This window comes from Anomaloglossus baeobatrachus, chromosome 5 (assembly GCF_048569485.1).
Source record: "Anomaloglossus baeobatrachus isolate aAnoBae1 chromosome 5, aAnoBae1.hap1, whole genome shotgun sequence".
Lineage (NCBI taxonomy): Eukaryota > Metazoa > Chordata > Amphibia > Anura > Aromobatidae > Anomaloglossus > Anomaloglossus baeobatrachus.
Window position 1 is genome coordinate 527,901,292 of NC_134357.1, and position 238,074 is coordinate 528,139,365.

Here is a 238,074-nt window from a genome sequence, read left to right on the forward strand (position 1 = left end):
TTACATTTTCACAAGGGAGAAAAGAGAAAGTGCACCATACAATTTATTGTGCAATTTCTCCTGAGTACGCTGATACTTTATATGTGGTAAAAATCAATTGTTTGGGCGCACGGCAGAGCTTGGAAAGTAAGGAGCGCCATTCGAATTTCTGAACGCAAAATTAGCTGGACTCATTAGAGGACGCCATGTCGAGTTTGGAGACCTCTTGAGGTGCCTAAAAGTGACCCCATTTTAGAAACTAGACCCCTCATGGAATTTATCTAGATGTTTGTTAAGCACTTTGAACCACTGGGTCTTCACAGATATTTATAATGTTGAGCTACAAAAAGAAAAAAAAAACATTTATTTACCACAAAACTGTTGCTTCAATCAGTTAGCTTTTTTTTCACAAGGGTATCAGGAAAAAATGCACCATAAAATGTATTGTGCATTTTCTCCTGCATATGCAAATACCCCATATCTGATGGAAAGTAATTGTTTGGGCGCACCGCAGGGCTTGGAAGAGAAGGAGTGCCATTTGTCTTTTCAAACGCAGACGCCGTGCAGTGATGTGCATCACTGATCGGCCACTGCAGGGCGCACGGACGGATGAGATACAAAAAGCGACAGGGATATGAAAAGAAAAATGTCACGCCGAAAATTGAGCACGGATGTAGACCCGTTATGCGCATCCCTGATCAGCATTCGGCCGCTGCATGATGCACACACGGATGAGGTGCACTCGGCAGGACGCACGGACGGATGAGGTGTAAAAACGGACAGGGAATACATACACACACAAAAAAAAATGATACTCGCATTATCTAGAGGATTAGCAGGAGGATCACTGACCAGAGGAACTGCAGGAGGAATAGAAGGCAGCAAGTGGAGAGCTTATTACAGGAGCAGCAGACAGGAAGTTGGACAGCTTATGTCTGAAGACCCAGGAAGGACCCAGCGATGGAGGCAGATGTGATCGGGCCAGTGAAGACTACGGACGACCCGGTGAAGGCAGGTAGGGGACTTCAGAGAGGGAGAGCAGATGGACGGGGGGGGGGGGACCGGAGAAGCAGAATAGAGATCGTGGGGGGCTGATCGCTGGGAGGGCACATCGGCACGGGCAGGGGCCATCACGGGAGCGCGCAGGGGCCATCAGGGGAGAGTGCAATATTCACAGGGGGAGCAGGATTGACAACCAGAAAGCAGCAGCAGCGGTGGTGGCGGCCAGTTCATGCCGCAGACATGCTGGGGGAGGGCTCCACAGGCAAACACAAGCCTGGGAAGGGTGGTCACCTCCAGATCAGACCGTCCCACTGCACGCTGATTGGAGCGATTGCGCGTCATAGCATAATCACTCCAATCAGTGCTGGGGGGGCGCCATGTTTGATATCCTGCTATGATCTGCTGCAGCACCTCGTAACAGGATCTCACAGTATCGCGCTGATTGAGGCATTGTTTTAGCCGAAACCAGTGTGATTGATGTGGTTGGCGGTTCAGATTTGAACAGCCAATCACAACGATCGTCGATGGAGGGGTGGCGATGCCACCCCCCTGAGGTCAAGCAAAGGTCCCCTGCTGTAAGAAACTCATTTGAAAGCCATTGCTATGGCCACGGTAATCAAATGAACTTTAGGCAGTAAAGTTACGTCCCTGGTGGTTAAGTCACATAAAAATAGGACGTAACTTTACTGCCCGCGGTCGTGAAGGGGTTAATCGCAATTTTTCATTTTCACAAGGGCAACAGGAGAAATTGGATCATATAATTTGTTGCACGATTTTTCCTGAGCAAGGATACCCTAAATGTGGTTGAAAATTACTGTTTGGGCACATGGCAGGGCCAGAAGGGAAGAAGCGCTATTTTGGTTGGAATAAATTGCGGATGCTATTTCCCATTTGAAGATCCCCTGACATGACAAAACAGCAGAAACCCTCACAAGTGAACCCATTCTGGAAACTACACCTCTCGAGGAATTCATGTAGGGGTGTAGTGAGCAACTTTAACCCTCAAGTAATTCAAGAAATTGTATAACATCAGGCTATAAATACAATTTTTTCCACTAAAATGTTTTGGCCCCAAAGTTTTAATTTTCAAAAAGGGTACCAGGAGAAAATGGACAATACAATTTGCTACACAACTTCTTTTGAGTTCGCCAATAACCCATATATGGTTAAATACTAATTTTGAGGAACAGTGCAAAGCTCAGAAGGGAAGGAGCATCATATGGCTTTTCAGATTTTGTTGGAATGGTTTGGGGTGCCATGTTACACTGATAAAGTTGCTGACATGCCAGGAAAGCAGAGCCTCTAATAAGTGACCCTTTATTACAAAGTGCACCCATCAATGACTTCATCTTGGGGTGCAGTGAACATATTGACACCACAGGTGTGTAGCAAAATATAATACTATTGGGGCAGTGAAAAAAAAAGTAATTACATTTTTACCACTAAAATGATGTTTTAGCTCCAGACTTCCAATTTGCACAAGTGGAATAGGTAAAAAAGGCCCCATAATGTGTTACACAATTTTTTAGTGTGCTCTTTCTCCCAGCCTTCTAAATGCTGAAGTTATGTTTGATCATGATGTTCAGGGGGTTAAACAGTTAGTGGCAGAGCGGAGACCAACCCTGGCTGTAACAGCTGGAGGGCAGCTATAACTTACGTCAAGCTCTCGACATTGATCGCGTGTGCACAGCCCATGCACACTGATTGCCATGAGGTACCCATGCCCCATTTATTCTTGGTATCCCCAGTTACTAGGACATGATCTTCGTCAACAAGACTAAGCTCTTCTATTAAGGTGTTGAAATCAGCTTTCTTAAAGTTCCAGGTTTTTGCATTTTAACTTTGAAATGTTTTATTGAATATCACATTGAAACTTACCATATTACGGTAGCTGTTAAATTCCCCGACCACTAGATTTGATATTGTATTTGGTATATGTGACAGGACCAGATCCCACAAATGATCTCCGCTGGTTGGTTCATCTACTGAGAGAGGTAATTGTCTTGAACTTGCAGCTTTTAGCATAGCCAGAAGTTTCAATATTCCATTAAACGTCTGGATAGTTAAAAGCCCCCATTTAAGGATCTTACTTTTATCTGCTGCCTTTTTAATTTTATTGCAGAATTTCATCCTCTACCTGTTCAGCAACAATGTTAGGAGGCCTATAGAAAACTGCCATTAGCTGTTTTTTTTTTATTATTTCCCTCCCTATGTTCAATTACTCATACTGACTCTACTTTGTCGCGGCTCCCCTTAAAGGGAACCTGTCACCAGAATTTTACTATTAAACTAAAAGAATCCCCTTCTGCAGCTCAAGGGCTGCATTCTATAAAGGTTCATCTTGCTACTGGCCCCCCTTTCAGACTTAAATAACTTTATAAAATATTACCTTTTGCTATGGTAATGAGATTTTCTGGCCCCGGGGGCGGGCTGTATTTCATCTGTTATCCCCCCTCCTGCCGCTGTTCGCCATCCCCCAGTGTTCATTTACATAGATGAGGCCGCCGTCCTCATGTTCTGCAGTGCACCTGAAGTCTCGCGCATGCGCAGTGTCACTATCGCGGGACTGAGAATTGTTTTCAAATCCCGAGCGCCGGGGATGATATTGCGCAGGCGCGAGATTATGGGTGGCGCGGTGAATGTCATCACCAGCGTCATCCAAGTACCCTCCCATAATCTCGTGCCCGCGTTCTTACCTCTGCCTCTACTGTTATGCGCTTAACGGTAGAGGCAGAGGTAAAATCGCGGGCACGAGATTATGGGCAGGTACTTGGATGACGCTGGTGATGACATTCACAGCGCCGCCCATAATCTCACGCCTGCGCAATAGCATCACTGGCGTTCGCGATTTGAAAACATTGCTGAGTCCCACGATAGTGCCACTGCGCATGCGCGAGACTTCAGGTGCACTGCGGAACATGAGGGCGGGGACCTCATCTATGTAAATGAACACTGGGGGATGGCGAACAGCGGCAAGAGGGGGGATAACAGACGAATTACAGCCCGCCCCCGGGGCCAGCAAACCTCATTACCACAGCAAAAGGTAATATTTTATAAACTTGTTATTTAGGTCTGAAAGGGGGGCCAGTAGCAAGATGAACCTTTATAGAATGCAGCACATGAGCTGCAGAAGGGGATTCTTTTAGTTTAATAGCGAAAATTCTGGTGACAGGTTCCCTTTAATGTTGACATTGAGCACAGGTCTTTAAGTTCAATTTAATGAAAATGCACACCCCTCCACTTTTTTTGTCTTGCTTGTCCTTTGTGAATGTGGTGTAACCCTGTACGTTTGTCACCCAGTCATGGCTCTCATCCAGCCAGGTCTCCATATTAACCATCACATCGTAATCAGTGACTGACATAAGAGGTACTTTGCACGTTGCGACATCGCTACTGCAATATCGTCTGGGTCAAATCAAAAGTGACGCACATCCGGCGCTAGTAACGACGTCGCAACGTGTAAAGCCTAGATGCACCGATAAACAATCGCAAAAGCGTCGAAGATATGTGTAGCGTCAGTCATTTCCGTAATTTCGCTGCAGCGACAGGTACGATGTTGTTCCTCGTTCCTGCGGCAGCACACATCGCTGTGTATGAAGCCGCAGGAGCGAGGAACATCTCCTTACCTGCGTCCAGCAGCTATGCGGAAGGAAGGACGTGGGCGGGATGTTTACGTCCCACTTATCTCCGCCCCTCTGCCCGCTTCTATTGGCCCCCTGCCGTGTGACGTCGCTGTGACGCCGCACGACACGCCCCCTTAGGAAGGAGGCGTGTCGCCGGCCAGAGCGACGTCGCAGGGCAGGTAAGTGCGTGTGAAGCTGCCGTAACGATAGTGTTCGCTACGGCAGCTATCACAAGTTATCGCATGTGCGACGGGGTCGGGTACTATCGCGCTTGGCATCGCTATTATCGCCTAGCGATGTCGCAGCGTGCAAAGTACCCCTAAGAGTCTCTAACTCATTCATTTTTTTGCAACACTTTTTGCATTTTCCAGCAGACATTTAATACTATTAGCACATTTATTACTCCTACTCACCTCCCTACTTTCCTTGCTTGTTCCGCCCCCCTCTAAATCCTCCTTGACCCATACTGTCTCACTCTCTCTGTCTACTCTATTCTCTTTTTTGCACAACTACCCTCCCTCACCCCAGATCGTAGATGCAAAGCTCCTCCATCCATCTGTCCATTTTCTCCCCAAGCAAAGCAGCACCCTCCCCATTGAGGTGCAGCCTGTCTTTACCATATAGCATCTAGCTGACGTCGGCCCAGTTCTCTATGAATTCAAACCCTCCTTCCTGCACCAATTTCTAAGCCACGTATTTATCTCTATAAGCTGCTGTTGTCTTTCTAGTGACGCTCGCGGCGCTGGTAGTATTTTTGAAAACACCCCCTTCAAGGTTCTCACCTAATTCCTGTAAAAAATTTTAAAGACCTTTCCCCTCCCTCTTACTTTGTCATTGATATCAACGTGCACCATGACCACTGGGTTTTCCCCGGCCCCACCCAGCAATCTTTCTGTCCGATCTGCAATATGCCAAACCCAATCACCTGGCAGACAACACAATGTTCGGCATTCACGGTCTCGGTGACAGATGACCCTGTCTGTCCGCCTAACTATAGAGTCCTCTACCACCAACATCTGTCTGGCCTTTCCTGCTCTCCTATCTCCCTCCTTCCTACAGCAGTCATTTCATGGTTGCTAGGAGCAATGTCCTGCTGTAGTGATCCTAGTCCTGGGCCTACATGAACTCTAGGATTGCAATGCTCCTGAATGTTGCAAGCTGCAAATTTAGATCCATTACCTTGGCTTCCAAATACAGTATGTAATATGCTGACATTGAGCACAGACATACAGTAGTGTTCAAAATAGTAGCAGTGTGGAGTTGGTGTGGTCAATCATTCTGTAAAGAAACAGGTGTGAATCAGGTGGCCCTTATGTAAGGGTGAAGCCGGCACATGTTGTACATGCATTTCTCCTTGACAGCCTGAGAAATATGGGTTGTTTGAGACATTGTTCAGAAGAACAGTGTACTTTGATTAAAAAGTTGATAGGAAATGGAAAAACATATAAAGAAGTACAGACAATGATAGGCTGTTCAGCAAAAATGATCTCCAATGCTTTAAAATGGAAAGCAAAAACAAAGAGGTGTGGAAGAAAACGGAAGACTATCATTCAAATGGAAGGAAAAATAGCCAGAATTGGAACGCTCAGTCAATGATCAGCTCCAGGATGATCAAAGACGTCTCCAGTAACTTGTGAGTACTGTGATAGAAGACACCTGTGTGAAGCTAATCTATTACAGAGAAATTCCGGCAAAGTCCCACTGTTACAAATAAAAGAAGATTCAATTTGCCAAAAAACCCATCAACTGGCCTAAAGAGAAATGGAGAAACATTTTGTGGACTGATGAAAGTAAAATTGTTCTCTTGGGGTCCCCCAAACTGAATTCAAGCCACAGTACACTCTGCAGACAGTGAAGCATGGTGGTGCTGTAAAGCGCCGGAGTGGGACAGTCGTGGGCGAGGGTCATGGCGGACTTCAAACCACCCCGACACAATACAGACATGGGGGGGGGGGAGAGTGGAGTAGGTGGTATGCGGTGGTATGGAGGTGGTACCTGCTGACTGCTGCCGTTTGCCTTCTGGGTCCTGTTCACTCCTTCGGGTCTTGAGCCCCACTTGGTCAGGAAGGGGACATACACCTGGTAACATTTGTTTCACTTTACTAAACAGCTTGCAGGCAGTTTCAAATGGTTCACAAAAGACTTGTCATCACCATTATCTTCCAAGTACATTAACTTCCATATCCAGCTCAGCTTTGCAGGGACGTCTGTAATGTGGTGACTTATCCTCCCGCTTCGGAGCTACCTCCCCAGCATGGTGGTGGATCACACAGCTTGGCTAATAGACGGTTGGACTCACTTGATGCCCACCACCGCAACTGCTTTCCCTCAGGTACCAGCAGATAACGCCTAAGGTAGGAGCGTCCCACTTTCTTCTTACGTCTCCATGACACTCTGAACTTATGTCCTGCTGCAATAGAGCCCCTTCCAGCAGCTTGGCTTCTCTCCTTCTTCTTTCTGTCCTGTCTCTGTAGCAGGGACCAGGGGATGGGGAAGGTTTGGGCTTCCTTCACCCTTGAATCCTGTCCATCCCTTCTCTCTAAGGGACGCAGGACCCATGACCTCTGATGGCAGCGGGCCGTATTACATTAGGAAAAATACACATTAATACAAGGCAGTTAATACAAATACAATAGAGTGTCATTCCAACAATCACCACTGGGAAGTTGGGGCAGTAGGGCACAGTTCACCCTATTACAGCGCAAGCATCATGATATGGGCATGTTTCTCTTACTATGCCTATTTACCACACACCAGGGATCATGGACCAGTTTGCATGTATCCAAATACTTGAAGTGGTCATGTTACCTTACGCTGAAGAGTAAATGCCCTTGAAATGGGTGTTTCAACAAGACAATGACCCTAAAGAAACCAGTAAACGAGCAAAATCTTGGTTCCAGTCCACAAAATTGAGGTTATGGAGTGACCAGGCCAATCCACAGATTTTAATCCCATAGAACACTTGTTGGGTGACATAAAAAATGCAGTTTTTGAGGAAAAACCAAGAAATGCAAATACATGGTGGGATGTAGTTAAAGCATCCTGGGCTGGAATAACAGGCGACAGGAGCCAGAAGTCGGCTGACTCTATGCAACATAGAGATGTGAAGCAGTTCTAAAAAACAGTGGTTATACAACTAAATATTAGGTTAGTGATTCACAGTAATGATAAATCCTAAATAAAGAGGACATATTTGTAAAGACAAATGCAGACACTGCTAGTTTTTTGGAACAGCCCAATGTTAATTGTTTGATATTTTCTGCAAAGTAGTTACAAATTATATACATTTCGCTGCATGTTTTGATTTAGAAAACAGTATGCAATGTTCCCAATGCATGGAAATAACAACTATTATAAAGATTTTGGACTTAACCCATGATTTTGAACACTGCTATTATTTTAAACACAACTGTATTCACCCTCAAACAGCTGTTCAAGGCATGCATACTGTACATCTCACAAGACACACACTAGGTAGCATTGTCCATGGAGCACATACTAAATGGGAATAAGCATAGCATATAAAAGCAGAAAACCAATTCAAAAATAGAAAAGGAAAACACCAAACTCTGCTCTTGTGTTAAAATATTAGTGTTTAACTATTCACATATGGCCTAAGACACACGGCATGAAAATCAGAGCGAGTGGGATGCGATAAAACATCGCATTCCACTCAGACCAATTTTAACCTATGTGTCAGCACCCATGAGCGATTATTTTCTCAGCCCTAATCGGACCGAGAAAACAATCGCAGCATACTGCGACTGTAATGCAATCCAGGTTTCTCTCGCACCCATTCAAGTCTATGGGACGAGAGAAAAATCGCACTGCACTAGCGGTACACTGGTGTACCACGAGTGCAGGGCGATAATGGCAATAGCCGGCTATGGAGGAGAGAGGGAGAGAAATTCCTCCCTTCCCTCCGCAGCGCCAGCCCGCACCTCCTCAGCACTGGTCCGCCCCTCCTCAGTGCTGGCCCGTCCACCACAGCTGAGGTCCGATCGCATGATCGGACCTCAGTCGCAGTGACAATCGCATGACGCTCGGCTCCTGCTGTGCTGCCAGTGTGAGCCAAGTGTCATGCGAGGATCGCAGTAGATCCCCGTGTGGCCCCAGCCTATCTGTAAAACTCGCATTTTAAAGAACAAACTCGTTGACTCCCTTCTCCTAACTACCTCTAAATTTGCTGACTCACAGTGCTATAACCACCACCAACACAACTGATGTTTGAGTCTTTTCGCAACATCCTCCATACACAGCTCTTCCCCAACTCTTCCAAGTCCTAATGCTGGCTCTTCTCATTCAGTGAATTAGATGAAAGAAGTTATAAAATCTGTGTTCAGCGAAGACTATCCCATTACTGATATAGGAGATGGCAGCTGTTACTGATGAGACTCTGTCTATGTGGATAGAAGAGGGGGTGGAGCTATGTTTCTAGCTCTCCTTCCCATCGTCATAAAAACTCATCAATAACATTTGCCATCTCCTATCCCAGTAATGGGAAAGTCTTCACTGAATACAGATTTCACCTCAGAATTGAGAATTTTGATAATCACTGATCAAGTCTGACAAAAAAAGAACCAAATGTATCTGTTATATTACAAAGTTGCTTATTTTCATGTGTACTATTGATTTATGAAATAAAAATTAAAAGTAACAGTTATGCTTTAAGGGTCAGAAAAGATAAAGATATTACTGAAGGAATCCAAAGTCTTCAGTAAAAAATTAACTATTGTGGAGGAATGTGCAGAATACTGACTCTGCTGTAATCACTGTCAGAGGTAACAGTGTTGTGGCACATACAGTCCCTGACAGATGTTCTGTCGCTTATCCATGTTATGTAAATAAAAGCTTATAACCTGACTTTAAATTCATCCATTGGTTTCATAAATTACTATTTTGAAAGCTGAAACCCTCCCAAATTTGGTTTAGGTTATAAAAATAAAACAAAGCTAAAATATTGATCATTTATTGAACACAGGTCAGATTTTGGCAAGACAAACGTTTTGTCGCCCCACAGAAAGTAATGTGAAATTCAAACAAATAATTAACTTCTAATACAAAGATATGTTGCATAACATTGGTGAATGAAGTTGTGGTGCTATTAGAGCCATACTTAATATTTTGTGTGACTTCCATGAGCTTGAAGAACTGTATCCAAGCGGTTGAACAATGATTTATACAATTTATTGATGAAGTCATCAGGAATAGCAAAGAATGCAGTCTTAAGGCCCCGTTACACGCAACGACGTATCTCACGATATCTCGCCCTGGTAACGGATTTCGTGACGCACATCCGGCATCGTTAGCGACGTCGTTGCGTGTGACACCAACGAGCGGCCGTTAATGATGGAAAATGCTCACCAAATCGTCCATCATTGACGCACCGTTCATTTTCAAAAAATCGTTGGTTGTTGAGGACGTAGGTTGTTCGTCGTTCCCGTGGCAGCACACATCGCTATGTGTGACACCTCGGGAACGACGAACTACAGCGTACCTGTGTCCTCAACGAGCACCGAGGTGGGCGTGACGGAGATGCGTCTGCTCTCCGCTTCTATTGACGGCCCGCTCTGTGACGTCGCTGTGACGCAGAACGAACCTCCCCCTTTCAGGGGAGGTTGTTCACCGCCCACAGCGACGTTGTTAGGGAGGGCTGTACGTGTGACACGGACAAGCGATATTGTGCACCAAGGGCAGCGATTTGCCCGTGACGCACAAAGGACGGGGGCGGGTGCCATGTCGCTCCTTGTAAAGCCCCCTTTACATGCCTCCCAGAGTTCATCTAGATTCTTGGTTTTGTCTTCCAAGCTTCCTCTTTCATCCTACCCCAAACATCCTCAATGATGGTCATGTCTGGTGACTGGACTGGCCAGTCCTTGAGCACCTTGATCTTCTTTGCCAGGAGGAACTTTGTTGTAGAGATGGATTTATGAGATGGAGCACCATCCTGCTACAGAATTTGACCCCTTTTATGATTGGAAATGTAAGAGGTAGCTAATATTTCTTGATATTTTAGGTTATTGATATTGCCTTCCACCTTGCAAATATTTCGCACACCCCCATACTTAATGTAACCCCAGACCATGATCTTTCCACCACCAAACTTAACTGTTTTCTGCATCCATACGGGCTCCAGTAGGTCTCCTGCAGTATTTGTGGCGGCTGTGATGTAATTCAACTGAAGATTCATCAGAGAAATGCATCTTCTGCCACTTTTCCAGCGTCCATCTGTTTAGCAGGCTGTGGGATTTGGCAAATGCCACACAGTTATTTAATTGCCTTTTGTTTAGTGCTGGCTTTTGGGCACTGATTTGACCATGGAGGCCATTTCGAGACATAATCCTACAAACTGTTTTAGTTGACACAGGGACTTGAGGTGACCAGGCCTTTTGGAGCTCTGCTGCAGTCAAGAGGGGCTGGCTTTGGATTTTCTAACCAACAAACGTTCCTCCTCAGGAGTTGTCTTGCGGGGTCTGCCAGACCTGGGCTTGTCAAAAACATCTCCAGTCTCTTTAAATCTTTTTTTAATTCTTTGTACTTGACGCTGAGACACATTAAAGGTGCCAGCCACCTCTGCAGTGGATCTGGTCTTCAGCCTCTTGATTATCAAGGCTTTGGTCACAGGGTGGATTTTTGGCATGTTGTCAGAGGTCAAGTTGCAGTTCAAGTGAAGGTCTGGGGTGCTGGGGTTTTTTTTTTATACACACCCACTAATTAACCGATCATTTAGTGAGCACAGGTGAGGATGTAAACTAGGATTTGGTGCATTATATGACAAGGCGACAAAACGTTTGTCTTGCCATAATCTGACCTTTCTGTGTTCATTAAATGATCAATATTTCAGCTTTGCAGCAACTTTATTTTCATAACCTAAACCAAATTTAGGAGGGTTTCAGCTTTCAAAAGATGTGCAATACAGGGTAATATTGTGGTACCGTGTTAGCCAGAAAAATCAATTGAAATACTATGTCCCAAGAATGACAAAAGTATTTTAGGAGTGATACCTTTATGGGCTAACCAGAAAAATTATATTAGCAAGCTTTCAGAGCACAAAGGCTCCTTCTTCAGGCAAATTAAAAATTAATTACTGAGACCAAATCAAACTGACACCTGAGTTGAGTTTTGGTGTTGAGTGGAGGAGGTCAGGCCAGTGACAGACAGGTGCCGGGGTTGGAGCCCGGGCACCTTGGCTAGGAGGCAAACGGTGGCCTTAGCCTGCAGGAGCCGGGAAGACGGCTCGGTGGAACCGTGGTGGACCGGGACAGGGTAGTGGCCCACCGATACCGACCCGTGGAACCGACTCGGAAACCAGAGCACACAGGGGGGTACTCAGACCCTGAAACGAGGTCCAGAATCCACTGGACTGAGTTAATTAACTGATTGCGGTCTGGACTATAGGTCCTTTCCCACCCAAGTCCCGACTGAAGACAATAGCCCACCGAGGGGGATAGAAAGCCACCGCACAGGCAGAGAGATCCCACGGGCCAGCGTCTGCGGGCAAAAGGGCTCTTCTGACATTCACAAAGCCGGGGAGCGGACTCCCGTCGCTGAGGCGCAGGCAGTCTACAGATACACAACACGGTGCAGGAAAAAGGCCAAGACCACCGAACCCGGGTGGGGGACCAGACGCAGCCGGCTGCGGGCACCGACCACCATCAACTTGGTTTACCAGAGACTTGTGTGTGGCAATAACCGTGAGTACAACAGTGCCATCCGGCCGCGCACCACCCTGCACCGTCCAGCTATCCCCGACGGGTCACAGGGCCATCACCCCTACCCATGGAGGGGTTAACATCTTGCTGCACCACCATCTCCCCCGGACGCCCCGTAATCGCAGCGGTGGTGTCTACACCTTCACCACGACCCGTGGGTGGCGTCACGAACTCAAGCACGGCTCCGGCCGTACACCTACCTAACCCCCACCAAAAGCGCCAGCATCCCCTTTCAGAGCGAAGTGACCCTGGGTCCGGAGGCGCTCGAGCCACCTACCAACGAGCCCGGATCCGAGCGGCTCGGCGGTATCCGAGCGGCTCGGCGGTATCCGAGCGGCTCGGCGGTAGCCGAGCGCGGGGCGGTACAAGTACATGTCATACACACACGGCGCAGATCTGTACACTTCGTAAATACACGGCTCTACTCCATACACATCATAGGTTCCTCACCGTACACCTCGTACACACATGGCTCCGCTCCGTACACCTCGTACACACATGGCTCCGCTCCGTACACCTCGTACACACATGGCTCCGCTCCGTACACCTCGTACACACATGGCTCCGCTCCATACACCTCGTACACACATGGCTCCGCTCCGTACACCTCGTACACACATGGCTCTGCTCCGTACACCTCGTACACACGCGGCTCTGCTCCGTACACCTCGTACACACGCGGCTCTGCTCTATACACACACGGCTCTGCTCCGTACACCTCGTAGACACACGGCTCCGCTCCGTAGACCTCGTACACACACGGCTCCGCTCCGTAGACCTCGTACACACACGGCTCCGCTCCGTACACCTCGTACATACATGGCTTCGCTCCGTACACCTCATACACACACGGCTCTGCTCTTTACTCCTCGTACACACACGGCTCTGCTACACCCACACTGTAAACCCCTCCTGACCCCACACATAACATCCCCTCATCCAGCACCATGACACCCAGCACAGCAGAGTCCTGCATACACTGAGGAGCTGATCATGTGACCCCTGACTCCTCCCTCCATGTGACATCATCACAGGTCCTGGAAGCACAGAGCAGCCATATATCTAGTGTGCGGCTCTGCAGGTGGAGGTATGTGCAGATTCCCCATTACTGGGCTCACAATACATTAACCCCTTCATTCCTAAGCTTTCTTTGGAGTTTTGTGTCACCGCATTTCTCGAGTCCCAACTTTTCCTTTTCCTCCATGTCCCTGTATTAGGTTTTCTATTGTGCGGGACCCCTGGTCTTTTGTTGACATTTGGGGGCACATATAACGCTCTGATCGTCTATTATTGACATATTTTTGAGGAATGGGAAAAATTGAGACCAATTACATCATTGTTTCTGCTTTTTAAATGTACAATTATTGTGATAAAACTATTATTCCCCAGGGAATATTTGCTATGTCTTTTCTTTCCATAACCCTGAGGTTTTATTGTTTTTTCCTTTTTGCCATTGTAACCATTGACACCCAGTGGTCACATAATGAGTTGTCAATGGTCTGATTAACCATCTGGACGTGAGCATTACTACCCATCACATATACAAGTTACAATAGACAGACTGGTACAGAGGGGAGAGGGGCCTGCCCTTGCGGGCTTACATTCTACAGGATAATGGGAGGAGACAGTAATTCGGGGGGGTTTGGCAGCTCTGGTGGTCGTGAGAAGGCATCGGGGTCATTGCAGACTGTAGCTTTCTTGAAGAGATGGGTTTTCAACTTCTGTTTGAAGCTTACGAGTGTAGCAGATAATCTAACGTGTTGAGACAGAATTTCAGAGGATGAGGATACTCCGGAGAGGTCTTGGAGTTGGTTAGATGAGGAATGGATTAATGTAGAGGAGAGAAGGAGGTCTTAGCAGGACCAGAGATTATGTGTTGACAGATACCAGGAGATTAATTCAGAAATATATGCGGGAGAGGAATTATGGATAGTTTTGTAGGTCAGTATTTATAGTTTGAACTGGATACGCTGGGGAATTGGGAGCTAATAAAGGGCTTTGCAGAAAGGTGAAGTGGAGCAGCAACTGTGACAGACAGTCATGTGGTTTCTGGCCGTAGTCACAGCATTTGGCTGTATAAAATGCTCCCTGACTTTCCATTGTTCCTGCTGTCAGTATTCATTGGTATAGGTTGCTTTCGTGTTGGATTCATCTCTCCCCCTTTTGGACCCAGCAGGAGCTCAACTTCCACCCAGCTGCTGATCATCAGCATTTTCATGCTGCTTATATAGTTCTTTCAAGCCTTGGTTGCAAGCATGTGGTTTGTACTCCTCTGTGGTATCGTTGCTGAAAATGCTGAACTCCTACCTGAGTCATCTGTGGATAAGTAGTGCATGATTTCCTCCCTGTGTGTCCTCCTTGTGTCTTCTATAGTTGTGTAGAGGAGTTAACGAAGAGCTCATCCCATCCATTCCCTATTTAGGGCCCAGCACTAGGGATACCTAGAGTCAGGTATCCGGCTCGGCGCATAGGGTGGTGAGGGACCCCAGGGATCAGCAGTAGGTTTGGTCAGGAGTCACCATCTTCCCTTTCCCTAGACACAGGGTTTCACTCCCCTTCCCTTTTGCCATGCACTTGGTATTTCTCCGTATCTAGTGTGACAGTAGCAAGGACAGGTGGATTAGTTGGATAGCTGAGTTAAGGACTAACTTGAGAGGTGTGAGAGTACTAGCAGGGAGGCCACAGAGGAGAATTTTGCAGTAGTCAAGGTGAGAGATGATGAGGGCATGCATTTTTGTAGAATGGGAGTTGAGGAAAGGACAGATTCTAGAAATATTTTTGCTTTGAAGGTGGTGAGAGCTTGGATGTGCCGTTTAAAGGACAGCGGACTTCGGGTAATGGAGAGAGCGTGGTGTCATTTATTGTAAGATTAGGTAGGGAAGATAAGTGAGATGGGGAAGGATGATAAGTTCAGTTTTGTCCACATTGAGCTTTGGGAAGCGAGAGGAGAAGAAGGTGGATATAACCGATAGACACTTAGGGGTTCTGCACAGCAGGGAGATGATATCTGGTCAGAGAGGTAGATTTAAGTGCCATCAATGTATAGATGTTACTGTAACCAATGGGACATTATGAGTTGTCACAGGCCAAGAGTGTAGATGGAGATGAGCAAGGGTCTCAAGATAGAGGCTTGCGGAAGACCATCAGAAAGAGGGCGGAATGAGGAGTTATTGTGAGAGACACTAAAAGTGCCGTTAGAAAGGGATGAGGAGATATAAAGTAGGAGAGGGCAAGATCTCTGACTCTGACACCAAGTTACGAGAGGATCTGTACTAGGTAGGAGTTTTTGACAGTGTCGAAGGCAGAGGACAGGTTTAGAAGGAAGAGTTTAGAGAATTGTTTGTTAGCTTTGGCAGTAAGTAAATAATTCATAATTTTGGTCAGGGTAGTTTCGGTGCATCTGTGGGGACGGAAGCCAGATTGCACATTGTCAAAGTGTGAGTTAGATGAAAGGCTGGATGAAACTTCAGCATGGTTCTGCTGTTAAAGGAGTTTAGAAGCGAACTAGAGCAGTGATATGGGGCCATAGCTGGTGGTAGAGGTCGGATTGAGGGATGATTTCTTTAGGGCCGCTTACACGCTACGACATCGCTAAAGCGATGTCGTTTGGGTCATGGAATTTGTGACCCACATCCGGCCGCGTTAGCGATGTCGTTGCGTGTGACACCTATGAGCGATTTTGAATCGTTGCAAAAACGTTCAAAATCGCTAATCGGTGACATGGCGGTCCATTCCCAATTATCGTTGCAGCTGCAGGTACGATGTTATTCGTCGTTCCTGCGGCAGCACACATCGCTATGTGTGACATCGCAGAAACGAGGAACCTCACCTTACCTGCGTCCGCCGGCAATGAGGAAGGAAGGAGGTGGGCGGGATGTTACATCCCGCTCATCTCCGCCCATTCGCTTCTTTTGGCTGGCCACTTAGTGACGTCGCGGTGACGCCGAACGCACCTCCCCCTTGAGGGAGGGATTGTTCGGCGGTCACAGCAACATCGCTGAACAGGTATGTGCGTGTGACGCTGCCGTAGCGATAATGTTCGCTACGGCAGCAATCACCACATATCGGCCGTACGACAGGGGCGGGTGCTATCGCGCTCGACATCGCCAGCAAATGCTAGCGATGTCGCAGCGTGTAAAGCGGCCCTTAGGATAGGGATGATTGTCAGATGTTGGAAGGTAACAGAGGTTAATATTTGGTTGAAAAGATGGTTTAGGCTGGGATAAGTGTAGTGATGAGGTTGCGGAGGAGGTGGGATGGGGTCAAGTGCACAAGTGGTGAGTTGCAATTTGGGGAGAAGTTGAGTAAACTCTACTTCAGTGATGGTAGGGAGGAAGTCTATGGGGGAAGAGTAATAGTCTGTTATTTGGAGGGGCTTCCCTGACTGAGTAGAAAAGACTTGCCTTGATTGGTCAATCTTATCTTTCAAATGTACAGCAAAATCTTTTATCATTGAGGGAGGTCGTAGGGGGCAGTGGTGGGTGTAAGAGTGAGTTACATAATGTGTTGAATAGCTTTAAAGTTAGTTAAAGATGTCACAAGGGTTTTGAAGTAATCCTGTTTAGCAGAAGTGATTGCAGAGTGGAATGGGAAAATTACTTTTTTAAGTCATGTGGGGAAGTCATCAGGCAGCAACCCTAGTCACTTGCAGCAGCTTTTTGTGAGGTTATTGTGCCATGGTTGTCTCTAGATTTGTTGCACTCTGCCAAGAGGAGCAACTGAGTCAATAGCTGATGAGTGCGGCATTGTACAAACGGTGGAGCTGTCTGTGCTGTTGAGTGACAATATGGAGGATAGCAGTATAATAGAGTCGGAGAGTGTATGAGTGTCTATATATGCGAGGTTTCTGCAGGAGTGCGCTAGTTGATGAACAGGTGGCGCAGGAGAAGGGGGACAGTGATGAGAAGGTCAGTAGATGGTGGTCAGATAGGAGCAGAGGGGATGTTAGAAGGTTAGATAGGAAGCATATATAGGTGAAAGATAAGGTCTAAGGTAAGTCCTTCTGTCACATGTTTGGCTCTTAACTCGCCGAGTGTCATGGCGGCATCCGATGCTGTTCACACTGCAGAGTCTTGACACTCCTCACTGTGCCTCCTTTGGTGCTACTGAGTTACACAGGTAGGCTCGTACGTCAACCAGCTGTGTTCTCATTAGTGATTGGGCTTGCAGGAGTTAATTTTTGCTAGCCTGCTGGTTACCTCTTGGATCACATGTTGTGGGAGACCTATCACAGTCACTCCCTGCTTTTTTAAGATGGAGATGCCTGTATTCCCATGCCGACTATAGCCTTAGCTACATCGGTCTGTGTGCTGTTGTATACCAGTCCTGCTAGTGTGATCCAGTTTTGATTTTCCCTGTTTGTCTTTATCCAAACTCCAGATTATTAAAGATTAATATTCCAGATTATTAAATACTAGCTCATCTTACAAAATTATGCAAGTGCAAAACGGTTTACATAGATAAAACAATGCTTACTGATCTGGACGTACGCTTCTTGATGAAGATAAGACCGAAACGTGCATGATGGGGTGACACAAAGCACAGTCTAGATCAGTAAGCATTGTTTTATCTATTTAAACCGTTTTGCACTTGCATAATTTTATAAGCTGAGCTAGTATTTAATAATTTGGTGTTGGACAGGAGGAAGTTTTTAGAAACACTAGGCACTTTTTACCTATCTTGCTTATACTACTGCTGAATCATTGGTGTTGGATTAGGTAAAGTTTTGAGGAAACACTAGGCACTTTGCACTTATTTTATGTGTTGATAGATATTTATTGAGCATTTATATTTAGTATTCTTATTTATTACTGTATTTAATTGTTACAATTATATGATTGTAATAGTTGTTTTATTATATTTACACCCCTACACTTTTGATATGGTATTTATTGATCTTGTAATTAATAATTATCATTTGGTTTGCTATTATATGTGGCACATTGGCACCTTATATTATACTAGAAGGTGGCCCGATTCTACGCATCGGGTATTCTAGAATTTACGTATTGTGTAGTTCATGTATGATTTTTGTTATAGATATAGATATATATATATATATATATATATATATAATATATATATATATATAAATGTTGTTGTGTGTAGTTACCAAGTGTTTGTGTAGGGTGCTGTACATGTTCTGGGTGTTGTCTGGGTGTGGCGGGGGGTGAGAGCGGTGTTGTATGTGTGTTGCGTTGTTTGTGGAGCGCTGTGTGTCTGTCGCGTTGTGTGTGTGTGTGTTGCGCGGTTTGTGTGGGTGTGGTGTGTTTTGGGGGAGGTATGTTTTGCGCAATGTGTGTGTTGTGCGGTATGTGCGTATATTTATGTATGCCGCGGTGTTTGTGTGTTGGGTGTTGTGTGTGTGCAGCGTTGTCTGTGTGTGTGGGTGTCTGTGTATGGCGGTGTTTGTGGTTCCCTGTGTGTGTGTGTGTGTTGGGGGGAGGTGTGCACCTCCCATCGTGCTCCATCCATCATGCCCCATCCCCTATGCTGCGCACCCCCCATCGTGCTCCATCCCCCATGCTGTGCACTCCCCATCGTGCTCCATCCTCCATGCTGCGCACTCCCCATCGTGCTCCATCCTCCATGCTGCGCACCCCCCATCGTGCTACATCCCCCATGCTGCGCACCCCCCATCGTGCTACATCCCCCATGCTGCGCACTCCCCATCGTGCTACATCCCCCATGCTGCGCACTCCCCATCGTGCTACATCCCCCATGCTGCGCACCTCCCATCGTGCTACATCCCCATCGTGCTACATCCCCCATGCTGCGCACTCCCCATCGTGCTACATCCCCCATGCTGCGCACCCGCCATCGTGCTCCATCCGCCATTCTGCGCACTCCCCATCGTGCTACATCCGCCATGCTGCGCACTCCCCATCGTGCTACATCCCCCATGCTGCGCACTCCCCATCGTGCTACATCCCCCATGCTGCGCACTCCCCATCGTGCTACATCCCCCATGCTGCGCACTCCCCATCGTGCTACATCCCCCATGCTGCGCACTCCCCATCGTGCTACATCCCCCATGCTGCGCACTCCCCATCGTGCTACATCCCCCATGCTGCGCTCCCGCCATCGTGCTCCATCCGCCATGCTGCGCACTCCCCATCGTGCTACATCCCCCATGCTGCGCACTCCCCATCGTGCTACATCCCCCATGCTGCGCACCTCCCCATCGTGCTACATCCCCCATGCTGCGCACTCCCCATCGTGCTACATCCCCCATGCTGCGCACTCCCCATCGTGCTACATCCCCCATGCTGCGCACTCCCCATCGTGCTACATCCCCCATGCTGCGCACTCCCCATCGTGCTACATCCCTTATGCTGCGCACCCCCCATCGTGCTACATCCCCCATGCTGCGGACTCCCCATCGTGCTACATCCCCCATGCTGCGCACCCCATCGTGCTACATCCCCCATGCTGCGCACCCCCCATCGTGCTACATCCCCCATGTTATAATAGTTTTCCTATTATACTCAGAGAGGAGTATAATAGGAGGACTGTAATAGGAGGAGTAGTCCTGGGGGGAGAGGAGTATAATGCCGGCTCCCTGCACATGTGTACCGGGAGCCGGTGTACACTGGTAACTATGTTACACATCGGGTAACCAAGGGACCTTAGTTACCCGATGTGTATAATGGTTACCAGCGTTCACGGGCTCCGTCAAGATCCCAGCATCGCAAGGGTATGTCTGGCGCTGCTGGGATCGTGACGGAGCCGGTGTACACTGGTAACTATGATACACATCGGGTAACCAAGGGACCTTAGTTACCCGATGTGTATAATGGTTACCAGCGTTCACGGGCTCCGTCAAGATCCCAGCATCGCAAGGTTATGTCTGGCGCTGCTGGGATCGTGACGGAGCCGGTGTAGAAGCAAGCGATATCCCAGGATGTTGTGAGTGTGTGGATGTGATGTGTGAGGTGTGTGTGAGAGTGAGTGTGATCTGATGTGTGTGTGTGTACTCACCTGGGAGTCGGAGCTCCGTGTCAGTTGGGCCAGAGCGAGCGTGCATTGCGTGAGGGGGGCGGGGCCTGCAGAGAGCCGGGGCGAGAGGCCAATCCGTGGGGGGGGGGGCGGGGCCATGGCGAGCCCAGCGGCCAATCAGCTTTGTGTCACCGTAAGGACACAATTTTGGAGCATGACAGACAGACAGACAGAATAAGGCAATTATATATATATAGATAGACAAATATATAAAAAAAAAAGAACAAAACCGCTCACCACTGCAGAGACAAGCCTGAATATATCCTCCTGTTAATCACCTTTGGTCCGGCACGGATTACGGCAGCAAGCCGAGAAGGTAATAGAACAAAACAGTGGACAGGATCCAGCTGGACTCCAAAGGGATAAATAAAAATGCTTCTTTATTTGTATCAATTTGATTAAAAATATATATCCATTTCTCAAGTAAAGACACCGGTTTGTTCACACTGATGAATGGCAGATGTATACCACTACGTGTTTCGGCAGGACGCCTTCCTCAGGTCATTAATTGACCTGAGGAAGGCGTCCCACCGAAACGCGTAGTGGTATAAATCTGCCATTCATCAGTGTGAACAAGCCGGTGTCTTTACTTGAGAAATGGATACAGTGGTACCTCGCTTAACGAGTAACCCTCTTAACGAGAATTTCGCTTAACAAGCAAAGCTTTCTGTAAATTTGTAACCCGCTTTACGAGAAAGCTTTGCTGTACGAGCGAAATTGTCACCGCACACACTTCCGGTTTCGTCCATCCACCACACTCTGACCCGCACTTGCAGTCCACACAAACACACACATGCACGCACAAACACACACAAACACACACATGTACTCACAAACACACACACACGCACGCACATACAGTATTATGCTCACCTTACCTTCCGTTCCACCGCCGGGCTCATGGTTCTTGTAGTTCCTGGGTACATCGCGACGTCCTCGCGGCGAACTACAAGACCCAGGTGGCCTGCGATGGAACGGAGGGTAAGGTGAGCATATAATATAACATAATATGTTTACCTTTCGTTTCATTGCCGGCCTCCTGGGTGCTGTAGTGCGCCGCTGCGCTCCAGTCCACTCTGTGTATCTGCATCCATAGCGACGAGGGAGGAACTTCCTGTCACCGCTAATGAAAGGCAGAGCGCTGGCCAATCAGAGGCAAGTGGCTCTGCCTTTGACGTCAGCGCTCTGGCCGGGAAGTTCCTGCCTCGTCGTTATGGTAACGCGTTACACAGCCTGGCCCGTACCAGAGAACAGCAAGTCCCAGCAGACCGGCGATGGAACGGAAGGTAAGGTGAGCATATAATATGTGTGTGTGTTTGTGTGTGTTTGTGTGTGTGTGTGTTTGTGTGGAATGATAGAATAGGGGACCAGGATGGGACATTTTAGAAGTTGTGGAACGAATCGTCAGCATTGCAATGATTTCCTATGGGAAATCTTGCTCTGCTGAACGAGTATCTTGATTAACAAGCACACTCACAGAATGGATTGTTCTCGTTAAGCAAGGTACCACTGTATATATTTTTAATCGAATTGATACAAATAAAGAAGCATTTTTATTTATCCCTTTGGAGTCCAGCTGGATCCTGTCCACTGTTTTGTTATATTATATAGAATACAGTGGAACCTCGCTTAACGAGTAACCCACTTAACGAGAATTTTGCTTAAGAAGCAAAGCTTTCTGTAAATTTGTAACTCGGTTAACGAGAAAGCTTTGCTGTACGAGCAAAATACTCACTGCACACACTTCCGGTTCCGTCCATCCACCGCGCTCTGACCCGCTCTTGCAGTCCACACAAACACGCACAAACACGCACAAACACACACAAACACACACAAACACACACAAACAAACACGCACGCACACACATACAGTATTATGCTCACCTTACCTTCCGTTCCATCGCCGGCCTCATGGGTCTTGTAGTTCGCCAGCTCATCGCGACAAGGGAGGAATCCTCGCGGTGAACTACAAAACCCAGGAGGCCTGCGATGGAACGGAAGGTAAGGTGATCATAATATGTGTACCTTCAGTTCCATCGCCGGTCTCCTGGGTCCTGTAGTTCGCCGCTCCAGGATGTGTATCGGCAAGCATAGCGACGAGGCAGGAACATCGGCTGTCAGACGCTACTCAAAGGCAGCGCGCTGACCAATCAGAGGCAAACGGCTCCTGCCTTTGACGTCAGCGCTCTGAGTGTGGAAGTTCCTCCCTCGTCGCGATGGTAACCCGATACACAGCCCGTACTAGCGAACAGCAAGTCCTTGGAGACCGGCGAGGGAACAGAAGGTAAGGTGAGCATAATGTGTTTGTGTGTGTTTGTGCGTGTTTGTGCATGTTTGTGTGTGTTTGTGCATGTGTGGAATGGCACAATAGGGGACCAGGATGGGACAAGTTGTGGAACGAATTGTCTGCATTGCAATGATTTCCTATGGGAAATCTTGCTTTGCTGAACGAGTAACTTGGTTAACAAGCACACTCCCAGAACGGATTGTTCTTGTTAACCAAGGTTCCACTGTATATATTTTTTTTACACTATATATATTAGTTTTATTTTTTATTTTTATGTTTTTAGAATAATGGATATATATTGATCATTTCTATTAATAATTATAGCACTGTGACAGTTTAAATTAATATAATATAAACACTTTCACTAACAATTTAATTTTGTTTGCTCAATATTTATGATTTTTTTCACCCTTATTTATTTAATTATTAGATGAGCTTTATCCCACTATAGTATGTACTTCCTGAGCCTCCCACATAAATTATATATATGGTTTTTTGTCTATATTATTATAATTATGCGTTGCAATTGCTGTTAGTTGATATGTGTATGATATTTATCTGATGTCTTGACTGTGGACGTTATGCTATCCCCTTAATATTGTATTTTAGCACCTGCTATATATATTTTTATGATATTTATTTTGGCTGTATGTTTTTTATAATACTGAAATATAAATAAAGAATTATTTATTGAGCATAATACTTGATGTTGGTTGTGTTTGAGCAACCTTAGGGCGGCTTTGCACACTACGACATCGCAGGTGCGATGTCGGTGGGGTCAAATTGAAAGTGACGCACATCCGGCATCGCATGCAATATCGTAGTGTGTAAAGCCTTGATGATACGATTAACGAGCGCAAAATCGTCATAATCGTATCATCGTTGCAGCGTCGGCGTAATTCATAATTACGCTGACGCGACGGTCCGATGTTGTTCCTCGCTCCTGCGGCAGCACACATCGCTGTGTGTGAAGCTGCAGGAGCGAGGAACATCTCCTACTGGCGTCACCGCGGCTTCCGTAGGATATGCGGAAGGAAGGAGCTGGGCAGGATGTTTACATCCTGCTCATCTCCGCCCCTCCGCTCCTATTGGCCGCCTGCCGTGTGACGTCGCTGTGACGCCGCACGACCCGCCCCCTTAGGGAGGAGGCGGGTTGCCGGCCACAGCGACGGTCGCAGGGCAGGTAAGTGCGTGTGAAGCTGGCGTAGCGATAATTTTCGCTACGCCAGCTATCACACGATATCGTACCTGCGACGGGGGCAGGCACTATCGCGTGCGACATCGCAGCATCGGCCTGCGATGTCGCAACGTGCAAAGCCCGCCTTAGTGTTGTGATTTTAGTTGTTTTGAGTTTCTTTGTCCAAAAGTCCAAAAAGTTACTTTTATTATTATCTATAGAGAATGTTTGTATATAACCTGGTGTCCCAGTTCTTGTACGGACTAGAGGTCCAAGTTGCGCAGTCCCTAAAGACCCATGCGCAGACTAAAACAACCCTAACTGGATAAATCAGATGACCACATGGACCAATTGCTCCCTAAATGGCTCTCGTGAGTTCCATGTACCTCCTTAGGAACTGGAGGAAGGTGCCGAGTAAAATAAAATAAACAAAAAGTAATAATAAATCAGGATAAACAAAACCAACCGGCTGTAGTTCCAAGCAGGGTTCACTTTAGAAAGATCAATAGCGGGGAATGGAAGACTGGGGCAGGTCTAAATAGTTACACCAGCCGGGTGATAGGGCAGACCAAATTACATAGTTGTACATAGAAAACACTTGTTGGCAGAAAGGTAATGAATACAACACGTGTAAACACAAAGACAAATCTTTCAGAACCTGAATAGCGATTGAACCTGACTGTGGTCCAGTGGAGAGGGAAACTGACCACAGCACAGGAGGCAGCCGGATCAAATCCAAGACTTGACACTTGCAGTTTATTGCAGATAGAACGGGTGTTCGAAAGAGAGGGAGTGGGTGTCAAAGTAAGGGATTTTATATCGAAGAGATTGCGGCAGTTTCTAATAGGTGGGGAATAATAGGTAGGAAAGGTAATGGGTGGTATAGGCTGTAGGGGTCCTGGATTGGTAGACATATTGCCAACAGTGGAGAGTAGCAGAGCGAGGGAGAATAGGAGAGTGGCCAGCTTGTTTTGTGTTTTAGGCCTAAAACACACGGCATGAAAATCGGTGCGAGTGGAATGCGATAAAACATCACATTCCACTCAGACCAATATTATCCTATGTGTCAGCACTCATGAGCGATTATTTTTTCAGCCCTAATCGGACTGAGAAAACAATCACAGCATGCTGCAACTATAATGCATTCCTTTTTTCTCTCGCACCCATTCAAGTCTATGGGGCAAGAGAACAATCGCACTTCACTCGCAGTACACCGGTGTACCGCGAGTGCAGAGCGAGAATGGCAATAGCCGGCTACGGAGGAGAGAGGGAGATAAATCCCTCCCCTCCACAGCGCCGGCCCGCCCCTTCTCAGAGCCGCACCGCCCCTTCTCAGTGCTGGCCCACCCCTTGCAGCTGAGGTCCGATCACATGATAGGACCTCAGTCGCAGTGACACTCGCATGACACACGGCTCCCGCTGTGCTGCCAGCGTGAGCCGAGTGTCATGCGAAGATCGCACTAGTGCCCCGTGTGGCCCCGGCTTTAGTTGGAGAGTTCTGATGTTTAAGAGTATGTCAGCAGATAAGGTCAGGTGGGGAGATAAGACAATTATTTGTTTGGAGAGTCCTGGGATTGGGGATATTGTAGAAAAATGAGGATTAGTGAAGTAAAGACTGTTAAGGCAAATATGAACATGGCGAAAGAGGAAGTTTAGAAAAATGTAAAGAGAAGTTCAGTTAATAACGAGGGCTGAGCGGATCCGGATTGTAAAAGTCTGGATCCGCGATGTTTCAAAGATGCCCAGGTGCAAGGCCCGGGCCCGGGATTCCGGCTGAATGATACGGCACTGGGGAAATTAAAGGGAAAAATAAAGAAAACGGGAATTATGCGAGAGTTTCTTACTTACGGTGACTGGGTGTCATGTCGGCAAACTGCCTCCGAGTCGTGCATTCACTTCCTGTACTGCAAAATAGGCTCATTGCATACACACAGCTTTCCGTGCTTTCCCCATCCACCGGCTGTCCTGTTGTCTGTGATTGGTTGCAGTCAGATGCGCCCCCAGCCTGTGACAGAGTCTGCCTGCAGTCATCGCTTATCGTGGCCTAAGGCCGCTTTACACGCTACGACATCGCTAGCAATTGCTAGCGATGTCGTGCGCGAAAGCACCCACCCCCATCATACATGCGATATCGTGTGATCGCTGCCGTAGAGAACATTATCGCTACGGCAGCGGCACAAGCACATACCTGCTCTGCGACGTCGCTGTATCCGGCGATCCGCCTCCTTTCTAAGGGGGGCGGTTCGTTCAGCGTCATAGCAACGTCACAGCAGCGTCACAGAACCGCCGCCCAATAGAAGCGGAGGGGCGGAGATGAGCGGGACGTAACATCCCGCCCACCTCCTTCCTTCCTCATTGCGGCCGGCCGCAGGTAAGGTGAGGTTCCTCGTTCCAAATTCCGTGTCGCCAACAAGATCGCTTGAGCGATGTTGCAGCGTGTAAAGCGGCCTTTAGTCATTGTCTAGACTTATAGCCAGCGGTCGTTCTCTATGGCTGCTTGTTGTGACATGTAGCAGAGCTGAAAGAGGTGTGGGACCTCGTGTGGATAATGCTTGACCTGGAGGGTGTGTTGGGGGTTAATAAAGTAGTGAAAGAGGTTGTGTTTTTGTATTTTATTCCAAATAAAGAATTTTTTCTCTGTTTGTGTTTATTTACTTTCATTTACAGGTTGTGATGCAGGTATCTCATAGACGCCTCTGCCATTACTAACCTAGGGTTTAGTAGCAGCTGTGCACTGTTATTAACCCCTGCTATTACTCCGATTGCCACTGCACTAGGGCAATTCAGGAAGAGCCAGTAAAGCTCCGGGATTGTCAAATCTAATGGATGCGGCAATACTGGGTGGCTGCGGGCTGAGAATACCAGCTCCCAGCTAGCTTTATTTTGGCTGGGAATGAAAATTGGGAGGACCGCATGTCGTTTGTTTTTTTTTATTATTTATTTAATGCGGTTTCTCTTAGGCCGGGGTCACACTTGCGAGGGACTCGCGCGAGTCTCGCGTCGCATCATCTGACACAGCCGCACACTCTCCTAACAGGAACGGGCCACGTATTTCTATGTACATGCACGCTCATTTTCAGAGAGCGGCAGGCCTGCAGGGTGATGTCATGTCAGACTCGCACAAGTCTGACATCACATCACCTGGCACAGCCGCACACTCTTCTGACAGGAGCAGGCCGCATGTATTTCTATATACATGCACGCTCACCATACTGACCCGTAGACACTTGCACTGCTTTACCCGCCCATCGGCCATCCTGGTGCCTGTGATTGGTTGCAGTCAGCTGACACGCTGCAACTCAGAGTGGCGGCGCGTCTAACTGCAACCAATTACACGCACCGGTGGGTGGGCAAAGCAGTGAATATTCAATTTTCGGCTCCGGAAGGGAAGCATTCCCCAGAAGCAGCTTGCCACTATGACACAGCCTCAGTGAGTAGACCGCGCGCTCTTACCCCCCTATCCCTACCACCAACGTTTTTAATCTCTGGATTCTGGTCTCTATAGATGTATATGGGTTCCTGATTCCGGAGGGGATCGTTTTGGTTTTTTTTTAATTGAGCAGCGACCCACCGGTCCCGGTTTTTTGCAAGTCCGAGCAGCTCTATTAATAACCATTTCTGGTATATTTCTGCTGTACACTTAAAAAGCCGTACTTGATGGGGACAGTCAGATCTGTGTATCCACTTTTATTTCATGTTGAGTAGTGACCGCAGAGCTCAAGGGATAAAATGAATTTTACAACTATTGGTAGCTGGTAAATTATCACTCCATCAGTTCTTCAGACTTGAACAACCAGTCACACAATGAGAGAATAGAACATTTATAGAATATTTTATATCATCTCATATCTTCCCTTATTATCTCCAGTAATTGTATTATTAGATGGTGTGAGGTAAATCCGGAGATATGACGATAAATCATGACATTCAAGTCATGTCAGGAAGCCCTCTCCTGGTGTCACTACCCCCTTCCCTTCACACAACTGGTTTAGCAACAAATCCATGGCCATGTCCTGTGATATGGAAATTAGGTGGCTTTAGGACAATGGATACAGGATGACTCCCTGCCGTCACCCTGTAGTGGGGGCTGCTAGCTAGTTAGCAAGGCTATGGAAATAGCCAGACAGAACGACTCCAGTAAAAAATGGTTCATATCTCGCAAGCCATATCTCCGATAAATATGGCAACCATAACAATGGTGTCTCCGCATGTGGACGATGCTGGCACACCCTTTTTATGGAAGTAGGACATTGGGAAACACACCAAACGTGATATCAGCCATATGGGAACTCGTAGACAGGTCATGAGTCCCCTCGTTCTGCAGCTAAATTCATAACTGTCACAATGAGAGCATTGGCGTCCGTCTACGACGCTCCCAGGCACAGTTATGGCCAAAATCCCCTTTTCTGGATAATTCTGATCCATGCAGGGGGAGTGGCAGTGCTTCCCCGTGAGGTCACTAAGGTAGGAGGAGACCTGGATTTGCCCAGGTTGATAACCCTGCTTCGGCCATTTTCCAAGGTTCTTCTCGCTGGGGGCACGTGCAGGAAACATCTGTGGGAGTTCCTAGAAACCTGGTCTACAGCGCCCCCCTGTGGCCAGACGCACAAGGTAACTGATTGAATTTGCATACCTGTTTGTAAACCATGCTTTATCTGTAACTGTACTCTGACATATGTATATTCTGTAGATTCCCTATTGTATATATTGTAGTTTCTAGTGTGCTTTAGGCTGATTAAATTATATAATTAATCTTGGGCTGTTCTGTTATCTCGATCTTGAATCCCACGTCTGTGTGTTCGGCTAATAGTTACCGTGAAGCGGTTGGTGGCAGCGAGTTGTGCCAAGGATTATTGTGGGGAGGCCAGTGAGATTCGGGAAGATATTATATATTCCGCCCGCGGAGGTCGGGGAATATATACCTTACTCTCACCGGGGACCCTTCAATAATCGGCATAAGTAGTATAGCGGCCTCCTTGCTTATTGTCGGGCAATCCCATAATTGGCCTGACTATAAGAGGGGCGCTAGAGAGCGCGTCACGTGCTCTGTCTGTCGGTCGGGAGGTATAAAGTAGGGGTGACCCCCACTTGTTACCCCCCGATTGTGACGTACTGGTAGCCAGCGCGGGGGATTTCTGAGTGACCCCCCCCCCGGTGGTTTGTGACATATTGGTGGCAAGCGGTGGGATCGAGATAATAGTGTGTGTGAGTGTGAGACCCATACTCCCAGACACTAAAGACTGCCTGCAGCAGCTGTGGCTGCTGGGGTCTTCAGACTAGCTCAACACTAGAGTGTCAGAGTGCAGATACTGTAAGGTGTGTGGAGGCATCAGGTGTCAGTTCTGTGTCAGTGACCAAAGTCTGCAACAATGGCTGATAGCACCAGGAGCAAAGCCAAAGGAATGGCCGATGCTCAGGCCAGAGACGATGAGGAGGTTGTCCACGAGCCCTCCAGGAGCCCGACGCCAGAGAACAGCTCTGCAGAGGACATCGCACAACCTGGGACTGCTGGACAAGATGAGGAGGAGCTCGCCCAAGGTTCCTCAACGAGCCAGATGCCAGCCCTCCGCTCTGCAATGGACAGTGAAGCACCAGGCTCCGCAGCGGGCCGCAGATCACCACGTGCCATTCCACCGAGCCTGGGAGGCTCGGATAGCCTTCTTCAAATGGCTATGGCCCTTCTCCAGGCTGGAGACCGGGATACCTACGAGATACTCATGGCAGAGCGCAGGGCAGAGCGGCAGGCAGCGCGTGAAGAGCGCCAGGCAGAGCGTGACTACCAGCTGCAGCTAGCTCAGCTCCGGCCCTCATCAGCCACACGTGACCTTCAAGACACCAAACTTCCAAAGGTCCGTGTTGAGGACTTCCCAGTGCTGGAGAAGGATGGAGACTTGGACTCTTTCTTGACTGCTTTTGAGCGGACTTGCTTGCAGCACCATCTGAACAAGGACCAGTGGGCCAAATACCTGACCCCCCGTTTAAGGGGTAAGGCCCTGGATATCCTTGGGGACTTGCCTGCTGAGGCAGATCAGGGCTACGACACCATCAAGCGGGCCCTGATCCAACAGTACAACCTCACCCCGGAGTCCTACCGCAAGAAGTTCCGGACGCTGCAGAAGGGACCAAAGGACTCCTGGGCTGACCACCGGCGGGCCCTTGCCCGAGCTGCCGACCACTGGACCCAAGGCCTGCAGCTTTCCACCGGACCGGAGATCCTGGACTTGTTCATCACGGAGCAACTCTTGTGGAACTGCCCTGAGGATCTCCGCCAGTTCATCCGAGACCAGAAGCCAAAGGGGTCCACGGCTACAGCTGCCCTTGCCGATGACTACACCAACAACCGGGCCCCTGAGGCCAGGAGAGCGGCCACCAGCAGCACCTGGAGAGGGGGTAAGATGAACTCTGCGACTGCCCCACCTGCCCCTAGACTGCAGGGGGTGTCCCCCTCAACTCCCCTCTCCAGGCCCGTGGCAGAACCAAGACGGTGCCACCAGTGCAACCTACCTGGACACTTCAAGGCCATGTGCCCTCAGCGTCCCAAGGCCCCGGCTCCGTCCCCGTCCCAAGGGCCGCCCAAGGTGTATTGTGTGGGTGGGGGTGGTGGTAGGTCCCTGGACAGCTTCCAACCTGTCACCGTCGGCCAGTCTGTGACCATAGGACTGCGAGACAGCGCCTCGGAGGTGACTCTGGTGCGGCCTGAGATGGTGTCCCCCCAAGACTTGATCCCTGGAAAAACCCTCGCTGTCTCCGGGATTGGAGGCATTGACCCGGCGCTGCCTGTTGCTGACATTTATGTGGACTGGGGCGCGGGGCGAGGGGTGAGGGAGGTGGGGGTAACTGATCGGATCCCTGCAAACGTACTACTTGGGACAGATTTGGGGCAAATAACCTCCCAGTTTGGCCCCGCCCCAAAGGCTGAACCTTCAGCCAGTGCTGACGTGCCTCCGGACAATGTTAATGTGTTATCTATGAATGATGTAAGGGAGGAGGGAGTGAACTCTGATATTTCTGCTTGCATAGACACCATAGACACACACTCAGCTGCAGCTGTGACAGGGGAGGGGGTCAGAGGAAGGTGTGACCATGCCTCTACAAGTAACCAGCCTGTGAGCTGGGATCTGTTGCCCTCTGCAGGGATAAGCAGAGAGCAGGGTGCTGCAGGGGGAGGACCAGTGTGTGGGGTGGGGGCTACCACAGCAAATGTGGGGTCCCCAGAGATTTCACACCGGGGTTCTGTTGCTGCAGGAGGGGAACAGGCAGGTGAGATTGGGGCCGGTCCAGGAGCGGAAGTGCTCCCAGGTAAGATCTCGGTGCAGGGTTCCCCCACAACCGGGGTGTCAGGAAGCCAGGTAGGTCTGCCTGAACCGGCGACTTGGTCAGGAACGGAGGAGGAGCAGGCACGACCCACGGTCGCAGCGGCTGTGGCCGCTGTCACCCGCAGTGGGAGTGCTGGAAGCCAAGGGGCCTCCCGGAGGTCCGATAGCTCTTCCCCTTCTGACCAAGTGGCAGCCGAGTCAGGTGGAGGCCAGGACACAGGTCCCGGGGTACTGACTGAAGATGTGACAGTCTCGTCGATTCTGGCCACATCTAGTCAGGAGTTTCAGGCAGCGTTAGAAGCTGACGACAGCCTGAAAGCTCTAAAGGAGCAGGCGGCACAGCCTCCCTCGGACTCGGACCCGGAGCGAGTGGTCTGGGACCAAGGACGGCTGTACCGGGCCACGGTCCAGCAGGGTTCACCGGAGGCGTGGCCCAGGGACCGACAGTTGGTGGTACCCTATCCGTTCCGGACGGAGTTGTTGCGGATCGCACATGAGATTCCGATGGCCGGACACCTAGGGATCGCTAAGACCAAGGCCAGGTTAAACCAGCATTTCTACTGGCCAAAAATGGGGGCCGATGTGGCTGCCTACTGCCGTTCGTGTGAAACCTGTCAGAGAGTGGGGAAGGCGGGGCCACGCCCCAAAGCCCCACTGGCATCTCTGCCAATCATCGATGAGCCTTTCAGGAGGGTGGCTGTGGATCTGGTCGGCCCGCTGGCCATCCCCAGCAGCTCCGGGAAACGCTTCATACTGACGGTAGTGGACTATGCCACCCGGTACCCAGAAGCAGTGGCCTTGTCGTCCATTCGGGCTGACAAGGTGGCCACCGCATTGCTGGAGATTTTCTCCCGAGTGGGTTTTCCCCAGGAAATGCTCACTGACCGGGGGACCCAATTCATGTCCCAGCTGATGGAGGCCCTCTGTAAGCAAGTCCAGGTGCGACATCTGGTGGCCAGCCCGTACCATCCACAGACTAATGGCCTGTGCGAGCGGTTCAATGGCACCTTAAAGCAGATGCTTAAGATGTTGGTCGACTCCCATGGGCGTGACTGGGAGCGGTATCTCCCACACCTGTTATTTGCTTACCGGGAGGTTCCACAGGCCTCAACAGGATTCTCACCGTTTGAGCTCCTGTACGGGCGACGTGTGCGGGGCCCCCTGGCTCTGGTGAAAGAGGCTTGGGAAGGGGATTTGGCCACCCCTGGAGTGTCGGTTATCGAGTATGTCATGCGCTTCCGGGACAAAATGCAGGCCTTGACGCAACTGGTACACGACAATATGGCTCAAGCCCAGGCCGATCAGAAGCGTTGGTACGACCAGAACGCTTGTGAGAGGACCTACCAAGTGGGTCAAGAGGTGTGGGTACTGGTCCCCGTACCACAGGACAAGCTTCAGGCAGCCTGGGAAGGCCCATACCTCGTGTACCAGCAGCTCAACCCTGTGACGTACCTGGTCACCCTGGACCCTGCCCGTGGAAGGCGGAAGCCCTTCCATGTGAACATGATGAAGGCACATCATGAGCGGGAGGCATGTGCACTCCCTGTGTGCAACCTGCCCGAGGAGGGAGAAGCGGAAACCCTCTTGGATATGCTAGCCCAGGTTAGGGCAGGCGGATCCATTGAGGATGTGGAGGTTGGCCACCAGCTCTTGGAGGACCAACGGTCCCAGCTGTGGGCCACCCTACACCCCTTCCGGGGGTTGTTTACCAACCAGCCCGGAAGGACTGACTTGGCTGTCCATCACGTGGACACTGGGGATCATCCCCCGATCCGGCGTTCAGCATATCGGGTCTCCCTGGAGGTGCAGCAACACATGCGCCAGGAGATTGACGAGATGCTGGAGCTGGGGGTGATCCAGGCATCCAACAGCGCTTGGGCCTCGCCTGTAGTCCTCGTCCCTAAGAAGGACCGAACCACTCGGTTCTGCGTGGACTACAGGGGGCTCAATGCTGTCACGGTCGCCGATGCGTACCCAAAGCCACGCATCGATGACCTGCTCGATCAGTTGGCCGGGGCTCAGTACCTGACCATCATGGACCTGAGCCGGGGATATTGGCAGATCCCCCTGACTCGCAAGGCCAGGGAACGCTCTGCCTTTATTACCCCATTTGGACTATACGAGTCCACGGTGATGCCATTCGGGATGAGGAATGCCCCTGCCACTTTCCAGCGGATGGTCAACACCCTGCTCAAGGGACTTGAAGGGTACGCGGCCGCGTACCTAGATGACATTGCCGTCTTCAGTCCCACCTGGGAGGACCACCTAGAGCATCTAGCACAGGTGCTCAGGCGGATCCACCGGGCAGGTTTGACCATCAAGCCGGGAAAGTGTCAGCTGGCCATGAGCGAGGTCCAGTACCTCGGTCACCGGGTAGGTGGGGGAACGCTGAAGCCCGAGCCTGAGAAAGTGGAGGCCATCGCATCCTGACCCACCCCCAGGACCAAGAAGCAGGTGATGTCCTTCTTGGGGACCGCTGGGTACTATAGGAGGTTTGTTCCATGCTATAGTAGCCTGGCAAAGCCCTTGACGGACCTCACCAAGAAGAAGCTGCCCTCTGCAGTCGATTGGACAGTGGACTGCGAGACAGCCTTCCGGGCCCTAAAGGACGCCCTGTCCAGCCCGCCCGTGCTACAGGCAGCCGACTTCACGCGGCCGTTTGTAGTACAGACCGACGCCAGTGACTTCGGCCTCGGTGCGGTGCTCAGCCAGGTGGACTCTGCGAGCCAAGAGCACCCAGTCTTGTACCTGAGCAGGAAGCTGTTACCAAGGGAAGTTGCCTATTCCACGATGGAGAAGGAGTGCCTGGCCATAGTGTGGGCCCTGCAGCGTCTGCAACCCTATCTATACGGGCGCCACTTCATCGTGGAGACGGACCACAATCCCCTCAGCTGGTTGCACACCGTCTCTGGGACGAATGGGCGATTGTTGCGATGGAGCCTTGCGCTCCAGCAATACAACTTCACCATTCGCCACAAAAGGGGCCGTGACCACGGTAACGCAGACGGGCTGTCCCGACAAGGAGAGGTCGCGGACGGGCGCACGGGGGAACACCGGAGTGTGCTGCCCCCTAGCGCCCTCAAAAGGGGGGAGGTGTGAGGTAAATCCGGAGATATGACGATAAATCATGACATTCAAGTCATGTCAGGAAGCCCTCTCCTGGTGTCACTACCCCCTTCCCTTCACACAACTGGTTTAGCAACAAATCCATGGCCATGTCCTGTGATATGGAAATTAGGTGGCTTTAGGACAATGGATACAGGATGACTCCCTGCCGTCACCCTGTAGTGGGGGCTGCTAGCTAGTTAGCAAGGCTATGGAAATAGCCAGACAGAACGACTCCAGTAAAAAATGGTTCATATCTCGCAAGCCATATCTCCGATAAATATGGCAACCATAACAATGGTGTCTCCGCATGTGGACGATGCTGGCACACCCTTTTTATGGAAGTAGGACATTGGGAAACACACCAAACGTGATATCAGCCATATGGGAACTCGTAGACAGGTCATGAGTCCCCTCGTTCTGCAGCTAAATTCATAACTGTCACAATGAGAGCATTGGCGTCCGTCTACGACGCTCCCAGGCACAGTTATGGCCAAAATCCCCTTTTCTGGATAATTCTGATCCATGCAGGGGGAGTGGCAGTGCTTCCCCGTGAGGTCACTAAGGTAGGAGGAGACCTGGATTTGCCCAGGTTGATAACCCTGCTTCGGCCATTTTCCAAGGTTCTTCTCGCTGGGGGCACGTGCAGGAAACATCTGTGGGAGTTCCTAGAAACCTGGTCTACAGCGCCCCCCTGTGGCCAGACGCACAAGGTAACTGATTGAATTTGCATACCTGTTTGTAAACCATGCTTTATCTGTAACTGTACTCTGACATATGTATATTCTGTAGATTCCCTATTGTATATATTGTAGTTTCTAGTGTGCTTTAGGCTGATTAAATTATATAATTAATCTTGGGCTGTTCTGTTATCTCGATCTTGAATCCCACGTCTGTGTGTTCGGCTAATAGTTACCGTGAAGCGGTTGGTGGCAGCGAGTTGTGCCAAGGATTATTGTGGGGAGGCCAGTGAGATTCGGGAAGATATTATATATTCCGCCCGCGGAGGTCGGGGAATATATACCTTACTCTCACCGGGGACCCTTCAATAATCGGCATAAGTAGTATAGCGGCCTCCTTGCTTATTGTCGGGCAATCCCATAATTGGCCTGACTATAAGAGGGGCGCTAGAGAGCGCGTCACGTGCTCTGTCTGTCGGTCGGGAGGTATAAAGTAGGGGTGACCCCCACTTGTTACCCCCCGATTGTGACGTACTGGTAGCCAGCGCGGGGGATTTCTGAGTGACCCCCCCCGGTGGTTTGTGACAGATGGGATCTTTATGATGTTACATTGTCTCATCTTCTTCCCATTCAGGTCCCTACAATATCAGAGAATTTTCCTGATTGGCCAGTCAAGGATGGATAAGGACAGGGACAAGATGGTGGATAAGATAATACAGCTCACCCTAGAGATCGTCTTCCGGCTTACTGGAGAGGTGAGAGATTCTTATGACATCACATTACATCCATTCTTATCTATGGGAATAACAGATGGACAGAACTGGAGAGGTGAGGACTCTGGAAATGTCTGTAGTGAGATTTATTAATGTGTCTCTCCATAACCAGGATTACACAGTAGTGAAGAAGACCTCTAGTGATTGCTGTCAGGACCCTGTGTCTGAGGGATGGGGAAGACTCCTGAGCCCAATCACGGGGCCTCCACCTCACCCCCTGATACATGAGGACATCAATGACCAGAAGATCCTAGAACTTACCTACAAGATGATTGAGCTGCTGACTGGAGAGGTGACACTGCTGGGAATGCTGGGACATTATACAGTAACGCTCTGAAGGGATCGGGGGTGACGGTATCATTGTATGTGTCAGGTTGCTATGAGGTGTCAGGATGTCGCCATCTATTTTTCCATGGAGGAGTGGGAATATTTAGAAGAACACAAAGATCTTTACAAGGACGTCATCTTGGAACATCCCCGGCCTATCACACCACCAGGTAATAGACAGGACTAAATACACACGGCCTATAATTATCTGTATGTAAAGAATTAATTCAGTCCCTGTATGTGTTTCCTCCAGTTCTATCCAGTGAGAGGACAACACCAGAGAGATGTCCCCGTCCTCTTCTTCTACAGGACAATGAACAAGAATATCCCAATGTTCCTCAGGATCCTCAGGTAGATGGAGAGAAGGTGACATGAAATCTCCCTATGATGTGTAGACGGCTGTGAAGTTCTTGTGCTCAGTCTTGTTTTATCCTCCAGTATTATATGTTTTATACTTGTGTAATGAGAATGGTGGAGATGGCAGGATTAGAGCTGATCATAGATGGGACTTCTCCATCTGTCTGTAACTATTACACTATTTGTTTCAGGATGAAGATCTGAGCAATGTGAATACTACTGAGACATATGTGAGTGGTGACGAATGGTGTAAAGTGGAGATTCCTACTTATGGCTACCCAGGTGAGTAGTAAACCACTAAATGCAGAGATTATATAGGTGTAATAAATTTGGACTGATTTTTCACTGTTTATTATAATTTTTTGTACAGTTTACCCTTCTGTCAAAATACTAATTAAATATGGATGAAATTGTGATACTTTAGAGGCGATAACATGTGCTGTCCATTTATAATATGTAATATGGACATTATATATGCCTATCTAAACCAGGATTACCGTATTTTTTGGACTATAAGACGCACCGGACCATAACACGCAACGCACCCTGGTTTTAGAGAAGGAAAATAGGAAAATAAAATTTTAAGCAAAAAATGTGGTCATGACACACTGTTACGGGGCGAGGATCTGCTGCTGACACTGTTATGGGGGTAATGTCCCCAAATTCTCTATTAAGGTACCCCATCCTGGTAATGATCCTCCTGCCTTGTGTGTGTGTGTGTATATGTATGTATATGTGTCTATATATATATATATATATATATATATATATGTGTATATATATATATATGTATGTATATGTATATATGTGTGTGTGTGTATATATATGTATGTATGTGTATATATATATATATATATATATATATATCCCTGATCCTGGTATAGCCCCCATCCTGCTATGTACTGCCATCCTGCTATATGCCCCATCCTGGCATATGGCCACATCCTGCTATATACAGTTAGGTCCAGAAATATTTGGACAGTGACACAAGCTTTGTTATTTTAGCTGTTTACAAAAACATGTTCAGAAATACAATTATATATATAATATGGGCTGAAAGTGCACACTCCCAGCTGCAATATGAGAGTTTTCACATCCAAATCGGAGAAAGGGTTTAGGAATCATAGCTCTGTAATGCATAGCCTCCTCTTTTTCAAGGGACCAAAAGTAATTGGACAAGGGACTCTAAGGGCTGCAATTAACTCTGAAGACGTCTCCCTCGTTAACCTGTAATCAATGAAGTAGTTAAAAGGTCTGGGGTTGATTACAGGTGTGTGGTTTTGCATTTGGAAGCTGTTGCTGTGACCAGACAACATCAACTGAAGTCCAGAACACTCTCAGTGAAGTAGGTGTATCTGTCTCTAAGTCAACAGTAAAGAGAAGACTCCATGAAAGTAAATACAAAGGGTTCACATCTAGATGCAAACCATTCATCAATTCCAAAAATAGACAGGCCAGAGTTAAATTTGCTGAAAAACACCTCATGAAGCCAGCTCAGTTCTGGAAAAGTATTCTATGGACAGATGAGACAAAGATCAACATGTACCAGAATGATGGGAAGAAAAAAGTTTGGAGAAGAAAGGGAACGGCACATGATCCAAGGCACACCACATCCTCTGTAAAACATGATGGAGGCAACGTGATGGCATGGACATGCATGGCTTTCAATGGCACTGGGTCACTTGTGTTTATTGATGACATAACAGCAGACAAGAGTAGCCGGATGAATTCTGAAGTGTACCGGGATATACTTTCAGCCCAGATTCAGCCAAATGCCGCAAAGTTGATCGGACGGCGCTTCATAGTACAGATGGACAATGACCCCAAGCATACAGCCAAAGCTACCCAGGAGTTCATGAGTGCAAAAAAGTGGAACATTCTGCAATGGCCAAGTCAATCACCAGATCTTAACCCAATTGAGCATGCATTTCACTTGCTCAAATCCAGACTTAAGACGGAAAGACCCACAAACAAGCAAGACCTGAAGGCTGCGGCTGTAAAGGCCTGGCAAAGCATTAAGAAGGAGGAAACCCAGCGTTTGGTGATGTCCATGGGTTCCAGACTTAAGGCAGTGATTGCCTCCAAAGGATTCGCAACAAAATATTGAAAATAAAAATATTTTGTTTGGGTTTGGTTTATTTGTCCAATTACTTTTGACCTCCTAAAATGTGGAGTGTTTGTAAAGAAATGTGTACAATTCCTACAATTTCTATCAGATATTTTTGTTCAAACCTTCAAATTAAATGTTACAATCTGCACTTGAATTCTGTTGTAGAGGTTTCATTTCAAATCCAATGTGGTGGCATGCAGAGCCCAACTCGTGAAAATTGTGTCACTGTCCAAATATTTCTGGACCTAACTGTACTTCATCTTGGTGTATGACCGCATCCTGCTATATACCCCATCTTGGTGTATGGCCGCATCCTACTATATACCCCATCCTGGTATGTGCTCCCATCCTGCTATATACCCCCATCCTGCTATATACTCCATCCTGGTATGTCTTCCCATCCTGCTGTATACCTTTATCCTGCTATATGCCCTCATCCTGCTATATACCCCCATCCTGCTATATACCCCCATCCTGCTATATACCCCCATCCTGCTATATGGCCGCATCCTTTGGCACACAAAAAAAAATAAACGTTTATACTCACCTTTCCTCACTCCCTGCAGCATCGCTCCTCCTCCCGTCTGTGCCGGCAGTAGCGCCGCTGACCTGTGTGGAGCCGGCCACGATCCCTGCAGCATCGCAATGTCCGCCTGTCTGTGCCGGCTGCGGCTGTGTGTGGACATGTGCGCACAGCGATGACGTCATCGCTGTGAGCACCGCTAGTCTCCACACAGCCGCAGCCGGCAGACAGGAGGACACCGCGGTGCTGCAGGGATCGTGGCCGGTGAGTGTACTGATTCACTGCACCCCGTGCTGATGATGATGCGCAGGAAGCAGTGAATCCAGCCGCACATGATCACTCCAGGCTGTAGTTGTCAGGGGTGATCATGCGGGCCGGCTATTTAGTATGCACGCACCCCCCCACTCATCAACCCGCCCACCTGTCAGCGCAGGCTTCAGCGCTGAGAGATGGGCGGGAGGATGGGTGTGCATATGAAATGAGCAGTCTCACGTGGTCGCAGCAGACGCTGCTGCAGCCTGCTCGTGCCCCCGATGACCCGCTCCACCGCACCACCCTCATTCCCCGCAGCCATGCCCTACATTCAGACTATAAGACGCACCCCCCACTTTCCCCCAACATTTGGGGGGAAAAAAGTGCGTCTTATAGTCCGAAAAATACGGTACTTTCCTTGACCCTTTATAGCCCCAGGAATAAATAGAGTCCATACACCTAGGACAGGAAACCAGTAAAAAAAAAGTTGATCCTTCCCTACTTTTTCTGTGGTTTCCTGTCCTGGGTAAGAGACTTCCGGTCATGCGATGACCCTGACGCTTCCATACTGTACTTCCTCTAAGAGCCGTGTGAAAGAAAAAAATGAAAATTTTACTTTTTGCCTCAAAAATGTTATTTTAGAGCCAATGTTTTCATTTTTACAAAGGTAACGAGAGAAAATGCCCAATATAATTTGTTCTGCAAGTTGTCCGGAGTATACAGATACCCCATATATGGTGGAAATCTATTGTTTAGGCCAGACCTGGGCAAGGGGCGGCCCGCGGGCCACATCCGGCCCGCCTGCTCTCTGTGACCGGCCCGCCCGTCTTCAGCCGGTGCAGTGGAGCCGGGCTGCAGCGTGCCGAGCAAGGAGAGATCCTGTGCAGGTCCGCACAGTCAGTGCAGGCAGCGGAACGCAGGAGTCTTTCCTCTGTTCCCTGCCGGCACTAATTGTCAGTGACACACGCGCGCGCTCTGACGTTGTCAGTACTGCGCTGCGTGTGTCATTTCAAAAGTTCCCGCCCGGGAGAGGAAGAAGCAGCACAGCAGACGGAATAATTCATCCTGCACTGTAGGACCTGCGATGATGTCACGCCCATGTGACTGTGTGGGAGGAGACAGGATGCCGGGCAGAAAGCATTCAAAGCAAGATACTGAATCCTGAAGGAGATGTGGACACATGATGACTGGTAATGAGAAAAGAGGGGACATGAGGGGGAGGGGGGCTGCAGGGTGAGTGGCATATGTAGGAACATGGAGCTGCAGGGTGAGTGGCATATGTGGGAACATGGAGCTGCAGGGTGAGTGGCATATGTGGGAATATGGAGCTGCAGGGTGAGTGGCATATGTGGGAACATGGAGCTGCAGGGTGAGTGGCATATGTGGGAACATGGAGCTGCAGGGTGAGTGGCATATGTGGGAAGATGGAGCTGCAGGGTGAGTGGCATATGTGGGAACATGGAGCTGCAGGGTGAGTGCATATGTGGGAACATGGAGCTGCAGGGTGAGTGGCATATGTGGGAACATGGAGCTGCAGGGTGAGTGGCATATGTGGGAACATGGAGCTGCAGGGTGAGTGGCATATGTGGGAAGATGGAGCTGCAGGGTGAGTGGCATATGTGGGAACATGGAGCTGCAGGGTGAGTGCATATGTGGGAACATGGAGCTGCAGGGTGAGTGGCATATGTGGGAACATGGAGCTGCAGGGTGAGTGCATATGTGGGAACATGGAGCTGCAGGGTGAGTGGCATATGTGGGAACATGGAGCTGCAGGGTGAGTGGCATATGTGGGAACATGGAGCTGCAGGGTGAGTGCATATGTGGGAACATGGAGCTGCAGGGTGAGTGGCATATGTGGGAACATGGAGCTGCAGGGTGAGTGGCATATGTGGGAACATGGAGCTGCAGGGTGAGTGCATATGTGGGAACATGGAGCTGCAGGGTGAGTGGCATATGTGGGAACATGGAGCTGCAGGGTGAGTGGCATATGTGGGAACATGGAGCTGCAGGGTGAGTGCATATGTGGGAACATGGAGTTGCAGGGTGAGTGGCATATGTGGGAACATGGAGCTGCAGGGTGAGTGGCATATGTGGGAACATGGAGCTGCAGGGTGAGTGGCATATGTGGGAACATGGAGCTGCAGGGTGAGTGCATATGTGGGAACATGGAGCTGCAGGGTGAGTGGCATATGTGGGAACATGGAGCTGCAGGGTGAGTGGCATATGTGGGAACATGGAGCTGCAGGGTGAGTGGCATATGTGGGAACATGGAGCTGCAGGGTGAGTGGCATATGTGGGAACATGGAGCTGCAGGGTGAGTGGCATATGTGGGAACATGGAGCTGCAGGGTGAGTGCATATGTGGGAACATGGAGCTGCAGGGTGAGTGGCATATGTGGGAACATGGAGCTGCAGGGTGAGTGGCATATGTGGGAACATTGAGCTGCAGGGTGAGTGCATATGTGGGAACATGGAGCTGCAGGGTGAGTGCATATGTGGGAACATGGAGCTGCAGGGTGAGTGGCATATGTGGGAACATGGAGCTGCAGGGTGAGTGGCATATGTGGGAACATGGAGCTGCAGGGTGAGTGCATATGTGGGAACATGGAGCTGCAGGGTGAGTGGCATATGTGGGAACATGGAGCTGCAGGGTGAGTGGCATATGTGGGAACATGGAGCTGCAGGGTGAGTGGCATATGTGGGAACATGGAGCTGCAGGGTGAGTGCATATGTGGGAACATGGAGCTGCAGGGTGAGTGGCATATGTGGGAACATGGAGCTGCAGGGTGAGTGGCATATGTGGGAACATGGAGCTGCAGGGTGAGTGCATATGTGGGAACATGGAGCTGCAGGGTGAGTGGCATATGTGGGAACATGGAGCTGCAGGGTGAGTGGCATATGTGGGAACATGGAGCTGCAGGGTGAGTGCATATGTGGGAACATGGAGCTGCAGGGTGAGTGGCATATGTGGGAACATGGAGCTGCAGGGTGAGTGGCATATGTGGGAACATGGAGCTGCAGGGTGAGTGGCATATGTGGGAACATGGAGCTGCAGGGTGAGTGGCATATGTGGGAACATGGAGCTGCAGGGTGAGTGCATATGTGGGAACATGGAGCTGCAGGGTGAGTGGCATATGTGGGAACATGGAGCTGCAGGGTGAGTGGCATATGTGGGAACATGGAGCTGCAGGGTGAGTGGCATATGTGGGAACATGGAGCTGCAGGGTGAGTGGCATATGTGGGAACATGGAGCTGCAGGGTGAGTGGCATATGTGGGAACATGGAGCTGCAGGGTGAGTGGCATATGTGGGAACATGGAGCTGCAGGGTGAGTGCATATGTGGGAACATGGAGCTGCAGGGTGAGTGGCATATGTGGGAACATGGAGCTGCAGGGTGAGTGGCATATGTGGGAACATGGAGCTGCAGGGTGAGTGGCATATGTGGGAACATGGAGCTGCAGGGTGAGTGCATATGTGGGAAGATGGAGCTGCAGGGTGAGTGGCATATGTGGGAACATGGAGCTGCAGGGTGAGTGGCATATGTGGGAACATGGAGCTGCAGGGTGAGTGCATATGTGGGAACATGGAGCTGCAGGGTGAGTGCATATGTGGGAAGATGGAGCTGCAGGGTGAGTGGCATATGTGGGAACATGGAGCTGCAGGGTGAGTGGCATATGTGGGAACATGGAACTGCAGGGTGAGTGCATATGTGGGAAGATGGAGCTGCAGGGTGAGTGGCATATGTGGGAACATGGAGCTGCAGGGTGAGTGCATATGTGGGAAGATGGAGTTGCAGGGTGAGTGGCATATGTGGGAACATGGAGCTGCAGGGTGAGTGCATATGTGGGAAGATGGAGCTGCAGGGTGAGTGGCATATGTGGGAACATGGAGCTGCAGGGTGAGTGGCATATGTGGGAACATGGAGCTGCAGGGGAAGTGCATATGTGGGAACATGGAGCTGCAGGGTGAGTGCATATGTGGGAAGATGGAGCTGCAGGGTGAGTGGCATATGTGGGAACATGGAACTGCAGGGTGAGTGCATATGTGGGAAGATGGAACTGCAGGGTGAGTGGCATATGTGGGAACATGGAACTGCAGGGTGAGTGCATATGTGGGAAGATGGAGCTGCAGGGTGAGTGGCATATGTGGGAACATGGAGCTGCAGGGTGAGTGCATATGTGGGAAGATGGAGTTGCAGGGTGAGTGGCATATGTGGGAAGATGGAGCTGCAGGGTGAGTGGCATATGTGGGAACATGGAGTTGCAGGGTGAGTGGCATATGTGGGAACATGGAGCTGCAGGGTGAGTGCATATGTGGGAAGATGGAGCTGCAGGGTGAGTGGCATATGTGGGAACATGGAGCTGCAGGGTGAGTGGCATATGTGGGAACATGGAGCTGCAGGGTGAGTGGCATATGTGGGAACATGGAGCTGCAGGGTGAGTGCATATGTGGGAAGATGGAGCTGCAGGGTGAGTGGCATATGTGGGAACATGGAACTGCAGGGTGAGTGCATATGTGGGAAGATGGAGCTGCAGGGTGAGTGGCATATGTGGGAACATGGAGCTGCAGGGTGAGTGCATATGTGGGAAGATGGAGTTGCAGGGTGAGTGGCATATGTGGGAAGATGGAGCTGCAGGGTGAGTGCATATGTGGGAAGATGGAGCTGCAGGGTGAGTGTATATGTGGGAAGATGGAGCTGCAGGGTGAGTGGCATATGTGGGAACATGGAGCTGCAGGGTGAGTGCATATGTGGGAACATGGAGCTGCAGGGTGAGTGGCATATGTGGGAACATGGAGCTGCAGGGTGAGTGCATATGTGGGAACATGGAGCTGCAGGGTGAGTGCATATGTGGGAAGATGGAGTTGCAGGGTGAGTGGCATATGTGGGAAGATGGAGCTGCAGGGTGAGTGCATATGTGGGAAGATGGAGCTGCAGGGTGAGTGTATATGTGGGAAGATGGAGCTGCAGGGTGAGTGGCATATGTGGGAACATGGAGCTGCAGGGTGAGTGCATATGTGGGAACATGGAGCTGCAGGGTGAGTGGCATATGTGGGAAGATAGAGTTGCAGGGTGAGTGCATATGAGGGAAGATTGAGTTGCAGGGTGAGTGGCATATGTGGGAAGATGGAGTTGCAAGGTGAGTGCATATGAGGGAAGATGGAGCTGCAGGGTGAGTGCATATGAGGGAAGATGGAGTTGCAGGGTGAGTGGCATATGAGGGAAGATGGAGTTGCAGGGTGAGTGGCATATGTGGGAAGATGGAGTTGCAGGGTGAGTGGCATATGAGAGCTGCAGACTGACAGAAGGATGTGAAGGGGTGCAGAGTGTTTGAGAGGGGTAAGTTGGGGTACAGGCAGGGTGAAATATGTGGGCAGGGTGTGTGACATATGGGGCTGTAGTGTGTGTGATATGGGGGTGCAGGCTGTATGGGGAGCAGGGTGTGTGACATATGGGGGTGTAGTATAATACAGGTGTGCTATATAGGGGGTGTAGTGATGTAGTATATTACAGGTGAACTATATGGAGGTGTAGTATATTACAGGTGTGCTATATGGAGGTGTAGTATATTACAGGTGTGCTATATAGGGGGTGTAGTGATGTAGTATATTACAGGTGTGCTATCTGGAGGTGTAGTATATTACAGGTGTGCTATATGGAGGTGTAGTATATTACAGGTGTAGTATATGGGGTGTAGTGATGTAGTATATTACAGGTGTATATAGGGGTGTAGTGATGTAGTATATTACAGGTGTACTATGTGAAGTTGTAGTATATTACAGGTGTGCTATATGGAGGTGTACTATATTACAGGTGTAGTATATGGGGTGTAGTGATGTAGTATATTACAGGTGTACTATGTGAAGTTGTAGTATATTACAGGTGTACTATATGGGGGTGTACTATATTACAGGTGTAGTATATGGGGTGTAGTGATGTAGTATATTACAGGTGTAGTATATAGGGGTGTAATGATGTAGTATATCGGAGGTGTATTATATAGTGGTGTAGTATAATACAGGTGTATATGGGGGTGTAGTATATTACAGGTATATGGAGGGAGTGTAGTATAATACAGGTGTATATGGGGGGTGTAGTATAATACAGGTGTAGTATATAGGGGTGTAGTGGTATAGTTTATTACAGGTGTAGTATATGGAGGGGGTGTAGTGATGTAATATATTGGGTAGAACTGAGGTAATTATATTAGTCCGGCCCTCTAAACCAATCCCAATTTCTCATGCGGCCCCATGGGAAAATTAATTGCCCACCCCTGGTTTAGGCGCATGGCAGGTCTCGAAAGGGAAGGAGCACCATTTGATTTTTAGAGCGCAACATTTTTTGGAATAGATAGCAGACGCCATGTCGCATTTGGAGAGCCCCTGGTGTGCCTAAACAGTAGAGATCCCCACAAGTGACACCAGTTTGGAAACTATACCCCTCAAGGAATTTATCTAGATGTTTGGTGAGCACCTTGAATGTCCAGGTGCTTCACAGTATTTTACAACATTGATTCTTGAAAATGAACAAAAATACATTTTTACCATAGAAATATTGCTTTAACCTCAAATCTTGCATTTTCACAAGGGTAACGGGAGAAAATGCACTGTAAAATTTGCTGGGCAATTTCACCTGAGTACACAGAAATTGTACAACAATTGGGCACACGCAGGGCTTTGAATGGAAGGAGCGCCATTTGACTTTTTGAATGCAAAATTATCTAGAATCGATAGCGGACACCATGTTGCGTTTGGAGAGCCCCTGCTGTGCCTAAACAATGGAGGATCTCCACAAGTGAGAGCATTTTGGCAACTAAACACCCCAAGGAATTTATCTCTGTTTGGTGAGCATCTTGAACTGCCAGGTGCATCACAGAAGTTTATAACGTTGAGCCATGAAAATAAAAAACACATTTTTAGCCAAAAAATGTTGATTTAACCCTCATTTCTTCATTTTCACAAGGGTAACAGGAGATAATGAACAATACAATTTGTTGTGCATTTTCTCCTGAGTTCGCCAATACCCCATATGTGGTTAAAAACTACTTTTGAGATACAGTGCAAAGTGAAGAAGGGAACAGGCGCCTTATTTGAGTTCCGATTTAGTTGCAATAGTTTGCGAGGGCCATGTCACATTGGCAGAGCCCCTGAGGTGCCAGAACAGCAGAAATTCCCACAAAGTCACCCCATTTTACAAACTGCACCCGTTAATGAACTTATCAAGAGGTGCATTAAACATATTGACACCACAGGTGTGTCACACAATGTTATAATATTGGGCGGTGAAGAAAAAATAATTACATGTTTCCACTAAAATATTGTTTTAACCACAGATTTCCAATTTTCACAAGGGGAATAGGTAAAAAAGGCCCCATAGTGTGTTACACAATTTCTTCTGAATATGCCAATACCTCACATGTGACTGTACAGTACTGTTTGACTGCACCGCAGGGCTCAGGAGGGAAGGAGCGCCATTTAATTTTTGGAGCACAGAATAGTTTGCGGACTCCATTTTCAGAGCCCCTAAGTGCCCGAGCAACAGAAATCCCCTCAAGTGAACACATTTTGGAAATTACTCCTCTCTGTTAATGCATCTATGGGTGTGTAGGGTTGATTTAGTCGTTTGAAAAACACTCATAGTGTCAAACGCAATGAATGTTGCAGAATTAAAAATTGCAAATAAGCCCTTGTTGTGCCCAGTACATTGTAGTGCCTATACATTGTGCCCAGCTCGTGCTTCTGGAGACCTGCACCCTGTACATTAAACGGGCTCTCCTCACTACAATAATGCCAAACATGTGGATGCTAACTGTGTTTCAGGCACATTGTGGGGCTCAGAAGGGAGGGGGCATTTGGATTTAGGAGTGTAGATTTTGCAGGATGTCTTTTTTGAGGTGGGAGCCATAGCACCTTTCGAGAGCCTTTGTGATACCAGTAACATGAAAGCCCCCTATATTTCCATTAACAGATGATGGACCTGAGTGGAGCCTTGTGTTTTTGTGGGTTGATTTGAATGCCATTTGCTGGCAATTTGGGTACAGAAATCTTTATTCTGAGAGCTATAACTTTTTTTATTTTTTCGCTGCTGGAGCTGTGCGGCGGCTTGTTTTTTGCGGGACAAGATAACGTTGTGTCATTATTATTTATACATGACTTTAACTGCATTTTATTCCACTTTTTTGTCAGCTGTGTGATGAAGACATACAGTGCTGGCCAAAAGTATTGGCACCCCTGCAATTCTGTTAGATAATACTCAGTTTCTTCTTGAAAATGATTGCAATCACAAATTCTTTGGTATTATTATCTTCATTTATTTTGCTTGCAATGAAAAAACACAAAAGAGAATGAAACAAAAAACAAATCATTGATCATTTCACACAAAACTCCAAAAATGGGCCAGACAAAAGTATTGGCACCCTTAGCTTAATACGTGGTTGCACAACCTTTAGCCAAAATAACGCTTCCGGTAACCTAACCATTAATGAGTTTCTTACAATGCTCTGCTGGAATTTTAGACCATTCTTCTTTGGCAAACTGCTCCAGGTCCCTGAGATTTGAAGGGTGCCTTCTCCAAACTGCCATTTTGAGATCTCTCCACAGGTGTTCTATGGGATTCAGGTCTGGACTCATTGCTGGCCACTTTAGTAGTCTCCAGTGCTTTCTATCAAACCATTTTCTAGTGCTTTTTGAAGTGTGTTTTGGGTCATTATCCTGCTGGAAGACCCATGACCTCTGAGGAAGACCCAGCTTTCTCACACTGGGCCCTACATTATGCTGAAAAATTTGTTGGTAGTTTTCAGACTTCATAATGCCATGCACACGGTCAAGCAGTCCAGTGCCAGAGGCAGCAAAGCAACCCCAAAACATCAGGGAACCTCCGCCATGTTTGACTGTAGGGACCGTGTTCTTTTCTTTGAATGCCTCTTTTTTTCTCTAGTCCCTTCCACGACAGCATAGGAGGTTGTCTCTCCACGCCCTAATTGGGACAGGAAGCACAAGAGAGGTTAAAAGGACCCTCCCACCTCCCATAGCCAGTGTCTTTCCTGTCCCCATGGGGCATGGAGAGGTTTTATTTTTTCTCCTATGCTGTGGTGGCCGGCAAACTACAGTATATGTATTTTTTTTAAAAAAAATTTCCCCTACCTTAGCCGGGCAGTATCGGTCGGCCTTCGCCGCTCCTCCCCTACTGTTCCCTCACGCTGTGTGGGACCACTGCTCCAGCCTTCCGGAGCTCCTCTGGGGTGATGCAGGCTGTGTAGCTCCCCGGCCGGCGTCCTCCCTGAGCCGCCGGCCGCTTCCTGCATGCACGCTGCTGGGCGACCCGGAAGTGCTGCCGCGGGCGGGACTTCCGGTCTCGCGACCTTCCGGTTTGGGCACTTCCGGTCGCGGAGGCAGTGTGGAGGACACACCGACGCTTCCACGGCCTGTCAGGGACCTGATGCGGGAGGCGGGGAACGTTCCCTGTCACTGGGGGGGCAGGCCCTTCTGCATAAAGGCTGCCCTGAAGACTTCAGACTCATGGTAAGGATTTCTACTGTGCTCCCTGACATGTCTTCCCCTGCATCTGTATCTGCAGAGCCCAGTGTTCCCCCGGCCACAGTAAGTACAGAGGGGGGTGGTCCCTCATGAATGGGCTCAGGCTGATGTTTATGGCTTCTTCTGGTCTGTGTTTTCCAGGAGGACAAGGCCACTAAGAAATCTGACAAATGTGACAAGACAGAGAGGTCTGAGAAGTCTGATAAGCCTGATAAGCCTGACGCAATGAACGGACTGAAAAGATTAAAAAGTGTCCAGTCTGTGTAAAAAAGCTCCCTGCAGTCTGGGATAAGAAGCTTTGCCAACAGTGTACGGACCAGATTATTAGGGCTGAACAACCGTCCCTGGTAGACGAGCTACGGTCCATGATGAAGCAGGAGATTCAGGCCTCACTAGCCTCCCTCCCTGCTCCTGGCCCTTCTCCTCCAAAGAAAAGAAAACTCCAGCCGGTCCCGTCTGATCATGAGGATGCTGATTCCGCCTCGGAGGGTCCCGACGAAGGTTCTTCCTCCGGGAGGTCTGACCAGTCCTTCCTTTTTCCCTCAGAAGATTTGGGGGATCTTATTGGGGCGGTTAGGAGCACTATGGGGTTAGAGGAGGTGCAGGTTCTTCCCCTCGGTCCATGATGAAATGTTTGCTGGCCTGAAAACTGTCAAACAATTAGGGTTTCCGGTTCATGCCAATATTCTGGATATTGTCTCTCAGGAATGGGAATTTCCTGAGAAGCGTTTCCGGGGTGACCCCAAGCGCCGGTTTCCTCTGGAGACTTCTGGGTTGCATTGGGAGGTCCCCAAAGTGGATGTACAGGTGGCCAGGGTAGCTAAACAAACGGCGCTCCCCTTTGAAGATACTTCCCAGCTTAGAGATCAGATGGATAAGAAGGTCGAGGGCCTCATGAAGCGATCCTGGGAGGCATCGTCTTCTACAATTCAGGCCAACATTGCCCCCACTTGTGTCTCCCAGTCCCTACTTAGGTGGCTAGACCAGTTGGAGGCTCATATTTCCCAGGGTACCCCTCGGGATGAGTTGCTGGAATCCCTTCCCTTACTTAGGAAGGCTACCAGTTTTTTGGCGGATACCTCGGTGGAATCAGTCCGCCTGGCTGCCAGGACCTCGGTCTTATCTAACTCTGCCAGACGTGCCCTCTGGCTTAAGGCCTGGAGTGGAGACTCCACCTCCAAAATGAGACTTTGCTCCCTTCCGTTTAAAGGGGATTTGGTGTTTGGGCCTGCCCTGGATGATATTCTGGTCAAGGCGAATGATCGTAAGGCCTTACCAGATCCTAGACCCCCCAGGAAGCGGTCCTTTCGTCCCTCGATGCCTCAGGCCTCCCAGCCCAAAGGGAAAGGGAAGTCGGGCCGGTGGAGCTATCCTAAGGGTAGAGGGAGAAACATCCTCATCCCTCCCCATCAACAACGTCCTCTGCAGGACAAACCGTGACTCGGCTCGGGTGGGGAGACGACTCTCGGCGTTTCTTCCCCAGTGGTGGTCCATCACCTCCTGCCAATGGGTCCTGAAGATCGTCTCAGAGGGTCTCTTAATAGAATTCATCTCCCCCCCCTCTTCCGGGCCTCCGAGTCACGGCTCTGGCATCGCAGGGTTCCCAGGCCCTACTGTACGCAAAGATTCAGGAGCTAATGCACTCGGGGGTCGTTTCCCCAGTCCCGAGTCAGGAAGGAGGGATAGGCCACTACTCCCATCTCTTCCTTGTCAAAAAGCCGTCTGGCGACGTCCGGATTATCATCAATCTAAGGCGTCTCAACCAGCAGGTCAGGTACCGGCGTTTCAAGATGGAGTCTGTGAAATCGGCTATCCCACTGATAGGTCTGCACCACCAGATGGCCTCAATAGACCTGAAGGACGCCTACTTCCACGTGCCCATCCATCCGTGTCACAGGCAATACCTCAAGTTTGCGGTTCTGCACGGGGAGGAAGTTCTTCATTTCCAATTCAATGTACTTCCCTTCGGGATCTCCTCGGCTCCAAGGATCTTTTCAAAGATCATGGCAGAGGTGGTCGCCTTCATACGATTGCAGGGTATCTGTCTGGTTCCATATTTGGACGACTTTCTTCTCGTGGCTCCCTCCGCTCAGACCCTCCGGAGCCATGTGGAGAAGTCTTTAGGCATTCTTCGTTCCTTGGGATTGATCCCCAATCTCAAGAAATCACAGTTGCACCCCTCCTCCACTCTGCAGTTTCTCGGAGTGCTGTTGGACTCCGACAGACAGGCATCCTTTCTCCCGGAGAGCCACAGGTTGGCCCTGCTAGCCAAAATCTCAAAGCTTCGCCATCAGGCTCGCCCGACCCTTCGAGCGGCTATGTCGGCTCTAGGTTCTATGACGTCCTGCATTCCCTCAGTCAGGTGGGCTCAGGCCCACTCTCGGTGTCTACAGGATCATATCCTGGCGCATTGGGACAGACTCCCGTCCTCCCTGAACAGACGGTTTCGCCTCTCAGGGACCGTCTCCTCATCCCTTCTCTGGTGGCTGCGTCCCAACAACCTGAAGGTGGGGCTTGCCTGGACTCAGACGCCCCTGGTTACACTAACAACCGATGCCAGCCTGCGGGGATGGGGTGCTATGGTGGCAAACTCCCCATTTCAGGGGGTCTGGAGTCCTTATGTCAGCTCCCGATCCTCCAACTACCGGGAGCTCAGGGCAGTCAGGGAAGCCCTCCTTGCGGCTCAGGATCTCGTCCGGGACACTCACGTCCTGGTCTACTCAGACAATGTCACCACAGTGGCACATCTCCGCCATCAGGGCAGTACACGATCGGGCGCCCTGAAGTCTGTGTCCTCCCGGATCTTCCACTGGGCAGAACGGTCCCTGCTATCCCTTTCTGCAGTCCATCTAAAGGGTTCCCTAAACCTTCAGGCAGATTTCCTGAGTCGTCGGGATGTTCACCCAGGGGAATGGAGTCTGGATCAAGCGGTGTTCTGCTCTCTGGTGGCAAGGTGGGGTACTCCAGAGGTGGACCTCTTTGCTTCGGCAGGAAATCGCAAGGTCGCAACATTTTTCTCCCTGAACCCTCGGGACAATGCGTTGGGGGTGGACGCCTTCTGCCACGATTGGTCCTTTTGCCTCGCCTACGCCTTCCCCCAAATTCCTCTTCTCGCACGAACCCTGAGGAAGATCAGAGACGACGGAGCCGCAACTATCCTGGTAGCTCCTCTGTGGCCTCGGCGGAGTTGGTACAGCCTGATCCTGACTCTCGGGATCGACGGACCGGTCCTCCTGGGTTCAGACCCCAGTTTACTGTCTCGGGGTCCGATTTTCCATCCGGACCCCCAGAAACTCAAATTGGCTGCCTGGCTTCTGAGGCCCGGGCACTGAAGGCCCAGGGACTTTCTGACAAGGTCGTGGCTACTCTACAGAAGAACCGTAAACCGGTGACTAATAGTATTTACAATAAAATCTGGATGAGATTTTCCTCCTGGTGTGGTTCTCGGCCTCCTGACCCGCTCCGGCCTAACGTTGCGCAGGTTTTAGACTTCCTCCAGAGTGGATTGGACCTAGGCCTTCGGCCCAGCACCCTGAAGGTACAGGTGTCGGCACTCAGTGCAGTCTTTGACACGGCTCTGGCAGATCATCGCTGGATCCGCCGTTTCTTTGTGTCCGCTAGTAGGCTCTGTCCGCGACAGAGGGTCCTGACACCTTGCTGGGATCTCAATGTGGTCCTTACCGGACTATCTCAGTCGCCCTTTGAGTCGCTGTCCTCCTGTAACATCCGTTCTCTTTCTCACAAGACTGCCTGTCTCGTGGCTATTACGTCTGCTCGTAGAGTCGGGGAACTTCAAGCATTGTTTATTCGGGAGCCTTACCTGACCGTCAGAGATGACAGCATTGTCTTTCAGCTGGACCCTTCCTTCCTTCCCAAAGTGGTTTCGGATTTTCACCGTTCTCAGTCCATCGTCCTACCTTCCTTCTGTCAGCATCCTAGGACTCCGGGGTGGCAAGTGTTCCATTCTTTGGATGTTCGTCGGACAGTGTTGCGCTACCTAGATATTACTGCACCTTGGCGTATTGATCATAACCTATTTATCCAGCCCTTTGGTCGAAATAAGGGCAGGAAGGTGGCTAAGAGTACCGTCGCCAACTGGATTGTGCGGGCCATTAGAGACGCCTACCTCGCTCAGCATCTGTCTCCGCCTACCGGATTTACAGCGCACTCCACCAGGGCTACCTCTGTCTCCTGGGCTGAACGGGCAGGGGCTTCTCCTGAGCAGATCTGCAAGGCGGCTACGTGGTCTTCCCTCCATACTTTCACAAAGCATTATCGTTTGGATCTGGATTCCAACAGGGATTTGGCTTTTGGCAGGAAGGTCCGGCAGGCTGTGGTCCCCCCTAGGTATCAATTCGTTGGTATTCCTCCTATGCTGTCGTGGAAGGGACTAGAGAAATAAGAATTCTTACCGTTAATTCGGTTTCTAGGACCTTCCACGACAGCACGTAATTCCCTCCCTTATCCTCGATATTCCTGGATGTGTTTGTACTTCTCATATGCTATGGGTTCTTTGTAAGACACTGGCTATGGGAGGTGGGAGGGTCCTTTTTAACCTCTCTTGTGCTTCCTGTCCCAATTAGGGCGTGGAGAGTCAACCTCCTATGCTGTCGTGGAAGGTCCTAGAAACTGAATTAACGGTAAGAATAATTCTTATTTTTCCTGCTAACTCTATGTTGATGGCTTTTCCCAAAAAGCTTTACTTTGGTCTCATCTGACCAGAGAACATTCTTCCAAAACGTTTCTTTCTCAGGTAAGTTTTGGCAAACTCCAGCCTGCCTTTTTTATGTCTTGGGGTAAGAAGTGGGGTCTTCCTGGGTATCCTACCATACAGTCCCTTTTCATTCAGACGCCGACGGATAGTACGGGTTGACACTGTTGTACCCTCAGACTGCAGGGCAGCTTGAACTTGTTTGGATGTTAGTCGAGGTTCTTTATCCACCATCCACACAATCTTGCGTTGAAATCTCTCGTCAATTTTTCTTTTCCTTCCACATCTAGGGAGGTTAGCCACAGTGCCATGGGCTTTAAACTTCTTGATGACACTGCGCACCGTAGACACAGGAACTTTCAGGTCTTTGGAGATGGACTTGTAGCATTGAGATTGCTCATGCTTCCTCACAATTTGGATTCTTAAGTCCTCAGACAATTCTTTGGTCTTCTTTTTTTTCTCCATGCTCAATGTGGTACACACAAGGACACAGGACAGAGGTTTAGTCAACTTTAATCCATGTCAACTGGCTGCAAGTGTGATTTAGTTATTGCCAACACCTGTTAGGTGCCACAGGTAGGTTACAGGTGCTGTTAATTACACAAATTAGAGAAGCATCACATGATTTTTCAAACAGTGCCAATACTTTTGTCCACCACCTTTTTTATGTTTGGTGTGGAATTATATCCAATTTGGCTTTAAGACAAATTTTATTTTTTTCATTGAAAACAAATTAAATGAAGATAATAATACCAAAGAATTTGTGATTGCAATCATTTCCAAGAAGAAACTGAGTATTATCTGACAGAATTGCAGGGGTGCCAATAATTTTGGCCAGCACTGTAGTTTTTGCTACATTTGTTATTTTAATCAAATTTACTGAAGTGGTTAACTAGTGTGACAGTTTTAGATTGGGTTGCTACAGACGAAGCAATACAAATGTCTCTTTTGTCTGTTTATTTACATATTTATTGAAAAAAAAATATTTTTTGTTCTTTATTTTCATATTTTTTAAAAAAAATATTTTTAGCAATTTTTTTAAATGTTTTACTTACTCCCTTAGTGGGACATTACTTTTTATCCCTCTGATCACTCATATAATCCATTACAATGCACGGTCATTGCAGTTGATTAGATGTCAGTGCTGCACTCGCAGTACTTGACAATTCGCCTCTCACACCAACCATCTGGCATGGTGTGTGAGGCTTTCCATAGGTGTGTGACCCAGGGGTCAGACAACCCCGGGTTACCATGGCAGAGATCACAGGGACCTGATTGTTTGGGAGATTAGTGCGATCCTCTCCCTGCCACCTAAATGCTGCAATTGCTATTGATCGCAACACTTAGGGGGTTAAACTGCTTGGAGTAGTTCGAGCACTGCTCCTGGCAGTGAGAGCTGGGTCTCAGTTTTAAAATAAGCTGCAGTGATGGGGGTACAGTGCCTGAGCCCCTGCGATCACCATGACGTACTGTGTATGTCCTTGATCGGAATGCACTCACCATCAGGATGTACCCATTACGTCCAATGTAGTAAAGAGGTTAAAGGAACCTCTCTCTGGCTGCAGTGCACACTCTTCACCATCTCTGTCTTTCTCCAGCCTCAACCCACTCCTGAGTTAATTGCTATTAGGCCTGTAAGACTGAGGGCAACCTTTCCCAACCAATGTCTTTTGGTCACTCCTAAATCATGGACCCAAAACACACTCTAAATAAACTACTCATTAATTTGTGTTACTTGTACAGGCGTCCCGGGATTCACATCACTGAGGCTAATCACCTTGGTGACATGTATATACTGTCTACCACTCTACCTAACTCCTTCTTACACTATTTAAAGAGGAAAAGTCCTAATTCATTCTAATACTTTCTACAAAATCATCAGTTTTTCCAGAAGGACTATACTATTACTCTGCTTTGCATTAAAAGACATGTTACTGTCAATTATTTTGTGAGACAGATATTAACACTGACTAATGGTTACATTTTTTTTCTAAAAATGTTTTCAAATAATTTTAAATTTATTTTATTTAAAAATTATACTTTGTTTAATTTTTGGCAGATGACTGTTCCGAGAGATTAGAAGGACATCTTTCACCTTCAAGTTTTAAATCGGAAGACCTCGATATCACACAAGACACAATTGAAGTGTTTCCCTTTTTCCCAGACATTCCATCATCTTTTCCCAGCGAAGATCTATCTTTTGATCATTTTAAACAGGTCCAATCTTCTGACTCATCTCTGACAAGTAGGAAAAATGAGAGTTACAAAATAGATGATGGAAATCAGAGTTCTCTTACAGGGAATATGCCATTTTCATGTTCTGAATATGGTAACTGTTTTTCCTTGGATACTTCTTTTGTTACTTATCAAAAAATTCCCACACAGGAAAAAAGATTTTCATGTTCAGAGTGTGGGAAATATTTTAACCAGAAATCGGATCTTGTTCGACATGAAAGAATCCACACAGGGGAGAAGCCATATTCATGTTCAGAATGTGGGAAATGTTTTAATCAGAAATCATATCTTCTTAAACATCAGAGAAGTCATACAGAAAAAACACTATTTTCATGTCCAGAGTGTGGGAAATATTTTACAGAGAAATCAAATCTATATAGACATCAGAGAATTCATGCAGGGGTAAGGCCTTTTTCATGTTCAGAATGTGGGAAATGTTTTACAAATAAATCAAATCTTGCTTCTCATCAGAGAAGTCACACCGGTGAGAAGCCGTTTTCATGTTCAGAATGTGGGAATTGTTTTACAAATAAATCAAATCTTGTTACACATCAGAGAAGTCACACTGGGGAGAAGCCATATTTATGTTCAGAGTGTGGGAAATGTTTTAAAGATATATCAAATCTTGCTACACATCAGAGAAGTCACAAAGGGGAGAAGCCCTTTTCATGTTCACAATGTGGAAAATGTTTTCTCCTCAAAACAACTCTCATGAAACATCAAAGAATTCACACAGGAGAGAAGCCATATTCATGTCCAGAATGTGGAAAAAGCTTTTCAAATAAATCCTATCTTGTTACACATCAGAGAATTCATACAGGAGAGAAGCCATATTCATGTTCAGATTGTGGGAAATGTTTTACAGAGAAATCAAATCTTGTTTCACATCAGAAAACTCACACTGGAGAGAAGCCATATTCGTGTTCAGAATGTGGCAAACATTGTAGAGATAAATTCACTCTTGCTAGACATCAGAGAATTCACACAGGGGAAAAGCCATTTCCATGTTCAGAATGTGGGAAATGTTTTGGCGACAAATCGCATCTTGTTAAACATCAAAGAATTCATGCAGAAAAAAATACATTATTATATCTAGAAGGTGAGAAAGGTTTTTCTTGAAAATCATATATTGATGGGCATCAAAATACGTAAATGTGGAAAAACCATATATCTTATTGACAAATTGTACAAGAAAACATGTAACAGAAGCAAAAAAAAAGTAAATGAGGAAGGGAAAGATGTTTAGAGCTTAAAATAGAATTAAAAATGTATCTAGCTACTAACAGACATTGGTTATCCTAAAAGCAAATAAAAAATAATATTCAATGTGCACTGAATATTTTAAATTGTTTTTGTATATACACTATTTGGACAAAATTATTGTGACATACCTGTTAATCATTTGAATTCAGGTTTGTGATTCAGACCTATAGCAAAATGTGTATAACTAAGCACATAGTCATCCAGTCTCACTTTACAAACATTTGTGAAAGAATGGCTTGTTTTAGAGAGATCACTGAATTTGAGCATGGTACTGTGATAGGATACCACCGTTGGATCAAATGGAAGGAGATTTTCTTTAACTCTCCTGCCATAGTTTAATAGCTGAAATGTGCTCCTCGGTAGATATGTCCTATAAAACAGGTACTACACAAGGTACACTATATGGTTAAAAATATTGGGACTGACTTGTTAGTCACTGAATTCAAATTAGTTTGTGAAACTTCATCTTGTAAATATTCCTTTATCAACTGTGAGTGGTATTATTAGCAGACCACGTAAAGTCAAAGGGAATAGCAGGCGAATGTTGAGGAGCATAGTGCATTCAATTTGCCAACGCTCTGCTGTCTCTATAAAGACTCTATAAATTGCAGGTCTACAAACCTCCTCTGGCATTAGTATTAGCACAATAACTGGTCACTTTCACTTCATGCTATGGGTTTCCATAAATGACCAGTTGTATGCCTTACATCACCGGCATAATGCCAAGCTTTGGAGGGAGTAATTTTTATCACATTGCCACCTGACTCTGGAGCCATTGGAATGTGTTCTGTTGAATGCCAAAACATGCTTCTTCTTATGCACGAGTCTGAGTTTGGCTCTTGCCAGGAGAATGTTACCTCTCTGACTGCATTGTGCCAACTGTACAGTTTGGTGGATGACAGATAATCCTACGGGCTTGTTTGGTATGGGTTGGCCTATGTCCCTTAGTTCTAGTAATTTGATTCATTATTGCTTCAGCATAGGAAGACATTTTGGACAATTCTATGCTTCCAAGATTGTGGAAATAGTTTAAGGACTGTCCTTTTCTGTTCCGAAATAATTGTGCCCCAGTGTTCAACGCAAGGCCCACAGAGGCGCGGTTGGATGGGTTTGGCCTACATAGAGCTCTGACCTCAACCCTTCCCAAATCATTTGGGATGAACTAGAATTGAGATGGTGAGAAAAGCCCTCTCTGAAGAGATGAGCGTACCGATTCAAGTTCGGGTTCGACTGGTCCAGCCGGACTTTAGATAAAGTTCAGTTTTGGACCTAGACTTGACCTGAACCCCATTGAAAGTTACTGATTGTCGGGTCGGCTCTCTGCTCACGTGCAGACAGCCAGAAACAAAACACTTCCAGGGGAGAGAGAGTTGGGGTTTTTCCTTCTTTTTTTGTTTGTGCACACTACATTCACTAACACTGATTTTCCCCCAATGTGAACCATTCAAACACTACAAGTGGCTCGCATTGGGCCGAGCACTGACAGTACACGAGCACAGCGATGCTCAGTCGAACTGCGAACTCAAACACTGATATTTTTTTTTGTAAAGTATGTGTTCGATACAAAAACCGAACTTAAAACGATTTTGCCTACCCATCTCTACATCTCTGGGTAAAAATTTAACCAGAAAAGCCCCAAAATCTTGTAGAAGGCCTTCCCAAAAGAATGTAAGCTTTAGCAGCTGCAGAGGGAATGGGATGTCAACAGCTTTGTATGTGTGATGTGTAGATGTCCCAATACTTTCATCCATATTGGTGCTGTGTGTGTATATATATATGTGTTTTTGTAAACCCAAATATACATATGATAGCTAATCATTGACAAGAATGCAACATCTGCCTTTAAGAGTGAGCACATGAAGTTTCATGAATTGTGTAAATACAATGAGCCTGTACACTGCTTTGTCGTCTACTGTTTATGCAATCTGTTTTCTAAGGGTGATATTGTAAAATTCGGTTAAGCTAAATCATTATCTGTGTACACAGAAATTTTATTCATGTTGGTCTGTAACCTTTGTTCCTGTTATATATGGGTTATGTTCCTTCTCTCTTTTTTTTTTTTTTTTTAAATCGCTGTTCCCTAGAAATAGGAGAAATCAGTTCGCAGATCTCCGATTCATCGTTTAGGTCAGTAACCTGTGTGAATCTCTTTACCTCCCGTCGTTCCCGGCTTTTCTTTTGATTACATGGACTCTTGTGACATCATCATCATGGCGTGACGTGGACACAACGTTGGATATCGAAATAGAAGGCGGGAATGCTGGGAAGTAAGGAGATTTGTAGGCCTCCCAACAAATTACAGACCTTGCACATGGGCTAGAGTTCTGCGAATTGATTTCTCCCACTATTTCTCTACTATACCCTCAATGCTGTAGTTGTGTAGATGTGTTGGAATCTTCATTTTCTGCTTTGTATTCTACTATGTATTCTACTTTTAAATCAAGTTCTTATACTATTATCCCAAATTATTTTGTTCTATATATTAAAAACTTGTATACATTTATCATTAAAAATTTACTTAATCATTAACTGTAGCATAAGTTGTATGTCATCATTGCATTGATCCCAGAACCTGCATCAACTAAAAAGCACATTTTAATAACAGTATTGTTCCAATGAGCGTCATTTGCCTAACTTGCAAATAGTAAGGTTTCTCTGTTTTAAAAAGAAAAAAACTTGAACCATACATTCAAATCAGTTAGGGCCATTGTGTGGTGTCAGATTTTTGTCTCTACAACAGAAAAATAAAGGACTCTGGACTAAAAGGAAGTTTAGTGATGAAAGATCCCTATATTGATGGACTGTTGACACTTTTGGAAAAATCCCATTTTCTACTGCTGAGACATTGTGAAATATTGATAACAGTGTAGTAAAAATCTTATTTTGTTACATGTACCACTCTACTGTTCATGCTACTTGGTACAGCCTTCTATAAGCCGCAAACTTGTAACCATCCAAGGCACCGACACCAACGCAGGGCCTTTTTCCAGACGTTAAAAGGTATGTACCAGGAATTCCCTGGTTTTCACTCTTTAATTCCATTACAGAAATTTTTAAATTCAAATTGTCTCTTTAATGATGAAGAGGACTTGAATTCTAGGGCCACCTATTGGAAGCAACAATCCGAACATTCAATATCATCCGTTCAAGAAGCCTTGCCACATGACTTGGATGAAATCCAAACCAGACACTCTTTCTCCCTCCTCAATGCATTTATTTAATCGCATGATCGTATATCTTACCATCATATAAAAATAAACACCAGACAATAGACAGTGATTGAAAAATATCAAAAGGATAAAAATCAAATTTGAATATCAAGATTTTCTATATATGCAATAGCGTTATCATTTACAATATAGAAATCATTCTTGTCACCATGGTAGGATCTCAGGGGGCACTCCTCAACAATGTGCTGTATAGTTTGACGATCTGCTCCACAGTCACAGGTCGGAGAGTCATATTTTCCCCACTTATACATTAAAATCTGCACAGACGCCAAAGTTTGTTCTGATACGATCTAGAGTAACCCATGTTTTCCTTGGTAGATTGAAGCCTGGTGGAGGGTTTTGTAAATTGGGGAACATTTGGGGATCACCGTCTACTACATTGACCCAAAGTTCTCGCCATTTCTCCTCTAAATTGAAGTCTTGTTCATGCAAGGTGATTGCATCCTCAATGCAAAGCAAGAGAAGTCTCTCATTCTGCCAAATTAAACCTCTTCCTCAATGCAAAGCAAAAGGTTTAATTTGGCAGAATGAGAGACTTCTGACAGGCATCTATAAGGGGTAAGGTCTCTCCTTGTGGAGAGTGCTAAACCAGCATAAGCAGACTTATGGGCCATGCAGTGTTATAATAAGTCATGGAAAGACTTGTTAAAGGGTTGATATTGACTTTAAGGATTGTTACTTCCAATAGGTGTGTAGCGCCAGCGTCCCGGTCTCTAAACGTGCCGGCGTCCCAGTGCATCCTAGCGGCGATGTCCCTGCACTCTCTTCTCCCTCTAGCCCAGCAAGGATTCCTCTGTTGTTACCTCCTTGGCCGCCCGCTTGTCCTCGCGGATGTCCATGTTTTGCGTGGTCCTCTGCTCACCTGCATGGCCGCTTGGGGTTTCCTGGCCTCCAGCCCAGGGGGTGCGCGTGCGTACTTTCAGTCCCTTTTAGGCGGAAGCACGCGCATCTTGCAAAGGTGTTCCCAGCCTATCACTGGAAGGCACCAGGGATTTAAGGCTCCCTCCCCTGATGGGAGGGGCACGGCAACTCATTAGGTTTCTTACCTACTTCCTGCGTGTTGGTCCAACCTGTTGCCCTGGTCCGCCGGTAACCAGCACCAATCGTGTATGTAACCAGCTCTGTGCCTGGTTTGTTTCTGAACTTGTCCTGCCAGTGATACAGTCTCAGTCCTGTCTGAGTTCCTGGACATAAGGCCTGTGTTTCTTGGTCGGTCCTGCACGTGCTCCTGGAAGTTGCCAGACTTGTATTCAGTGCAGGCCCAGCCTGAGTTTCCTGAATGTGACCAACCTGTGTTCTGAAGCCGACCTGCCTGATGTCTTAGACCTGTTCAGCCTGAATTCCTGTGTCAACTCTGTCTGTGTCCCTGGACCCATCATGTCTGTGTCCCTATGTCCTTGAACCAGCCTAAATCGTGCACCCGTTCTGATGTCCTAGGTCTGGTATCCTTCCTGATGTATTCTGCAACACCCGTCTTGTATTCCTGTACCTGCATGTAGCTGTTCCCGTCCTGATGTCACCTAGCTTCGCTCAGTTACACAGTCCCAGGCATTACTCTGTAATGAGCAAACAGATACTAATTTAATCAATTTCATGTCTACTTATAAGGAAATTAATGAAACCAGCGAATTCGAACAAAATGCAATTTGCTTTGTATGAATCACCAAAAATGGCTGCCACAATTTTATACATTGTGAAAGATGTCGTTAGCCAAAGAAGGATGACATGAAAACCTGGCAGGCTTTCCAATAATATCTTACAGCACACATCAGATCACATGGTAAAGCATGACACAATCAGGAGGGAGTAACATAGCCTGTATAAAAGCAAAAGGAGGAAGTAGAGCAGCCATTTTGTGGTGAATCTGGAAAGTGAGAGGACATCACAGGTCTTGGCCATACAGAAAGGGAGGCATAAGACATTTAAAAAATTGTACAGCTAAGGCGTTACAGCCCTGAAGTTAAGATTGGTGTGTGAGGGAAAAAAGAACAATTCAGATTAGATTCAGAGATATAGGAGAAAAGCTCAAATATGTGAGGCAGGTCGTGGAGAAACACATAGCAGGCAGCTGCTGCTATTTGCATGATCAGTGTGGCTATAGTGCTGCTGCAACTTAATAAGATATATTGCATTGATGCAAAAGCAAGTCACCAATATTGCTGAGAGAAAAATTATTATTATTTTAGCACCATTTATTCCATGGCACTTTACATGTCAAAAAGGGGCATACATAGACAAGTACAATAATTGTGAACATTTCAAGGCACAGAACAGTACAGGAGGAGAGAGGACCCTGCCCGTGAGTGCTCACTGTCTACAGAGAAGGAGTTGAGGATACAGTATATGAGGGTAGAGTGGGCCATGCAACGCTATTGTGAACTGAATGTTACTGCAGGTTGTAGGCTTGTCAGAAGAGGTGGGTCTTCAGGTTCCTTTTGAAGGTCTCCACAGTTGGCGAGAGAGTCTGATGTGTTGGGATAGAGAGTTCCAGAGTATGGGGGAGGCACGGAAGAAATCTTGTATGCGACTGTGAGAAGAGGAGATCTTGTGAGGACCTGAGGTCATATGTAGGTAAGTACCAGGAGACTAGGTCGCAGATGTATGGAGGAGACAGGTTGCAGGTGGCTTTGTATGCCATGGTTAGTGTTTTGAAACGGAGTCTATGGGCAATGAGAAACCAGTGAGGAGATTGGCAAAGAGGAGAGGCCGGGGAATAGTTGGGCAGCAGAATTTAGGATAGACTTGGGGGGAGTAAGTGTTGGAAGGGAGGCCATAGAGCAGGAGGTTACTGTAGTCCTGGCAGGTGATAATGAGGGCATGCACTAGTGTTTTTGCAGATTCTTGGTCAAGGAATGTACAGATCCGGGAAATATTTTTAAGTTGCAGTCAGCAGGCGGTGGATAGGGCTTGGATATGGGACTTGAAGGAGAGCACGGAGTCTACGATTATCACCAGGCAGCGAGCACGCAGAACTGGGGAAAGTGAGCAGCCATTGACTTTGATGGATAGGTCAGGTGGAGTGGTAGTGGATCTTTATCAAGACCAGAGGGGACAGGGGCTTCTGATGATGAAGGGTCTACATTAGGTGAGTATAAGGATTGTAATTTTGAGGGGGCTGTGGGGTACCATGATACTGTGTAGGTGGCTGCTGGAGTGGACCATCATACTATATAGGGGATTGTTTAGGGGACCACCGTACTATATAGGGGCTGTAAGGTGGTCCATCATAGTATATAAGGGCTGTGTGGTAGACCATCATACCATATAGGGGGCTGTTTGGGACTATCATACTATATAGTGGGCTGTGGTAGGGACCAACATACTATATAGGGGGTTGTTAGGGGGACCATCATACTATATAAGAGGCTGTGGTGTGGACCATCGTACTATATAGGGATGTGGGATAGACCATCATACTATATAGGGGGAGGTTGGGGGACCATCATAGAATATGGAGTGCTGTTAAGGGGACCATTATACTATATGGGGTGCTGTTAGGGGGGCAATCATATTATATAGGGCGCTAAGAAATGACCATCATACTATATGGGTTGCTGTTCGGAGATCCATCATACTATATGGGGGGCTATTTGGGGGATCCATCATACTATATGGGATGCTGTTACAGGGGCCATCATACTATAAAGGGGCTATTCGCGGACCATCATTCTATATGGGGTGCTGTTAAGGGGGCCATCATATTATATAGGGATGCTGAGGGATGACCATCATACTATTTGGGGTCCTAATGGGAGATCCATCATACTATATGGGGGCTGTTAGGGAGGCCATCATACTATATAGAGAGCTGTTAGGGGTATGTTCATAATATATAGGGTGCTGTTGGAGGACCATGATTCTGTATGGGGTGCTTTTGGGAGAGCCATCATACTATATGGGGGGCATTATTCTATATAGGAGGCTGTGGGGGGTGTATTGGGGCTGTGAGAGAGCACCAATGTGTGGGGTGGCTGTGGTGGAACATCGTACTGTGTAGGGTAGTTGTGGTGCACATTATACTGTATGGGGTGGCTATGGTGAACATTATACTGTGTGAGGTAGTTGTGGCTGACTATCATACTATGTGGGGGTCAACGGGGGCAATACTGTGTGGGGGGCTTTAGTGACCATCATACTGTATGGGGTGTTTAAAGGGGGTATCATATTGTATGTGTGCCATCATACTGTACAAGGTCCTATGGTGGACATCAAATTCTATGAGGGCCTTTGGTGCATCTCATATTGTATATTGGGGGCTGTGATGAATACCATACTGTATGAAGGGCTGTGGTGAACATCTTATTGTGTGGGATGCTGTGGGGCATCATACTTTGTGTGAGATTTGTGGGGCAATCATATTGTGTGGGGGCATAATAGTCTATGGGGTCATGAATGGGGTATCATAGTGGGTGAGACCACTTACGGGCTTCAGAAGGGGCAAAATAACTGTAAGGGGCAGTATTACTATGAGGATGTACAGGCGCAACATTATAACTGTAGGGCCACACATAGGGCACTGTTATCGTGTGGGGCACAATAGGAAGCTACTATTACTATATAGGGCAAAGAAAGGACATGATAACTATCTGAGACACTAATAGCACTATATGGTTTGTGTAGAAGTTGGTATGATGTGAGTAGTGTCTTGGAAAAGCAGGATAGTAAAGATGTCTGTGTGTTACATTTTACAGAGACAGGTTATTAATGAGAGAAAAGGTCATGACGGTTTGAGCCGAATGCAAAGAAAAAGGGAAAATGAATGACGACAATCAGAAAGTCACTGTTTAGTATCTATACAGAGTATACCTATCTGGTTTTGGTTATAGGGGTTGTCCAGGCTTAAATTTAAAGTCGGCAGTTACTCTATGTGACTGCAGACTTCTGAATCCTCACAGTGCATGCATCGCAGGAGTAGATGAACATGTTACCTTAAGTACACGCTTTCCATACATATGGTTGGTCACGTGCTAACTAGACGTGCTCGGCCTCAATACAAGTGAATTTAACAAAGCAAAATATGTTTAGTTGGAATGTGATCGGAGGTATGGAAATTATACTCGAGCTGTGAGGTTTCAGAAGTCTGAATCACATAGCCTGAACAACCTCTTTAACGATCAGTATGGTGATATTATCAGTACCGTGTATGCTGGTAATATTTGGTTATGATGTGTTGGTAATTGTCTGTTATATTGCCACCATGTGGCAGCATTATGTGCTGTTATTTTTTTTTTTTTTTTGTGCACTGCCCTTTGACCCCATGATGTCAGTGTGTGACTCTTTTCCATTCTTTTCTTGTCTATTTAAACCCCATTTTTTGTACTGCTAACATACATGCCTGGCCTGAGGAAGAAACCTGTCCGATGTGGAAACGCCTATAGTCCGTGTTCTTTTGTCAAATTGAAATGTTTCCATAATCGCCCACTTTTTCTAATTTACTGTTCACCTCATACAGGGTGGTCCTGGACTGGTCCATCACCTGGGATAAGCTGCAGCTGATTCCTTCCATCTCTGATTTCCTGCCAGTTGCATGCTTAAAGGTAATTTAATATTGTTCATCTTATAGCCTCTGTTCTGACAGGAACCACAGTAAGGCCTTAGTATCTGCTTTACAGTCTTCCTCATTTTCAGATGACATTAGGATGTCATCCACATTCAAGAATATCTGGCTCCCCAAGTTGAGCCAAGTTGGTCGACATCATCTAGGAAAATATACTAGGCAATATAGATTTACCTTGCTAGCATTTGTATAAGTCATCTCTTTAGTCCATGTCTTGGCCATATCAGTTTTTCTAAAGGAGGAGAGGCATCCTGTTTATAAAGCATCATAGATCACATACATGGTGTTGAGCCTGGTTTCTTCTGATTTATGTTTACTCAATGAAAAAGTGCTGGGTTACTGCTATCCACATCACTGCATGCTCAAGTTTTTCAACCATCTTTCTCAATTGCAGATATACTTGTCTCATTCTCTTTCTTCCAGATTCTCCGCCTTGCCCATACCAAATTTCCTCTATTATTTCATATTCATCAACAGTTACTGCAATCACTTCCACTTATCAACATAATAGTAATAATAATTTTTATGTATATAGAGCCAACATAGTCCGCAGCACTTTACAATTCAACGTGGACATATAAAGAAAGTATCAGACATTATAGAATAACACAATTCAACAGGTACCAAGATGAGTGAGGTTCCTGCTCCCAAAGAGAACAGGTATTTATGGCTCCCTCCCCTGTGTCCTGTATGCATTCCTGTGTCCTGGTTCCAGCCTGTGTTATTCTGTTCCTGTGTCCTTGTTCCAGCCTGTGTTACTCTGTCCTGTATCTGTTCCTGTGTCCTTGTTCCAGCCTGTGTTACTCTGTCCTGTATCTGTTCCTGTGTCCTGGTTCCAGCCTGTGTTACTCTGTCCTGTATCTGTTCCTGTGTCCTGGTTCCAGCCTGTGTTACTCTGTCCTGTATCTGTTTCTGTGTCCTGGTTCCAGCCTATGTTACTCTGGCCTGTATCTGTTCCTGTGTCCTGGTTCCAGCCTGTGTTACTCTGTCCTGTATCTGTTCCTGTGTCCTGGTTCCAGCCTATGTTACTCTGGCCTGTATCTGTTCCTGTGTCCTGGTTCCAGCCTGTGTTACTCTGTCCTGTATCTGTTCCTGTGTCTTGGTTCCAGCCTGTGTTACTCTGTCCTGTATCTGTTCCTGTGTCCTGGTTCCAGCCTATGTTACTCTGGCCTGTATCTGTTCCTGTGTCCTGGTTCCAGCCTGTGTTACTCTGTCCTGTATCTGTTCCTGTGTCTTGGTTCCAGCCTGTGTTACTCTGTCCTGTATTTGTTCCTGTGTCTTGGTTCCAGCCTGTGTTACTCTGTCCTGTATTTGTTCCTGTGTCTTGGTTCCAGCCTGTGTTACTCTGTTCCTGTGTCCTGGTTCCAGCTGGTTACTCTGTCCTGTATCTGTTACTTTGTCCTGGTTCCGGCCTGTATTATTCTGTCTTGTATCTGTTACTGTTGCCGTTCAGCCAGTAACAGCCAGGTTTGACAAAATTAGAGCATTGACCAGTTGGAGACCAGCAAAAATACACGTTTCTATCTGTGGACAAAGTCTGTTTCTCTCCACTAGTTCTTCAAATTTTTCTTTTATTACTGATGTCCACTAATTGTAAATGTCCAGATTGAATTTTTTTTTAATTAAGGTTACCGTACATATAAAGTACACTGGTTACAGTTGGAGATATGCAGAGGTGTGAAAAGTGTTTGCCCCTTCCTGATTTCTTATTCTTTTACATGTTTTTCACACTTGAAGAGAACCAACCACCAGGATTTTGCGATATAAACTAAAGGCAGTGCCATACTGGCACTAAGATGCTGCATGCAGACATACCAGTTTTAGAAAGATTGGTTGCTTGGTTGATGACATATCGTTAATCAAAATTGCAGAAATGCACTGCATTTTAAATGATGGGTGCAACGGGGGAGGACCTTTGTGGGTCGGGTCCTCTGCGTTTATTCCTCCTCCGGCGTCCTCCTGGCTTGCCCCCTTTTCTTTATTTGAATATCGCGCCACGCTGCCATTGCTGTTGTTGGCGGCATGTGCACATTGCCACAGTGATTCTGTCTTCATTAAAATGGCATCTCTGGCATCATTTTATTAAAGACACTGCTGTGAAGACTATGAAAGGTATCGGTACAGGCGCAGATTTTCTTACACACACATATATATATATATATATATATATATATATATATATATATATATACATGCCCATGCGCCGATTCTGGTGCCATTTTAGTGAAGAGAGAGTCACTGTGGCAATGCGCATGCGTCGCCAACAACAGCAATGGAAGCATGGCGCAATATTCAAATAAAGGAATTCATTGCCCGTGGCGCACAAAGTCGGTAACTGCCGTCAGACGTACTTACCTCCCGCACGACCTCGCTGTGGGCGGCGAACATCCTCTTCCTGAAGGGGGAGGGACGTTCGGCGTCACAGCGACGTCACACAGCGGCCGCCCAATAGAAGCGGAGGGGCGGAGATGAGCGGGACGTAACATCCCGCCCACCTCCTTCCTTCCGCATTGCCAGCGGGACGCAGGTAAGCTGTGTTCGTCATTCCCGGGGTGTCACACGGAGCGGCGTGTGCTGCCTCGGGAACGATGAGCAATCGGAGCACAGAAGGAGGACCGACATTTTGAAAATGAACGACGTGTCAACGTGCAACGATAAGGTGAGTATTTTTGTTCGTTCACAGTCGTTCGGAGGTGTCACACCGTACGACATCTCTAACGATGCCGGATGTGCGTCACGAATTCCGTGACCCCGCCGACATATCGCACGATATATCGTACCGTGTGACGCCGGCATTATCCTCTACTATCTACTCAATTTTCTATAATGTACACACAGTGTATTTTATTACAGTGGTTTTCTCATAAACCGTGTACAAGGATCGTCAATTTACAGAATACCCACTGGTCTTCAATTGAAAGTATAGATAACCTTACTACAAGGTTTCTCAACTTACAGAAAATTCACTTCTCAATTGAGTGTATGATTCTTACTACTAAATCCTTAGATTTCCCCATCGCTAAATAAATCTTATACAAAATCCTAACTAAACAAACAATTGATAAAAAGAGTCTTAACCGAGATCAGACGTGTACCCTTACCAGTTTCTCCTTGGTTGTTTTTAAAATCCGTCACCCCTTCTTAGTGAATGAGAGGACTGGCATCTTTTGACGCCACAGTAAGCAATTCTAAAAAGAATTATGGTGACCTATACAAGTGCATCTCAATAAATTAGAATATCCCCAAAAAGTTAATTTATTTCAGTAATTCAATACAAAAAGGGAAAACACATATATTATATAGAGTAATTACTCACAGAGTTGATCTATTTCAAGTATTTATTTATGTTAATGGTGATGATTATGGCTTACAGCCAATGAAACCCCAAATGTCATCTCAGAAAATTGCAATAATTACCACAAAAACACCTGCAAAGAATTCCTAAGCGTTTAATATGGTCCCTTAGTGTGGTTCGTAGGCTACACAATCTGGGGGCAAGATTGCTGACTTGACATAAGTCCAGAAGGCAGTCATTGACACAGTCTACAAGAATGGTAAGCCACAAAAGGTTATTGTTAAAGATGCTAGCTGTTGGACTTCCGGGAGGAGGAGCTACGAGGTAGCTGCTTTTATCATGAGCTCCTGCAGCAGCCTAGGCCAAAAACGTTATCCAGGCCCATCCTAATATCTCAAGGCTGCAGGGATAAGGCCAGGACAAGGGGCGCAAATCAGGCCCGGCTCTCCTGATACTCCGGAGGTGAAAGGTGTATGCTGCACCACAAAGAAAGGAGTGCTCTGACACAAAGCACCAGGCTGCAGGCTGTGGGCTGTGCTGCACAGAGGAACGCTGCCCATCCTCCCTGCTCCCCCTGCAGCTGTGCCACTGCAAACGGAAAGCACCCGGGACCTGGTAAGAAAGGGGTTAAATATCGGGCACTAACATCCAGAAGGAGACAGGGAAGGGGACTGAAGTGCTTCCAGCGGCAGCCATAGTTTTCAGTGAACTCTCACACACTCCCCTCCCTGCCACAGAAGAAATAGTGAAACACTGAGCAGCAGCAAGCTCAGCAAACAGGACTGCACGCTGTGTTTACCTGTCACACAGAGCTCCGTGGACAGGCCCACCGTCTGAGATACTGTGAGTGAGGGGGGAGCTGAGAGCCCCTGGAGACATTCGGCTGTGAGAGCAGGTCAGGAGATAAACAGGGGGCTGTGGAGGGGGCAGATACATCCCTGCAGGTCTCATCTTATATGGCTGCTGCACAAGGCCTGTAATCTGCAACAGTAAACAGAGGCAGATAAGCCTGAAGTGCATCACAGCTCAACTTGATTAACCCATACTTCACCACTTCACCAGCACTGACAGTATAGTAGAGGGTGAAAAACAAAAAGAAGTGGGATCAGTCATCTGGCCTGCCTCCTGCCCTTCTGACTGGTGTTTTCAAGTAACATCTATACACTCTCATACACAGCGTGGAAATAATTGTGAAACAGCCAAGTTTACCACACAGATGTAATTAAGCTTATGTTATTGTGACGTCACCACAGTCTCTAAAGAAGCTCCATATTTACAGTTCTTACTATGGATAAATTTGTGGGTAAGAGCAATGTCACACAACCAAGTAAAGGAATTAGACCGCAAAGACGAAACCAAAATGCACCCCCATCACCAGGGGCTTCCCCTGAGGCAACTACAGACCCACCCCAGGCCACTGCTAAGGCCATCACGGATCTCTTGATGCCGGTGATTGATGTGCGGCTGGCAGCCTTCCAGTCGTTAATGCCCAGGGTTCAAGGCTAACAGATGTGGAGCAGAGGGTCTCTGACATGGAGGACTCTGTAAAGGAAATTTCAGAGATGCTGGAGAGCAGGAATAAGGACATTGCTGTATTGCTGGACAAGGTAGATGATCTGGAGAACAGGTCCAGACGCAATAATTTAAGGTTGGTGGGCGTCCCTGAATTGGTTCGGCAAGCTGATCTACTGAAACTCACTTCAGAATGGCTACCAGGAGCTTTGAAATTGGATCTAAAGTCGGGACCAATTGCTATTGAAAGGGCCCACAGAGTGGGCCCACCTCGAAATGATGGAGAGGTCAGACCCAGACAAGTAATTTTTAAGGTCCTGGACTTCCAAGACAAGATCAGATTGCTGACAGCATTTAGAAAAAATCGCTCACTTACCTACAATAACTCTAAACTGCTTTTGTTCCAAGATTACTCAGCAGCCTTGACAACAAGACGCAAAGCCTTCAATCCAGCATGCAAACTATTGGCGGAAAAAAATATTCGCTTCAGTCTACTGTATCCTGCTGTTCTACGCTTCACTACAGGGGGAAAGAATTGGACTTTTGAAGATCCTAAGTTGGCTTTAAATTACCTTCTTCAGGAAAATGGAGCTTCGCCAGCACTCAACATAGACACTTAAATCGGAGACGTCACTGTGCTACAGTTCTGATGTTCATTCTGTTTTTCCTTTTTTTTTTCAGTGTCAGGACTGCCAGAGAGGCAGGTGACATTGCCATTAGATTAAGGTTTTTGTTTAGATGGGAAGGGGTTAGGGGGCTCTGCGTGCGCACCTTTAGTTTAGGTCTCATATGGGTTGTCGCGTTTACTCGCTGGGATGGACGAGGGAACCCAAATAGGTTGTTTATAATTTTACAATTAATTCCTTCTGGAATAGGATAAATGACTAACACAGAGAGCACAAATGTGTCCACGATTAAATCGCTGTATTGGTGCTCCTGGAATGTTAACGGGTTAAACTCTCCTATTAAGAGGAAAAAAGTTTTAAATTATCTACATCGTTTAAATTGCCATATTGTCTTCTTACAGGAAACACACTGGATGAAGGGCAATCACCCATTTCTTCACAGCAGAAAATATGCCGTATGCGCAGAAGCGTCATTTACGAGAAAACAAAGAGGGGTAGCTATATTGATCAATAAGCATATAAGTCATGAAGTTCTGGAGGTTTCAGAAGACCCTATGGGGAGATTATTATTGGTGAAAGTGAAGATAGGGGGCACTATCTACAACTTAGCAAACATATATGCACCAAATATTCCTGATCCACAGTTCAGAGCCAGATTGATCGAAAGTATCACAGGTTGGGATATGACTAATTTAATTGTAGGCGGAGATTTCAATGAGGCTCATGATGGAATTTTAGACAGGTCAAGTCCCCAGCCATCTCCTCTATTGGCGCTCCATAGTGGTTTGCAATATCTCGTCAATCAATTGGGACTAATAGACACATGGCGCATGCAGCACCCAATAGATAAAGATTATACATTTTATTCACATGTCCATGACTTACATACACGGATTGACTATTGGCTACTAAGCCCAGCACTGACGCCACATTTACTTTCCTCCAACATCCTAGACATCTGTATTTCGGATCATGCACCGGTTACTTTTAATTTGTTATTATCTACCACAATACTACGGGAAAGAAGGTGGAGGTTTCCTTCATATTTATATCAATCTGAGGATTTCAAAGCTTCTTTACAAAACTACTGGAGCTTTTATGAGAAGGATAATCACGAGCATAGTGGGGACGCTGGTTTGTATTGGGCTGCCTCCAAGGCAGTAGTAAGAGGTCAGATAATATCATATGTCAGCCATAAGAGAAAAAAGCTCCTGGAACAAACTATATCAGCACAAAAACTTCTCACGCAGGCATATAAAGATTTTAAAAATAACAACACGGATGCGACAAAACAACATTTCTTAGAGGCCAAGGAGGCGGCGGACACCTTGGCCCATGAGATGGCACTTAGTAACCTGGACTACCAGAAACATAAATACTTTAAATGGGGCAACAAACCTGGGAAATTACTAGCTTCTTTAACCAAACCCTTTAGAACCACCACTAGAATCCACAAAATTAAAAAGAAAGATGGTACCATGGTAACAAAAGATGAGGAAATAGTGGAGGAGTTCAGGGCATTCTTTGGCTCGCTGTATGAGGCGGAACCGAGGGAGGTTGACGGGGAAGCTGATTTTATCCATGGTACCGTAGCGCCCATCTTGACAGAGGAACAAAGAGTAGTACTAAACGCCCCTATAAATATTTCAGAAATAGTAAAAACTATTGGCACTCTTAAACTAGCCAAAAGCCCAGGGCCCGACGGATTTAGTAACGAATATTATAAGATCTTGGGAGCCTCTATCGGTCCTCATCTATGTGCAGTGTATAATAAGATAGTCACAGATAGAATAATTCCCGACAGGTTCAATGAGGCAAACATTATAGTATTACCTAAGCCAGGAAAAGACCCACTACAGGTGGAGGGATACAGACCCATCTCATTACTCAACTCTGATTTTAAAATCTTTACTAAAATACTAGCTGGTAGATTACAACAAGTGATTCCAGATCTTATTCTGCCCTTCCAAACGGGATTCGTGCACGGGAAATCCATCACCTATAACATCAGGACGGCTATTGGGGCTATCTCTTATAGCAGGAAGCATAGATGTACCAAACATATAGTAGTTAGCCTTGATGCGGACAAGGCCTTTGACAGGGTCTCTTGGGCCTATTTACATAATCCTTTGGCATGTCGCCAGGCGGGATCCTGGTTTTGCGAAGCATTCAAGATGATATACACAGAACCCAAATCCAGACTATCTATAAATAATACATTCTCTGAGCCATTTGAGGTACAGAGGGGAACGAGGCAGGGGTGTCCCTTGTCACCTTTATTGTTTAATTTGGTTCTGGACCCAATGTTGAGGACCCTACATAATTTAGCAATATTTCAGGGCATGAGAGTCAACAACAGGGCATGAGAGTGGGACAACAATTAAACTTTTGGCTTTTGCCGATGATATTTTATTGTTTATTGCCAATCCCTCTCAAGCGATTCCAGAGATAATGAACACATTGAATAATTTTGGAAAGGCCTCAGGCTTCAGGGTAAATTACAAAAAAACTGAGGCATTGGCAATGTACAAATCGGGTAAAATTGATAACAACTTATTTCCCTTCCAGTGGTGTACCAGGTCCATTAAATATTTGGGGATTCAGCTCCCAGCAAACCCCTTGTTACTATATCAAATTAATTATAAGCCTCTTATAAATTCATTAATACATCTACTCCAATCTTGGAAACATCTGAAAATATCCTTTTCGGGCCGATGTCACTTAATTAAAATGGTAGCATTCCCCAAAATAATGTTCTTATTTCAGACTCTCCCGTTGCTTCTACGCAAATCAGATATTAAGCTACTAAATTCATCCTTTGGAAAATTCATTTGGGGGCATAAGGGGCGTACTAGGATCAGCTTAATCAAGCTTCAATTACCAAAAGGGGCAGGGGGCATAAATCTTCCAGATCTGGGCAGATATAATCTAGCAGCAAATTTTAGATATGTGGTGGACTGGGTGCGAGGAGTATCTCACTTTGCCAATGTACAAATGGAACAACAGCTATGTTCACAAGTCTCGTTAACAGCATTGCTGCATTTAGGGAACGAGGAAATACCGAGTGAGGTTAGGGATCATCCAACACTATGGCATACTATACAAACGTGGAGGAAGGTGAGGAAACTTGGTAAAATTAACACTTCAAGTTCCCCATTTCAACCCTTTATTGGAAATCCGAGATTCCTCCAGGGTCGCCCTCCGAGGATTTATGAAACATTGTCAATGCAGGGTTGTGCTTATGCTGCAGATCTAATGGAGCCTGATTGGTCGTTGCTTTCTTACGAGAAGGCGGCACACCGATTTCCAGCTTTTGTGGGTCAGCCTTTTCTTTTTCTTCAGGCGCGTAGCTTGGCACAAAAATATCTTGTTGACAAGCCAAAGGGAGATCTTGGAGGAAGTGTGGATAACTTTCTTAGGAGGGCAAGAAGCCAGGCGTCCTCGACTAGTCAGGTTTATTCAATGTTGCGTACAGTTTGGACATGGGAGGGGAAAACAAGAGGTCCAGCAAAATGGAAGGTAGACATGCCAGAGTTCGAGGTAAAGGATTTTTTACAAGCCACGCTGTTGCAACGTAAATTTCTGTCATCCAGTAGCTACACAGATATGGCCTTGATGATTCTACATAGAGCATATATTACTCCAAAAATTCAATCAAAAATGGACACAAATGCCTTATACTGTTGTTCTAAATGTGGCATAAGAGACACTGACCTGTTTCACCACTTATGGGACTGTGTTCAGATACAGGGAGTATGGAGAAGCGTTCACTCAGTCTTACAAAACACATACAATATTCAGTTTGCTCTGACACCACAGTGGGCGATTTTTAACATGTTGGAGGAGGCTCAACAAAGTCTTCCGAGAGGTACCAGGGCAATGTTAACTATTTGGGCCTCGACCACTAGGAAAAGTATCCTACATCTCTGGGTAAATCCTGAAGCACCCTCTCTAGCGTTTATCCAAACAAAACTAATGTTCATATTCAAAATGGACTGGCTGGATGCACTGTCGAATAAGGAGAAGCTGACTAAGCGTTTCTTTGAAACATGGTCTTTATTTATACCTAACTTGGCTACAGTGCTTAAGGATAGACTTAAATCTCAGTTTGGACAGACCTCTTGGTACCTTCTTGAACTGCTCAATGGACACATACCAATTACATAAGTTACCATTTTAAGTTGCTTCTGGTCGCACGCAGAGCGGGGGGAGGGGTAGGCGGGACTGTTTTGATTATAATGTCATCAATGAAATGCTCTTTGTATAAGAGCAGATTGTAAAAGAAATTCTGTTAAAATTCAATAAAAAGATGTTTAAAAAAAAAAAAGATGCTAGCTGTTCACAGAGTGCTGTATCCAAGCATATTAATGGAAAGTTAAGTGGAAGGAAAAAGTGTGGTAGAAAAAGGTGCACAAGCAACTGGGATAACCGCAGCCTTGATAGGATTGTTAAGAAAAGGCTATTAAAAAAATTTGGGGGAGATTCACAAGGAGTAGACTGCTGCTGGAGTCAGCGCTTCAAGAGCCACCACACACAGACATATACAGGACATGGGCTACAACTGTTGCATTCTGTGTATCAAGCCACTCATGGCCAATAGACAACTTCAGAAGCGTCTTATCTGGGCCAAGGTGTGAAGTGTAAACTTTCCACAATCAGTGATAGTTGGTGGAGCCATATAATCTGCTGGTGTAGGTCCACTGTTTTTTATCAAGACCAAAGTCAGTGCAGTCGTCTACCAGGAAATTTTAGAGCACTTCATGCTTCCCTCTGCTGACAAGCTTTTTGGAGATAGAAATTTCATATTCCAGCAGGACTTGGTGGCAACAGTCCACACTGAAAAAAGTACCAATATCTGGTTTAATAACCACACTATCACTGTGCTTGATTGTCCAGCAAATTCGTCTGACCTAAACCTCATAGAGAATCTATGGGGTATTGTCAAGAGGAAAATGAGAGCCACCAGATCCAACAATGCAGACGAGGTGAAGGCTGCTATCAAAGCAACCTGGTCTTCCTTAACACCTCAGCAGTGCCACAGGCTGATCGCCTCCATGCCACGCCGTATTGATGCAGTACACTGTGTGCAGAATTATTAGGCAAGTTGTATTTTAGAGGATTTTTTTTTATTATTGATCAACAACAATGTTCTCAATTAATCCAAAAGACTCATAAATATCAAAACTTAATATTTTTGGAAGTTGGAGTGGGTTTTTTTTTTCGATTTGGCTATCTTAGGAGGATATCTGTTTGTGCAGGTAACTATTACTGTGCAGAATTAGCCAACTTAATAAAAAAACAAATATATTCCCATCTCACTCGTTTATTTTCACCAGGTAAACCAATATAACTGCACAAAATTTAGAAATAAACATTTCTGACATGCAAAAACAAAACCTCAAAAATTAGTGACCAATATAGCCACCTTTCTTTATGATGACACTCAACAGCCTACCATTCATAGATTCTATCAGTTGCTTAATCTGTTTATGATCAACATTGCATGCAGCAGCCATCTCAGCCTCCCAGACACTGTTCCGAGTGGTGTACTGTTTTCCCTCCCTGTAGATCTCACATTTTATGAGGAACCACAGGTTCTCTATGGGGTTCAGATAAGGTGAACAAGGGGGCCATGTAATTATTTTTTCATCTTTTAGACCTTTACTGGCCAGCCATGCTGTGGAGTAGTTGGATGGATGTGATGGAGCATTGTCCTGCATGTAAATCATGTTTTTCTTGAACGATACCAACTTCTTCCTGTACCACTGCTTGAACAAGTTGTCTTCCAGAAACTGGCAGTAGGTCTGGGAGTTGAGCTTCACTCCATCCTCAACCTGAAAAGGTCCCATAAGTTCATCTTTGATAATACCAGCCCATACCAGTACCCCACCTTCACCTTGCTGACGTCTGAGTCGGAGTGTAGCTCTCTGCCCTTTACTGATCAGCCTCTGGCCCATCAAACGTCACTCTCTCATCAGTCCATAAAACCTTTGAAAAAACAGTCTTAAGATATTTCTTGACCCAGTCTTGACGTTTTATCTTATGTTTCTTGTTCCTTGTCCATGTTTCTTGTACCTTGGCCATGTCCCTGAGTATGGCACATCTTGTGCTTTGGCATCTTGTCAGCTTCACGCTTGATTTTCCTCAATTCATGGGCAGTTATTTTGCACCTTTTTTGCCCAACACGCTTCTTGCGACCCTGTTGGCTATTTGCCATGAAACACTTGATTGTTTGGTGATCACGCTTCAAAAGTTTGGCAATTTCAAGACTGCCGCACCCCTTTGCAAGACATCTCACAATTTTGGACTTTTCACGGCCCGTCAAATCTCTCTTCTGACCCATTTTGCCAAAGGAAAGGAAGTTGCCTAATAATTTAGCACACCTTAGATAGGGTGTTGATGTCATAACACCACACTCCTCCTCACCACAGAGATGCACATCACCTGATTTATTTAATTGGTAGTTGGCTCTCAACCCTATACAGCTTGGAGTAGGACAACATGTATAAAAAGTATCATGTGATCAAAATACTCATTTGCCTAATAATTCTGTACACAGTGTAATTCATGCAAAAGGAGCCCCGAACAAGTATTGAGGCATTTACTGTACATATTCTTCAGTACGCGCCAGCATTTCTGGGTTTAAAATCATTTTTTCAGTTGGTCTTATATAATATTCCAATTTTCTGAGATAATGACTTTTGGGTTTTCATTGGCTGTGAGCCATAATCATCAACAGTAACAGAAATAAACACCTGAAATAGATCCCTCTGTGTGTAATGACTCTATATACAGTAATATATGTGTTTCCCTTTTTGTATTGAATAACTGAAATACATTACCTTTCTGATTATATTCAAATTTATTGAGATGCACTTGTAGACTAAATTATCCAGACATTGACTATATTTCTTCCGACAAATAAAAACATATATGTATAAGCAAAAACTGTAAATATAATCATAAATACTAAAGATTAAAATTACTATAACAAGCTCTGCTCCGCACACGTTGTACACACACAACTCCACTTTGGATGAGTATCTGCTCAGTATGTGTTGTACATTCATGGATCTGCACGTCATACGCACGGCTCTGCTCTGTCTTTGTATACGCACTGCTACATTCACAACGTACTAACATGGCTCCACTACATATACATCGTATATGCCTGGCTCTGCTATACACACATAGCAATGATCCGTACACTCCTCTCACATGTCGCTCCGCTCCGTACACATCACACAGATATTGCTTCACACAGATATTGCTCCACACAGATCGAACACACAAGGCTACACACATGGCTCTGCTCCGTACACCTTGTACACATGTGCCACCCCCGTGTCAGCAGCCGGGCTGCTCGGATACGGATCCGCGGTGGCTTGAGGGGCGTGAAGTGAAGGCGGTCACTTGCGTACTCAGTCCAAAAACCTGACACCGACAACTGGATAAACCAAAGTTCTGGATACCGCTGTCACTGAAGGGAGCTAGTTTGGGTCCCATCCCCGATGGTGTTGCCTGGTGATCTGTGACCTTCCTCCTGGCACTGAGTTCACTTCTTTGTTGGTCCCTGTAGTATAAAGCTAGTTGGGTCCCGCTCCCCAGTGTGGCTAACTGTGGGAGCTTGCTCTAAGGGTTCACGCTTGGGATTTTCTGGACCGTTTTGGTGGAAAGTCCTATCCCCCTCGTTGCGTAAGTACCCCGATTTTGGAGCGGGTGGAGAGCAGATCTTAAAGGCTCCGTTCTCGTCAGGTGAATTTTCAGGTTACATGAGGCTACTACCTGACCTAGGGTCCACGTACCCCATCGTGCCCTGGTCCCAGCCCGGTGATGGTACAAGGCCGCCGGCTGTTCTCCTCGACAGTTCCGTGCCCCTTGTCACGATCCCCTGCGACCAGGGGTCCAGCTCCTACTAGGCCCAGACCACTGTATGCTACCTAGTTGCTTCCAAGGAGCCCAGCTCCTGACCTCCTCTCTCCTTCACTTCCTACACTTCACTGACTGACTCCTGACACTCCTGACCTCCCCTTACCAACCCCCTAAGTGGGCGACCCTATTCCACTCAGGCCGTCCACTGGTGTGTCTGGTGGGTGTGGTGCAGAGTGTACCTAGGATTTTATTAGCTGTTGTAGGCAACACCATATAGTTGGGGACCCTAAACCAAGGAGGAGGTGGATATTGCACGGGAGGGCAGATTGTACAATACCCTGTGACGACCTGATAGGCCAGGGGCGTCACATATACACAGCTCTGCTCCGTACACGTTGAACACACAGCTCCTCTCCATACACGGCTCCACTCAGTGCACACCTAATACACATGCGGCTCCTCTACATACACCTCTTACACACACGGCTCCGCTCTGTACACACACGGCTCCGCTCTGTACACACACGGCTCCGCTCTGTACACACACGGCTCCGCTCTGTATACACCTAAGACACACGCGGCTCCTCTACATACACCTCGTACACATACGGCTCTGCTCTGTACACCTCGTACACACACGGCTCTGCTTCGTACACACACGGCTCTGCTCCATCCACACTGTAAACCCCTCCTGACCCCACACATAACCTTCCCCTCATCCAGCTCCATGACAACCAGCACAGTCAGCAGAGTCCTGCATACACTGAGGAGCTGATCATGTGACCCCTGACTCCTCCCCTCCATGTGACATCATCACAGGTCCTGTAAACATAGAGCAGCCTATAATCTAGGGTTGAGTCTAGAATGTACGGGCTCCTGACAGGTTATGGGCGTGACTCGCTTTGGTTGGTGGGCGTGGCGATGTTTCCTTTGGTCCGTCATAATCGTACATGTGATAGAGGTGTGTTGAAATGACGTCATACCTGGATGGAGCCCGTACAGTCTAGCATCTACCATATATCTAGTGTGCAGCTCTGCAGCAGGAGGTATGTGGAGATTCCCCATTACTGGGCGCAGTAACCCTTTAGTTTCCAGCTTATTTCTGAGGTTTTCCATCTTTTCTCCCATATGAATATAGTAGGGCTGAGTCTATATTCTAGTTTTCCCTTTGTTCCCTTAGATATTTCTCTATACATTACTAAATAGCAGTAGACACTAATTCTATATAGACTGTACATGAATGCAGCGTTGTAAGGCTTTGTGCACACTTTGTAGTTTTGTCACGTTTTTTATTCATTTTTTTTCAGGGCAGATACCTCCCAACTTTTGAATAACAGAAAGAGAGACAAACTATGCAGTGCCCCGGAGCAGATCTCGCCAACACAGCAAGCCACACCCATTTGGCAGTGAGGGACATTCAGCTAGTTATGGGCAGTCTGGTCCTTTTTGATGATCCAATTACATAGCTCCATTCACCAACAAGAGCCGGATCTTTCGGCTCCCAAATGGATTCCTATAAAATATGTGTTCGCCCTAGGTGAACACATATTTAACCTCTTCACAACACATTATGTACTGGGTACGTCATGGATTGTGTCAGGTTAATCCCCGCGGGCTGCCGCTGGCAGCCGGCAGAGATCCCTGCATGTGTCAGTTGATTTGAACAGCTGACATGTGCGGTTATCAGGCACAAGTGGATCCGCGTGTCACTCGTGCTTGTTAACGCCTTGCATTTCACTGTCAAAATGGGAAGCACGGTAAGCAATCACTTACCCGACACCATCGGAAGTCATGTGATGTGATCAAGTGGATCCAATGGTTGTCATGGTAGCACAGAGTCATGTGATGACTCATGTAGCTATCATGAGTCACTGCCTCTTACACCCGGCAGACCGCCATGTGTCAGAGTAAAGCAGTTTTTCTGCAGATCTCAGCTGTGCAGGTGTGATTACAAAAAGGAACAAGCGATCAGACTGCTGATCCTTATAGTCCCCTAGGGTGACTAGTAAAGTTAAATAAAAAAAAACATTTTAAAAAATTTAAAATAAAATAAAAAAACTAAACGTTCAAATCACCCCCCATTCACCCCATTGAAAATTAAAGGGTTAAAAAATAAAATATATACATATTTTTGGTATCGCCGCTTTCAGAAATGTCCGATCTAACAAAATATAAAAACAATTCATCTGAACGGTAAACAGTGTATCGGCAAAAAAATTCCAAACTCCAAAATTACTTTTTTGGTCGTCGCATATTTTGCGCAAGATGCGATAACTGGCGATCAAAACGTAGCATCTGCGCAAAAATTGTACCGTTAAAATCGTCAGCTTCAGACAAAAAATATGCTGTCACTGAGCCCTAGAGCCTGAAAAATGAGAACACTACAGATCGCGGAAAATGGCGCAAAAAGTGCATCATTATTTTGGACAAATTTCGGATGTTTTTTTTAACCTCTTAGATAAAAGTACATGTTTGGTGTCTACAAACTCGTACCGACCAGAGGCATCCCACCCACATATCAGTTCTACCATATAGTGAACACTGTGAATAAAATATACCAAAAACATTTGGGCAGTCGCACTTTTTTGCAATATTTTCACACTTGGAATTTTTTTGCCATTTTTCAGTACGTTATATGGTAAAACTAATGGTTTCATTCAAAAGTACAACGCGTCCGACAAAAAACAAGCCCTTAGATTAACGGAAAAATAAAAAAGTTACGGCTCTCGGAAAAAGGGGAGGAAAATAAAACAAAAAAAACTGAAAATCGTCGGGGAGTGAAGGGGTTAAGCAGGTGGGCTGGGTTTCATCTGCTGAACACCTGAATTTTACAGCCAGTGAGAGCCATTAAGAGAATTTATTGACTCACTGGGGTCCTGGCTCCCATCATTCACTGCAGGGAGCCAGCTCTTTGTGTCTGATTGTTTGTGACTAGTGATGGGTGAACTCTCAGATATCCTGTATTGGTGGGACTAACTGAACGCTGGACTCCATATAAGTCTAAGGGGACCAGAATCTGTCGCTTAAAAATGGTGGTAGTAGGGATATGGGGATTAGAGCAAGCGCGCTATACTTACCAAGTCTTCAGCGCGGCTGTAACTGCTTTAGTGCCGCTCATTCTACTTTCGGGGCTGCTCATTATCACTCATGCATATTCACTGCTTCCCCTGCCCACTGTCAGTCCTGGCATCTGTGATTGTTGGAGTCAGACAGTGCCCCCACCCTGTGTGACAGCATGTCTGACTGCTTGCAATCACAGACCCTGTCTGCAGGTCACTGTAGATAAGTATAAAAATAAATACCTAAATAAAAAATTGCCGTAGGTTCCCCCCTGTATTATGATACCCAGCACAGATAAAGCATACGGCTACAGGCTGCAGCCCTCAGCTATGTGCCTATCTTGGCTATGTATCAAAACAAGAGGAATCGCATGTGGCTTTTTAAAAAAAATTAAGTAAATAATTTTAAAAACCGGCGAGCAGTCCCCCCCCCCAATTTTGATACTTAGCCATGATAAAGTTGGGAGCTGGTATTCTCAGGCTGAGAAGACCCATAGTTATTGCCCCCCCCCAGCTTAAAAATAGTAGCCTGCAGCCGCCCAGGATTGTTGCATCCATTAGATGTGACAATCCAAGAACTTTACCTTGCTCTTCCTGATTGCCCTGGTGCGGTGGCAATTGGGGTAATAACGGGTTAATAACAGCCCACAGCTGCCACTAAGCCCTAGATTAGTAATGGAAGGCATCTATGAGCCCCCCCATTACTAATCTGTGTGTGAAAACAAACAAACACAATCACCCAAAAAATCCTTTATTTGAGATAAAATACCAAAAAACCCCTCTTTCTCCAATTTATTAACCTCCAAAACACCGAGGTCCGAAGTAATCTACACAAAGTCCCATAACAATTCCAAATCTGCTAGATCTGAAGGAATAGCACGTGGCCATAGAACATGACCATTTACTGTGAGCTTTAGGCAAAGACTGGGCTGCGCGATGAGGTCACTTGGGTTATTTGTGGTCACAGCTGGGGGTTCTCATGGTCCTCCACCTGTGATTGCAGGTAACCTCACCTCAGGTGACCTCAGTGACCTCAGGTAAGGTCACTGAGTTCACAGACCTGCATCTCTTGGCAGAAAACCGCGTTTTTGCCCTGAGATGTAGATTTGGTGCTGAAATTTCTACAGCATATTCGTACACCCAAATATTTACCTCCTGACAAAAAACCTGCATCACTACTGCATGCGGTATGATGTGGTAGTGATGCGATCTTTTACCAGGAGGTGTAGATTGGATGCAGGAATATGGTGTAAAAATTTCATCAGCAAATTTGCATCACTTGGCCCAAAAATGCAAAAAATAAAACAAACAGGTTTGATGCTGTTTCGATGCGGTTTTCTGCCAGGAGGTGCAAATTTGGTACTGAAATGTCTGCACCAGACAATAGTGTTGTATCCTAATTGCAACCACCTCACTGGTACCTCCCCCCAGAAGTGGACCGGTCTTCCAAATGTTCTCGCAGCCAGTGGGCACCAAGTCCAGTGGGCCTCAAGGCTACCTGCCATATAAGAGTTTGAATGTGAAAAAACGGTAGAAGTCCGTGGCACCTCTTGAGAGGCAAACAGATGTTCCCAGTCAGCTGCCTCTAGGTAGGCTCAGATCAACCGTTTCAGGGTTCCATTGAACCTCTTGCAGAGTCCGTTCTGTGGGTGGTAAGTGGAGATGAACAGTGGTCGGACTCCGGCTGGGCTCCCCTGTGAATTGAGTTCCGTGGAGAAATCCAACTTGCTAAATATCTCAACTAATGTGTGGGCCACCTTCTTTGCATCATTCCTTAGCTACCATAGATACCTGGTGACAAAATCCACAACTTTAGTGTGTATGTCTTACCCGAGCTACTGAGTTAGGGTTGGAGGCTTATCAAATCCACCACCACCCGTTGAAAAGGTTCATATTAAAAGCATGGGTTGTAAAGCTGTTCTACACGGAGGCTTCCCACCCGATGCCAAGTGTCACAGGAGCTTACAATTTGTTTTATTTCAAGTAACACCCCTGGCCAGAAGAATCTGCTCATAACCCTGTGTTGGCTCTTCCTCACTCACTGGTGTCCCCCTAATGTTCCTTTTTGGGGTAAGGATAGGATCTCCCTTATGTATTTCTCTGGTACCACCAACTGCTTGGTATCCTGCCCTGCTGTGTCTTGTGTCACCCGATACATCAATCCCTATTCCAAAATAATGTGGACCCCCTCCTCTTAGATCCCTTATTAGGCTGCTGCACTCCTCAACACCACCCTAGCGATGAGTCTCCCTGTACCTCCTTCCTGATGTCATTTACTTGGTCACTTTCCATCAGTAACAGTCATTGTATTTTGTGTATTACTCACCACTGGCAGAGGGAAGGGGGTAGTCGTCTTATTGAGATTGCTCTGTTCCCTCTCAGCTTACTCATTGGGAATCGGTCTTTGGCTTCGGGCTACGACATTGGCCCAGTAGCACACCAACCCTGCTCTTAGGTTGTTTCCCAGCAACATGTCATGGGTGTGTCACGGTTGACAGACAGTCCTGTGGTATCTGGCTATAGAAGGTCGCAGCGTTTGGCTACACAAAGTGCTCCCTGACATTTTATTCTATTCTGATTTGAACAGCTGACGTGTGCCTTGCGATCCACCCACGCCTGTTAATCCCTTAAATCGCACTGTTAAAATGTGACAGCACAATTTAAATGCCCGGAGTGGGTAACACACACTTACCCGCTGCCATCGGAATCCCCGTGATGTGATCACGGGTAGTCGATAGTTGCCATGGTAGTACAGGGTCATGTGATGACTTGTGCTATTATGACTCACTTCCTGTTTCAGCTGGCAGAGCACTGGCTGTTATAAGAAATGAGCATTTCTCCTGTTCTGAGCTGTGCAGCTCTGATCAGGAGAAATGAATGAGCGATCAGACTGCTGATCCTTATAGTCCCCTAGAGGGACTAGTAAAATAAAAAAAAGGCAATAAAAAGTTTAAAAAAAAAACCTAAAAGTTCAAATCACCCCCTATCCATTGAAAATTAAAGGGTTAAAAAAAAAAACAAAAAACAAATATATACACAATTAGTATCGCCGCATTCAGAAACGCCCGATGTATCAAAGTATAAAATCAATTAACCTGATCGGTAAACAGCGTAGCGGCAAAAAAAATTCCAAACACCAAAATTTTGTTTTTTGGTCGTTGCAAATATTGCGCAAAATGTAATAACAGGGAATCAAAACGTAGCATCTGTGCAAAAATGGTACCATTAAAAACGTCAGACCGAGACAAAAAAGTCAGCCACCCCAGATTCCGAAAAATGAGAATACTACGGACTGCAAAAAATGGCGCAAAAAGTGTGCCACTTTTTTTGGACAAACTTCTGAATTTTCTTTCACCCCTTAGATAAAAGTTAACCTATACATGTTTGGTGTCTACGAGCTCGTACCAACCTGAAGCATCACAGCGATACATCAATTTTACTATATAGTGAACACGGTGAATAAAATATCCCAAAACCAATCATGCAATCTCACTTTTTTTACAATTAGTCCTCACTTGGAATTTTTTTGACATTTTTCAGTGCACAATATGATAAAACTTATGATTTCATGTAAAAGTAAAGGTACCATCACACTTAGTGACGCTCCAGCGATGTGACCTGGCAGGGATCGCTGGATCGTCGCTACATGGTCGCTGGTGAGCTGTCAAATAGGCAGATCTCCACAGCGATCAGAGATCAGCCACCAGCGACCCATGTAACGACGCTGTGCTTGGTAACCATAGTACACATCGGGTTACTAAGCAAAGCGCTTTGCTTAGTAACCCGATGTGTACCTTGGCTATGTGTGCAGGGAGCAGGGAACCGACTTCTAGAAGCTGCGGACGCTGGTAACCAAGGTAAATATCAGGTAGCCAAGCAAATCCTTTGCTTGGTTACCCGATGTGTACCTTGGTTACCAGCGTCCGCAGAAGCCGGCTCCCTGCACATTCAGATCGTTGCTCTCTCACTGTCAAACACAGCGATGTGTGCTTCACAGCGGGAGAGCGACGACCAAAAAATGGTCCAGGACATTCAGCAACGACCGGCGACCTCACAGCAAGGGCCAGGTCGTTGCTGGATGTCACACACAACGACATAGCTAGCAAGATTGCTATTGCGTCACAAAAACCATGACTCCGCAGCAATGTCGCTTAGTGAGACGTGGCCTTTAGTCATCTGGAGATGACTTAGTTTACTTCCCCCTGTTTGTGCTCCCTTGTGTGTTCTTTAGAGCTTAGTGGGGTTTATTAAATGCTCATCCTATCCATTCCCTACCTAGCGCCAATTTCAGGGTCAGCCAGGGTCAGTTATCCAGCTTGGCGCATAGGTGCAGAACCTATCTAGGGTGGTGAGGGAAGCTATGGGGCAGTGGTAGGTTTGGTCAGGGGTTACCATCTCCCCCTTCCCTAGACAAAGGGTTTCCCTTCCCTTTCGCAATTCGCTTGGTACTTCCCCGTAACTAGCGTGACATTATCACCAGCCGCACAATAAAAAAACAGACAAGTAGGTTTTTGGGCTTTTTTCATGGATTCTGTCACTGTTCTGGCTGTTTTCCAGCATTTTGTGAATTATATTTTTCACTATTTGGTGGGCAGGTTTGTGGTGATTTATTTGGACGATATCTTGATCTACTCACCGGATATGGAGACACATCAGCTACGTGTTAAATAGGTATAACAGACTTTAAGAGATAACAAACTGTATGCCAAACTGGAGATGTGTGTTTTTGCTGTCCAAGAGATGCCATTTTCTGGGGTACCTGTTGTCAGCTTCGGGTTTTCGGATGGATCCAAGGAAGGTCTGTGCAGTACTTGACTGGGATCATCCAGAGAACCTGAAGGTGTTACAGTGCTTTCTAGGGTTTACCAATTTTTACCGGGAATTTATTCAGAAATATTCGGTAATTGTACAGCCTTTCACTGACACGGCACCCAGTCCTTCTATCTACCGAGTTGATGCTGTACATAATGTGTTGGCAAACTCCTGGTGTGTGTGTGTGTGTGTGTGTGTGTGTGTGTGTGTGTGTCTGTGTGTGTGTGTGTCTGTGTGTACCAGTCTTGTTAGTAATGCACTGCAAACGGTAGAGTAACATCTCTAATTCCAGGAAGACAAGTTATTAAAGGCTTCTATTACTTTTCCGGTCAGGCTAATGCTCAAAAATCTCGGTCTGTCACCAACTGACATTTCATGAAGCAGGCAGAGGTTCTCAAATAACAGGAGATGGTCAATATCCAAGGTGTTATCATTGAACTGTGGTATGTCCTGGTAACTTAAAAGCGCAGGGCCTTCTCTCCTGTTATCCACTGTCAGCTGCGGTGGAGTGGCTGTACTGCTACATGCGCACCCAGATATTTGCTTACCACTGCCACCAACTCTATATCTAAGGCCCACTCTCCTAGCTCGGCCAGCATTAGCCTCAATTCAGTTGGCCGATCTCCCACCATCTTGATGACTGCCCTGGGCTATAGTCCCTCCATTTAACTGCCCCCCTCCACGTCTGAACTGATCTCCTGTGGTTGTTCTCGGCCCCACTCAGCCAAGCGTTGTATTAGGCTATGTGCCCACGCTGCGGATTTACCGCGGATTTTGCCGCGGATTTGCCGAAAATCTGCAGCAGCAGCACTTCCAAGCCATTTCAATGGCATTTTGGAAATGCTGTGCCCATGCTGCGGATTTTTCCGCTGCGGATTTGCCGCGGATTTTGATCCGGAAAAATCTGCAGCATGTCAATTGTTTGGTGCAGATTTGGTGCGGATTTTTGGCTTTGAATGGGGAAAAAAAAAAAATCCGCATCAAAATCCACGGCAAATCCGCGGCAAATCCGCGGGTGCGGATTTGCCGCGAAAGTCGCGGATTTTCAGGCAGAAAAATCCGCAGGTACATTCTACCGTGGACACATAGCCTTAGAGTTGCCCGGTTTCCTTCAGCAACCAGTTTAGCTCTCTTCCAGAGCAAAGGGCTCTCAATTCCTCCTTCTTGAATGTGGATGTATTTTCCTGTGGCTGAGCCCCTCACCTGGGACTGTATCTAAAAATAAGAAGCGCTAATAGTGTAACACCAGATGGATAGTGCAGTATATAGAGGATATACACTCACCTAGTATGGTTGTGAAAGTCACAACTACTGATAAGCATGAGATAATGGCGTCTGCTGCAGCCCCACGTGGAAGAGCGTTCAAAGAGATGTATAGAAGGGGTTAACGCCACGCATCAGCCAATATGAAACTGTAGAGGAGTTGATGAATGATAATTTTCTTTTTATTTCATCGGTCTACGCATTTCGAGGTTAAAAACCTCTTCCTCAGGATCAGTACATCAACAAAAAGCATGCTTTTTGTTGATGTACTGGTCCTGAGGAACAGGTTTTTAACCTCAAAACGCGTAGACCAATTAAATAAAAAGAAAATTATCATTCATCAACTCCTCTACAGTTTCATATTGGCTGATGCGCGGCGTTAACCCCTTCTATACATCTCTTTGACCGACCTGGGACTGTATATGAGACCCCCTGTTGTGACACCTCCACTGGGTCTACTATCACCATCCACATAATGGGACTAGTGTGGAAGTGAAATTCAGTCCTTCTATGCTGGATCTCCAAATTAGTAATATTTGTTTTACAAGCACTTAGAGAAGTCAATTCAGCACAGCCAAGTATCATGTACTGAGAGTTTCTGTTTTATTACATCATGTGAACAGCTTATATAGTATCAAACACAAAGAAGTTACCATGCACCAATAAGAGCCACAGGAGCATGTGTAGAAAATGTGAAACTTCCCCGCCCTGATTTCTAATTCCCTGAAATATTTTTTAAGGACCGTCTACGTACTTCTGACTTTGTCAATAGTGCCGATGTGCATCATGACTTCTGGGTCCTCATCAACCCCTCCTAGTAATCTGTCAACCCAATCTGCTATGTTTTCAACTCAAGCGCCAGGAAGACAATGCACTATTCAATGATCCCTATCTGTTTCCTACTAATGTTGTCCTCCACTAACAGCACCTGTCTTGCTTGCTCTGCGCTCCTATTCCCTCTTTACTGGAGCAGACACTACCCTGGCTTTCAAAGGCCAAATCTTGTTGCAGCAGCACTACCCCTGCACTGACAGCCCCTCATCTGCCAAATTAGCAAACTTTTTGGGGTGTGCCAGATCAGGAATAGCCTTCCTGACAGTCTTCCCTCGATACCTTGTTTTCTAACTCTTACCCCGCTAGCTGCCTCACTATCTCCATGCTACTGTTCTTCCCCACATATACCCCAGCGAGTTTCTGTCATATAGTCAATGGATCTTAGTGTTGCCAGCTGCTCCTTTAGATCCAATACTTTCCAAATACACAATGTGGACACATATTGCAAGGGTCAGACACAGACAGAAAAGGGCCCCTGTGCAACAACAGTTTATGGATCCTTTTCAGATTATTAAAGTGTTTGAGATATAAGCAGATTACTGCTTTTATGTTGGAAGTGAGTTCCTTTACTTCCCAGGCACCTGAGAGACTGTACACGTTACACCAATAGTATGTCCACCCCTGCATCTCGCACACACAACAACTGATAGCTAATCACTAGGCATCAATTCATTACTACAGTAAGAATCCCAAACCCCTCATGTCTCCTTAGGCTGCTTTCACACATCCGGCTTGAGCTCTGCGGCTCAATCCGGCTGTGCAAGCTATGCAACGGATGCGGTGAAAACACCGCATCCTTTGCATAAGTTTTTCCCTTGCGGCCCGTCCGGTTTTTGCCGCTTGCGGCATGCTACTGAGCATGCGCAGTGGCAAAAACCGCATGCGGCGGCCGGATGCGGTTTTTGCCGCATCGCGCCGCATCCGGCCGGCATAGGCATGCATTGAAAAATGCGCCGCATCGGCCGAATGCGGCGCGATGCGTTTTTTTTTTGCCGCACGAAAAAACGTGCTAGGCAACGTTCCATCCGGCCGCCGCATCGGCTAAATCTGCCGCATGCGGCAAAAACCGGATGGAACGCAAGGCCATGCGGCACAATGCGGCACTAATTAAAGTCTATGCAGAAAAAACGCAACCGGCAGCAAAAAAAACGGTTGCGATTTTCCTGCAAAGTGCCGGAGTGTGCCGCATTGCAGAAACCGGAGGTGTGAAAGCAGCCTTACTCTACAACAAAAGGATACATGAGGGGCCTGGGATTCCATCAGTTTACTGGAATTGAGACACCTACTCATACAAAGAGAAAGTGCAACATCAACAAATTCCCTCTTATAGTCTCCAGTAAGTATATTATGATTTCTCATTTTCTTCCCATTCAAGTCCCTCCAATATCGGATCCTCTGTGAAGATATTCCATATAAGAGAATTGCCCTGATTGACCCATGAAGGATGGATAGAAACAGAAACAAGATGGCAGAGAGGATATTACACCTCACCCTAGAGATCCTCTTCCGGCTTACTGGAGAGGTGAGAGATTCTGATGACATCACATTACATCATTCTTATCTGTACGAATAACAAATGGACAGAATCGGAGAGGTGAGAACTCTGGAAATATCTGTAGTGATTGAATCTCTCTATAAACAGGATTACACCGTAGTGAAGAAAAAGACGACCTCTAGTGAGCACTGTCAGGCCCCTGTGTCTTATGGATTGAGAAGACCCCTGACCCCAATCACAGGGCTTTCACCTGACACCCTGATACATGAGGAGATCAATGGCCAGAAGATCCTAGAACTCACCTACAAGATGATTGAACTGCTGACTGGAGAGGTGACACTGCTGGGAATGCTGGGACATTATACAGTAACGCTATGAAGGGATCGGGAGATGACAGTATGGTTGTATGTGTCAGGTTCCTATAAGGTGTCAGGATGTCACCATCTATTTCTCCATGGAGGAGTGGGAGTATTTAGAAGGACACAAAGATCTGTACAAAGACGTCATGATGGAGGTTCCTCAGCCCATCACATCACCAGGTAATAAACAGGACTAAATAACATGGCTATAATTATCTGTATGTAAAGAATGAACTCAGTCCCTGTATGTGTTTCCTCCAGTTCTATTCAGTAAGAGGACAACACCAGAGAGATGTCCCTGTCCTCTTCTTCCACAGGACTGTAGCGAAGAAAATCCCAAAGTCCCTCAGGATCATCAGGTAGATGGAGAGAAGGTGTCATGAAATCTCCCGATGATGCGTAGACGGCTGTGAAGGTCTTGTATTCAGTGTTGTTTCATCCACCAGTATTATATAATTTATACTTGTGTAATGAACGGTGGAGATGGCAGGATTAGAGCTGATCATAGATGTGAATTCTCCATTTGTCTGACTTTTACAATATTTGTTTCAGGGTAAAGATCTGACCTGTATTAATACTAAAGAGATATATGTGAGAAGTGATGAGTGGAGTAAAGAGGAGACTCGTACAGATAACCGTCCAGGTGAGTAGTAAACACTAAATGTGGAGAAGCCACAGATCCTTTTCAGTCACTGTTTCTGGCTTTTTCTGTCCTGTAGCCCGACCATATCACAATCAAATGATCACCATTTTGCAGCTAGACCACTGCATTTTTCTTGTTATTTGGGCATTGGAAGCCCTTTTGTTAGAGTGAGAAATATTTTGGCCAGAGCTTAGAACTAGAAGAATCCTCCCTGTCCTATTGAATTAGAAGATGTTGATCCTTTCTTCCCAGATCTCTAAAGTCAGGTGACAGCATATGTAGAGTGCTGATTACTTAAAGATACCCAACCACCAGGATTTTTCTATATGAAGTAAAGGCAGTGCAATACAGGCAGTAAGATGCTGAATACAGGCATGCCTGTTGTAGAAAGATCGGATGCTTCGTTGATGAAATATCTTTAAACAAAGTTGCAGACTTGCACTGCACTTTGATTGACATGTGCATCGGGGACGGGCCTTTGTGGGTCGGGTCCTCGTGTTTATTCCTCCTCCGACTTCCTCCTGGATTGCCTCCTTTTCTTTATTTGAATATCGTGCCGTACTTCCATTGCTGTTAGCAGCAGCGTGTGCGGATTACCACAGGAATTTTGTCTTCATTAAAATGGTGCTTTTAAGAGTCTTTCAGGTATTTGTAATGTGGAACCCTCTGTTTCCATTCACAGATGACTAACCTAAGTGAGTGCTTGTTTTTTTTTATCAATTTGGACTACAAAACATTTTTGATGGCTTTTTATTCCACTATTTGGGAGGCCAACTTAAGAGAATGAAACAAACATCATGCTCTACTTTATCATGCTCTGAGGTATATTGTTGGATTGTGAAGTATTTTTGTCTTGTTGAATTTTTCTACATAACTTTCAATTTTTATCAATTTTGTAAATAAAAATGTTGCAAAAATATAATTTTAAAGTTGTTTTATTAAAATATTAATTTTGTTCTTGGCAGATGACTGTATGAGATCAGATGGATATCTGACATCTTCAAGATTTAAATCGGATAGCTTTGCTATCACACAAGATATAACTCAAGTGAAAGCCATTACTCCAGATATACCATCATCTCTTCATAGCAAAGATCTATCATCTTATCCTGTTAAACAGCTCTTATCTTTTGATTTATCACACATTATTGAAAAAAAGAAAAGTCACAAAAAGGGTGTTAAATATCAAAATGATCTTATAGCAAAGAAGCAGTTTTCAAATGCAGAATATGGAAAAAGTGTTTCTCTCAATATGTCATTTGTTACACATCCAAAAATTCACACAAAGGGGAAAAGATTTTCTTGTTCAGAGTGTGGGAAATATTTTAAACAGAAATCAGAGCTTGTAGTACATGAAAGAATGCACACAGGGGAGAAGCCATATTCATGTTCACAATGTGAGAAATGTTTTATTCAGAAATCGAATCTTGTTAGACACCAAAGAACTCACACAGGGGAGAAGCCATTTTCATGTTCAGAATGCGGGAAATGTTTTAAGCGGAAAATACATTTAATTGTACATCAAAGAACTCACACAGGGGAGAAGCCATTTTCATGTTCTGAATGTGGCAAATGCTTTAATCAAAAATCAGATCTTAATAAACATCAAAGAGTTCATACAGGGGAGAAGCCATTTTCATGTTCAGAGTGCGGGAAATGTTTTGCAGAGAATTCAGGTCTTGTTAAACATAAGAAAATTCACAAAGGGAATAAGCCATATTCATGTTCGGAATGTGAGAAACGTTTTAACCAAAAAGCAGATCTTAATAAACATCACAGAGTTCATACAGGGGAGAAACCATTTTCATGTTCAGAATGTGGAAAATGTTTTGCTGACAATTCAAGTCTTGTTAAACATCAGAGAACTCACACAGGAAATAAGCCATATTCATGTTCAGAATGTGGGAAATGTTTTACAACTAAAGCATATCTTGTTATACATCTAAGAATTCACACAGGGGAGAATCCATTTACATGTTTAGAGTGTGGGAAATGATTAATCAGAAAATATAGTTATACATCAGAGAACTCACACAGCCATATTCATGCTCAGAATGTGGGAAATGTTTTACACAGAATGTAAATCTTGTTGGACATCAGAGAAGCCACGCGGGAACAATTTATTTGAAAATATATTGTTGACCACCGAAACAACTGAAATGGGGAGAAAGTAAAGACAAATAAGTAAACGTTACTAATAAACATCTGCTATCCAAAAATCAAATAAACAGTAATATTCATCACGGAGTGAGTATTTCACTTTTGTTTTATATACACTATATGGACAAAAGTATTGTGGTGCTCATTTTTTTTTCTTTACCCATTAAGAACCGAGCGACTTTTAGTTTTTGTACTTTTATTTTTTCTTCCCCTGATTCCAGAATTCATAACTTTTTTATTTTTCCATCAATATAGCTGTGTGAGAGCTTGGTTTTTACAGGATGAGTTGCACTTTTGAACTACACCACTAATTTTATTATACAATGTAATGGTAAGTGGGCAAAAAAATCCAATTGAGGCAAAAAAGAAAAAAAAAATGAAATTCTGCTATTGTTTTTTTTTTATTTACAGAATTGATTTTTACCTTAAGGCAATGTGTCCACGTTGCTTTTTACCTGCTTTTTTGCTGCTTTTTCAATTGCAGCGTTTAATGCCAAAATGGAGGTGTTTTGCTTTTCAAGCTTTTCAAGTGCACACAAGAAACCCAAATTCCCATAGACTATGCTTGAAAAGCAGAACACATCCATTTTGGCATTAAAAAGCTGCAGTTGAAAAAGCAGCAAGAAAGCAGGTAAAAATCAACGTGGACACAGCCTAAAACTGACCTGGCAGCATGATTCGCCAGGTCATTATGATTATATAGATACCATACATGTATAGTTTTTGTTTTATTTAATCCCTTCACGACCAAGGACATACTAGTACGTCCTTGGCCATGTTTGTACCTTTACTGCGAGTTCCCGTTGCGAGCCCACAGTAATCCCTGCACATGTCTGCTGATCTGATCAGCAGACATGTGAGGCTAACAGGAGTGAGTGCATCGGAGACCCACCTGCACCTTTTAACCCCTTAAATCGCACGATCTGACAGCGCGATCTAATGCGCTCCATGGGTATTGTGCCGTTCCCCACTATTGGCAGGGGTGCCAATGTGTTGGCATGGCAGCACTGGGTCAGCTGATGAACCCTGTCGCTGCCATGACTCCTGTGAATGCCGGCAGAGTAAAACCTAAACTAGAAAAAAAGTTGTTTTTTTTTTGTTTTTTTTTTTAAAAACCCAGAAAACTAAAAGTTCAGTCCTCCCCTTTTTGCCCCATTGAAAACAAAACAATAATAATAATACATATATATGCTATCTCCGCATTCAGAATTGCCCGCTCTATCAAAATATGAAATATAAAAATCAATTCATCTAATTGGTAAGGGGTGATGGCCATGACGGCGTCCTTAGTAATAAACATTTGTGGAAATCCACACTGAGTGTCATCTGCCTGGGTTTACTGGCCGGAGAGTCGTTCAGTCTGTCCAGCATTCTTTTCGAAGCGGCAACTTGACAAGTGTGTAAAGTATGGGGCTGTGAACCGAGCTCTTCATGCAGGAAATTTTTATTTAAGATTGAAGATGATTATGTCGTACATTCGCTGGAATTGTGGACAATATGTCTTGGAGAGACAGAAGATGAAATCCATATGATTGCAGTGGAAAATGAGCAAATGGAGGAAGATCTGGTGACCATCGCCGCCCTTCAGCCTTCCTTACTACCAATGATTAACCCTAGAAGGCGCAACCATAGAAATCTACCATAGAATACAAGTAACCTAGCAGGCCTGCGAGGCCCCAGGTATGCGTTCTAGGGTTAATGTACATGGCTTTATGACTCCATTACCTGTTACATTCCTCCTGACATCAGGCTCAGGCCCAGCATACATCTCTGGAAAACATGTAACGCTTTGATTCAGCCATCTGAAAACGGAGACTGTCGCTTGCAGAAACTTCACCGCTACCATCAACCATGCTCCTGCTGGTATTTATCTGTGGCTCACATTTATACCTGGGATGATATGGCCCTCTGTCCTGGGAGCAGAACATTATATTCCATAAATTGGTATTAAAGAAGTAGTCCAGTTACCAAAACTGATTTTTTTTTTTCTGATAAATCTTGCTAATATGTGCCCCTCAACACATCTATTATGTTTTTTCAGCAAAATTACCTTTTATTGTGCACTAGCAGCACACGGTCATTGCTGGATCCAGCTCTGATTAATCTCTCCTCTGACTTCCTGTGTTCAGTTCCTACAAGTCCCAGAATTCTTTGTGGCTCTAGGGCGGTGTCTGGCTTATCTAACACACCCATTGTGTCTAATACACCCACTCTGCTCCCACCCAAACCCTCCTCCCTGCCTCTTCCCAGTGGATGCACTGAGATCAATCATACAGAGACAGCAGCAGCTCTACACAGCCAGGGGAAGAAAGTGTGTGTGCGCGTATATACAGTGTATGTGTATGTGTGCGCTTATATACAGTGTGTGTGCGTATATACAGTGTGTGTGTATATACAGTGTGTGTGTATATACAGTGTGTGTGTGTATATACAGTGTGTGTGTATATACAGTTTGTGTGTATATACAGTGTGTGTGCGCGTATATACAGTGTGTGTGTGTATATACAGTGTGTGTGAGTGTGTATGTGTGTGTGTATGTCATACTCACCTGTCTGCAGGGTCCGGGTGCCATGCCTGCTTCCAGCCCCTGTCTCGGTAGCGCCGCTTCGGCTGTGTGCAGTCTCCCCGGGGCACGTACGAAGCTTGCAGGACCTGGCGGTGGATCACCTGATGCAGTCACCTGACGCATCAGCTGATCGATTCTCGTGGTGTCGCCGGCTTTTTCGCGCCCGGCCGGCTATCAGCTGATCCTGCCGTCAGGGGACTTCATCAGCTGATTACCGGCAGCTCCTGCAGTGATGGGCCAGGATCAGACTCCGCTGCAGGAGCTACCGGTAATCAGCACAGACGTGAGTATTTATTTATTTATTTATTTATTTTGCACTGATGCTTCAGCTGATTGTATAATCGGCTTTTATACAATCAGCTGATGTGTCATGTGATTCACGTAGTTTAACCTGACACATCATCTGATCGCTTTGCCTTCCAGCAAAACCGATCAGATGATATTGGATCCTGATTGGACGGCGCGGGACCCTAACCCAGGATTACTGCGGAGGGGGGTTTATTTCAATAAAGATGGAGTCACTAATTGTGTTGTGTTTTATTTCTAATAAAAATATTTTTCTGTGTGTTGTGTTTTTTTTTTATCATTACTAGAAATTCATGGTGGCCATGTCTAATATTGGCGTGACACCATGAATTTCGGGCTTAGGGCTAGCTGATAATATACAGCTAGCCCTAACTCCATTATTACCCAGCTAGCCACTCGGCATCAAGGCACCTGGAAGAGTTGGATACAGCGCCAGAAGATGACGCTTCTATGAAAGCGCCATTTTCTGGGGTGGCTGCGGACTGCAATTCGCAGTGGGGGTGCCCAGAAAGCTTGGGCACCCTTCACTGTGGATTCCAATCCCCAGCTGCCTAGTTGTACCCGGCTGAACACTAAAATTAGGCGAAGCTTACGTCATTTTTTTTTTTAAATTATTTCATGAAATTCATGAAATAATTAAAAAAAAAAAGGGCTTCTCTATATTTTTGGTTCCCAGCCGGGTACAAATAGGCAGCTGGGGTTTGGGGGCAGCCCGTACCTGCCTGCTGTACCCGGCTAGCATACAAAAATATGGCGAAGCCCATGTCATTTTTTCTTCATCGTTCCTTATGGGAGACCCAGACCATGGGTGTATAGCTTCTGCCTCCGGAGGACACACAAAGTACTACACTAAAAGTGTAGCTCCTCCCTCCGAGCATATACACCCCCTGGATGACAAATCCAACCAGTTCAATGCTTTGTGTTCAGGAGGTCACACACACACATGCATTCTCTGAATTTTGATTTTTGATTTCAAAGATTTGGAAGAAAAGCGGGTCCAATCTGGACTTCCGGCATGTCCCTTCTCACCCCACTGTGTCGGCGGTGCTGTTAAGGTTGATTTTACAAGGCTGTAGCCTTCACATACCGCGCTCCTTCACCATCCCCTGAGGCTCTGGCTTGAAGTGGGAGCCATCACGGTTCTCACTGCTTTGCAGGAGACCGGTCTCCATCCGCAGCCCTTTCAGGATCCTGCCGGACGGAGCGCTCACCCCCCCCCCAGGGACCTGGCACCTGCGTCTCACAAGCTAAGTATTGAGACGTTATTACCACAGAAAGTGGTCTTTCCAGGGGTCCCTTGTACTTATATATTGGGGAGAGTGTGTTATATGACTGTGTTAACATTTCCGGCCGGTTCTCCAGTTTTCACTGGAGAACCGCGCCGATGGTGCCTGCACGCTGGCCGCATGTTTAAATCTAGGCCCCGGCTTCGCCTGAGGCCTAGTTTCGATTTTCACTGCCCCTGCATGTCAGTCATGCAGAGGGACAGTGCGGCTCCGCCCAGCGGCTGTTCAGCACAGGGAACGGACACTCCTCACTGAGGAAAGATTCCCTCCGCTGTATACCTCATTTGCCCTCCGGATCCCGCTCTCAGAGTAGGCCCCGCCCCCTCTCCTCGCTCCGGCGCCATTTTATCAGCGTTCTCAATGTCTGCATAACCACATTGTGACAAATGGGGGCCTGGGCTGGGGGATCTGGTGGGCACAGAGATGTCTCTATGTTAAACGGTCTGGCAAGCCACAACCTCCGGTTGTGCAGCTGCTTATATACTCTGTTTATATACTCTGCTGGGGGTCATTCTGGACAGAGCCCCCACTTCTGCAGCATGTCTCACATCAGAGCAGGGCTGCAAGGCTGTTCTTAATATGCACTGCATGTAGACTCGTACTGCCTGTACCGAGCACATAACCACATTGTGATGCTTGCTCTAACATAGTGGTCCCTCAGCCTGGAAGCTCCTCAGTGGTCCCTCCGGTGGCTGAACCCCCGGTTTGGGTAGAATCCCTCTCTCCAGGGGACAGCTGTCCCGGACACTGCTGAGCATGCATCAGCCCCCTTCTCAGGGCGCTTCTGCTGCTCGCTCAGCAAAGCTCACAGAGGATTCTTCATCTGGTCTCAGACCCCGTCCTCCTAAAATGGAGACGCAGGGTCCCCTTTCCTTCCTCGTCCCGCGGCTCTGATCACGAGCTGACTCACAGGACGAGGAGGATGCCTTTACTAGGGGCTCGGACGCTACTTCATGTACCCCATTGAGCTGTCCGAAGGTGACGCAGATGCTAATGATTTGATTGCGTCCATTATATTTGTACTGGACCTCAATCCGCCTGTATCAGGGGAGAATCCCCCGCTGGCAGAAAGGCATCAGTATACCTTAAGAGAACAAGGAGTGTGTTCCTTAACCACTCCAGTTTTTCAGCCTACGGTGACCTAGCCCAGAGCCTGTCCTGACAGACGCTTCCCAAAGCGTGGTTCTGATGACTGTTTTCCCCTTCCACCAGAGGTGGTCAAGGAGTGGGCTCATTCACCAAGGGTGGACCCTCCGGTGTCTAGTCTTTCAGCCCGGACAGTTGTATCAGTGGCTGACGGCACCTCTCTAAGGATTCCACTGTCCGCCAGGTTGACCTTCTGGCCAAATCTATATATGAGGCGGCAGGGGCCTCGTTCTCCCCATCTTTTGCAGCAGTGCGGGCTCTCAAAGCCATCTCTGCTTCGCTGGAGGAGATGCATTCCCTCACAGGGACTCTATGCCCAAAATGGTTGCCTTAACTTCCAGGCTTTAGTCTTTTCATCCTATGCCATGTCTGCCATGCTGGAGACTGTCACCGCACTGCGGTGGCCTCGGCTGCTTCCCTCGCTATCCGCAGGCTCCTGTGGCTTCGAGAGCGGAAGGCAGATGCTTCTTAAGAAGTACCTTGCTGGGCTCCCTTTTGCTGGGACCAGTCTATTCGGTGAACAACTGGATGAAATTATTAAGGAAGCTTTTGGCAGGAAGAGTACTTCCATGCCACAAACCCAGGAATCCTGTCCAGGGCAGGACCAGTCGAGGTTTCGTTCCTTTCGTTCCTCTAACTGGTCGTCCTCTAAGCCCTCAGCCTCGTCCACTAACTCAGCCAAGGTCCGTAAACCAACTGGCGCATGAAGCCGCGTCCTCAGAAGTCCGCAGGAGCTGCTGCCACCAAGGCAGCCTCCTCTTGATTATCTGGCCGCGCCAGCAACGTCCTTTGGTCGGTGGCAGGCTCTCCCACTTGGGCGACGTGTGGTTTCAACACGTCTTCGATCAGTGGGCGTGGGATACCATCTCCCACGGCTACAGAATAGAATTCTATCCAGCCCGCCAAACAGATTTTTTCTGTCAACTCCCCCCTGCTCCAAGGCCGCCGCCTTCTCACAGGCCGTGGCATTCTTGCAGACCAATGGAGTAATTGTACCAGTTCCCGACTGGGAATGGTTCTGAGATTTCTACTCAAATCTCTTCCTAGTCCCCGAAAGGGACGGTGCCTTCCGACCTGGATCTCAAGCTTCTCAACAAGCATGTTCAGGTGCGGCATTTTTGCATGGAGTCTCTGCGATCAGTCAATGACCCAAGGAGATTTCTTAGCATCCATCGACATCAGAGATGTCTATCGGTATGTGCCAATCGCAGTTTCACACCAGCGTTGGCTACGTTTTGTAATCGGAGAGGAACATTTCCTATTCGTAGCTCTCCCCTTCGGGTTAGCCACGGCCCCTCGTGTATTCACCAAGGTCATGGCAGCAGTGGTTGCGGTTCTGCACCTCCAGGGGTTGGCAGTGATTCCTTACCTGGACGACCTTCTAGTCAAGGCTTCATCCAGTACAGACTGTCAGCGGAGTGTCTCGCTTACTCTCAGCGGAGTGTCTCGCTCACTCTCGCCACGCTTGTTCAATTCGGGTGGCTTGTCAAGCTGCCCAAGTCCACTCTGACCCCGACCCAGGAACTTGCGTACCTAGGGATGCCATTCGAGACTCTGCTGGCACTTGTGAAGCTGCCCTTAGTCAAACAGCAGTCCCTTCATCTGGCGGTTCGCTCTCTGCTGAGGCTCCGCCGTCATTCCATCAGGCACCTCATCCAGGTGCTGGGTCAGATGGTGGCGTCAATGGAAGCGGTTCCCTTTGCCATCTGCGTCCCCTGCAGCTGGACATTCTCCGCTGTTGGGACAAGCGGACCTCTTCCTTGCAGTCCCAGGGACGCTCCCTTCTGGCCCCGTCCTGGGTGATTCCCACCACGGATGCCAGTCTATCCGGCTGGGGAGCAGTTTCTCCACCACCGAGCACAGGGCACTTGGACTCAGTCCAAATCAGCCCTCTCGATCAATGTGCTGGAAATCACAGCTGTGCTCCTAGCTCTCGTAGCTTTTCACCACCTGTCGGCGGGCAAGCACTTTCAACGCATCCTTCAGTGGATGGAGGACTCCAAGTCCACCATATCCGCAGTCCACATCCCAGGCGTAGAAAACTGGGAGGCAGATTATCTCAGCCGTCAAACCATGGACAGCGGCGAGTGGGCCCTGCATCCGGCAGTGTTCCGGTCAATCTGCCGCAAGTGGGGCACTCCAGAAGTGGATCTAATGGCATCCCGGCACAACAACAAGGTTCCGGTTTACGTGGCTCGCTCCCACGATCCTCAGGCCTTGGCGGCGGACGTGCTGGTTCAGGATTGGTCCCAGCTCCGTCTGGCCTACGTGTTTCCCCCTCTAGCTCTCTTGCCCAGAGTCCTGCGCAAGGTCAGAATGGAGGGCCGTCGGGTCATACTCATCGCCCCAGACTGGCCCAGGCGAGCTTGGTTCCCAGACCTGCTCCGTCTGTCCGTAGAGGTGCCGTGGCATCTCCCGGACCGCCCAGACCTTCTCTCACAAGGTCCGTTTTTCCGCCAGAATTCTGCGGCTCTCAGATTGACGGCGTGGCTCTTGAGTCCTGGATCCTTACGGCTTCAGGCATTCCTTCCGAGGTCCTCTCCACTATGACTCAGGCTCGGAAGTCTTCCTCGGCCAGGATTTACCACAGGACTTGGAGAATCTTCCTGTCCTGGTGTCGCTCTTCCGGCCATGCTCTTTGGCCGTTTTCCTTGCCGACCATCCTGTCCTTTCTACAGTCCGGTCTGCAGCTAGGACTATCCCTCAATTCCCTCAAGGGACGGGTCTCGGCTCTGTCAGTGTTGTTCCAGCGGCATATCGCCAGGCTGGCTCAGGTGCGCACCTTCATGCAGGGCGCATCTCACATCATTCCGCCTTACCGGCGACTTCTGGATCCCTGGGACCTTAATCTGGTCCTCACGGCCTTACAGAAACCCCCCTTTGAGCCTCTTAGGGAGGTTTCGTTGTTTCGTCTTTCACAGAAAGTGGTCTTTCTAGTGGCCATAACTTCTCTCAGGAGAGTCTCTGATTTGACTGTGCTCTCTTCGGAGTCACCCTTTTTGGTTTTTTCACCAAGACAAGGTGGTTCTCCGTCCGACTCCGGACTTTCTCCCTAAGGTGGTGTCTCCTTTCCACCTTAACCAAGACATTTCATTGTCTCCTTTTGTTCGGCCCCTGTGCATCGCTTTGAGAAAGCGTTGCATGCTTTAGATTTGGTGCGGACGCTCCGGATCTATGTGTCACGCACCACTGTTCTTAGGCGGTGCACCTCTCTTTTTGTGCTGACCACAGGTCAGCGCAAGGGTCTCTCGGCTTCTAAACCGACCCTAGCTCGTTGGATTAGGTCGGCTATATCCGATGCCTACCAATGTTCTCAGGTGCCTCCCCCGCCGGGGATTAAGGCGCACTCGACCAGAGCTGTCGGTGCCTCTTGGGCTTTCAGGCACCAGGCTACGGCTCAGCAGGTCTGTCAGGCTGCCGCTTGGTCTAGTCTGCACACCTTTTCGAAGCACTACCAAGTGCATGCTCATGCTTTGGCAGATGCGAGCTTGGGCAGACGCATCCTTCGGGCGGCTGTCGCCCATTGGTGAAGTTAGGTTTTGCCTACTTCTCAGTTTCTGTTTATTTCCCACCCATGGACTGCTTTGAGACGTCCCATGGTCTGGGTCTCCCATAAGGAACGATGAAGAAAAAGAGAATTTTGTTTACTTACCGTAAATTCTTTTTCTTATAGTTCCGACATGGGAGACCCAGCACCCTCCCTGTTGCCTGTTGGCAGTTCTTGTTCCGTGTGTTTTCACCGGCTGTTGTTGTAGACAGAGGTTCCGGTTATTCCGGGTTTTACTCTATCTCTACTTATGGGTGGATGTCCTCCTTCAGCTTTTGCACTAAACTGGTTGGATTTGTCATCCAGGGGGTGTATATGCTCGGAGGGAGGAGCTACACTTTTAGTGTAGTACTTTGTGTGTCCTCCGGAGGCAGAAGCTATACACCCATGGTCTGGGTCTCCCATGTCGGAACTATAAGAAAAAGAATTTACGGTAAGTAAACAAAATTCTCTTTTTTTCTTTTTGGGTAAAAAACTGCATACAGTCCTGGATGGAGGATGCTGAGCCTTGTAGTTCTGTAGCTGCTGTCTGCTCTCCTGCATACACTAGTGAATGGAGGATGCTGAGCCTTGTAGTTCCGCAGCTGCTGTCTGCTCTCCTGCATACAATGAACATTTTGAATAAGGAAATGACATCAGACCTTTTTTTTTTTTTCATCAACAATCTTTAATGGCATTGTGCACTGATTAAAAACGCAGTGAGCAAAAACGCAGCAAAAAAGGCACCAAATCGCGGCAAAAACGTGACATGCAGCACCGCAGGTGACAGAGCAGAGCAAGTTGGTGACATGTTCTGCTCTGACACATAGTGTGCTGCATGTCACTGTATCCACTCTGGGACTTGTTGTGCAGGTGACCGGATGATACATGTCACTAACTTGCTCCACTCTGTGACTTCTGCTGCATTGTTCCAACTGTATACACTCTCACCTGAACAAGTCTCAGAGTGGGGCAGTTAGTGACATGTATCATCCGGTCACCTGCACAACAAGTCCCAGAGTGGTGAAAGATAGTGACATGCAGCACACTATGTGTCAGAGCAGAGCATGTCACTGTCTCCACTCTGGGACTTGTTGTGCAGGTGACCGGATGATACATGTCACTAACTGCCCCACTCTGTGATTTCTGCTGCATAGTACCAACTGTATACACTCTCACCTGCACAACAAGTCCCATAGTGGAGACAGTTAGGCTACTTTCACACATCCGGTTTGAGCACTGCGGCTCAATCCGGCTGTGAAAACTATGCAACGGATGCGGCGAAAACACCACATCCTTTGCATAAGTTTTTACATGCGGCCCGTCTGGTTTTTTTCCAGTTGCGGCATGCTACTGAGCATGCGCAGTGGAAAAAAACGCATGCGGTGAGCGGATGCGTTTTTTTTCCGCATCGCGCCGCATCCGGCCTCCATAGCTATGCATTGAAAAATGCGCCGCAGCAGCCGGATGCGGCGCAATGCGGTGTTTTTTGCCGGAGCAAAAAATGTTGCAGGGAACGTTCGATCCGGCCGCGGCATCGGCTAAATCTGCCGCATGCGGCCAAAACCGGACCGAACGCAAGCCCCTGCGGCACAATACGGCACTAATGTAAGTCTATGCAAAAAAAAAACGCAACCGGCGTTACAAAAGCCGGTTGCGGTTTTTCTGCAGAACGCCGTATTGTGCCGCAGAGCAAAAATCCGGATGTGTGAAAGTAGCCTAAGTGACATGTAGCATCCGGTCACCTGCACAACAAGTGCCAGAGTGGAGAAAGATAGTGACATGCAGCACACTATGCAGAGCATGTCACTGTCTCCACTCCGCTGACCTCACAGCCCGTACACGCTGCGATGGATGCAGGGGGACACAGAACAAGTAATCGGCCGACACTGGAGTCATCTGATTACTTGGGATGAATTGAGCAGTAAAATGCTCTGTTGCTCGATGGGCGAAGCCCATGCCGATTTTTTTTAAAAAAAATTCATTAAAAATAAAAAAACAAAAAAAATCACATTTTTTGTGGCTCCTGCTGCATTTTCTATTGCTAAGGGTAACCAAAGCAGCTACTGGCTGCTAGCCCCCGCTGCTTGGTGTTACTTTCACTGGCAATAGAAATGCAGGGAAGCATTTTTTTTTTTATAAAGGTTTTTCCCTGAAAACGTTTTTAAGAAAATGACGTGGGCTTCGCCATATTTTTGTATGCTAGCCAGGTTGCCCCCAACCCCCAGCTGCCTAGTTGTACCCGGCTGGGAACCAAAAATATAGAGAAGCCCTTTTTTTTCATGAATTTCATGAAATAATTAAAAAAAAAAAAAATGATGTGGGCTTCACCAAATTTTTGAGTCCAGCCAGGTACAACTTGGCAGCTGGGGATTGGAATCCACAGTGCAGGGTGCCCAAACTTTCTGGGCCCCCCACTGCGAATTGCAGTCCACAGCTGCCCCAGAAAATGGCGCTTTCATAGAAGCGCCATCTTCAGGCGCTGTATCCAACTCTTCCAGTGGCCCTGGTGGCAGGTGGCACGCTGGGTAATAAGGGGTTAATACCAGCTATGTTTTACCAGCTGGTATAAAGCCCGAGATTCTTAATGTCAGGCCAAGTTTAACCTGGCCATTAAGAATCTCCAACAAAGGGTTTAAAAAAAAAAAAAAAAAAGACATCACACAGAGAAAAATACTTTATTAGAAATAAATACACACAGTAGGGACTCCATGTTTATTACTCCCTCTCACCCCTCCACGATGGAGAGATTTCTGTACTAACCATGCCAGGAGAGAGCAAGGAAAAGAGAGCGAGCGGGGGGGGAGAGAAGAGTGCGAGCGAGGGGGGGGAGAGAAGAGAGCGAGGGGGGGGAGAGAAGAGAGCGAGGGGGGGGAGAAGAGAGCGAGGGGGGGGAGAAGAGAGCGAGGGGGGGGAGAAGAGAGCGAGGGGGGGGAGAAGAGAGAGAGGGGAGGGAGAAGAGAGAGAGGGGAGGGAGAAGAGAGAGAGGGGGGGAGAAGAGAGAGAGGGGGGGGAGAAGAGAGAGAGGGGGGGGAGAAGAGAGAGAGAGGGGGGGAAAAGAGAGAGAGGGGGGGAAAAGAGAGAGGGGGGGGAAAAGAGAGAGGGGGGGGGAAAGAGAGAGAGGGGGGGAGAAGAGAGAGAGAGGGGGAGAAGAGAGAGAGGGGGGGAGAAGAGAGAGAGGGGGGGAGAAGAGAGAGAGGGGGGGAGAAGAGAGAGAGGGGGGGAGAAGAGAGAGAGGGGGGGAGAAGAGAGAGAGGGGGGAGAAGAGAGAGAGGGGGGAGAAGAGAGAGAGGGGGGAGAAGAGAGAGGGGGGGAGAAGAGAGAGAGGGGGGAGAAGAGAGAGAGGGGGGGAGAAGAGAGAGAGGGGGGGAGAAGAGAGAGAGGGGGGGAGAAGAGAGAGGGGGGGAGAAGAGAGAGAGGGGGGAGAAGAGAGAGAGGGGGGGAGAAGAGAGAGAGGGGGGAGAAGAGAGCGAGGGGGGGGAGAAGAGAGCGAGGGGGGGGGAGAAGAGAGCGAGGGGGGGGAGAAGAGAGCGAGGGGGGAGAAGAGAGCGAGGGGGGGAGAAGAGAGCGAGGGGGAGAAGAGAGCGAGGGGGGGAGAAGAGAGCGAGGGGGGGAGAAGAGAGCGAGGGGGGAGAAGAGAGCGAGGGGGGGGAGAAGAGAGCGAGGGGGGGGAGAAGAGAGCGAGGGGGGGGAGAAGAGAGCGAGGGGGGAGGAGAAGAGAGAGGGGGGAGGGAAGAGAGAGGGGGGGAGAGAAGAGAGAGAGGGGGGGAGAGAAGAGAGAGAGGGGGAGGAGAAGAGAGAGAGGGGGGGGAGAAGAGAGAGAGGGGGGGAGGAGAGAGAGGGGGGGAGACGAGATAGAGGGGGAGAAGAGAGAGAGGGGGGAGAAGAGAGAGGGGGGGGGAGAAGAGAGAGAGGGGGGAGAAGAGAGCGAGCGGGGGGGGGGAGAAGAGAGCGAGGGGGGGGAGAAGAGAGCGTGGGTGGGAGAAGAGAGCGTGGGGGGGAGAAGAGAGAGAGGGGGGGAGAAGAGAGAGAGGGGGGAGAAGAGAGAGAGGGGGGGAGAAGAGAGAGAGGGGGGGAGAAGAGAGAGAGGGGGGGAAGAGAGAGAGGGGGGAGAAGAGAGAGAGGGGGAGAGAGAGGGGGGGAGAAGAGAGAGAGGGGAGAAGAGAGAGAGGGGGGGAGAAGAGAGAGAGGGGGGGGAGAAGAGAGAGAGGGGGGGGAGAAGAGAGAGGGGGGGAGGAGAAGAGAGAGAGGGGGGGAGAAGAGAGAGAGGGGGGGGAGAAGAGAGAGAGGGGGAGGAGAAGAGAGAGAGGGGGGGAGAAGAGAGAGAGGGGGAGAAGAGAGAGAGGGGGAGAAGAGAGAGAGAGGGGGAGAAGAGAAAGAGGGGGGGAGAAGAGAGAAAGGGGGGGAGAAGAGAGAGAGGGGGGGAGAAGAGAGAGAGGGGGGAGAAGAGAGAGAGGGGGGGAGAAGAGAGAGAGGGGGGGAAAAGAGAGAGGGGGGAGAAGAGAGAGAGAGGGGGGGGAAGAGAGAGAGGGGGGAGAAGAGAGGGAGGGGGGGAGAGAGAGGGAGGGGGGGAGAGAGAGGGAGGGGGGAGAGAGAGGGAGGGGGGGGGAGAGAGGGAGGGGGGGGGAGAGAGAGGGGGGGAGAAGAGAAAGAGGGGGGGAGAAGAGAGAGAGGGGGGGAGAAGAGAGAGAGGGGGGAGAAGAGAGAGAGGGGGGGAGAAGAGAGAGAGGGGGGGAGAAGAGAGGGAGGGGGGGAGAAGAGAGGGAGGGGGGGGAGAGAGAGGGAGGGGGGAGAAGAGAGAGAGGGGGGGAGAGAGAGGGAGGGGGGGGAGAGAGAGGGAGGGGGGGAGAGAGGGAGGGGGGGAGAAGAGAGAGAGGGGGGGAGAAGAGAGAGAGGGGGGGAGAAGAGAGTGGGGAAAGAAGAGGGGGGGGGCAGAGGTGCTCTGTCACCAACTGTCTCCACTCTGTGACTTGTGGTGCAGGTGACAGAGTGCAGACAGTTGGTCCCATGCAGCAGGACAGATGGCAGAGCACAGCGGTGACATGCCTGTCAGTGTCTTGCTGCGTCCTGCTGTGCTGCTGGGAGGAGCAGATGATCACACTGCCGACACCGGCCGCTCTCCTGACATCGCAGCAGAGCGGGCGGGTGGACAGTGTGATCACATACTTACGTGCAGGGGGGGGATTCAGCTGAATAAACCCCCCTGCACTGCACACTGGCGCCCCGTGCCTCACCATCTGCAGGACGCCGGCTCCACACTGACGTCCTCCGGATCCTCCCCTCGATGCTGAGCTGTGACGTGCGGTAGTCACCGCCCACAGTCCTGTCACTCAATCTGAGTGGCGCCGGCATCCTGTGACGTACCCGTCTTGTTTGAGAGCCCGGAAATGCCGGGACGTCAGAGGATGCCGGCGGCCACAGCTCCAGGGGGTCATGTGACAGGCACTGAGCGTGCAGCATAGCGCCGCTCAGTGCCAGAAATGGAAATACAAGCCAATGGAGAAAATACCTAGAATTGTAAGTAGAACTTCGACAGAAAATAAAAAAAATGGGTGAACCACCCCTTTAATGATTTCATGTTTCAATATCTCTTGGTAAGGGGTGTAGCAAGAAATTCCAAACTCCAAAATTACGTTTTTTTGGTTGTCGCAATATTGCATTAAAATTACAATAACAGGCAATCACAACACTGAATGTACACATAAATGGCATAATTAAAAGCGTCAGCTCAGTGCGCAAAAAATAAACGGTCACAGATGCAGATCCGGAAAAATTAGAATGCTACGGGTCTCAGAAAATGGCGACAAAAGCGCAATTCTTCACTGGACAAACTTCTGGATGTATTGCATCGCTTAGATCTACGAACTCATACTGACCTGGGGAATCATAATGCCAGGACAGGTTTTTGTGAACATGGTAAATAAAAAAAATAATAATTGTGCATTTCATCACACTTGCAATTTTCCTGTTTTCTGTACAATATGGGGCAGAATTAATGGTGTCATTCAAAAGTACAACTTGTCCTGCAAAAAACAAGCCCTCATCTGGCTATATTGATGGAAGGGGAGGAAAATAAAAAATGAAAAGTAAATCGCTCAGGGGTGGAAGTGTTAAGTGGTGAAAAAAAAATCCAGAATTTTTGAAAAAAAAAAATTCTTGATTGTGTCATGACTTTCCGAGAGCTGTAACATTTTCAATTTTTGGGATCTGGGGCTGTGTGAGGGCTTATTATTTGAGTGAACATATGAAAAAAAGGTTTTTTTCAGCTCACCTGTAATTCAACGCCATATAATGTTCCAGGGTTCTCGCGGTCCGCCGGCTAGTCCACACCGGTGTAACAGAGGTAAGAAAGGGAGGAATTTGGATCCAGCACCAATATCATAAAAAATATTAGGTCCTTTATTGAAGAACTTTGTTAAAAGTCAGCCAAAAACGCACTGTACAGGAATAACTTTACAGGGTAAAATTTACGCATTTCGGACTAAGCATATAAAAACAAGAAAGTCCTTAATCATTTACCTGTGTGAGGCCAAAGACAGAGTATATATGGGTCTCTCCAGGAAAACAGAAATCTTAAGCTGGGTTCACACATAGCGACAGCGATAACGACATCGCTGTTACGTCACCATTTTCTGTGACGTAACAGCGACCTAGTAAGTCGCTGTTATGATCGCTGCTTAGCTGTCAAATACAGCAGCGATCATAACGTCACTACATGTGCAGAGAGCAGGGAGCAGCGCACACTGCTTAGCGCTGGCTCCCTGCTCTCCTAGCTACAGTACACATCGGGTTAATTTACCCGATGTGTACTGCAGCTGCATGAGCAGGGAGCCAGCACTGGCAGCGTGAGAGCGGCGGAGGCTGGTAATGAAGGTAAATATCGGGTAACCACCTTGGTTTACCCTGGTTACAGCTTACCACAGGCTGCCAGACGCCCGCTCCTGCTCTGTGCTCGCTTCATTTCGTCGCTCTCTCGCTGTCACACACAGCGATCTGTGCGTCACAGCGGGAGCGCAACAATAAAAAAACGAACCAGGGCTGTGTGTAACGAGCAGCGATCTCACAGCAGGGGCCAGATCGCTGCTCAGTGTCACACACAGCGAGATCGCTAATGAGGTCACTGCTGCGTCACAAAAACCGTGACGAAGCAGCGATCTCACTGTGTGTGAAGCACCCCTTAGGAAAAGAGGGAGGGGTTGTTTAATCACAGGTGTTAGATGATTATCACCCGAGTCCAACAGGATTGAATGGAAAAAAATCGCATGTTTCAAGGATTAAACACTAAAAAGGCTCGAAAAATCTCCCCCAGTCAACCATCATCAAATACAACCACTAGTTCACGTCTGTGAATGTCAAGATGATACAATAACCAATTCCTGCGTTAACATTCACAGCTTCCAATAAAATATGCAGTTTAGTAAATGGTTATATGGCATGCATTAAAATGGCATCCAGCAATAAAAAGAGGGGGGGGGGGGGAGAACATATGAGGAATATATGAGGAATATATATGAATATAAATTTAGCAACTACATAACAATTGCTATATGGGGACAAATATCATAGAGCTGAATATGAAACGACAAAGCTCGCTAATTATTGGGTGTTTGATCTCAAAACACGACTATTCTTATTTCACCCATTATCCTCATTATTCCCAAGATATGTTACTCTCCATGATTGTTAAAAGGGTGAAATAAGAAAAATATTAAGAAAAATATTAAGAAAAACATATTTCTATCCATATCGATATTGCTGTCCACCATATAAATACGTAATTACTGGAAAAACTCCTATAACATAATGTGGACTATTGTTCCAAATAAAATATGTATCTAAGCCCTCTTCTATTTGGAACAATGGTCCACATTATGTTATAGGAGTTTTTTCCAGTAATTACGTATTTATATGGTGGACAGCAATATCGATATGGATAGAAATATGTTTTTCTTAATATTTTTGTTATTTCACCCTTTTAACAATCATGGAGAGTTGTTGTTTCATATTCAGCGCTATGATATTTGTCCCCATATAGTTATTGTTATGTAGTTGCTAAATTTATATTTATATTCATATATATTCCTGATATATTCCTCATATGTTCTTCTCCTTCCCCCCCCCCCCCTCTTTTTATTGCTGGATGCCATTTTATTGCATGCCATATAACCATTTACTAAACTGCATATTTTATTGGAAGCTGTGAATGTTAACGCAGGAATTGGTTATTGTATCATCTTGACATTCACAGACGTGAACTAGTGGTTGTATTAATGATGGTTGACTGGGGGAGATTTTTCGAGCCTTTTTAGTGTTTAATCCATGAAACATGCGATTTTTTCCAATCACTCCTGTGGGACTCGGGTGATAATCATCTAACACCTGTGATTAAACAACCTCTCCCTCTTTTCCTAAGATTTCCGTTTTCCTGGAGAGACCCATATATACTCTGTCTTTGGCCTCATACAGGTAACTTATGATTAAGGACTTTCTTGTTTTTATAAGCTAGTCTGAAACGCATAAAGTTTACCCTGTAAAGTTATTCCTGTACAGTGCGTTTTTTGGCTGACTTTTAACAAAATTCTTAAATAAAGGACCTAATATTTTTTTATGATATTGGTGCCGGATCCAAATTCCTCCCTTTCTTACCTTTTTATTTGAGTCCTGAGCCGAATTTTTTTTATTTACGTTATATGGGGCATATACAATTTTGTGATAGCATTTTATTACATTTTCTTCTGTTGCTGTGGTGACAAAAAAAAAAATTCTGGTGTTTCGATATTCTTCTCGTTACATTGTTTACCGATCGGTTTAATTTATTTTATATTTTGACAGATCAGACATTTCTGAACAAAGTAATGCCAATATGTGTATTGTTTGTTTAACTTTTCTGGGGGTGGGGGGGTTATTGCTGTTTTTATTAGTCCCCTTAAGGGACTTGAAGTTGCAATCATCCATTCGCTTGTGCTATGCAGAGTTTTGAATCAGCACTGCTCTGTATAGAAGAACCATAAACACTGGCTCACAGCCAGCGTTCACAGGAGGATCGGCATGATAGACACAGGAGTCATCAGCTGAACCCTGGCTGTCATAAAAACCCATCAGTGCCCCGCGATGATGTCATGGGAGTGCCACTGAGAGCAGTGAATAGTGTGCCCCCCTGCCACGTGTTAAATCTCTCTGTTAGAAGCACATGTATGATCAAAATAGAAAGATGTGGGCTCAAAGTGCAATCCCGCATCAAAAACAGGGAGACGACCCATGATGGACATAGTATGTCATGGGTCATTAAGGGGTTAGATTCTTAAAACCTTAATTTAACAGTCTACTATTCCAAATCTCTCCCAAATACAGTAAACCCAACCAACCACCTGAAAAAGAATAAGAAAAAAAATATCCTACTCCCTCTTCCTTCTAACATGTCTGAACAAATGTCTATATTTTATCTATATGAGAACAATAATCTTATTCTTATTGTAAATCCTTTGTATATATACAATACTTTCCTAACCTGTCCATGTAGGAGCATCTGGTGTGATCCTTTTTTTTTATTTTTAAATCCATTTCCGAGCCAAGTATAGTAGTTTTTATTTTTTACCACCACTGTGAACTAATTCCCTTCCCCATACCTAGCGTGACAGTTGCTATTCCAACACAGGTCCAATGAAACAGTGCTGCAATATAGACACATCCAACATGTGCACAGTGTTATACTCAAGTCTGGTATTTAGACCCATTAATTAAAGAATGTAAGTCTGGAACACCATAGTGTGAACAAGGTGCAAGACTCAAAAATATACAACTAAACAATAGGATAAAGAGTTGCACACCAGTCACAATGTATAGGGGAATAATGAAAAGCAGAACTGCTATGGGAATACTAGACTGAAAAATACAATGGACTATCTGAAAAAAGTGAAAACCATGAAAATGGTATGTGCAAAAATGCTATGAATAATAGGAATGAGAGATGTTTAGCCATTGTATTGATCAATGCAAAGGAGCCCAAAACCAAACGCCAAGGTAATCTCTATTTGTGGGGTCCCTAACCTACGTGTAACCTCACCTGCAGTTAAAAAACTTGCTCTGTATGGGAAGCAAAGGACCAAGCTATATATGTGAAATAAAACACATGGCTATGGGTGGGGCAGGGTTCTCAGACAGAAAATGCATACTAATTAAAGAATGTACGTCTGGAACACCATAGTGTGAACAAGGTGCAAGACTCAAAAATATACAACTAAACAATAGGATAAAGAGTTGCACACCAGTCACAATGTATAGGGGAATAATGAAAAGCAGAACTTCTATGGGAATACTAGACTGAAAAATACAATGGACTATCTGAAAAAAGTGTTCTGCTTTTCATTATTCCCATATTATTCATTATTACTATGCATTTTCTGTCTGAGAACCCTGCCCCACCCATAGCCATGTGTCGTATTTCACATATATAGCTTGGTCCTTTGCTTCCCATACAGAGCAAGTTTTTTAACTGCAGGTGAAGTTACACGTAGGTTAGGGACCCCAAAAATAGAGATTACCTTGGCGTTTGGTTTTGGGGCTCCTTTGCATTGATCAATACAATGGCTAAACATCTCTCATTCCTATTATTCATAACATGTTTGCACATACCATTTTCATGTTTTTCACTTTTTCAGATAGTCCATTGAATTTTTCAGTCTAGTATTCCCATAGCAGTTCTGCTTTTCATTATGCCCCTATACATTGTGACTGGTGTGCAACTCTTTATCCTATTGTTTGGTATTTAGACCCAGCCAGGGTGATAAATCAGATGGATTAAAGCACACAATGAGCTGTGTAGATGATACACACAAATGTAACTCGGCGGTTACTGCACTCTCCATGTCAAAGACTCCGTGCGGCACGATGAACTGCTGCATGCTACGCATATATACTGACCGAGATGAAGAAGTACCAAGTTACCTGTTACCTGCTGCGGATCAGCTGGAAGCCGCGTTCAGAGTCTCATCCTGGCTGCTGCGCTCCACCTCCTCGCAGGGCCTTTGCTCCAAAAAGCCCATTTGCCGGAAGCTTCTAGTTAAATCACTGTTTTGCCAAATTTTTAACACTAAAGACCGCTTTACACGCTACGACATTGCTAAAGCGATCTCGTTGGGGTCATGGAATTTGTGACGCACATCCGGCCGCTTTAGCGATGTGTGTGACACCTATGAGCGATTTTGAATCGTCGCAAAAACATTCAAGATCTCTCATCGGTGACATCCCCCCCTAATCTCGATTATCATTGCTGCTGCTTGGACGATGTAGTTCCTCGTTCCTGCGGCAGCACACATCGCTATGTGTGACACCGCAGGAACGAGGAACCTCACCTTACCTGCGACCGCCCGCAATGAGGAAGGAAGAAGGTGGGCGGGATGTTACGTCCCGCTCATCTCCGCCCCTCCACTTTGATTGGGCGGCCGCTTAGTGACGTCGCTGTGACGCCGAACGGACCGCCCCCTTAGAAAGGAGGCGGTTCGCCGGTCACAGCGACGTCGCTAGGCAGGTTAGTGTGACGAGTCCATGCGATTTTGAGCGCCACGGGCAGTGATTTGCCCGTGTCGCACAAACGATGGGGGCGGGTACGCACGCTAGCGATATCGGTAACGATATCGCAGCGTGTAAAGCGGCCTTTAGGTTCAGATACGACTTTAAAGAAGGCAATTAATTCATTTTATTATAAAGGTTGATATAAAATACATTGTGTCCAGAATTATTAGGCAAATGAGTATTTTGATTACATGATCATTTTTATACATGTTGTCCTACTCCAAGCTGTATAGGCTTGAGAGCCCACTACCAATTAAGTAAATCAGGTGATGTGCATCTCTGTAATGAGGAGGGGTGTGGTGTAATGACATCAACATCCTATCTAAGGTGTGCTTAATTATTAGGCAACTTCCTTTCCTTTGGCAAAATGGGTCAGAAGAAAGATTTCACGGGCTCTGAAAAGTCCAAAATTGTGAGATGTCTGGCAGAGGGATGCAGCAGTCTTGAAATTGCCAAACCTTTGAAGCGTGATCACCAAACAATCAAGCGTTTCATGGCAAATAGCCAACAGGGTCGCAAGAAGCGTGTTGGACAAAAAAGGCGCAAAATAACTGCCCATGAATTGAGGAAAATCAAGCGTGGAGCTGCCAAGATGACATTTGCCACCAGTTTGGCTATATTTCAGAGCTGAAATGTTACTGGAGTATCAAAAAGCACAAGGTGTGCCATACTTAGGGACATGGCCAAGGTAAAGTAGGCTGAAAAACGACCACCTTTGAACAAGAAACATAAGATAAAACGTCAAGACTGGGCCAAGAAATATCTTAAGACTGATTTTTCAAAGGTTTTATGGACTGATGAAATGAGAGTGACTCTTGATGGGCCAGATGGATGGGCCAGAGGCTGGATCAGTAAAGGGCAGAGAGCTCCACTCCGACTCAGACGCCAGCAAGGTGAAGGTGGGGTACTGGTATGGGCTGGTATCATCAAAGATGAACTTGTGGGACCTTTTCGGGTTGAGGATGGAGTGAAGCTCAACTCCCAGACCTACTGCCAGTTTCTGAAAGACAAGTTCTTCAAACAGTGGTACAGGAAGAAGTCGGTATCGTTCAAGAAAAACATGATTTTCATGCAGGACAATGCTCCATCACATGCATCCAACTACTCCACAGCGTGGCTGGCCAGTAATGGTCTAAAAGATGAAAAAATAATGAGATGGCCCCCTTGTTCACCTGATCTGAACCCCATAGAGAACCTGTGGTCCCTCGTAAAATGTAAGATCTACAGGGAGGGAAAACAGTACACCTCTCAGAACAGTGTCTGGAGGCTGTGGTGGCTGCTGTACGCAATGTTGATCGTAAACAGATCAAGCAACTGACAGAATCTATGGATGGTAGGCTGTTGAGTGTCATCATAAAGAAAGGTGGCTATATTGGTCACAAAAATGTTTTTGGGTTTTGTTTTTGCATGTCAAAAATGTTTATTTCTAAATTTTGTGCAGTTACATTGGTTTACCTGGTGAAAATAAACGAGTGAGATGGGAATATATGTGGTTTTTATTAAGTTGCCTAATAATTCTGCACAGTAATAGTTACCTGCACAAACAGATATCCCCCTAAGATAGCCAAAGCTAAAAAAAAACCCACTGTAACTTTAAAAATTATTAAGCTTTGATATTTATTAGTCTTTTGGGTTGATTGAGAACATAGTTGTTGATCAATAAAAAAAAAAATCCTCTAAAATACAACTTGCCTAATAATTCTGCACACGGTGTACAAATTTAAAGGAAAAGTATGATATTGAATACATTTTTGTATATTCAACATACAAAGGTTAAGTACCGTACTTACATCACCAAGGAGTTTTGAACATCATCTGTCTGGAACATCAGTCAAAGAAGAATGACAATGACAGAGATCCCCTGAAAAAGTCACAACACTGATTCTGGCATCCCACAGGTAAAGGTACACAAAAAGTTTCTGTCATTGCCATATTTCTCTCATCTTAAGAATAGTGGCTTGCCTGGTCTTTTCCAGAGCCCCTAATGGTGGTGGTGTGATACTGCAGGTATTGGTCCTGGTGCCACTCGGGAAGACTGGTGTTGTGTCGGCTGGCTCTAAGGGTACGGGAGTAACAGTTACAGGTGGTAAGTGACAGCGGCAGCAGGTGTAGAGTCTCCGTCCGGAATGGATGGAATGATAGATGGACAGACGGAGGTGGCAGCAGCAGCTGGTCAAGATACTTTACGGCAGCAGGTGTAGAGGTTCCGTATGGGGAGAATGGATAGACTGATGACCTGGCGGGTGCGGCAGCAGCAGCTGAAGAGGGTGCTTTGCGGCAACTTCCCAAAGGGTAAAGTTGCCTTATCTACCTATAGTCTCCCAGCTGACCTGGGAGGCACGTCCGGGTGGCTAGCTCTTTAAGAAAGGAGGCATGGCCATGAGCATGCCCTACGGGCAGAGGCCTGGACCCTGTCAGGGGTACAGATGCTCCGTGAAGCTGTAGCATGGGACGAGGATGGGACCACCCCCTCAGGACGCCTGTACAGGTGAGCCAATAGACGTCCTCACTGGGGTAGGGGGGACAGCAGAGTGCGAGCATGCTGGCATGGGCGTTACACCTACGTCCTTCAGTGGCCAGCCTTCGGAACTAGCTAAATCAGAGATACAACTCACAACCTCAGACAATGGGGCAATAAACCGACACAATTCAAATTTCCCAAGAATCAACAGAACACATTGAATATATAAAGTAAAGACACAAAAACCCTCAAGCATGAACAAGGTTTTTGTAACAATGAACACATTTGTCTGAATCAGCAATGTTATAGCTTAACAATGTATGAACTCAAAATAGCCATTTTTATATTTACAACACATTCCACCCTTGGTTATTTAGAGCCATATATTATTTATACAAGGTACCATACCCCAAGGGCATGATTTTAGTGGATGATTGACATAAGAAAAATGTACACTGTATACAACATCATAAAGCAACGCATGCACAAATTATAGCAAAAACTACTCCTAATATATAACGCATATATCCAAAATCCGGTAACCAAGAAAATACCCATTGCCACCATGTACCATATTAATCTCTTTTTGTGGTATTTATAAATTTAGCCACCAGACAAGACTATCGGCCTTCTGCTCTAGCAGCATATACCGCTAAAGGGGGAGAGCCTAGAATTATTAGAGATAATCCTAGTATCTATGATTTCATTAACAATCTTACATCTTGTGTATATGATGGAGGGCACCGTATTGTTACATTTCTTTTTTTTTCCTGCCCTCATACTTTTACACTTTTTATCTGGATGAGAGCCACAAATAATAGCAATCTCCCTATCCTGTCTGATTCTGCATTTTTAGTTGTTGACATCTGCCTATTTTGCTTTTATCACAAATAATCTGATAAATCAGCTGCTGTAACACTTTGAGTCCTTATGATAATCATCTTTTCTGTTAGAGAATGTTCCCAGTGCAGTTCATATAGGCACAATACAGATTGTGTGTGAAGTTTTGGGTCTCATCTTCTTCTTCTAGGTCTTTATCTGTCACGCTTCCCGGTCCCCTGGCCCCGCTCTCCGGTCCCCGTGGCCCGCTCCCCGGCGGCGTCCCCTGCTCACCACTCCGGTCCCGGCCTCCTCTTCCCCGCCTGCGGCCTCCATGCATCCAGCTCCCCGCTCCCGGCGCTCCTCTGCGACGTGGGACTTCCAGCCGGGCACCCCTGCTTCCTCCGCACCGCTCCCTGGACTGGCTTCTGGTACTCGGGCCTCGCGCATGCGCATTAGGGCGCGCGCGCGGTCATTGACCCTTTCTTAAAGGGCCAGCACCTAGAAACAGGAAATTGCATAGACAGGTACAGGGTATTTTAAGAGGCACTTTCCTGGTGGGCGGGGCCTGTTCTACGTGTTTAGCAAGCTAGTGTTCAGGTTCCCGTATTGCTTTGCCCTGTGCTTTGCCTTGTATTAACCCTGTCTGTCTCGCAGAAGCCTGCCCTGCCACGCCAGTCGCTCCGAACCAAGTCCATCCCTGGACCCTGACGGTGACTTCGGCGGATGTTCCACCACCTCTGCAGCTCCGCCAGTCTCCAGTCCCTGGCTCCGTTCGGTGACCCGTTCCATCGCTCAGCAGGTTCCGGATCCCGCCTGACCCTACAACCCGGCCTCGGACCCTGAGCTTCGTCACCCGGGCTACCGTTCAGAACTTTGTGTGCTCTGCGCCATCCACCTTTCCTGCTCCTCTACGGACTGTCCAGCTACCAATTGTGCTTCGGCTACCGTGCATCAGGACCCTCTGGCGGGGTGACCGGCCTGGCTGCCTCCTCAGGGGAAATCGGTGTACGGTCCAGTGCTTCCACCATCCGGACGTAACATTATCTATGTAAAGGGATTAGTAGCGCCTCCATAAAGGTTTCTAATATATTGTCATCACGTTATACACACACGGCTTCACTCCGTACAGGTTGTATACATACGTCTCCACTCCGTCCATGTCGTACATCCACGCCTTTGCTCCGTACACACACGGCTCCGCTCCGTACACCTCGTACACACACGGCTCCGCTCTGTACATGTCGTACACACACGGCTCTGCTCCACACGCGGCTCTGCTCCATACACCTCGTACACACACGGCTCCACTCCGTACACACACGGCTACGCTCCGTACACCTCGTACACACACGGCTACGCTCCGTACACCTCATACACACGCGGCTACGCTCCGTACACCTCGTACACACACGGCTACGCTCCGTACACCTCATACACACGCGGCTACGCTCCGTACACTTCATACACACACGGCTCCGCTCCGTACACTTCATACACACACGGCTGTGCTCCGTACACTTCATAAACACACGGCTCTGCTCCTCACACCTCGTACACACACGGCTCTGCTCCATCCACACTGTAAACCCCTCCTGACCCCACACATAACCTTCCCCTCATCCAGCACCATGACACCCAGCACAGCAGTGCCCTGCATACACTGAGGAGCTGATCATGTGACCCCTGACTCCTCCCCTCCATGTGACATCATCACAGGTCCTGTAAGCACAGAGCAGCCATATATCTAGTGTGCGGCTCTGCAGGAGGAGGTATGTGGAGATTCCCCATTACTGGGTGCAGTAACCCTTTAGTTTCCAGCTTATTTTCTGAGGTTTTCCATCTTTTCTCCCATATGAATGTGTGTCGCCCAGGAACGGGGGTACTCGGTCCCGGGCTTTCGCAATTCGGAATGTCACTCTGGCAGCCGTTGCCCGATCCCGTGCCCTGGGGCTTCTCTTGTAAAAGGGATATTTAAAGTAGGGGTGAAAGTTAGTGTACGTGATGCCACCTGCGGGTTGCGGTTAAGGGTGTGGAACCGCCGCTGCTGAATATGGGTACTCACAGGGCTGCTGGTGGTTGCAGCATTGGTGTTAGGCTCTCAGCAGGTAGAGCCGTGCCTGGGAGATGTGAAGGGCAGTAACGGAGACCACACCAAGTTGTCATGAACAGTCTCAACTCAAACCCGTGGATTACTGGTTCAGGTCCCAGGAGTATCAGGGCCAATGTAGTGACCCAGATTGCTCTGTCCCCGGCACTCTCTCTTGGTTGGGTCCCCATAGCGTGGAGAGTTTGGGGCTCAACTGTCCCTTTTGGGGTAACAGTCTCCTCCGTACGGCGGGCAGTGCGGACCCTGTGGGGAGGTAAGTGTCCGAACCCTGATCCTAGTTTACTGCTGATGCCCCCGGATTATTTGGTTCGGTGAAGTCCATGAAGGTGTCCTCACTGTGCAGGTGATTATCAAGCCATGTAGAACTGGCGCCTGATCTAGGGCCCTGTGCCCCGTGCGTGCTCCGGTCCCAGCGGTACCTGTCCGTACCCATCCTGGCGACCTCTCTCCTGTGCCCCCGGGTCACCGTTGCACACACCCAGCTCAGGCACATCCGCACACCACACTGTGTGCCACTGTTCTCTCGACTGACTGTCCCCTAACACCAGGCTGGCTAATCCCGGGACTCGTTCCTACCTCTAGACAACCATCCCCTTACATGATTAACCCTGTATTCCCGTGTGGAATGGAGAACTAGGATTTTGGTTGTGCTTTGGTGGTATCGGCACTGGTACTCCAAGTCCCAGGGGGTAGGTCCTGCATCCCCAAGAGGATGCAGTTCCATGTAGTGCCCTCAGTGGCTCAGGGGCACTACAAATGTATTAGGGCTGGGCCTTCCAGTTTCTGGTCTCTTTATCCCCTTGGACTTTTCTTTCTCTATATTAGATGTAGTGATGAGTGAACTGTTTGGTGCTCGTAACGACTGCCCAACTTTACGTCATTGGTCGTCTATGGCCCTATAAAGGGAACCTTCCGGCAGGATTTTCATATATACAGTAAAGCCAGTGCTATACTGGCTCTAGGACGCTGAGTGTAAAGTTGCTAGGAGGTTGCTGGTGAGATGTCACACTGCGACGCTCCAGCGATCCCACCAGCAACCTGCCCTGGCAGGGATCGCTGGAGCGTGGCTACATGAGTTGCTGGTGAGCTCACCAGCAACCAGTGACCAGCCCCCAGCCAGCAGCGCCGCGTGGAAGCAATGCTGCGCTTGGTAACTAAGGTAAATATCGGGTAACCAACCCGATATTTACCTTGGTTACCAGCGCACACCGCTTAGCGCTGGCTCCCTGCACTCCTAGCTACAGTACACATGGGGTTAATTACCCGATGTGTACTGCAGCTACATGTGCAGAGAGCAGGAGCCGGCACTGACAGCTGAGAGCGGCGGACGCTGGTAACGAAGGTAAATATCGGGTGCCTGTGTGCCGTGCCCCTGCTGGTACTTGTAGTACCATGCTGCCACTGTCCGATCGCCGCTCCTGCATGCTGCTGTAAGTATTGCGTGCTGCCCCCCTGCCGATCTGCGATCTCTCTATCCCCACCCCCCGCCGATCTCTATCCTCTCCTGTCTCCCCCTCGGCATCTGCTGTCCCCCTCCGACATCCCCTACCTGTTGCCACTGGGTCGTCCGAGGTCTTCATTGGTCCGATTGCATCTGCCTCCATCACTGGGTCCTTTCTGGGTCCTGTGAGCCATCGATCTTTCTGCCTGCTTTTCCTCCTGCAATTGTTCTTGTCAGTGATCCTCTCTGCTGCTCCTCTGGTCCTGTGAGTGTATTTTTTTTTTTTGTGTCCCTTATCTTCTGTTCCTTTTTGTACCTTTTATTCATCCGTGCGTCCTGCAAGTGGTGATCATCTGTGTCCGTGCTCAGTTTTTTGGAGCACTTTTTTTTTTGTCCGTATCCCCTGTTGCTTTTTGCACCTCATCAGTGTGTGCGTCCTGCAGTAGCAGAGCGCTGATCAGTGATGCACATCACGCATCAGCAACCATCCTCAATTTTGAACAGGACTTTTTTTGCCTGTATCCCTCATCGCTTGTTGCACCTCATCCGTGTGTGCATCCTGCAGCGGCCAATCAGTGATGTACATCACTGATAGGCGTCCATGCGTTTGAAAAGTCAAATGGTGCTCCTTGCCTTCTGAGCCATGCCGTGCGCCTAAACAGTTGATTTCCAACACATAAGAGGTATCTGCGTACTTAGGAGACATTGAACAATACAAATACATTTTATAGTGCATTTTTTCCTGATAACCTTGTGAAAAAAAGGCTACCTGGTTGAAGTAAGAATTTTGTGGTAAAAAAAAAAACAAAAAAAAAAAGCATTTCATGGCTCAATGTTATCAACTTCTGTGAGGCCTCCAGGGGTTCAAGGTGCTCACCAAACATCTAGATAAATTCCTTGAGGGGTCTAGTTTCCAAAAAGGTGTCACTTGTGGGGCTGCTCAATTGCTTAGGCACTTCAGGGGGTCGCCAAACGCGACATGGCATCTGCTAATGAGTCCAGCTAATTTTGCCTTCAAACATTCGAATGGAGCTCCTTCTCTTCCGAGCCCTGCCATGTGCCCAAACAATTGTTTTCCACCACATAAGAGGTATCAGCGTACTCAGGAAAAATTGCACAAAAAATGTTATGGTGCATTTTACCCTTGTGAGAATGCAAATTTTTATGGCTAAAGTAACATTTTTGTGTAAAAATAAAGTAAAATTTTAATTTTTTCCTTCCACATTGCTTTGGTCAAGTACACAATTATGTTACTTATCGCCTCTGTATTTGCTACTGAACATAAGCCTGAGACATGGGATCTGATAATGTAATGCAATCCTTTTCACTGCACTGCAGCTACACATATGTATTTCATCAATATGTGTGTTTGGATGTTTGCTTGTGCAGCCATTCAACCACAGTAGGATTAACATCTTTCCTTGCGTTTCACATACAGTTGAAACCAGATGTTTCCATACTACTACATTAAAAGACACATCTGCATGTTTTTCTCACTATCTAACATGAAATCAGAATAAACCTTTCCCATTTTAGGTCAATTAGAAACCAAAATTATTTATATTTGCCATATACCAGAATAATGAGAGAATGTTTTTACACATTTTTATTACTTTCTGCAAAGTCAAATGTTTCCATACATTTCATTAGTATTTGGTAGCATTGCCCTTAAACTGTATGACTTGGGTGAAATCTCTTGGATATACTTCCACAAGCTTCTCATAATAGTTGGTAGGAATTTGGGCCCATTCCTCCTGACAGAACTGTTGTAACTGAACCATGTTTGTAGGTTGTCTTGCTCACACCTGCCTTTTCAGTTTTGCCTATACATTTTCAATAGGGTTGAGATCAGGGCTTTATTATGGCCACTCCAAAACACTGACTCTGTTATCCTTAGGCCATTTTGTAACCAGTTTGGCAGTATGCTTTGGATCATTGTCCATTTGGAAGACCCATTTCCATCCAAGCTTTAAGTTCCTGACTGATGCCTGGAGATTTTGGTTCAGTATTGCCACTTAATCTTCGTTCCTTATGATGCCATCAATTTTTTGAAGTGCACCAGTCTTTCTTGCAGCAAACAACCCCACAACATGATGCTGCCACCTTCGTGTTTCACAGTTGGGATGGTGTTCTTAGGCTTCAAAACTTCTCCCTTTTTCCTCCAGATGTAACAATAGTCATTATGGCAACAGTTCAATTTTAGTTTAATAAGACCACAGGATGTCTCCAAAAATTAAGATCTTTCCTGTGTGCATTTGCATACACTAATCTGGCTTTTTTATGGTTTTTTTTATGGAGTAATGGCTTCTTCCTGGTAGTGAGGCCTTTCAGCCCAAGTTGATACAGTACTCATTTCACTGTGGATAATGACACAATCTTACCAGCTTCCGCCAGCATCTTCACAAGGTCTTTTGGTTTTTTTCTTTGGTTGATATGCACATGTCTGACCAAAGCACATTCATCTCTGGGACTCAGAAGTTGTCTCCTTCCTGAGTGGAATGATGGCTGGACATTCCTATCTTGTTTGTACAGATGAACAAGACACCTTCAGGTATCTAGAAATAGCACCCAAGGAGGAACCAGATTTGTGCAAATCCACCATTCTATTCTTGAGATCTTGCCTGAGTTTTTTTGTCTGAGCTCTTTTGTCTTTTCCTTGATGCTCCACAAACAAGCAGTGTGTTTCAAGTGTGCACTAAAATACATTCACACGGGGGTTGGGTGATTTACTGAAAACTGAGGAGGGGAGAGTTCTGAGCTGGGCGGAGGTATCGGAAAAATTTAACATGGAAAATGACCATTACCTACAATATTTACAAATAACAAGACCTTACACATCAGTGGTAAAAGAGGTCGGGAAGGCTGAGAAGAAGGGGAGTTTTGATGTATTGATTGGTCAGGGAGCGGGACATGAATCCCTTTCGATCATATACCAACGATTGAGAGATCAAGTACAGGGCCCCTGGAAAGAGCAAATATATAAAACCTGGGAGACTGCTCTAGACCAGAGGTCCTCAACTCCAGTCCTCAAGGCCCACCAACAGTGCAGGTTTTTGGGATTTCCTTAGTATTGCACAGGTGTTAATGTAATTACCTGCCCAGGTGCTGGTTCCAACAGCAGTGCAATGCTAAGGAAATCCTGAAAACATGCACTGTTGGTGGGCTTTGAGTACTGGAGTTGGGGAACCCTGCTCTAGATGATCCTGACATCTATGATAAAATTCTAAGGGGGTTGGAATCTGTTAAGAAAGTAATGCTAAATGAACAATGGAAGGAGATGCAATTTAAGCTAGTACACAACGCAATTTACGCCTTTAATATACCACATAGCAGCTCACCAGTGCATTTCTTGGACCATTGCCCTAAATGTGGACTCCATAAAGCAAAACTGTTTCACTGCATATGGGAATGCCCACAGGTGAGGGGGGTATGGGAGGAAGCGGTGGCGTACATATTGAGGATTTGGAAAGTAGTTATACCCGTCACCCCTCAGGCCTGTTTGTTTCACTGTATAGAAGCCCCTACGGAAACTGACAGAGCAAGTGCTCACATTCCAGGTGTAATACACGTAGTATTGCTTGTAGTCAAGAAATGCCTACTTAGGAATTGGCTGATAAGACAGACTCCGAGAAATACAGAAATAGTTGATACCCTAAAAGCAATAATGATGTACGACAAACTGGATTCGGAGAAACATAAGGAGAGGTCCACTAAAAGATTCTTCAAAAAGTGGAGAACATTTATTGAGCAAAACTTCACACAAACGGAAATCACCCAGTTAATTAAAGCATTTGAACACACGTCTTGGTATTGTGTGGAAGACACTGCAGGGACACTAGGGACACTGAAGATAGGGAAATATGTTAGTTTGTTAAGTTAAAGGAAATTATTGTTAAGATTCTATGAACATGAAATTGTTGTGACAAGGAAAAAGAAAATGATGTAACAGAAGCATTGTACGATCCGGAGAAATTTTATGGAATGTAACAACATGTTCTCTTGTTGATGATATGTGCTTGCTGACATCAAATAAAATATGTTTTAAAAAAAAAAAAATACATTCACAGGTGTCTCTAATTAACTCAGATGTTGCCAATATACCTATTAGAAGCTTCCAAAGACATGACATCATCATATGGGCTGTGTCATATTGTTTAAATGCATAGTACTCTTAGTGTATGTTAATTTTTGACTTTGCAGAAAGTAATAAAAATGCCTTAAAACATTCTCTCATTATTCTGGTATTTGGCAAATATAAATAATTTTAGTTCTTAATTGATATAAAACTGGAAAGGTTTATTCTGATTTCATGTCAGATAGTGAGAAAAACATGCAGATGTGTCTTTTTAGATAGTGGATGGAAACTTCTGGTTTCAACTGTACGAATATTTCTACATATAACCGATAAATATTGTTTTTTCAAGTGCCATGTCTCATACATTACAACACCAAAAATCCATATGAAAAATTATTGTACATTGTTTTGTTTTTTTACACTGAGTTTGTGTTCCTTGGCTACTTTTATTTATCCTCCATATTTGTCTGTTTTCAGATAATATCACCAGTGATCAACTATCAAGAACAACATAATCTGGTAAGTACAAATTTTCTGCTCTTTATAAAGATTTATTCTAAATTTTAGAACCAAAAAAAAACTAATACTATATATATTTTTTTTCCTATTTAGGTCTTTTTCTGTATTTTTTTTCATTTTTTTTTCATTTATTTTTTTCTAAATTCATCATGCCTTCCTGCATTGTTAATCAGTGTGTCAACAGAACTGGCCGCAAGGGACAAAGCAAAGATATTAAGTTACACACGTTCCCAAATAATATTGACCAAACAATTGCATGGTTGAATCAAACCGGACAACAGTTCAGTGACATCCAAGAATTAGCAAGCAAAATTATATCTAGAGGGAAAAGCGGTAAATATGCTATATGTTCTGGACATTTTACTCCAGAGAATTATGAATACCGCGGTAAAACAAAATTTTTGAAGGTAAATGCCATACCAACCATATTTCCCACGGTTAGTGATGGCGAAACAATAATTGAAGAAAGTTCACATAAAGATCAGCACAGGGGCAGGAAGAGATGGTTTAGTGATTTTATAAGCCAATGTTCTGTTACTGAAGCAGCACAACAAGAAGTCTGCAATCCCGGATCTAGAAACTGCAGCCCTCAAACAGACCGCTCCTTGCTAAATTCAAAAAGACTTCTGTTGGAATCTGTTGCTGAAGATTTTTCAGAAAACGTTTCATCTGTTTTACACAGCCCTCCAAGTATTTTAACAACCATTCCAACACAGGAGATGTTACATTCAAGACAATTACTGGAATATTCTGCTCCCTTGAAGAAAAAAAAGGTGAGAACCATGCTAGTATACAGCGCTGCAGCAGAATGTTTTGAAAATATAAATACAATATCTCTAATTTTGGGTGCACTAATCACAGTACCTGGAAGTATGAATACGTCTTTAGAACAATCAATGCAATACAACCGGGTGTGTCATGACAGACAAATAAGAAACAACAAAGAGCCAGCACCAATGTGCACTAAGGCATCAAATATTCCAAACTGCATTATATAAAAAAAATTTTTTTGAGATTTTTGGCAAAAAATTGCAATTTCTTGAGCTGCTTCGCCACGTCACGGCAAATCTCATCTGAAGCAGTCCTACACTAAAATATTTTTATAAAATGTGCCATGCGGCCTCACACATGAATAACAGAACTGCTCTCAGCAGCACTCACCTGGTCTATTGCAGTCCCGTACCCATGACTGAGTCACGGCTGTGGGCGGGACAGGTCCAAGCAAATGCCGCATGAAGTATATATATAGCCTGTGGACAAAGCCTGATGACCCAATGTGAACAGTCACCAAACGCCAAAATCTATACAGATGGAATACATCCCAAATTGGGGTGCGTAGCAAGGTGGAGGTCAACCACCGACCAATTCAACAAAGAAACAACAAAGAGCCAGCACCAATGTGCACTAAGGCATCAAATATTCCAAACTGCATTATATAAAAAAAATTTTTTTGAGATTTTTGGCAAAAAATTGCAATTTCTTGAGCTGCTTCGCCACGTCACGGCAAATCTCATCTGAAGCAGTCCTACACTAAAATATTTTTATAAAATGTGCCATGCGGCCTCACACATGAATAACAGAACTGCTCTCAGCAGCACTCACCTGGTCTATTGCAGTCCCGTACCCATGACTGAGTCACGGCTGTGGGCGGGACAGGTCCAAGCAAATGCCGCATGAAGTATATATATAGCCTGTGGACAAAGCCTGATGACCCAATGTGAACAGTCACCAAACGCCAAAATCTATACAGATGGAATACATCCCAAATTGGGGTGCGTAGCAAGGTGGAGGTCAACCACCGACCAATTCAACAAAGAAACAACAAAGAGCCAGCACCAATGTGCACTAAGGCATCAAATATTCCAAACTGCATTATATAAAAAAAATTTTTTTGAGATTTTTGGCAAAAAATTGCAATTTCTTGAGCTGCTTCGCCACGTCACGGCAAATCTCATCTGAAGCAGTCCTACACTAAAATATTTTTATAAAATGTGCCATGCGGCCTCACACATGAATAACAGAACTGCTCTCAGCAGCACTCACCTGGTCTATTGCAGTCCCGTACCCATGACTGAGTCACGGCTGTGGGCGGGACAGGTCCAAGCAAATGCCGCATGAAGTATATATATAGCCTGTGGACAAAGCCTGATGACCCAATGTGAACAGTCACCAAACGCCAAAATCTATACAGATGGAATACATCCCAAATTGGGGTGCGTAGCAAGGTGGAGGTCAACCACCGACCAATTCAACAAAGAAACAACAAAGAGCCAGCACCAATGTGCACTAAGGCATCAAATATTCCAAACTGCATTATATAAAAAAAATTTTTTTGAGATTTTTGGCAAAAAATTGCAATTTCTTGAGCTGCTTCGCCACGTCACGGCAAATCTCATCTGAAGCAGTCCTACACTAAAATATTTTTATAAAATGTGCCATGCGGCCTCACACATGAATAACAGAACTGCTCTCAGCAGCACTCACCTGGTCTATTGCAGTCCCGTACCCATGACTGAGTCACGGCTGTGGGCGGGACAGGTCCAAGCAAATGCCGCATGAAGTATATATATAGCCTGTGGACAAAGCCTGATGACCCAATGTGAACAGTCACCAAACGCCAAAATCTATACAGATGGAATACATCCCAAATTGGGGTGCGTAGCAAGGTGGAGGTCAACCACCGACCAATTCAACAAAGAAACAACAAAGAGCCAGCACCAATGTGCACTAAGGCATCAAATATTCCAAACTGCATTATATAAAAAAAATTTTTTTGAGATTTTTGGCAAAAAATTGCAATTTCTTGAGCTGCTTCGCCACGTCACGGCAAATCTCATCTGAAGCAGTCCTACACTAAAATATTTTTATAAAATGTGCCATGCGGCCTCACACATGAATAACAGAACTGCTCTCAGCAGCACTCACCTGGTCTATTGCAGTCCCGTACCCATGACTGAGTCACGGCTGTGGGCGGGACAGGTCCAAGCAAATGCCGCATGAAGTATATATATAGCCTGTGGACAAAGCCTGATGACCCAATGTGAACAGTCACCAAACGCCAAAATCTATACAGATGGAATACATCCCAAATTGGGGTGCGTAGCAAGGTGGAGGTCAACCACCGACCAATTCAACAAAGAAACAACAAAGAGCCAGCACCAATGTGCACTAAGGCATCAAATATTCCAAACTGCATTATATAAAAAAAATTTTTTTGAGATTTTTGGCAAAAAATTGCAATTTCTTGAGCTGCTTCGCCACGTCACGGCAAATCTCATCTGAAGCAGTCCTACACTAAAATATTTTTATAAAATGTGCCATGCGGCCTCACACATGAATAACAGAACTGCTCTCAGCAGCACTCACCTGGTCTATTGCAGTCCCGTACCCATGACTGAGTCACGGCTGTGGGCGGGACAGGTCCAAGCAAATGCCGCATGAAGTATATATATAGCCTGTGGACAAAGCCTGATGACCCAATGTGAACAGTCACCAAACGCCAAAATCTATACAGATGGAATACATCCCAAATTGGGGTGCGTAGCAAGGTGGAGGTCAACCACCGACCAATTCAACAAAGAAACAACAAAGAGCCAGCACCAATGTGCACTAAGGCATCAAATATTCCAAACTGCATTATATAAAAAAGGAAGGACTGCTTCAAATGAGATTTGCCGTGACGTGGCGAAGCAGCTCAAGAAATTGCAATTTTTTGCCAAAAATCTCAAAAAAATTTTTATAATGCAGTTTGGAATATTTGATGCCTTAGTGCACATTGGTGCTGGCTCTTTGTTGTTTCTTTGTTGAATTGGTCGGTGGTTGACCTCCACCTTGCTATGCACCCCAATTTGGGATGTATTCCATCTGTATAGATTTTGGCGTTTGGTGACTGTTCACATTGGGTCATCAGGCTTTGTCCACAGGCTATATATATACTTCATGCAGCATTTGCTTGGACCTGTCCCGCCCACAGCCATGACTCAGTCATGGGTACGGGACTGCAATAGACCAGGTGAGTGCTGCTGAGAGCAGTTCTGCTATTTATATGTGAGGCCGCATGGCACATTTTATAAAAATATTTTAGTGTAGGACTGCTTCAAATGAGATTTGCCGTGACGTGGCGAAGCAGCTCAAGAAATTGCAATTTTTTGCCAAAAATCTCAAAAAAATTTTTATAATGCAGTTTGGAATATTTGATGCCTTAGTGCACATTGGTGCTGGCTCTTTGTTGTTTCTTTGTTGAATTGGTCGGTGGTTGACCTCCACCTTGCTATGCACCCCAATTTGGGATGTATTCCATCTGTATAGATTTTGGCGTTTGGTGACTGTTCACATTGGGTCATCAGGCTTTGTCCACAGGCTATATATATACTTCATGCAGCATTTGCTTGGACCTGTCCCGCCCACAGCCATGACTCAGTCATGGGTACGGGACTGCAATAGACCAGGTGAGTGCTGCTGAGAGCAGTTCTGCTATTTATATGTGAGGCCGCATGGCACATTTTATAAAAATATTTTAGTGTAGGACTGCTTCAAATGAGATTTGCCGTGACGTGGCGAAGCAGCTCAAGAAATTGCAATTTTTTGCCAAAAATCTCAAAAAAATTTTTATAATGCAGTTTGGAATATTTGATGCCTTAGTGCACATTGGTGCTGGCTCTTTGTTGTTTCTTTGTTGAATTGGTCGGTGGTTGACCTCCACCTTGCTATGCACCCCAATTTGGGATGTATTCCATCTGTATAGATTTTGGCGTTTGGTGACTGTTCACATTGGGTCATCAGGCTTTGTCCACAGGCTATATATATACTTCATGCAGCATTTGCTTGGACCTGTCCCGCCCACAGCCATGACTCAGTCATGGGTACGGGACTGCAATAGACCAGGTGAGTGCTGCTGAGAGCAGTTCTGCTATTTATATGTGAGGCCGCATGGCACATTTTATAAAAATATTTTAGTGTAGGACTGCTTCAAATGAGATTTGCCGTGACGTGGCGAAGCAGCTCAAGAAATTGCAATTTTTTGCCAAAAATCTCAAAAAAATTTTTATAATGCAGTTTGGAATATTTGATGCCTTAGTGCACATTGGTGCTGGCTCTTTGTTGTTTCTTTGTTGAATTGGTCGGTGGTTGACCTCCACCTTGCTATGCACCCCAATTTGGGATGTATTCCATCTGTATAGATTTTGGCGTTTGGTGACTGTTCACATTGGGTCATCAGGCTTTGTCCACAGGCTATATATATACTTCATGCAGCATTTGCTTGGACCTGTCCCGCCCACAGCCATGACTCAGTCATGGGTACGGGACTGCAATAGACCAGGTGAGTGCTGCTGAGAGCAGTTCTGCTATTTATATGTGAGGCCGCATGGCACATTTTATAAAAATATTTTTGTGTAGGACTGCTTCAAATGAGATTTGCCGTGACGTGGCGAAGCAGCTCAAGAAATTGCAATTTTTTGCCAAAAATCTCAAAAAAATTTTTATAATGCAGTTTGGAATATTTGATGCCTTAGTGCACATTGGTGCTGGCTCTTTGTTGTTTCTTTGTTGAATTGGTCGGTGGTTGACCTCCACCTTGCTATGCACCCCAATTTGGGATGTATTCCATCTGTATAGATTTTGGCGTTTGGTGACTGTTCACATTGGGTCATCAGGCTTTGTCCACAGGCTATATATATACTTCATGCAGCATTTGCTTGGACCTGTCCCGCCCACAGCCATGACTCAGTCATGGGTACGGGACTGCAATAGACCAGGTGAGTGCTGCTGAGAGCAGTTCTGCTATTTATATGTGAGGCCGCATGGCACATTTTATAAAAATATTTTAGTGTAGGACTGCTTCAAATGAGATTTGCCGTGACGTGGCGAAGCAGCTCAAGAAATTGCAATTTTTTGCCAAAAATCTCAAAAAAATTTTTATAATGCAGTTTGGAATATTTGATGCCTTAGTGCACATTGGTGCTGGCTCTTTGTTGTTTCTTTGTTGAATTGGTCGGTGGTTGACCTCCACCTTGCTATGCACCCCAATTTGGGATGTATTCCATCTGTATAGATTTTGGCGTTTGGTGACTGTTCACATTGGGTCATCAGGCTTTGTCCACAGGCTATATATATACTTCATGCAGCATTTGCTTGGACCTGTCCCGCCCACAGCCATGACTCAGTCATGGGTACGGGACTGCAATAGACCAGGTGAGTGCTGCTGAGAGCAGTTCTGCTATTTATATGTGAGGCCGCATGGCACATTTTATAAAAATATTTTAGTGTAGGACTGCTTCAAATGAGATTTGCCGTGACGTGGCGAAGCAGCTCAAGAAATTGCAATTTTTTGCCAAAAATCTCAAAAAAATTTTTATAATGCAGTTTGGAATATTTGATGCCTTAGTGCACATTGGTGCTGGCTCTTTGTTGTTTCTTTGTTGAATTGGTCGGTGGTTGACCTCCACCTTGCTATGCACCCCAATTTGGGATGTATTCCATCTGTATAGATTTTGGCGTTTGGTGACTGTTCACATTGGGTCATCAGGCTTTGTCCACAGGCTATATATATACTTCATGCAGCATTTGCTTGGACCTGTCCCGCCCACAGCCATGACTCAGTCATGGGTACGGGACTGCAATAGACCAGGTGAGTGCTGCTGAGAGCAGTTCTGCTATTTATATGTGAGGCCGCATGGCACATTTTATAAAAATATTTTAGTGTAGGACTGCTTCAAATGAGATTTGCCGTGACGTGGCGAAGCAGCTCAAGAAATTGCAATTTTTTGCCAAAAATCTCAAAAAAATTTTTATAATGCAGTTTGGAATATTTGATGCCTTAGTGCACATTGGTGCTGGCTCTTTGTTGTTTCTTTGTTGAATTGGTCGGTGGTTGACCTCCACCTTGCTATGCACCCCAATTTGGGATGTATTCCATCTGTATAGATTTTGGCGTTTGGTGACTGTTCACATTGGGTCATCAGGCTTTGTCCACAGGCTATATATATACTTCATGCAGCATTTGCTTGGACCTGTCCCGCCCACAGCCATGACTCAGTCATGGGTACGGGACTGCAATAGACCAGGTGAGTGCTGCTGAGAGCAGTTCTGCTATTTATATGTGAGGCCGCATGGCACATTTTATAAAAATATTTTAGTGTAGGACTGCTTCAAATGAGATTTGCCGTGACGTGGCGAAGCAGCTCAAGAAATTGCAATTTTTTGCCAAAAATCTCAAAAAAATTTTTATAATGCAGTTTGGAATATTCGATGCCTTAGTGCACATTGGTGCTGGCTCTTTGTTGTTTCTTTGTTGAATTGGTCGGTGGTTGACCTCCACCTTGCTATGCACCCCAATTTGGGATGTATTCCATCTGTATAGATTTTGGCGTTTGGTGACTGTTCACATTGGGTCATCAGGCTTTGTCCACAGGCTATATATATACTTCATGCAGCATTTGCTTGGACCTGTCCCGCCCACAGCCATGACTCAGTCATGGGTACGGGACTGCAATAGACCAGGTGAGTGCTGCTGAGAGCAGTTCTGCTATTTATATGTGAGGCCGCATGGCACATTTTATAAAAATATTTTAGTGTAGGACTGCTTCAAATGAGATTTGCCGTGACGTGGCGAAGCAGCTCAAGAAATTGCAATTTTTTGCCAAAAATCTCAAAAAAATTTTTATAATGCAGTTTGGAATATTTGATGCCTTAGTGCACATTGGTGCTGGCTCTTTGTTGTTTCTTTGTTGAATTGGTCGGTGGTTGACCTCCACCTTGCTATGCACCCCAATTTGGGATGTATTCCATCTGTATAGATTTTGGCGTTTGGTGACTGTTCACATTGGGTCATCAGGCTTTGTCCACAGGCTATATATATACTTCATGCAGCATTTGCTTGGACCTGTCCCGCCCACAGCCATGACTCAGTCATGGGTACGGGACTGCAATAGACCAGGTGAGTGCTGCTGAGAGCAGTTCTGCTATTTATATGTGAGGCCGCATGGCACATTTTATAAAAATATTTTAGTGTAGGACTGCTTCAAATGAGATTTGCCGTGACGTGGCGAAGCAGCTCAAGAAATTGCAATTTTTTGCCAAAAATCTCAAAAAAATTTTTATAATGCAGTTTGGAATATTTGATGCCTTAGTGCACATTGGTGCTGGCTCTTTGTTGTTTCTTTGTTGAATTGGTCGGTGGTTGACCTCCACCTTGCTATGCACCCCAATTTGGGATGTATTCCATCTGTATAGATTTTGGCGTTTGGTGACTGTTCACATTGGGTCATCAGGCTTTGTCCACAGGCTATATATATACTTCATGCAGCATTTGCTTGGACCTGTCCCGCCCACAGCCATGACTCAGTCATGGGTACGGGACTGCAATAGACCAGGTGAGTGCTGCTGAGAGCAGTTCTGCTATTTATATGTGAGGCCGCATGGCACATTTTATAAAAATATTTTAGTGTAGGACTGCTTCAAATGAGATTTGCCGTGACGTGGCGAAGCAGCTCAAGAAATTGCAATTTTTTGCCAAAAATCTCAAAAAAATTTTTATAATGCAGTTTGGAATATTTGATGCCTTAGTGCACATTGGTGCTGGCTCTTTGTTGTTTCTTTGTTGAATTGGTCGGTGGTTGACCTCCACCTTGCTATGCACCCCAATTTGGGATGTATTCCATCTGTATAGATTTTGGCGTTTGGTGACTGTTCACATTGGGTCATCAGGCTTTGTCCACAGGCTATATATATACTTCATGCAGCATTTGCTTGGACCTGTCCCGCCCACAGCCATGACTCAGTCATGGGTACGGGACTGCAATAGACCAGGTGAGTGCTGCTGAGAGCAGTTCTGCTATTTATATGTGAGGCCGCATGGCACATTTTATAAAAATATTTTAGTGTAGGACTGCTTCAAATGAGATTTGCCGTGACGTGGCGAAGCAGCTCAAGAAATTGCAATTTTTTGCCAAAAATCTCAAAAAAATTTTTATAATGCAGTTTGGAATATTTGATGCCTTAGTGCACATTGGTGCTGGCTCTTTGTTGTTTCTTTGTTGAATTGGTCGGTGGTTGACCTCCACCTTGCTATGCACCCCAATTTGGGATGTATTCCATCTGTATAGATTTTGGCGTTTGGTGACTGTTCACATTGGGTCATCAGGCTTTGTCCACAGGCTATATATATACTTCATGCAGCATTTGCTTGGACCTGTCCCGCCCACAGCCATGACTCAGTCATGGGTACGGGACTGCAATAGACCAGGTGAGTGCTGCTGAGAGCAGTTCTGCTATTTATATGTGAGGCCGCATGGCACATTTTATAAAAATATTTTAGTGTAGGACTGCTTCAAATGAGATTTGCCGTGACGTGGCGAAGCAGCTCAAGAAATTGCAATTTTTTGCCAAAAATCTCAAAAAAATTTTTATAATGCAGTTTGGAATATTTGATGCCTTAGTGCACATTGGTGCTGGCTCTTTGTTGTTTCTTTGTTGAATTGGTCGGTGGTTGACCTCCACCTTGCTATGCACCCCAATTTGGGATGTATTCCATCTGTATAGATTTTGGCGTTTGGTGACTGTTCACATTGGGTCATCAGGCTTTGTCCACAGGCTATATATATACTTCATGCAGCATTTGCTTGGACCTGTCCCGCCCACAGCCATGACTCAGTCATGGGTACGGGACTGCAATAGACCAGGTGAGTGCTGCTGAGAGCAGTTCTGCTATTTATATGTGAGGCCGCATGGCACATTTTATAAAAATATTTTAGTGTAGGACTGCTTCAAATGAGATTTGCCGTGACGTGGCGAAGCAGCTCAAGAAATTGCAATTTTTTGCCAAAAATCTCAAAAAAATTTTTATAATGCAGTTTGGAATATTTGATGCCTTAGTGCACATTGGTGCTGGCTCTTTGTTGTTTCTTTGTTGAATTGGTCGGTGGTTGACCTCCACCTTGCTATGCACCCCAATTTGGGATGTATTCCATCTGTATAGATTTTGGCGTTTGGTGACTGTTCACATTGGGTCATCAGGCTTTGTCCACAGGCTATATATATACTTCATGCAGCATTTGCTTGGACCTGTCCCGCCCACAGCCATGACTCAGTCATGGGTACGGGACTGCAATAGACCAGGTGAGTGCTGCTGAGAGCAGTTCTGCTATTTATATGTGAGGCCGCATGGCACATTTTATAAAAATATTTTAGTGTAGGACTGCTTCAAATGAGATTTGCCGTGACGTGGCGAAGCAGCTCAAGAAATTGCAATTTTTTGCCAAAAATCTCAAAAAAATTTTTATAATGCAGTTTGGAATATTTGATGCCTTAGTGCACATTGGTGCTGGCTCTTTGTTGTTTCTTTGTTGAATTGGTCGGTGGTTGACCTCCACCTTGCTATGCACCCCAATTTGGGATGTATTCCATCTGTATAGATTTTGGCGTTTGGTGACTGTTCACATTGGGTCATCAGGCTTTGTCCACAGGCTATATATATACTTCATGCAGCATTTGCTTGGACCTGTCCCGCCCACAGCCATGACTCAGTCATGGGTACGGGACTGCAATAGACCAGGTGAGTGCTGCTGAGAGCAGTTCTGCTATTTATATGTGAGGCCGCATGGCACATTTTATAAAAATATTTTAGTGTAGGACTGCTTCAAATGAGATTTGCCGTGACGTGGCGAAGCAGCTCAAGAAATTGCAATTTTTTGCCAAAAATCTCAAAAAAATTTTTATAATGCAGTTTGGAATATTTGATGCCTTAGTGCACATTGGTGCTGGCTCTTTGTTGTTTCTTTGTTGAATTGGTCGGTGGTTGACCTCCACCTTGCTATGCACCCCAATTTGGGATGTATTCCATCTGTATAGATTTTGGCGTTTGGTGACTGTTCACATTGGGTCATCAGGCTTTGTCCACAGGCTATATATATACTTCATGCAGCATTTGCTTGGACCTGTCCCGCCCACAGCCATGACTCAGTCATGGGTACGGGACTGCAATAGACCAGGTGAGTGCTGCTGAGAGCAGTTCTGCTATTTATATGTGAGGCCGCATGGCACATTTTATAAAAATATTTTAGTGTAGGACTGCTTCAAATGAGATTTGCCGTGACGTGGCGAAGCAGCTCAAGAAATTGCAATTTTTTGCCAAAAATCTCAAAAAAATTTTTATAATGCAGTTTGGAATATTTGATGCCTTAGTGCACATTGGTGCTGGCTCTTTGTTGTTTCTTTGTTGAATTGGTCGGTGGTTGACCTCCACCTTGCTATGCACCCCAATTTGGGATGTATTCCATCTGTATAGATTTTGGCGTTTGGTGACTGTTCACATTGGGTCATCAGGCTTTGTCCACAGGCTATATATATACTTCATGCAGCATTTGCTTGGACCTGTCCCGCCCACAGCCATGACTCAGTCATGGGTACGGGACTGCAATAGACCAGGTGAGTGCTGCTGAGAGCAGTTCTGCTATTTATATGTGAGGCCGCATGGCACATTTTATAAAAATATTTTAGTGTAGGACTGCTTCAAATGAGATTTGCCGTGACGTGGCGAAGCAGCTCAAGAAATTGCAATTTTTTGCCAAAAATCTCAAAAAAATTTTTATAATGCAGTTTGGAATATTTGATGCCTTAGTGCACATTGGTGCTGGCTCTTTGTTGTTTCTTTTTAGACAAATAAGAAAGCCTACTGCATACTTCCCAGGGGGCAATGCTCTAGAATCACTGCGTTGAGAAACACGTGATGGTGTCTCCGCAGTGGATATGTTGATCTCCCTAAGGTCAACAATGCTTGCTTAAGTAGTCTTTTACTAGGCATTGCCCCCACTAGCCAGATTCCTACTCCACACTGATGAGGGGCAAATACCCCGAAACGGCTGTCTGTGGATGGATACCATGTTTGGTATAGGTGGTCTCCTTGACTGGAGACTGCCCTTCCCGTGGTTGTTCCTTCCCGGTGAAAGACCTGGCTAGTTTCCTGCCAGCGTTGAGAAACACGTGATGGTGTCTCCGCGGCTTTCTTATTTGCATACTTCCCAGGGGGCAATGCTCTAGAATCACTGCGTTGAGAAACACGTGATGGTGTCTCCGCAGTGGATATGTTGATCTCCCTAAGGTCAACAATGCTTGCTTAAGTTGTCATGACAGACAGTCATGTGGTTTCTGGCAGTAGAAGGTCACAGCGTTTTGCTGCACAAAATGCTGCCTGACTTTCTTTTCTTCCTGCGGTTAGTATTCACTGTACTAGGTGGTGTTCCTGCTGGATTTTCATCTATTCCACTTTAGGACAGAGGGAAGCTAAACTTCTGTCCAGCTGCTAATTATCAGTATTCCCCTTGTGCTTAAATACTCCCATTTTCCCTGGACTTGTGTTGGTCATATTTTCAATTCATTCAAGCTCAGGTTGCAAGCAGGTGGCTTGTACTCTTCTGTGTTATCTTTGCTGAACCTCTGCCTGAGTCATTTGTAGATATGCAGTTCATGCATTTCCCCTGTGTCCTCCTTGTGTCTTCCTTTAGCGTTTAGTGGTGTTGACGAAGAGCTCATCCCACCCGGTCCCTATTTACAATCCAGCACTAGGGATACCTAGGACCAGTTATTTGGCTCAGCACATACGTGCGGAATCTATCTAGGGTGGTGAGGGACCCCAGGGACCAGTAGTAGCTTTGTTCAGGGGTCAACATCTCTCCCTTCCCTAGACACAGGGGTCCTCTTCCTTTACCTTTTTCCGCTCACTTGGTACTTCCCCGTACCTAGTGTGACACCTGACTACAGACCTGTTTATCAGTGAATCTCTTCTCACAGATTCGTACAATCTTCCACCTGTGATAGGGTAAGTTCACACAGTGCGTTTTTCGCGGCGTTTTTGCGCAGTTTTCGGGTGCGTTTTTGCTCAGAAAACTGCATGACTTTGCTTCCCCAGCAAAGTCTATGAGTTTTCATTTTTGCTGTCTGCACGCAGCGTTTTTTTTTCAGCTGCGTTTTTGTGGTGCCACAAAAACGCAGCATGTCAATTATTCCCGCGTTTTTCACTGCGCTTTTCATCCATTGAGTTCAATGGGATGTTGAAAGACGCAATGAGAAACGCAAATAGCTGCGTTTTGGTGCGTTTCTAAGACCAAAAACGCAGCTATAAACGCAGGAGGTGGGTAGTAAAGTGACGTGTACAGGAAGAGGATTCATTCTGTCAGTAAATACAGAAGTGTGAATCCTCCCGGTACCGTCACTGCCGCTTCCACCTCCCGTCCTGGGCATGTATGCTGCCGTGCAACGCCATGTACAGGCAGGAGGTGGAAGCGGCTGCGAAAACAAAAGTTAACAGTAGAAAAAAAAAAAAAAAGTTATACTCACCTGTCTGCAGACTCCCGGTGCCATGCCCGCTCCCATCTCCTCTCATGGTATCGCCACCCCCGCTCCGGCTGTGTGCAGACGGCCGGGAAACCTCCGATGGATGCAGGACCTGGCGATGGATCACCTGATGCAGTCACCTGACGCATCAGGTGATCGCAAGTATCGCGGTGACGCGGGCGCCCGGCCGGTATCAGCGGATGCGTCAGGAGACTTCATCCCTGATTACCGGCAGCTGCTGCAGGGATCGGACGGGATCAGACTCCCGCCCCATCGCTCCAGGAGCTGCCGGTAATCAGCACATAAGTGAGTATTATTTTTTTTTTTTTTGCACCGATGCATCTGCTGATTGTATAAACGGCTTTTATACAATCAGCTGATGTGTGATGGGATTCAGGCACTTGATCCTGACACATCATCTGATCGCTTTGCCTTCCAGCAAACCGATCAGATGATATTGGATCCGGATTGGACGGCGCGGGACCCTGACCCAGGATTACTGCGGAGGGGGGGTTCTTTATTTCAATAAAGATGGAGTCACTAATTGTGTTGTGTTTTATTTCTAATAAAAATATTTTTCTGTGTGTTGTGTTTTTTTTTTATCTTTACTAGAAATTCATGGTGGCCATGTCTAATATTGGCGTGACACCATGAATTTCGGGCTTAGGGCCAGCTATACAGCTATCCCTAACCCCATTATTGCCCAGCGAGCCACCCGGCATCAGGGCAGCTGGAAGAGTTGGATACAGCGCCAGAAGATGGCGCTTCTATGAAAGCACCCCAGAAAATGGCGGCTGCGGGACTGCAATTCACAGCGGGGGTGCCCAGAAAGCATGGGCACCCTGCACTGTGGATTCCAATCCCCAGCTGCCTAGTTGTACCCGGCTGGACTCAAAAATTGGGCGAAGCTCACGTCATTTTTTTAAAATTATTTCATGAAATTCATGAAATAATTAAAAAAAAAAGGGCTTCCCTATATTTTTGGTTCCCAGCCGGGTACAAATAGGCAGCTGGGGGTTGGGGGCAGCCCGTACCTGCCTGCTGTACCCGGCTAGCATACAAAAATATGGCGAAGCCCACGTCATTTTTTTTGTTTGGGGGGGGGCAAAGAAATCCTGCATACAGTCCTGGAAGGAGGATGCTGAGCCTTGTAGTTCGACAGCTGCTGTCTGCTCTCCTGCATACACTATTGGATGGAGTATGCTGAGCCTTGTAGTTCTGCAGCTGTCTGCTCTTCTGCATACACTAGTGGAGAATGAAGAACACATTGAAGAAGGAAATGACATCAGACCTTTTTTTTTTGTTCACTGATAAAAAACGCATAAAGACGCAGTGAGCAAAAACGCAGCAAAAAACGCACCAAATCGCGGCAAAACGCGTGTGTTTTTTGCCCCGTTTTTTTGACGCGGGTGTGTTTTTGTGCAGTTTTTGCCGCAAAAAACGCACAAAAACGCAGCGTCAAAAAAACGAAGTGTGTGAACCTAGCCATAGTGACTAATTTCACTGAGGAACAGGTTGTTGAAGAAATTTTTGGACTTTAAATCCCGCCTAGGCAATCTAATTAGAAAGGTTAAATGTCAACATGATCCAAAGTGTAAATCAACAGTTTCATTCTTTTAAAAAATATGTTGAAGGATTATAATCCCCGAACCCACATTATTCCCCACACATGTCAGCTGATCTGTTCAGCAGATGTACGGGTGGAACTTACTGGGAGGCAATTTTCATAAATGAGGCCCCAGTTACTTCTGCAGTGGATAACCTTTTATCTAAAAAAAAAACAAAAACAAAATAGGCCCGTTGGCCAATCAAATAGTTCGATCTCGACTTTGGTTAATCAAACCTTTGATCCTGGCTTCTGACATGACGCGTTAAGCATTTTATTATAGATAGGTAGTCGACAGCTTCCCATCAGTTTTACATAATAATGTTTATATTTATAGCGCCAGCATATTCAGCACTTTACAATCAAGTGGGGGCTTGTACAGAAAAAAACAAAAAAGCTAAGTAGCACATAGTTCAGTAGCTACAATAGGAATGAGGGCTCTGTTCGCAAGCTTACAATCTATAACCTACACAAACCATATCAAGACTGGATTCATATAAAGTCGATATAGAAAAAGTGTCTAAAAAAAAATTAATCTAAAACCTACCTAAACCTAAAAGTTCAAATCACCCCCTTTCACTCCATTGAAAATAAAGAGTTAAAGAGTTAAAAAAATATACACACATTTGGTATCACCGCTTTCAGAAATGCCCGATCTATCAAAATATAAAATCAATTAATCTGATTCGTAAATGGCGTAGCAGCAAAAAATTCCAAACACCAAAATTACGTTTTTTGGTCGCCGCAAATTTTGCGCAAAATGCAATAACAGGCGATCAAAACGTAGCATCTGCGCAAAAATGGTACAGGTAAAAACGTCAGCTCGAGATGCAAAAAATAAGCTCTCACAGCCATAGATCAAGTAAAATGAAAACGCTACGGATTTCGGAAAATGGCGCAAAACGTGCGCCACTTTTTTTTGGACAAACTTGTGAATTTTTTTTTAACCCCCTCAGATACAAGTAAATCTATTTATGTTTGGTGTCTACAAACTCGCACCGACCTCAGGCATCACATCAACACATCAGTTTTACCATATAGTGAATATGGTGAATAAAATATCCCAAAAACTATTGTGCGATCATACTTTTTTTGCAATTTTTCCGCACTTGGAATTTTTCTGCTGTTTTCCAGTACACTATATGGTAAAACTTATGGTTCCATTCCAAACTACAACAAAAAACAAGCCCTTATATGGCAAGATTGACGGAAAAATAAAAAAAAAGTTACGGCTCTCGGAAGAAAGAGAGGGGAACCCCCCCCCCCCACCACCACCGGAAAAACGTGAAATGCCCGGGGGCTGAAGGGGTTAAACCTCTTTTTTATTCAAATTTTTTAACATAACAAAAAAAAATTGAACAGTCAATTGCATGGTCAAATAGTAAACATCAGCATACATGAGATTGATTTGTCCATCAATGCAACTGTAAACCTTGCAAAGAAAGAGAAAATAGAGAGAGTATCACAAACAAAGACTAAAAATGTGAGTTTGAACCCTTCGACAATTATGTTCTTGCTATGGTGTTGACTACCGTCTCCATATGATACACATTAAGTGTCTAATGATGGTCCTAAGACCCCCAATGTCCCTCCCAGGTCTTCCAGACAATACCATTCGGTATGGTGGAAAGGGCTAATTATTTTCAGGATTTCCTGAGGACTATAATGCAAACCAATGAACTTTTTCCACAGCGGAAAAACTTTTCCTGCTGATATTTATTAATATTAAAAAAAAAATATTCTTATTATTTATTTTCTTTACTCCTTTTCGCTTCTATAATTTCTAGTCCCAATAGATATTTCATTTTAGATATTATCGCTCCCATTGATGGAGTGTTTGGTTTTAGCCACTCGCTAAACAAAGCCCGAAGAGCCACCACTAAAAATGTGTGGATGTTTCTAGGAATCTTTACTTTGTCTACCATACTCTGATATTCAGATTCGGGGGGGCGTAATTGGTGGAAGAGCAGGGCCTGTGGTGTTTGTGGAAGTTTCGTTCCCCAAAATGCTTGAATCTGGTCCCATACTCGCTTCCAATATGTTGTTACTTCTGTGTATTCCCACACCCCATGCCACAGATACGTAAAGGGCACCCCACACTTAGGACACGCTGTAATCCGGCCAGGGCAGCTATGGGAAGGCGGGATGTTAAAGCCATACAGCGCTGTGTGCATGAGCTTGAAATAAGGGGTGCTTCACACACAGCGAGATCGCTGCTGAGATCGCTGCTGAGATCGCTGCTGAGTCACGGTTTTTGTGACGCAGCAGTGACGTCATTAGCGATCTCGCTGTGTGTGACACTGAGCAGCGATCTGGCCCCTGCTGTGAGATCGCTGCTCGTTACACACAGCCCTGGTTCGTTTTTTTTATTGTTGCTCTCCCGCTGTGACGCACAGATCACTGTGTGTGTGACAGCGAGAGAGCGACGAAATGAAGCAAGCAGAGAGCAGGAGCCGGCGTCTGGCAGCTGCGGTAAGCTGTAACCAGGGTAAACATCGGGTAACCAAGGTGGTTACTCGATATTTACCTTCGTTACCAGCCTCCGCCGCTCTCACGCTGCCTGTGCTGCCAGCTCCTGCTCTCTGCACATGTAGCTGCAGTACACATTGGGTTAATTAACCCGATGTGTACTGTAGCTAGGAGAGCAGGGAGCCAGCGCTAAGCAGTGTGCGCGGCTCCCTGCTCTCTGCACATGTAGCGACGTTATGATCGCTGCTGTGTTTGACAGCTAAGCAGCGATCATAACAGCGACATACAAGGTCGCTGTTACGTCACAGAAAATGGTGACGTAACAGCGATATCGTTGTCGCTGTCGCTATGTGTGAACCCAGCCTAAGTCTCCCTCCATCTCTCACATAAGATGGATTTTCTCACCCGTTCCCACCCTTGTAATATTATCTTTGCTATCTCCTCATCTCCTGTCCGCCTCTCCCATGTTCTGAACATTTTGCTCTGTTTTAATTTAAAAAATGTGTGCCTTATGGTGCTGTACAATGAGGTGATACTCGCCATTTGGGTACATGGGCCTATATAGTCATCTAAGGCATGAGAGACAGATTCCTTCTCCAACTGTCTGAGTCTGGACAAAAAGAGTGAAGCTGCAGGACCTTCATGAAATTCTTACCATGTATCTTGAATTTGTCCATAATTTCTTGTGGAGGCATCCACCGTTTTTCCTCCCGGCACATAATGGACCTCCGCTGTCTGCAACTGATCACTACTCCGATCAATGACCCTCTTAATTTCAGCTCCTGGGAGAATTTGAGGTGACCAAATATTGGCATATGTTTGGAAACCAGAAAGGGAAGCTGATAGGCCTTCCTCACTACCTTCCAACATATTATGGTGCCCCTTAGTAAAAAGGAGGATCTCACTATCTGTGGCAGTTTAGCTTGTCTAGTGTGGATAAGAGCGGTCAGCTCCCAAGGGGCGGCTAACTGTCGTTCTGAGTGGGTGTTTGAGTAGCAACTAGTGTCGTGTATCCAGTCCACTACATGTCTAAATAAAGAGGTGATATTATAAGCACGTATATTTGGAAAATTAACCCAGCCTTCACTTCTCAGTAGCATCAGTTTTTCTAGTGCAATTCTGGGTCTTTTACCTGTCCAAATAAAATGTGTAAAGGCCTTCTTCAGTCTATTTATGTCTAAATGTTTTAAAATCAAGGGCAGGGTTTGCAAGGGGAGCCTGGCAAAGCTGACCATTTTCATCAGGTGACATCTACCCAAAAGAGATATTGGTAAGTGATGCCACCGCTGCAGTTCCCCAAATATTTTACCTATAAGGGGGGTGTAGTTAAGTGAATAGAGTTGATCTGGTCTCCTCCCTATCTTTATCCCCCAAATACGTTATGTATGACTTTGAGACACGTAGGTCCAGACCTAGCTTGACCCATTGTTCCTGAGGTATTTTCTCTCCTAGTTCTTCAAGGTCACTTTTGTTGATGTGTAACGAGCATTTTGATGCTCAAGTACTTGGTTGTCGTTTACCAAATATAATGGAAGTCAATAGCTTGAGTTTCCTAAACGAGTGCCAAGTACCTGAGGATCCATTTTCCATAGACGCAAAGGTTAAAAACCAGATCCAGCTGAAATCAGTTATTGAAAAACAAATGAAAAAGTTTTCTGCACAACGTTTTTGCAAACAGATTGCTACTGTATCCATTCTAATAGATGATTACTGGACATGGGAACTTAGCCTAATATAATAACTGACAGACAGTTGTCTGAACGAGCCCTTAGGTTATGTGCCCACGGGAGCTTGCTCCTGCGGATTTTGGTGCGGAAAACCTGCGGATTTATCTGGATTTTTTAGATAAATCCGCAGGTTTCAGCAAGTACAGACACTCTCCATGTTACCCTATGACATGGGGAGATTCTGTGTCCATGCTGCGGAATGTGTGGCTGCGGAATATGCTGTGGATGTCCCGCAGCCGCACATAACTGCATGTCAATTATTCCTGTGGATTTACCTGCGGAAATCCCGGCCCTCCACTATGGAGATGGAGGCCGGGAGTTCCGCAGGTAAATCGCATAAATATCCGAAGGTTTACTGCAACAATTCCGCTGGAATCCCGCAGCTATGTATAGCTGCGGATTCCGGGGAGGTGCTGCGGGAAACCTGCGGTCGTACCTGCGGATATATCCGCAGGTACGAGCTCCCGTGGGCACATAGCCTTAGGGGAAAAATTCCTTCTCGACTCCACATACAACAAATAGACCAGTACCCTGGAGCAACATCCCATCACAAATATTCTCATCAATGGTGTTACCCCCTGGTCCAGTCTGGAACTTAGCTTCTAATAGAGGCTGATCAGATTAGTTTGACAGGACCAATCCCTCATAAACCCATGTTGATACGGGGGTTATTCTTCGTTCACATACTCCAGGACACATCTCTTTGATCTCTATTGTGGGTAAAATCCTTGAGGATTTTCAAACTCACCAGTCTTTAATTTCCAGGCTCAGATTTTGACCCTTTTTTAATATCTGCACCATTTTTTTCTATACGTCAGTCCTGTGGTACAGACCCTGATATTATGGAATCATTAAAGTGAACCTGTCGGGTCCAATATGCACCCAGAACCACGAGCAGTTCTGGGTGCATATTTCTAATCCCTACCTAACTGTCCCAGCAGATACTTTTTCTAAAGATCTCTTTATGCTAGTATTTCTAAAGATCCTTTATAATATGCTAATGAGGGCATGGACTATTCGAAAAAGCGTTATTTCCCCCGAGTCTATAGTTTCATTTCCTCTAGTATCTAAATGGTTAATGTTAGTTTTTCTGCTGGCAGCATCTCCAGCAGTCTCTAGCGGAGTGCTTCAGCTGTAATTATTTTGTAGTCACGCCCGTCAGGTTTAAATAGAGGTGTTACCAGTGCTTTTTTGCGGCGGTACGTGCCGGTACGGCATACCGGAAAATCTGAAGAGCACCTCTGGCTCTGTCCACATGGCTAATTTGTAAACTATACAAATTAGCCATGTGTGGAGCGGAGGCACAAGCCAGAGGCGTATATAGGGGGGAGCTGGCGGGGCGCTGGCGGGCTAGCTGATGCGGCGGTGTGGAAGTCTGCCGGGGTGGGAGAAGCTATTCTCTGAGCGCAGCTGTCACGCTGACAGCCGCACTCATAGAAAGTTCATCGCGCGGCTCCCACTGCTCAATTGTCCTTGTATGTGTCAGACGCGAGGACAATTGAAGCGGTGATCCCTGGCGCTGACTTCCGGGTTAGTGCGACGGCTTTCATGTGATCAGGTCAGCTGTTCAGACTTTTGACCCGGAAGTCAAGGCCGCAGCGCGGAGGCGTCAGGGAAACGCTGATAAAAGCTCCACTGTGGAGCTGAAGACGCGGAAGAGGAACAGTATGGGGTGAGAGGGGAGTATTTATGAAACAGTTCCCTCCCCCACCCTCTCTCCCCCATACTATCTGTGGACACACTATGGGGGGACAGATGGTGGGGAATGGGAACCATCTGTGGACACGCTTTGGGGGGACAGAGGGTGGGGAATGGGAACCATCTGTGGACACACTTTGGGGGGACAGAGGGTGGGGAGCGGGCAATATCTATATACACAGTATGGGGTGGGTAGGCAACTATCTGTGGACACACTATGGGGGGACAGAGGGTGGGGAATGGGAACCATCTGTGGACACACTTTGGGGGGACAGAGGGTGGGGAGGGGGCAATATCTATATAAGTATACACAGTATGGGGGGAAGAGGGTGGGGGAGGGAACTATCTGTGGATAGAGTATGGTGGGAAGAGAGGATGGGGAGGGGGAAGCATCTTTGTACACAGTATGGGGAGAGAGAGGATGAGGTTTCATGCATGGGGAGAGAGAGGATGAGGTTTCATGAATGGGGAGAGAGAGGATGAAGTTTCATGCATGGGGAGAGAGAGGATGAGGTTTCATGCATTGGGAGAGAGAGGATGAGGTTTCATGCATGGGGAGAGAGAGGATGAGGGATGATGCATGGGGACAGAGAAGATGAGGGGTGATGTATGGGGACAGAGAGGATGTGGAACGAACTGGAAAGAAATTTTGAGGACACAGAATAAAGAGTGACATGGTATGAGGAGCAAGTGGGCAGGATGGGGAGTGAGGTGGAAAAGTATATGGACACACAGGAGGTAGTGAGGAGACAGTAAGGGATGAGAAGAATGTGAGGAGCACAGAATAAAGACTGAGTAGTGGAGGGGGGTGGTATGGAGAGGGAGCAGAATGGGAGGACAGTGTGAGGTTCTAGCAAGGAGGGGGAGTGTTATGAAGGCACAGTATAAAGACTGGGCAGTATAAAGGGGGCTTTACACGCTGCGATATCTGTACCGATATCGCTAGCGAGCGTACCCTCCCCTGTCGGTTGTGCGTTATGGGTAAATCGCTGCTTGTGGCACACAACATCGCTAACACCCGTCACACGGACTTACCTGCCCTGCGACGTCGCTCTGGCCGCCGATCCGCCTCCTTTCTGAGGGGGGCGGATCATGCGGCGTCACAGCGACGTCACAAGGCAGCCGTCCAATAGAAGCGGAGGGGCGGAGATAAGCGGGACGTAACATCCCGCCCACCTCCTTCCTTGCGCATTGCTGGTGGAGGCAGGTAAGGAGATGTTCATCGCTCCTGCAGTGTCACATATAGCGATGTATGCTGCCACAGGAACAACAAACAACATCGCTACTTACCAGACAACGATATTTGGTGTTTGGACAACCTCTCCAAAACCAACGATTTTTATGACTTTTGCGATCGTTGTAGGTCGCTCGTACGTGTTACACGCTGCAATGTCTCTAACGACGCCGGATGTGTGTCACAAACACCGTGACCCCGACGATAAATCGTTAGCGATATCGCAGCGTGTAAAGCCCCCTTTAGGGGACACAGTGTAAAGGACACTAAACAGTAGGCTCAGTATGGAAAGAGAGGGAATGTGGAGGGCATGTATCATAAGAGGGACAGTGTGGGTCATATTTTGTACAGAGAATACTGTGAGAGGCCATTATTTATTCTGGGGCACAGTGTAGGGCGGATATTTTTAAGTAGAAGTATTATAATCATTCTGCAACTTTTAGGGGCATCGTGTCGGGATGTGTTACAGAAGACCGGAGAAGATGGAAATCTGCAGAGACTAGATGTGAATGTGAAAAGTCATCATTGCGTCAGGATAAGATGAAGAATAGAAAGAAATAACGCAGAGGCAACATCATTTATAAGGTACCTGAATGTAAATATTTATTTGTGATACTGACAATGTCTTATCATTAGGCCTTGGTCCCACTTGCGCATTGCTTCTGATGTGAGCGCAATGGGACCCCCACTGATCAGCTGATTATGGTGCAGGTGGCCGGAAATGCTTATTTCTGGATCTGCTCCGTCCTCTGATGGTGTCTGCAGCCGGGTACTGCACATCCACCTCATTATTTTTAATAGGAGACTGCTGCCACTATCAGAAGACGGCGCAGATCCAGAACTGAGCACTTCCGGCCACCTGCCACCACTGACACCTAGAGTAGGGAATTGGCGGGGTTGCCAGGTGCTGGATCCTGACCAGTCAGACATTGGTGACCTATCCTAAGGAAAGGTCATTAATGTTAAATTAGTGGACAATCTCTTTAATAAAGTCTTGTGCCGTCAGACAAGTTAAGGGTTACTATGTTTTTATTTATGTTGTTAGGAGCATAAAAGGGGTTGTCCAAATTTGTGATGAGTCTGCAGTCACTCCTTGTGTCACTCTGTGACTCCAGCCTTCTGAATTCTGACAGTGTGCACACTGCACGCTACCAGAATTCTCTGTTGCCGGCGGTGAGAGTGGGAGGTTATGAAGCTGCAAGTATGCGATTTACATAGATGTGGTCATGTGCTGAACAGACAAGCTCAATGAAAATGAATTGACTGAGGCTGGACACATCAAATCAGAATGTGGCCAGAAGTGTACAAATATCATACTTGTGCTCACATGATTGTCCACTCTCTCCACTGACACCGGCACCCCCCCACGCTCCTCAATCTCGGCCGTCGGGGCCTGACAGCACCCCTCCCCCCGCTCCTCGCCTCAGAGATGGTGTTACCCAGCAATCCCTATTGTTGATACAAATCCATTTGTATACTAGCGCCCTTGGTGAAAGGAGCAAAGTTGAAGCGTTCCAGAAACCGTACTTTACCCTTTATCCTCAGCAGCGGCAGACACCGCTTTCATTCCTATGCCACCAATGCAGGTAGCTCTCTTCTAGCAGCATGTGAAACTGATGAAGGTCTAAAGGGTGCTTTACACGCTGCGACATCGCTAGCGATTGCTAGCGATGCCGCGAGCGATAGCACCCGCCCCCGTCGGTGCGATATGTGGTGATCGCTGCCGTAGCAAACAATATCGCTACGGCAGCGTCACAGGCACATACCTGTTCTGCGACGTCGCTGGAGACACCGAACAATCCCTCCTTCAAGGGAGAGGTGCGTTCGGCGTCACAGGGACGTCACAAAACGGCCGCCCAATAGCAGAGGAGGGGCGGAGATGAGCGGCCGGAACATGTCGCCCACCTCCTTCCTCATTGTCGGTGGACACAGGTAAGGAGATGTTTTTGGTTCCTGCGGTGTCACACATAGCAATGTATCATGCCGCAGGAATGACGAACAACCAGCGGCATGCCCCACCAACGATGTTATGAAAAGGAGCGACTTATCAACGATTTTTGACGTTTTTGCGTTCGTTAATCGTCGCTCCTTGGTATCACAAGCTGCGATGTCGCTAATGACGCCGGATGTGCGTCACAAACACCGTGACCTCGACGATATATCGTTAGTAATGTCGCAGCGTGTAAAGCACCCTTAATACTCAACCGAAACGTCTGTTTGTTTAATTTTCACTGAATTTGCTACAGAAATAAATGCACCTTTTGCATTCGTCGTGGAGTGCCTGGCTTTACTTCTTATCTTCTGGATTTGGACCCTTCTGTTGCACCCCAACTTATACCAAGAGTGCCACGATATCTCATTTGGACCAATACAACATCAACAAATTTCTCATTAATGTCTCCAGTAATTCTATTAATACATGAGAATTTTATGATTTTACATCAGCTCATCTTTTTCCCATTCAGGTCCCTACAATATTGGATCCTCTCAGTGGAGAGCCATCAACAAAGAATATGGACAGGGACAAGATGGCGGAGAAGATATTACACCTCACCTTAGAGATCCTCTTCCGGCTTACTGGAGAGGTGAGAGATTCTGATGACGTCACATTACATCATTCTTATCTATGGGAATAACAGATGGACAGAACTGGAGAGGTGAGGACTCTGGAAATGTCTGTAGTGAGATTTATTAATGTGTCTCTCCATAACCAGGATTACACAGTAGTGAAGAAGACCTCTAGTGAGCGCTGTCAGGACCCTGTGTCTGAGGGATGGGGAAGACCCCTGAGCCCAATCATGGTACCTCCACCTCACCCCCTGATACATGAGGACATCAATGACCAGAAGATCCTAGAACTCACCTACAAGATGATTGAGCTGCTGACTGGAGAGGTGACAATGCTGGGAATGCTGGGACATTATACAAGAACGCTATGAAACAATGGGGGGATAATGGTATCATTGTATGTGTCAGGTTCCTATAAGATATCAGGATGTCACAGTCTATTTCACCATGGAGGAGTGGGAGTATTTAGAAGGACACAAAGATCTGTACAAAGACGTCATGATGGAGGTTCCCCAGCCCCTCACATCACCAGGTAATAGACAGGACTAGCTACACACGGCCTATAATTGTCTGTATGTAAAGAATGTATTCGATCTCTGTATGTTTCCTACAGTTCCATCCAGTAAGAGGACCACACCAGAGAGATGTCCCCATCCTCTTCTCCCACAGGACTGTAAACAAGAGAATTCCAGTGATTATCAGGTAGATGGAGAAAAGGTGACATGAAATCTCCCTATGATGTGTAGACGGCTGTGAAGGTCTTGTGCTCAGTCTTGTTTTATCCACCAGTGTTATATGTGTTATGCTTGTGTAATGAGAGCGGTGGAGATGGCAGGATTAGACCTGATCATAGATGTGACTTCTCCATCTGTCTGTGACTTTTACATTGTGTTTCAGGGTGAAAATCTGAACCACATTAATACTACAGAGACATATGTGAGGGGTGATGAGCGGTGTAAAGAGGAGATTCCTACATATGGCTACCCAGGTGAGTAGTAACCACTAAATGTAGAGAGGTCTCAGGTTTTTCTCAGTCACCGCCTGTCACTGATTTATCAGTGGTCTAGTCCAGCCATGTCACAATCAAGTAGTCACCGTTTTTTTCGCTGGATCACTGTATGATTCTTGTTACTTTGGGCATTGGAAGTGATTTTTTTGTCCAGAATTTACAACTCTTAATAGAATCCATCCTGACCCCTGGAATTAGAAGATATTCATCCTTACTTGTCCAGATCTCTAAAGCCAAATGACAGCATACAGTTAGGTCCAGAAATATTTGGACAGTGACACAAGTTTTGTTATTTTAGCTGTTTACAAAAATATGTTAAGAAATACAATTATATATATAATATGGGCTGAAAGTGCACACTCCCAGCTGCAATATGAGAGTTTTCACATCCAAATCGGAGAAAGGGTTTAGGAATCATAGCTCTGTAATGCATAGCCTCCTCTTTTTCAAGGGACCAAAAGTAATTGGACAAGGGACTCTAAGGGCTGCAATTAACTCTGAAGGCGTCTCCCTCGTTAACCTGTAATCAATGAAGTAGTTAAAAGGTCTGGGGTTGATTACAGGTGTGTGGTTTTGCATTTGGAAGCTGTTGCTGTGACCAGACAACATGCGGTCTAAGGAACTCTCAATTGAGGTGAACTAGAACATCCTGAGGCTGAAAAAAAAAGAAAAAATCCATCAGAGAGATAGCAGACATGCTTGGAGTAGCAAAATCAACAGTCGGGTACATTCTGAGAAAAAAGGAATTGACTGGTGAGCTTGGGAACTCAAAAAGGCCTGGGCGTCCACGGATGACAACAGTGGTGGATGATCGCCGCATACTTTCTTTGGTGAAGAAGAACCCGTTCACAACATCAACTGAAGCCCAGAACACTCTCAGTGAAGTAGGTGTATCTGTCTCTAAGTCAACAGTAAAGAGAAGACTCCATGAAAGTAAATACAAAGGGTTCACATCTAGATGCAAACCATTCATCAATTCCAAAAATAGACAGGCCAGAGTTAAATTTGCTGAAAAACACCTCATGAAGCCAGCTCAGTTCTGGAAAAGTATTCTATGGACAGATGAGACCAAGATCAACCTGTACCAGAATGATGGGAAGAAAAAAGTTTGGAGAAGAAAGGGAACGGCACATGATCCAAGGCACACCACATCCTCTGTAAAACATGGTGGAGGCAACGTGATGGCATGGGCATGCATGGCTTTCAATGGCACTGGGTCACTTGTGTTTATTGATGACATAACAGCAGACAAGAGTAGCCGGATGAATTCTGAAGTGTAGCGGGATATACTTTCAGCCCAGATTCAGCCAAATGCCGCAAAGTTGATCGGACGGCGCTTCATAGTACAGATGGACAATGACCCTAAGCATACAGCCAAAGCTACCCAGGAGTTCATGAGTGCAAAAAAGTGGAACATTCTGCAATGGCCAAGTCAATCACCAGATCTTAACCCAATTGAGCATGCGTTTCACTTGCTCAAATCCAGACTTAAGACGGAAAGACCCACAAACAAGCAAGACCTGAAGGCTGCGGCTGTAAAGGCCTGGCAAAGCATTAAGAAGGAGGAAACCCAGCGTTTGGTGATGTCCATGGGTTCCAGACTTAAGGCAGTGATTGCCTCCAAAGGATTCGCAACAAAATATTGAAAATAAAAATATTTTGTTTGGGTTTGGTTTATTTGTCCAATTACTTTTGACCTCCTAAAATGTGGAGTGTTTGTAAAGAAATGTGTACAATTCCTACAATTTCTATCAGAAATTTTTGTTCAAACCTTCAAATTAAACGTTACAATCTGCACTTGAATTCTGTTGTAGAGGTTTCATTTCAAATCCAATGTGGTGGCATGCAGAGCCCAACTCGCGAAAATTGTGTCACTGTCCAAATATTTCTGGACCTAACTGTATGTAGAAAGTGCTAACCACTGAGCACAGTGCTGCCCATTATGTTAAAAAAAACTCACAGAAAATATTGAGCCGTACGATTGATTTGACTATGAAGGACTATCAATCCACATATCCTAACTACCCAGAGATGTTTTACTATTAGTTATTAAATCCATAACAATGAAGGCTGTCAGGGTGGCATGCAATAACTTTAGGAGATGTATTACTGTGTATAGTTGAGCTTCGCTCCATACACTCACTATCAATTTGTAATTGTACGGCAGATAACGGTAAGGGGTTTAAAAGTCTTTCAGCTACTAGTAGTGTGGAACCCTCTAATTTTCAATTCACCAGTGATGAAGCTGAATGGGGGCTTTGGGGTTTGTCGGTTTCTTTTTTTTTTTTCAGTTTGGGCTACAAAACATTTTTAATACAGCTTTTTACTCCACTATTTGGGAGGGAGAATGATCAAAAAGAACTGAATATCATGTTCTGGTTGCTCATCCTCTGAAGTCTAATGTTAGATTGTCAAATGTTTGTCTTGATGAATTTAGTTATATACCGTATTTTTCTGACTATAAGACGCACCCTGGTTTTAGAGGAGGAAAATAGGATAATAAAATTTTAAGCAAACAATGTGGTTATGACACACTTATGGGGCGAGGATGTGCTACTGACACTGTTATGGGTGTAATGTCCCCAAATTCTCTACTAAAGGTACCCCATTGTGGTAATGATCCTCCTGCCTTGTATATTATCCCCATTTTTATATATATATATATGTCCCCCATCCTGGTAAATACACCATCCTGATATGTGCTCCAATCCTGTTATATGCCCTCATGCTGGTATATGGCCCACATCCTTTATACTCGCCTTTCCTCACTCCATGCAGCATCGTTTGTTTTCCTGTGTGTGCCAGCAGCAGCACCGCTGACCCGTGTAGAGCCGTGCGCACAGCGACGACATCATCGCTGTGCCCATCGCTCTCCACACACACCAGCGGGCAGGCAGACAGGAGGTCATCGCAATGCTGCAGGGAACGGTGACTGGTGAGTATACTTATTCACTGCCCCCCGCGCTAATGATGATACGCGGGGGCAGTGAATATAGCCACACATGTTGTAGGAGCCAGGGATGATCACGCGGGCCTGCTGTTTAGTATGCATCCCCCCCCCTCCCCGCCCAACAACGCGCCTACCTCTCAGCGCCGGCTTCAGGACTGAGAGATGATGGACATCGGGATGCAGTTCATATGAAATGAGGCTAATGAGCAGCCCACGTGGTCACGGTAGGCGCTGCTAGAGCTTGCTCCTGCCTCTGATGACCTGCTCCACCACAGCCATCGAACTATAAGACTCACCCCCCACTTTCTCCCAAAAGTTTTGGGAAAAAAAGTGTGTCTTATAGTCTGAAAAATAGGGTAATTTATAATTTTAATTGATTTTAAATATAAAAATTGGATTTTTCTTTAATATAAAACAATTGTACTTAATTTTGACAGATGACTGTACCAGGAAATCACAAGGACATCTGATATCTTCAATTTTTAAATCAGATAACTTTGAGGTCACACAAGATATAAGTGAAGCGAATGCCATTATTCCAGATATCCCATCATACCATCACAGCAAAGATATATCATATTATCCTGTTAAACAGGACCTATCATCTGATGCATCACAGACTACTGAAAAAGATAAGCATCACAAAAAAAGTGTTAAATATCAAAGTGCTCTCACAGCAAAGAAGCCATGTTCAAGTGCAGAATATGAAAAAAGTGTTTCCCTCAATATGTTTGTTATACATGAAAAAATTCCCGCAAAGGAGAAAAAATTTTGTTGTTCAGAGTGTGGGAAATATTTTAGCCAGAAATCAGACCTTATTGTACATGAGAGAGTTCACACAGGAGAAAAACCGTTTTCATGTTCAGAATGTGGGAAATGTTTTACACAGAAATCAGCCCTTCTTATACATCAGAGAACTCACACTGGGGAAAAGCCATATTCATGTTCAGAATGTGGGAAATGTTTTACACAGAAATCAAATCTTGTTATACATCAGAGAAGACACACGGGGGAGAAGCCATATTCATGTTCAGAGTGTGGGAAACAATTCACAAGGAAAGGATATCTTGATGTACATCAGAGAAACCATACAGGAAAAAAGTCGTATCTGTGTTCAGAATAAGGGAAATGTTTCACCTTCCATTCAGATCTTTTTTAAACATGAAACCACTCACACAGGGAAGAAGCCAATATAATACCTAGTGGGTGTGAAATGTTTTATTTGAAAACCTTTGGTTTTTTTTGACCACCAAAACGACTAAAAATGGGGGAGAAAAAAAATATTTTGTTAATAAATGGTACAAGAAAACAAAATATAGACAGTAAAACTGAATTAGTAAATGAGAAAAAAAAGCAATTTAAAACTTACATTAGAATAAAAATATATGAAGTTACTAATTGATATCTGTTATCAGAAAATCAAATAAAACGTAATATTCATTCATTGAGGATTTCACTTGTTTCATATACACTTTATGGACATATAGTATTGTCATGCTCCATTTTTGATATATTCAAATATTAGAATTTTGTCGAAATTTTTTTTTATATTCTTGAACTAGTTAGTAATGCTGTACAAAATAATCAATAAATCGTTAGGAATACCTGCTGTGATCACAATCATCCCTCGCCGGTCTGGCCGCTCTGGGGGCGTAGTTGTAGGGCACTTGGGTTGTGCGGCTGCTCACCGTTATTGGCACCCATGAAGTTTAAGTATATAATGTGGAATATCTCCTGAAAAAATAAAGTGAAACAACTTTTTTTTTTTTTGCACAGAGCACTTGTGTTAAATACAAAAGGGCAAATAACAATTTAAAACCAAAAACAATGGGAGGGGAAAATTGAAAAACTTAAAGCTGCTGTGACACTCATATTGGCCCTTTCTATTAAATCAGTATGGAAACACATTTTGACTCATCTATTGTAAATCACAAATGAGAATCACTTGTGATAAATTGTCGGTGCCCATGTGACATGAATTAGCCAATGAGTGGGGGGGGGGAGAAGAGATGTCTTCAAAAGGTTGGTGTAAATGGTGTATAAATCACCATGTGAAACATCCAAAGACCTGAAAGCCAACCTGGAGCAGTCTGGGGTCATGGTTTCAACAAGTACCATACCCAACCTAGCAGAGCTTTATGGGTGACCTCCAAGGAAGAAACCATCGCTAAAGAAAGGGCATAAAAGCAATTGATCTTTGCCAAAGAGTACCTTGACAAATCACTATCCTTCTGAGAAAATGTTCTGTGGACAGAAGTCCAACTTCCTGCCTGTTGCTCCTGTAAGAAGCTGTCCACTTGCTGCCTGCTATTCCTCCTGCAGTTCCTCTGGTCAGTGATCTTCCTGCTAATCCTCTGGGTACTGTGAGTATAATTTATTTATTTTTTTTCATCCCCTGTCCGTTTTTTTTACACCTCATCCGTCCGTGCGTCCTGCCAAGCGCTGATCAGTGATGCAGATAACTTATCTGCATCCGTGGTCAATTTTCGTCGGGACTCTTTTTTTTTTTTTTTTTTGTCCGCATCTTGCATCGTTTTTTTGCATCTCATTGTGTGTGGGTCCTGCAGCGGCTGAGCGCTATTCAGGGATGCACATAAGGGATCGGCATCCTTACTCAATTTTCGTCGTGACTTTTTTCCGTATCCCCGACGCTTTTTGTATCTCATCCGACCATGCGTCCTGCAGCGGCCGATCAGTGATGCACTGCGTCTGTGCGTTTGAGAAGTCAAATGGAGCGCCTTCTTTTCCAAGCCCTGCTGGGCACCCAAACAATTGATTTCCACCACATATGAGGTATCTGCGTACTCAGGAAAAATTACACTATACGTTTTATGGTGCATTTTTTTCCTGATACCGATGTAAAAAAAAAAAAAAAAAGCTACCTGGTTGAAGCAAAAATTTTGTGGTAAAAAAAAATAATAATTTTCACGGTTCAACGTTATCAACTTCTGCAGAGCCCCTGGGTGTACAAGGGGCTCACCAAACATCTAGATAAATTCCTTGAGGGGTCTAGTTCCAAAATGGGGTCATTTGTGGGGGAGCTCCACTGTTTAGGCACCATAGGGGGTCCCCAAATGTGACATGGCGTCCGCTAATGATTCCAACCAATTTTGCTGTCAAATGCTGCTCCTTCTCTTCTGAGCCTCATCATGCACCCAAACAATTACTTTCCACCACATATAAGGTATATGCACACTCAGGAAAAATTGCACAATAAGTTTTATGGTGCATTTTTCCCTGATAGCCTTGTGAAAAAAAAGCTACCTGGTTCAAGTAACAGTTTTGTGGTAAAAAAAAAAATTGTATTCATGGCTCAACATTATCAACTATTGTGGAGCCCTTGGGGCTCACTAAACATCTAGATAAATTCTTTGAGTCTAGTTTACAAAATGGGGTCACTTGTGGGGGAGCTCCATTGTTTAGGCACCTCAGGGGGTCTCCAAATGCAATATGCATTTGGGGATACGTCAGCTAATGATTCCAACCAATTTTGCTGTCAAATTGTGCGCCTTTACTTCTGAGCCCCGCTGTGCACCCAAACAATTACTTTCCACCACATATTAGGTATCTGCGTACTCAGGAAAAATTGCACAATACATTTTATGGTGCATTTTTCTCTGATACCCTTGTGGAAAAAAAAGCTACGTGGTTAATGTAACAGTTTTGTGGTAAAAAAAATATATATATATTTTCACGGCTCAATGTTATCAACTTCTGTGAAGCCCCCGGAGGTTCAAAGTGCTCACCAAACATCTAGAAAAATTATTTGAGGGCTCTAGTTTCCAAAATGGGGTCATTTGTGGGGGGAGCTCCATTGTTTAGGCACCTCAGGGGGTCTTCAAACCCGACATGGCGTCCGCTAATGAGTACAGCTAATTTTGCGTTCAAAAATTCAAATGGCGCTCCTTCCCTTCCGAGCTCTGTCCGTGCGCCCAAGCAATTGATTTTTACCACATATGGGGTATCGGCGTACTCAGGAGAAATTGCACAATAAATTGTAGGGTGCACTTTCTCTTTTCTCCCTTGTGAAAATGCAAAAATGTTATGGCTAAAATAACATTTTTGTGTTTAAAAAGTAAAATTTTATTTTTTTTCCTTCCACATTGCTTTGGCTCCTGTGAAGCACCTAAAGGGTTAATTACCGTAACTTCTTTGATGTAGTTATGAGCAGTGAGAGGGGTGCAGATTTTAGAATGGGGTCACTTTTGGGTAGATTGTGCAGTCTCAATCCATATATACCTGTAAGGCCATGGATAAAGAGATTCATGCAAAATGAATAAAACATATATAAGTTTATTAAATCCTATTTTTAAAAAAAAACAACAAAAAAAACAGAATAGAGGGAACACCCGATGTGCCAGGATAGGAATACAGAGCTTATAACAATCAGTTTGGAATTTATAAACTTCACTGAGCATATAAGATTAAATGCAAAATGCATATGAATAGTTAACCCAAAATCCTCATTATTGCACAAATAGATAAGGTAAAGAGACCTGCTAGTGCACATGCAAATCTAAACCGTATAAAAGGCTATTATAAAATACCTATTATTGTGCACTTTAAAGGCAGGACTAGTCACCCCACTATTGTGCTAAACACACGCATGAAAGTGCATATAATCAAAAATATATAAGCAACACACATATCGTCAATGTATATTGCACTTACAATATAGTATAATTTCTGATAAATACCTTACTCTCATAAACATTATCATGAGGAGCTCGCGGCCAGGTGTCTCTCCATCCCGATGCACGTTTCGCACCAGCTTCTTTCATGGTGGTGCGCACTGCACATGTCGTACACACACGGCTTCTCTCCGTACACGTGATGCACATGCAACTCCGCTACGTACACATGCAACTCTGCTCTATACACAGGGCTACGCTCATGTCGCACACACTCGTCTCCTCTCCGTACACTTCGTACACACTCAGCTCCGCTTCATACACCTCGTACAAACGCAGGTCCGCTCCGTACACACAGGACTCCGCTCATGTAGTACACACACTGCTCCGCTCTGCACATGTCATACACACACGGCTCCGTTCCATTCACATGGTTCCGCTCCATTTATTTTATACACACATGGCAATGCTCTGTACACATCGTACACACTGCTCTGCTCTATGCTCCTCGTACACACGGTAACGCTCAGTACATGTCGTATACACAGCTCCGCTCTGTACATGTTATACACATGGCACAATAGAGGGGAAGCCCTGCGTCACCGGTAGGTAGGTGCACGGGAGTAAAAAATCGACAACCAAAAGAGAGAGAACCCCGGCACACTACTACTCCCAAAAAAGAGACGTGTGTTGATATAATGCTGAATTTTATTTTGATTCAAATAGTTGAAAATATGCACACATGATTCGTCCACAATAAGTCGACGTTTCGGCAATATGCCTTCGTCAGACTGGACTTTTTTATCAAGATAAGTATATTGGAGACAAAAATCAGTAATAGGTAGATCCTATCGCATAAGTGGCTTGAAAAAACCTTAAGCTAAAAGCAGTGACGTACTGGGGTGCGTTATGCACTGTATCCTTTAAGGGTCGCTTCTGCAATGGGGTTGCGCCACAGTAGTCTATGCTATGGGCTGTATGGCAATATTAAATGGCTAGAATTAAACCTCAGAAAGATTGGCCAGTCATATCCTGCAGGTAGCAATGGAATGGGATGATTATGTAGTCACATGGATATAATTATGTGCAGGCTTGTGCCTGGTGTGAGGATCCTGCAGAATGTGAATTCTGCAGGATCCTCACACCAGTCCACACGTCCCGCAGCAGCACAGGAATTCGGTCATTTACCTTTCCGGTCCTACCGGTGATATTGCACATACAGACCGTAATCTATTGGGCGATGCAGGCAGTACCCCAGTACGTCACTGCTTTTAGCTTAAGGTTTTTTTCAAACTCCGGCTCCGCTCCGAACACCTCGTACATATGCGGCTCCGCTCCGTACACCCCATACACACACGGCTCTGCTCCGTACACCTCGTACATATGCGGCTCCGCTCCGTACACCCCATACACACGCGGCTCCGCTCCGTACACCTCGTACACACGCGGCTCCGCTCCGTACACCTCGTACACACGCGGCTCCGCTCCGTACACCTCGTACACACGCGGCTCCGCTCCGTACTCCTCATGCACACACGGCTCTGCTCCGTATACCTCGTACACACGCGGCTCCGCTCCATACACACGCGGCTCTGCTCCGTACACACGTGGCTCCGCTCCGAACACCTTGTACACATGCGGCTCCGCTCCGTACACCCATACACACACGGCTCTGCTCCGTACACCTCGTACACACGCGGCTCCGCTCCGTACACACACTGCTCTGCTCCGTACACCTCGTACACACGCGGCTCCGCTCCGTACACCTCGTACACACGCGGCTCCGCTCCGTACACCTCGTACACACGCGGCTCCGCTCCGTACTCCTCATGCACACACGGCTCTGCTCCGTATACCTCATACACACGCGGCTCTGCTCCGTACACACGTGGCTCCGCTCCGAACACCTTGTACACATGCGGCTCCGCTCCGTACACCCATACACACACGGCTCTGCTCCGTACACCTCGTACACACGCGGCTCCGCTCCGTACACACACTGCTCTGCTCTGAACACCTCGTACACACGCGGCTCTGCTCCGTACACCTCGTACACACACGGCTCCGCTCCGTACACCTCGTACACACACGGCTCCACACACCTCGTACACACACGGCTCCGCTCCGAACACCTCGTACACACACGGCTCCACACACCTCGTACACACACGGCTCCGCTCCGTACTCCTCATGCACACACGGCTCCGCTCCGTACACACGCGGCTCCGCTCCGTACACACGTAGCTGTGCTCCGTACACACGTGGCTCCGCTCCGTACACCCCATACACACACAGCTCTGCTCCGTACACCTCGTACACACGCGGCTTCGCTCCGTACACACACGGCTCTGCTCTGAACACCTCGTACACACGCGGCTCCGCTCCGTACACCTCGTACACACGCGGCTCCGCTCCGTACACCTCGTACACACGCGGCTCTGCTACGTACACACGGCTCTGCTATGTACACACGGCTCTGCTACATCCACACTGTAAACCCCTCCTGACCCCACACATAACCTTCCCCTCATCCAGCCCCATGACAACCAGCACAGCAAAGTCCTGCATACACTGAGGAGCTGATCATGTGACCCCTGACTCCTCCCCTCCATGTGACATCATCACAGGTCCTGTAAGCACAGAGCAGCCATATATCCAGGGTCGTGGCTAAATCCCAGTGGCTAGAAGGACCTGGTCCCTCTGCCCACTGGGAAATAGCCGACTCCATAGAGAGAAAGCTAAATCCTAGTGGGCTAAAGGACCAGGTCCCAATAACTGTTTTAATACAAGACTTAGTGATCTAATGGACCAGGTCCTTCTGCCCACTGGGATTTAGCCTGCTCTCTATGCGAAAGCTAAATCCTAGTGGGCTAAAGGACCAGGTCCCAATAACTGTTTTAATACAAGACTTAGTGATCTAATGGACCAGGTCCTTCTGCCCACTGGGATTTAGCCTGCTCGCTATGAAAATGCTAAACTCTAGTGGGCTAAAGGAGCAGGTCCCTAGGGGCGTTTTTAAAATGGACACACTTGGCTAAAAACCATGTCATCATGCCAATTGGGATTTATTCTACTGTATCTGTAGATTATCTGCAGTAGAATCATAGAATGTTATAGTTGGATGGGACCTCCAGGGTCATCAGGTCCAACTCCTTGCTCAAAGCAAGATTCACTATATCATCCCACACAGGTGTCTGTCCAGTCTCCTTTTTACGTCTTCCATTGAAGGGGAACTCATTACCTCTTGTGGTTCCAGTCATTGATCACCCTCGCTGTCAAAAGGTTTTTATTCCAAAATCTAATCTGTGACGCTTCCCAATCAGTTTCATTCCATTGCTTCTATTCTTTCCTTGTCCTTGTCCTTGTCAACCCTAGTTCGACAGCCTTTGAGATATTTGCAGATGGCTATTAAGATTCCTCTCCGTTTTCTTTTTTTCAAGCTAAACATTCCCAAATCCTGTAACCGTTCCTCATTGGACAGGTTATAGACCGGTCACCATTCTGGCTGCTCTTCTGTGAACTTGTTCCAATTTGTTGCTGTCTTTTTTTAAGACATGGTGCTCAGAATTGCAGATGAGGTCTGACCAAAGAGGAGTAGAGGGTGATAATTACTTCACGTGATCGATGGCTGGACCATATATGACAAGCTTTTCTCCCCCCATTCACCTTTTGTGTCTCCCCGATTTCCTCATAGAATGTAAGCTTACGAGCAGGGCCCTCACTGCTCCTGGTATCTTAATTTTGTTATTTTGTATTCTCATATTGTCTGTACATGTCCCCTCTGAATTGTAAAGCGCTGTGGAAAATGTTGGCGCTATAGAAATAAAACGTATTATTATCTGTGCTTCTGTAAATACATTGCACAATTGTGCTTGTCTTTTTTGCTGCTGCATCACACTGTTGACTCATGTTCTGTCTGTCATCTATCAGTATGCGATTAGTATATTAGTGGTACTAGATTTGAAAGTGTTCACATTATTTTTTTCCACATAGACTAAGTGATATGGAAGACTACAAAGTAAGCTCTTAGGTTGCATGTACAGCAGCTGACGCAGTGTCAGCCCGCCTGTGGAAATGTGAGTGTGGTCTGCAGGAGAATGCAGCAGTCCGCGCCTACTATCAGGGTTCAGTGTGCTACCTACTTTTTCTTTTTTCTCCCTATGAAGAACATTCTGGCCACAGGAACATAAATTGACATGCTGCAGCTTGGAAAGCCGCGCCACATGTAAGTTTACGGAGCAGAGAAAAGCAGCACCGTGGGCAAGAGATTTCTATAAATCCATCCACTGTGCTTGTACTGTAGAACGCAGCATTCTGTATGCAAACAAACACGCTACTTCCAAAACGTTGCAAACACTGACTGTGCAAATACACTGTGTGCAGAATTATTAGGCAAATGAGTATTTTGATCACATGATGCTTTTTATACATGTTGTCCTACTCCAAGCTGTATAGGCTTGAGAGCCAACTACCAATTAAGTAAATCAGGTGATGTGCATCTCTGTAATGAGGAGGGGTGCGGTGAAATGACATTAACACCCTATATAAGGTGTGCTTAATTATTAGGCAACTTCCTTTCCTTTGGCAAAATGGGTCAGAAGAGAGATTTGACGGTCTCTGAAAAGACCAAAATTGTGAGATGTCTTTCAGAGGGATGCAGCAGTCTTGAAACTGACAAACGTTTGAAGCGTGATCACCGAACAATCAAGCGTTTCATGTCAAATAGCCAACAGGGTCGCAAGCAGCGTGCTGGGCAAAAAAGGCGCAAAATAACTGCCCATGAATTGATGAAAATCAAGCGTAAAGCTGCCAAGATGCCATTTGCCACCAGTGTGGCCATATTTCAGAGCTGCAACGTTACTGGAGTATCAAAAAGCACAAGGTGTGCCATACTCAGGGACATGGCCAAGGTAAGGAAGGCTGAAAAACCACCACCTTTGAACAAGAAACATAAGATAAAACGTCAAGACTGGGCCAAGAAATATCTTAAGACTGGTTTTTCAAAGGTTTTATGGACTGATGAAATGAGTGTGACTCTTGATGGGCCAGATGCTGGATCAGTAAAGGGCAGAGAGCTCTACTCCGACTCAGACGCCAGCAAGGTGGAGGTGGGGAACTGGTATGGGCTAGTATCATCAAAGATGAACTTGTGGGACCTTTTCGAATTGAGGATGGAGTGAAGCTCAACTCCCAGACTTACTGCCAGTTTCTGGAAGACAACTTCAAGCAGTGGTACAGGAAGAAGTCGGTATCGTTCAAGAAAAACATGATTTTCATGCAGGACATTGCTCCATCACATGCATCCAACTACTCCACAGCGTTGCTGAACAGTAAAGATCTAAAAGATGAAAAAAATAATGACATGGTCCCCTTGTTCACCTGATCTGAACCCCATAGAGAACCTGTGGTCCCTCATAAAATGTTAGATCTACAGGGAGGGAAAACAGTGCACCTCTCGGAACAGTGTCTGGGAGGCTGTGGTGGCTGCTGCATGCAATGTTGATCGTAAACAGATCAAGCAACTGACAGCATCTATGAATGGTCGGCTGCTTAGTGTCATCATAAAGAAAGGTGGCTATATTGGTCACTCATTTTTTGGGGTTTTGTTTTTGCATGTCAGAAATGTTTATTTCTAAATTTTGTGCAGTTATATTGGTTTACCTGGTGAAAATAAACAAGTGAGATGGGAATATATTTGGTTTTTATTAAGTTGCCTAATAATTCTGCACAGTAATAGTTACCTGCACAAACAGATATCCTCCTAAGATAGCCAAATCTAAAAAAAAAACCCACTCCAACTGCCAAAAATATTAAGCTTTGATATTTATGAGTCTTTTGGGTTGATTGAGAACATAGTTGTTGATCAATAATAAAAAAAATCCTCTAAAATACAACTTGCCTAATAATTCTGCACGCGGTGTAAATGTACACCCCCAAACCAGATTGAGCACCGTCTTCACTGCGGTGATGTTCTATACTGTTTGGCTGTGACATCACATCAACATTGCTGCAGCCAATCACAGATCTCCGTGGCTCATCTGATGTAGCTGGAACGAGTTGCTGAGGTCAGTGATTGGCTGGAAGAGACCAATGTCTTGATGAAGACACTTCTGAACGTTACTAAAGTTTCTTGTTGTTGTGTTACACATGGAGTCGAAGGAAAGAAAAAAAATTAATGAGTAGTTAATCAGGATAAGACCTTTAGTTGCAGGGCGCCCTTTGCAGATGTTTTTTTTCTTTCAACTCACTATTGCAAACTTTGCTATGTAAGGTTTATTCCCTTTAAAGTGGTTATTTTATGAAATAAATCTATTCACAATGATGTACATGCTGCCACATTCATCATATAGGTGAAATGTGTCTGACCGCAGCTTGTAATGTATTCCATGTAATAGGGCGGTCGTTCAATGCTTCATAACTTCTGTCAGGGCCATCAATCACTAGTGAGTAACGTTATGCCAGACCAGGTAATACAATGAAGAGCTAAGGCTGTGGTGCGGTAGAGGCCGTTCTCTTACCTCCTGTCCGTCTGCCACACATTACACACTGGCCAGGTAATATAATGAAGAGCTAAGGCTGTGGTGCGGTCAGAGGCCGTTCTCATACCTCCTGTCCATCTGCCACACATTACACACTGGCCAGGTAATATAATGAAGAGCTAAGGCTGTGGTGCGGTCAGAGGCCGTTCTCATACCTCCTGTCCGTCTGCCACACATTACACACCGGCCAGGTAATATAATGAAGAGCTAAGGATGTGGTGCGGTCAGAGGCCGTTCTCATACCTCCTGTCCCTCTGCCACACATTACACACCGGCCAGGTAATATAATGAAGAGCTAAGGATGTGGTGCGGTAGAGGCCGTTCTCATACCTCCTGTCCATCTGCCACTCATTACACACCGGCCAGGTAATATAATGAAGAGCTAAGGATGTGGTGCGGTAGAGGCCGTTCTCACACCTCCTGTCCATCTGCCACACATTACACACCGGCCAGGTAATATAACGAAGAGCTAAGGATGTGGTGCGGTAGAGGCCGTTCTCACACCTCCTGTCCATCTGCCACACATTACACACCGGCCAGGTAATATAATGAAGAGCTAAGGATGTGGTGCGGTCAGAGGCCGTTCTCATACCTCCTGTCCGTCTACCACACATTACACACCAGCCAGGTAATACAATGAAGAGCTAAGGATGTGGTGCGGTAGAGGCCGTTCTCACACCTCCTGTCCATCTGCCACACATTACACACCGGCCAGGTAATACAATGAAGAGCTAAGGATGTGGTGCGGTAGAGGCCGTTCTCACACCTCCTGTCCATCTGCCACACATTACACACCGGCCAGGTAATATAATGAAGAGCTAAGGATGTGGTGCGGTAGAGGCCGCTCTCATATCTCCTGTCCATCTGCCACACATTACACACCGGCCAGGTAATATAATGAAGAACTAAGGATGTGGTGCGGTCAGAGGCCGTTCTCACACCTCCTGTCCATCTGCCACACATTACACACCGGCCAGGTAATATAATGAAGAGCTAAGGCTGTGGTGCGGTCAGAGGCCGTTCTCTTACCTCCTGTCCGTCTGCCACACATTACACACCGGCCAGGTAATAAAATGAAGAGCTAAGGCTGTGGTGCGGTCAGAGGCCGTTCTCATACCTCCTGTCCGTCTGCCACACATTACACACCGGCCAGGTAATATAATGAAGAGCTAAGGATGTGGTGCGGTCAGAGGCCGTTCTCTTACCTCCTGTCCGTCTGCCACACATTACACACCGGCCAGGTAATATAATGAGGAGCTAAGGCTGTGGTGCGGTCAGAGGCCGTTCTCATACCTCCTGTCCGTCTGCCACACATTACACACCGGCCAGGTAATATAATGAAGAGCTAAGGCTGTGGTGCGGTCAGAGGCCGTTCTCTTACCTCCTGTCCGTCTGCCACACATTACACACCGGCCAGGTAATAAAATGAAGAGCTAAGGCTGTGGTGCGGTCAGAGGCCGTTCTCATACCTCCTGTCCGTCTGCCACACATTACACACCGGCCAGGTAATATAATGAAGAGCTAAGGATGTGGTGCGGTCAGAGGCCGTTCTCTTACCTCCTGTCCGTCTGCCACACATTACACACCGGCCAGGTAATATAATGAGGAGCTAAGGCTGTGGTGCGGTCAGAGGCCGTTCTCATACCTCCTGTCCGTCTGCCACACATTACACACCGGCCAGGTAATACAATGAAGATCTGAGGATGTGGTGCGGTCAGAGGCCGTTCTCACACCTCCTGTCCGTCTGCCACACATTACACACCGGCCAGGTTATATAATGAAGAGCTGAGGATGTGGTGCGGTCAGAGGCCGTTCTCATACCTCCTGTCCGTCTGCCACACATTACACACCGGCCAGGTAATATAATGAAGAGCTAAGGATGTGGTGCGGTCAGAGGCCGTTCTCATACCTCCTGTCCATCTGTCACACATTACACACCGGCCAGGTAATACAATGAAGAGCTAAGGCTGTGGTGCGGTAGAGGCCGTTCTCTTACCTCCTGTCCGTCTGCCACACATTACACACCGGCCAGGTAATAAAATGAAGAGCTAAGGCTGTGGTGCGGTCAGAGGCCGTTCTCATACCTCCTGTCCGTCTGCCACACATTACACACCGGCCAGGTAATATAATGAAGAGCTAAGGATGTGGTGCGGTCAGAGGCCGTTCTCATACCTCCTGTCCATCTGTCACACATTACACACCGGCCAGGTAATATAATGAAGAGCTAAGGATGTGGTGCGGTAGAGGCTGTTCTCATACCTCCTGTCCATCTGCCACACATTACACACCGGCCAGGTAATATAATGAAGAGCTAAGGCTGTGGTGCGGTCAGAGGCCGTTCTCATACCTCCTGTCCGTCTGCCACACATTACACACCGGCCAGGTAATACAATGAAGAGGTAAGGCTGTGGTGCGGTCAGAGGCCGTTCTCACACCTCCTGTCCATCTGCCACACATTACACACCGGCCAGGTAATACAATGAAGAGATAAGGCTGTGGTGCGGTCAGAGGCCGTTCTCTTACCTCCTGTCCGTCTGCCACACATTACACACCGGCCAGGTAATAAAATGAAGAGCTAAGGCTGTGGTGCGGTCAGAGGCCGTTCTCATACCTCCTGTCCGTCTGCCACACATTACACACCGGCCAGGTAATATAATGAAGAGCTAAGGATGTGGTGCGGTCAGAGGCCGTTCTCTTACCTCCTGTCCGTCTGCCACACATTACACACCGGCCAGGTAATAAAATGAAGAGCTAAGGCTGTGGTGCGGTCAGAGGCCGTTCTCATACCTCCTGTCCGTCTGCCACACATTACACACCGGCCAGGTAATATAATGAAGAGGTAAGGCTGTGGTGCGGTCAGAGGCCGTTCTCTTACCTCCTGTCCGTCTGCCTCACATTACACACCGGCCAGGTAATACAATGAAGAGCTAAGGATGTGGTGCGGTAGAGGCCGTTCTCACACCTCCTGTCCATCTGCCACACATTACACACCGGCCAGGTAATATAATGAAGAGCTAAGGATGTGGTGCGGTCAGAGGCCATTCTCATACCTCCTGTCCGTCTGCCACACATTACAATGGGGAGATAAGGTATGCACACCAGTGACTATGTAAGGGGAATACATGGAATAGCAGAAACTGCTGTGTGAATACTGACTTGAAAAATCCAATAGCTATATGTAAGAGTGAAAATGTGAAAAATGGAATCTGCATTACTGCCATGAACATATGAATCAAGAGAAATTTAGCTACTGAATTGATCAATGCAATAGAGCCCCAACACTACGCCAAAGTATTTCTCTACGTTGGGGTCCCTAGCTTGTGTGTGTCCTCTCATGCAGTTAAAAAACTTACCGTGTTGGGGCCCTATTGCATAGGTCCTCCTATGATCTCGGGCAGGCCCACTCAGCAGGTACACTGCACGACGTCCTACCCTGCTTCTGGCCGACACACTCACATACATCAGATTGCACACACACAATCACGATCAGATTGCACACACACAATCACGATCAGATTGCACACACACAATCACGATCAGATTGCACACACACACACACACACACACATTCACTAGTCACTTACCACATTTGGTGGTACAGAATGCCTCCGGCCGCAGGGAAAGATGGGAGGAAGTCATCGCAGGTCCTGTAAGCATTCAATCCGCAGGTCCTTGCGTTCCACCGCACTGCGTCTCAGAATTCTGCTGGCCAGAAGCATTCGTGTGTGTGATCTGATGGGTGATTGTGTGTGTGATCTGATGTGTGCTGGGGTGCGATCTGATCTCCCGCTCGGCATCTGTTGAGTGTGATTGTGGGGTGTCCGCTTTCTATAATGAAGTATCCTGCAGTATCTTTAACTTTTTTATCTGCATGGACACTTTCTTATTGAACTGCGAATAGGGCTTATTTTCAGGGTAGGGCTTATATTTAAGCCTTGCTCCGAAAATGCTGAATATCCCTGCTTGGGCTTATTTTTGGGGGAGGTCTTATTTTGTGAAAAACACGGTAATTGAAGGAACATCCACTGTTGCAGCATATGCTGCTAAAGCAGAAGACTGATTGTCCTGTCTGGTGGCTACATTTATAAATACCACAAACAGAGATAGATATACTAGATGCACCACATTACACAAGATAATGGTGGGTCTGGCTATTTTCTTGGTTAGCTGATTTTGGATACATTTGTTATATATTAGAAATAATATTTTGCTATAATTTGTACATGCATTGCTTTGTGTTGTTGTATACAGTGTATATTTTCCTTATTTCAATCATCCACTAAAACCATGCCCTTAGGGTATGGTACCTTATATTATTAATGTATGGCTCTAGCCAAGGGTGGAATGTATTGCAAATATAAAATTGGCTTTTTGAGCTCTATAACATACTGTTGATTCAGACAGACAATGGCTCATTGTTATAAAAACCTTGTCATTTACTTAGTTCAAATATCTGATGTGTACTTTTGGAAGAGTTGAATGGTGTGTTTATTGCCCCATTGTCTGATGTGTGAGTGGTATCTCTGATTCATCTAAACTCAAAGACTGGCCATTGGAGACAAAGGCGAATAGGAAACACATTAACTATAAGGCTTGTGTAATATTTGTGGACCCCACTATTTAAGATCAGTGAAACATGGCAATGTCACAAGCTTTTTAAGATCCGTGGGACGCCGGTTACTTCCAGAAGATCTCTGTCTTTGTCATGCTTCTCTGACTGATGTTCCAAACAGATGATGTTCAAACCTCCTTGGTGATGTAAGTATTTAACCTTTATATGTTGAATATACAAACGTTTACGCAATATCATACTTTTCCTTTAAGTTTGTATCTTATATTAACCTTTATCATAAAATTACTTAAAGTGCCGTATTTTTTATTTTTGTATTCATTATTTTGTAATAATAGTGATTCTGAAATCAAGTATTTTTAATACAAAATTAAGCTCACTGTTTATTTAGTTTTTATTTAATTCTAGTTTTAATGAAGCACTGGGGGCTGCCATCATGGATTTGGTGTTTGTAATGACAGTTAAGGTGGTGTCACACACAGCGACGGCGACAACGACGTCGCTGCTACGTCACCATTTTCTGTGACGTAGCAGCGACGTCCTGTCGCTGTGTGTGACATACAGCAACGACCTGGCCCCTGCTGTGCGGTCGCCGGTCGTTGCTGAATGTCCTCCTTCATTTTTTGCTCGTCGCTCTCCCGCTGTGAAGCACACATCGCTGTGTGTGACAGCGAGAGAGCGACGAACTAAAGCCAGCAGGGAGCAGGAGTCGGCTTCTGGCAGCTGCGGTAAGCTGTAACCAAGATAAACATCGGGTAACCAAGGGAAGCTCTTTCCTTGGTTACCCGATATTTACCTTAGTTACTAGCGTCCGCCGCTCTCACGCTGCCAGTGCCGGCTCCCTGCACACGTAGCCGGAGTACACATCGGGTAATTAACCTGATCTGTACTCTGGCTAGGAGAGCAGGGAGCCGGCACTGGCAGAGTGAGAGCGGCGGACGCTAGTAACGAAGGTAAATATCGGGTAACCAAGAGAAGTGCTTTCCTTGGTTACCCGATATTTACCTTAGTTACCAAGCGCAGCATCGCTTCCACGCGTCGCTGCTGGTTGGGGCCTGGTCACTGGTCGCTGGTGAGGTCTGCCGGTTTGACAGCTCACCAGCGACCATGTAACGACGCAGCAGTGATCCTGATAAGGTCAGGTCGCCCGTCGTTATTGCTGCTGCGTCGCTATGTGTGATCCTAGCTTTACTCACCTCCTTTATAGCAGCCCCCAGGGCATAGACTCTCATAGTCGAACTCCGACTCTATACTTAATACAGGACAGCACCCTGCTATGACATGGACGCGCCCCCTGGGCTGTCCAGATCACAGCAGAGGGAGGAGATCAGCACCATCTTTGTGGAGCACACACACAGCGTATGCTGTGCTTCACTTTCCCCCTGTCACCTGCTCGGGATGTGTGAGTACCGACACCCCTCCCCCCACCGCTGCTACCGACACACCCTCGCTCTCTCCCCCCCCCCGGCCTGTCACCTGTCGGCCTGTGTGATTACCAGCGCCCCTCCCCCCGCCGCCACTGCTGCTACCATCTCCAATGACACCCCCTCTCCCCCCCCCGTGCCACAGCTGCCCTCATGCTGGGTGCTCGGTCACACGCACAGTATATACACACTGTACACACGGTATATAGTATATACATACACTGGCTCTGCCTCCCTCATGCTGCTCGGTCACACACACAGTATATACACACTGTACACACACAAACTGTGTGCGTGCGTGGGGCAGAGCATTGTGTGTGGGCGTGCGTGTGGCACAGCGTTGTGTGCGTGCATGTGGCAGAGCATTGTGTGTGTGTGCGTGCATGTGGCAGAGCATTGCGGGTGTGCGTGCGTGTGGCAGAGCATTGTGTGCATGAGTGTGGCAGAGCATTGAGGGCATGCGTGTGGCAGAGCATTGCTGTACTGGGGCGTGCAGAGCGCTATGTGGGGAGCACTATGCAGCTCTCCTTGGTGACATGTTAGACATTTGTGGTCACCATCAAAATGGCTCCGCACTGTGTCGCTACACTTCATCTTCCCTTATCCTGTTGGAAACCCCCAGATTGGGAGGGGGAGCTGTGAGATCACACACAGGAGAGCAGATTCTGCCCACTTTTACTGCAGTTGTTACGTGAGATATTTCTACAGTGGGATTTCTGTAGGATTTCAGCAGCTGCTCCCCCTAGTGTTTAACAGTGCAAAATATCAAACGTTTTAATTTATTTTTTTATATTTTGCACAATTAAAAACAAATAATATTTAAACAAATCATTAAAACATTAATACTTTACATTTTCTCAGTTATTGAAATTTTTCTTTTTGACGATACATTCCCTTTCATTGCCTGCTTTAAAGTCGTATCTGAACCTTAGTGTTAAAAATTCGGCAAAACATCGATACATGTCATACACAGACGGCTCCGCTCCATACATGCTGTACCCACACGACTGCACTCCTTACACCTCGTACACACACACAGCTCTGCTTTGCACATGTACACACATGGATCCACTCCGTAAATGTTGTACCCACACGGCTCCGCTCCGTACACCTCATACACACACAGCTCTGCTCCGTACACCTCGTACACACACAGCTCTGCTCCGTACACCTCATACACACACAGCTCTGCTCCGTACACCTCGTACACAAGCGGCTCTGCTCCAAACACGTCATACACACGCAGCTACGAAGTGTACAAAGCGGAGCCGTGTGTGTACGACGTGTACAGAGCAGAGCAGAGCCACTTATGAGGTGTATGGAGTGGAGCTGCATATGTATGACATGTATGGAGCGTACAAACGCAGCATCTCTCTGTACACCTCATACATACACAGCTCCACTCCGTACATGATGTATACATTGCTCCGCTCAGTACGTCATACACACGGCTCCACTCCGTACACCTCCTACACACGCGGCTCCGCTCCGTACACCTCCTACACACTCTGCTCCGCTCCGTACACCTCGTACACACACGGCTCCGCTCCGTACACCTCCTACACACTCGGCTCCGCTCCGTAACCTCCTACACACGCGGCTCCGCTCCGTACACCTCGTACACACTCGGCTCCGCTCCGTACACCTCGTACACACTCGGCTCCGCTCCGTACACCTCGTACACACTCGGCTCCGCTCCGTAACCTCCTACACACGCGGCTCCGCTCCGTACACCTCGTACACACTCGGCTCCGCTCCGTACACCTCGTACACACTCGGCTCCGCTCCGTACACCTCGTACACACTCGGCTCCGCTCCGTACACCTCGTACACACTCGGCTCCGCTCCGTACACCTCGTACACACTCGGCTCCGCTCCGTACACCTCGTACACACTCGGCTCCGCTCCGTACACCTCGTACACTCGGCTCCGCTCCGTACACCTCGTACACACTCGGCTCCGCTCCGTACACCTCGTACACCCACGGCTCTGCTCCGTACACCTCGTACACACACGGCTCCGCTCCGTACACCTCGTACACACACGGCTCTGCTCCGTACACCTCGTACACACACGGCTCCGCTCCGTACACCTCGTACACACACGGCTCCGCTCCGTACACCTCGTACACACACGGCTCTGCTACATCCACACTGTAAACTCCTCCTGACCCCACACATAACCTTCCCCTCATCCAGCACCATGACACCCAGCACAGCAGAGTCCTGCATACACTGAGGAGCTGATCATGTGACCCCTGACTCCTCCCCTCCATGTGACATCATCACAGGTCCTGGAAGCACAGAGCAGCCATATATCTAGGGTTGTGGCTAAATCCCAGTGTGTAGAAGGACCTGTGGGTGTACGGCTTGTTTGGTGGGGTTGGCAATATTTCCTCCCCTATACTATAGTCGTGCAAGGGGGGGTGCTTCATTCCCCCCTTCATTTGGAGCACTTACCTCCGCTTCTATTATAATCAACTCCAGGACTATGTGGACTGACTATGATTATGTTATCAGTGGCCCCGCCCCTTCTGGTCACATGTGCGTGACGTGACAGAGGGACCTCTGTCCACTGGGATTTAGCCGTTACCATGCATCTAGTGTGCGGCTCTGCAGGAGGAGGTATGTGGAGATTCCCCATTACTGGGCGCAGTAACCCTTTAGTTCCCAGCTTATTTCTGAGGTTTTCCATCCATTATGAATGTATTAGGGCCGGGTCTTCCAGTTTCTGGTCTCTTTATCCCCTTGGACTTTTCTCTATATTACATGTAGTGATGAGTGAACTGTTCGGTGCTTGTAACGACCGCACAACCTTTACGTCATTGGTCGTCTATGGCCCTATAAAGGGAACCATCCAGCAGGATTTTCATATATACAGTAAAGCCTATACTGGCTCTAGGACACTGAGTGTAAGCATACTGCGCCTCCTGTTCTGAGACTGAAGGCTTTATTTCAGAAATATGGGCAAGTAAAGTTCCAGCAATGCCCTAGTATCATAGTATCATAGTTTTTAAGGTTGAAGGGAGACTCTAAGTCCATCTAGTTCAACCCGTAGCCTAACATGTTGATCCAGAGGAAAGCAAAAAAAAACCCAATGTGGCAAACAAGTTCCAATGGGGAAAAAAATTCCTTCCTGACTCCACATCCGGCAATCGGACTAGTTCCCTGGATCAACACCCTGTCATAAAATCTAATATACATAACTGGAATATTAAATTTTTCAAGAAAGGCGTCCAGGCTCTGCTTAAATGTTAGTAGTGAATCACTCATTACAACATCATGCGGCAGAGAGTTCCATAGTCTCACTGCTCGTACAGTAAAGAATCCTCGTCTGTGATTATGATTAAACCTTCTTTCCTCAAGACGTAGCGGATGCCTCCGTGTTCCAGTCGCAGGCCTAGGTGTAAAAAGATCTTTGGAAAGGTCTCTGTACTGTCCCCTCATATATTTATACATTGTGATTAGATCCCCCCTAAGCCTTCGTTTTTCCAGACTAAATAACCCCAAGTTTAATAACCTGTCTTGGTATTGCAGCCCACCCATTCCTCTAATAATCTTGGTCGCTCTTCTCTGCACCCTCTCCAGTTCAGCTATGTCCTTCTTATATATCGGTGACCAGAATTGTACACAGTATTCTAAGTGCGGTCGCACTAGTGACTTGTACAGAGGTAGAACTATATTTTTTTCATGAACACTTATACCTCTTTTAATACATCCCATTATTTTATTAGCCCTGGCAGCAGCTGCCTGACACTGTCCACTAAAGTGAAGTTTACCATCCACCCATACACCCAAGTCTTTTTCTGTGTCTGTTTTACCCAGTGTTCTACAATTAAGTACATAATCATAAATGTTATTTCCTCTACCCAAGTGCATGACCTTACATTTATCTACATTAAACTTCAATTGCCATTTCTCAGCCCAATCCTCCAATTTACATAAATCTCCCTGTAATATAAAATTATCCTCCTCTGTATTGATTACCCTGCAGAGTTTAGTATCATCTGCAAATATTGAAATTCTACTCCGCATGCCCCCAACAAGGTTATTAATAAATATGTTGAAAAGAAGCGGGCCCAATACTGACCCCTGTGGTACCCCACTATGAACTGAGACCCAGTCCGAGTACGTACCATTAATAACCACCCTTTGTTTCCTATCACTGAGCCAGTTTTTAACCCAGTTACACATATTTTCCCCTATCCCCATTATTCTCATTTTATGTACCAACCTTTTGTGTGGCACCGTATCAAAAGCTTTTGAAAAGTCCATATACACAACATCCACTGCATTTCCCTGGTCCAGGCTTGAACTTACCTCTTCATAGAAGCTGATCAAATTAGTTTGACAGGATCGATCCCTCATAAACCCATTTTGATACTCTGTCATAAGGTTATTTTTCTTGAGATACTCCAGTATAGCATCTCTCAAGAAACCCTCAAGGATTTTACCAACCGTAGAGGTTAAACTTACCGGCCTATAATTTCCCAGCTCAGTTTTTGTCCCCTTTTTGAATATTGGCACCACATTTGCTATGCGCCAGTCCTGCGGTACCGACCCTGTTATTAAGGAATCTGAGAAGATTAAAAATAATGGTCTATCTATCACAGAACTGTTGCTATTTGATTGACAGGTGCAACAGGGGCGGGAATATGTAGGTCGGGTCTTGCCATCCCTGCCCATGTTTGCCTGCCTGGACTTCCCCCCCCCCCCCCCTTCCTTCCTGTCTGCTGCCTGGCCTCTCCCCCCCCCTTCCTGTCTGCTGCCTGGCCTTCCTTCCCCCCCCCCCGTCTGCTGCGTGGCCTTCCTCTCCCCCCCCTGTCTGCTGCGTGGCCTTCCTCTCCCCCCCCCTGTCTGCTGCGTGGCCTTCCTCTCCCCCCCCTGTCTGCTGCGTGGCCTTCCTCTCCCCCCCCTGTCTGCTGTGTGGCCTTCCTCTCCCCCCCCTGTCTGCTGCGTGGCCTTCCTCTCCCCCCCCTGTCTGCTGCGTGGCCTTCCTCTCCCCCCCCCCCTGTCTGCTGCGTGGCCTTCCTCTCCCCCCCCCCTGTCTGCTGCGTGGCCTTCCTCTCCCCCCCCCCTGTCTGCTGCGTGGCCTTCCTCTCCCCCCCCCTGTCTGCTGCGTGGCCTTCCTCTCCCCCCCTGTCTGCTGCGTGGCCTTCCTCCCCCCCCCCTGTCTGCTGCGTGGCCTTCCTCTCCCCCCCCTGTCTGCTGCGTGGCCTTCCTCTCCCCCCCCCCCCCTGCTGCGTGGCCTTCCTCTCCCCCCCCCTGTCTGCTGCGTGGCCTTCCTCTCCCCCCCCCTGTCTGCTGCGTGGCCTTCCTCTCCCCCCCTGTCTGCTGCGTGGCCTTCCTCTCCCCCCTGTCTGCTGCGTGGCCTTCCTCACCCACTGTCTGGCTGCCTGCCATTCCTTCCACTGTCTGGCTGCCTGCCATTCCTTCCACTGTCTGGCTGCCTGCCATTCCTTCCACTGTCTGGCTGCCTGCCATTCCTTCCACCGTCTGGCTGCCTGGCCTTTCTTCCCCTGTTGCCATCATAGACGTTAATTCCAGCACTTGTGCAGTATTATTTAAAAGTACTGCATAAACTCTTCACTAAGATGGCGTCGGAGTTGGTGCCTCGCCGTCTTTGTGAAGATTGTCTCATTGCATCTCTATTATATGCGCTATGTGGGGTGGCACATGCACCCTTGGATCCTCTGCTCCCGCTGTGACCATAGGAATGCGCACGGTCACAACAGAAGTGTGGAGACCGCCCCCAATATCATGTCCCCACAGAAGAACACGATCTGCACGCTTCACAGGAGACCAAACAAAACAACAGCCCAGCTTGTGCATCACTGCCCCGCACCTATATACATTTGCATGTGTGTGTGTCTGTGTGTGTATGTGAGTGGGTCTATGTATGTATGTATGTGTGTGGATGTATGTATGTATGTATGTATATGTCTGTAATAGATTATATATATATATATATATATCTCTGTGCCTTGCAAAAGTATTTGACCCCCTTGAATTTTTCAACCTTTTTCCCACATTTCAGGCTTCAACCATAAAGATAAACATTTTAATGTTATGCTGAAGAATCAACAAGTGGGACACAATTGTGAAGTTGAATGATATTTATTGCTTATTTTTAAACTTTTTTAAGAAATTAATAACTGAAAATTGAGGCGTGCAATATTATTCGCCCCCTTTACTGCAGCAAACTCCCTCCAGAAGTTCATTGAGGATCTCTGAATGATCCAATGATGTCCTAAATGACTGATGATGATAAATATAAGCCACTTGTGTGTAATCAAGTCTCCGTATACATCCACCTGCTCTGTGATAGTCTCAGTGTTCTGTTTAAAGCGCAGTTAGCATCATGAAGACCAAGGAACACAACAGGCAGGTCCGTGATACTGTTGAGGAGAAGTTTAAAACCGGATTTGGTTACAAAAAGATTTCCAAAACTTTAAACATCCCAAAGAGCTCTGTGCAACTGATCATATTGAAATGGAAGGAGTATCATACCACTGCAAATCTACCAAGACCCGGCCGTTCATCTTGGCTCAAGATCTCATCTGCGCACGCGCCTCCTCCGGCTCATTGATCTCCCAGCAGCAGAGATAAGGAAAATAGCGCCTGGAGGTGGCGCTTGCGCAGATGAGATCTTGGCTTGCCATTGAGCCAAAATCTCAATCTGGGCATGTGTTGACTCCGGGCATCATTTCTTTGAAGCTCTCACCAGTACAGATGAGAGAACCTCAGGCTCAGGGTTCAGACTCAATAAATGACATGAAATTCTCGTTGTGAGTATCGCGCTGTGCTAGTGCCTGAGTGATTACCTACATTGTCCGCGCTGCTCGAAGTGTTTGGCTTACATTCAGCATACTGAGATGTTTTGTTGATGGAGAATAAAAAAAGAACATAAAACACTGCCCACCTTGCTCCGGAAATGTTTTGCTATGGGCATAAAGCAAAACATTTCTGGAGCAAGGCGGTGTTTTTTTTTTATGCAAATCTCCATGAACGAAACAACTCAGTACGCTGAATGACAGCCTAATTTGAGACGAACAAACACTTTCAGCAGGGCGGACAATGCAGGTAATCACTCAGACACGAGCACAGCGCGATACTCACCCCGGGCATTTTCACATCATTTTGCTCAACTCTACTTCCTGGCCCCAGCTGCCCCAGCCCAGCTGCCCCAGCCCAGCTGACAGTTTCTGGGACACCAACCACCTGCAGCATCGCCCTACTTCACCACCATCCCTGCCTCCTGTGACCCCGCTCCACCACCACTGCCGCCCCCTTTAGTAAGACACCATTGGATTATAAGACTGACCCCATTTTTTTTCCACTTTTTTTTCCTCTAAATTTGGGGTGCGTCTTATAATCTAATGCGTCTTCTAAACTGAAAAATACGGTATATTAAAACTGGTATTTTTATGCTAGTTTTAATATACTAATTAAAACTAATCACGTGGCTCATCATTATCTCTTTTTATCATAGACAAGCACAATTACATCCGGCTGGACAGGCAGCATTGCAATCCAACCAAGGACAACATCTGTGCTGAGTTGGTTTGCTTACGCCTATTTGTGGTTTTATTCTGGTTGGGTTTTTTTTCCGTTTTCCTTAGGGGTGCTTCACACATAGCGAGATCGCTAGCGAGATCGCTGCTGAGTCACGGTTTTGGTGACGCAACAGTGACCTCATTAGCGATCTCGCTGTGTGTGACACTGAGCAGCGATCTGGCCCCTGCTGTGAGATCGCTGCTCGTTACACACAGTGCTGGTTCGTTTTCTTCAAAGGCGATGTCCTGCTGTGCAGGACGCAATTCTGTGTGTGACTCCTAGACAGCGACCTTGTTCACGACTCACGTAGGCGTGCATCTTCGTTGGTTTCCACGCCCTCTCTGTTCTGATTGGTGATCGCTACTGCGTTCTCATTGGACGTCTCATTGGGCGTCTTCCATTGTTTGTTCTATTACAGTTCATTTTGTAGGTATCTCTCCTGTCCATGGTTCTAATGAGATAGGTCACTTCTGCCTCTCCCCATGCTGTAGATCGGCTTCTGGACGCCATATTTTTGCAGGTCACACCAACAACACTAAACCCAAACAACAACACTGGGAAAACCCGCCCTAAATCAGCGTCGTCCAATAGAATTATAACGTCGACGCAAGGGACTTGCGTGACGCAGTTGCGTTCTCTACGGGATCCCTGAAAATCAGTGACTCTGTGCAGTTGAATATTAAGTGACCGCCCAGTCACAACGCACCTACAACCACCAATAGGACTGGGGGGGCGCGGAAACGGTGCACGATTCAAGATTAGAATCGTGCTATGTGACATGGTCCCTGCGACCGCTGAGATCGCTGTGAAGGTCGCCGTATCCTTGCTGCGTCGCTGTTGAGATCTGCTTGTTTGACAGCTCAACAGCGACCATGTAGCGATGGAGCAGCGATCCTGACCGGGTCAGATCGCTGGTGGGATCGCTGCTGCGTCGCTATGTGTGAAGGGACCCTTACACGCAACGCAGACATACTGAGGTTGTCCATTGTGATACACAATAGCGATGTTCATGTTTCTAAAGTGATGTAGAATTACCATTGCTATCTAAAGTTGTAAACAAAAGTCAGCATAATACCCTCCAGCTACTACAAATACTCAAATATCTGTTACTTATTGCCTCTGTATTTGCTATTGAACAAAAGCCTGAGACACAGAATCTGATAATGTGCGTTGACTGGACCGATGATTCTAATTATGATGGTCACGTTCATGTTCCACTTGGACATAATTTTGAAGGACAGAAAACTAATTCTGGCGATGTAAATCACATAGTTTATGATACCAATCCATACATTTTGAGCCACAAACATTGTAAGTATCTGCATGAGTGAAGTCAGAATTTTGCAATCATTTTCACTGCGACATATACCATCTTTTTCCAAAAAATAAGACACTGTCTTACCGTGTTTTTCCAAAAATAAGACCTCCCCCAAAAATAAGCCCTAGCAGGGATTTTCAGCATTTTCGGAGAAAGGCTTAAATATAAGCCCTCCCCCGAAAATAAGCCCTAGTCCCGGATCAATAATGAAGTGTCCGTGCAGCTAAAAAAGATACAGATACTGCAGGACACTTCATTATACACAGCGGCACCCGGCAATTACACTCACCTGACACTGAGCGGCAGGACCTGCAGTGATCACACACCCGCACACATCAGCTCACACACACACACAATCGGATTGCACACTCAGTCAGATCGCACACATAATCAGATTGCACACACAAACATCGGCTCACACGCAAACATCAAATCACGCACACACACAAACATCGGATCGCACACACATCGGATCGCATACACACTCACCTCATCCAGTGACACCGATCTCTTCTCGCCGGGAGAATCCTGAGAGGCAGTGCGGTGCAGCGCGACGAACAGGACCTGCGGCCGGACACGTGACTTGCTCTCATTCCCTGCTGCCGTAAGTGCTAGATGTGATGTGATGTGATGTGTGTGTGTGCCTGCGATCGGCTGTGTGTGTGCCTGCGATCGGCTGTGTGTGTGCCTGCGATCGGCTGTGTGTGTGCCTGCGATCGGCTGTGTGTGTGCCTGCGATCGGCTGTGTGTGTGCCTGCGATCGGCTGTGTGTGCCTGCGATCGGCTGTGTGTCTGTGTGTGATCTGCTGTGTGTGTCTGGGATCTGCTGTGTGTCTGTGTGTGATCTGCTGTGTGTGTCTGGGATCTTCTATGTGTGTCAGCGTGTCAGCTAGCAGCAGGGTAGGACGGCGTGCAGCACCGACCGGAGATCACAGGAGGACCTGGGAACCACTCAGACGTCCTGGTCTGGTGAGTATGAGTCTCCTGGGAAGTGGGGGGGGGGGGGTCTGTTTTTTTGGGGGGTAAACTTACCCCCAACCGTGTTTCTCCAAGAATAAGACCTCCTCCAAAAATAAGCCCTAGCGCTTTTTTGGGGGGCAAAAAAAATTTAAGACAGTGTCTTATTTTTGGAAAAACACGGAATATATAATTTTTTATTTTTGGGGTAGGGCTAGTTCTTGAAGAAACACGGTAGGAGGTCAGTTTAACCCCCCCCCCCCCCCTAAAAAAAAATAAAAAAAGCAGACCTCCCATGTGACTCCCAGGTCTGACTGGATATGCTGCATGGCATTCTCCCCTGCTTTCGACTGACACACTCACATATATCAGATCGCGCACACACACACTCATACTCATACAGACACACATCAGATCACACACATCAGATCGCACACACACACACTCACCACATCTGGCGATACCGATTGGGTGCAGTGCAGTGGAGCGTGAGGACCTGAGGTGGAACCTATAGAGGACCTGCAGTGGAACGCATCCTTTTACACTGAGGTTGTCTTCCTTGCTACTTATATTTATGCTCCATATTTGTCTGTTTTCAGATAACAGCAGCAGTATTAACCCCTTAAGGACGAAGCCAGTTTTGTACTCAATGCCCAGGCCATTTTTTGCAATTCTGACCAGTGTCACTTTATGAGGTCATAACTCTGGAACGCTTCAACGGATCCTGGTGATTCTGACATTGTTTTTTCGTGACATATTGTACTTCATGATAGTTATAAATTTAGAACGATATTTTTTGCTTTTATTTGTGAAAAAATCGGAAATTTGATGAAAATTTTGAAAATTTTGCAATTTTCAAACTTTTAATTTTTATGCCCTTAACCCAGAGAGTTATGTCACACAAAACAGTTAATAAATAACATTTCCCACATGTCTACTTTACATTAGCGCAATTTCTGAAACAAAATGTTTTGGGGTTAGGAAGTTAGAAGGGGTCAAAGTTCATCAGCAATTTCCCATTTTTTCAACAAAATTCACAAAACCATTTTTTTAGGGACCACATCACATTTGAAGTGACTTTGAGAGGCCTAAGTGACAGAAAATACCTAAAAGTGACACCATTCTCAAAACAGCACCCCCCAAAGTACTCAAAACCACATCCAAGAAGTTTATTAACCCTTCAGGTGCTTCACAGGAACTAAAGCAAAGTGGAATGAAAAAAAGCAAAAAATAAAATTTTACCTAAAATGTTGCTCTACCCCAAATTTATTCACTTTTAGAAGAAATAACACAACAAAATGAACCCCAAAACTTGTTACCCACTTTCTTATGAACGTGCCAATACCCCACATGTGGTCAGAAACCTTTGTTTGGACAAATGGGAGGGCTCGGAACAGAAGGAGCAATATTTGAATTTTGGAAAGCAAATTTGGCTGAAATAGATTGCGGGCACCATGTTGCATTTACAGGTCCGCTAAGGTACCTAAACAGCAGAAACCCCTCACAAGTGACACCATTTTGGAATCTAGACCCCTTAAGGCTTCTATCTAGGGGTATAGTGAGCATTTTGGATCCACAGGTACTTCACAGATTTTGATAACGTTACGTTGTCACATTGAATATTTTCATTTTTTTCTCAAAAATGTTGCTTTAGCATCAATTTTTTTCACTTTTTCAAGAGGTAATTCCAAAAATTTGACCCCAATGTTTGTTACCCACTTTTTTTATGAGCGCGGTGATACCTCACTTGTGATCTGAAACCTTTGTTTGGAGAAATGGGAGGGCTTGGAACGGAAGGAGCAATATTTGAATTTTGGAAAGGAAATTTGGCTGAAAAAGATTGCGGGCACCATGTCGCATTTGGAGGACCCCTAAGGTACGTAAACAGCAAAAAAACACCACAAGTGACCCCATATTGGAAACTAGGCCCCTCAAGGAATTTATCTAGATGTTTGGTGAGTACCCTGAACCTCCAGGTGCTTTACAGACGTTTATAACGTTGAGCCATGAAAATAAAAAAATAAAATTTTACCACAAAATTGTTACTTCAACCAGGTAGCTTTTTTTTCACAAGGGTAACAGGAAAAAAATCACCATGAAATTTATTGCGCAATTTCTCCTGAGTTTGTTGATATCTTGTATGTGGTGGAAATCAACTGTTTGGGCGCATGGCAGGGCGCGGAAGGGAAGGAGTGCAATTTGACTGCAAAATTGGCTGGAATCAATAGCGGACGCCATGTTGCATTAGGAGAGCCCCTGAGGTGCCTAAGCAGTGGAGGTCCCCCACAAGTGACCCCATTCTGGAAATAAGACCCCTCAAGGCTTTAATCTAGGTGTATATTGAGCATTTTGAATCCACGAATACTTCACAGAATTTGATAAGCTTAGGTTGCCATATTGAAATTTTCATTTTTTTTCACAAAAATGTTGATTTAGCGACACATTTTTCACTTTTTCAAGAGGCAACAACAAAACGTGTACCCCACAGGTTGTTATCTAATTTCTTGTGAGCGCAGGGATACCCCACATGTGGCCAAAAAACTTTGTTTGGATAAATGGGAGGGCTTGGAATGGAAGGAGCACCATTTGAATTTTGGAAAAGTTGAAGTAAATTGCGCGCACCATGTCACATTAGCAGGGCCCCTTGGGTACCTATACATCAGAAACCCCCCACAAGTGACCTCATTTTGGAAACTGGACCCCTCAAGGATTTTATTCAGGAGTATAGTAAACATTTTGAATCCACAGGTACTTCACAAAAATGTTGCTGTAGCAACAAATTTCTCACTGTTAAGGGGGCTTTACACGCTGCGACATCGCTAATGCGGAGTCGTTAGGGTCTCGGAATTGGTGACGCACATCCGGCCGCATTAGCGATGTTGCTGCGTGTGACACCGATGAGCGATTTTGCATCGTTGCAAAAACGTGCAAAATCACTCATCGGTGACATGGGGGTCCATTCTCGATTATCGTTACTGCAGCAGTAACGATGTAGTTTGTCGCTCCTGCGGCAGCACACATCGCTATGTGTGACGCCGCAGGAACAAGGAACCTCTCCTTACCTGCCTCCCGGCCGCTATGAGGAAGGAAGGAGGTGGGCGGGATGTTCCGACCACTCATCTCCGCCCCTCCGCTTCTATTGGGCGGCCGCTCAGTGACGTCACTGTGACGCCACACGGACCGCCCCCTTAGAAAGGAGGCGGTTCGCCGGTCACAGCGACGTCGCCGGGCAGGTAAGTATGTGTGACGCGTCTGCGCGATGTTGTGCGGCACGGGCAGCGATTTGCCCGTGTCGCACAACAGATGGGGGCGGGTACCCACGCTAGCGATATCGGGACCGATATCGCAGCGTGTAAAGTAGCCTTTAGGCTATGTGGCCATGATCCAGCGACACGGCGTCCAGTACCCAGTGTCAGCCTCCTGCAGAAATGTGAGTGTTGTCCACGGGAGAACGCAGCTGCCCATGCCCACGATTTGGGTTCAGGCTGCTGTGGACTTTAGTTCTATTCTACCTGCAGAGCACACTCATCTCCGCAGCATAAATTGACATGCTGAGGCTCGGGAAGCTGCGCCACAGGTCGATTTATGCTGCGGAGAAAAGAAACACAGTGGGCACGGGATTTCTAAAAATCCTGCCACTGTGCTTCTACTGCACAACGCAGCGTTATGGACGCAGGGAAAACACTCTGCGCCCAAAACGTTGCAAACCCTGATTGTGGGCACACAGCGTAAAATGCTACAATGGATGAATGGATAGATGTCAAACATATATAACGTCCCACCCCCCTGCATATTCTAAGCTGGCGCCCTTTAGTGCCTTTCATGTGACACTAAAGGATGCCTAGCCTTGTATTTAGCCCAAAAAAAAAAAAAAGAATTAAAATAAATGACGTGGGGTCCCCCCTATTTTTGATAGCCAGCTAGGGTAAAGCAGACAGCTGTAGCCTGCAAACCACAGCTGACAGCTTCACCTTGGCTGGTGATCAATTTGGAGGGCTCCCCAAGCTGTTTTTTTTTAATTATTTATAAATAAATAATTAAAAAAAACAAAACAAACGTGGGGTCCCCCCAAATTAGATCACCAGCCAAGGTGAAGCTGACAGCTGGGGTCTAGTATTCTCAGGATGGGAAGAGCCATGGTTATTGGACTCTTCCCAGCCTAAAAATAGCAGGCCGCAGCCGCCCCAGAAGTGGCGCATCCATTAGATGCGCCAATTCTGGCGCTTCGCCCCAGCTCATCCCGCGCCCTGGTGCGTTGGCTAACGGGGTAATAAATGGGGTTGATACCAGGTGTGTAATGTCACCTGGCATCAAGCCCAGCAATTAGTTATGTCACGGCGTCTATCAGATACCCGACATAACTAATTGACAGTAATAAAAAAAAAAAATTGACAACAAAAAAAATTATTTGAAAAAACACTCCCCAAAACATTCCCTGATTGACCAATTTATTGAAAAGAAAAAAAATCCGCTGTAATCCATTCGGACGTCCCACGTCGACTCTGGACCTTCTAGAATATGGGGGACACGTTCAGGGAACGTATCCCCCATTTTCTAAGAGGGCAGACCCTCCATTTGAGGAGAGTGGGTGCAAAGAATTTGCACCCACCCTCCCCGGGTCACAGCTGCACAGTGCCGAGCAGCAGCCAGCGTCCTGAACACAGGAAGCTGTCAGCTGCTCTGCACATGTGACCGGCGTCTGCTGAGAAGGAGCCGGAGGAGGGGGCCGCGGGGGATCAGCGCTCCGACAGGTATGTATGACACCGGGGGACACCAGGGGGGGGATAGGGAGGGACCCGGCAGGGCCTGGGGAGCAGGTTTCTGTCGCATGTGTTATGGCACATACGACAGAAACCATAGGAACAGTGTAAATGCGGCCGGCGCGCTGCTGTGCTCGCCGGTGCGCGCGGCCATCTTGGATTTTCGGGAGGGGGTTGGGGGTCGGGGGGGGCACTTTGGGGATACCGAGGGGACCGGAGGGAACCGGGAAAAAGATTTATCTCCCATCTGGCATGTTTGATCATGCCAGATGGGAGATAAATCATTTTTTACCGGCGCGGTCATTTGCTATAACCTGATCATCGGTATACGGTGTATACCGGTCATCACGTGACTGGGGACCAGAAAAACCGGCCCGAATCATGATCTCCAGGGTCTCAGCTACCCCCGGCAGCTGAGACCCCGGAAATTTTCTGACTCTGGGGGGCGCTAGACCCTTTTTTCCGACCGCCGTTAAAAAGCGGCGGTTTGGAAGAAGTACCCTAATTTGTCGCCGTTAAAAGGTGTATCGGCCGTCGTTAAGGGGTTAAACTATCAAGAACAACATAATCTGTTAAGTACAAACTTCCTGCTCTTTATAAAAATATTCTAAATTTTAGAACCAATGAAAAAAAATGATATCAAAACTAATACTATATTTTTTCAAGCATTAGCAAGCGAAATTATATCTAGAGGAAAAAGCGGTAAATATGCTATATGTCCTGGACATTTTAGCCAGAGAGTTATGAATGCCACGGTAGAAAATTTATTTTGAAGGTAAATGCCATACCAACCATATTTCCCACGGTTAGTGATGGCGAAAACATTAATGAAGAAAGTTCACATAAAGATAACAGGGGCAGGAAGAGATGGTTTAGTGATTTTATAAGCCAATGTTCTGTTACTGAAGCAGCACAACAAGAAGCCTGCAATCCCGGATCTAGAAACTGCAGCCCTCAAACAGACCGCTCCTTGCTAAATTCAAAAATACTTCTGTTGGAATCTGTTGCTGAAGATTTTTCAGAAAACGTTTCATCTGTTTTACACAGCCCTCCAAGTATTTTAACAACCATTCCAACACAGGAGATGTTACATTCAGGTCCATTACCAGAATCTTATGTTCCCTTGAAGAAAAAAATGGTGAAAACCGTGCTATTTTACAGCGCTGAAAATATAAATACACTAGAAGGTGGCCCGATTCTACGCATCGGGTATTCTAGAATTTACGTATTGTGTAGTTCATGTATGATTTTTGTTATATATATATATATAGAGAGAGAGATGTTGTTGTGTGTAGTTACCAAGTGTTTGTGTAGGCGCTGTACATGTTCTGGGTGTTGTCTGGGTGTGGCGGGGGGTGAGAGCGGTGTTGTATGTGTGTTGCGTTGTTTGTGGAGCGCTGTGTGTCTGTAGCGTTGTGTGTGTGTGTTGCGCGGTGTGTGTGTGGTGTGTTTTGGGGGGAGGTATGTTTTGTGCAATGTGTGTGTTGTGCGGTATGTGCGTATATTTGTGTGTGCCGCGGTGTTTGTGTGTTGGGTGTTGTGTGTGTGCAGCGTTGTGTGTGTGGGTGTCTGTGTAGGGCAGTTGTTTGTGGTTCCCAGTGTGTGTGTGTGTGTGTGTGCATCAGCCTCTCTTCTCTCAGCCTACCTCTCCCAGCCTCCCTCCTCCCAGCCTCCCTCAGCATCAGCCTCCCTCTCCCAGCCTCCCCAAGCATCAGCCTCCACCAGCATCAGCCTCTCTCCTTCCAGCCTCCCCCAGCATCAGCCTCCCTCTCCCAGCCTTCCCCAAGATCAGCCTCTCTCCTCCCAGCCTCCGTCCTCCCAGCCTTCCCCAGCATCAGCTTTCCCCTCCCAGCCTCCCTCAGCATCAGCCTTCCCCAGCATCAGCCTCTCTCCTCCCAGCCTCAGCCTCTCTCCTTCCAGCCTCCCCCAGCATCAGCCTCTCTCCTTCCAGCTTCCCTCAGCATCAGCCTCCCCTTCCCAGCCTTCCCCAGGATCAGCCTCTCTCCTCCCAGCCTCCCCCTCCCAGCCTCCCTCAGCATCAGCCTTCCGCTCCCAGTCTCCCCCAGCATCAGCCTCCCCATGCATCAGCCTCCACCAGCATCAGCCTCTCTCCTTCCAGCCTCCCCCAGCATCAGCCTCCCCTTCCCAGCCTTCCCCAGGATCAGCCTCTCTCCTCCCAGCCTCCTTCCTCCCAGCCTCCCCCTCCCAGCCTCCCTCAGCATCAGCCTTCCGCTCCCAGTCTCCCCCAGCATCAGCCTCCCCAAGCATCAGCCTCCACCAGCATCAGCCTCTCTCCTTCCAGCCTCCCCCAGCATCAGCCTCTCTCCTTCCAGCCTCCCTCAGCATCAGCCTTCCCCTCCCAGTCTCCCCCAGCATCAGCCTCCCCAAGCATCAGCCTCCACCAGCATTAGCCTCCACCAGCATTAGCCTCTCTCCTTCCAGCCTCCCCCAGCATCAGCCTCCCCAAGCATCAGCCTCCACCAGCATCAGCCTCCACCAGCATCAGCCTCCCTCGTCCCAGCCTCCCCCTCCCAGCCTCCCCCAGCATCAGCCTCTCTCCTCCCAGCCTTCCCCATGATCAGCCTCTCTGCTCCCAGCCTCCTCCAGCACGCCGTGCTCCTCTGCCGACACTCACACACCCGATCGCATCCACTCACACACACCCGATCGCATCCACTCACACACACCCGATCGCATCCACTCACACACACCCGATCGCATCCACTCACACACACAGACACTGACGATATCGCACATACGCGCTTATACTCACAACATCCGGAGGTATCACATGCTTCTGGCCATGTGATCCTCCCGCAGGTCCTGGAAGCTAACAGCACAGTACCGCCGCCGAGAAGCAAGCGATATCCCAGGATGTTGTGAGTATGTGGATGCGATGTGATGTGTGTGTGAGAGTGAGTGTGATCTGATTTGTGTGTGTGTATGTGTGTGCTGTTATGTGTGTGTGCTGTTATGTGTCTGTATTTTCCGCCGCTGCAGGACCTTGATGTGTGGATGCGATGTGATGTGTGTGTGAGAGTGAGTGTGAGCCGGTGTACACTGGTAACTATGATACACATCGGGTAACTAAGGGACCTTAGTTACCCGATGTGTATAATGGTTACCAGCTTTCACGGCCTCCGTCAAGATCCCAGCATCGCAAGGTTATGTCTGGCGCTGCCGGGCTCCTGACGCAGCCGGTGTAGAAGCAAGCGATTTCCCAGCATGTTGTGATGTGTGAGAGTGAGTGTGAGAGTGAGTGTGAGAGTGAGTGTGAGAGTGAGTGTGATCTGATGTGTGTGTGTGTGTGTACTCACCTGGGAGTCGCGGCTCCGTGTCAGTTGGGCCAGAGCGAGCGTGCATTGCGTGAGGGGGGCGGGGCCTGCAGAGAGCCGGGGCGAGAGGCCAATCCGTGTGGGGGGGCGGGGCCATGGCGAGCCCAGCGGCCAATCAGCTTTGTGTCACCGTAAGGACACAATTTCGGAGCATGACAGACAGACAGACAGAATAAGGCAGTTATATATATAGATTATCTCTAGTGTCGGGTGCACCAAACACTGTCCCTGGAAGTATGAATACGTCTTTAGAACAATCAATGCAATACAACCAGGTGTGTCATGGGTGAAAGACAGTCTTGTGGTTTCTGGCAGTAGAAGGTCACAGCGTTTTGCTGCGCAAAATGCTCCCTGATTTTCTTTTGTTCCTGCTGTTAGTATTCACTGTACTACAGTAGTTAGCGTTCCTTTTTGTTCATATTACATTCAGGACCATTACCGCAATTTTCTGCTCCCTTAAAGAAAAGAGCGGTGAGAACCGTGCTATTTTACAGCGCTGCAGCAGAGTGCTTTGAAAATATAAATACATTATCTCTAGTTTCAGGTGCACCAAACACAGTACCTGGAAGTATGAATATTTCTTTAGAACAATCAATACAACCTATACTATTAGAAGATCCTGATGTCACGGGGAACAGACAGTCATATGGTTTCTGGCAGTAGAAGGTCACAGTGTTTTACTGCACAAAATGCTCCCTATTTTTCTTTTGTTCCTGCTGTTAGTATTCATTGCACTAGGTAGCTTTTCTGCTGGATTCTCATCTATTCCCCTTTAGGACCCAGGGGAGCTAAACTTCTGTCCAGCTGCTGATTCTCAGTATTCCCCTTTTGTTTAAATACTCCTATCTTCCCTGGACTTGTGCTGGTGATATTATTCAGTTAATTCAAGCTCTGTACTTGTTGCTATTTTTGATATTTATCAGTGTAGGGACCCGCAAGCGTGAGGATCCGTGATGAGATTGTGGGCTTACGTACATTGGCCAATTTACAAACTAATACCTCACATATATTTTATATGTATTTTTTGCACTTAGATTATGCGGGGTGCAGCCGGGCCTCTTAATACGGCCGTGCATAGTGGAATTTCTGTCCCTTACGTGCTGCAGTGAGTAGTGTCCGAGTAACCCGCCTAATCTAATAGTAAGGGAGTGGTAATAGGTTGCTGGCTGGACACCATGCGCATACAAGTGTGGACAGTGCCCTATGCGCGCCACTGGTGTGCAATTTACCTTGCACCTGTGAAGTGTCCATCATGTTGAGAGGCTTGTCTGCATCCTGTTTGTGCATTAGATGTGTTGGCCTGGGCTAACTGGACTGGTTGCCCCTTTTTTGCTGTGAGTACACTTTATAATACATTTTTGGGGGAGTTTTTATCTCCTCTTCTTGTTGCTATTTTTAATTCAAGCTCTGGTTGCAAGCAGGTGGCTTTTACTCGTCTGTGGTATTGTTCCTGAAGCTTTTCTGAACTTCTGCCTGAGTGATCTCTAGATAAGTAGTTTATGCATTTTCCCCTGTGTGTCCTCCTTGTGTGTTCCTTTAGCATTTTGTGGGGTTGACAAGGAGCTCATCCCACCCATTTTATATTTAGGGTCCAGCACTAGGGATACCTAGGGTAAGATATCCGGCTTGGCGCAAAGGTGCGGAACCTATCTAGGGTGTTGAGGGACCCCAGGGACCAGCAGTAGATTTGTTCAGGGGTCACCCTCTCCCCCTTCCCTAGATGCAGGGGTCCCCTTACTTTACGTTTTGCCGCTCACTTGGTACTTTCACATACCTAGTGTGACACCTCACTACATACCACATGTCTCTAGTTTGGATGAATCTGACCTGTAGCAAAGCAGCAGAATCTGGGTACAAAAAATGATTAAAATATAACCTTTAATGATTAACCTTTAAAAGGAAGCAGGAGATCCTTACTTCACATAAGTTATCTTAAAACCAAAAACACACAACAATCCCCTTTTAGCATGTATAGGGGTTCCAACAAGGCCAGGACTGCATCTGTGTAGATAACAGAACTGATATGCTGACCTGTTTAAATACATACACTAGGACAGCACACCAGCAGGGCTTGGACAACCACAGTATAATACAGGGCTCTTAGACCTTTTTTTGAAAGATAGAAAAGGATGGAAAGGGATGTCCCTGCTGACATATTTTCCTAGCGGTTTGCCTGGTAAGCTGATCCTGCGTTAGCAGTATCTTATGTTATGTATTCACTTTTTCTACAGCATGTCCTGTCCAGTCCTTATGTGTAAGGACCGACACCTGACTTAAGACTCCCCTGACGATTACCTCTGCATGAAACGCGTTGGGAGAACAGGGACATCGGGACCTCAATCCTAATTAAGGGGACCATTTGATAAGTCCATTAACAAGGACTACTGGGACGCCCAGGTGGATATGAGGACCCTTTTTTGATAGTGGTTGGATCATCGTCTGATTGGGTGAGATCGTTCCATCCTTTTCTATCTTTAATACAGGGCTTTTAGACCTTTTTTTGATACTGTGGTTGTCCAAGCCCTGCTGGTGTGCTGTCCTAGTGTATGTATTAAACAGGTCAGCATATCAGTTCTGTTATCTACACAGGTGCAGTCCTGGCCTTGTTGGAACCCCTATACATGCTAAAAGGGGATTGTTGTGTGTTTTTGGTTTTAAGATAACTTCTGTGAAGTTAGGGTACCTTCACACTTTAGCGATGCAGCAGCGATCCGACCAGCGATCTGACCTGGTCAGGATTGCTGCTGCATCGCTACATGGTCGCTGGTGAGCTGTCAAACAGGCAGATCTCACCAGCGACCAGTGACCAGCCCCCAGCCAGCAGCGACGTTCAAGCGACGCTGCGCTTGCACGGAGCCGGCGTCTGGAAGCTGCGGACACTGGTAGCTAAGGTAAACATCGGGTATGGTTACCCGATGTTTACATTAGTTACCAGCGCACACCGCTTAGCTGTGTGAGCAGGGAGCCGCGCACACTGAGCGCTGGCTCCTTGCTCTCCTAGCTACAGTACACATCGGGTTAATTAACCCGATGTGTACAGCAGCTACATGTGCAGAGAGCCGGAGCCGGCAGCACAGGCAGCGTGAGAGCGGCGGAGGCTGGTAACTAAGGTAAATATCGGGTAACCACCTTGGTTACCCGATGTTTATCTTGGTTACAGCTTACCGCAGCTGCCAGATGCCGGCTCCTGCTCCCTGCTTGCTTCATTTGTCGCTCTCTCGCTGTCACACACAGCGATCTGTGCGTCACAGTGGGAGAGCGCCTTTGAAGAAAACGAACCAGGGCTGTGTGTAACGAGCAGCAATCTCGCAGCAGGGGCCAGATCGCTGCTCATTGTCACACACAGCGAGATCGCTAATGAGGTCACTGCTGCGTCACAAAAAGCGTGACTCATCAGCGATCTCGGCAGCGAGCTCGCTGTGTGTGAAGCACCCCTAAGGATCTCCTGCTTCCTTTGAAAGGTTACTCATTAAAGGTTATATTTGAATCATTTTTTGTACCCCGATTCTGCTGCTTTGCTATTTATGATACCTTGAGTGTGGTACATAACCAGTGGCTATTTATTATTTTGAATCTGACCTGTGCATCAGTGAATCTCTTCTCACAGATTTGTACCATCTTCCACCTGCGATAGTGATTAATTTAACCGAGGAACAGGTTGTTGAAGAAATTTTTGGTCTTTGAATCCTGCCTAGACAATCTAATTAGAAAGGTTACATGTCAATATGATCCAAAGTGTAAATAAACAGTTTCATCCTGTTAAAAAATATGTTGAAGGATTATTTTCCACTGACCCCGCATTATTCCCCAGCACATATGCCTGCTGATCTGATCAGAAGACATTTGCAGCTAACAGGTGCCGGTGGATCTTACTGGGAGGTAATTTTCATAAATGAGGCCCCAGTTACTTCTGCAGTGGATAACCTTTTATCTTAAAATTAATAAATAAATAGGCCCTTTGGCCAAATGGTTTGATTCTGGCTTTGGTCAATCAAACCTTTGATCCTGGCTTCGGACAGAAGAATGCATTCAGCATTATATTATACATAATCTACCGCTTCCCATCCGTTTTACACAAACAATACTGGATTCATATAAAGTCTATATAGAAAAAGTGTCCAGAAGGAGATAGAAATGTTATTAGTGATGAGCGAACTGTTTAGTGCTCGGATCAAGCATTTTGATGCACTATACTCGGTAAATGATAACCAAGCACTTGAGCAAGTCAATGGGGAACTCAAGCATCTTTCGCTACACCCTACTTCCTTAAGCAGGTGATATTTAATTGAGAATTTCTAGTATACCTAATCACATTGTCTGTCACGGGATTTTTTGTAAATACTGTATAGGAAAAGACATTTGCAGATTGGCTTTTTTCCTCATCCTCTCCACAATTTTAGCCAGTTATTTTTGAGGGGGCCAACACTTTCATATTTATTTATTTTATTTTACTGTTTATGTAGTGTTAAAAATATACTCTTAAATATATTTTTCTTCAAATACGCGATAAGACGCATGAATAATGGACTTCAAAATATAAAAAAAATGTATTTTACATCTGATAAAAATGGTTGGCTAATTATAAAGTTGCAGTTCAGTTACAGAAAAGGGAAAAAGAATATACTGCATTAGCTTACGTAAAAGAGTTCAATTAGTCCATACTGATCAATAGAAAATCTTCATCCATCTCTCCTTGGATCCTGAATGGTAAGGCAGAGGTGATATACTGTAGGCTTGACAGCATGTGTTCATCTTGCAGCCTGGAAGGATTCTGGGTCAGTTGGCGACGTGCAGGAGTGAACGACCCCCTCCCTCGTGTCATGTTATATGACAACTGTCCAAACCATATAGGGAAATTACTGCTGGACGCATGTCACATGGTGTAATCTCTAGAATCTTCCAGGTGGATAAATATACCATACTATGTCAGCACTTATGTATATTCAATATGGATATCTATGGATATCTTAATATTTATCTATATATATAATTGCCTTATTCTGTCTGTCTGTCTGTCTGTCTGTCTGTCTGTCTGTCTGTCTGTCTGTCTGTCTGTCATGCTCCGAAATTGTGTCCTTACGGTGACACAAAGCTGATTGGCCGCTGGGCTCGCCATGGCCCCGCCCCCCCCCCCACGGATTGGCCTCTCGCCCCGGCTCTCTGCAGGCCCCGCCCCCCTCACGCAATGCACGCTCGCTCTGGCCCAACTGACACGGAGCTCCGATTCCCAGGTGAGTACACACACACATCAGATCACACTCACTCTCACACTCACTCTCACACACACCTCACACATCACAACATGCTGGGATATCGCTTGCTTCTACACCGGCTCCGTCAGGATCCCGGCAGCGCCAGACATAACCTTGCGATGCTGGGATCTTGACGGAGGCCGTGAAAGCTGGTAACCATTATACACATCGGGTAACTAAGGTCCCTTGGTTACCCGATGTGTATCATAGTTACCAGTGTACACCGGCTCACACTCACTCTCACACATACCTCACACACACATCACATCGCATCCACACATCAAGGTCCTGCAGCTGCGGAACATACACACACATAACAGCACACACATAACAGCACACACACATACACACACATAACAGCACACACACACACACATACACACACAAATCAGATCACACTCACACACACCTCACACATCACATCGCATCCACATACTCACAACATCCTGGGATATCGCTTGCTTCTCGGCGGCGATTATGTGCTGTTGTGAGCTTCCAGGACCTGCCGGGGGATCACATGGCCAGAAGCATGTGATATCCCCGGATGTTGTGAGTATCAGCGCGTATGTGCAATATCGTCAGTGTGTGAGTGTATGTGATCAGGTGGGTGTGAGTGTATGCGATCGGGTGGGGGTGTGTGGGTGTGTGTGAGTGTATGCGATCGGGTGTGTGTGAGTGTATGCGATCGGGTGTGTGTGAGTGTATGTGATCGGGTGTGTGTGAGTGTATGCGATCGGATCTGTGAGTGTCGGCAGAGGAGCACGGCGTGCTGGAGGAGGCTGAGAGGACAGAGGCTGATCCTGGGGAAGGCTGGGATGGGGAGGCTGATGCTGGACACGGAGAGGCTGATGCTGGGGACAGAGAAGCTGATGCTGAGGACAGAGAGGCTGATGCTGGGGACAGAGAAGCTGATGCTGAGGACAGAGAGGCTGATGCTGGGGACAGAGAAGCTGATGCTGGGGACAGAGAGGCTGATGCTGCGGGAGGCTGATGCTGGGGACAGAGAGGCTGATGCTGGAGACAGAGAGGCTGATGCTGGGGACAGAGAGGCTGATGCTGGGGACAGAGAGGCTGATGCTGGGGACAGAGAGGCTGATGCTGGGGACAGAGAGGCTGATGCTGGGGACAGAGAGGCTGATGCTGGGGACAGAGAGGCTGATGCTGGGGACAGAGAGGCTGATGCTGGGGACAGAGAGGCTGATGCTGGGGACAGAGAGGCTGATGCTGGGGACAGAGAGGCTGATGCTGGGGACAGAGAGGCTGATGCTGGGGACAGAGAGGCTGATGCTGGCGACAGAGAGGCTGATGCTGGCGACAGAGAGGCTGATGCTGGCGACAGAGAGGCTGATGCTGGGGACAGAGAGGCTGATGCTGGGGACAGAGAGGCTGATGCTGGGAGGAGAGAGGCTGATGCTGCAGGTAGAGAGGCTGATGCTGGCGCAGCATGGCGGATGGAGCACCTTTGGGAGTGCGCAGCATGGCGGATGGAGCACGTTTGGGAGTGCGCAGCATGGCGGATGGAGCACGTTTGGGAGTGCGCAGCATGGCGGATGGAGCACGTTTGGGAGTGCGCAGCATGGCGGATGGAGCACGTTTGGAAATGCGCAGCATGGCGGATGGAGCACGTTTGGGAGTGCGCAGCATGGGGGATGCAGCACGATGGGGAGTGCGGAGTATGGCGGATGGAGCACGTTTGGGAGTGCGCAGCATGGCGGATGGACCACGTTTGGGAGTGCGCAGCATGGCGGATGGAGCACGTTTGGGAGTGCGCAGCATGGGAGATGGAGCACGATGGGGAGTGCGCAGCATGGCGGATGGAGCACGTTTGGGAGTGCGCAGCATGGGGGATGGAGCACGATGGGGAGTGCGCAGCATGGCGGATGGAGCACGTTTGGGAGTGCGCAGCATGGCGGATGGAGCACGTTTGGGAGTGCGCAGCATGGCGGATGGAGCACGTTTGGGAGTGCGCAGGATGGGAGATGGAGCACGATGGGGGGTGCGCAGCATACGGGATGGAGCACGATGGGGAGTGCACACCTCCCCCCAACACACACACACACACACGCGCGCACTGCACAACACACCACACACACACACTGGGAACCACAAACAACTGCCCTACACAGACACCCACACACACAGACAACGCTGCACACACAAATATACGCACATACCGCACAACACGCACATTGCACAAAACATACCTCCCCCAAAACACACCACACACACACAAACTGCGCAACACACACACAACGCTACAGACACACAGCGCTCCACAAACAACGCAACACACAAACAACACCGCTCTCACCCCCCATCACACCCAGACAACACCCAGAACATGTACAGCGCCCTACACAAACACTTGGTAACTACACACAACAACATCTATATATATATATATATATATATATATATATATATATATATATATATATATATATATAACAAAAATCATACATGAACTACACAATACGTAAATTCTAGAATACCCGATGCGTAGAATCGGGCCACCTTCTAGTTCCTTATAAGAACTTTATCGATAAGCTATGCCCTCCAACATAAACAGAACTGTGAACATATATAATGTGTCCTATTTTAAGGTGTTTAATAACTCGATGTATTAATTTTAATGTTTTTACAATTCCCCCATGAGGCGGATAAATTATTAATTATTATTATTAATGAAACCCCGAAAATTAATTAATACATCATTAAAATAACAGATCTTTTTCCCTTATTTGGCGATAATGGATTAATATCAATAATAATGATGAATAATATTCAATTTGCATTATTCATATTGTATGTTCAACAATATAATAATGTGGATTCATGTTATGGTAGGCCGTGACTGATAATCATATAAAATACATAATTATATTTTCCTAAACCTAAAAAGATGCAAAACAAATCCGGTTACCATATGATGTCCTCTGGGTTGATGTCTTCTTATCTCCGATGTAATCTGGCATAAACACAGTCTCTTAGAAATAAATCCTTTGATAAAAGATGAATGGTTACCATTTTAACCCCTTCACGACCGCGGGCAGTAAAATTACGTCCTATTTTAACGTGACTTAACGACCAGGGACGTAATTTTACTGCCTAAACTTCATTTGATTGCCGTGGCCATAGCAACGGCTTTCAAATGATATCCCCTTCTGTTTCTTACAGCAGGGGACCTTTGCTTGACCCCAGGGGGGGCGGCATCGCCACCCCCCATAGGCGATCGATGTGATTGGCTGTTCAAATCTGAACCGCCAACCACATCGTTCGCACTAATTTCGGCAAAAATAATGCCCGAATTAGTGCGATACTGTGAGATCCGGCTATGATCTATTGTAGCAGCTACAGCAGATCATAGATGGATCTCAAACATGTCACCCCCAGCCCCTGCAGCACTGATTGGAGCGATTGTGCTATGACGCGCAATCACTCCAATCAGTGTGCAGTGGGGCGGTGTGATCTGCAGGTGGCCGCCCTCCCCAGGCCTGTGCTGGTCTGGGGACCCTCCCCCAACATGTCTGCAGCGTGCACTGGCTGGTACTTTTGGTACCACGCCATCGCTGCTTCCGCCGCAGACGCCGCCTCTAATGTCAATGCGCCTGCTCCAATGGTAAGTATTGCGCTCCCCCGATGGACCCTGCGCGCTCCCGTGAAGGCCCCTGCGCACTCCCGTGAAGGCCCTTGCCCGTGCCCCCCCCGATCTGCCCCCCTACGCCCCGATCTGCCCCCCGGCATCCTGATCTGCTCCCCACGCGATCTGCCTGCCTCCTCTGTCATCTCTATTCTGCTTCCAAAGTTCCTTCCTTCTGCCTTTGCTTCTCCGCCCCCTCTGCTCTCCCTTTCTGACCCCCCCCTCTCCCCATCCCCCTCTGCAACCCCCCCCCCGACGTCCTCTTACCTGCCTTCACGGGTCATCCGAGGTCTTCACTGGCCCGATCACATCTGCCTCCATCGCTGGGTCCTTCTGCTGATCTGTCCAACGTCCTGCCTGCTGCTCGTGTAAAGCTGTCCATCTCACTGCCTTCTTGTTCCTCTGCTGTTCCTCTGGTCAGTGATCCTCTTGGTACTGTGAGTATAATTTTATTTATTTTTTTTTTTCTTGTATCCTGTCCATTTTTACACCTTATCCGTCCGTGCGTCCCGCCGAGCGCTGATCAGGGATGCAGATAACGGATCTGCATCCGTGGTCAGTTTTCAGCGGGACTTTTTTTTCCCATATCCCCGACGCTTCTTGTATCTCATCTGTCCATGCGTCCCGCCGAGCGCTGATCAGGGATGCACATAACGGATCGGCATCCCTGCTCAATTTTTGTCGTGACTTTTTTCCGTATTCGCGACGCTTTTTGTATCTCATCCGACCGTGCGTCCTGCAGTGGCCGATCAGTGCACCGCGTCTGTGCGTTTGAAAAGTTAAATGACGTTCCTTCTATTCTGAGCCCCACCATGCGCCCAAACAATTACTTTCCACCACATATGAGGTATCTACGTACTCAGGAAAAATTGCACAATACGTTTTATGGTGCATTTTTTCCTGATACCGTTGTAAAAAAAAAAAGCTACCTGGTTGATACAAAAATTTTGTGGTTAAAAAAAAAAAAAATAATAATTTTCACGGTTCAACGTTATCAACTTCTGTGGAGCCCCTGGGGGTACAAGGGGCTCACCAAATATCTAGATAAATTCCTTGAGGGGTCTAGTTCCAAAATGGGGTAATTTGTGGGGGAGCTCCACTGTTTAGGCACCATAGGAGGTCTCCAAACATGACATGGCGTCCGCTAATGATTCCAACCAATTTTGCTGTCAAATGGCGTTCCTTCTCTTCTGAGCCCCGCCATGCGCCCAAACAATTACTTTCCACCACATATGAGGTATCTACGTACTCAGGAGAAATTGCACAATACGTTTTATGGTACATTTTTTCCTGATACCCTTGTGGAAAAAAAAGCTACCTGGTTGAAGTGACAGTTTTGTGGTGAAAAAAACAATTGTATTCATGGCTCAACATTATCAACTTCTGTGGAGCCCCTTGGGGCTCGCTAAACATCTAGATAAACTCCTTGAGGGGTCTAGTTTCCAAAATGGGGTCACTTGTGAGGGAGCTCCACTGTTTAGGCACCATAGGGGGTCTCCAAACGTGACATGGCGTCCGCTAATGATTCCAACCAATTTTGCTGTCAAATGGCGCTCCTTCTCTTCTGAGCCCAAACAATTACTTTCCACCACATATGAGGTATCGTCGTACTCGGCAAAAAATTCACCATAAAATTTATAGTGCATTTTTTCCTGATACCCTTGTGAAAAAAAAAAGCTACCTAGTTGAAGCAACAGTTTTGTGGTAAAAAAAAATAATTTTCTTTTCACAGCTCAACGTTATAAACTTCTGTGAAGCCCCCAGGTGTTCAAAGTGCTCACCAAACATCTAGAAAAATTATTTGAGGGCTCTAGTTTCCAAAATGGGGTCACTTGTGGGGGAGCTCCATTGTTTAGGCACCTCAGGGGGTCTTCAAACCCGACATGGCGTCCGCTAATTAGTGCAGCTAATTTTGCACTCAAAAATTCAAATGGCGCGCCTTCCCTTCCGAGCTCCGCTGTGCGCCAAAACAATTGATTTTTACCACATATGAGGTATCAGCGTACTCAGGAAAAAATGCACAATAAATTGTAGGGTGCACTTTCTCTTTTCTCCCTTGTGCAAATGAAAATTTTATGGCTCAAGTAACATTTTTGTGTTAAAAAGTAAAATTTTCATTTTCTCTAGTCCCTTCCACGACAGCATAGGAGGTTGTCTCTCCACGCCCTAATTGGGACAGGAAGTTCAAGAGGTTTAAAAGGACCCTCCCACCTCCCACAGCCAGTGTCTTTCCTGTCCCCATGGGGCATGGAGAGGTTTTGTTTTTCTCCTATGCTGTGGTGGCCGGCGACCTGCAGTATAATTTTTTTTTTTTTTTTTTTCCCCTATTACCTTCAGCCGGACAGCATCGGTCGGGCCTTCGCCGCTCCTCCCTTGCTGTTCCCTCACGCTGTGGGGGACCGCTGCTCCAGCCTTCCGGATCCTCCTGAGGGGTGATGCAGGCTGTTGAGCTCCCCGGCCGGCGTCCTCCCTGAGCCGCCGGCCGCTTCCCGCATGCACGCTGCCGGAGCGATCCGGAAGTGCTCCCGGGGGCGGGACTTCCGGTCTTGCGGACTTCCGGTCGAGCGCTTCCGGTTTGCGGAGGCAGCGTGGAGGCACGCCGACAGTGACTCGGCCTGCCCAGGACCGGATGCGGGAGGCGGGGAAAACGTGCACCGTCACTGGGGTGGCAGGCCCTTTTCCATAAGGGCTGCCATGAAGACATCAGATCATGGTAAGACCGTGCTCCCTGTCATGTCTTCCGCTGCAGCTGCCTCTGCAGAACCCAGTGTGCCCCCTGCTACTGTGAGTATGGAGGGGAATGGTCCCTCGGACATAGGTCTCATCAGTTGATTTATGGCTCTCTGCTCTGTGTTTTCTAGGAGGACAAGGCCACCAAGAAAACTGACAGAAATGAGAAATCAGAGAAGCCTGAGAAGTCAGAAAAAACTGACAAGTCCGATAAGCCTGATAGACCTGACAGAGTGGACAAAATTAAAAAATGTCCCATCTGTATAAAGAAGCTCCCTGCAGTATGGGATAAAAAGCTTTGCCAGCAATGTACGGACCAGATTATTAGGGCCGAACAACCATCTCTGATAGATGAGTTGCGGTCCATGATGAAACAGGAGATTAGGGCCTCACTGGCTTCTCTCCCTGTTCCTGGCCCTGTTCCTGGCCCTGTTCCTGGCCCTGTTCCTGGCCCTGTTCCTGGCCCTGCTCCTGGCCCTGCTACTGGACCCTCTCCTCCAAAAAAGAGGAGACTCCAGTCGACCCCTTCTGATCAGGAGGACGCTGATTCCACCTCTGAGGGTCCTGATGACGGGATTCCATCTGGGGGGTCTGACCAGTCCTTTCTCTTTCACTCAGAAGAGTTGGGGGATCTTATTGAGGCAGTTCGGAGCACGATGGGCTTAGAGGAAGTGCAGTCTCTTCCTTCAATCCAGGACGAAATGTTTGCTGGCCTGAAGTCAGTCAAACGATTGGGATTCCCAGTTCATGCCAATATATTGGATATTATCTCTCAGGAATGGGAATGTCCTGAGAGGCGGGTACGGAGTGACCTTAGACGCCGGTTTCCTCTGGAACCTTCGGGACTACATTGGGAGATCCCAAGGGTGGACGTTCAGGTGGCTAGGGTAGCTAAGCAAACGGCTCTTCCTTTTGAGGATACTTCCCAACTGAAGGATCAAATGGATCGGAAGGTAGAGGGCTTGATGAAGCGGTCCTGGGAGGCATCGTCTTCCTCTATTCAAGCCAACATTGCCTCCACCTGTGTATCCAGGTCCCTAATTAGGTGGTTAGACCAGTTGGAGGCTCATATTTCACAAGGGACCCCTAGGGAGGAATTACTAGAATCCCTTCCCTTGCTTAGGAAGGCTACCTGTTTTCTGGCAGATACCTCGGTGGAATCTGTCCGCCTGGCAGCCAGGACCTCGGTGCTTTCTAACTCTGCCCGACGTGCCCTCTGGCTTAAGGCCTGGAGTGGAGACTCCACCTCTAAAATGAGGCTTTGTTCCCTTCCGTTTAAAGGGGATTTAGTGTTTGGGCCTGCCCTGGATGATATCCTGGACAAGGCGACTGATCGTAAGGCCTTGCCCGATCCTAGACCTAGCAGGAAGCGGTCCTTTCGTCCCTCGATGCCTCAGGCCTCCCAGCCCAGAGGGAAAGGGAAGGCAGGCAGGTGGAGCTATCCCAAAGGTAGAGGGAGAAACATCCTCATCCCTCCACATCAGCAACGTCCTCAGCAGGACAAGCAGTGACTCGGCCCGGGTGGGGGGAAGACTCTCAGCGTTTCTTACCCAGTGGCAGTCCATAACCTCTTGCCAATGGGTTCTGAAGATCATCTCGGACGGTCTTCTCATAGAATTCCTTTCCCCCCCTCTTCCGGGTCTCCGAGTCACTGCGCTGGCGTCACCGGGTTCACAGACTCTGTTGTACACAAAGATTATAGAGCTAGTACACTCGGGGGTCGTTTCCCCAGTCCCGAGTCAGGAAGCAGGGGTAGGACACTACTCCCGTCTCTTCCTGGTCAAGAAGCCATCCGGCGACGTCCGTATAATTATCAATTTAAAAAGTCTAAACCGTCAGGTCAGGTACCGGCGGTTCAAGATGGAGTCAGTGAAATCAGCTATTCCCCTGATAGGTCTACACCATCAGATGGCCTCTATCGATCTGAAAGATGCCTACTTCCATGTACCCGTCCATCCGGGACACAGACAATACCTCAGGTTTGCGGTACTTCACGGGGAGGAAGTACTTCATTTCCAATTCAATGTACTTCCCTTCGGGATCTCCTCAGCTCCAAGAATCTTTTCCAAGATCATGGCAGAGGTGGTCGCCTTCATAAGATTGCAGGGTATCTGTCTAGTTCCGTATCTGGACGACTTTCTTCTCATGGCTCCGTCTGCTCCAACCCTCCGGAACCATGTGGAGAGGTCTTTGGGAATCCTTCGGTCTCTGGGATGGATTCCCAATCTCAAAAAATCACAGTTAACCCCCTCCTCCACTCGGCAGTTTCTCGGAGTGCTGCTGGACTCCGACAGACAGGCATCCTTTCTCCCAGAGGGCCACAGGTTAGCTCTGTTATCCAAAATATCAAAACTCCGCAGGCAGGCTCGCCCGACGCTTCGAGCGGCTATGTCGGCCCTGGGTTCCATGACATCCTGCATTCCCTCGGTCAGGTGGGCTCAGGCCCATTCTCGGTGTCTCCAGGATCATATCCTGGCACATTGGGACAGACTCCCGTCATCCCTAAACAGAAGGTTTCGCCTCTCTGGGTCCGTCTCCTCTTCCCTTCTCTGGTGGCTGAGTCCCGCCAACCTGCAGGTGGGGGTTGCTTGGACTCAGAGTCCCCTGGTTACACTGACCACAGATGCCAGCCTACGAGGATGGGGGGCAATGGTGGCAAATTCCCCATTTCAAGGGGTCTGGAGTCCTTACGTCAGTTCCCAATCCTCCAACTACCGGGAGCTCAGGGCAGTCAGGGAAGCCCTCCTTGCGGCTCAGGACCTCGTCCGGGACTCTCACGTCCTGGTATATTCAGACAATGTCACTACGGTGGCACATCTCCGCCATCAGGGCAGTACACGCTCGGGCGCCCTGAAATCAGTGTCCTCCCGAATCTTTCAATGGGCAGAACAATCTCTGCTCTCCCTTTCTGCGGTCCATCTGAAGGGCTCCCTCAATCTTCAGGCGGATTTCCTGAGTCGTCGGGATGTTCATCCGGGGGAATGGAGCCTGGATCAGGCGGTGTTCTGCTCTCTAGTGGCGAGGTGGGGTACACCAGAGGTGGACCTCTTTGCCTCGGCAGGGAATCGCAAGGTCGCCACATATTTCTCCCTGAACCCAAGGGACGAGGCGTTAGGGGTAGACGCTTTCTGCCACAGTTGGTCCTTTCGCCTCGCTTACGCGTTCCCCCCTCTTCCTCTTCTCGCACGGGCCCTGAGGAAGATCAGAGACGAGGGGGTCCCAACTATACTGGTGGCCCCTCTGTGGCCCCGGAGGAGTTGGTACAGCCTGGTCCTGACGCTAGGAATCGACGGCCCAATCCTCTTAGGTTCGGACCCAAGCTTACTGTCGCAGGGTCCGATTTTCCATCCGGCTCCTCAGAAACTCAACCTGGCTGCCTGGCTTCTGAGGCCCGGGCACTGAAGGCCCAAGGGCTTTCTGACAAAGTTGTGGCTACGCTGCAGAAGAACCGTAAACCTGTGACTAATAGTATATACAACAAAATCTGGAAGAGATTTTCCTCCTGGTGTGGTTCTCGGCCTCCTGACCCTCTTCGGCCTAATATTGCACAGATTCTGGACTTTCTCCAAAGTGGTTTAGACTTAGGTCTTAGGCCTAGCACCCTGAAAGTTCAGGTGTCAGCACTCAGTGCAGTCTTTGACACGGCTCTGGCAGATCATCGTTGGATCCGTCGGTTCTTTGTGTCTGCTAGTAGACTCTGTCCACGTCAGAGGGTCCTGACGCCTCGCTGGGATCTCAATGTGGTCCTTACAGGACTATCTCAGTCTCCGTTTGAACCTCTGTGCTCTTGTAACATTCGTTCCCTTTCTCACAAGACTGCTTTTCTTGTGGCTATTACATCTGCTCGCAGAGTCGGCGAACTTCAGGCTTTGTCCGTTAGGGAACCTTACCTGACCATCAGAGATGACAGCATTGTTTTTCAGCTGGACCCTTCCTTCCTTCCCAAGGTGGTTTCGGATTTTCACCGTTCGCAGTCCATCGTCCTGCCTTCCTTCTGTCAGAATCCTCGGACTCCGGGTGAGGAAGTGTTTCATTCTTTGGATGTCCGTCGGATAGTGTTGCACTACCTAGAAGTTACTGCTTCTTGGCGCCTTGATTCTAACCTGTTCATCCAGCCCTTTGGCCGCAATAAGGGCAAGAAGGTGGCTAAGAGTACAGTCGCCAACTGGATTGTGCGAGCAATTAGAGATGCCTACCTCGCTCAGCATCTCTCTCCGCCTACTGGATTCACGGCGCACTCCACCAGGGCTACCTCTGCCTCCTGGGCCGAACGGGCAGGGGCCTCCCCTGAGCAGATCTGCAAGGCGGCTAGGTGGTCTTCGCTCCATACTTTCACGAAGCATTATCGTCTGGATCTGGATTCCAACAGGGATTTGGCCTTTGGCAAGAAAGTCCTGCAGGCTGTGGTCCCCCCCCTAGGTATCAATTCTTTGGTATTCCTCCTATGCTGTCGTGGAAGGGACTAGAGAAATAAGAATTATTCTTACCGATAATTCGGTTTCTAGGACCTTCCACGACAGCAGGTAATTCCCTCCCCTATGTATTCATGTATTCCTGAATGTGTAGTACTTCTCATATGCTATGGATTCTTTGTAAGACACTGGCTGTGGGAGGTGGGAGGGTCCTTTTAAACCTCTTGAACTTCCTGTCCCAATTAGGGCGTGGAGAGACAACCTCCTATGCTGTCGTGGAAGGTCCTAGAAACCGAATTATCGGTAAGAATAATTCTTATTTTTCCTTCCACATTGCTTTGGTTCCTGTGAAGCACCTAAAGGGTTAATAAACTTCTTGGATGTGGTTTTGAGCAGTGTGAGGGGTGCAGTTTTTAGAATGGGGTCACTTTTGGGTATTTTCTGTCACCTAGGTCTCTCAAAGTCACTTCAAATGTGATGTCCCTAAAAAAAATTATTTTGTAAATTTTGTTGGAAAAATGAGAAATTGCTGATGACCTTTGACCCCTTCTAACTTCCTAACGAAAAAAAATTTTGTTTCGAAAATTACGCTGATGTAAAGTAGACAAGTGGGAAAGTTTATTTAGTAACTATTATGTGTGACATATCTCTCAGATTTATGGGCATAAATTTTCAAAGTTTGAAAATTGCAAAATTTTCATAATTTTCGCAAAATTTCCTAAATTTTCACAAACGCAAAAATTATCGGTTTAAATTTACCACTGACATGAGGTATAATATGTCACGAAAAAACAATCTCAGAATCGCCAGGATCCGTTGAAGCGTTCCAGAGTTATAACTTGTCAAAGTGACACTGGTCAGAATTGCAAAAAATGGCCCGGTCATTAGGGTGTTTTAGTGGCCGGGGGTGAAGGGGTTAATACAGTCCCGTATTGCGTTTATCATTGTTAGATCAAGTCCATAAACTTTATTCTTTATTGCAAAGTCCATAGCCAATGTTGATAAACCACAGTTCATAAGTGTAGAAGAATAGTATAGGTCTTTGATGTCTGTGCAGTGTAATTTTACATTAGTCACCTTTATCCTCCATGCTGCCTGATGTCATTCCTGGAACAGATGTTGAGACATTGTTGGTCAGCACGACAGGGGTTAACTTTAACACGTTATTGCTCTCCTTAGTAACTGTAGTGAGGTCTTAATGCACAGACCATGTGTCAGGGTTGTAACATTGTCCATCCTGGCACCATAAGATCACCACCCTCGCTGAGGTCCAGAAGTGGTAAGTATATTATATTTAACACAGCCTTATTTGAGACGTTACCGTTTGGACATTTTGGGTGTCAGTTTTTGCAATTTTTTTGTGGAATTCCTTTCTACTTTAGAAGAATTAATAAAAGTCTTTTATCTTAATCTTGATTGAAGACTTCATTCCCTAATCTAGATACCAAATATGGCAATAAAACTACCTTTAATAATGTCACAGCGTATCATAACTCTAATAATACCATGTCATTATTATTATCGTAGAAGTATTAATATAATTGATACTTAGAATGATGTAATAATACTGCATAATGGTATAGACAATAGTATTTCATGTAATAACCTTTTTTTCATTGGTGTAATTACCTTTCCAAACCCATAGGTGGCAATGTGTTGAATAATACCAAAATGTAATATAAAATATGAAATAATATGTACCTATTATAAATATGAAAAGCAACAATGTGGCTTATTTAGTTAGATCATTTGTAAAATTTTAAACCAAAGCAAATAACCTTTTAGAAAAAACTGGATGATTCTATCAAAACACAATAATACTCATTATAAATTATTGATTAAAGGGGGGTGTGGCCTGGACCTCATGTAGAGAGGAAGCAGCGTGGGTGATCTCCTGCCTGGATCCTGAAATATCCTGCACACCGGCCTTGCTGACAGGCACTACCGACCCTGGAGGGCTGCAACACAACTTATAACACCCAGGGAAGCGAGCACAGCCAGGATATGCCGACCCGCAGTAGCAATAAAAGGGACAGAGACGCGCAGGAGCGTGCCTCTGAAGAATCCAATATGGCGCCGCCGGCATCCACACCATCCCGAGCTGGAGCAGTGGGAGTAGCAAGCAGGTTGGAGCGGTTTGCCAGAGTGGCCCCTGGCACAGAGCCTACCTGCAACGAGGCACCCGATGGCAGCGCTGAATGGGCCCTGGAGCAGGGAGAAAACATACCCGACAGTGAGACTGTGAGTACCCTGGGCCCTGCATGTTCAGCAGCACAAGGTATGCAGACACACAGGCCTGTGCTGGCAGAGGGAGGAGGGGGAGATGTGGAGCAAACAACACCTGTTTTCACTGAGGCCATACTGAGAGACATTCTGGCAGCAATTAACTCTTGCAATACCACATTGGCCACTCTAAGCAGCCAGATGGGAACTGTCACCTCAGATATGGCCTGTATTAAACGTGAGCTGCAAGGGGTGACTGTCAGAATGGGGGAGTTGGAGGAAAGAGTGAGTACAACAGAGGATAAATTGCCCCCAATGTCACGAGAGCTGGGAAAGGCCACGCAAAATATCTCCACACTGCTAAACAAGGTGGATGATTTAGAAAATCGCTCCCGCAGAAGTAATTTGCGACTGGTGGGGGTCCCAGAGAGGATGGAGGGCAATGACCCACTGAATTTCTTTGAAAAATGGCTTAAAGACACCATGGGAAAAGACATACTGTCCCCTTTCTTCACCATTGAAAGGGCGCACAGGGTCCCTGCGCGTGCCCCACAGCCGGGAGCACCCCCACGTCCTATTCTGATTAAACTACTGCACTATAAAGATAGGGACACTATCCTGCGCAGAGCCAGAGATATCAAAGAACTTGCAATTGATGGGAGGAAGATATCAATATTTCCTGATTTCTCCATGGAAGTGCAACGTAAAAGAGTGCAATTTATTGAGATAAAAAAACGACTGCGCAACCTGCAAGTGCCATACTCCATGATGTACCCTGCTAAGCTGCGGATTGCTGCGAACGGAGAGACTCATTTTTTTGATACGGCTGGGGCGGCATTGTCTTGGCTGGATATCAATGAGAGATCCCTGAGGAGGAAGAATACCTGAGATTTCCCTTTCTGCTGCCAGGCGTTGTTTTTGTTTGGGACGCTATGCTGGTGAGCTCATTACAGTTAAATTCATCTAGGATCCAGGTTGGGAGACGGCCGGTTCATTGTGGACACCCGCTGCACTAGCGAGTTGTGGACCCCCTCCCTGCATGGACTTGGGGCGTGTTTTTAGCCCTGATTCTCTCTATTTGGGAGAAATGTGTAAGATACACTTGATTTTGAGGGCAGGGGCACTGCGCACTGGTGTGCGGAGCCCTATCTCTCTCCTTGTTTTTCTTGTTTATTGTTGTATGATGCAATCTGTTTGGGAAGTGTGGTGTGCCTCAGTCGTGTCGCTCAACCTAATGTTTTTGAGAATCGGTGGAGAACGCCTCTCTCCTCCAGGTATGAAGTATCCGTCCGGATCATATCTTAGTCTACGCTTATGGCGACATCTTTAAATATTGTAGCGTGGAATGTTAGAGGGCTCGGAGATGCGAACAAAAGATGTGCTATATTTACTCACCTACAGAAACTTTTACCGGCTATTTTATGTCTCTCCGAGACCCACATGGTCAGGGATAATGTTCATTGGCTGAGGAAGGGATGGATCGCGCATGAATATCATTCCACATACTCGACCCATGCACGGGGTGTGAGTGTGTTGGTGCACAAATCCATCCCGTTCTCATGTACCAACTCAGTGATTGACCCGGGGGGCAGATTTGTATGTTTGCTTTGCACGCTGTATGGTATACAATTTATTCTGGTTGCGATATATATCCCTCCACCATATTCAGTCGAACCGGTAAAAAGGATATTGTCTATTTTAGATTCCCTTCCATCTGTGCCGACGCTTTTGATAGGGGATTTTAATAATTACTTACATCCCTATCTAGATAAATTACACTCGGGAAACATATCGGAGAACGCCGCCCCGACTTCATTTGCTAGAATGCTAACGGAGCTGGGTTTTGTAGATCTTTGGCGTGCCCAACACCCCACAACCAAACAATTCTCCTGTTACTCTAGCTCCCACCACACCATGTCACGGATAGACCTGGCTATTGGAAACACACTTATGGCCTCATATACACAAAAGGTGGCCTACCTACCTAGAAGCGTATCTGATCACTCACCATTACATGTTACGCTTGCATGGGGAAACCCCGTCACTCTGCCCAGGCCTATCTGGAAACTTAATCCCTTCTGGATCCAGCTTATTGGGGGATCTTTACATGATAACATTCTAGAATACTTCCATGTTAATGAGTGCTCTGCACCGCCACACATAGTTTGGGACTCTATGAAAGCTGTGGTAAGGGGCATATATATTAGAGAAATATGCATACGCAAAAATCAAACCAAATGTTACACCCAGAGTCTGATTCAGGAGGTATCTGATGCGGAGGCTGCGGTGGTGCTCAACCCAACAGTAGAAACTAAAAACACTCTAGAGAAGGCACAGATGTCACTCAAAGAAAATCTCATGTCGGTGGCAGAAAATAAACGCTATTTCCTTAAACAAAATTATTTTATGGCAGGGGAGGGCGTGGGGCACCTACTGGCCACAGTCATTAGAGCACAGGAAGGATCTTCTTATATAAATAGGTTAAAGACGGAATCAGGTGACTTTGTAACAGAAAGCGAGGATATAATAAGAGAAATAAAGAGGTATTATATGCGGCTATACACATCAGACTGTGTCCTCACGGAGACTGAGATTGAGCAGTATTTGGATGCTCTCTCTCTTCCTTCACTGAGTGATGTAAACAGGGAATTGCTGGACCGGGACATCTCATTGGAAGAACTGGAGGAAGCGCTTGGCCAGACACAAAATGAAAAAGCTCCGGGAACGGATGGCCTGCCTGGAGAGTTTTATAAAGCATATGCACCCTTACTGCTACCCAAACTACTTAAGGTATTTGAAGAGGCTGAAAGGCAGAGGGTCCTCCCGCCCTCTATGAGGGAAGCCTTAATAGTCTTAATATTAAAACCTGGAAAAGATCCAGAGATCCCGGATTCGTATCGCCCAATCTCTCTCCTACAAACAGACATTAAATTGCTGGCCAAGGTGCTCGCCAATAGGATGTCCCGAGTCATCTCATCTATAGTGCAGAGTGATCAGACGGGCTTCATTCCATGCAGAGCCACATCTATGAATCTCAGGAAATTATATTTGGGAATTCAACATAGTTCTGAGGTACCGGGGGAAAGGGCAATTTTGTCATTAGACGCCGCTAAGGCGTTCGATAGCCTTGAATGGGAATATATGTGGGCTGTACTTCGGAAAATGGGCTTTGGACATAGATTCATAAATTGGGTAAAACTGCTGTATGACTCACCGGTGGCAAAGGTTAGGGTTAATGGCAGGGTCTCCGAGTCTTTTCCTCTTGGAAGAGGTACTAGACAGGGGTGCCCGCTTTCACCCTTGCTATTCGCAACTGCAGTGGAGCCGTTGGCAGTGGCAATACGGAAATCCAGGGAGGTAGAGGGATTTCGGTGTGGAGCCGTGGAACAAAAGATATCATTATACGCAGACGATCTACTCTTATATTTAGACAGGGTACGTTCCTCGATTTTGCCGGCAATGAATATCATTCGGGAATTTGGACAGAGGTCTGGTCTACTAATCAACTGGTCCAAGTCGGCTTTAATGCCGTTGGACCCACTTCCGGGGGACTTTTCGGACTTACAGATTCCAGTTCCTGTGGTCCGGGAGTTTAAATATCTGGGAGTAATTGTCAGCCCAATCCCGAAGGATTTCCAGGCCCTAAATCTGGAACCCCTGTTACAGCGATTCAGAGCAAAAGTGCATACCTGGTGCCGTTTGCCGCTATCAAATGTCGGCAGATCCAATTTAATTAAAATGGTAATGATGCCACAATTACTATACCTTATACATAATTCTCCAGTGTGGATATGTAGGGAATTTTTTGTAAAAATTAATACAATATTCCGGGAACTTATTTGGAAGAAAAAGCAAGCTAGGATTCGACTGGAAGTGCTACAGCGGGGAAAGGAGGAGGGAGGACTGGCGGTACCAAAACCATATATATACTATATAGCCTCCCAGATGCAACATCTGAGGGGTTGGGGCAAAGAAGGAGGGTATGATACCAGTGGTGATATAGTGAGAGAGGGATCAGTATGGAAGTACCCAGGTTGCCGGTTGGATGTGGGACAAAGACAGATAAATGGGGCACGATATCCCACACTGGCTATGATATTCCGGGTGTGGGACAGGGGTAAGTCTCTTTTGGGGCTAAGCGGACCTACAGAGCTCTGGCCACTGTGGCAGAACCCCGACTTGCCAGAAATTAAAAAATTAGTAGGGTTCAGAGGATGGGAGGATAAAGGGATCCATTTAGTGTCACAAGTACTACAAAATAATACTCTTAAAAGCTTTGAACAATTGAGAACGGAGTTTCACCTTCCGCATGTCTTCTTTTATCAGTATTTGCAGCTGAGACACGCACTGGAAAGACAGGGGAGGACAAACCCGGTCACAGTGACACATAATCAAACATTACATAGGCTGCTTACATCTGAGTCCTCTAAGGGTCTTATTTCGGAACTATATAAAAAATTACTACCTGCCCATCTGGAAACACATCCATTGCTTGTTAAAAGCAAATGGGAACGAGACGTCGGTCCCCTGACGGAAGGCCAGTGGTCTGATATATTGGAACAAGTTCCTAAACTGGCGGTATCGGAGTGCCAAAAGCTGTCTCAAATATATCTCATCCACAGGGTATATAAAACTCCCAGTCTACTATTTAAGATGGGACTCAGACCAAACACACAGTGTGTTAGGTGTGGACAGGATGATGCCCATTTGATGCATGTTATGTGGGAGTGTGGACACATTGGTGATTTCTGGAACCAAACCCTGCGACTTATAGGTCAAATATATCATATCACAATACAACCGTCGCCCCGCCTGTGCCTGTTGAGCCTATGGGAAGGAGAAGTGGATCCGGATTCTCCAACAGCCCTGGGAATAGCACGTATCTTGTACCAAGCAAGAAAGCTACTTGCATATCACTGGTTAGACCCTCTACCACCAACATTACCAGAGCTCAAAAACAAATTAAATAACGTCATAAGATTGGAAAGGGGAGTTTATTTAAAAAGAAAAACATTGAAAAAGTTTTACAACATTTGGCGGCCATGGATGGAGTTGCCGGGCCTACCCTCTAGTGCACTGGTTCGGGATGCAATGCTGGACCGGTTACTGTTGTGCCTGCAGTGATGGCATGTGTGGGGAAGGGAATTAAAACTATTTTTTTCTGTGGCGAAATGGACTTTGAATGAAGAGGTGAGAGAGGACTGGAATGGTTTCATGGATGACTGCACGGAGAGGGAGGAGCAGGAGAGTATAGCAATATGATGTGGAGCGACACTGCTGATGGAGGAGGTGTTTCTGTTAGTCTGAGGCATTATTGCATAATTTAAGTTTTGTTTATTTGTAGAGCCACGAGGTTTGTAGGCTCAAGTTATATAATATAATTATGATTTGAGAACTCTATTATTATATTTACATATATGCAGAGAAAGAACCTGATTTATAAATCATATGTGTTTATCTGTTTATTGTTATCAGTTATATGAAAAGTGAAATACTCTCTGTATTGATCCCTAATGATTTAATAAAAAAAGATCTGATTTAAAAAAATAAATTATTGATTAAAAAATATAATATATCTGAAGGTAAACCTAGATATACCTCGATCTTCCATCTTTATTACTCTAATTTAATTTATTTGATTTGTCTAGTATTTATTAAATAACCCACTATATAAGAAAACTATGTAACTATAACCAATATTCGTCCTTATTGTTTTAACATACTAATAAAAGAATAATGTATTACTAGGAAGTAAATAATTGAATACAGTGATAAATGAAGTGTTCTTTTCTTCCAAAAATTTGAACTTTCCCTTTTTAATATGATTCATATTTAATAAAGTAATATTCTTATTTTAGATATTACTTAACTAAATATTGAAGTGTTTTCTCAATTGAGATATTTAAAATTTGAAGGAAAAAATACAAATTGTAGAATTTAAAATTTTGATTAAAAATTTGAATATTAAATAAACATAATAAAAAATAAAATAAGAATAAAAGGAAAAATATAAAAATTGGAATAAAAATTGGAATAAAAATAAGGCCTTCTATGTATGTGACACTTATGTCCTTAATAACACATAACCTTAATATTACCAATATCTTGTATGATTTCCATACCTGTTATATCATTTACCTATAAAAACAATCAAGTCATGTAACCTTGCTGATAATACTCTTCCTTAGTATATAAATGCATTGTGATTACCATACTTCAAATATATATATTTTTTTATTCCCAATTTTTTTCCTTTGTACCTGATTAATATTAATTATTAAAGTATTATGTAGACACATATATTAATCAAATATAAATATGTAATTAAAACCCAACCTTTTCCTTTTAATATCATGAAATATGATGTTATAAAAATTAATGTCAAGATTAAATTAAATGTATGTTGTATATCTTCACAACCATATTATAAATATTTCTTTCATATTTGAAAAGAAAATGATTACCAATCTGTATATCAATAAAATAAAATAAGTAACACAAAACTGTATAAAAATCAAAACATTAAAAAACCTTATTCTAGAGTGTAATTCTTCAGAATAAACCTTTAATAAGGATCCTAACACATCTATACTAAAGAAATATGTCTATGAATAAGATATATTCTGTATAAATTCCTTCATTATTAATACTTATGTACTATAACTTATTTATTCAAAATGATATACATACATATATATATCTCCTCGAAGTTAAAACAAAAAATTCTTTTTTTTCTTTTGGAAGCTTCAAAGACCTCTTAAACAAGTAATTGACGTTGGCAGCTGCTCAGACGTCATTCATAGACACATCTATGTACACAAGACTGTCATGGTTCTTTAACATAGACATCCACATAGACAACATTGACAGACACATATCCCTGTTTTTCCAATTTTTCTATGCGCATTTCAAAAAAATATGATACTAATTTGAAGTACTTCTTGAAAAATACGAATTCCAATTTATTACATACTCATGAGTAACAGGTACCATTAATAGTCACATACTGTACATTTGACCATAGAACAGACAGACATTTATTATTAGCTCAGTAATTCAAGTGTCACATGCTCTGGTTACGTACAAAGAACATTCCATTCCAACACAGCAAGCAATTTTAATTACTCCACTCCAAAACTCAGATTACACCTTAAATAGCACCAAGGAAAACATGTATATTCATATTCCTAAAAGAAACGTTAAAAACAACTGATCATCCTCTTGATAATTGCTACCTGAGAAAAATAATTATTATTATTATGCATGCTTTAACGATTGACCTTACACAAATATAAGATATATGTTACCTGATTGAGGATAAGAACAAATTTATAAATTTATAAATAAAAAGTTTAATACTTCATCAATCTGCTTTACTGAGAAATTCTGAGGGAAATAAAAGAATAAAATTATTATCATATTTATGATAAAAATGAAACACTTAAAATAAGTTTTATACTTTTTCTTATTATTAAATTTTAAATATTATTATTCATATACAGAGATCAAATTATTAATTTATAAAATTTTAAACTAACATGTAACTAAATGAAGATATGACTTTGATCTTACTAGCACTACCCATATATATATATATATATATACAAATCTATAGAAGGTATGTATATATGAACAATAATAAATGTCAAATAACAAAATTAATTTATCCAGAAACCCCCTTTATTTAGCTGAAAACCAAACCCCAGTTTATCTTCCAATATCTGATCTATTATATTCATTTTCAACCTGTAGAATAGAGGGGTAACAATACGTTGGGATCACGGGATCTAATCTCTCTTTTTATACACCCTAAAGCAAACAAGATTTTAGGGTGTATAAAAAGAGAGATTAGATCCCGTGATCCCAACGTATTGTTACCCCTCTATAAATCACTTGTAAGGCCACATCTGGAATACGGGATCCAGTTTTGGGCTCCACATTTTAAAAAGGACATTCAGAAGTTAGTCAGTTCAAAGGCGGGCAACTAGACTATTACAAGGAATGGAAGGCCTCCCATATGATGGCAGATTGAAAAAGTTAGATATGTTTAGCTTAGAAAAAAGATGTCTCAGAGGAGATCTCATTTATATGTATAAATACATGTGTGGTCAATATAAAGGACTGGCACATGACTTATTTCTTCCGAAAACAATACTAAGGACCAGGGGGCACTCACTGCGAGTGGAAGAAAAGCGATTCCGACAGCTAAATAGGAAAGGGTTCTTTACAGTTAGAGCGGTCAGACTGTGGAATGCCCTACCACAAGAGGTAGTAATGGCAGATACTATAACAGCTTTTAAAAAAGGGCTGGATGATTTCCTCAGTACACAAAACATTGTTGGTTATAAATGACTTAGTGACTAAATGTAGAACTGGTGGAGGAAGGTTGAACTAGATGGACCTAGGTCTTTTTTCAACCTAAGAAACTATGTAACTATGTAACTGTAGGAATCTCTGAAAATGCTCTAACTCAATTTTGTTCCTTAAATGAAAAAAAATATCTCTCTCCGAAGGACCATCCAGCTGTCGCTGGATGTCAAATTCTCTGGACGACATTTTTTCTTTCAATAGTGGCAAGGGGAGAGAATTTCCACAAGACACCTGTTTCTGTCTTTCAGGGCTTTTAAAAATCGCTTGTCTGAGATTGTCGGTATCAGATTTTGTGACAATTTTCTCTTTCATTGATGGAGACAAGGAAAGAGGGGGGTGTATGATTTGTAATTTATATGCAATTTCCTACGAATTTCATACATTTTGTCACAGAAATATTTGGATCTGAGAGACACTTGTTTTTTTTACAGAATCTCTCCTTTTTTTTGTGTTGGTTTTTCGGAATTAATTAATTTCTGTTTCGATTGAATTTGGTGATTTCTAACAAAATCGATAAATGTCGTACATTCGAATAGGGACTTTTTCTTTAATGCCACAGTACAGGTTGTATCATCAAGGAAATTAAATTTCTTGACGAACAATTGTATCATTCAATTCAGTCTGACATTTGGAATGACCGCCCTAATATAAACGTCCAAAAACGGACATAAATGAGAACGTACTTTTAATTCTGTTCAATTTGTAATTCCTTCAACATCTCATAATTTGGACTCTCTTCATTCCGTTCACAAAAAATGAGACTTCTCAGCCTTGTGATGTCATCCTCAGTTGGACAATCAAAAGTCTCATTGTCAGAAGACTTTTTTAATGCTAGCTGTCTGAAAAATTGCTGGGGTAACCACATATCAAATATCTGAGTCTTCTCACTATTGGTTAAATTTAATTTTTCAACGGAACTTTCAAATATTTCTGAATTTCTGCATACATGTATTTTAGGATCGTATGTGGGAATTAATTTGCATAAGTCCAATAGATTCTTCCTAAGTTTAAGTTCTAACTTAGCCTGTTCTATTTTTAGAAACTGATCTCCGCCATGCTGACTCCTCCCCCTTCTGGCTCCGCTTTGTCATTTCCTTCTCTGACAACTCTTTGTACATCTCCTACTCTGGCTCCTCCCCCTTCTGACTTCTCTGTCATTTCCTGCTTCTCCGGTGTCCCGAAAAGATGGCACATGTCTACGGCCATCTTGATTACAGTCAGAATTGACAATATCACTTACTGACATTTCAGGTTCTAAGCAGTCTTTGGATTTCTCTATCACTGACTTTCCTGACAATGCAGGTTGTCCATTTCCACCATTTTTACATTTTTCTAAGATTAACTTGTGAAATTGATGGACTAAATACAGACATTCCTGATTTTCTGTTTGTCTATTAAAAGACATTGCACATTCTACACATGAATTCTCAAGTTCACACTCCCCATAAAGGCTTACCCAAAGCTCCTCCACATTAGAAATATCTGAGTATGTGAACTGAAGTTTACTTTGCTTAACATAAGAAGAAATAAAATCCATTTTCTTACCTGAAATGATCAGATGATCTGATGGATGATCCTCTGAGACTTGATTCACCTTGTTCAGCACGTCCAATACTTCTTATAGACTGACTTATTCTTTCTTGCTCAAAGACACGTCAAAAGTTAACTTCTGTGGCTTTGTAAACTCTTTAAAGTTCATTTAAAAAAAACATTCATGCGACTTGAACTTATCCGTATTTCCTAGGTTCTGCGTGATTCTTATAAATTGTCAATTCCCTGTCACTTTGCAGGAGATATTTATTACTGCCTTCCCCCGGTGTGCAAAGTAAAGGAACAACAAAAATTTTAAAAAAACACGAATGACTGAGCTCGCCAAATGTTAAAAATATACTCCTTAAATATATTTTTCTTCAAATACGCGATAAGACGCATGAATAATGGACTTCAAAATATAAAAAAAATAAATGTATTTTATATCTGATAAAAATGGTTTGCTAATTATAAAGTTGCAGTTCAGTTACAGAAAAGGGAAAAAGAATTATACTGCATTAGCTTACGTAAAAGAGTTCAATTAGTCCATACTGATCGATAGAAAATCTTCATCCATCTCTCCTTGGATCCTGAATGGTAAGGCAGAGGTGATATACTGTAGGCTTGACAGCATGTCTTCATCTTGCAGCCTGGAAGGATTCTGGGTCAGTTGGCGACGTGTAGGAGTGAACGACCCCCTCCCTCGTGTCATGTTATATGACAACTGTCCAAACCATATAGGGAAATTACTGCTGGACGCATGTCACATGGTGTAATCTCTAGAATCTTCCAGATGGATAAATATACCATACTATGTCAGCACTTATGTATATTCAATATGGATATCTATGGATATCTTAATATTTATTCCTTATAAGAACTTTATCGATAAGCTATGCCCTCCAACATAAACAGAACTGTGAACATATATAATATGTCCTATTTTAAGGTGTTTAATAACTAGATGTATTAATGTTTTTACATGTAGTCGAAGAAATTTTGGGGGGATTATTTTTACTTTCTTTGGCACTGAATCTCTCTGTCTGAATCTTTGCTTCTCTGATTTTCCATTATTTTGAAGGACAGATCAGAAAGGGATAAAGTGGATTCTCCAACCATTGATAGATGATCACTAGTTGCCAATTTATCACTACAGCAGCAATTCCAAGACCTTCATGTCTCATTATTACACAACCAAAGCTGTGACGGTTACACCGGTGCAGGGAACTGACGAGAACAAACAAGTGCTGTACTTTGCGCTCTCTCTCTCTCTCTCTCTCTCTCTCTCTCTCTCCCTCTCTTCAGTTTCCCAGACTTGAGCCTCCACTCCAACATCAACATATTTCCTAATAATGTCTCCAGTAATTCTATTAGTTATTTCATGAGAGAATTTTATGATTTTACATCAGCTAATTTTTTTTTCCCGTTCAGATGCCTACAATATTGTATCCTCTCAGTGGAGATCCATCAACAAAGTATATGCACAGGGACAAGATGGCGGAGAGGATGTTACACCTCACCCTAGAGATCCTCTTTCAGCTTACTGGAGAGGTGAGAGATTCTGATGACTTCACATTACACCATTCTTATCTATGGGAATAACAGATGGACAGAACTGGAGAGGTGAGGACTTTGGAAATGTCTGTAGTGAGATTTATTAATGTGTCTCTCCATTACCAGGATTACACAGTAGTGAAGAAGACCTCTAGTGAGCGCTGTCAAGCCCCTGTGTCTGAGGGATGGGGACGACCCCTGAGCCCAATCACGGGGTCTCCACCTTACCTTCCGATACATGAGGACATCAATGACCAGAAGATCCTAGAACTCACCTACAAGATGATTGAGCTGATGACTGGAGAGGTGACACTGCTGGGAATGCTGGGACATTAAAGCTATGAAGGGATCGGGGGATGACGGTATTATTGTATGTGTCAGGTCCCTATAAGGTGTGAGGATGTCACTGTCTATTTCTCCATGGAGGAGTGGGAGTATTTAGAAGGACACAAAGATCAGTACAAGGACGTCATGACTGAGGTTCCCCAGCCCTCCACATCACCAGGTAATAGGACTAAATACACACGGCCTATAATTATCTGTATGTAAACAATGAATTCAGTCCCTGTATGTGTTTCCTCCAGATCTATCCAGTAAGAGGACAACACCAGAGAGATGTCTTCGTCCTCTTCTTCCACAGATCTGTAAACAAGAAGATCCCAATGTTACTCAGGATCATCAGGTAGATGGAGAGAAGGGGACATGAAATCTCCCTATGATGTGTAGACGGCTGTGAAGGTCTTGTGCTCAGTCTTGTTTTATCCACAAGTATTATATGTTTTATACTTGTTTAATGAGAACGGTGGAGATGGCAGGATTAGAGCTGATCATAGATGTGACTTCTCCACCTGTCTGTGACTTTTACAATATTTGTTTCAGGGTAAAGATCTGACCCATAATAATACTACAGAAACCTTGGTGAGGGGTGATGAGTGGTGTAAAGAGGAGATTCCTACATATGGCTACCCAGGTGAGTAGTAACCACTAAATGTAGAAAAGTCTCAGGTTCTTCTCAGTCACCGCTCGTCACGATTTATCTGTGGTATAGTTCGGCCATGTCACAAACAAGTGGTCACCGTTTTTCACTGAATCACTGTATGATTCTCGTTACTTCGGGCATTGAAAGTTTTTTTTGTCTTCCAGAATTTACAACTCTTAATAGAATCCATCCTAACCCCTGGAATTAGAAGATGTTGATCCTTACTTGTCCATGTTTCTAATCCAAAATGACAGCATATGTAGAAAGTACCATATTTTTCGGACTATAAGACGCACTTTTTCACCCCCAAATTTTGGGGGAAAGTGGGGGGTGCGTCTTATAGTCCGATAGCTACGGTGCGGTGGTGGTGGAGCGGGTCATAAGATGCAGGAGCAGGCTGTAGTAGCGATACCTTGACCACGTCGGCCCGCTCATTTGATATACACACCCATTTTCCCGCCCATCATCTCTCAGCCCTGAAGCCTGCGCTGACAGGTGGGCGGGATGATGTGCGGGGGATGCGTGCATACTAAAGAGCCGGCCTGCGTGATCACCCCAGGCAACTACAGCCTGGAGTGATCATGTGCGGCTGTATTCACGGCCCCCCATGCACCATCATCAGCGCGGGGGGCAGTGAATAGGTATGGTATACTCACTTTTCCCCTGCAGCATCGCGGTGTACTCCTGTCTGCCGACCATCTGATCTGTGTAGAGAGTGGTGAGCACAGTGATGGCGTCATCGCTGTACACATGGCTACACACACGTCAGCTGGCACACAGACAGGAAGCGAGCGATGTTGCGTGGAGTGAGGAGAGATGAGTATACGTTGGTAATCCTGCAGCTGTTACTTCAGCCGTGACCGGATTTGCGGTGACCGCGAGATCTGCGGTGACTTCAGTCAGGTGATGTGCGGTGAAAGCTGGAGTCACCGCTGATCCCGGCGGCTCTCTTCACTTGCAGCCTGACCCTCACAGAGAGCGGTCGTGTTCTATGGCTGCTCTCTGTGATTTTCAGATGTAGCAGAGCTGGATGCATCGTGGGACATTGTGTGGATTACTTCGGACCTGGGTATTTTATGGGTTAATAAAGTGGTGAAAGAGGGTGTTTTTTTTGTCTTTTATTTCAAATAAAGGATTTTTTTGTGTTTATTACTTTTACTTACAGCTTAGTGATGAGGGGGTGTCTCATAGACGCCTGCCATCACTAAGCTAGGACTTAGTGGCAGCTATGGGCTGCTGCCATTAACTCCTTATTACCCCGATTGCCACCGCATCAGGACAATCGGGATGAGCTGAGAAAAGTCCCAGGACTGTTGCATCTAATGGATGCGGCAATTCTAGCGGCTGCTGGCCGATATTTTAGGCTTGGAGGGCTTCCAATAACGTGAGTCTCCCCAGCCTAAGAATACCAGCCTCCAGCTGTGAGACTTTATCTTGGCTGGTTATCAAAATTGGGGGAACCGCACGCAGTTTTTTTTTTTTTTTTAAATTACCCCCATACAGTGTCAGCAGCAGATCCTCGCCCCATAACAGTGTGTCTTGACCACATTTTTTGCTTAAAAAATGTATTTTCCTCATCTAAAACCAGGGTGCGTCTTATGGTCCGGTGCGTCTTATAGTCCGAAAAATACGGTACTGATAAAAAAAAAAATGTGATCTGTATGATGATCCACTAATAGAAAGCAAAGGGTAATGATGCTGTTGCCTCTCTAGAATCCTGGCATCTTTTTGGTTAACTCTAACTTCTCCCTTCTATAAAAAATCTGAACAGACAGATCTGTCCAACAAAAACAAGGAGTCATCTCTGTATCCCATGTCAGGCAAACACTAAAATAAAGCCGGTTACACCCCAAAAGTAACCTGCAGAAATAATGCAGTGTCTTATGCTGAAGAGATTTTGATTTAGCAATGACAAAAAATCTGTAAAACACGTAATATAAAAATATCTCTAGCTTTATTTTAATTTTTTTTTTTTTCATCATTTCATGATGTACTATATTTTTTTAATGTGATTTTGTTCCATTCAAGCCAAATTTTCCATGGTTCTAATAATTGTTAGGTTGTCATTCTTCATTGATATATTTTTATTTTATTATTTAGTGTTTGCATTCAAATAGAAAACAGTGGTACCTTGCTTAATGAGAACAATCCGTTCTGGGACTGTGCTTGTTAATCAAGGTACTCGTTCAGCAGAGCAAGATTTCCCATAGGAAATCATTGCAATGCTGACGATCCGTTCCACAACTTCTAAAATGTCCCATCCTGGTCCCCTATTCTATAATTCCACACACGCACAAACATACACAAACACGCATGCACGCACGCACACACACATATATGCTCACCTTACCTTCCGTTCCATCGCCGGTCTGCTGGGACTTGCTGTTCTCTGGTACGGGGTCGGGCTGTGTAACGCGTTACCATAACGACGAGGCAGGAAGTTCCCGGCCAGAGCGCTGACGTCAAAGGCAGAGGCGCTTGCCTCTGATTGGCCAGCGCTCTGCCTTTCATTAGCGGTGACAGGAAGTTCCTCCCTCGTCGCTGGATGGATGCAGATACACAGCGTGGACTGGAGCGGCGCGGCGCACTACAGCACCCAGGAGGCTGGCGATGAAGCGAAAGGTAAACATATTATGTTATATTATATGCTCACCTTGCCCTCTGTTCCATCGCAGGCCTCCTGGGTCTTGTAGTTCGCCGGGAACTACAAGAACCATCAGACCAGCGGTGGAACGGAAGGTAAGGTGAGCATAATACTGTGTGTGCGTGCGTGTGTGTGTTTGTGAGTACATGTGTGTGTTTGTGCGTGCATGTGTGTGTTTGTGTGGACTGCAAGTGCGGGTCAGTGTGTGGTGGATGGACGAAACCGGAAGTGTGTGCGGTGAGAATTTCGCTCGTACAGCAAAGCTTTCTCGTAAAGCGGGTTACATATTTACAGAAAGCTTTGCTTGTATAGTGAAATTCTCGTTAAGAGGGTTACTCGTTAAGCGAGGTACCACTGTATAGATAATGTCATTTGCTGAATATTTTTCATGGACAAAAATCTTTTTATGTTTCTATATGGGGTGAACACAGATGGGTAGTATAAATATGATAAGGAGTTCAAAGCTAGCCAAACCACAGATGAAGCCGCAGTGGTGAAACTCGAATCTGGCTTTACTGGATGTTTTATATGTTATTTTTTATGGATCTTTTGTAATTACAATTGCCTTTTTTTTTTTTTTTTTTTTTTTTTTTTTTTTAATTTATTCTTATCCGAGTGGCTGAAGCTGAACAGTAACACGGACTTTCATGAGAAGTCTGTGTTCGGGGTCAGTGCACAGACACAAGGTATCCGATACGGTCCCCAAACTTTACAGTTGGGGTTCGCCCATCACTAGTCAGGAGTCATAAGAGATCCAATGGTCCATCATAAATGAATACAACTCTGGTTTAGAGTTCGAGCTGAGCTTGTGGGGTTTTTTTTTGTTTTTTTTTTTACCATGTCTTATGTTTCTACAAATTTTGTTCTGTTTGATTATGATATAATTGAACCACCTTCACTTTTCAAGTCTGCAATTTTCTGGAGGTCAGTGGTAATGGTATCTTTCCCTCCTCCTTCAAACATGCTAGTATACACCTATTACACTACAGAGACCTGTCTCTAATGTCCCCTTCATCTCCAAACTTCTGGAATGTTTGGTCCACTCCCATGTACTCTATCTCTCAGATAACTCTATTCCTGACCCTTTACAATCTACTGAAACTGACCTTACTAAAGTCTCTAATGATCTACTAATTACACAGGTCTGCAAAAAATTTTTTTTCGAGAGCTGTTTTGGTTATTCTACGTAATCTTTATGTTTTTGAGTGCGCTGAATCCGAAAATGACCTCCGTTTTGTCATAGGACATCACGTTTTCTGACAATTTAAGTAACTATGTTAAATAAGACAATACCTCAAAATAAATGAAAATAGACTCATAAAATTATTTTTTTATTACAAATGTTTCATGAAAATCATTTTTTTCAACTGCAATGAGCTCACTAACGCACACTAAAATCAATTATTCTTCCCTGTGAGGCTTCTCTTGGTACATTTACGCTTGTGAGTAGCATCTGTAATGTCTCTCTGAAGCATCCAACAGTAGAATGCCTTCATTGTAATGCTCAATCTTCCCTGGTATCTTCTTTCCATCTCTTTAATGTCCTGGTGGAATCGTTCACCTTGCTCTTCACTCACAGCTCCCAAATTTTCAGGAAAGTTGTCAAGGTGGGAATTGAGGAAATGCACTTTCAAACTCATCAGGCAACCTAAACGTTGAAATGCTTTCAGCATTCGTCCGACGATTTGTTTGTAGTCAGGGTCTTTGTTATTGCCTAAAAATTTCTCCATGACCTCTTAAATGTAATCCACCCTTCTTTTTGAGGATGCATCATGGTATTGATAAACTCTTGATCAGCTATAAGCCTTCTAATGTCTGGTCCAACGAACATACCTTCCTTCAATTTTTTTTTTTTCCAATTTAAAATTTTTATTGAGTTTATAAAAAGAAAATAACAAGAAAAAATATATCCATGCTTTGACAAATGAGATAGATCAAAGGTCTAGACGACAACACCGTCGTAGACCTAAAGGCAAAATGTAAATGATTGACATAGTACATTGGAATTCAATTTAAACCATGAGAGAAAGAAAAATAAATAATGAAACAGAGAGGGAAGGTACAGAAGAGCAGCAGTCATGATATTTAGAGAAAAAAGGATAAGTCAGCAAAAGAAGAAGAAATAAAGGAAGAAAAAGAAAAAGAAGAAAAAGAAAAAGAGTGTCGGCCGGGTCTGATACATAGTCCGCTGGACCAAAATTTGTTGGATGGGTGGAGTATGATAGCATGGGGAAAAAGACCAGGGTACCCAGTCACCGGAGATTAAAGTAGGTCAAGAAATTTTTCGCCAGACAGGAATGATTCCCACTGAAACCATTTAGTGGCCATCCCTACCGTCTGACCACGTGGCTGGGCCATCACCATCTCCATGCGGTGAATCACATTCACTTCCAGTACCCACTCATCCAACGTGGGGGGAGCAGGGTCCTTCCAACGCCGCGGGATCACCGTCTTGGCCGCCTGAAGGAGGTGACCCAGGAGGGATTTTTTGTAAGTCTTTTCTGGTACCTTAAAGATGTACAATAAGACTGCCTCTGGACGACCAGGAACTGTGATCCCTGTAACCTCCCGTATGGCTGTTAGTACTTTGTTCCAAAAGACCGCTAGGCTCGGGCAATACCACCAGATGTGGGACATGGTGCCCCCCTGCGCTCCACAACGCCAACAGGTATCAGGTACTTCTGGGCACCAAGCATGCAAAAATGCTGGGACCCTGTACCACCTGGAAAGTATTTTATAACTAGTTTCCTGCATCCTGGTGGCAACCACGGACCTGTGGGTCAGACGGAAACAGCGCTCCCACTGATCCCCCCCGAACGTCTGATTGAGCTCCTCCTCCCAAGCCGCACAAAAGCGGGGAAGAGATACCTCTGTCGCGCTTGTCATGAGTTTGTACACTTTTGATATTGCATGACGTGTATCGGAGGAAACCGCGCAGAGGTTTTCAAAACATGTCGGAAGCGAGGGATGGGCCATGCCACTGTCTAGTGAGGTTATAAAATGTTGTTTAAGTTGGCCGTATTCAAAATGGAACTGCAATTTAAAATTACGATTCTCTACAATCTTCAAGAGTGGTAGGAGGGAGCCCTCCGGGGCTACCTGGTTCAGTCTCAAAGGATTTCGTTTCGAGCTGCCCAGAAAGTTGTTGGACGATGCCCCTGGTATAAACTCTGGGTTATCCGTTAGGGGCATGAGGGGACCCCTGGGCTGGATCAGGCGGTTGCGAAGTGGTGCAGCGTGTATAGTTTTCAGTGTTTGTTTGGTGCTATAAGACATACTAATCTTATGTTTAGTAAGGAGTGGCCAGGTCCACGGCAGGGTCGGCACTGATAAAGGGCATAGATCCTGTGCTAGACTAACCCAAAGCTTAGAACCAGAGTTATGTAACAGGTCTAAAACTCTGGCGTAAGCGGTTGCCAAATAATACCGCCTACAGTCGGGCAACCCCGCCCCACCCGCGTTCTTGGTCCTAGTCAGGACGCTACTCCTTAGACGAGCGCGTTTCTTTGACCAAACAAATTGATTGAATAAGCGCTGTAACTTGGCCCAATATGCCGCCGGAACATAAACCGGGACCGTTTGTACCAAATATAACAGTCTTGGCAGGGCCGTCATCCGGAGAGCACTGATCCTGCCAAACCAAGAAAGAGTACCCCTTTGCCAGGAAACTAAGTCTCCCTCAAGTTTTGACAAAAAATTTTGATAATTCAGTGCGAAGAGCCTGGTCAGATCGGACGGGATATGAATGCCCAAGTAGCCAATACTGCCGTGGGGTGGCCATCTAAAGGGGAAATTTGGTTTTATGGCATCTATAGTTGTTTGAGGCAAGGAAATATTTAGGGCCTCTGATTTTTCAAAATTGATTTTAAAGTTGGACCACCTGCTAAATCGGTTTAGTTCCAACATTAGTGATGGGAGAGATTTAAGGGGATTGCACAGATAAACAAGGAGATCGTCGGCAAAAGCGGCACATTTATGTTCCCGATTGGCGATATTGATTCCCCGTATATCCGGATTATTCCTAATGGCGGATAACAAATGTTCCATGACCAGGATGTACAACAAAGGTGACAGAGGGCACCCCTGTCGGGTCCCGTTGTGGATGGAGAAGGGTCTCGACAGAGTGCCATTAATCTTAAGGTGTGCTGTCGGAGAATGGTATAAGGCCATAATCCTGGACGAGAACACCGGCCCCAAGCCTATATGTTCCAGTGTCTGGGAAAGTGACTGCCAGGAGACTCTGTCGAAAGCCTTCTCAGCATCCAGAGACAACAACATCAGAGAAAGCTTTTTAGTGTGTGCATGATGGATTAGGTCCAGGGTCTTTATGGTGTTATCCCTCGCCTCCCTACCCGGGACAAAACCGACCTGATCCAAATGAATCAGGTCAGGCAGCAGAGGGCTAAGTCTGTTTGCCAAGAGCTTGGCATAAATTTTTAAATCTACATTAAGGAGAGATATTGGTCTAAAGCTACTACACGCCGTGCGGTCTTTTCCAGTCTTAAGGAGCAAAGAAATATGGGCCGTGGTGGAGTGGGGTGGGAAAGGGACTAAATCTGAAATCGAGTTAAAGGAGAGAAGCATTAAGGGTGCTAGCTGTTCTGAAAAGGATTTGTAAAACTTGGCGGGAAACCCGTCGGGACCGGGACTCTTGTTGCCCGGTGTGTCGCGAATCACCGCCAATAAATCCTCCAGTGAAAAAGGACTCTCCAGGTCTTCAACTACAGAGCTATCGAGTTGCCTAAAGGGCGAGGGCATGGAGGGGCACCCCTCACCTAACTCAGGAGGTCCAACAGGTAAATTGTATAGCCTAGAATAAAAGTCGTGGAAAGTATTGGAGATGTCGGGGGTGGCATAAAGTAGTTCATCCTGTGAGTTCTTGATACATGGAATGAGAGTATGGGCTCTCCTTTCTCTCAACGCATTGGCCAGCAGTCTGCCTGGCTTGTCCCCAAACTCATAAAACCTCCCCTTACCCACCTGTAATAGACGTTTATAAGAAGAGTCCAGCAGCTTTTTAACCTCCATCCTAGCGTGCAATAGGGCCTGTAAAATAGGGGCCGATAAGGCGCGTTTGTGGATGAGCTCCAGTTCAGAAACCCTATGAAGAGCTTTTACTATGTCTTGGGCCCTTTCTTTTTTAATGCGGGACCCATGTTTGATAAAAATGCCTCGTAGAACGCACTTCAATGCTTCCCACTTGTAGGTGGGGGCAGTGTCGTCCACTGAATGGTCCTCTATGAACCTAGTAATAGAGGTCTGAACATCCGTAAGACAGAGTTCATCCAGCAGCAACGACTCGTTCAGCCGCCATGACCCTCTAGGGGTCGAGAGAGAGGGAATTTTGATCGTACAATAGACCGGCGCGTGGTCAGACCATAATATGTTACCTATCCCGGTATGCTGTATCCAAGGGAGGGCATTATGCTGTAGAAATATGTAGTCGATACGGCTGTATGAGTCCTGCGTGTGGGAATAGAAACTATAATCTCTGTCCGATGGGTGCTGCAGTCTCCATGCATCGAACATTTGGATACGAAATAGAGCTTTTTTGATACGTTTAATGGTAGAGTAAGCAATGCTGGATTTCCCCTTGGAGTTATCCAAAGTAGGGTCCAGGGTGACATTAAGGTCGCCGCATAAAATTACGGTACCTTGTATCAAAGGGATCGCCACATCTACCAACCGCGCAACAAAGCTATCCTGCCTTAAATTTGGGGCGTATGCATTGATTATTGTAAATGTTTGGTCCCCCACCTTCAGCGACAGGATAATATATCTTCCAAGGCTATCCGTTGTGCACTTTAAGATTTGGTGAGGAAGGGATTTATGAATGGCTATCGCTACACCTTTAGAACGGGAGTCTGGATTATCTGAGGTTACCCATGTCTGGTAGTATTTATTCTTGATGGTTGGGGAGTGTCCCTGTTTGAAATGGGTCTCCTGGAAACATACTATTCTCACCTTTCGTTTATGAAGGTGGTAAAGTATCTGCGACCTTTTCTCCGGAACATTAAGGCCCTTGGCGTTGAGAGAGGCTAAGGTGAGGTCCGCCATCTATAGTGGAATGAGACATTAGAAATAAATGAAAAAAGAAATCGGACGTGATCAGCCCGGCCGCCAAAGACAGAAAGAAGAAAAGACTTGAGATGAGAAGAAGAATGTAGGATGGAGAGGAAAAAAAATAACAGCAGGCAAAAAAACCTTGCACAATAAACTAAGACCGAACAAACGTTCCTAGGGAACATATCCACCGTTACTCGGCAGGACAGAGGATCCCAACCTATTTGGGGAAAAAAGCTGTCAGACATAACCGAACAGAGCTCTAGATATACTTGGAACAATAAAGTTAACCATAAACACTGGCAAAAGTATCAAATGATTGTGCAATACGGGCGATAACTAGACTTGAGGACATAATGAAAAAGACCTTTATCATAGATAACGGAAAGTTATGCAGGTCCTGGAGGCATGCACGTCCTCTAAGCTTGTCTATGTCTGCTGCCGGGGGTAGCCTGATCTGCGGCCCCTATCTCCTCTAGGTGGCAGCCCTCTACTGGAATCACTATGTAGGATCGGCATGGTGGTGCTGGCTTTTCCCCTAGGAACCCACGGCTGTAGCAGCGTTGTAGGCCATTCTGAGATGGAAATGGTAGGGAGGCCCAGGTTCGCGACGAATGCCGGAAAGTCCTCTGGGGAACGTAAGATCCACCACCTTGAGTCCTTCTGTACCGATAGGGAGAAGGGGAATCCCCATCGGAACGGCAGGCCCTTCTCTTTTAAGACATCCAGAAGAGGCTTAAGGGTAGCACGTTGGGCCAGAGTGTGCCGCGAGAGGTCAGGCATTATGCGGATGGCTGAACCATTATATGATAAGTTCTGTTTCCTCCGGGCGGCAAGCAAGATGGCCTCCTTGGCGGCAAAAAAATGCACCCTACATACAACATCTCTTGGCCGAGGGTCCTTTGGGTCTGGGGGACGTAGGGCCCGATGAGCTCTGTCCAGTTCAAGAGAGGCTCCTGGTGGTCTCTTTAGTAAGCTATTAAAGATTGAACAGAGAACTACAGGGATATCAGGGGCGGCAATGGACTCAGGCAATCCCCTAACCCGTAGATTGTTCCGTCTGTTTCTGTTCTCCAGATCATCTACATGCTGTTGAAGGGCAAATAATTGTTTGGACTGGATCTTCACTATCTCTTGGATGGATTGAATAGAGACCTGAGAATTTGATTGCCGCTCATCAAGGGTATCTACCCTATGGGAGAGTGAGGAGAGTTCAGACCGCAATTGGGTGAATTCCTGTTTACATTCCGCCACCACTTGGTTGGCTAATGCTGCAATATCATTCTTGGTGGGCATCGCTTGTAACAGCAAGCGCAGATCTGCTAAGGATGCCGGACGGTCCTCACCCATCGGGGCATCAGTATGGGGCATGTTGGCATATGCCCGAAAAGAGTCCTGAAACGCCGGACCATATATCACTTTCTGAGCACCCTGGGGGTTAGTCATGTCTCCCCACGCCTGTGGCCTTGATGTATGTTGGAGTGGGGGAGATCCTAGCACCCGTAGCCCACTATTCACGGGCATCAGAGTGCCCCTCCCTGATTCTCCACCTGGGCTTGCCAGGCTTTCTGCCCAGGAGGAACCTGTGGACCAGCTCTCTGAATGGGTGGGGGATGTCTCCCCCTGGGGAATTCCCCAGGATTCATTTGCAGCCACCAGGGGATTATATGGACCCTCTCCTTCCCCAGTGCTCTCCAAGGACCCTTGGAACTCTGGTAGGGGAGAGGGGCAAGTAATAACACCGCAGTCTCTGATTGGAGCTCCCCTTGTTGAGTCCTCACGCCGACCCAGCATCTGTGAACTGCAGGCCGGCAACTTATCAGGGTTAGCAGAGTGAATTGCAGCAGTTTTCAACCCCCCCTCCCCAGCACCTGTGTACAGGAATGATGTTTTCTCCTTCTCCGCTGCACAACGCGGCGTCATCTTCTCCCGTGCACAGGCCTGCAGTGGTGAGTCACCGCTTATGCCTGGATGTACGTGCGCCCCGCTCTCCACGACCGCAGCACCCAGCTTCCCATGTGCACCGACCACTCGTGGGCTGTGCGGACTCACCGGATCCTTCAGCTTTGCAGTGGGACGTGTAGCAGGTAAAGCATTGGCTTCGGGTGTCCTGACCTCCATTACTGAACCGCCGGTTTGTTCCCTCCGTGCGCGGCCGCCATCTTGAAATGGCGCCGCAGGCTTTGCTATTTCTCTCGGCGTCGGGCTTCCCCTGTTAACCACCGCAGTTATGGCTCCCGCTGTGGGTTCTTCTATAGCACGGAACCTCCCGGCCGTTGCTCCCATCTTCCGAGCCTCTAAAGGTGCCGTGATTTCAGGCAACGAGCCCGGAAAGGGATCAGGGTCTGCAGGCCTCAGCTCCCGTCCTGGCTGTGGTGCAGTCCCAGGCTCCCGGGAGCGGGTGAGGTAAGATCCAATATTGCTCTGGGATGAAGGTAGCCGCTTCATGGTGCTGGGTTTAGCCTTTTTGTTAGAGGATTTGCCCATTTTAGCAGTAAAAACCAGTTTTATGGTGGATTGCAGTGAGGAGCTCAGAGAGGAAGCGTCTTTACCCCACCTTCCTTCAATTTTGCCTCCAAGAGGTCTGGAAACTTGGCGACTAAGTATGTGAAGCATTCTCCATCTTTTGGAAGTGATTTTACGAATTGCTTCATCAATCCCAATTTGATGTGGAGAGGTGGTAGAAGAACTTTATGGGGAGGAACCAAAGTTTCTCGGAGGACATTTTTTTTCATCAACTGTGAGAACCCTCAGCTGCCAATTCTTCTTGGTCCAGTGATTTTTTTCGGTCTCGACTGTCCCATAGACACAGAAAACAAGGGTATTTGGTATACCCAGGTTGTTGCCCGAGCAGCATGCACAAGACTTTCAAATACCCGCACACTTGCCAACCATTCTCTTCATATTTAAGTTTAGGAAGAACCAATTCCAAGTTCTCGTAGGTTTCCTTGAGGTGTACGGAATGACCTACAGGGATGGAAGCATAAAAACCGCCGTTGTGGAGTAAAACTACTTTGAGACTTCTTTTTGAAGAATCTATAAAAAGACGCCATTGCGCTGAATCATATTGGATTTTGAATTGACCCATCAAACCTTCGACATCGTTGCAATAAACCAACTTATCTTCCTGGGCAAAGTAAGGAACGAACTTGTCTTCATGATGTCTGAACCATGAAAAAGACACTCCTGGCAACAATAAAATAAATTCTTGCTTTTGAGCCTTGAGCCGAGTAACTCAGCGGCATCTTTGGGAGGATTTAAGTCTTACCAAATCATTCATCTCCTCCTGGGAAAACAATTTTAGTCTTGTATCATCTTCAAAGTCAGAACTTGATTCATCTGGTTCAGGTATGACTCAACCTTCATCGGACATAGTTATCACTTCCATTGTAGCAGGGGCCTTGGGTACTGGTATATCTGTGCCATGGGGGATGGGACGAATTGCTGAGTGAATATTGGGGTAGGAAATGGAATGCTTCCATTTTGAATTACACCCTTTCACATCGCATGAACAAAAGTAACAATCGTCACTATGGTTCTTTTGCTCTTGCCATACCATAGGAATCCCATAAAGGAAAGCTTTTTTCTTACCCTTGAACCAATTTCGGAGGTCCTCAACACACTGTTTGCACACTTTATGAGGCGCCCAAGCTTTATCTTGATCTCCAAGCTTTGATCCGAAATATGCGAAGTATACTTTTTTCACAAAGTCTGTAATATTTAGCTGTTGCTTCAATACTGTATATTCACCACAAATATAACAGAAACTAAATAAATACACTTCTGCTGAGCCATAATGCTAATTTTGGGAAACACGGTTGAATATGAAGAGCGAACATGAACTGAGATTAAAAAGTGTGAACAGGCGAGAACAAAGATAAAACAATTTAAACAAGCCCGGGCATGTCAGAGCCCGCTCATTCAGCTTGCAAAATGTTGATGCTGACTCTGAAAGTTCTTTTCTTTGAAAGTTTTATATTTTTTTGCCATTATATATCTTCAGTTCATTGATGTGAATTAATTAATAGTAATTTTGACTTTCAAAATCCTAAAAAAAAAATAATTATGAAACATTTACTAAATTTGAAGAGAATTTTGCATTTTGTGGCAAATCCTGACGTCCAGGATTTTTTTCAATATTTTTTCATTTTTAGCACACCAAAATACATGGAAATTAGATGAAAATAATCAAACAGCTTTTTAGTCGCAGACCTGTGTTATTAACTCTAAGGGTCATTGTTCCCTGCTGATTCTCTTGGATCTGTTCAGCATTTGAGTCTATAGATCACTAGCTCCTCCTCACTATGCTCCTCTCTATCGGACTCGAGGACACTGCTCTCCCCTGGTTCTCCACCAACCTCTGTGATTGCTCTTCACTATATTTTTTGTGGCCTTTTCTTTCTCCCCTATTCCGCTTACTGTTGGGGTTCCTCAGGTTTGAGTTCTAGGCGCAGCCTCATCTCTATATACATTACCCCTATTGGAGAAACCATTAGTAGATAAGGTTTTCAGCAACATCTATATGCTGATGACATCTAATTGTACACATTATCTCTTGACATCACCCCTACATTGCTACATGGGTTGAATGAAAAGTAATGCCTTCTGCTTCGTAACTAAGCTTTCAATGGAAATATTTTAATACATCAAACACAGAAATAAGCCTTAGAATGTGCTCTATAATTACCGATATTCACTTTTCCACATAATCACTAGATAATTGGATACACTTCTGCCAACAATGAACAAGTTTTCTGAAGCAATCACAGAAGAAGTTGACACTGTTTCCGCAACCAGCCTTTCACATGGTGGCATGTGAAGTGTATGGACTTGCATTGTCATGCTACAGTAAAACATTTTCCTTTTCGTTTCGGACCCTCCTTAGTCGGCATGTCAAAGTTTGCAGTGTTGTGATCTGAATTGATTGTTTGTCCACGTACAGTATTGACCGACTGTGCAGGGTTTTATTCTTTACACTGTAACAGCTCAAATGTTCATTGCTAAGGCTTCCCGCCAACTGGAGCTACAGAGAAGAGTCCACTGAGGAGTACAGTACATGCCACATACCAGTGCTGCCATCTGCTGAGCAGTTACGAAGTTGAAGGCATTACTTATCATTCAACCCTTGGATAAAATACCAGTGATTGTCTGTCTACTGTCTCCAACATCATGTCCTTCCTCTATCTAAAACTGAATCTGTGAAAAACTGAACTTCTTGCGTTTCCGCCCTTCCTTACTAACCTTCCTTTACCCAACATTGCCATTTCCATGTGTGGTTCTCTGATTACTCTTCAGCAGCACAACCACTGTCTTGGGGTTATGTTTGACTTAGATATCTCATTTACTCCTTGCATCTAATCAATCACTCACTCATGTCACTTACACGTCAACAACATCCCTAGAATTCGACCTTGTCTTACCGTTAACTGTGCAAAAACTCTTTATGACTCTTATTCGTTCTCGTCTGGACTATTGCAGCTGTCTACTAATTGGTCTCCCTCTTACTAAACTCTCCCCTCTTCTATCCATCCTGAATGAAGCAACGAGGGTCATATTCCTCTTCAACCTCTACACTGATATCTCTACCCCAGGGGTCGGGAATCTTTTTAACTGAAAGAGCCATGAACGCCACATATTGTAAAATGTAATTCCGTGAGAGCCATACTCACCAGTCGGGGGGCAGCAGTGGTGGAGAGGCTCAGAAGATCCCAGGAGGCAGGGTAGGTGATGCTAAGGTTGTGGAGGAGGAGGTGTCACTGCTCAAGAGGGTCAGTGTGTGGAGGGTCGGTGATACTGCTGCGGGCTCGTGGGGTGTCACAGCGGCGGGCGCCATTGATCTGCCGGCGGGCTCGGAAGAGAGGTGAAATGGCTCAGTGTGCGGCAGCGGAGGGTCTGCGATACCGCGGGCTCGTGGGGTGTCGTGGAGCCGAGGACCATTGATCTGCAAGTGGGCTGCTTTGAATCTCCCGCAGTTGACGAGATCAACCTCAAGAAAATGGTGCGGCGCATGCGCAGATTGACACGATGGACTTCAAGAAAATGGGCGCAGAGTCCTATCTGCATACGCGCCGCCTCAATGGCCATTTTTTTTTAAGTCGATCTCGTCAACTGCGGGAGATTCAAAGCAGCCCGCAGTGCGCCGCCAGATCAATCGTGCTCGCCGCCGCGACATCCCATGAGCTCGCAGTATTGCCGACCCTGCGCCACCACTGCCGTCCCGGTAAGCCATATGCGGTTTGTAAGACGCATCCCCATTTTTTTTTCCCCCCCAGTTTTGGGGGAAAAAAAGGGCGTCTTACAAACCGGCAAATACGATATTTTTTTTATATATAGATTTGTCTGCGAGTCAGATGCAGCCATCAAAAGAGCCACATCGGGTCCTCGAGCCATAGGTTCCCAACCCCTGCTCTGCCCTGTGCTAGTCATTGCACTGGTTGCCGATCCGCTTCAGAGTCCAATATAAACTTATCACTCTCACCCTCAAAGACCTACACAATTTTGCTCCACCCTACATCTCGTCTCTCATCTGTCAATCACCCTACATATGTCCTCTGTTCCGCTAATGACCGAAGATGACTATCCTCAATAATCCAAACATCCCACTCCCGTCTCAAACACTTCTCACAAGCTGCGCCAATTCTCGGAAATGCACTACCCAAACAATTTAAAGAATTCTGTGTACCCAAAGTCTTAAGTGTGCCCTAAAAACACATTTCTGTATACCGGCCTATCACTTCACCTCACTTATCTAACTATTCCCGGTTTGCCCTTACAATGGACCAGAGTTGGAAGAAACTTTTGTATCAACTGTTTACACGATTCATGCAATTAATAGCACTCTGTATCTGTACTTGTGCACATACTGGCTGGTGACCGCTTCATGCAACAATATATGAATCCTCTATTTATTATATTGATAGCTGGACCAGACAATACAAGCACTTTTTACCATTTACTTTTTGTACTGTGGAATATGTTGGCACTATAGAAATAAAAATTATTATTATTATGACCGCTTTTCATCTGGAAGTCTGAAACTCCCTGGTGGTCTTTAATAAAAAAAAAAAGTCACCATTGCCTTTACTAACAGACCTACAGTTAAGACACCACAGCTCTGGACCATGATAAAAAGTTACATATTTATTTTGCTTACGTAGCGCCATCATATTCCGCAGCGCTTTACAGAGCTCATCCTCATTGGAGTTCACAATCTAATTTCTCTACAAGTATGTCTTTTGAGTATGGGAGGAAACCAGTGAACACAGAGGAAACCCACGCAAACACTGGGAGAACGTGCAAACATATTGCAGGTGGTGTCCTTGGTGAAATTTGATCCCTGGATTCTGGTACCGCAAAGTAAAAATGCTAACAACTGAGCCTATCTTGTATAATGCTAACCACTGAGCCATCGTGCTGCCCAATATGTTAAAATAAAAACCTCACCTAACAGGAAATATTGAGCCTTATGATTGGTTTGACTGCGAAGGGCTATCAAGCCACATAACCCAATTACCCAGAGATGTCTCACCATTAGTCACTAAATCCCTAATGATGAGGACGGTCAGGGTGGCACGCGATTAGTTTAGAAGATATATTACTGTGTATAGTTGAGCTTTGCTCCATACACCCATTATCAGCTTGTGAGTGTACAGGGGATGATGGTAAGGGTTTAAAAGCATTTGAGCTACTAGTAGTGTGGAACCCTCTAATTTTCAATTCACCAATAATGAACCTAAGTGGTTCTTTGCTTTTTTTTTGTGGTAGGAGTATAAGATTATTTATTTAATTTTTTTGTCAGTTTGGGCTTCAAAACATTTTTGTAACAGCTTTTTACTCCAGTATTTGGGAGGGAGAATAATGAAAAAGAACTGAATATCATGTCCTAGTCTAGTTGTTCATGCTCTGAGGTCTAATGTTAGATTGTCAATTGTTTGTCAAGTTGAATATGGTTATACAGTATAATTTTTTTTTATTTTAAATATAAAAATTGGATTTTACTTTATTACAAAATAATATTTAATTTTGGCAGATGACTGTACCAGGAGATCACAAGGACATCTGACATCTTCAATTTTTAATTCAAATGACCTTGATGTCACACAAGATATAAGTGAAGCAAATGCCTTTATTCCAGATATCTCATCATCCCATCACAGCAAAGATCTATCCTATCATCCTGTTAAGTCCTGTTTATCATCTCATACATCACAGACTGAAAAAGATAAGCATCACAAAAAGAGTGTTACATATCAAAGTGCTCTTACAGCAAAGAAACCATGTTCAAGTGCAGAATATGAAAAAAGTGTTTCCCTCAATATGTCTTTTGTTACACATCAAAAAATTCCCACAAAGAAGAAAAGAGTTTGTTGTTCAGAGTGTGGGAAATATTTTAAGAAGAAATCAAATCTTATTATACATGAGAGAGTTCACACAGGAGAAAAGCCATATTCATGTTCAGAATGTGGTAAATGTTTTACACAGAAATCAGCTCTTGGTCCACACCAGAGAATTCACACAGGGGAGAAGCCATATTCATGTTCAGAATGTGTGAAATGTTTTGCAGACAAAGCTACTCTTTTTATACATCAGAGAAGTCACACAGGGGAGAAGCCTTTTTCATGTTCAGAATGTGGGAAATATTATGCATACAAAGCTACTCTTGTTAAACATCAGAGAAGTCACACAGGAGAGAAGCCTTTTTTATGTTTAGAATGTGGGAAATGTTTTGCACAGAACTCAAGTCTTGTTATACATCAGAGAAGTCACACGGGGGAGAAGCCATATTCATGCGCAGAGTGTGGGAAATGTTTCACAAATAAAGGATATCTTAATGTACATAAGAGAATCCATATAGGAGAAAAGTCGTATCTGTGTTCAAAATGTGGGAAATGTTTTCCCCGCTATTCAGATCTTTTTCAACATGAAACAACTCACAGAGGGAAGAAGTCAATATAATAACTAGAACGTGCGAAATGTTTTATTTGAAAACTATATTTTGTTGACCAGCAAAACAACTAAAAAGGGGGAGAAGCCAAATATTTTATTGATAAATGGTACAAGAATACACAAAATAAATGTTAAAGAGAATAAGTAAATGAGAAAAAGAAAGCAATTACGTTAGAATAAAAATATTTGAAGTTACTAATATCTGTTATTAGAAAGAAAATCAAATAAAACGTAATTCATGGTTGATTGAGCACTTCACTTGTTTCATATATACTATACGGACATATAGTATTGCAATGCTCCTTTTTATTACTTATATTGACACTTTGGCAAAAAAAATGTACAGTATATTCCTAAGTTAGTCATGCTGCACAAAATAATAAATTGTTAGGAATACATGCTTTGATCTCAATAGTCCTCCTCCGGTTGCCAGAATTGCCCGCCGGTCTGTCCTCTTTGAGGGTGCGGCTATACACAGTGGTGTACAGTCCTGCTCATCATTATTGGCAAACATGAAGTTTTAAGTATTTAATGTGGAATATCTC

General features: G+C 46.1%; 1 protein-coding gene and 1 pseudogene across 1 annotated transcript; both read left to right on the top strand.

Annotated features, from left to right (window-relative positions):
* Positions 1-35,478: 35,478 nt before the first annotated feature.
* On the top strand, positions 35,479-237,773 carry LOC142312906 (uncharacterized). The gene is given in 24 exon segments (XM_075351893.1): positions 35,479-35,634; positions 35,765-35,944; positions 36,026-36,149; positions 36,233-36,330; positions 36,528-36,618; positions 55,525-56,848; positions 65,646-65,730; positions 66,500-67,012; positions 125,465-125,506; positions 125,605-126,279; positions 150,035-150,154; positions 150,284-150,463; positions 150,546-150,669; positions 150,751-150,839; positions 151,035-151,125; positions 154,534-155,249; positions 155,251-155,282; positions 217,993-218,008; positions 218,775-218,894; positions 219,024-219,203; positions 219,279-219,402; positions 219,482-219,579; positions 219,777-219,867; positions 236,613-237,773. Coding segments are annotated over 24 exon segments (6,195 nt in total). The 3' UTR covers positions 237,539-237,773.
* Positions 79,984-93,749, top strand: LOC142312124 (uncharacterized; annotated as a pseudogene).
* Positions 237,774-238,074: the final 301 nt, after the last annotated feature.